The sequence below is a fragment of the Elephas maximus genome, chromosome 22 (genome assembly GCF_024166365.1).
Source record: "Elephas maximus indicus isolate mEleMax1 chromosome 22, mEleMax1 primary haplotype, whole genome shotgun sequence".
Taxonomy (NCBI): Eukaryota; Metazoa; Chordata; class Mammalia; order Proboscidea; family Elephantidae; genus Elephas; species Elephas maximus.
In genome coordinates, this window is record NC_064840.1 from 32,510,725 (window position 1) to 32,786,063 (window position 275,339).

The 275,339-nt window shown below is 45.2% G+C and overlaps 6 protein-coding genes across 10 annotated transcripts; 2 read left to right on the top strand and 4 right to left on the bottom strand.

Moving 5' to 3' along the window:
* Positions 1 to 44,106: 44,106 nt before the first annotated feature.
* On the bottom strand, positions 44,107 to 159,770 carry LOC126066134 (protein HIRA). 4 transcript variants are annotated; one of them, XM_049867027.1, is made up of 25 exons: positions 159,639 to 159,770; positions 125,582 to 125,644; positions 123,755 to 123,865; positions 122,428 to 122,518; positions 120,929 to 121,023; positions 113,197 to 113,292; positions 111,749 to 111,909; positions 109,665 to 109,832; positions 107,110 to 107,223; positions 100,401 to 100,471; positions 99,663 to 99,768; positions 97,354 to 97,560; positions 96,352 to 96,437; positions 77,376 to 77,573; positions 75,221 to 75,382; positions 71,307 to 71,511; positions 70,810 to 70,914; positions 69,170 to 69,318; positions 66,797 to 66,958; positions 66,096 to 66,154; positions 65,622 to 65,727; positions 64,134 to 64,256; positions 63,329 to 63,492; positions 61,152 to 61,240; positions 44,688 to 44,904 (listed from the first exon to the last, which is right to left on the bottom strand). In XM_049867027.1, the coding sequence occupies exons 1-25, from the start codon at positions 159,673 to 159,675 to the stop codon at positions 44,788 to 44,790; spliced, it is 3,045 nt and encodes a 1,014-aa protein (XP_049722984.1). In that variant the 5' UTR covers positions 159,676 to 159,770; the 3' UTR covers positions 44,688 to 44,787. The 4 variants fall into 4 exon arrangements, with proteins under 4 accessions (XP_049722982.1, XP_049722985.1, XP_049722983.1 ...); XM_049867025.1 differs by lacking the exon at positions 61,152 to 61,240 and having other exon boundaries at positions 44,107 to 44,904; XM_049867028.1 differs by lacking the exons at positions 61,152 to 61,240; positions 75,221 to 75,382; positions 77,376 to 77,573 and having other exon boundaries at positions 44,107 to 44,904.
* A 208-nt stretch (positions 159,771 to 159,978) lies between these two features.
* MRPL40 (mitochondrial ribosomal protein L40) lies at positions 159,979 to 164,087 on the top strand. Its single transcript, XM_049867033.1, has 4 exons — positions 159,979 to 160,902; positions 161,351 to 161,434; positions 162,552 to 162,710; positions 163,650 to 164,087. Exons 1-4 carry the CDS (start codon positions 160,850 to 160,852, stop codon positions 163,972 to 163,974), a joined length of 621 nt encoding a protein of 206 aa, XP_049722990.1. The 5' UTR covers positions 159,979 to 160,849; the 3' UTR covers positions 163,975 to 164,087.
* Positions 164,088 to 167,524: 3,437 nt separating this feature from the next.
* Positions 167,525 to 171,705, bottom strand: C22H22orf39 (chromosome 22 C22orf39 homolog). Its single transcript, XM_049867034.1, has 3 exons — positions 171,638 to 171,705; positions 171,302 to 171,469; positions 167,525 to 168,949 (listed from the first exon to the last, which is right to left on the bottom strand). The coding sequence occupies exons 1-3, from the start codon at positions 171,662 to 171,664 to the stop codon at positions 168,821 to 168,823; spliced, it is 324 nt and encodes a 107-aa protein (XP_049722991.1). The 5' UTR covers positions 171,665 to 171,705; the 3' UTR covers positions 167,525 to 168,820.
* Positions 171,706 to 173,610: 1,905 nt separating this feature from the next.
* Positions 173,611 to 197,842, bottom strand: UFD1 (ubiquitin recognition factor in ER associated degradation 1). Of its 2 annotated transcripts, XM_049867031.1 has the most exons (12): positions 197,693 to 197,842; positions 194,564 to 194,696; positions 194,158 to 194,190; positions 191,968 to 192,089; positions 187,788 to 187,918; positions 185,834 to 185,906; positions 181,458 to 181,526; positions 180,537 to 180,602; positions 180,218 to 180,265; positions 179,337 to 179,425; positions 178,298 to 178,379; positions 173,611 to 174,580 (listed from the first exon to the last, which is right to left on the bottom strand). In XM_049867031.1, the coding sequence occupies exons 1-12, from the start codon at positions 197,693 to 197,695 to the stop codon at positions 174,506 to 174,508; spliced, it is 924 nt and encodes a 307-aa protein (XP_049722988.1). In that variant the 5' UTR covers positions 197,696 to 197,842; the 3' UTR covers positions 173,611 to 174,505. The 2 variants fall into 2 exon arrangements, with proteins under 2 accessions (XP_049722988.1, XP_049722989.1); XM_049867032.1 differs by lacking the exon at positions 197,693 to 197,842 and having other exon boundaries at positions 194,590 to 194,680.
* A 606-nt stretch (positions 197,843 to 198,448) lies between these two features.
* CDC45 (cell division cycle 45) lies at positions 198,449 to 234,471 on the top strand. The gene is made up of 19 exons (XM_049867029.1): positions 198,449 to 198,630; positions 198,741 to 198,800; positions 199,730 to 199,822; positions 201,991 to 202,128; positions 203,104 to 203,247; positions 204,987 to 205,042; positions 206,757 to 206,805; positions 208,533 to 208,594; positions 210,568 to 210,618; positions 212,006 to 212,125; positions 214,453 to 214,584; positions 214,876 to 214,974; positions 215,650 to 215,811; positions 223,072 to 223,210; positions 223,303 to 223,386; positions 227,499 to 227,617; positions 230,889 to 230,965; positions 232,544 to 232,610; positions 234,366 to 234,471. The coding sequence occupies exons 1-18, from the start codon at positions 198,580 to 198,582 to the stop codon at positions 232,606 to 232,608; spliced, it is 1,701 nt and encodes a 566-aa protein (XP_049722986.1). The 5' UTR covers positions 198,449 to 198,579; the 3' UTR covers positions 232,609 to 232,610; positions 234,366 to 234,471.
* A 2,575-nt stretch (positions 234,472 to 237,046) lies between these two features.
* Positions 237,047 to 238,397, bottom strand: CLDN5 (claudin 5). The gene has a single exon (XM_049867035.1). The coding sequence runs from the start codon at positions 238,277 to 238,279 to the stop codon at positions 237,623 to 237,625; it is 657 nt and encodes a 218-aa protein (XP_049722992.1). The 5' UTR covers positions 238,280 to 238,397; the 3' UTR covers positions 237,047 to 237,622.
* Between the last annotated feature and the right edge of the window lie 36,942 nt (positions 238,398 to 275,339).

Below are 275,339 nucleotides of genomic sequence, written 5' to 3' on the forward strand. Positions count from 1 at the left end.
TGTTCAGGTGTAATCCATACCAAAGGCTGTGGTCTTTGATCTTCATTAGTAAGTGCTTCAGGTCCTCTTCACTTTCAGCAAGCAAGGTTGTGTCATCTACATAACGCAGGTTTTTAATGAGTCTTCCTCCAATCCTGATGCCCCGTTCTTCTTCAAATGGTCCAGCTTCTCGGATTATTTGTTCAGCATACAGATTAAACAGGTATGGTGAAAGAATACAACCCTGACACACACCTTTCCTGACTTTAAACCAATCAGTATCCCCTTATTCTGTCCGAACAACTGCCTCTTGATCCATGTAAAGGTTCCTCATGAGCACAATTAAGTGTTCTGGAATTCCCATTCTTTGCAGTGTTATCCATAGTTTGTTATGATCCACACAGTCGAATGCCTTTGCATAATCAATAAAACACAGGTAAACATCCTTCTGGTATCCTCTGCTTTCAGGCAGGATCCATCTGACATCAGCAATGATATCCCTGGTACCACGTCCTCTTCTGAAACCGGCCTGAATTTCTGGCAGAGTCATAGAATTGTGAAACATTCACCGCTATCAATTTACAGCATTTAAAAAAAAAAAATTGCCTTTAGTAGACCTTCCCATTCTCCCCAATACCTCCTCTCCATCCCTAGACAATTACTGATCTACTTTTTGTGTCTACAGATTAGTCCATTATGAACATTTCATATAAACTGATTCACACAATATGTGGTTTTTCTGACCTATTTCTTGCACTTAGTGTAAAGCTTTCAATATGTATCCATGTCGTAGCATGCATCAGTACTCAGTTCTTTTTGCTGATGGTTAATACTCCATTGAATGAACATACTATATTTTATTTTTCCATTTATCAGTTATGAACATTTGTTATTTTTCTACTTTTTGGTTTATGAATATTACTTCTATGAACATTCATATACACATTTTTTAATGTTTTCATTTTTCTCAGGTAAATACTTTGGTGTGGAATTGCTGAATTATGTGGTAACTCTACGTTTAACATTTTTAAGAATTGTAAAGATTAATTGCAAAGTAGCTGCACCATTTTACATTTCTGCCAGAACTCTGTGAGGATTCCAGTTTTTTCTCATCCTTCCCAGAACTTGTTACTGTCTGGGTTTTTTATTAAAGCCACCCTCATGGGTGTGAAGTGGTTTCATATTGTGGTTTTCCTTTACATTACTGAGTAATGATGTTTAAAGGGTAAATAGGAGATGAGTACCTAAATTTTTTATGCTGTACCAAATTACCACAAATTTGTGGCTGAAATGAATGCAATTTTATTATCTTACAGTTTTGCAATGCTAAAGTCCAAACTGGGTCTCACTGGGCTAAAATTAAGTGTGAGGTGGGCTGCATTCCTTCTTGGCAATTCTATAAAGGAGAATTGGTTTCCTTGCTCCTTCCAGATCTCAGAGTTACCAACATTCTTTTAACTCATTGTCCTCTTCCTCCATCTTAATGCCAGCAACAGCTGGCCTATGTCTTCTCACATTGCATCACTCTGATACTGACTCTTCTTCTTCCTCCCACTTCCACTTTTAAGGATTATCTTGGTTATCTAGTACTGCTATAACAGAAATATGACTAGTGGGTGGCTTTAACAATCAGAACTTTGCTCTCTGGCAGTTCAGGAGGCTAGAAGTCCAAATTCATGGTGCAAGCTCCAGGAGAAGGCTCTGGGGGGAGGTCCTTGTCATCGACAATCCCCCAGTCTAGGAGCTTCTCAGCACTGGGACCCTGAGTCCAAGGAATGCATTCTGCTTGTCTTAGGCTAAGTTCTCTAAAGAAGCAAAACCAGTGAAGCATATAAATATCTATATAGAGAGATTTATATAAAGAAAATGACTCACGCGGTTGTAGAGGCTGGAACGTCTCAAATCTGTGGGTGAGGCTAGAGGCTTCTCCTTATTCACATAGCCACAGGGGCTAGCTAACCCAAGATCAGCAGGTCAGAGAGTAGGGCTCTTGCTCACAGGCTAGGAAGACTGACAAATCCCAAGATTGGTAGTCAAGATGGCAGGTAGGCTGCTAGCTCAAGTCCTAAGAAGCAGAGGTCAGATGAATAGGAGCCGGCTGCAGGATCCAGAGTGAGCAAAAGCCCACGAGTCTTACCAGAATGTACACTTATATTCAATGTAGGCCACACACTGAAGGAAACTCCCTTTCAACTGATTAGCTACCCACAGCAGATCCCATCATGGAGGTGATCACATTACATCAAATCTTGTCATGGAAGTAATGGCATCATCATACGATTGCCAAACTACATCACAACTGTCAAACCACTGAGAATCATGACCCAACCAAGTTGACACACAACCCTAGTGTTCACACTCCACCCCTTGTCAAATTGGCACCTGTACACATCTCCTTAAACCATACATAATCTCTGAATAAAGAAAATTACAAAGTCATACTTGTGCCTAACGTGATACAATGAACACACATACAACCCAGTTATGCACTAGCTCTGTTTACATCTTATATTTTATAAGTGAAGAAAACAAAAACATTTGATGCACACATACTAGGCAGAAATACTCATAACAGTTACAGTCCTCGTTTCTGCAACTGGTCACGTGGTCGTAACTGGTATTTAGAACTACCTTCTTACACCGTCCATTCCATACTCCCTTTGACCTCAGCAAGCACCTTAGCTGGTCGTGGTTCTTTGCCTGGTGGAGCAACCCAAACTTTCATTTCTGAGGGGTCTGGGCCATTAGTAGTCATGTCAGAATTTGATTGCTGTAGTTTTCCTCCATTATGTAATATCCGTCTGATTTCCTCTGGTGGTCAGGCTAAATCACTCTTTATCCTCGAACACCTTGATGCTGGCCCTGGTGCTTAAGTGGGGAAGCTGAACGTTCCCTCATTCTGCTGAAATCACCCTAATACTCCCTCATCTTTGTTATCAGAAACATGTCCTTTCTCACTGGTATTTCCTAGTGTCATCGGCGTGGAAAACCTGGAAATCTCCACCTGCCCTGGAGCCAGCTTTGCTGAGACTGACTTGTGGACAATAATCCTTGAGTGAAAGAAGAGGAAGGCTTCAGATATGCTCTGGCCTTCTTAATTCCCTGCTCCATGGAAACAGTGAAGATAGAGTCTATGGGGTTTCCCAAGAGGGTGGCTCAGAGCTGGAACACTCACTCAGTCCAGGGTGTTGGAGTTCCCTATCAGCAACACCCCATGCCCACCTCCTCAAATTGACATCAGCTTCTACCTTTTCTTCCTCTTTCCTTCCAAGCAAATCACCAGAGGTGGACATCCCCCAACCTCAGGTTTCTGGACTTGTGGCCTGGGCAGCTGTGGAGTGGGCAAGGTACAACCTTGAGCAGGTGGGGCTGGTGGATGCTCTGGGACTGCAGAGGTAAGAGTGAAAGGCTTTGAATTCCCTCTACACTGAAACCTCTGCCTTCTATCCATCCCCAGAGCTGGGCATTTTCTTCCACAAGCTGTTGTGCAAGGGGTATTTTTCTCAAGAGTCTATGCCATTGTCTCCCCATGGTTCTCCCAGGTAGAAGAGGGGCCTGATGCATGGGTGGGGGTGGGGTGGGGACTCCAGGGCCTAATGGACCCTCCAGCTCCCAGGGTGCTGACTGGGCTACTCCACTCCCTGGTGACAGGGACGCTGAGCATTGTCTGTTTGAGGACAGCCTTTGTCTGAAAGCCGCCATCGCCCTCCATTCCTCTCCCCACTTGTCCTTCCTTGGCATTGATCTGGGCACCAGCTACTTGCTCAGCAGTGACTTCCTCCCACCCCACCCAATGAGTGATCTCTTAGTCTTCTTTCCCCTTCCTTCCTGACACCATTACCCTGTTGCCTGCTGAGGAACAGGTGGTGAAAGTGACTCCAGCTTGCTAATGTCGTGGTTGGTGTGGGAGGAGGTGGTTAGGGGCACTTGACTTGTGGTGGCTGCTGCATTTCCTCCTTTCTTTCTCTGTTATTTCTTTTTTTCAAAAATTGGGGTAGGGTGTCATACATAGAATTTGCCTCTGCTCCTACCTGGGCTGTGCATTTTTTATGACAGGATTATATATTTTTATGTTTTTATTAATGACAACTTCTCTCCTCCCTCCCCTCAGCAGCAGGTGGAGCCCTTGAGTCCTAGAAGAAGGACTGATCAGGTGATCCCAGGTGGAGGCTAGTCAGAAGGGCCCCAAGAAGGAAGCCTGGGGAGGCTGGACACAGGGAGACCCCCAGAACAGGAAGGGGCAAATGGGCCTTGGTCCTCCCTTTCCATTGGGCCTTTCTGACTGTCCCAGGTGCCTCCCTTCTCCCCAAGTCATGCTTTTAGACCTCGACCAGACAGTAATGCGCTTTGCATTTTTCTGTGTCACAGGCGGTAATTCCTAATACCACTTCTACAGAACCTTAAACGGTGCACACACTGAAGGTGAAGCGGTATTAAAATGAAAGGGGGCAAGCCCCACGCAAGGGGAAGAAGCACCCCCTGGGGGCTATTAGGCCACTCCAAGGGCTGGGAGCACCTCCTGGGCGGCACCCGTGGGGGGGGGGGGCAGGGCGCCCTCCTCGGCGGGGACGACACCAAGAGGACGGCTCCCCCAGGAAGGGCAGGGAGGTGAGAGAGAGATGGAGAAATGGGCTGGGGGGTGGGCGTGATGATGAGATGAGGGAGGGAAGTGCCCCCAACCTCGAGTCCCTGCTGCACCCCTGTGCGGCAGAGAGAGACTCCAGGACCTTATCCTTGGAGCACCGCCCCCTCCCCCACAGGGCTTTCAGGGTCCCCGCAACCCGCCCACCGACCCCTGACTTCACACACCAGCATCTGAGGACTCAGGGCTCCGGGCTTCTCCAAGATCTGGTTTTTTGTGAAATTGTGAGCTCTAGCTCCTGAGGCCTGGGAGAATCTTCCAGAAAGGATGGCCCGGGACAGGCCAGCCCAGGACAGCTTTAGGCCAAGCTCCGGGGGACGCTATACCCTGGAGGCGGGGGACTCCTCACCAGGGGCTCAGGGGCTCCAACTCACTCCCTGGGCAGGCCCCTCCTGTAGTCTCTGCACCCCCCCCACCCCTCTCCTTTCCCACTCCCCCACCTCCACCCCCACCCCCATCCCTATCCGCATCCCCATCCCCGTGGACAACACGAACACACAAGGATAGGGCACCGCAGAATGCTCTGGATAAATGGCTTCCCTTGTGCGGAGCGCACCATGCTGGCGCTTCTGCCTTCTTCCTTGGCAGGTTGACCTGCCTTTTCAACAGGGGGTTTTTTTGAAGGGCCATGAAATGGACTGGACAGCAGTAGGTTTGGTTTTGGGGTTTGGGTTTTTTCCTCCAGGGAAACCCTGGTGGCATAGTGGTTAAGAGCTATGACTGCTAACCGAATGGTAGAAAGTTGGAATCTACCAGGCTCTCCTTGGAAACCGTATGGGGCAGTTCTATTCTGTTCTATAGGGTTGCTATGAGTCGGAATCAACTTGAAGGCAATGGGTTTGGTTTTTTTCCTCCTCCAGGAGACCAGTTCAAGGTACCTGCTCTGCCCTGATGCTGGAAACAAAATCCCCATGTACTGCCTTTTCCCTTTAGTTTTTACTTTATGGAGATTACTTACGTTCCCTTCCCTCCTCTTCTCCTGGAGGTGACAGCAGGCCACGGGCCTAGGAAGCAGCAGGTCAGGAGACTGCCTGTTGTTGTTGTTGTTAGGTGCAGTCGAGTCGGTTCCGACTCATAGCGACCCTATGCACAACAGAACAAAACACTGCCCGGTCCTGAGCCATCCTTAAAATCGTTCCTATGCTTGAGGTCATCGTTGCAGCCACTCTGTCAATCCACTTCATTGAGGGTCTTCCTCTTTTCCGCTGACCCTGTACTCTGCTAAGCATGATGTCCTTCTCCAGGGACTGATCCCTCCTGACAACATGTCCAAAGTATGTAAGATGCAGTCTCACCATCCTTACCTCTAAGGAGCATTCTGGCCACACTTCTTCCAAGACACATTTGTTTGTTCTTTTGGCAGTTCATGGTATATTCAATATTCTTTGCCAACACCAAAATTCAAAGGCGTCAATTCTTCTTCAGTCTTCCTTATTCATTGTCCAGCTTTCACATGCATATGATATGATTGAAAATACCATGGCTTGGGTCAGATGCACCTTAGTCTTCAAGGTGACATCTTTGCTTTTCAACACCTTAAAGAGGTCCTTTGCAGCAGATTTACCCAATGCAATGTGTCTTTTGATTTCTTGGCTGCTGCTTCCATGGCTGTTGATTGTGGATCCAAGGAAAACGAAATCCTTGACAACTTCAATCTTTTCTCCATTTATCATGATGTTGCTCATTGGTCCAGTTGTGAGGATTTTTGTTTTCTTTATGTTCAGGTGCAATCCATACCAAAGGCTGTGGTCTTTGATCTTCATCAGTAAGTGCTTCAAGTCCTCTTCACTTTCAGCAACCAAGGTTGTGTCATCTGCATAATGTAGGTTGTTAATGAGTCTTCCTCCAATCCTGATGCGCCATTCTTCTTCATATAGTCCAGCTTCTTGTATTATCTGTTCAGCATACAGATTAAATAGGTATGGTGAAAGGATACAACCCTGACGCACACCTTTCCTGACTTTAAACCAATCAGTATCCCCTTATTCTGTCCGAACAACTGCCTCTTGATCCATGTAAAGGTTCCTCATGAGCACAATTAAGTGTTCTGGAATTCCCATTCTTTGCAGTGTTATCCATAGTTTGTTATGATCCACACAGTCGAATGCCTTTGCATAATCAATAAAACACAGGTAAACATCCTTCTGGTATCCTCTGCTTTCAGGCAGGATCCATCTGACATCAGCAATGATATCCTTGGCTCCATATCCTCTTCTGAAACTGGCCTGAATTTCTGGCAGTTCCCTGTCAATATACTGCTGCAGCCGCTTCTGAATGATCTTCAGCAAAATTTTGCTTGCGTGTGATATTAATGATATTGTTCTATAATTCCCACATTCAGTTGGATCACCTTTCTTGGGAATAGGCATAAATATGGATCTCTTCCAGTGAGTTGGCCAGGAAGCTGTCTTCCATATTTCTTGGCATAAACAAGTGAGCACCTCAAGCACTGCATCTGTTTGTTGAAACATCTCATTTGATATTCTATCAAGTCCTGGAGCCTTGTTTTTCACCAATGCCTTCAGAGCAGCTTGGACTTCTTCCTTCAGCACCATCGGTTCCTGATCATATGCCCCCTCTTTAAGTGGTTGAACATCGACTAATTCTTTTTGGTATAATGACTCTGTGTCTTCCTTCCATCTTCTTTTGATGCTCCCTGCGTCATTTAATATTTTCCCCATAGAATCTTCACTATTGCAACTCGAGGCTTGAATTTTTTCTTCAGTTCTTTCAGCTTGAGAAATGCTGAGCATGTTCTTCCCTTTTGGTTTTCCATCTCCAGCTCTTTGCACATGTCATTATAACACTTTACTTTGTCTTCTCGAGACGCCTTTTGAAATCTTCAGTTCTTTTACTTCGTCAATTCTTCCTTTTGCTTTAGCAGCTCGACACTCAAGAGCAAGTTTCAGAGTCTCCTCTGACATCCACCTTGGTCTTTTCTTTCTTTCCTGTCTTTTCAATGACCTCTTGCTTTCTTAATGGATGATGCCCTTGATGTCATTCCACAACTCGTCTGGTCTTCGGTCACTAGTGTTCAATGCGTCAAATCTATTCTTCACATGGTCTCTAAATTCAGATAGGATGTACTCAAGGTCGTATTTTGACTCTCATGGACTTGCTCTGATTTTCTTCAGTTTCAGCTTGAACTTACATATGAGCAATTGATGGTCTGTTCCACATTCAGCCCCTGGCCTTGTTCTGACTGATGATATTGAGCTTTTCCATCGTCTGTTTCCACAGATGTAGTCAATTTGATTTCTGTGTGTTCCATCTGGTGAGGTCCATGTGTATAAAAAAAAAAAAAAATTTTTTTTTTTTTTGTCGTCACCGTTGATTATGTTGGTGAAAGAAGGTATTTGCAATGAAGAAGTTGTTGGTCTTGCAAAATTCTATCATTTGATCTCTGGCACTGTTTCTATCACCAAGGCCATATTTTCCAACTATTTCATTGTTTCCAACTTTCTCGTTCCAATCACGGGTAATTATCAATACATCTTGATTGCATGTTCGATCAATTTCAGACTACAGAAGCTGATAAAAATCTCCTATTTCTTCATCTTTGGCCCTAGTGGTTGGTGCATAAATTTGAATAATAATCGTATTAACTGGTCTTCCTTGTAGGCATGTGGATATTATCCTATCACTGACAGCGCTGTACTTCAGGATAGATTTTGAAACGTTCTTTTTGACGATGATGCAACACCATTCCTCTTCAAGTTGTCATTCCCAGCATAGTAGACCATATGATTGATTCAAAATGGCCAACACCAGTCCATTTCAGCTCACTAATGCCTAGGGCATCGATGTTTATGTGTTCCATTTCATTTTTGATGATTTTCAATTTCCCTAGATTCATACTTCATACATTCCAGGTTCCAATTATTAATGGATGTTTGCAGCTGTTTCTTCTCATTTTGAGTCACGCCACATCAGCAAATGAAGGTCTTGAAAGCTTTACTCCATCCATGTCATTAAGGTCGACTCTATTTGAGGAGACAGCTCTTCCCCAGTCATCTTTTGAGTGCCTTCCAACGTGGGGGGCTCATCTTCCAGCACTATATCAGATAATGTTCCGCTGCTATTCATAAGGTTTTCACTGGCTAATGTTTTTCAGAAGTAGACTGCCGGGTCCTTCTTCCTAGTCTGTCTTAATCTGGAAGCTCAGCTGAAACCTGTCCTCCATGGGTGACCCTGCTGGTATCTGAATACCGGTGGCACAGCTTCCAGCATTACATCAACACGCAAGCCCCCACAGTACAACAGACTGACAGATACGTGGGGGAGGAGATTGCCTAATAAGTGAATATATGGAGGCTCAGAGGGCTGGCTTCTTAATGTCAGAAAAAAAAGGAGGCCACAAATACTGTCAGGAGAAGGCTGAGGGAGCCCCGAGGGGTCAGGTTGGAATTGGAGTTACCAGTGTGAACTCACAGGGTTTTGAATACAGGCGCCTAGAGGGACACACAAATAGACATAAGCATGTGTGCATGCACGTGTGCGTGCATTTTTTGGAGTATTTACATACATCTATTTCCTTTTTTTTTTAGCTTTGGAAACCCTGGTGGCATAGTGGTTAAGTGCTATGGCTGTTAACCAAGAAGTCGGCAGTTTGAATCCACCAGGTGCTCCTTGGAAACTCTACGGGGCAGTTCTACTCTGTCCTATAGGGTCGCTATGAGTCGGAATCAACTCGACAGCAGTGGGTTTGGTTTTATTTCCTAGTTCTGTCCATTGAGTGGGCCTAGAAGCAACAAGAGAGAAAGACAGACAGACATGGAAACCGTCCCTGGGTGGTGCAGTCATCACGCTCACTGTTAACCAGAAGGCTGATGGTTTGAGTCCACCCAGAGGCATGTTGGAAGAAAGGCCTGTGATCTACCTCCAAAACACCAGCCATTGAAAGCTCTGTGGAGCACAGTTCTACTCTGACACACACATGGTGTCACCATGAGTCAGGCTGACTCCACGGCAACTTTTTTTGTTTATTTAGAGATAGATGATATAGACACAAACACAGACAAGGCAAAGGTATAGATGGGGGAGCACACGTGGTCAAATGTAACAATTGGGGAGACTGGGTGACTGGATTAGGAGTTTCTGTACTGTCTTTGCAACGTTTCCAAAAATTTTAAACCATCTCAAAATGAACAGACATGCAAGGCCATTCCTCCTGGCCAGTCACTATCAGTGACGATTTTGAATTTAGTAACATTCAGACAATGAAAAGGAACCCCTTGTGGAGGATTAAAGTGGGGGGGGGCCACAGAGGGCAGAAGTGACCCAGGGCCAGTGCCCAGCAGGATGGCCCCAGGTGCCAGGCCTTGCGGGGGGCACCTTAGGCCCCCAGCAGCCCAGCCGACACCTGGATTCCTGATCCATGGAACCCAAGATATAATAATGGGCAGGTGTTCCAGCCACTCTTTATAGGGCAGTTCTACTCTATCCTACAGAGTCATTATGACGGCAACTGATTTCAGCCACTAATTTGGAAGCCAGCATATATCTCTGGCCCCCAGCCCAGCACTTCCAGTGAAAATGAGAACAAACACCTACTTTTTTGAGGATGTGAAACTATTTTTATTAGTGCCATTGTCAGCATCATTATCAATTTCCTAGCTAGTACTTATGATTTGTCGTTCTAAAACTGATGGCACCCAACCCCATAGTGTCTGCGGTTGTGAAAAACTTAAGAAACTGCCCCACAGGGGCTTCCATAGACCCCCCACAACCTGAAATGTGATTCCCTCACAGAAGGTGTTGGTCCCCCTCTCAGCCCAGCACTGCTAGACCCACCCTGAGGAGCAGCCCCCAAGGAACAGGCTTCCCCCTGGGCCGGGACAAAGGCATCCCCTCCAACTCCCGCTGGAATCACCCATGAAATGGGGGGAGGAGCCCAGGCCAGGGCTGGCACAAACCAGGAGAGTGCAATTGGAGGGGGCCTTGCACCTGTGTCCCAAGGCATTCAGATGTATACAAACTGGCGCCTCAGGTCCCACATCATGGACATACCTAACTAAGCCCCTGGTAGGCAAAGGGCCACGGTGTCCTCTTGGTTGTTTATTTGTCTAGCCTGGGGCAAGGGTCAAGTCTAGGGTTGGGATCTGGGCTCAGGCTGGGGTTGGGAGTCAACTTGGGGTTGGGACTCAGCCTGGGGTCAGATCTCAGTCTGAGCAGCTCTAAGCACAGGCCTGGACAAAGTCATGGCTCTGGTGCCCCCACGTGGTCATCAGCAGCATTGCAGGCACACCGGCAATAAGCTCTACCCAGCCCGCTTGGGGGGCTCTGGGTGGGCCGAAGGTGGAGGCTGAGGTCCCCTTGGGCTCCGGCTGGGGCCCAGGTCAGTGTATCCAGGCCTGGAATCACTTTCTTCTGCCACACCCTTTTAGTGGAGGTGGTGTTTGGGGCCCTTAGAATGGCTTCAAAGGAAGGTCACAACCATGTGCCAAATCGTACATCTGGAGGCGCCATGCTGAGGATAAGCCTATGTCCTGTGTCCTGTGCAGCTGTGTTGTTGGGTGTGTGCAATGTAGGCCTGTCAGCCCAGATGGTGACAGTTCTGCCCCAGGTTCCCAGGCCATATCCCAGGGAGTGATGCTTGCAATGGAAGTTCATGTCTCCCCTTGTTGGGTGGTTGTGAGAGCACCTATCTCCCCCGGCTGAGCACCATATTGATATTTAGAGTTTGAGGGAGGATAATTCCCAAGGCTTTGATGCCACCACATAGTAACATATCCAGGTTCCACTCAAGGATTATTGGCCACAAGTAAGTCTCAGCAAAATTGGCTCCAGGGTAGGTGGATGTTTCCAGGTCTTCCACGCCGATGACACTGGGAAATACCAGTGAGAAAAGACATGTTTCTGATAACAAAGATGAGGGAGTATTAGGGTGATTTCAGCAGAATGAGGGAACGTTCAGCTTCCCCACTTAAGCACCAGGGCCAGCATCAAGGTGTTCAAGGATAAAGACTCATCTCAAGCCTCCTTGAGTCTATATCCCCCACTGCTTCCCACCACTTTCTTTTGGTATGTTGGGTTTCTCTGGACCTGGGCTCGGCTGCAATCCCAGGAAGCCAGGAAATACAAAACTCTGGGAGATGTATGGGAAAAGACTGAAGACCTGAGATCCCAGGAGCACACACAGGAAAAACACACAGGAGGAACACACTGGGCAAGTGGCCCTCAAAGGATAAAGGGGGAAGGTTCCCAGGACAGCAGGTTCATCCTTCCCCTGGTGAACCTCAGACACTTGAGATGGTGGAATGAAGGTGTGGCCTTGGGAGGGACCTGGGCAGGGATGGAAGGAGCTTCCTGGTCTGCGGAGGCCACAGAAAAGCCCCCGACCAGAGTCAAGGTCCAGGAGACTCAGCCCTTCCCCCACCACATGGGCCCTGGGCAGTGGAGCTCTGTGGTCAGTTGCATCTGCCAGGAAGAAATGTCCCCATCTCTTCTCTCAATGGTTCAGAATTGGAAAAGATCTGCGGCAGGGTTGTATCATTTCAACATACTTATTCAGTCTGTATGCTGAGCAAATAGTCCAAGAACAGCTTCTATTTGAAGAAGAATGAGGCATAAGGATTGGATGCCTGAGATATGCAGATGACACAATCCTACTTGCTGAAAATGAAGATGACTTGGAGCTCTTACTGATGAAAGTCAAAGCCTTCAGTATGGATTACACCTGAATATAAAGAAAACCAAAAATCCTCACAAACGGGCCAATAAATAACATCATGATAAATAGTGAAGATGTTTAAGTTGGCAATGATTTCATTCTATTTGCATCAACAATCAATGTCGACGGAAGCAGCATTCAAAAAATCAAATGACGTATTGCACTGGGCAAATCTGCTGCAAAAGACCTCTTTAAAGTTTTAAAAAGCAAAGATACCACTTTGATGACTAAGGTGCCCCTGACCCAAACCATGGTCTTTTCATTTGCCTCATATGCATGTGAAAACTGGACAATGAATAAGGAAGTCCGAAGAAGAATTAATGCACTTGAACTGTGATGTTGTTGAAGAACATTGCATATACCGTGGACTGCCAGAAGAATGAACAAATCGAAGCAATAGAACCAGAGTGCTCTTTAGAAGTGAGAATGGTGAGACTTCAGCTCACTTAAGTTGGACACACATCATCAGGAGAGGCCAATTGCTAAAAAAGGCCATCATGGTTGGTAAAGTAGAGGGTCAGCAAAAACAAGAGACACCCACAATAGCCACAACAATGGACTCAAATATACCAAAGATCATGAAGATGGCGCAAGACCCAGCGATGTTTCATTCTCTCATTTGTAAGGTCACCATGACAACAATGAACCACAACTTCTCCCAACAACCCGTGACAGGGGCCAGACTTTTGAGGCATCAGCAAGAGCCCAGTCTCGGGTCCAGGTCACAGCTCAGTTTGATTAGCATCAAGGTTCAGGATGGAGTTGTGTTTGGGACTCAGTCTATGACCAAGTAGGCTAGTCAGGTAAGGCAAAGCTGTGCTGTAGTAACAAACAATCCCAAAAACTCAGTGGCTTAAACAACAAATGTTCGTTTCTTGCCCTGGCTCCACGTCTGACACGGGCCCGTGGGGATCTACTCCACATGGCCCATGTGTTGGCTCATCTATGCTACAGCCCAGGAGTGACACCCCCATTTGTGCTCCCAGCCCATGGGCCAGCACCTTGCTGCCATGGCAAGGAGACGTGGGATCAGATGAGATTTCAGTGAGCCCACCGCTCCTGCCAGACCAGGCTCAGGCTCAGTCCATAGTTCTGCTCAGTGCCCAGTCAGGGTAGAGGTCAAATGCAAGTGACCCATGCCAGCCACAGCCCCTCACAGACTGCCTCTGTTCTCACAGCAGCTCCTGTAGGCTTGTCCTGGGCAGAGCTGGGGCTCTGGAGCCCCCTTGTGGCCATCCTTGCCATTGCATGTCTACCAGATCCAGGGTCTCAGGGACACAGCCCGCTCCTGCCACATGGGAACCTAAGCAAATGGGCAGCTTGGTAGTGCCTGTGACAGGGTCAAGGGTCCACCTGGGGCTTCCACCAGGATCGGGGCTCCATTTGGGGCCAGGTTCAGGGTTCAACCTGGGGCTCAGTCAGGGGCTCATTTCTGGCCCAGTTAAGTGGATTCATCCACAGCCCTCAGAGACTTGCCAGGCTTCCTGACTGGACAAGGCTGATGCTGTGACACTCCTGCCCCCACAGCCATTGGACACAACCGCAGGAACAATGACCCCACACCCAGGGCCCCTGAGCCCATCTGTGACTGGCAGGACCAAGTCTGGGTTATTGGTCAAGACTAATCTGGCACTAGGGCTAGGACCAGTCTACAATGAGGGCCTGGAAGGAAGGGAAATACCCAGAGGCCCAAATGGGCAAAGAGTGATCGCAGATGGCAGTGGTCTGCAGGCCAGGGAGCAACAACGGGACAGGGGCCGCTCAGAAGGGAAGTCAGGCACCCCAAAGGCTGCACGTACAAGGAGTGAACTCAAAAAAACCCACCGGAGTGGGCAAGGACAGTGGCCAGGCCTATCTCAGACCTGGATCTGGGCAGAGAAAAAGTCCCCTCCATGTTCTCAACAGCCTTCATACATGTTGGGGTCCAGGCTTCCAATGATCCCACTAAAACCAGTTGCCATGGAGTTGATTTTGTCTTCTGATGATCTCATGTGTGTCAGAATAGAACAGTGCTCCTTAAGGTTTTCAATGACTGATCTTTCAGAGGTAGATTATCAGATCTTTCTTCTGAGGTGCCTCTGGGTGCACTTAAACTGCCAAAACTTTTGGTTAGCAGCAAGCACATTAACTGCACCATTCCAAACCAAATGAGTCAGTTCTGACTCATGGCGACCCCAAGTGTTCTAGAGATGACCCAGGTGCCCCTAAATGCCCAGGCAGCAATTTGGTTCAGCAAAGTCCTGGTAGGTAGCAAGCTGGAAGATAGGACTTTAAAGCCAGGCCTTAGAGAATACTGACAGATAAATGTCTGAGGAATGGGAGCTAACAATCAAAAATCATTTCAAAGAAAAAAATTTTTAAAGAGCACCATGAACAAGAATCCGTGAGACAAGCAACTAAGACTTAATCCCCTCTCCCGCAAAAAAACACCCAAGTATTGGAATTATCTGATACAGAACATAAAATGTGAATTTAAGATCTGAACATAAAAGAAAGTATCAAAAATATGAATTGTAAATAAGAAAATTTTAACAAACCTGATAGAGTTCAAAGAAGTTCTAGAATTGAAAAGTATGAGACTCGACAGAATCAAAATAGATGCGATAAACAGCACATAACACAGCTGATGAGAGAATTAGTGAAATGGACAAAAAGTTAAAGATACAACCCAAGGCGTAATACAGAAAGCCAAAGAGAGAAAATAATACAGTGAAGTTAAGAGACGCAGAGGCTACAGACATGGGGAGGCTGTGGCTGAGAATTTTCCAGAAGTGATGAAAGACAGGGCTCACCAGATTCAACAGTCCCAACAGATTCCAAGCAGGATAAATAAAAACAAACTCCACATGTTGTCATTTTTGGGATGAACCTGCAAAAAACATCAGTAGTGAAGAGAAAATCTTAAAAGCATCGGAGGCAAAGACAGGCAGCCTCACATGCTATTTTTCCAGAGCAACAACGAAAGCCATAGGATGTGGTATAAGAGCCTCAAAATGCCAAGAAAAAAAAAAAACCCACTTAAAGTTTATACCTAGATAAATCACCTTTCAAGAACCAGAACAAAATTGCAACATTTTCATACAAATAAAAGGTAATTTAGCACCAGCAGACCCACTAGAAGAACTTCCAAAGGGTGTGTTTCAGAAACAAGGAAAATTTTCCAGAAGAAAGGTTTGAGGTGCAATAAGAAAGTAAAACATGCAAGCAAATCTAAACATTGACTTAAATAACTGCAACAACAATGATAGTAATAATTTGTGAGACTTTTCCAAAGATACAAATATAATACTGGACACATCTAGACATTTGTTGTTGTTGTTAAGTGTCATCGAGTTGGTTCTGACTCATAGCGACCCTATGTACACGAAACACTGCCCAGCCCTGCACCATCTTCACAATCATTGTTATGCTTGAGCCCATTCTTGCAGCCACTGTGTCAATCCATCTCATTGAGAGTCTTCCTCTTTTTCGCTGACCCTCTACTTTACCAAGCATGATGTCCTTCTCCAGGGACTGGTCCCTCCTGATAACATGTCCCAAGTATATGAGACTAAGTCTTGCCATCGTTGCTTCTAAGGAGCATTCTGGTTGAACTTCTTCCATGACAGATCTGTTCATTTTTTTGGCAGTCCATGGTATATTCAATATTCTTCACCAACACCAAAATTCAAAGGCGTCAATTCTTCTTCGGTCTTTCTTATTCATTGTTCAGCTTTCACATGCATATGAGGTGATTGAAAACGCCATGGCTTGAGTCAGGCTCACCTTAGTCTTCTAGATGACCTCTTTGCTTTTTAATACTTTAAAGAGGTCTTTTGCAGCAGATTTGCCCAGTGCAATGTGTCTTTTGATTTCTTGACTGGTACTTTCAAGGGTGATGATTGTGGATCCAAGTAAAATGAAATCCTTGACAACTTCAATCTTTTCTCCGTTCATCATGATGTTGCAATTGGTTCAGTTGTGAGGATTTTTGTTTTCTTTATGTTGAGGGGTAATCCATACTGAAGGCTGCGGTCTTTGTTCTTCATCAGCAAGGGCTTCAAGTCCTCTTCACTTTCAGCAAACAAGGTTGTGTCATCTGCATAACACACATCTAGACATTGGAAGGGATTAATCACAGTTAAAGGGTGTAATGTACTCAAGGATAAGGCTAACGATTCACTTTAGGCTTACTTAATATAGAGTCAAGTTATGATACCAGACCTAACTGAAAGAGCTCCCAATGGCCAATCCTGAAACAATTTAAGCAACAAAATATTGTAACCCAAAGTATAAAATTAATATCCGTGAGTCTACAATGATATAAATAATGCCATGATGCAGCTCTGAAGGTGCTCACTCACGTATGTCAAGAAATTTGTAAGACAGCTTCCTGACCAACTGACTGGAAGAGATCCATATTTTTGCCCATTCCAAAGAAAGATGATCTAAAAGAAGGTGGAAATTATCAAACAATAGCATTAATATCACACTCAAGGAAAATTTTGCTCAAGATCATTCAAAAGCAGTTGCAACAGTACATCAACAGAGAACTGCAAGAAGTTCAGGCCTAATTCAGAAGAGGATGTGGAAGGAGGGGTATCATTACTGAAGTCAGATGGATCATGGTTGAAAGCAGAGAACACCAGAAAGATGTTTACCTGTGTTTTATTGACTATGCAAAGGCATTCAACTGTGTGGATCATACAAATTATGGATAACATTGTGAAGAATGGAAATTCCAGAACACTTAACTGTGCTCATCCTTACAAAGACCAAGAGGCAGTTGTTCGGACAGAACAAGGGGATACTGCTTGGTTCAGAATCAGAAAAGGTATTCATCAGAGTTGTATCCTTTCACCATATTTATTCCATCTGTATGCTGAGCAAATAATCCGAGAAGCTGGACTATATGAAGAACGGGGCATCAGGATTGGAAGGAGACTCATTAACAACCTACAATATGCAGATGACACAACCTTGCTTGCTGAAAATGAAGAGGACTTGAAGTACTTACTGATGAAGATCAAAGAGTACAGCCTCCAGTTTAGATTACACCTCAACATAAAGAAAACCAAAATCCTCACAACTGGACCAATAAGCACCATCATGATAAACAGAAAATATTGAAGTTGTAGAGGACTTGGATTTACTTGGATCCACAATCAATACCCATGGAAGTAGCAGTCAAGAAATCAAAGGATTCATTGCAATGGAAAAATCTGCTGCAAGAGATCGCTTTAAAGTGTTCAAATGCAAATATGTCACCTTGAAGACTAAGGTGCACCTGACCCAAGCCATGGCGTTTTCAATCACATCATATGCATTTGAAAGCTGAGCAATGAATAAGGAAGACTGAAGAAGAATTGATGCCTTTGAATTATGGTTTTGGCAAGGAATACTGAATATACCATGGACTGCCAAAAGAATGAACAAACCTGTCTTGGAAGAAATATAGCCAGAATGCTCCTTAGAAGCAAGAATGGTGAGACTTCATCTCACATATTTTGGACATATTATCAGGAGGAACCAGTTCCTGGTGAAGGACATCATGCTTGATAGAGTAGAGGCTCAGCGAAAAAGAGGAAGATCTTCAATAAGATGAACTGACACAATGGCAGCAACAATGAATTCAAACATAGCAACGATTGTGAGGATGGGGAAAGACCAAGCAGTGTTTCATTCTGTTGTCCATAGGGTCGCTATGAGTTGGAACCAACTTGATGGCACCTAACTACAAGAACAACAGACCATTAACATTGAAAGTGATTATTGATATAAAAAATATATATAGTTGGATTAATATCCGTCAAAATTTGTAGCTTTTTTGTTCATTGCAAGAAGTCCTGGTTAAAGTGTTCACTGCTACCTGAAAAGTTGGTGGTTCAAACCCACCAGCTCCTCCCGACAAGAAAGAAGTGGCAGTCTGCTTCCATAAGATTACAGCCTTGTAAACCCAGTTCTACTCTGTCGTATAGGTACGTTACAAGTTGGAATTGACTCAACAGCAACAGGTTGGATTATTCATTGCATTTGGTCTTTTTTAATTTGTTTCTCTTCTTTTTCTGCCTTCTCTGATTTCAACTGAGCATTTTATATAATTCCATTTTATTTCCTCTTTTAGTCTATCAATTCTACTTCTTTAAAAATCATTTTAGTGTTTGCCCTAGGGTTTACAGAATGATTTAAAGAACCTAGATCCACCCACACATAGCATTATACCACTTCACAGGTAGTGCAGGTTCCTTATAACAGAACTTTCCCAATTACCCCTCTTGTCCCTGGTGATATTGCTATCAATTGTCTTTGAGAACAATTAAGAAAAAGAGAAATAAAAGATTTTATTTTAGCCCAAGACAGGAACCATTCCCAAAGCTAACTCTTCAGGCAGGGATTGGATGGACAATGGGATGGAAAATGATGCTGGTGATGAATGAGCTTCTTGGATCAAGTAGACACGTGAGACTATGTTGGCATCTCCTATCTAGAGGGGAGATGAGAGGGCAGAGGGGGTCAGAAGCTGGACAAATGGACACGAAAAGAGAGAGTGGAGGAAAGGAGTGCATTGTCTCATTGGGGAGAGAGCAATTAGCAGTATATAGCAAGGTGTATATAAATTTTTGTATGAGAGACTGACATGATTTGTAAACTTTCACTTAAAGCACAATAAAAATTAAAAATATATTAAGCACATAAAAAAAGATTTTATTTGACCTATATCTATTCCTTCTCCAGTGTTCTTCCTCTCTTTATGTAAATTAAGATTTCTGTCCTATATCATTTTCTTTCTGCCTGAAGAACATATTTAGCATTTCTTATAAGAAAGATCTGCTGGTGATAAGCTCCCTTAGTTTTCCTTTGTCTGAGAAAGTTTTACTTGACCTTCACTTTTGAAGGATATACCCTACTTTGGTGAGTTTTTTTCTTCAACACTTTAAACATTTTATTCCGCTCTCTTCATGTTTACAGTTTTTGACAAGAAGACCATTGTATTCCTGTCCCTCTATAGGTTAGGTGTTCTTTTCCCCCCTCAGCTTCTTTCAAGATAATCTCTTTGTCTTTAGTTTTCTGAAGTTTGAATATGATATGCGAAAGTATGGGTGTTGGTTGTTGTTTGGTATTATGCTTGAGATTTTCTAATCTTCCTGTATCTGTGGTTTGATGTCTGTCATAAAATGTGGAAAATTTAAGCTGAGAAGTCTTTTTATTTTCACTCTCAACCCTTTAAAGAGATTCTTCCACTGCCTATTAGTCTCTATTATACATAAAGAACAGGCATCTTTGTTAATCCTATTTTTATTCATTTGTAAGTAATCACTATTATCTATGATTACTATGAATATTTGTCTGTATTTTTGATGCTCTGCATTTTTATTAAAATATATTTAGGTGCGGTGAGGAAATGCTCAGATTCTTCAGCCATTAGAGAAATGCAAATCAAAACCACAGTGAGATACAATCTCACCCCGGCATTACTGGCACAAATCAATAAAACAGGAAATGACAGATGTTGGAGAGGCTGCTGGGAGATCAGAACTCTTACGTACTGCTGGTGGGAATGCAAAATGATACAACCATTTTGGAAAATGATATAGCATTTCCTTAGAAAGCTAGAAATAGAAATACCATATGATCCAGCAATCCCACTCCTAGGAATATATCCTAGAGAAATAAGAGTCATCACACAAATGGACATATGCACACCCATGTTCATTGAAGCATTGTTCACGATAGCAAAAAGATGGAAAAAACCTAGATGCCCCTCAACAGACGAATGGATAAACAAACTGGTACCTACACACAATGGAGTATTACACAATGATAAAGAAGAATGATGAATCTGGGAAGCATCTCATAACATGGATGAACCTGGAGGACATTATACTGAGTAAAATAAGTCAAACATGAAAGGACAAATATTGTACGAGACCACTACTGTAAATACTAATGAAAAGCCTTACATACAAAAAGAAACAATCACTGATGGTTACAAGGGAGGGGAGGGGTGGGGATGGAAAAACACTTGACAATAATAAAAAAAAAAAACCAAGGCAGAGTCAAGATGGCAGAATAGCCAGGCTCTTCCTGTGATCCCTCTTACAACAAAGACCTGAAAAAGCAAGTGAAACTATTATATTTATGACAAGCTAGGAGCCCTGAACATCAAAGACAAAGTTAGAAAATGGACTGAGTTGCAGGGGTGGGAGATACAGTTCAGAAGCGGAGAGGAGTTGCCAGACCCGAATCCTCAGGATCCCTCAGGCACCATTCCCTGGAGCAGCTGCAGTGGGCTCGTAATAGCATTCATCCGCAATTTTCTCAGGGAGAAGCAGCTCGATTCACAGCCTACTCACACTTCCGGAATAAGAGAAGAACAGCACTCTCAGCAAAACCTAAGTAGTTGTGTATATTATTCCATGCACCCCACCACAGCTGGCTTCAGTGGCTGTTGATTTCCCTAGGCCTGAGATAGGCCCTGTTGAGCACCGGGAACCATTATCCCAGCCGTGGAGAAAGAATAAATTCACAATTGGGGGAAAAGATAATTTGCCAGCTCCACTAACCTGGGGAGCTCAGGACAAAAGGAGTTCCTGTCCAAGCAAAAATGGTCCATGGATTTTGAATACCTTTCCTCCCTGCATGGACCTGTGTGGGCCTATTTCAGGAGAATGGGCCCTTGTTGGCAGACTGCGACTGTTTCAGCTGAAGAGGTGGGTGTTTGATGTTTGACACTGCTTTGCCAATTAAACAGGGTGCTCACCTACCCACAACAGGGGCCTAAGAACTGGTGGCTCCACTCAGGTCGCCCAGCCACCTGCCACAGGGGTCCAAGGATAACTGGTATCTCCCAGTCCTTACAACCAAAAGCACTGGGTCCCCATGGACCGTCTGCAGAACACGCCCACCTGTAAGCTCTGGGGAAGAGGGACATGCGTTCCTCAGAGACAGTCGGGGGATGACTCTCAGCCCTCTGCCTTGTTTAGAGAGTGACTCCCTGCTAAAACCAGATACTGGTACCTGCACTAATCACCCCTGTCCCCCTAAGACTATAGGACAGAGCCCGTACCACACACTTGATGGCCAGCTACCTGGACACCTGAGCTGAGTTCACACAAGAAAAATGAATGGACTCCTAGACTGATATACCAGATAACAGCTCTAGGCATCTGGTGACAGGATGTCAGAGCTTCAAAGGTGAAAATAATCAAGCTAGCTCACACAAGCAAACCATTTGGGAATATCAAAACAAAACAAACCAAGAAGCTAGGATACAGTAAGCAAACCTAAAATAAAGTAATCTAATAACATACATGGCTCAGAACCAACAGTCAATATCAAATCACATAAAGAAACAGACCATGATCGCTACAACAAGCTCTCCAAACAAAGAATCAAGGGATCTTCTAGATGAAAGTGCCTTCCTGAAATGACCGGATGCGGAATACAAAAGATTAATGAACAGAACCCTTCAAGACATCAGGAAGGAGATCAGGCAATATGCAGAACAAGTCAAGGAACACACAGATAAAACAGTTGAACAAATTAAAAGGGTTATACAAGAATATAATGAAAAATTTAATAAGCTACATGAGTCCACAGAGAGACAGCAATCAAAAATTCAGAAGATTAACAATAAAATTACAGAGTTAGACAACTTAGTAGAAAGTCAGAGGAGCAGAATTAAGCAAGTGGAACACAGAATTGGTGAGCTTGAAGATAAAGCACTTGGCACCATTATATTTGAAGAAAAATCAATAAAAGAATTTAAAAAAATGAAGAAACTTTAAGAGGCATGTGGGACTCTATCAAGAGAAATAACCTACTAGTGACTAGAGCCCCAGAACAGGGAGGGATAACAGAAAATACAGAGAGAATTGTTGAAGATTTGTTAGCAGAAAACTTCCCTGATATTGCAAAAGATGAGAAGATATCTATACAAGATGCTCATCAAACTCTACACAAGGTAGAGTTTAAAAGAAAATCACCAAGACATATATTATAATCAAATTTGCCAAAACCAAAGATAAAGAGAGAATTTTAAGAGCAGCTAGGGATAAACGAAAGTCGTCTACAAAGGAGAGCCAATAAGAATAAGCTTGGGCTACTCGGTGGAAACAATGCAGGCAAGAAGGCAATGGGATGACTTATGTAAAGCATTGAAAGAAAAAAAATGGCCAGCCAAGAATCATATATCCAGCAAAACTGTCTCTCAAATATGAAAGTGAAATTAAGACATTTCCAGATAAATAGAAGTTTAGGGAATTCATAAAAACAAAACCAAAACTACAAGAAATACTAAAGGGAGTTCTTTGGTTAGAAAATCAATATTATCAGGTATCGACCCAAGACTAGAACAGTGGACAGAGCAATCAGATGTCAACCCAGACAGGGAAATCACAAAAATAAATCGAGATTAAAAAAAAGGCTCAAAACAAGGAAACAGCAATGTTATTATTGAAAAGAAGATAACATTAAATCAATAAAGAGGGACTAAGAAATGTAGTCATAGATCTTTCACATGGAGAGGAAGACAAGGCGATATAAAGAAATAAAAGTTAGGTTTAAACTTAGAAAAATAGGAGTAAATATTATGGTAGCCACAAAGGAAACTAACTATCCTGCACATCAAAATAAAAGACAAGAAAAAAATAGACTCAACAGAAACAAAATCAACAACAAATAAGAGGAAAACACAATATATAAAGATAAACTCCTCACCACAAAAAATTAAGTGGGAAAAAGAAACAACAACACGCAAGAGATATCAAAATGACAGCACTAAATTCATACTTATCCATAATTACGCTGAATGTAAATGGACTAAATGCACCAATAAAGAGATGGAGAGTGGCAGAACGGATGAAAAAAAAAATCTATCTATACCTTGCCTACAAGAGACACACCTTAGACTTAGAGACAAAAACAAACTAAAAGTCAAAGGATGGAAAAAATATATCAAGCAAACAACAATCAAAAAAGAGCAGGAGTGGCAATATTAATTTCTGACAAAAAGACTTTAAAGTTAAATCCATCATAAAGGATAAGGAAGGACACTGTATAATGATTAAAGGGACAATGTACCAGGGGTATATAACAACATTAAATATTTATGCGCCCAATGACGGGGCTGCAAGATACATAAAACAAACTCTATCAGCATTGAAAAGTGAGATAGACAGCTCCACAATAATAGTAGGAGACTTCAACACACCACTTTCGATGAAGGACAGGACATCCAGAAAGAAGCTCAATAAAGACACAGAAGATCTAAATGCCACAATCAACCAACATGACCTTATAGACATACAAAGAACACACCACCCAACAGCAGCCAAGTATACTTTCTTTTCTAGTGCACATGGAACATTCTCTAGAATAGACCACATATTAGGCCATAAAGCAAGCCTTAGCAGAATCCAAAACACTGAAATATTACAAAGCATCTTCTCTGACCATAAGGCCATAAAAGTAGAAATCAGTAAGAGAAAAAGCAGGGAAAAGAAATTAAACATTGGAAACTGATCAATACCCTACTCAAAAAAGACTGTGTTATAGAAGACATTAAGGATGGAATAAAGAAATTCATTGAATTCAATGAGAATAAAAACACTTCCTATTAGAACCTTTGGGACACAGGGAAAGCAGTGCTCAGAGGTCAACTTATATCAATAAATGCACACATACAAAAGAAAAGGTCCAAAATCAAAGAATTATCCCTGCAACTTGAAGAAATAGAAAGAGAGCAACAAAAGAAACCCTCAGGCACTACAAGAAACTAAATAATAAAAGTTAGACCAGAACTAAATGAAACAGAAAACAGAAAAACAATTGAAAGAGTTAATAAGACCAAAAGCTGATTCTTTGAAAAAATTAACAAAATTGATAAACCATTGGCCAAATTGACAAAAGAAAAACAGGAGAGGAAGCCAATAACCCAAATAAGAAATGAGATGGGCGATATTAAAACAGACCCAACTGAAATTAAAAGAATCATATCAGATTACTATGAAAAATTGTACTCTAACAGATTTGAAAGCCTAAAACAAATGCACGAGTTCCTAGAAGCACACTACCTACATAAACTAACATGAACAGAGGTAGAACAACTAAACAGACCCATAACAAAAGAAGAGATTGAAAATGTAATCAAAAAACTACCCCCCCCCCAAAAAGCCCTAGCCCAGACAGCTTCACTACAGAGTTCTACCAAACGTTCAGAGAAGAGTTAACACCACTACCACTAAAGGTATTTCAGAGCACAGAAAAGGGAAGAATACTCCCGAACTCATTCTATGAAACCACCATATCCCTGATACAAAAACCTGCTAAAGACACCACAAAAAGAGAAAATTACAAACCTATATCCCTCATGAACTTAGATGCAAAAATCCTCAACAAAATTCTAGCCAATAGAATTCAACAACATATCAAAAAAATAATTAACCATGACCAAGTGGGATTCATACCAGGTACATAAAAAAAAAAAAAGGGATGGCTCAACATTAGAAAAACAATTAATGTAATCCATCATATAAATAAAAGACAAGAATCACATGATTTTATCAATTGATGCAGAAAAGGCATTTGACTAAGTTCAACACCCATGCATGATAAAAACATTCAGCAAAATAGGAATAGAAGGAAAATTGCTCAGCATAATAAAGGGCATTTATACAAAGCCAACAGCTAACATCGTCCTAAACACAGAGTCTAAAAGCATTCCCCTGGAGACTGGGAACCAGGCAAGGATGGCTTTAATCACCACTCTTACTCAACATTATGCTGGAGTTCCTACCCAGATTAGTTAGGCTAGATAAAGATTGGCAGGGAAGAAGTAAAAGTATCTCTATTTGCAGATGACATGGTCTTATACACAAAAAACCCTAAAGAAACCTCAAGAAAACTACTGAAACTAATAGAAGAGTTTAGCAGAGTAACAGGATACAAGAAAAAACATACAAAAACCAGTTGGATTCCTCTACACCAACACAAAGAGCATGAAAGAGGAAATCACTAAATCGATACTATTTACAGTACCCCCAAGAAGATAAAATACTTAGAAAGAAATCTTACCAGACATGTAAAAGACTTATACAAAGAAAACTACAAGACACTATTGCAAGAAACCAAAAGAGACCTACATAAGTGGAAAAACATACCTTGCTCATGAATAGGAAGACTTAACATTGTAAAAATGTCTACTCTACCAAAAGTGATCTATAGACACAATGCAATTCCAATCCGAATTCCAAGGACATTTTTTAATGAGATGGAGAAACAAATCACCAACTTCATATGGAAGGGAAAGACGCCCCCGATTAGTAAAGCATTACTGAAAAAGAACAAAGTGGCAGGCCTCACTCTACCTGATTTTAGAAGCTATTATACCGCCACAGTAGTCAAAACAGCCTGGTACTGGTACAACAACAGATACATAGACCAGTGGAACAGAATTCAGAATCCAGACATAAATCCATCCACATATGAGCAGTTGATATTTGACAAAGGCCCCAAAACAGTTAAATGGGGAAAAGACAGTCTTTTTAACAAATGGTGCTGGTACATCTGGATATCCATCTGCAAAAAAATGAAACAAGACTCATACCTCACACCATGCACATAAACAAACTCAAAATGGATCAAAGACCTAAATATAAAATCTAAAATGGTAAAGATCATGGAAGAAAAATAGAGATGTTAGGAGCCCCAATACATGGCATAAAGAGTATACAAAACATTACCAACAACACAGAAGAGAAACTAGATAACTGGGAGCTCCTAAATATCAAACACCTATGCTCATCCAAAGACTTCACTGAAAGAGTAAAAAGATTACCTACAGACTGGGAAAAAGTTTTTAGCTATGACATTTCCTATGAGTGCCTGATCTCTAAAATCTACACAATACTGCAAAAACTCAACTACAAAAAAGACAAATAACCCAACTAAAAAGTGGGCAAAAGGTTTGACCAGGCACTTCACTAAAGAAGACATTCAGGTAGCTAACAGTTACATGAGGAAATGGTCACGATCATTAGCCATTAGAGAAATGCAAATCAAAACTACAATGAGATTCCATCTCACTCCAACAACACTGGCATTAACCCAAAAAACACGAAATAATCAATGTTGGAGAGGCTGTGGAGAGACTGGAACACTTATACACTGCTGGTGGGAAAAATGGTACAACCACTTTGGAAATCGATTTGGTGCTTCCTTAAAAAGCTAAAAAGTAGAACTACCATACCATCCAGCAATCCCACTCCTTGGAATATATCCTAGAGAAATAAGAGCCTTTATATGAACAGATATATGCACAACCATGTTCATTGCAACACTGTTTACAATAGCAAAAAGATGGAAGCAACCAAGGTGCCCACCAATGGATGAATGGATAAATCAATTATGGTATATTCACACAATGGAATACTATGCATCGATAAAGAACAGTGATGAATGTGTGAAACATTTCCTAACATGGAGGAACCTGGAAGGCATTATGCTGTGTGAAATTAGTTGCAAAAGGACAAATATTGTATAAGACAACTATTATAAGAACTCGAGAAATAGTTTGAAAATATTCTTGGGTGGTTACGAGAGGGGGAAGGGAGGGAGGGAGAGAGGTTTTCACAAATTAGATGGTAGATAAGAACTATTTTAGGTGAAGGGGAAGACAACACAACTGGACTAAACTAAAAGCAAAGAGTTTCCTGAATAAACTGAATGCTTCAAAGGACAGCATAACAGGGGCAGGGGTTTGAGGACCATGGTTTCAGGGGACATCTAAGTCAACTGGCATAATAAAATCTATTAAGAAAACATTCTTCATCCCACTTTGGAGAGTGGCATCTGGGGTCTTAAATGCTAGCAAGCAGCCATCTAAGATGCATCAATGATCTCAACCCAGCTGGAGCAAAGGATAATGAAGAACACCAAAGACACAAGGTAATTATGAACCCAAGAGACAGAAAGGGCCACATAAGCCAGGGACTGCATCAGCCTGAGACCAGAAGAACTAGATGGTGCCCGGCTACAACCAATGACTGCCCTGACAGGGAACACAACAGAGAACCCCTGAGGGAGCAGGAGAGCAGTGGGATGCAGACCCCAAATTCTTGTATAAAGTCCAGACTTAAGAGTCTGACTGAGACTAGAAGGATCCCTGTGGTCATGGTCCCCAGACCTTCTGTTAGCCCAGAACAGGAACCATTCCCAAATCCAACTCTTCAGACAGGGATTAGAACTGGGCTATGGGATAGAAAATGATAACTGGTGAATAATGAGCTTCTTGGATCAAGTAGGCACATGAGACTATGTTGGCATTTCCTGTCTGGAAGGGAGATGAGAGGGCAGAGGGGGTCAGAAGCTGGACAAATGGACACGAAAAAAGAGAGTGGAGGGTAGGAATGTGCTGTCTCATTAGTGGGAGAGAAATTAGGAGTATATAGCAAAATGTATATAAATTTTTATATGAGAAACTGACTTGATTTGTAAACTTTCACTTAAAGCACAATACAAATTAAAATATATATATATACATATATAAAACAAAAAAACCCAAAACTAAACCCGGTCAATTCCAATTCATAGCGACCCTATAGGACAGAGTAGAACTGTTACATATGGTTTCCAAGAAGCACCTGGTAGATATGAACTGCCAACATTTTGGTTAGCAGCCATAGCTCTTAACCAGTGTGCCACCAGGATATATAAGTGGAAACTTCGGTGAAGGGTAAGACAGCACACAATAGTGGGGAAGCCAGTGCAACCTGTACAAGGCAAGGTCATGGCAGCTCCATAGACACATCCAAACTCCCTGAGGGACCAAATTTCTGGGTTGAGGACTGTGGGGACCATGATCTTGAGGAATATCTAGCTCTACTGGCGTAACATAGTTTATAAAGAGTATGTTCTACATTCTACTTTGGTGAGTAGCGTCTGGGGTCTTAAAAACCTGTGAGCAGCCATCTAGGATACTCCACTGGTCTCATCCCTTCAGCAGCAAGAAAGAATGAAGAAAACTAAAGATATAAGAGAAAGATTAGTCCAAACGACTAATGGACCACATCTACCAAGGCCTCCACCAGAACAATGAGATGGTGCCCAGCTACCACCACTGACTGCTCTGACAGGGATCATAATAGAGGGTCCTGGACAGAGCTGGAGAAAAATGTACAACAAAGTTCTAACTCAAAAAGAAAGACCAGACTTTCTGGCCTGACAGAGGCTGGAGAAAACCCTGAGAGTATGGCCCCCGGACACCCTTTCAGCTCAGTAATGAGGTCGCTCCTGAGGTTCACCCTTCAGCCGTAGATTGAAAAGGCCCATGGAACAAAGGAAGACTGAAGGGGCGCACCAGCCCTAGGGGAGGGACTGGAGGGCAAGAGGGAACAGGAAACCTGGTAATAGGGAGCCCAGGATTGAAAAGGGAGAGTGTTGACATGTTGTGAGGTTGTTAACCAATGTCATAAAACAATGTGTGTACTGACTGTATGATGAGAAAGTAGTTTGTTTTGTAAACCTTCATCTAAGGTACAATTGAAAAAATGTATATATTTAGGTGTGGGTTTATATGTCTTCATACATTGGAAATTTAGTGTACTTTCTTTATCGAGGCCCCTGTGCCTTCCTCTGAATCTAAAAGCTTTCCATCTCTGTCTGTTGGAACAGTGCACACCCTTCAGTCTCTCTGCTACCCTTTTGGGACTTCCATGGAACATATGTTGGACCCACTCATTCTATCACTTATGTATCTTAAATTCTTTTATGTTTGCTTTTCTTTATTCTCTGAGTTATATTCTGGGAGTTTATCCGTATTCTGATCTTTTGGCTAACCATTTTTTTCCTCTTCAATGTCTATTCAGCATTTGTCTCATTGAGGTTTATACATATATAAGGTAAGACCATGCTGACCTTGCTTACTGGTAATCTGCCCCTGAAAGCACCTCTTGGAAAATTTCCTTTAAAAAAAAATTCTGGTAAATTTACACGACTCTAATGACCTTTCATCTACAGCACGTAACAGGGGCAACCTAGACGCACTCAGCATAAAAACAGTGATCCCCCAAATGAGGCGGGAGGTCTCGGGGGAGCTGCAAGTGAGAGAGGGAGGTAGGGAACCCAGCAGCTCTGGACTGAGTTTCTGGAGGACCCCAAAAAAACAGTTGAGGACATGCCTCTTTCTGAAAATATCATTAAAAAAAAAAAATCAGGGTGCAGGAGAGGCCTCTTCTAAGGAGAAGGGTCCGTTCCAAAGAGAAAGTCATCATACGAGGGCCAGAGCCTATCCAGGCCCAGGATACAGGGCTGAGCATATTATGGCTGGTGAGAAATTTCCAGAAATTCAACCTCCAGGGCAACCCTGACCTAGGCTGAGAGCTTTTCAGGGTTAAAGTCAATCTGCCCACGTCCCTCCATTCTGAAAGGCTTATACACTAACTCCTTTACAGTCAGACTCACGGACTCTCCTGTCCAAGTTGCTAAGGCTACTTTTTGACAAGCGCCAAAGTCCTTAGCTGAAGGGGGGACCCGGGACCTCTTAGAGGAGGGTGCTGTGGCCTGAGGTTCAGCTCCTGGCCCTGCAGGCAGGGCATCTAGTCATCCTCACAGCCGGAGTACGTGTCTGCCAGCTTCTTGAAGCGGCTGCCCTACTCATTCGGATAATCATAACCTTGGTCCTGGTTGGAGGCTGAAGAGCTGAGGGAGCTCAAGAAGGCGACTTCAGAGCCACTCCCCTTGTAGTCTAACACTAACAGAGAGTCATAGGGTGGAGCTGTGGGGTTACTACTAATCACCTTCAGATTCTGTGGCAACAGGCAGCAGATAGGTAGGAGAGTGGGACTCTGACACTTGCCAGCTATGAGAGCTGGGGCAAGTTGACTAACCTTGCTGAGCCTCCATTTCCTCATTGTGAGGGCCCAACACACAGCAATTCCTCATTTCTCCCTCCTTTCAGGTTTTAGAGATGAATATATATTTATAAAGGAGCCCTGGTGGTGCAGCGGTTAAGCACTCGGCTGTTAACCGAAAGGTCAGCCGTTTGAACCCACCAGCCACTCTACAGGAGAAAGATGCAGCAGTCTGTTTCTGTAAAGCTTTACATCCTTAGAAACCCTATGAGGCAGTTCTACTCTGTCCTATAGGGTCGCTATGTGTCAGAATCAACTCAACGGCAATTGGTTTGATATATTTAAAAAAAGAAAAAAAGTTGCCATCCAGCTGATTGCAACTCATGGAAGCCACATGCGTGTTAGAGTAAAAACTGTGCTCCACAGAGTTTTCAACGGCTGATTTTTCAGAAGTAGATCACCAGGCCTTTCTTCCAAGGCTCCTGTGCATGAACTCGAACCACCAACCTTTTTGTCAGTAGCCAAGTGATTTAAATGTTTGCAGCACCCAGGGACTCCAGAGGTGCATATAACTGCACACGAAGTACTTAGCACAGGGCCCAACACACAGCAAGTGCTCAACTCTACCCCGGCCAGTGGCAATGGCCCAGGATGGGGACTCTGGAATCAGACAGCCTAAGTCAGAATTCAGAGTCCACATACTCATTTTGTGACCTCAGACGAGTCCTTTAATCTCTCTATACCTCTGTTTCCTCATCTGTAAAATGGTTATATTTCATACAGTTTTAGAGAAATGAATGAATAGATATAAATACACATGAAGCACATATTACAAACAGTACCTGGCATATAGATGAACACTATTTTCTCATCCGTGAGACAAAGATAATGATAGGACCCGTACACCACAGAGGTAATGTGGGGGTTAAAAGAGTTAGGATTTGCAAAAATGCCCAACGTGCAGACATTCTAGGAGCTGTCTTCCTCCATGTATTTAGCTATAAGGCTGAAGACGTCTTCTCCAAACCAGATGCCCTGAGCAACTTTCTGGTTTGTGAGAATTTGTTTTGTATAGAACTCTCTCAAATATGTCCAGGCTAAAGAACAGAGTCTCAACAGCAAGCTATTTCTAGAAGGCAAGAAGTGTAAACCATTCACTTTCCCTCTTCGCTGAAGGTAAGACTAAGGCAGACGGACCAAGTCAGGGTGACAGACTCTGACCACCCATTGTGTCCTCTGTCCACTGCTGTTCTCCACATCTGATCCAGTTTTGAATTGTAATTAATTTTTGTTGTTGTTGTCATTAAGAGCCTCCATTTATGGCTTTAAAAGCCTGCAAGCTATCATCTGATATACAACTATTGGTTTCTACTCATCTGGAGAAAAAGAGAAAGGAGAAAACCAAGACTCAAAGAAGAAACTAGTCTACAAGACGGTGATGGTTAAGGTTGTGTGTCTACTTGGCTGGGCCATGATTCTCAGTGGTTTGGCAGTTATGTAATGATGTGGTTATCTTCCATTTTGTGACATAATATAATAATTTCCATGATATGATCTGATGAGACCAGTTTAGTCAGACTCCATTTTATCGGCTGCTTTGTCATCCATTTTAGTTTGGTCATCTTAGAGGACTGCATGAACAACACCTGGGAGTTTCCCAGTAGGCAAACCCAACAAGTCCTGAATTATTATTATGGTAACCTAGATAGCCAAAATGAAGATCCAGCCCCTGGAGAATGACATCATGCTTGGTAAAGGGCAGGGTAAAAGAGGAAGAGCCTCAATGAGGTGGATTGACATAGTGGCTGCAACAATGGCCTCAAACATAACGATTGTGAGGATGGCACATGACCAGGCAGTGTTTCGTTCTCTCGTGCATAGGGTTGCTATGAGTAGGAACCAACTCAATGGCACCTAACAACAGATAGCCACCTATGGGTGGCCAGGCCACCGGCTGAGTCCTCATGTTGCCCCACCCAAAACTCCAATATGCTATGCTGATGAGACCCCTACACAGATAACTCCACTCCCACCCACCTTTTGACTATTCCTGCCAGCCTTCTTTATATGACCCAGTAAGAGTCTAGCCCACGAAAACTCTGTGTACCTAACGCTAGGACTCCTCTAATAAAAATGCGCCTCTGATCTGCCATCTCTCTTTACCTGTGCACTCCTCGTGTGGCCCTTGGACACGCCTCCAGGACCTGTGAGTATAATAAGTTCTTTCCAATCCCTATTTGTGGTCAGCTGTGAAAGTGTGACTTACCCAGTCATAAAATTCAGTCCTTTACTACAGGCTGTTGCAGAGGTTAGACCACTTCCTCTAACTAGGGATGTCTGGGGAGCTAACTCTGCTTTATTTTCATTAGCAGGTGGGGCTGACAGGGATTTCAGGTTACAAGGCCCAAGCAACTAGCCCTAAACTGGGGTGAGTAGGTAAGTTACACTAGGTAGGAGGTGTCAGCTGCCTCGTGGCTGCTAATTTTATTGGCATCTGCAAAAGTTGGCACACTTTGCATAGTGGCATGAGCTTTGGCTACGTTGTTGTTTTTAGATGCCATTGAGTCGATTTTCAACTCATAGCGACCCCATGTGACAGTAAAGCTGCCTCAGAGGGTTTTCTAGACTAATCTTTACAGAAGAAGATCACCAGGACTTTTTCCTGCTAAGCCACTGAGTGGGTTCGAGCTGCCAACCTTTCAGTTAGCTGCCAAGCATTTAACCGTTGCACCACCAGGGCTCCTTTTTTTTATTTGGCTGTAACCTCATTTAAACAATAATTAAAGCATTACAGGTGCTAGGTTCATTCGATGGGGTAAAGAATAGTCAAATGGTGCTGGAACTACTGGATCCCCACATGCAAAGGAAGGAAGTGTACCCACACCTCACATCATATACAAAAATTAACTCAAAATGGATCAGTGACTTAAATGTAAGAACTAAAACCATAAAACTCCTAGAACAAAACATAAGGATAGTGCCTTGAGAACTCGTTTTCGACAAGGGATTCTTAGATATGAGCAACAAGCATAAACAACAAAAGAAAAAACAGATAAATTGGGCTTCATTAAAACTAAAAACTTCTGGGTGTCAAAGAACTTCATCAACAAAGTGAAGAGACAAACTACAGAATGGGAGAAAATATCTGGGAATCATGTATCTGGTAAAAGTTTAATATCCAGAATATATAAAGAACTCCTACAACTCAATCACAAAAAGACAACCCAATCAAAAAGGCAAAGGACTTGAATAAACATTTCTCCATAGAAGATATACAGATAATCAATTATCACATTAAAAGACGCTCAATGTAATTTGTCATTGTTGTTGTTGTTGTTAGGTGCCGTTGAGTCGGTTCCAACTCATAGCGACCCTATGCACAACAGAAAGAAACACTGCCCGGTCCTGAGCCATCCTTAAAATCCTTCCTATGTTTGAGCTCATTGTTGCTCAATCCACCTCGTTGAGAGTCTTCCTCTTTTCCGCTGACCCTGTACTCTGCCAAGCATGATGTCCTTTTCCAGGGACTGATCCCTCCTGACATCATGTCCAAAGTATGTAAGATGTAGTCTCGCCATCCTTGCTTCTAAGGAGCATTCTGGTTGTACTTCTTCCAAGACAGGTTTGTTCGTTCTTTTGGCAGTCCATAGTACATTCAGTATTCTTTGCCAACACCAAAATTCAAAGGCGTCAATTCTTTGGTCTTCCTTATGCATTGTCCAGCTTTCACATGCATATGATGTGATTGAAAATACCAAGGCTTGGGTCAGATGCACCTTAGTCTTCAAGGTGACATCTTTGCTTTTCAACACTTTGAAGAGGTCCTTTGCAGCAGATTTACCCAATGCAATGTGTCTTTTGATTTCTTGACTGCTGCTTCCATGGCTGTTGATTGTGGATCCAAGGAAAACGAAATCCTTGACAACTTCAATCTTTTCTCCGTTTATCATGATGTTGCTCATTGGTCCAGTTGTGAGGATTTTTGTTTTCTTTATGTTCAGGTGCAATCCATACCAAAGGCTGTGGTCTTTGATCTTCATTAGTAAGTGCTTCAAGTCCTCTTCACTTCCAGCAAGCAAGGTTGTGTCATCTGCATAATGTAGGTTGTTAATGAGTCTTCCTCTGATCCTGATTCCCCATTCTTCTTCATATAGTCCAGCTTCTTGTATTATCTGCTCAGCATACAGATTGAATAGGTATGGTGAAAGAATACAATCCTGACACACACCTTTCCTGACTTTAAACCAATCAGTATCCCCTTGTTCTGTTCGAACAACTGCCTCTTGATCCATGTAAAGGTTCCTCATGAGCACAATTAAGTGTTCTGGAATCCCCATTCTTTGCAATGTTATCCATAATTTGTTATTATCCACGCAGTTGAATGCCTTTACATAGTCAATAAAACGCGGGTAAGCATCCTTCTGGTATTCTCTGCTTTCAGCCAGGATCCATCTGACATCAGCAATGATATCTCTGGTCCCACGTCCTCTTCTGAAACTGGCCTGAATTTCTGGCAGTTCCCTGTCGATATATTGCTGCAGCCGTTTTTGAATGATCTTCATCAAAATATTGCTTGCATGTGATATTAATGATATTGTTCTATACAAAAAAAATTGTCATTAGAGAAATGCAAATCAAAACCACAATGAGATACCACTTCACCCCCACTAAGATGGCTATTATCAGAAAAATGGAAAACAATAAGCATTGGTGAGGATGCGGAGAAATTGGAGCCCCTTGTGCATGCTGGTAGGAATGTAAAATGTGGAAAACAGTTTTACAGTTCCCCAAAAGTTAAACATAGAATTACCATATGACCCAACAATTCCGCTTCTAGGCATATACCCAGAAGAATTGAAAACACAATCTAAAACAGATACTTGCACACCATGTTTACTGCAACATTATTACAATAGCTATAAGGTGGGAAAACCACAAGTATCCATCAACAAATGAATGGAAAAACGAAATGTGGAATATACATACAATGAAACATTATTTAGACATAAAGTTCTGCTACATGGTACAACATGGATGACCCTCGAGAACAATATGCTGAGTGAAATAAATCAGACACAAAAGGACAATATTTGTCCCTGTTCTGACTTATTCTAATTTATATGAACTATTTTTTTTATCTAGAATAGGCAAATGCATAGAGACCAAAGTTTATTAGTGGTTACCAGGGGCAGGTGGAATGTGCAAATGGGGCGTTATTATTTAAAGGGTCCTGAGTCTCCATCAGAAACTCTGGTGGCTATGGCTGGCTAACCAAAACGTCAGCAGTTCGATTTCACCAAGTGCTCCTTGGAAACCCCATGGGGCAGTTCTACTCTGTTCTATAGGGTTGCTATGAGTCAAAATCAACTCTGTGGCAACAAGTTTGGTTTTTGCTTGTTTGTTTGTGTTTTGAGTTTCCATTAAGGGTGATGAAAAAGTTTGGAAATGGTATTGATGATTGTACAACACGGTGCATGTAATGTCACTGAAACGTACACATAAAAATGATTGAAATGGCAAATACACAAGCTACAATGAGATACCCCTTCACACCCACTAGGATGGCTAGAATTTAAAAGTAAGATAATAGCCAAGTGTTGGTGAGGATGTGGAGAAATGAGAATGTAAAATGGTGCAGTCACTTTGGAAGGGCATTTCCTCAAATGGTTAAACATAGAGTTACCATATTGTTGTTGTTAGGTGCCATAGAGTCGTAATAGCAACCCTGTATGACAGAGTAGAACTGCCTTCACAGAGTTTCCAAAGAGTGGCTGGTGGATTCGAACTGCCAGCTTTTTGATTAGCAGCAGACCTCTTGACCACTACACCACCAGGGCTCCCAGAGTTACCATATGACCCAGCAATTCCACTCTTAGGTATATACCCAAGATAAATGAAAACTTCCAAACCAAAAAACTTGTGTATAAATGTTTATAGCAGCATTATGTATAATAGCCAAAACGTGGAAAACAATCTAGATGTCCATCAATGGATAAACAAAATGTGGTATGTCCTCAAAATGGATTATTTGAAAATAAAAAATGAAGTACTGATACATGTTACAATATGATTGAACCTTGAAAACATACTAAGTGAAAGAAGCCAGTCACAAAAAAGACCATATATTATATGATTCAGTTTATATGAAATACCCAGAGTAGGCAAATCTATACATACATTAATGGTTACTTAGGGAATATCATGGAAGAGGGGTTAATAGATAAAAGGCATGGGCTTTCTTTTGGGGGTGATGAAGATGTAAAACTGACTGTGGCGATGGCTGTACCTATCTATGAATGTACAAAAAACCAGCAAATGCTATACTTTAAGAGGGTGAGTTGTATGATATGTGAATTATATCTCAATAAAGTCATTGTTTTAAAAAAGGGCAGCGTCAAAGATCATTGTGCCAATGGAAATGCTCTGTACCTTGAAAAAAAAAGTACAAGTGAAATTCTTGGGTTGTAGATTATGTTTAACTTCATAAGGAATTGTTATCAAATTGGACTATCCTATTTTGCCTTCCTACTAGCAATATGAGAGAATCCCTGGTGGTGCGGTGGTGAAGTGCTCAGCTGCTAACCAAAAGGCTGGCAGTTCAAACCCTCCACCTGCTCCACAAGAGAAAGATGTGGCAGTCTGCTTCCATAAAGATTTACAGCCTTGGAAACCCTATGGGACTGTACTACTCCATCCTATAGGGTCACTGAGTCAGAATTAACTCGACAGCAATACATTTTACTAGCAGTGTATGAAGGTTCCATTTGCTTTGTTATCATTGTTATATTATTATGGCTTTAATTTGCATTTTTCCAATGGCTAATGGTGTTGAGCTTATTTTATCTGCTGTTCATATATCTTGTTTGGTGAAACGTCCCAAGCTTAAAATGATTAAAGAAATAACAAAGAAACAACTTCAACTTTACAAAAACTAGAAACCTAAGTCAACACACAAATACAATTTAAAGTTGAACAATCTGCGGGAAATATTTGCCATATATGAGAGCACAGGGCTAATAGGTGTAACACAGTGAAGCCGTCAACAAATAGGTTCTTGTCAAGCAGGTTAGCAAACTGAAGTCAGCTAGACACAGGGTGGAAACCCTGGTGGTGTAGTGGTTAAGTGCTATGGCCGCTAACCAAAGGGTCACCAGTTCGAATATGCCAGGCGTCCCTTGGAAACTCTATGAGGCAGTTCTACCGTCCTATAGGGTCACTATGAGTCAACATCAACTCAGTGGCACTGGGTTTGGTTTTTTGGTTTAGACACAGGGTTGGAAGAACAGAAAGGTTTATTCACAGTTTGCAAACTGGGAGGCAGGCAGGGTCTTATGCCCTAAGACTGTCAGCTCCCTGAACCAGTACAGATATGCTCCTTTTATAGGGAGTGACATATATATACATGAACAGTGAGGGGAGGATCTTCAGTCTTGTGATGCATGTGCTGCCCACATAATTTTAGTAAATGAATTTCTGCACACAGATCTAAAAATGTCGTGCACAGCCCTAAAAAAAAACTGCCATGGCTCACTACTGCCACCCCAGGAAGGTCATACAGCAGGTAGATTCAATGTGCCTGGCCAATGACCAATTATGGTGAAGTGCTGTAAAAGTTGTAACAAAAATGTAGCAAGAGTAGACTTTTCTGAGAAACAACTATTATGGGATGGTTAATAACCCTTAATAACCCTTTCATGACTGCCTGCTTCAATGGGAAGAAATGCTGTATTTTGCTCTCCCTCTTGAATGCTCCTGCCATGTATACACAACTTCCCACTGCAACAAGCTAATCTCTAAAGGGCTGTGACTCCTCACATGTGGTCAGGGGGCAGAAGTTGGGAGGTGCCCAAGTAGACTAGCTCAGAGCTTCGAGAGAGAAGCAGGGAGTTCCAGTCCAGGAAGATACAGGCCCTCAATACTCTGCTTGGAAACAAGGCCTGCAGGTAAAGGCAGTGGGGTCAGTGGGAAGGGGTGCGGGGGTCAGTCAGAAGGAGTGGAGCATAAAAGGGCAGGGGTAGGGGGTCAGCAGGCATAGGCATGGGTATTAGTGGGCAGGGTTAAGAGGTAAACGGACAGTGGCACAGGGGTTACTTGCAGGGGTAAAAGGTTTAATGAACAGGGGTAGGAAAAGTTTGGGGGCAGTTTCTTCAGAAAGTTTTCCGTCACCCCCTCTTCTTTGGGGACTTCGATTACCTGTATGTTAGGCCACTTGACATTTTCCCACAGCTTGATGCTATTTTCTTTTCTTTCCTTTTCTGGATTTTTTAAATGTATTTTGGAGCCCTGTCATTGGGTGCATAGATATTTACCCTGGTTATGTCCTCATGGTAGATTGTCATTATATAATGTCCTTCCTTTTCTTTTATAGCAGATTTTGTTTTAAAGTCTATTTTATCTGAGATTAGTATTGCCACTTCTGCTTTTTTTTGGTTGCTGTTTGCTTGATATAATTTTTTCCATCCTTTGATTTTTAATGTATTTATGTCTCTGTTTCTAAGATGTTTTTAATCCATTCTGTCCCTCTCTGTCTCTTTATGGGTGCATTTAAGCCATTTATGTTCAGTGTGATTATTGATGTGTGAGTTTATCGTTGTCATTTTGTAGTGCTTTTTTTAATTTTGTGGTGCTGAGGTTTTCTTTGTTCCTCTTACTCTTCTATGCTGAATCCCTTTGTTTAGTTTTTGTACATTTTGTGTTTACTGAGACTTTGTTTTTCTTTATTTTGGTGAGTAGCTTTGTTAACTTTGTGGTTACCTTGAAATTTACCCTTGGCTTCCTAAGTTTAAACCAGTCTTTTATTGCTTGATATTGCCTTAACTTCCTCTCCATTTGCAAATTCTATACATATACCATTTATTCTTTTATTGTCTTGACATTGTTTTCATTTACAGATTGACATCCCTACTTCCCTGTCGTAAATCTTTTAGTTTTGTTTTATCCTTGAGAGTTCATTACCTAGTTTGGTATCTAGCTGATGCTCTCTTGTGTCCTAGATTCAGGTTGTTGTCTGATGTTGCTGGTTCTCTACCCAAAGGACTCCCTTTAACATTTCTTGTAAGTTTGGTTTGTTTTTTATGTATTTCCTTAAGTTCTGTTTATCTGGAAATGTCCTAATTTTGCCATCATATTTGAGTGAGAATTTTGCAGGATATATTATTCTTGGTTGGCAGCTTTTTTTTTTCTTTCTTTCAAGGTTTTATATATGTCATCCCATTGCCTTCTTGCCTGCATGGTTTCTGCCAAGTAATCACTTCTTAGTCTTATTGTTTCCCTTTTGTATGTGACTTATTTTTCTTGAGCTGCTCTCAGAATTCTTTGCCTTTGGTTTTAGTGACTGTGATCATGATAGGTCTTGGTGATTTTCTTTTGCCTATATGGGTTTCGTTGAACTTCTTGCACGGTTTCTGTCAGCAAACCTTCAATGATTATCTCTGTTTTCTGTTTTCTCCCCATCTGCAACTCCAATCACATGCATTTTTTTGCTTTTGGTTTTATCCCACATCATTCTCAGGGCTTCTTCATTCTTTTCTCTGATTTTTCCTCAAAGTGGTATCCAAGGATTTGTCTTCAATTTCACTGATCCTGTCTTCCATTGTTTCAAACTTGCTCCTAAAACCTTGTATTGCACAGTTCATTTCTGAAATCTCATATCTTTTGGATTTCTAATTGCTGTTTTTGTATGATTTCTAGTTGTTGTTTGACATTTTGTTCCCATATTATTTTCTTGAATTCTTCCATTGCTTTGTCTGTTTTCCCTAATTTTGTATTTTCCATGATTTTTTTACTTTTCTTCTGCATTTTCCTTCATCTCTTGGAAAATCCTGAATATTAGTTTTGAATTCCCTATCAGGTAGTTCTACTGCTTTTCCTCCTACTAGGAGGTCACCTGGTGTTTTATTTTGGTTGTGTTGTTTCTGGAGTCATCCTGTCCTTTTTTTATATATGTTTTGATATTGTCTGCTGTATCCGGAACATTCAGGGATTACTGTCTTCGGTTATTGATTGTAGGCTTCTTTATTTTGTCCTGTTTTTGTGTTTCATTTGGTTATGTCTGGGCAGACAGGCTGGTCATGTTTTGTTGCTTGCTTACCTGTGGGCATGATACTTCTTACCACCTTGTCCAGGTGGGCAGGGCCAGTCACTCAGCTATGGTGCAGCAAGGCCCGGGGTCCAGTAGTGGTTGAGGGGCAGGGATGGATAGTTTGCAGCATGAACTGGGACTGGTGGAGTGGGGCTGGAGGGCAGTGCTGGTAAGGGTCCAGGGGACCACATTGGTGCTATTTGGGGGTGCAGCGCTCAGTGCATGGCACAGATAAGCAGGAGGGAAGGGAAAGGATGTGATATGCGGAGCTAAGTGGGTGGTTGAAAGAAGAGAAAGAAAAGCAAAAAAAAAAAAAAAAAGGGAAAATAAAATGGTGGCACAGTGGGATTCAGTGGATGGGAGTGGGGCAGCCCTAGCGAGGCTGTGTGCCAGTGGCTCTATAGCCAAAGAGTGTGGCTTGGCCTGTTGAGAAGGGGTGTGGGTGGTGCATAAGGATAGGTGGGAACGAGAAGGGAAGGGAAAGAGGAGAAACAGAGAGATGGAATTAACAAAAAAATATGGTGGTGGGGAGCCAGCAATTGGGCACAGGGTGGAACTGCGGTGATGGCAAGCTGATGTCTCTTGCCGGGTGGCATGGCACAGCCCATCAGGAAGGGGCAGAGGCAGTGCAGGGCCTGGTGGAAGGGAAGGAAAAGGGAGCAGGGAAAAGATAAATAAAAAATATAGCCCTGAGGGAGTCAGCCTGTGGGAGCGGTGCAGACCTGGGGAGGCAGTGTTCCAGAGGCTCTCCAGCTGACAAGTACAGCACAGCCTGCCAAAAAGAGGTGGGGAGTGGCACACAGGGCTAGGTGGGTGGGAGAAAGGAAAGGAAGGAAGGGAGAGAGAGAGAAGTAACAACATCAAAAGAAAAAGAAACCCAAAAAAGCAAACAAAAACTAAATAAATAAAATGGTGCTGAGGGAGCCAGTTGGTGATGGCAGTGCAGACCTGGGAAGGCCGCACACACTGACTCTCCAGCCAAGTGGTACAGCATAGCCCCTCAAGAAGGGGCAGGTGGTGCACAGGCCTGGGTGGACGGGAGACAGGAAAGAGAACAGAAAGAAAGAAAAAAAAAAATCACAGCCCATCAAGAAGGGGAGGGTACGGCACACGAGGCTAGTTGCATGAAAGAGAAAAGGAAGGCAGAGAGAGAAGCAACATAAAAAGCCAATAAATAACAAAAAACAAAAACGGCGCTGAAGGGGCAGGCCAGTGGTGGCAGGTTGGACCTGGGTGGCAGTGAGCTGGTATCTCTCAGGCCAAGCAACTGTGGCCCGTTGAAAAGTGGCAGAGGCCACAGAGAGGGAAGAGGGGTGTGGGGGGGAACATGTATTGCTGGTTACTGGGTCCTCTGTCTCCTGTTGGAAGCTCCTTGAGGTTGCCTTCCTGTACTCCCTGTCCATGCTCCTTGGTGGCTGAGGTCCAAGATGGCAAATCCAGGCAGCAGTGAGCTGGCATCTATCCAGCCGAGTGACTGTGGCCAGTTGGAAAACAGCAGGGACCACATACAAGAAAGAAGGGTGAGGGTGGGAATTCATGTATCCCTAGTTACTGGGTACTCTGTCTCCTGTTGGGAGGCTCTTGAAGTTGCTTTCCCATACTCCTTGACTGCAGTCCTTGGTGGCTGTAGTCCAAAATGGCGAATCCCTGACATGTTAGCTGGTAGGAGACTTTCACTCTGTAGCTCTCCTCATTCTCTGTTCTCTGTCAGCACCATTTGGTGCTTGATTGAGTTCTTTATTCCTTCATTTGATGCTTTATGTTCCTGGATTGACATTTGTATCTGTTTGTTTTTTTTCAGGTCTTTGCTCCAGAGGGATGGCATGATGCTTCTGTGTATAGTGCCATGTTCTCTTTTTTGGATTTTTTTTGTTTGGTTTTGGATCATTTCTACTGCCATGCCTTCAAGTTAACTGTTCACTAATCCTTTCTTCTGCAATGTCTAATCTGCCGTTAATCCTATCCCACACATTCTTCATCTTACATGTTGAAGTTTTTGCCTCTAGGAGTTCGATTCATGACTTAAAAAAATGTCTTCTATGTCTCTACCTAGCTTTTTGAACATAAAAATGGAATTATAACTGCTTAACGTCCTCTTCTACAACACCTGTGTCAATTCAGTGTTAGTTTTGATATTCTCCTCGTTTTGGATTGTGTTCCTGCGTCTTTGTATGCCTGGCAATCTTTGAATCCTAGACACTGTAAGCTTTGCTTTTTTAAAAAATGAAAACCCAGTTGCCTTCAAGTTGATTCTGAGTCATGTTGACCCTCTGTGTTTCAGAGTACAATTGTGCTCCACAGGGTTTTCAATGGCTTTTTCAGAAGTAGATCACCAGGCCTTTCTTCCAAGAGCCTCTGAGTAGATACAAACCTCTGATCCTTTGGTTAGCAGCTGAGCTCTTTATTTGCACCATCCAGGGTCTCATTTGTTAGATGTTGCATATTTTTGTATTCTTGAATTTTGTTTTGCAATGCAATTAAGTTGCTTGGAAACAGTTTGATCCTTTTGGATCTTGCTTTTATGATTTGTTAGATGGACCTGGAGCTGTATTATTCCCCAATACTGAAGCAAGACTTCTGAGTACTCTACTCAAAGCCCTGTGAATTATGAGATTCCTGGTCTGGCTGGCAGGAACAGGTACTATTCCCAGCCATGGGTGCTGGGCACTTTTCCCTTTAATCCTTTTAAAAGGTGCTTTGACTGGCCCCAGCAATTTATTCACACGGTGGCTTCCTCAGGCATATGCACTGATCCGTACTTAGCAGAGTACTCGAGGACAGCCCTCTACAGATCTCCAAGGTTCTCTATGGAGCTTCTCATCTCTGGTACCCTATCCTATGAACTCTACCTCTCTTTATCACTTTAGAGTCTCAGCTCCATTTCCTCAAGTAGTCCACTGGGTTCTTTCTCAGCTCCCCTCCCTTTGTCCAGGTAGGAAGCTGGGGCAGTTGTAGGGTTCACCTTGTTTGTTTCCCATAAATGTCCCTCGTTGCCTGATATTCAGCATTTTTAAACCATTGTTTCATGTACTTTGACTGGTTCCTCTGGTTGTTTCAGGCAGGAGGGTGAATCTGGCTCCTGTTACTCCATCTTGGCTGGAAGCAGAAGTCCCATTCTTTCTGCTTCTCCTCTCCCCTTCTTCTCCAAATAGTAAGGTATAAAAACACTCATGATTGTCCAAGTTCCTTCAAGAGAGCATTTTCACAGTGCCAAGGCTTTGCCTACATTATCCCAGTTAGTCCTCACAACCAGATGTAGATTTTCTTACCCATCTCCATTTGACAGCTGAACAAACTGAGGCCCAGATGTTTGCTGGTTTGGACCCCAGACAAGCCTATTGGTCCTGAAGCCGTGCGCATTCTGTGGGTCCACAAAGTTTTCAAGGCCTTGCTGCAGAATTGCCAGGGGAACTTCCTGACCTGCATGGCAAACCTCTGGCTCCTCATTCCTTAAAGAGAAGTTCACAGTTACTGATTCCTTCTAGGAGACTAGCCAAGCAGCCCAGCCTGGGAAACCACTCAAGAGGTGCTGGTGTGGGCCAAGCAGGCTGCATGATCAGGGACCTGGGGCATACTCAATGACACACAGAAGGGGGCCTACATGCCGGCCCTGGCCCAGCTTGAGATCATGCACCATCAGGGCCATGACATCCACATTGCAAAATAAATTTCTGCATGGAGGGGCTGTGGGGATTAGATGGCATCAAAGATCCCTTCTATCTCTGATGTTCCATTACCACCCACTTCAGGAGAGAAGGATCCATGGTGGAGGAGGGAAGGAGGGAAATTAGAAGGAAAAGGTAGGGGAAGCCAAGGTGGTTTGGTATCCAATGCATCTTCATTTATTTTACACTTAAAAAAGAAATCGCCCACCCCTCTGTCCCATCCCCCAAAAACAGTCTCTTTTTACAAACATTAAAAATTAAAACCAAATGAAGATAGACAAGTTAATTTCAGTACAATTATTCTTCAATGTAGCTGTCATAATTAGAGTTTAAATTTCCTACAAGAGACCAATGTCCAAGTGACTTATAGGGAAATCCTGATTATTGGCCAAAAGGAAAATTACATATTACAAGTTAGCAAATTCTAGTATAAAAATAGTCCGTGTGTTGGAATAGCCTTTCCTTTTACATAGGTCTCAGGTCAGTCTACTGACTGCATAATACATTAATGTTTCAGGATTCTCTCTCACAAATGGCTCATTCGTCATAGCTGAAGCAGCACGGCGCCTGCAGTGGCAGGGGCTAGTGTCCACCTCGGGACCGTACAGGAGGCGGCAGGCTTGGCAGCGCCACGCTGACCCCAAAGCAGCAGGGCAGAGTCCTAGCCCCAGCTCTGCACGGGGGTCCTGGAGGCGGGGCCGAGTTGCGGGTAGAGCTGCCCCCTCGTGAGGGAACATCTGGCCCAGGACACACGGGAAGTGCACCCAGGATGCTGGGCCAGCGCAGGTGCAGGACACCACACTTCCTGCCAGTGTCTCCTCCTTCTACTGTAGCCTGGCCAGGTGAGAGATGGCCCTGGGTATGGTCAGTGACCAGAGTGTGGCCCTGCCTTTGCTGCAACTGGGGCAGGCTGGGGCACACTACTTGTCCCTCAGGATGTCGAGCTGTTCCTGACACTCGGTGAAAAGTCGCTGGAAGCGGAGGTTCTGTCCAATGACTGGCAGTAGCTCCTTCAGCAGCTCCCTCTTCCGCAGACCCTGTGGAAACAGGAGTGACAGCTCAATGCAGGCAATAGTAAGTAGATGTAAACTGTGGGGAACCTGTGTTTGCCCACCTGACCCATGGCCAATCTCTGGAGAAACCACAGGCAGAAACAAACAATTGCCCTGTACCCCAAGAAACTGTGGTAGGGCGGAAGCTGGGCTGGTGCACATGCGGGATGGACATTAGGGCTGGTACACATCGGAAAGGGACTTGAGAGCTGATATATGTGGGCGATGGATACAAAGGCTGGTATACCCGCATGATGGACGTGAGGACTGGTGTGCTTGGGGGATGGACGTGATGGCTGGTATGATTGGGGACGGACGTGAGGGCTGATATGCTTGGGGAATGAGTGTGAGGGCTGGTGCGTGCGTGTGGGAGATGGATGTGAGGGCTGGTACACTTGGGGAATGGATGTTAGGGCTGGTATGTTTGCAGGATGAGAGTGAAGGCTGGTGGATGTGGGGAATGGATGTGAGGGGCTTGGCTGGTGTGCATGAGGATGTATGCAAGGACTAGACTGGTGCAGTGCATGTGTGGCGGGGGGCACCACAGCAAGGTGAAGGGGATTAGCACAGTGCAATGATAAACTGGGGAAAGTTCTCCTTCGTCTCCTCTTAGTTTGCAAGGCTCAGTTGCTGCTGACCTTCTCCCTGCACTGGTCAGCAGCCACAGTAGCTTGGCTTTCCAAGGCAGGAAGGAAGTGAAATATTGGTTGAGGGATGAAAGGAAGGTAATCTCAGGAGGGGCTGCTCCCTCACGTTGCTGCTCTCTAGGGGTTTGAGGTCGAGCCCAGAAGTGAGGAGGTGCCTAGGGGGCAGGGACTAGCTTTAGTTTTACAATCCCGGGGCTCTCTGCCCTTGGATCTTGCCTACGCCTGGGATGCACTGGCACCACGCCTGCCTTGGTCCTTCTGCCACATGTACTGCCAGGCAGGCTGGAGTCCACTGCACAGGCCAAAAGAGCAGGGCCCTGAGGGGTACAACTGCCTCAAAGGAAAATAACCAACAGGATGACAGTTACCTTCTAAAGCAGAGGCACTGGAAAAAAAGGCCCAAGAATTTAAAATAAGTTAGTAACAAGACTAGAAATCACAGAAAAAAACCAAGTGCAGATATTAGGTTTGAGAAACACAGTAGTTGAAGCAAAAGGCATAGGAGATGGGGTAAGCAGGAGAATGGATGCTGCTGAAGACCAAACTAGAGAGGAGGATCAGAGAGAGGAGCAGCCCATGCCGGAGCAGGGAGGCAGCACAAAGAAGGTGGAAAGGAAAATGGAGGGCAGCAGATGCGCCCACTACCTACAAAATAGGGTCCCACAGAAGAGAGGGAAATCATTGAATAAATAATATGAATTTCATATAATTAAAGAAAAGTGAATGGCTTTAGACCGAAAGGTTCCAAAGAGTGCTGATCAAGTGAGGTATGGAAAAACTCACATATAGACACATTAGAATAAAACATACATAATTTGAGAATATCAAAGACAGAAAAATGTCTGCAAGTTTCTAAAAAGCATATCACCTACAAAGGAAGAGGCACCAAGGTTCAAAATGTTTTTAATGTATTGGAAAAAAAATTATAATCTAGACTTTTTTATGCTGCCACACAGTTATTCACAGATGAAGGTGTAATAAAAACATTCTTAGGCTTATAAAACCTCAGAATGTTTGCCACAGGAAAGACACACCCTGAAAATGCTTTTAGAGGATATGCTCAAAGTGCTGTTGTGTGCTGTCGAGTCAATTCCAACTCACAGCAGCCCTATATGACAGGATAAAACTGCCCCGTAGCTCCTGGTAGGTTTGAAGAGCAGCTGAGCGCATAACAGCTGTACCACCGGGGCTCCTTATGCTCAAAGTAAGAGACAACTCCAGAAGATACTAAAAGAGGTATGGAAAGTAATATGATTAACTCCCTTGCTCAAGTTTATGGTAGTCTTTAAAAAAAAAAAAAAGCAAGCAAATAAAAATGTAAATAGACTAAACTTGGCTATAAAAGTTTATCGGATTGGATAAAACAAAAACAGTCATGAGATGTTAGCATAAACACATAAACATGGACAAGAAAGGCTGAAAGTAAAAGAAAAGAAAAAGATATGTTAGCAAATACTATATGAAAGTAAGTAGTTTTACTATTCTCAGACAATAGACTTTAAGATAAAATGCAACATTAGGTAAAGAGAGAGTCAAAGAGAAGAACAAAACCACCCTCACAGGTGGAGATCTTAATATACAATTATTGATGGGTTAGGCAGGCAAAGAGCTGCAGGTTCAGGTAATATACAATTATTGATGGGTTAGGCAGGCAAAGAGCTGCAGGTTCAGGTAATACACACACAGCATTTAACAGACTTGACCTGATGGACATACCTAAAATGAGGCTCCCACAATCAGAGAACTCACATTCTGCTCCGGCACACATGGAACATATCTAACAGCAGAACTGAGTAGTTGCAATAGAGAATGTATGGCCTGCAGAGTCTTAATATTTACTAGCTAGTCCTTTACAGGAAAAATTTGCTATCCCTGATACAGATCATTTTCTCTGATTAAAACACTACTGAGTAGAACTTATGAGTCAAAGAGGGAATTAATTCTAATTATTTGAAATTAAAAATGATTTTTAAGTGAATGGTAATAAAAAGATTAAATACATTAAAACTAGTGGGATGCAGCAAAAGCAGAAAACAGCTTAGACAACATGAAAAAACTGACAATCACTGACCCAAGAGTCCAACCTGAAGCATCAATGAGAGAACAAAAGACGCCAGAAAACACACACGCACACAAGCAAAATAAAGAATATAACAAATAGTTGAAATCAATGAAGTAGAAAACAAAGATTCAATAGAGAAGAGGACTAAAGACAAAAGGCATTCTTTGAAAAGACTAAAAGATAAACCTTTGGCAAAAATAATCAAGAAAAAGGGAGAAAGCTCAAAGAAACAGGAATAAAACCAGGAACATACTTAAATACTATCAACAATTTTACGCCAACATATTTGAACATTTAGAGAAAACTGACAAACTCCTGGAAAAATAAAATTCATCAAAACTGACACAAAAAGAAATAGAAACCAGGAACTTAAATCTTAGCACAAACAAAACATCACGCCAGTAGGGTTTTTTTTTTTTTACTGTCTACAAGAAAGGTACTTTATTTTTTTTTCCAAGTAGCAAGTGCTATTTTTTTTTTTTTATTGTGCTTTAGGTGAAAGTTTACAGCTCAATTTCTCATTCAAAAATTTATATACATATTGTTTTGTGACATTAGTCACAATCCCCACAATGTAACAGCACACTGCCCCTTTCCTCCCTGGGTTCCCTGTGTCCATTCAACCAGCTCCTGTCCCTTCCTGCCTTCTCATCCTACTTTTGGACAGGAGCTGCCCATTTGATCTTGTGTATCTAACTGAACTAAGAAACAAATTCTTCATATGCATTATTTTTTGTTTTAGAGTCCCAAGAGTGGGCTTCGGGAATGGTTTCAGTTCTGGGTTAACAGCACCTCTGGGGCCAGAGTTTCAGGCATTCCTCCAGTCTATGTCAGACCATTAAGTCTGGTCTTTTCATGTGAATTTAAGTTCTGGTCTACATTTTTCTCCTGCCTTGCCTGGGACTCTCTGTTGTGTTCCCTGTCAGGGCAGTCACTGGTGGTAGCTGGGAACCATCTAGTTCTTTTGGTCTCAGGCTGGTGGAGTCTCTGGTTTATTTGGTCCTTTTAGTCCTTTGGGCTAGAATTTTCCTTGTGTCTTTGGTTTTCTTCATTCTCCTTTGCTCTGAGTGGGATGGAACCAATTGATGTATCTTAGATGGTGACTCACAAGCTTTTAAGACCCCAGATGCTACTCACCAAAACGGTATGTAGAACATTTTCTTTATAAACTGTTACGCCAATTGACATAGATGTCCCCCAAAACTATGGTCCCCAGGCTCCAGCCCCAGCTACTCTGTCCCTCAAAGTGTTGGGATGTGTCCAGGAAACATCTTTGCTTTTGCTTTGGTCCAGTTGTGCTGACTTCCCCTGTACTGTGTGTTGTCCTTCCCTTCACTGAAGTTGATCCTTGTCTACTATCTAGTTAGTGATTTCCCCTCCCCTCTCCCCATCCTCATAATCACAAAAGAATGCTTTTTTTCCTTGTTTAACCCTTTTCTTAAGTTCTTATAATAGTGGTCTCATACAGTATTTGTTCTTTTGTGACCAAGTTATTTCACTCAGCATGATGCTCTCCAGATTCATCCATGTTGTAAGATTGCAAAGTATTCTATTGGTGTATGTACCATAATTTGTTCATTCATTCATCTGCTGATGGGCATTTAGGTTGTTTCCATCTTTTTGCTATTGTGAATTATACTGCAATGAACATGGGCATGCATATGTCTATTTGTGTGATGGGTCTTATTTCTCTTGGGTATATTCCTAGGAGTGGGATTGCTGGATCTTACGGTATTTCTAGTAGAAACCCTGGTGGCATAGTGGTTAAGTGCTATGGCTGCTAACCAAAGGGTCAGCAGTTTGAATATGCCAGGAGCTCCTTGGAAACTCTATGGGGCAGTCCTATTCTGTTCTATAGCGTCGCTGTGATTTCTCTTTCTAGCTTTTTAAGGGAGTGCCATATCGTTTTCCAAAGTGGTTGTACCATTTTACATTCCTACCAGCACTGTATAAGAGTTTCAATCCCTCCAACATTTAATTTTGTGTTTTTTGCATTAGTGCCAGCCTTGTTGGGGTGAGATGGTATCTCATTGTAGTTTTGATTTGCATTTCTCTAATGGCTAATGACTGTGAACATTTCCTCATGTGTCTGTTAGCCACCTGAATGTCTTCTTTGGTGAAGTGTCTGTTCATATCCTTTGCCTATTTTTTAATTGGGTTATATGTCTTTCTGTCATTGAGGACTTACAGTATCTTGTAGATTTTAGAAATTAGATCTTTACTGGATACGTTGTAGCCAAAAATTTTCTCCCAGTCTATAAGTTGTCTTTTTAACTCTTTTGGTGAAGTCTTGATGAGCGTAAGCATTTGATTTTCAGCTCCCACAGTTATCTAGTTTCTCTTCTGGTGTTTGTGCGTTGTTAGTTATGGCTTGTATACTATTTATGCCATGTATTAGGGCTCCTGTCAATAGGTTTTTTAATTGACTTCTAAAAAACTTTCAAGGAACAGATTTTTCTAATCTTATACAAACTCAGAGAACAAGAAAATGAGAAACTATACCCAGTTCATTCTATCATGTACATATAACCTTGATTCTAAAGGACGGTATAAGAATAGAAAATTCTAGGCCTATTTTGGATAAAATGAGATGTACAAATCCTCATAAATTATTAGCAGTCAATTCTAACAATGAATAAAAAAGATAATAACTATGGCCAAGTTGGGTTTATTCCAGGAAAGGAAAGAGAGTTTAATATTAGAAAAACCTAACTGGTTTCAATACTGTACTGAAGTTGTTAATAAGCACAATAAAACACGGGGGGGAAAAGGCATGAAAATTGGAAAACGGGAAGTAAAATGATTTTTTGCAGATGACTTGACTGCTTACTGCACATAAAAACCACATTATTGACAAATTAATAAAAATATGGAAATGTCTAAAACGAGGGCTGATGACTATTATAAATAACTAGAAAACCAAATAATGTATCATTCAGAATAGACAAATTATAAAATCTAAGAATAAGTCTAACAAAAGTTGGACATGGCCTTTGTGCTGAAAATTATAAAATTTTACTAAACGGCATTAAAGAAAATTTAAATTTGTAAGAGACCATCCAGTATGATAAAGATGCCAATTCTTCGTAAATGGACCTACTGGTCCAATGCATCTCCAAACAAATGCCCAATAGGGTTTTCAATGGAACCTGATGCATTAATAATTCTAAAATTTATATGGATGAGTAAGAAGCCAATAGCCAAGACATCCCCTAGCTTATCAAACATGCAGGTATATTATCAAGTAAGAGTAATATAGACAGATCTTATAAACAGACCCATTTTGATAAATGAGAGAGAAGGCAAAGCAGGTTAGGTGGTGGCATAGTGGTTAAGTGCTCGGCTCCTAACTGAAAGGTTTGCGGTTGTAACTCACAGTGGCTCCGTGGGAGAAACATGTGGCAGTCTGCTTTGGAAAAGATTACAGCCTTGGAAACCCATGGGGCAGTTCTACTCTGCCCTATAGGGTCGATATGAGTCAGAATCAAATCGATGGCAGTGGGTTTTTTTTGTATTTAATAAATCTCCCGTTGTTATTGAGTTGATGCCGACTTATAGCAACCCTGTAGGACAGAACAGAACTGCCCCATAGGGTTTCCAAGGCTGTAAATCTTTACAGAAGCAAACTGTTGCATCTTTCTCCCATGCAGCAGCTGGTGGGTTTGAACGGCTGACCTTCTGGTTAGCAGCCAAGAGCACAACCACTGTGCCAGGGTCACTATGAGTCAGAATTGACTTGATGGCAATGGTTTTTTTTTTTTTTTAATAAATAAGAGTGCATATAATAAATGTCTTGGGAGAAGTGCAGGCAGAGTGCTTCTTAGAAAGGAAGTTAGCAAGACTTCATTTTACGTACTTTGGACATGGTATCAAGAGGGACCAGTCCCTGCCTGGTATAAAGTAAAGGGTTAGCAAAAAAGAGGACAACCCTCGATGAGATAGACTGACATAGAGGCTTCAACAATGGCCTCAAACACAACAACAATTGTGAGGATGGCACAGGACTGGGCCATGTTTTGTTCTGTTGTACACAGGGTCACTAAGCATTGGAACCAACTCCACGGCACCTAACAATAACATTCAATAAACTGGAGGTGCAGGCGATTAACCACGTGGCTGCTAACGGAAAGGTTGGAGGTTTGTGTCCACCCAGAGGTGCCTTGGAAGAAAGGCCTCGTGATCTACTTCCAAAAAATCAATGACTGAAGACCCTACAGAGCACAATTCTCTTCTGACACGCATGGCATCACCATAAGCAGGAGTCAACCAGAAGGCAACTGGTGGGTTGATTAATTTACAACATGACTCCAAAGGGATTAAGAACTTAAATTTCTGAACTGTTATAAAAATCTGAATGATAAAATGTTTACAAAGCTCTTATTTTTAAAACAAAAATAATAAAAACAAAGTTTGAGCTTTGTAACATGTAGAAATAAAAGGTATGACAAGAGTAACACAAAGGCCAAGAGGCGATATAGAAGTATACCATTAAAAGATACAATATATGAAGTGGTATAATATTACCTGAAGGGAGACTGTGGTAGTTAAAGGTATATATTATATCATCTAAGGCAACCACCCCCCAGAAAAAAACAAAACAAAGAAGTATAGCTAATAAGTCAACAAAGAAGATAGAATCACAGAAAACTTTTAATTCATTTAAAGGAAGGCAGAAAAAAAGGATAAATAGAAAGACAAGATGGTAGATTTAAATCCAACCCATTGTGAGTCGATTCCAACTCATAGTGATCCTATAGGACAGAGTAGAACTGCCCCATAGGGTTTCCAAGGCTGTAAATCTTTACAGAAGCAGACTGTCACATCTTTCTCCCAAGGAACAGCTGGTGGGTTCAAACCTTTTGGTTAGGAGCTGGGTGCTTTAACCACTGCACCACCAGGGCTCCTTAGATTTAAACCCAAACACATCGATAATCATGTTAAAATGTCTAAACACTAATTAAAGGCATAGAATCTCAGATTAAATAAAAAAGCAATAACCACTTATATGCTGCCTTCAAGAAACTCATTATATCTAAAAATGTAAGTAGGTTAAAATTAAAGGATAGAAAAAGATACCACACTAACACTAATCTAAAGAAAGCTGGATTGGCTATATTAATATCACACAACATAGATTTTAGAGCAAAGAATATTATCAAGGATAAAGCCCACTTCATAATGATAAAGATTCCTCAATTTCTCAAAAGCACATAACAATCCTAAACATTTATGCAAATAATAATGGAGTTTCAAAATACTTGAAGCAAAGACAGATATAATTGCAAGGGGAAAAAAAATACAATACCAGAATTTAGTTGGATATTTCAATACCCTACTCTCAGTAACTGACAGAGCAAGTAAACAAAAATAAGTTAGGATAAAGAAGATTTGAACACTGTCAATAAACTTGACATTTATAGAACACTCTATCCAACAACAGCAGAATACACATTATTTTCAAGGGCATAAAGAACATTTAACAAGACAGATCACATTATGGGCCACAGATAAATCTTAATAAATGTAAAAGGATTCAAGCCATGCAAAGTTATGTTCTCTGACCACAACGGAAATAAAATAAAAATATAACAGAAAGGACTCTGAAAAATCCCCAAGTATTTGAAAACTAACATATTTTTAAAGAACGCATGGGTCAAGAAATAAACAAAAAGAAAAATCAGAAAATACTTGGAACAGAATGAAAACACATCAAAGTTTATGGTGAAAACTAGCAGCCTAGCAGCCACTGGAGCGGACAGAACAAGTTTGGAGCTTCCAACAAGCCCTATTCTCAGAGAACTCTATGCCGTTTCTCTGGTAACTCCCACTTACAGGGCTTAACTTTATTCAACTCACTGTGTATAGCAGTTTGTTGAAAACAATCAGCAGTAACTGTTTAACATCATAGATGTCTGAAGCAATGGGGCAAAAAAACTGACATAAAACCTTAAAAGGAAAAGCTGGGGAACAAGATGTCCAAGAAAGGCTTTAAAAAGTTCCAGTGTATTCCTGGGAATCTAGAAGGCTGTGTGCATGTGCAGGTCTGTCTGCATTTCCAGGAAAGACATGAGAAGGCCCCAGTGTCTCACTTCTGGCTGACCTTGAGGCTCTGTACAAGCAGGAAGTGAGGGTTATGGTAGAGTAGTAAACTGCCTGCTGAAGCATGGAAAACATGCCCCAACATGCATACAGAGCCCCTCAGCAAAAGCTGGGACACTTGTTGGTTCAAGGCTTTTAAGAAAATCTCTGTACAACCACTAGCTGACCATGAAACTAATGGAGCAGTGATTTCAGTGGCCACATATGATAAAGCATACTTTACAGAATTAGTTCAGGAAAGTCAATAAATAAATAAACAACAGCAACAATGAAAACAAACCCTGGGATGGGCATCTGCTTTTCAGAGTTGCCACATGATGCTAACAAATTAGATAACCCAGACGAAATGGACAAATTCCTAGAAAGACACAAACTACCATAGCTGATTAAATAGAAAATCTGAATAGACTTATAATAAGTAAAGATATTGAATTAGTAATCAAAACTTTATAAAGAGAACTATATGGCTTAACTGCCAAATATTTAAAAATATCTAAAAAGTAATTAACATCAATCCTTCACCAACTCTTCCAAATGGAGAAGAGAAGAACACTTCCCAACTCATTTGGAGTCGAGTATCATCCTGATGCCAAAACCAGGCAAAGACATCCCTAAAAAAGAAAACTATAAACCAATATTCCTTATTGATATAGATGTAAAAATCACCAACAAAAGGCTAGCAAACCAATTTCAGCAACATATAAAAACAAGTATGACATGACCAAGGGGGATTTGTCTTAGGAATGCAAGGTTTGTTTAACATACAAAAATTAATTACTGTAATTTAAAAAAAAAAAAATTTTTTTTTTAAATACACCATATTAATATAAAAAAAACATTCCGACTCATAGCGACCCTACAGGACAGAGTAGAACTGCCCCATAAAGTTTCCAAGGAGCGCCTGGCGGATTCGAACTGCCGACCCTTTGGTTAGCAGCCGTAGCACTTAAACACTACACCACCAGGGTTTCCAATATTAATATATAAAGTAAAAAAAAAAAAAAAAAAAAAAACCCATATGATCATCTGCATAGACAACAGAAAAACCATTTGAAAAAATTCAACGCCCTTAACAATAAAAACACTTAACAAATCAGTAATAGAGGAAACCTTCTCAACTGATAAAATGCATCTAAGAAAAACTTACAGCTAGCATCATACTTAATATACTTTCCCCCTAAGATCACGATGCAACATTTTACTGGAGGTTCTAGCCAGGGTCATTAAAAAAAAAAGGTCATCTAGGTTGAGAAGGAAGAAGTAAAACTGTATTACCAAATGTCATGCTCTCATATACAGAAAATCCTAAGGAATCTACTAAAAACACTATTAGAGCGAATAAATTTATCAAGTTTGCATCAAGATCAATATAAAAAAATCAATTGTATTTCCATACACTAGCAATGAACAATACAAAAATAAAATTAGAAAACAATTCCATTTATAAAAACATGAAAAGAATAAAATACTTTGGATCTGAAGACTTAATACTGTTAAGATGGCAATATTCCCCAAATTGATCTATAGATTCAATGCAATCTCTGTGAAAATCTCAGCTGGATTTTTTTTTGCAGAAATTGATAAGCTGATACTAAAATTTATATAGAAATATAAGGAATTCAGTATAGCCAAAACAATCTTGATAAAGAAGAACAAACCTGGATGACTTACACTTCCTGATTTCAAAACTGAATACAAAAGCTTCAGTAATCAAGTCAATGTGGTATTTGCATAAGGATCCAAAACCAAAACCAAATCCACTGCTGTCGAGTAGATTTCAACTCATAGCGACCCTACAGGGCAGAGTATAACTGCCCCATAGAGTTTTCAAGGAGCACCTGGCAGATTCCAACTGCCGACCCATTGGTTAGCAGCTGTAGCACTTAACCACTACACCACCTGCATAAGGACAGACATACAGAAAAATAGAAGAATTGAGAGTCTAGAAATTAACCCTTGCATTTATGGTCAATGGCTTTTTGACACAGTACCAAAAAAAATTCAATACAGGAAAGAACAGTCTTTCTACAAATGGTGCTGGACCAACTGGAGATCCACGTGTGAAATATAAAGTTAGATACTTACTTCACATCATACTGAAAAAATCAACTCAAAATGATCACTGACCTAAATGTAAGAGCTAAAACTATAAAACCCTTAGTAGATAACATAGGTATAAAACTTTGTGACCTTGGATCAGGCAGTGACTTTTTAGATGTTAACACTCAAAAGAATGGCAACAAGAAACAGATAAATTAGACTCATCAAAATGAAAAACTCCTGTGCTACAAAGGGCACCATCAAGAATGTGAAAAGGCAACCCAAGAAAAGGAAGAAAATATATATCTGATATCTGGTAAGGTCTGAAAATCATATACCTGACAAACATAAAGTATCCAGAATATATAAAGAACTTACAACTCAACAATAAAAAGACAAGTAATTAAAAAATGGGCAAAGGATTGGAACTGACAGTTTTTCGTATCTCTAAATGGTGAATAAGCATATGAAAAGACGCCCAACATCATTAGCCATCAGGGAAACGCAAATCAAAACCACAGTGAAGTAGGGAGTGAGATGTATGTAAACTTATATGTGACAGACTGATTGGATTTGTAAACGTTCACTTGAAGCTTAATAAAAGTTATTAAAAAAAAAAAAAAAACCACAATGAAGTATCCCTTCCTACCACTAGGATGACTATGATAAAAAATAGGGACAACAAGTATTTGTGAGGATGTAGAGAAATAGAGAAGTAAGAACACTCATACCCTGCTGGTGGGAATGTAAAATGGTGCAACCACTTTGGAAAACACTCTGCAATTCCTCAAAAAATTAAACACAGAGTTACTACTTGACCCAACAATTCCACTCCTAGGTATAAAAAGAACATATAAAAAAAACAAAAGACTAATATTAAGAATATACAGAAAACTTGTACTGATCAAAAAGCACAATCTTGTTGAAAATGGGCAAAAGACATGAACAGGCATTAAATAAATAAATAAATTTTAATTAATTTATTAAATAAAACAGGCATTAAATAGTGGAAGGAAATTCATAATCAAAACGAAAGTGTTCAACCTCGTTATCAGGGAAAAACAAATGAAAATCAAAATAAAATGGCATCTTATACTCATTCTATTGGCAAATATCAGGAAGTCTGACCATATTTAGTACTGGATAGATGTATATTAATCAGTTTGTTATATACACTTTGAGTGGGTGGCATAGATTAATATACTACTTTGAAAACAGTTTGGCATAATGCTGCAAAGTCTTACAACAGCATATCCCATGACCCAAGGTTCCAGCTCGTAAGTATAAACCCAAGAACACTTTAGCACATGAACACTATGAGACAAATACGAGAGTGTTCACAGCAGCTCTGTGATGATGGTCCGGACTGAAATAGCCTACATGCCCACTGACAGGAGAGTAGGCTCATCAAGTGTGGGGAAACTACAGATTGAATATTATTCAGAAGTAAACACAAATGAACTGTAGCCGTAGGCAATGTGGAAAAACCTGAGTAACATAATGCTGTGTAAGGATAGCATAATCCAGAAGACAGCATTTTTTTTTTTATAATAGCTGTCGAGTCAATCCCAACTCATGGCGACCCGTGTATGTCAAGAGTAGAGCTGTGCTCCACAGGATTTTCAACTGCTGATTTTTCAGAAGTAGATTGCCAGGCCTTTCTTCCAAGGTGTCTCTGAAAGGACACAAACCTTCAACCCTTTGGTTAGAAGCCAAGTGTGTTAACCATTTTCACCACCCAGGGCTTACCCTTCATAAAAAGTTCACAGACAACTAAAACCAAACATGGTTTAGGCAACCGTATTTGAGCTGAATATGTGTATATGCATTAGAAAAGGGATGGGGGGAGGGGATATGAGTGAATGATTAAAAATTAAAAGGATAGAAATGAAAAGTCTAAAATTCAAGATGCTGATGACCTCTGGGGGAGGCAGGAGGATGAAATGGGAACACAGAGGTTGGTGTCAATTATTAATACTGCTTCAGCCTCCGTAAGTGTGTGGTAGGCTCACAGCATTCATTGTAAATACATGAATAAATTGGATGAGATGAAAGCAGGCCACACACAGACGAATGACACCAACCATGTGTGAACCCAATATTACCATGAATCACAGGCTTTGCAGCTGAGGCCCACCAGAAAACCAGGTCTACCACACTCTGCAGACACAGGGGTCCTCACAACATGCCCAGTACACAACCTGAGACTGCTGTCCACAAGGACCCATTCAGACAGTGCCAGGCCCTGTGCTCCCTGACAACATCAGAAAAGAGAAGCCTCGCCCTCACGTGGATCACAGACATGCAAAGATGCCTAGCCTACTGCCATGCATGGTCCTGAGGCAGAGAAGGCACAGGGAAGAAGTCTAGAAACTGACAAAAACTGACAGGTGGATTTAAGATGGGATAAAGGTTACATTTTAAATTAGTTGAGGAAAAGATACATTATCTACTCAATGATGCTGGGACAACTGGATAGTCTCTTGGACTATCTAAATTTAAAATAAATTTGGATGCATATTTCACGTCCTATGTTTTTGTTGTGTGCTGTCAGGATGATTTCGATTCATAGTGACCCTATAAACCAAAAACCAAACCTGTTGCTGTCCAGTCAATTTTGACTCATAGCGACCCTACAGGACAGAGTAGAACTGTCCCACAGGGTTTCCAAGGCTCTAAATCTTTATGGAAGTGTACTGCCACATCTTTCTCCTGCTGAGTGGCTGATGGGTTCAAACTGCCAATCTTTCAGCTAGCAACTAGGAGCTTAACGACTGTGCTACTAGGGCTCCTTGAACCTAGACAAGGCAGAGATAACTCAGGGAATAAAAGCTAACCTTGAAAAATCTTCTGGTTGGTATATGCAGGAGGTATTTGAGAAGATGCTATGAACTTTTCCTTCTAGTACAAAACCAGGTAATTCAGAATAACCCCCTTGCTGAGGATAAGGGGAAAGCTGAACAGAAACAGAGCTCAAAGAGCTAGTGCTAGTGAAGAATGACTGGGCCAGGATATAAGAAGGCAGAAATCCAGAAAGGGATGGTTTTGCCTCAGGAACATTTACTGATGAAGAAGAGGCTGAGCAGAGCTTCTAAAAGACTTGAGGGCCCAATGGAACAAAAGCAGGGGCCCAGGGCCCATGCGGATGGGGTCTCTAATAAATCTTTTGGATGGTGCACCCAAAGGATGCACCCTAGTAATATAGGGATACTGGAAGTAAGCCAGCCCCTGTACCAGCGAGAGCCCAGCTTTGAGTCCCCAGGGAACCCCAGAAAACCTCGACCACTGAGCTGGATCAAGGTGACCCTGCAGTGCTGGTGCCTCAAGAAGCCGGCATTAGCAGATAACAGTGCTCTATGGAGGAAAGGAACATTACCCTAGGCCTCAAACTATTTCTGCAGATAATTTTTCAAATACCATGTCCAGCAGACAGTCAAAGACAAATAGCACATGAAGGGATAAGACAATATGAATGAGAACCAGCAGAAACAACAGGCAATAGAAACAGATCCACAAGGGCTCCCAATACTAGAAATACCAACATCAAATTCTAAAATAACGAAGTTTACTATACTCAAGTAGATGAAAGACTAGATTGAAAATTTTGGAAGAGAACTGAAACTATAAAAAAATTGACAGCAGATTTTAAAAAGAGAGCACACTGCATCTCTTAGATGATGGGGAAAATGGAAAGAAGATATAATCAGAGAGAAAGAGAAAAAAAAAAATCACTGTTCTCTGGTTCCACAGAATCAATGAAACTTCCAACCACCAAAAAGAGGATCCCAAAAGTACTTACGAAGCAATGAAAATCAGATTTGCATGAGACATTTTAGATGCTAAAATTCTGTGGAACAATATCTTCAAGGGTCCAGGGGGGAACTGACTTTGAACCTAGGATTTCATTACCCAACCTAATGAAAATATACTGCAACAAAATAAAAAAGGAATTTAAAAAAAAAAAAAAAAAAAAAAAAGGACACGATATAGTATGGTCATCAAAGCCCCGGACTGACCCTGTCTGATCTCAGCTCCACTCAGCTCATGCTCTGATACTTCAAGTCCTGCCATCTCAGGGCCTTTGCACTTGCTGTGCTCTGTTTGGATACTCTTTCCCAAAATACCTGCATGGCTCCTCCCTCACCTTTGATGGGTTCTGCTCAGTCAGTCAGTGAGGGCTCTCCTGAAACCCCTTACATAACTCCCTTCAGGGGTCCATATGGCTCTGCCCTCTTTATGTTCTTCACAGCACTCATCTCACCCAGCACACTCCATCAGTTCACTAATCTGTTTAGTCTGCAGATCCACAGAGGCAGGGACTCACTTTGCCTTGCTCAATGAGGCCTGCCCTGTGCCACAGCAGAGGCCCCATCCATATTTGCTGAATGAGTGAGTGAAGCAGTGGAGTTAACTCTTGGATCCATATCTTACCCACCTTTACCAGGCTGCTCCTTCCCCAGGTCACTCACTGGCATCCAGGCAGCTATACAAGCCAAACAGCTCTGGAGGTGACCATGTGCTCATTATTCTCTTTTCCTCACCTACTCTTCATCCAACCAACTGCTGTTGGTTCTGCCTCCTAAAAACATTCTGAATCTCCTCTCTTCTCTCATCAGCCAGCACACTGATGCAAGAAACCTTCGTTTATTTCTGGGGCTCTTGCAAAACTCGCCCTGACTGCTTTCCCATGTCAGGTAATGTCATCCCTGTGGAAGCTCCTCCACTGGCTCCCGCTGCCTAGATTAAAGCTCCCACTCCTCACAAGGGCTCCATGATCTGCCTCTGCTCATCTCTCCTGCCCCATCTCACCCCACCTTCTCTTTTGGCCACTATGCTGCAGCACGGTGGCCTCAAACATACCAGCCTCTTTGTACTTGCTGTTCCCAGGAAGTTAACCAGTAAGTTCTCCCCCCACAGGTCTCTGCAGAGCTGGCTCATTCTCATCTTAAACACCCTCTTCTGAGCTCTTCCCTGACCACTCTTTCCAGTCACGCTTGTCTTATTAACGTGCTTATTTGCTTCTTAGCATCAATTCAGTCTGTAAGTATCTGGTTGACCTAAATTGTTTACTGCTTTATGTGTACCTCTCTACCAAACTACCAGCTCCGCAATGGGGAGGGAAGGCTCTTCCATCATCACTGCTAAATCCACAGCCCCTCATATGGGCAGGCATTCCTCAGTGCACTAACTGAATGCTCCAAAGGGCCCAGCACCTGCCTGGCGTGGAGCTCCAGCCCTTATCCTACACTGATTCTGGGGCCCAAGGCAGTGTGCTACAGAAGTTTGGTGGGGAAGAACTGTGAAGCACTTTGGCTTATTTTATAAATCTCCACCTTCACTTCTCAGGCGAGAATTCTTGCGGCAAGAAGGAAACAAGCACCTACCACTACTGTTGACTCCCACTGGCTTCCAGTGGAGTAGTGAACCGGACCCAGTAAGTCCTTGCATATTTCTCGGAGTCGGTATTCAAACCCTAATTACAGAAAAAACAAAAAACAAAACAAAACAGAAAACAGGAATACATTACAAAAAGAAATAAAAAAATCAAGAATATGCTAAGTTTGTTGTGCATATCAAAACAGAATGAACAAATGCTTATTTTATCGCACTGGGCAAAAACACCTCTTGCGTGTCTCTCAGTTTGGGGCACTGAGACCTATAATCACAGACTCTCACTCACTCGCTCACTCACCCACTCTCTGGACAAGCACTTGCTGAGCTGCAAGCCGGCACCACCTCTGTGTGCTGGGCTTAAGGAAAAAGCAAGACACGGCCAGTTCTGTAAGAAACTCCCCAAGGTGATGGGAAAACATGGGGAATTGTTAAAGGAGGGGAGTGGGCTGGTCTGATCTGCTTCAGAGAAGACATCTTGGCAGCTGGTGTGAACACATGATTGGAAGGGTCAGGAGGCCAGCCCTCAGGAGGTATGAGATGGTGAGAGCATGAACTTAGAGGAAGCAGGGACTGAGCTGAGGAGATGGAAGAAGCAGGCACAGGCCTGTCAACTCAAGGGTCATGGGCACAGTCAGATTGGCTGCCAGAAGTGTTGGCTGCAGAATCTGGAGGGTCTGTCACACTTGGGGCCAGCTGAAGCCATAGGGAATACATGAAATCACTCAAAGATAAGGGTGTAGAATAAAACAGATGAAGCTGGACTCCTAGGAGTTTTGGACTTGAATGAGGTCTTTCCTAATACTTGGCTACTCCTTTTACAGCTGAGAAAACAAGGGACAGATGAAGTAAGTGACTGGTGTGTGTGGAAGATGGAATAAAGTAAAGCAAACAGGAGATGTGATCCCACAAATGGGTGGTGGGGCCAGGAGGAGGCAACGACTTCAAAAACGGCATCACAGTGAGTCCTGACCAACACTCAGGACGAAGCAAACCAGAGAGCAATGAGAAGAGGTTTCCCAAAGAGGGTGGGGGTACAAGACCCAAGACATGACTGGAGAACCCCAGGAAAGCCAGAATGGTGTGAGGGCTTGGGAAGACTCAGTATTCAGAAAAGTTAGCGACCATATCTACTGGGCATAAGAGTGAACATCAAACTCACTGGAGTTCCTCTGCAGAGAAGAGCAGCTTCAGGTTTATCAGTCATGACTGTTGTGAACATGAACATATTTATATAATCTGAGGCCAATATGACATGTTAATTCTAGGAGTTACATTTATAGGGTTTGTCATGTTTCCCTCTGTCTTTTCTGTACTTAAACATAAGAGGGAAGATGATGGGAATAGAAAACCAAAAAGTCCAGGAGAAAAAGGCGGCTCTGCAGCCAGGCTAAGAAGAGTGGGCCTGGCCTGGGGCTGTGAGGTGACATAGGGCAAATGTGAGGAGGGCTGTCCCCACACCATAGCCCCTGGAGGCCGAGTGCAGGCAGGAATAGGGGTTGGTAAAGCACACTTGACTAGCCGAAAGGCTGATGGAGTCATTTCAAGAACAGTATATCCACCTCTTCCAACACACCTTGCTTTTCCACTGACCAACAGGGAAAGATGGGGGGATGCCAGCAAGGGGGCAGCCCAGGTGCTCTGAGAGCCCTGGAAGGAAAGCCTGGGTTGGAGGGCTGGGGAGGCAGATGGACGGCAGGAAGGCCCTTCCGGGCAGGAGGGGCTGGGAGAAGGGAAATGCAGGCCCACTGGAAGCTGCCAGAAGTTGCCCTCCCCAGGTGATGGGCTTTCCAAGGCTGTGATGAAGAGCGGGAGTCAGAACCTCGTCTCTGCTCCTCCAGAGAAAATCTTCCCACGCATTCCTCCTGGCCTCCTCCCTCTCAATCCTTCTGGTCCGACGAAGAGACATCCTCAGGACCTTCTCTGCTCAGGGCCTCAGAGCCTGTGATGGGCTGGACTGGCTATACTACCCTGGCCACAGCTCAGGCTGGAGGGGCCCAGCTAGCTTGAGAGGGTAGCAGGCAGCCAGGGCCTCGGGGGCGACTGCGGAGGACCATGAGGAATGAGGGTGTAGGGAGCCCTGCTCTACCGCACCTTTTCCCTGATTCAGGGGCTTAAAGAGGGTGGGCCATGTAGAGATGGATCAAGCCAGGCCTGGGAGGATCCTCACCTTCATTCACGAGGTACCGTGCATAGATGAGGAGCCAATGGCGGTACTCATGGCTGGACTGCAGACTGAGTGCTGCTGCAACCTGGTTCTCCAGGTAGGCCAAGGTAGTCTCCTGCTGTACCACGTGAGGCATGGAGAAAAGCCGGGCAGCCTGCCTTCCTGAACTGCAGAGACCAACAGAGCATATATGGGGGGGCAGTGGGCACTGCCTAGGGGCAGAAGGCTGCCACCACGTGCCCCAGGGCACCAGCAAGCAGCTGGCAGAGAGGGCAGGTGCCAGTGCTGCTGAGGGCTGCCGAGGCCTCCCCTGAGGCCCACCAGCCAGTGTGCTGACTCCACATTGGCCTGTCTGCTCCCTGTCCCAGCCATGGGCCTTCTGGCCACTTTGGCATCCCAGGAACATCCCAACCTGACTGCCCCAGGTCAGCTGCAGCATACTAGGTGGGGCCCCTGAGATAGGGTCAGCAGCTCAGCTCCCTCTAAAACACCAACTGCCATGGGTCCCTTTGACCCGAGCCCCCACCCTGTGCCCCACTCTCCCGAACTACTGCCCAACACGGGCATCCATGTCCCATAGCACCCTGGGACCATTTGGGCCACTATTACAGGGCCTGTATCTCAATGCTCCTGAGATATTAGCCAATGTGGGCCCACAACCCTCAGCACCTTGCCTGCCCAGCCTAGCCTGCCTGTGGGCACAGGGGATGGGCAATAAGACCAGGCCAGGTAGGGCTGTGTTTGTGCTGACCCAGGCACTTCCTGGGGCAGGGCTGCCAACAGTGGCCACGCTACTCAGGTCACGTACTTGGAGGTGCGGCCCTGGATGATGGCTAACGGTCCTGAGCACAGCATGGCATCTTGGGACGGCAAGCTGTTCCTGAAGTCCGCACACTGGGCCAATGAGTCCTGCTTGTCAGAAACCAGGTTCCTGGGAAGGCAGAGAGAGGAATAGAGCTCAGAAAAATCAGGAGGCCTAATGGGGGAGGCTGGCAATGAAGCCATGGCAGAGCAAGCATCCCCCCTGCCCATGCCAGAAAGCTAGCTCAGGCTGAGTGTCACCGTATGGTAGACAGATGCCCATCAGTGACAGGTTTCGTAGTGATGGGGCTGGTAAGTTACTGTCTTAAAGGGAAAATTAATGACAATTAGGGTCACTGATAGGGTTCTCAGGGTGAACATTTCGGCTTCATGGTCTCAGTTCCTGATGACCAAGGGTGCCCTCTGTGTGTGTGGAACATCCACCCCAACAGGGGCCCACATCAACCAGACCTCTGCCAGCTGCCAAGAAGCACCAGGCCTCTCATCTTCCTGTGCCTCTGCAATGGCCCCAGACAGTCAGTTCTTGTTCCCTCTCTGGACCCTTCACATCTTTGTTAGGGAAAGGTCTTTATACCCTTTTTAAAAGTTGGGTACCTTGGTAAACTCTCTTCATATACAAAGATATCAACAAAGATTCTATACTTCTCTTCTTAATCAGCTTTCTTGCATTATTAATTACATGTAATATACAATGTTTTGCAATTTAGGGGAAAGAGTACTAGACAGTACTTAGTAAAGTTTGTTTTTGTTTCTATTTTTTTAGCTCAAGAAAGAAATATCAGTGTGAGCATATAATTGTGCTTAGAACTCTTAACAGAAAAGGGGTTAGAAGGATCAAAGGTGCAGGCAGAAGGAAAGAATTTCTTGGAGTGGCTGGTACACAGTTTACATACTTCGTACATCTCATTAAGATTTTTGATGTATAAAGAGATTGTACAGATCTAGAAAAGAGCTCCAAGTTCCATAATGAACAGGGGAAAAGTACAGATTCTCCACATGGGGCGGGGGTCAACGTACAAACTTACTAACTGACAGAGTGAGCAAGAAGTACTACCTTGCACCTATTAAGCTAACAGAAATCAACTAGTGTGAAGTCAGCTCCCCTCTGCTGGTGATGGCCATGGAGTTTGGTCTGAAAATATGTATCAAGAACCATAAAAATGTTCACATGCCTATTCCAAAATCAGTGGCCCCAGGACACGATGCACAAGGAGGAAAGTGCCCTTTGTGCACATGCTCTGAGGGCAGAGAGGCCAGGGGCTGGCAGCCTCATGGGGACTGTGGGGCATGTCCAGATAGGTTTGAGCTCCATCTTCTCCAGCAGACAGAGCCAAGCAGGGGCCCAGTGCTCAGGAGACATGGAAGCAGGGTGAGGTTGGCCGACCATCAGGAGCAGGGCCTTTGCTCACTGCTCTGGGTCCAGGGCACACTGCCACTCTTCCAAGGCGCACCACCGGGGGGACAGCTTGCTTACCATGTAGAAAGAGACGGATTAAAGCAATATGCTTTCCCATCAGACAGGTTCATCACTGGGATTCCATGCTGTGTCAGCAAGATTTGTGACACCGTCATATCACTTCCTGGGGGACAGCAGAGGAGTGAGTTCCAGGTGTGCCCTGACCAGACCAAGTCTTTGCACATGCACCAAAAGAGAAATTCAAACCACAATTCCCTCGGTCCCAGCAACAGGCTCCTTAACGCTGACTCTGGAACTAGGGAACTGCTCCTCTATGATTTATGTGTGCCATCCTCACCTCCACCCACCTCTCAAAAAAAAAAAGAAAGGTCCGTTCAAATGTGCCCCAGGAGACACAGTGTCTCCCCCTGCCACGTGAGGTTCCATCTGCCTCCTGAGAGCCTCTGCCCTCCCATGTCAGAACTGGGACTTGGGCTGCCCTGCCCAGGCTCCTACCCTAGTGGACCAGGGTCAGCCCACTCCCCAGGTTACCTGCCAAGATGGAGTGTAAAGACTCTTCTTTCACCACCACCACCTGTTTGTGAACATCCCTAAGGGGAGACAGGAAACACCTTACTCTCTAACCTTAGCAAATGCATCAGGGTGCTGAGGCTGCCATCCATCCCACTGCCACCCGCATGTCCCTATGCAGTTCTAGGTGCAGGCTCCCAGCGGCTTCTGCTTGCTGTGCACCAACATGCTCCCTCTGCAGACATCTACAGCAGAGGGCCCAGGCAACAGAGCTCCCAGGTCCCCACCTCTGCCAGCACTGCCCACATACTTTGGAAGAAGACAGGCCACAGCAGCCACCCCAGAATGGTGGCCACACTCTTCCAGGCCACACTCTTCCAGCTGAGAGCCTGCTTCTGAGGAACCCCACACAAGGCCCCCTGCCGTATTCACTTAGACACTATGATCTGTCACGACATCTGCTCTTGTCTCCTGCGCGGCATGAGGTTGCCTCACTTCCTCTGGCGCCCCTCCTCCATCCCTCACCTAGCACGGGGGCCAACACAGGGGTGTCTCTGATTTCTCAGGGCCTCCTGCTGAGAGGAGTGCTAAGCTCCACCAAGCCGGCAGGGCCCAGAGGGCATGTCAGCTGGGCTCCCTGCAATGAGAAGGCTTAAGCAGGTGGGACCTGCAGCCTTCCTGCCCCACCTGGACTCTACCCCATGCTGTGCTTGCCCTCTCACCAGACAGACAGTGTGGCTGCAGCCGTGAGCGCCATGACGTAGGGGCCCGTGCAGTGCAAAGTAGAGATTGGGGACGGCAGGAGGATAGGAGGAAGGAGCCGGCGGCCACAGGTAGAGAACACTGACAGCATCCTCTTTTCACAGGCGACACACACTATGTCACTGCAAAGGCAGAGGAGAAACAGGCGTCACTGGGGTTCTGGGAGCTGTGGCAAAGGCAGCAGACCCGATACAGGCAGAGCCTTCACTGACCAGGCTCTGCCTGTGCCCAACAGGAGGTGTCCTGTTTGCAACACCGCCTTCCCCTGAGCAGGTTTGGCCCGAGGGAAAGGACAGGAGAGGGCCTACCATGAGGACAGAGGCTGTTGAGGACTGGGCACGGCAGGGCTGACAGGAGCTTAACTGAAAGAGACCACGGTCATCTCCTGTCCACGGGTGTTGCTCAAGCTTTTCTGAGATCACATTAGCACTGACCTAGGGTGTGTGTGCCTTGGAAGACTACTGAACCTGACATTTACCCAGGAAGTGTGCCTCGACTGACAGATGAGGCACACAGAGCACCCACAGGACAGTCTCCAGCCTACAACTAGCCAGACAAGTCTTGAGAAGGTCTCTGCCAAGATAGGCTGAGAAAGTGCTAGAATGACTGGGCACATCTCCGACTGGCTGAGCACTCAGGAGAACTTTATAGCCTAGGATGGGAGAGGTGTGCTGCTCCCTGAGGAAGGAGTGCTTCGTGTGAGACTGTATGTTTAGACACTGCTGAATGTCTCTCTCTGAGCAACCATAAGCCCTTTGGATGTGCCTCAGCACAAGCAGACTGCTGCCTTCCCAGTGAGAACCACAGGGTGAGACCAGAATCTCAGACCTTGGGAAGCTGGGGCATGTGAGCAGCACAGCCCAGCGAGACCCTGGTCCCAGCAGACCACCCAGAGCCCTCCTTAATGCCACTTTGATTCTGCTCAGCTAGTACCTGTGGTCTGCATGGAGACCCTCCCCTGCCGCAGGTTCACAGCAAGAAGGTCTTGTAAGAGGCTCTGCCAAATGCCTATCCCAGAGACACTGTGGTTATCGGGCCTCTGAAAAGGGAGAGGCAAGTGGAAAGTTTTTGTTTACGAATGTCTATTTTGAGAATATGAGTGACAGAAAGCTTTTAGCAGGACCTGGCAGCAGGGAGTTCTCTGAGGTGATGTGACTGAATTCAGTCTGCTCATCTCTAAGGGTCAGAGCCTTCCTTGAGCCAGCCCACAGCAAAGGAAGCCACTACTCTGGGGCTGCAGCTTCAGGGAGTAGGTCTGCAGGCTCGCTGGGCCAGGCAGGACTGTGCAAGAGGAGGGTTCCAGGTCTTCAGGCTGGCTGCCCCTCCCAGCAGCTGCTGCGTCACCATACAAAAGGCCAAGCTGACATCCCTTACACCCAGCTGGTGCGCACCACCTGCCCTGGGACCAGGGACAGAGGGGGGGCCACGGCAGCACCCAACATACAGGCCTCTCTGCCCTTTACAAGCCTGCTAACCCTAAGAGGTAAGGTGAGGGAGGAACAGAATGGAGGGTTTCTTCGAACAGAATGGAGGGTTTCTTCTAGGCCTAACACCACAAACTTGCTGAGGGCCATGGGAATCCTGACCTAGGAGATAAGGCCAAGTGTTTGTGTACACTTGTAAAAGCATCTTACATGTAAAGCCATGATAAATGATAAGGGGACTAATCAAAATAAATGTTCATTTAAGCCAATCATCTCTCTAAAACCCTTGTAAGAGTACATGGTCCTTAACCACAGGCCAGGTGTCTACCTAGGAAGTAAAGCAAATGGTGGACACTTTCTCCAGATAAAAGCAGCTGCAGGGCAGAGCTGCATGCAGCCCCAGGGGGCTCATGGCCCCAAAGCCCACAGGAAGACACTGGACTACTAACCTCTCTGAAGCTAGGTCTCCCCTCAAAGTACAGTTGGGGAAAGACTGGGCTGGAGGTTTAGGGGCAGTCAGAAACCCTCCCAACTTCCTTGGATAAATATCTAAGGTGAGAGAGGTAAGCAGAGCTCAGCCTAGAACCCAAGTCTTTAGGAATCTGGTACAGACACAAGAATCAGATGACCTGGGTTCAAATCCTGGTTTCGGTGACCCTCTATACCTCAGTTTCCCCATCTGTAACCTGGGGATAATAATGCCAACTTGGTTGGACACTGGGCTGGGACTGGGATGACAAATCCACAAGCAGGGCCCAGAGTACAGCCAGTGTGAGCTCTCCACAGGAGCTGGAGCGTGAGAGGCAGTGCACCTCCTCCCAGAGAGGGTCATGTCCCGGGACAGCAATAGTGTCACACAGCACAGCATATAAAAAAGGCCATGATGGACTAAGGCCCCTCTGCCCTTACCAGCTTCCGGCAGCAGTGAGGATCCGGCTGGTGAGCACCGTCTCCCACTCCTTCCCTTCCCGGTTACATTTCAAACGGCTCAGCTTCACACCCCCGACAGCTGTCACTTCATTCTCCACCTCAATATACATGGAGGGGTCAGAGCTCACCTGGAGGGAGGAAAGTGAACACCAAGTCCTTCTAAGCAGCAGTTAACCCACTTGGACACTGACCTGGAGCCAGGTCCTAAGGCAGGTGGAAGACAGAGGGAGGCACACGGAGCTGGCTGGCCAACAGAGGAGGGGGATGAGCAGGGGGCAGTAACAAGGCTGGACAGGAAGTTCAGAGAGCTGGATGTGTGGCTCCCAAGGGCAGGGAAACTGCTGGAAGCTGGTTTCTGCCTTCTCATGCATGTGGCTGAAGAGCCAGAGAATCAGCACCAGAGCTCCAAGACCCCAAAAGTCTCTTAATCCAATCATCTCAGACTCAGAGAAGGTAAATGACTTGCTCAAGATCACATAGCAAGTGAGTACTATCACCAGCCAGAGACAGAACTGGGAGTGAGACCTGAGTTTCCTGCCTCCAAGTCTACGGATTGCTCCTTCAAAGACTGCAGTGAGAAGGTCCCTATCACTCAAAGCATTTGGCAAAAAAGAGTCGTGGCAGCTGTGAGCTTAAGAGCACATATGAGCACTGCTGACCACTATGGCACCCCCACTTCTGATCACGTCAGCAACAAGAAGAAATCACGTGGGTTCCTAGCCTTTGGCCCCATCCATTTCACAGCTCTGCACCATGGTCCAGAAGGACCTGTGGCTGGGAAGGGCCAACACCTGCCCTCTGGTGCCCTTTGAGTACTGGCCTGGGCCTGGATTAGTGTGTGGATGCTAGTGATCATTACTCTGGAGGCCTGAGCCACAGGACAGGGAACTGACCTGCATAGGAGTTCAAGAAGGTTTCCTCAGGACCTGACACCTGAGCTGAGGTATGTAGAGTATGTAGAGAGGTGACAGTATGTGCAACGACACTGTAGCAGGAGGCCTGGGTGCTGGTGTTTGACCGAGCGACCAAAGAGTCTCTGGTTATAAAGGCTATTTCCTCTAGAACTGTTTGGACAAGCACATGCTTACACTGTTTGGATAAGCACTTGCTTACACGCTTCCATCCCAAAGGCTCAAGTAGCCCTGATGGTGCCTCTTTGTTAGGCTCTGAGAAGTAGATGAGGCCACAAGACAGCCAGGAAAGCAGACCATTACCCCACAGCCCAACAGGCACCGAGTTTGAGGCTACCCCCAGGGACAACGTGGACATCAGAGGAGGCTTCCATAAGAAGAGGCACTTGAGTCTTGAAAGACAACAGGAACTGGCCATCTAGAAAAAGCAATGGGGAGGGCAGCCCTGCAGTTAGGACTACAGGGGCAAAGCCACAGGGGAGAATGAGGCACTGGGGAGGGGGCAAGCAGGGGACTTCTGGGGAAGAGACTAGCGATCCTGGTAATACTTGGTGGTTACCCAGATCAGTTACCACTTACTCCAGAAGGTAATGGAGAGTCATTGGAAAAGAGTACCCCAGGCAGTGACAGGATTTGGTTTATACAGGGAAAAGAGAGAATGCGTGTATGTGTGCCTGAGACAGAACATGCAGAGACCCCATTGCTCACCTGGAGGGTGAATGCTCTCTGCGGGCCTGGAATCGGCAGCTTCAGTGCAAGTGCTGGTGCAGACAAACACAAGGTGTCCTTCTCTGCAGTCAGGGAAGCTGGAGACTGGAAGAGCCAGAAATGCTCCTGAGCCCCACCCCAATGCTACAGGGGTAGCATTAGGTAAAGGTAAGTCACCCAGAGGTGAGGCTGGGCCTGTTACCAGCATACTTTCACATGCTCTGAGGAAGAAAATACAGATGAATGCTACAGTGATCCCTGCTGTACAGATGAGGAAGCTGAAGCCAGGAATCTGTGCAAGGTCTCTAGACAGGCCCATAGCAGGGCTGAGGGGGAGCGTGTCTAGCCAGCTGCTTCCCAAGGCATCCGCCCTGATGAAACATACCCACAGACCGTCCTCTCTTGCTCTGGGCACACTCAAGCTCAAGTACTGAGCCTGGGGGATCAGGGGTAAGAAGGTAGGGACATGCCCACTGGCCTGAGGCTGCCAGCCTCACCTGGACAGACAGAGACACAGGCATGAGACGGGAGTCCTTTCGAGGCCGCCCTTTCTTCTTTTTCTCTACTGTCTCTGCCTCAAGCTCAAGCTTTCGCTTGGACAGTGAAGAAGGCTTGGTCACAGGGACCTTTTCATCGCTGTCACTGCTGCTCTCCAGGAGGTCCCGGGGCCTGATTTCTTTCACCAGGTTTTGCTCTTTCAACCTGCACAAACATAGACACTCATAGGTCTTTCCATACAGCTACTGATTTTATAATAGTTAAAAAAAAAAAATCTATACTCATCCCAAAACAAGAGCCCCTGGGTGGCACAAACAGTTAAGTGCTCAACTACTAACCCAAAGGTTGGTGGTTCGAACCTCATCCAGAGACACCTCAGAAGACAAGCCTTGTGATCTACTTCCAAAAGGTCACAGCCTTGAAAACCCTATGGAGCAGGCCTACTGTGCACACATAGGGTGGTCTCCATGAGTTGGAACAATTCAATGGCAACTAACAACAACATCTCAAATGTTGATAAACAAAAGTAGAGGAGGACTTTTGGTTTCCTTCCAACATGTAATGATCTTGGAAGTTGTCACTTCTGTCCTTATAACAAGAAAAAGCTGAAAAACTGAAAATCAGCAACTCTTCTGAGACCCATCAGAGGATTGACATTACAAGTCAAACCATAGCCCCGAAAACTGAAGACTACAGAGTCACAGCTCATCTGGACCAGAAGCTCGCTGGTAACTGGCAGGGACACTTAAACAATAACTGAGGAATTGCTGGAGACTGTGTGTGGACTAGCTTCAGGGTTAAAACTCCTAGGGGGCCCAATTTATGAGTCCCCACACTTTCATTAGTTTTACCTCCAGGAGCCCTACCAGGTTCTCCCCAGTGATGATCAAAAAAATTCCAGTGGGGGAGGGGAAAACAAACAATTCTGAATTATACTCAGAATTCTGCTCTCCATAGCAAAGGCCTGCCCTCAAGGGATATCAGAGCCTTAGCTGACCTGGGGAAAGGTCAATTAGCCAACTTCAGGCCCTCTAGCCTTCCTGGCTCACATGAGGGGAGAAAAAAAAGACTAAGAAACTCTTCTGAAAGTCACAGTTCAGGGACTCTGGCACACCAAAAAGCAGAGATTTAATCATGAGATTATATAAGGCTCACTATCCCCAGTCCCTCACAACCACATCAACTGGGCTCCAGTGTAATAACAATGAATTACAACTCAGATAACTGCAAGACATGGACTCTACTTAAGAAGAAGTTTCTAGGGAAACTCAAAAGATAATAGAAGGGACAAAAACAAGGACACTAGGGGAAATTTAGGCCTCTGACACTGAAAGTTATAGCAAAGAGCAAACACAGCCTAACTCCTAGTTAAATAAACATAAAAGCTCACACTAAAGGCCTATTTATCTCAACTCCTATTACTAAATACATCATGTCTGGCTGTCAACAAAAAATTACAAGGCATGCTAAAAGACAACAAACAAAAAAACAAGAGTCTGAAAAGACAAAGCAAGCATCAGAACTAGACTCAGATATGGCAGAGCTTTTGCAATTATGACGCCAGGAATTTAAAGTAACTACGATTAATATGGAAACACTGGTGGAGTAGTGGTTAAGACCTACGGCTGCTAACCAAAAGGTCGGCAGTTTGAATCTATCAGGCGCTCCTTGGAAACTCCATGGGGCAGTTCTACTTTGTCCTATAGGGTCGCTATGAGTTGGAATTGACTCGAAGGCAACAGGTTTGGTTTTTTTTTTTCTTTTATGATTAATATGCCAAGAGCCCTAATGGAAAAAGTGGACAAGTAAGAACAGATGGGTAATGGTAAGCAGAGAGATAGAAATGCTAAGAAAGAATAAAAAAGAAATGCTAGAAATCAAAAACACTGTAACAGAAATGAAAAATGCCTCTGATGAACTCATCAGACTAGGAACAGCCAAGGAGAGTCTCAGTGAGCTTGAAGATATGTCAGAAGGATCTCTCCAAACTGAAATGCAGAGAAGAATCAAAATATATGAAATCAAAAACAAAAAAAAGGAATAGAATATCCAAGCACTGTAGGACAATTATGAAAGATATAAAATATGCATAACAGAAACACCAGAAGGAGAACGAGAGAAAGGGGCAGAAAAAATATTTGAAACAATAATGTCTGAATATTTTTGAAAACCAGTCACAGATCCAGGAAGCTTAGACAACATCAATAAGGATAAATACCAGGAAGTCTATACTTATGCATATCATATTCAAACTGCAGAAAGACAAAGACAAACAGGCCAGGGTGGAGGGAAGGGGGGAACTACCTTATCTATAAGGGAGCAAGGATAAAATTACATCAGACTTCTCTTCAGAAATTATGCAAGCAAGAGTGTGCAGTGAAATATTTAGTGGGGGGAGTGGGGAATCAACCACCAACTAGAATTCTGTAACTAATGGAATTAATTATGCTTCAAAAGTGAAGGAGAAATACTTTCTCAGATTTAAAAAAAAAAAATTTTTTTTGCCAGCAGACCTGCCTTTTAAGAAATGTTAAGTTCTTCAGAGAAGGAAAATGATATAGGTCAGACACTCAGTTCTACATAAAGAAAGGAAGACTGTTAAAGAAGAAGGAATAAAGATAAAATAAAATCTCTTTTTCTTATCCTTAACTAATATAATAAATGTTTGTTCAAAATAATAGTAGCAACAATATATTAGATGATTATAGTCTATGGATAAGTGAAATAAATGACAGTCATGTTATAATGGATAATCTGTATATACATTAAATGGTGTAGTGTTCTTTGAAAATGGACTTAGATTAGTTGCAAATGCATACTGCAAACTCCAGGGCAACAACAAATACATTTAAAAAAAAAGTGTAATTGATATGTTAAGAGAGGAGAGACAACGGAAACATAAAATGCTCAATTAAAACCAAAGAAGGCAGAAAGAGAATGGAAGATCAAAAAACAACAACAACGAAAGAATAAGTGCAATGAATAGAAAACAGTTACAAAACAAATAGTTTTGTTTTTTACTCCACTCTGACAGTGTGGTATTGGCTAAAAAAAGAGACAAATAGGTCAATGGAACAGCATACAGAGCCCAGAAATAGACCCACGCAAATACAATCTGCTGACTTGTGACAAAGCAGACAAATCGCCCCTAGTCGCCTTGCAGTGGATGTACCCATGAGAGCAACAACACTTAGGATCCCACCCCTGTGGAGGAAGGTGGTCAGGCTCACTTCCTACTTTACCCAGCTCCTGACTCACTGGGCGCACAGTGAGCTTCCTACAGTGGCTTGGAAGGAGGGACCCTAGCAGGATGCAGAGAAGGTGGGTGCCAGTGGGTAGAGACTGAACGCAATCGCTCTGGTTGCCTCAGGAGGATTTCCCGCACCCCCAAGAAATAAAGAACTACATCCCATGTGACCTGGCTGTCGTCAAATAGGGCAGGCACAGAGAATGGACAAGTAGCAAAGAGCCTACAAGAGCTCAGAAGTCTCCATCGGACTTCAGAAAGACCCCAACCAAATCATTTTCATCACATCTCTCTACCTCCTGGTCAGTTTCTGAGCAAAAGGCCATTGTTTCCACAGTGCCACAATACCACAGCCATCCACCTCCCCAACATTCTCTTGCTTCCTCCTTCTTGGTAAACCCCGGGCTCCATTCAAACCACCACATTCTTCTCAGCACAGCCTCTACACTGACCAGCACTGTGCCCTCCCCCGTGGCTCCTCCAGCTATCTTCCTGCTCTAAGCAGGCTCGAAGCTCAAGAAGGGCCCTGCAGTCTTGCTCCCATGTCCTGGAGTGATGGGAGTAGGCTCTCCTGAAGGCTTCCTTGGTGGGAAAGTGGACCTGCACTGCCAGGCCCACATTTGCACCTTCCCTGATCTCTCTGGGGCCCATGCAGCCAACACCTACCTTTCGACGGCTGTTGGTGTCATGCTGCTCAAGGCAGGAGTGCCTGACGTGGCTTTGGATCGCTCCGTGAATCGCGAGTCAAATGCTTTCATGGGTTCAATCTTGGACGGGGTAGTTAGCACAGAGGGGGACGACGCAGCGGGAGCAGAGGTAGCAGTCACACTGAGGGTTGGGGGCAAGATGAGAGAGCACATCAAGCAGACACATCAAGGATCTGAGAGTCTGGGATCTGTGTTACTTAGAGCCAAGCAAAAGGGGCAGGAATGTCAAACTTCTATAAACACAAAAAATGTCAAGGTGCAATCTACTATTCCTAACATTTTTCTGTGTTAAAGTTCTAGAAGCTTGGCTACTTGAGATCATGTATAATACATTCACGTTCAGCCCTTTGCATTCCTCTGAGAGCTTGTGGGACAGTATGAGGCCCTGAAGGTGATCCTTACAAGCCTTCTCCCGAACCATACTGCTCCACCTCCACAACCTGAGTACAACATCTCTACCTCAAACCACTACAATCACCAGCCTTTCCTGCTTGCACAATGGGTCTGACCAGAAAAGCCCCCATCCAGAGTCCTGAAGCCATTGCTTCATTCTCAGCCAAGCCTCCGTCACCCAGACAGGCCCTCCCAGCTCTCACTTAGACTATAAAAAATTTCCAGCACCTTCCTCCAAGCACTTACTCCATAGATCAGAGAGGCCTAAGCATAAGCCTGCCCACTCATCTCCATGCCCAAGCTTGTCTCGCACACTCAGTCCAAAGGCTAGCCATTCTGCTGACGTTATCCAGGCTGATGTACCCTGACCTCCATCCACCTGCTTGGCAGTCATCCTGGAAAGCCCTCTCCTGCTTCCCCACAACCTGTGACGACCAAGTTATATAATAGTAACTCCCCAAAACATTTTTCAGATCTGGGCTGTCTTTCCTTCCAGGACCCAAGACTCAGATGAAGCCCACACCTCCATCCTTCCTCACTGGACGGTTTACTTCCTAACCCTGTCTCTCTCTTCTAACCCAACCTTACACTTCCCTTAGAGCAGTGGCACTTGACCCTTGGTGTATGGCTCCACGGTCATGAAACCAGCACTCACAAATAAAAGGCTGCAATAGCACAAGACTCCATCAATGGAGACTCACTTCTGACAGTAACACTCAGGTCTAAGGCAATGGCTAAATTTGGATACCACTGCCTGCTGGAGGGATCCTACTAAAAAGTTTCTGTGTCTCTCTACGGTCTCAAGGGAAAAAACCAGAGTCCCTGGTTCAGCACCAAAGCCCAGCTTTTGTCTCCTCGTTCCTGCCACTCCTCAGGGGCTCTGATCTTACTGCTGTCACTACTCCCTCTCCGCACCCCTTTCCCTTGGTTGGCTTGTATGGTCCTTGGGCAGGACACGCATATGAGAAGCCTTTCTGAGACCTGGCCACCAAGAGCCCTGAGATGGCTAGCCATCTTTTCCCAGGGGATCCTAAGAGCTCTTCCTGCAACTTCTGGCTGCTTATTCTCCCAGTGGCCTATACACTCCCTTATGAAAGGTACCAATCAATCAATCACCTGTGGGTGGGTGCCTGGGCCCTAGCATAAAGTGTAACTCAGAGCAAACGATGGGCAAAATGTTTGCCGATGAATGAAGAGTTCCTGGCTCTTAGTCATATACACCAAGTCCTTTCTGACTTTTAATTTGGTTTCTAGGTAGCAGTCAGGAAAGACACGGGCTCTTTGAGTGAATATAACTCTCAGACTGGTGAGGTATGTCTCAGCCCTAGCACACAAGCACCTGGCTGGGATGAATGAGTGTGGTGATACTCCCAGCAGACCAAAGTAGATGCCCAAGTCTCAGGAATACTAGGCCACCTGCACTGTAGACCCTACAAAGGTGACATCTCACCAACAGCTTTCCCAATCCTAGTAGCCCAGCCCATGGGATGCATCTTTCCATCAGAATCATAGCACTGGTTAGTTATGACATCCTCCTTGTGAAGTCCTCACGGTTCAGTGCATCAGAGACTCACATGACTAAGTGCTTCCCTTCTGACGATGCCCTCATTTGACATCAAGCATTCCTCTCCTTATGGAAGGGGCCAAAAAGTGCAAGTAGAACGAAATTATCTGTATCTGCAACTATGACCAAACCTGAATTTTCCCCAGGGACGACTAACCTGTCTTTACCGACAGATTCGCCTGTAGGCTTGGCGCCAGCTGCTGCCATATGCTCTGTGGAAGGCTTCGAGGCTCCAAAGGAGTTGGGGGTACTGGAATCCAGTGGCAGTAGCTGCGGACTGCTATGAGAGGAGAGCATGGTGCCCGCCAGAGACCCGGAGAGTGGGATGCTGTTAAAGAATGCCGTGGAGAAGTCCCTGTCACCAAGTAAGAATGAAAGTCAACATCAAAAGTAAGAAACCACATCATACTAATTTGCTCTGTAATGTACTTTATACATTCTAAATAACTTTTTTTCTCTCAGTACTAAGGAATTACATGTTTATGGCAGAAATTCTGGAAAGTTACAGAAAAGTAGAAAGAAAATTAAAATCACTTGATACACTATTTTTAACTAAATCTAAGATACCATTGATTATAAGATGCACTGGTACTTTATGTACGACTAAAAAGAAAAAAATCAATTAAAATTGTCAGACACCTTTGATTCTAAGATGCACCCTGATTTCAGAGGTGTTAAAATATGCAAACATGTCTTTGTTGTTGTTGTGTGCCGTGGAGTCATTTCCGACTCAAGCATGTCTTAGAACTAATGAAGTGTCATATATAGAGGGCCACCCTTTCATTAACGGCTGTGTGGCATACCATTATTTGGATGTACCATGATTTAATGCAGCCTCTACTGAGGAATGACTGGGCTATTTCCCAGCTTTTCTCCTAACGGATGCTGCTGCAACAAAGGACCACATATTGCAGTGTCACAACGGAGGGGCCTGGGCCAGATCACTCACATCTAAATCCCCTGCCACTTGCCAGCTCTGTGACCATGAGTACGTTACCACTCTTTGCCTCAGGTTCCTATCTGCACAACTGTCACTGTTAGGACTAAAGTAGCTAAGGCAGCACATACTTAGAACACATCAAAAAAACCAAACCCACTGCCATCGAGTCGATTCTGACTCACAGCAACCCCATAAGGTTTCCAAGGCTGTAACTCTTCTATGGAAGCAGACTGCCACGTCTTCCTCCTGTGGAGGCGCCAATGATTTCAACCACCGGCCTTTCGGTTAGCAGTCGAGTGCCTTAACTACTGCACCATCAGGGCTCCTTTAGAACACATAATAGGTGGCCAAACATGCCCAATATTGTAATTAACATCATCACGCCTGTCATTTCACATATTGTATAGGATAAATTTCTAGAAGTGGAACTGCAGCAGCAAATGGAACATTCACTAATTATTTCTGATTAATATTTCTCAAATACCCTTCTCAGAGGTTTTAACCAATTTGTAAGCTATGTACGAGAGTGTCTATTTCCTTATACCCTCACCAAGTTCTACCAAATTCCTGGATATTTACCAGTGCAACAGGTGGAAGACCGTATCTTATTATGGTTTTAACTTGCAATTGTTTTGTTGTGAGATTGAACATTTTTTCATATAGAAACATTTGATTTCCGTTTTTTGTGAATTGTCTGTTCATGTTCTTCGTCTACTGCTCTATTTGGTTATTGGTCTGTATTGCTGATTGATTTGTAGGACCTCTTTACCTATTAAGAAAAACATTTCTTATATGAGTAGGAAATACTTTCCCCAGGTTACTGTGTTTTCACTGTCTATGGTGTATTTTTCCTTGCCAAAATACGGTATTTTTAAATGGTCTAAATTTTGTGTCGTTTGTAGACAAGACTTTTTATCCAAGTTTGAAAACATATCCTTCCATGAAATCTTCTAAAATTAAAAAAAAAAAAAAATTAAGCAATATTGGAGGAACCCCAGAGACTATGGCCCCTGGATACAGGTACCCTGCTAACTTAGAATTGAAGCCACTCCAGAAGTTCACATTTCAGCCAAAGATTAGACAGGGCTATAAAACAAACAATAACACATGTGAGGAATATGCTTCTTAGTTCAATCAGGTACCTGAGACCAAATGGGCAACACCTGCCCAAAAGCAAAAATGAGGAGAAAACTGGAGAATCTCGGGTAGAAAGGGATAGAGGGCTGACACACCACAGCGATTGCAACCAATGTCACGAAACAAATTGTATACACATTTCTGAATGAGAAACTAATTTGCTCTGTAAACTTTCACCTAAAGCACAAAATTAAAAAAAAAAAAAAAAAGCAACAACAAAAAAGTTAAATATAGAAAAAATCTGACCCACCAAGAATGAATTTAACTATACTTTAAATATAACAGATGGATTCAAACTGCTGACCTTTTGGTTAACAACTGAGCTCTTAACCACTGAGCCACCAGGACTCCAGTTGTAAAGTAGGATGGCATAAACAGTTAATGAACTTGGCTGTTAACTGAAAGGTTGTAGGTTCAAGTCCACCACAAGGCACCATGGAAGAAAGGCTTGGTGATTTACTTCCAAAAGATCAGCCACTGAAAACCCTGCGGAGCACAGTTCTACTCTGATAGACATGGGGTCACCACGAGCTGCAGTCAACTCATTGGCAACTGGTACTAGTAAAGTAGGGATGTAACTATGTTTCTAGTCTTAACCTCATTTACTGAATTACCAAATTTCTTGACTGATGGTGTTACCTTTAAAATTCCCATAAATATTTGGGTATATTTTCTGTTACATCCCATTGATCTGTCTAGTCATGTGTCAGTACCTCACTGTTTTAATTACTATAACTTATGTTTTAATTACTGGCGAGACTAGTCTTCCCTGACGAATCCTCTTTTTCAGAAATATTTTGGCTATTCTTATTTATTTTTTGACATAAACTTTAGAATCAGCTTGTCTTATTCTGAAAATTCCTATGGTTATTTGCATTGGTACATGTTAAATTTACAGGTTAAGGGGGAACTGGTATCTTTATGATGTTTAATCATTATAGCTAACAAATGGCATGCATTTCTAGTTATTTAAGTTTTCTTTTAAGTCTCCCAGTAGGGTTTTTTATTTTTTCTTTATAAAATTAACCTATATTTGTTACATTCCAGGTATTTCATTTCTGAAAGTGACTTACTTTTTTATATCTTCTAAATGGTACTTGGTGCTACTTGATCTCATTACGTTGGTTGGATCCAGACACCTTATTGTCTTCTTTTGCTGTCTATGGCAGTTTGATCAGTGGATTCTCTTGTAGATAGTATTACCTCTAAATGAAACATTTTACTTCCTTTTTACCAGTTTTTATACCTTTACTCTTACTCTCAATTAACTGTATGGGTTAGAAGCTCTGTTGCTGTTAGGTACCATTGAGTCAGTTCCAACCCACAGCAACCCTATGTACAACAGAAAGAAACACTGCCTGGTCCTGCACCATTCTCACGATCATTGCTATATTTGAGCCCATTGTAGCAACCACTGTGTCAACCTATCTCACTGAGAGTCTTCCTCTTTTTCACTGACCCTCTACTTTACCAAGTATGATGTCCTTCTCCAGGGACTGGTCCTTCCTGATAACATGCCCAAAGTACATGAGATGAAGTCTTGCCATCCTTGCTTCTAAGGAACATTCTGGCTGTACTTCTTCCAAGACAGATTTGTTAATTCTTCTGGCAGTCTATGGTATATTCAATATTCTTCACCAACACCATAATTCACAGGCATCAATTTTTCAGTCTTCCTTATTCATTGTCCGGCTTTCACATGCATATGAAGTGACTGAAAATACCATGGCTTGGGTCAGGAGCACCTTAGTCCTCAAAGTGACATCTTTACTTTTTAACTTTTTAACACTTTAGGCAGGTCTTTTGCAGCAGATCTGTCCAATGCAATATGTCGTTTGATTTCTTGACTGCTGCTTCCATGGCTGTTGACTGTGGATCCAAGTAAAATGAAATCCTTGACAACCTAAATCTTTTCTCCATTCATCCTGATGTTGCTTATTGGTCCAGTTGTGAGAATTTTGTTTTCTTTATGTTGAGGTGTAATTCATACCAAAGGCTGTAGTCTTTGATCTTCATCAGCAAGCGCTTCAAATCCTCTTCATTTTAAGCAAGGAATGTAGTGTCATCTGTACATTGCAGGTTGTTAATGAGTCTTCCTCCAATCCTGATGCCAAGTTTTTCTTCATATAGCCCAGCTTTCTTGGGTTATTTGCTCAGTATACAGACTGAATAAGTATGGTGAAAGGATATAACCCTGACACACACCTTTCCTGATTTTAAACCACTCAGTATCCCCTTGTTCTGTTCACACAACTGCCTCTTGGTCTATGTACCGGTCTCACACAAGCACAATTAAGCGTCATAGAATTCCCATTCTTTGCAATGTTATCCATAATTTGTTATGATCCACACAGTTGAATGCCTTTGCACAGTCAATAAAACAAAGATAAATGTCTTTCTGGTATTTTCTGCTTTCACTCAAGATCCATCTGAGGACAATGATATCCCTTGCTCCACGTCCTCTTCTGAATCTGGCCTAAATTTCTGGCAGTTCCCTGTTGATGTGCCACTGCAACCATTTTTTAATTCTCTTCAGCAAAATTTCACTTGTGTGTGATATTAATGATATTGTTAAATAATTTCCACATTCTGTTGGATCACCTTTCTTTGGAATGGGTACAAATATGGATCTCCTCCAGTCAGTTGACCGGGTAGCTGTCTTTGGAATTGCCTGGCATAGATGAGTGAGTGCTTCCAGTGTTGCATCAGCTTGTTGAAACACCGCAATTGGTATTCCATCAATTCCTACAGCCTTGTTTTCTGCCAGTGGCTTCAGTGCACCTTGGACTTCTTCCTTCAGTACCATCGGTTCTTGATCATATACGACATCCTGAAATGGCTGAAGGTTGGCCAGTTCTTTCTGGTATAGTAGCTCTATGTATTCCTTCCATCTTCTTTTGATGCTGCCTGCTTCATTCAATATTTTGCCCACAGAATCCTTCAATACTGCAACTTGGGCCTTGAATTTTTTCTTCAATCTTTCAGCTTGAGAAATGCTGAGCATCTTCTTTCTCTTTTTGTTTTCTACCTCCAGGTCTTTGCACATTTCAGTATATTTTACTTTGTCTTCTTGAACTGCCCTTTGAAATCTTCTGTTCAGCTTTTATTGCATCATTTCTTCCACTTACTTTGGCTACTCTACCTTTAAAAGCAAGTTTCAGAGTCTCTTCTGACATCCATTTTGGTCTTTTCTTTCTGACTTTTTTAACAACCTTTTGCTTTCTTCATGTATGATATTCTTGATGTCATCCCACAACTTGTCTGGTCTTCAGTCATTAGTGTTCATTGTGATAAATCTATTCTTGAGATGGTGTCTAAATTCAGGTGGGATATACTCAAGGTCATACTTTGGTTCTCGTGGACTGGTTTTAATTTACTTCAGCTTCAACTTGAACTGGCATATGACCAACTGAAGGTCTGTTCCACAGTTGGCCCTTGGCCCTGTTCTGATTGATGATATGAAGCTTCTCCTTCACCTCTTTCCACAGATGTAGTCAATCTGATTCCTGTGTATTCTATCTGGAGAGGTCCATATGTATAGTTGCCATTTATGTTACTGAAAAAAGGTATTTTCAATGAATAGGTCATTGGTCTTGCAAAATTCTATCATGTCATCTGTGGCGTTTTTTGTATCATCAAGGCCATATTTTCCAAATACTAATCCTTCTTCATTTCCAGCTTCTGCATTCCAATCATCAGTAATTACCAATGCATACTGGTTGCATGCTTGATCAACTTCAGACCGCAGAACTTGGTAAAAATCTTCAATTTCTTCATCTTTGGCATTAGTGGTTGGTGCATAAATTTGAATAACAGTTGTATTAATCACTCTTCCTTGTAGGCGTATGGATATTATCCTATTCCTGACAGCTCTGCACTTCAAGATAGATCTTGCAATGTTCTTTTTCATAATGAATGAGATGCTATTCCTCTTCGTCACTCCCAGCATAGCAGACCACATGATTCTCCAATTCAAAACGGCCAATCCCAGTCCATTTCAGCTCACTAATGCCTAGGATATTGATCTTCAGGTGTTGCATTTCATTTTTGACAACTTCAAATATTCCTGGATTCATACTTTTTAGAGTTATCATATGTTAATTCTTTCTCTTGATTAAATGCCTGGGTTAGAAGCTCATGATTATAATTTAACTTCGTTAAGATGTTAAATTATGATGGGCGATATTACAACAAACCCAATTGAAATTAAAAGAGTATCAGACTAATATCAAAAACTATACTAACAAATTTGAAAACCTAGAAGAAATGAATGAATTCCTTGAAACACACTACCTACCTAAACCAACACAAACAGAGGTAGAACAACTAAACAGACCCACAACAAAAGAGACTGAAAAGGTAATCAAAAACTCCCAACAAAAAAAAAGCCCTGGTCTTTCATCCCTACAGGGAACAAGGTGGCCACTATAATGCAAAGGCATTTCTGATAGGGATCTGACTGTGATTGTTTTAGCAGATTTACTGGAAAGACAAGTTTCCCAGGTGTAATATCTTCCCCTATTCAACAGAGCCCTCACTGACCTACAACAGGGAACTGAGGGCTGAAGCTCCCCCCAGACCACCTAGCCTCCTGCCTTAGGGATCTAAGGATGGTGACACCTACCAATCTGTAGAGGTACTTGCACTGGGGGCCTAAGGTACAGCTCCAGAGCCCACCCACCAAGGTGCTTAAGGAATAGAGACACACCTACCTCACTGACACTTGGGGGAAGCCTGTCAGCATCCTCCCCCCGGAATGTGAACCCCTGCTGCTACTAGAAGCTGGTGCACACAACTATCACCACTACTTCTCTAGGTGGATAGGTGACAGTTTACACCACACACTTGATGACCCAAAATCAGATTCTACTCAAGAACAGTGAATGGACTCAGGCTTATATATCTGGTAACAGCCCAAACCACCTGGTAATAGGCCATAAGTGAGTCAAGGGCTACAACAATCAAGACAGTGCAATCTAGTAGCCCATCTACATATATTGCAAGAAAACAAAACAAGACTCAGTGAGCAAATATAGAATAAATCACTACAATATTTTAGTGATGGCTCGGAGACATCACTCAATATCAAACCACATAAAGAAGCAGACCATAACTGCCTCTACAACTCCCCAAACAAAAGAATCAAAATCTTTCCCAAATGAAGATACAATCCTGGAATTGCCAGATACAGAATATAAAAAACTAATTTACAGAATGCTTCAAGATATAAGGGATGACCTCAGAAATGAAATAAGGCAATCTACAGAAAAAGCCGAGGAACACACTGATAAAGCAGTTGAAGAACTCAAAAAGATTATCCAAGAACATAGTGGAAAAATTAATAAGTTGCAAGAATCCATAGAGAGACAGCATTCAGAACTCCAAAAGATTAACAATAAAATTACAGAATTACACAACGCAATAGGAAGTCAGAGAAGCAAACTCGAGCAATTAGAATGCAGACTGGGAGATCTGGAGGACCAGAGAATTAACACCAACATAGCTGAAAAAAAAATAAGATAAAAGAACTAAAAAAAATGAAGAAACCCTAAGAATCATGTGGGACTCTATCAAGAAGAATAACTTGCATGTGATTGGAGTGCCAGAACAGGGAGGAATAAGAGAAAACACAGAGACAACAGGTGAAGATCTGTTGGCAGAAAACTTCCCTGACATCACGAAAGACGAAAGGATATCTATCCAAGATGCTCATCAAACCCCATTTAAGATTGATCCAAAAAGAAAAATCACCAAGACATATTATCATCAAACGTGCCAAAACCAAAGATAAAGAGAAAATTTTAAAAGCAGCCAGGAATAAAAGAAAGGTCTCCTACAAAGGAGAATCAATAAGAATAAGTTCAGACTACTCAACAGAAACCATGCAGGCAAGAAGGCAATGGCATGACATATACAGAGCACTGAAGGAGAAAAACTGCCAGCCAAGGATCATATATCCAGCAAAACTCTCTCTGAAATATGAAGGCGAAATTAAGACATTTACAGATAAACACAAGCTTAGAGAATTTGCAAAAACCAAACCAAAGCTACAAGAAATACTAAAGGAAATTGTTTGGTCAGAAAACCAATAACATTAAATACCAGCACAACTCAAGCTCACAGAACAGAGCATTCTGATATCAACTCAAATAGGGAAATCACAAAAACAAATTAAGATTAATTAAAAAAAAAAAACGCTCAAAACAGGGAATCATTGAAGTCAATGTGTAAAAGATCACAATAATCAAAAAGAGGGACTAAATACAGGTGGCACAGAACTGCCATATGGAGAGGGAAACAAGACAATATAGGACAATACAAGTTAGGTTTTTACTTAGAAAAATAGGGGTAAATATCAAGGTAACCACAAAGAGCTATAACAACTCCATAACTCAAAATAAAAACCAAGAAAAACATAACAACTCATCAAACATAAAGTCAAATACTATGAAAATGAGGAACACACAATTTACAAAGAAAAACGTCTCAGCACAAAAAAGTAAGTGGAAAAATGAAATTGTCAACAACACACATAAAAAGGCATCAAAATGACAGCACTAAACACATACTTATCTATAATTACACTGAATGTAAATGGACTAAATGCACGAGTAAAGAGACAGAGAGTCTCAGACTCGATAAAGAAACACGATCCGTCTATGTGCTGCCTACAAGAGACACACCTTAGACTTAGAGACACAAATAAACTAAAACTCAAAGGATGGAAAAAAAATATATCAAGCAAACAATAAACAAAAAAGATCAGGAGTAGCACTATTAATTTCTGACGAAATAGACTTTAAACTTAAATCCAACACAAAGGATAAAGAAGGACACTACATAATAATAAAAGGAACAATTGACGAGGAAGATATAAACATATTAAGTATTTATGCACCCAATGATAGGGCTGCAAGATACATAAAACAAACTTTATCAGAACTGAAAAGTGAGATAGACACCTTCACAATTATAGTAGGAGACTTCAACACACCACTTTCAGAGAAGGACAGGACATCCAGTAAGAAGCTCAATAGAGACACGGAAGACCTAATTGCTACAATCAACCAACTTGACCTCATTGACTTATACAGAACACTCCACCCAACAGCTGCAAAGTATACTTTTTTTTCTAGCACACATGGAACATTCTCTAGAATAGACCACATATTAGGTCATAAAACAAACCTTTGCAGAATCCAAAACATCGAAATATCACAAAGCATCTTCTCAGACCACAAGGCTATAAAAGTGGAAATCAATAACAGAAAAATTAGGGAAAAGAAATCCAATACTTAGAAACTGAACAATACCCTGCTGAAAAAAGACTGGGTTATAGAAGACATTAAGGACGGAATAAAGAAATTCATAGAATGCAACGAGAATGAAAATACTTCCTATCAAAACCTCTGGGACACAGCAAAAGCAGTGCTCAGAGGTCAATTTATATCGATAAATGCACACATACAAGAAGAAGAAAGAGCCAGAATCAGAGAACTGTCCCTACAACTTGAACCAATAGAAAGTGAGCAACAAAAGAATCCATCAGGCACCACCATCAGGCACCAGAAGAAAACAAATAATAAAAATCAGAAGTAAACTCAATGAATTTGAGAACAGAAAAACAATTGAAAGAATTAACAAAGCCAAAAGCTGGTTGTTTGAAAAAATTAACAAAATTGATAAACCATTGGCCAGACTGACTAAAGAAATACAGGAAAGGAAACAAATAACCCAAATAAGAAACGAGATGGGCCACATCACAACAGACCCAACTGAAATTAAAAGAATCATATCAGATTATTACGAAAAATTGAACTCTAACAAATTTGCAAACCTAGAAGAAATGGATGAATTCCTAGAAAAACACTACCTACCTAAACTAACACAATCAGAAGTAGAACAACTAAATAGACCCCATAACAAAAAAAGAGATTGAATAGGTAATCAAAAAATTCCCAACAAAAAAAAGCCCTGGCCCGGATGGCTTTACTGCAGAGTTCTACCAAACTTTCAGAGAAGAGTTACCCCCACTACTACTAAAGGTATTTCAAAGCATAGAAAATGACGGAATACTACCTAACTCATTCTATGAAGCCACCATCTCCCTGATACCAAAACCAGGTAAAGACATCACAAAAAAAGAAAATTACAGACCTATATCCCTCATGAACATAGATGCAAAAATCCTCAACAAAATTCTAGCCAACAGAATTCAACAACATATCAAAAAAAATAATCCACCACGACCAAGTGGGATTTCTACCAGGTATGCAAGGCTGGTTTAATATTAGAAAAACCATTAATGTAATCCACCATCTAAATAAAACAAAAGACAAAAATGACATGATCTTATCAATTGATGCAGAAAATGCATCTGACAAAGTCCAACACCCATTCATGATAAAAACTCTCAGCAATATAGGAATTGAAGGAAAATTCCTCAACACAATAAAGGGCATCTATACAAAGCCAACAGCCAAAATCACTCTAAATGGAGAGAGCCTGAAAGCATTTCCCTTGAGAACGGGAACCAGACAAGGATGCCCTTTGTCACCGCTCTTATTCAATATTGTGCTAGAGGTCCTAACCAGAGCAATTAGGCTAGACAAAGAAATAAAGGGCATCTGGATTGGCAAGGAGGAAGTAAAATTATCTCTATTTGCAGATGACATGATCTTATACACAGAAAACCCTAAGAAATCCTCCAAAAAACTACTGAAACTAATAGAAGAGTTTGGCAGAGTCTCAGGTTATAAGATAAACATACAAAAATCACTTGGATTCCTCTACATCAACAAAAAGAACATCGAAGAGGAAATCACCAAATCAATACCATTCACAGTAGTCCCCAAGAAGATAAAATACTTAGGAACAAATCTTACCAAAGATGTAAAAGACCTATACAAATAAAAGTACAAAGTACTACTACGAGAAACTAAAAAGGACCTACTTAAGTGGAAAAACATACCTTGCTCATGGATACGAAGACCTAACACAGTAAAAATGTCTATTCTACCAAAAGCCATCTATACATACAATGCACTTCTGATCCAAATTCCAATGACATTTTTTAATGTGATGGAGAAACAAATTACCAACTTCATATGGAAGGGAAAGAAGCCTCGGATAAGTAAAGCATTACTGAAAAAGAAGAAGAAAGTGGGAGGTGTCACTCTACCTGATTTTACAACCTATTATACAGCCACAGTAGTCAAAACAGCCTGGTACTGGTACAACAACAGACACACAGACCAGTGGAACAGAATTGAGAACCCAGATATAAATCCATCCACATATGAGCAGCTGATATTTGACAAAGGCCCAGTGTCAGTTAATTGGGGAAAAGATAGTCTTTTTAACAAATGGTGCTGGCATAACTGGATATCCATTTGCAAACAAATGAAACAGGACCCATACCTCACACCATGCACAAAAACTAACTCCGAGTGGATCAAAGACCTAAACATAAAGACTAAAACGATAAAGATCATGGAAGAAAAAATAGGGACAACCTTAGGAGCCCTAATACAAGGCAGAAACAGAATACAAAACATTACCAAAAATGACGAAGAGAAACCAGATAACTGGGAGCCCCTAAAAATCAAACACCTGTGCTCATCTAAAGACTTCACCAAAAGAGTAAAAAGACCACCTACAGATTGGGAAAAAATTTTCAGCTATGACATCTCCGACCAGCACCTGATCTCTAAAATCTATATGATTCTGTTAAAACTCAACCACAAAAAGACAAACAACCCAGTCAAGAAGTGGGCAAAGGATATGAACACGCACTTCACTAAAGACGATATTCAGGCAGCTAACAGATACATGAGAAAATGCTCTCGATCATTAGCCATTGGAGAAATGGAAATTAAAACTACGATGAGATTCCATTTCACTCCAACAACGCTGGCATTAATCCAAAAAACACAAAATAATAAATGTTGGAGAGGCTGCCAAGAGATTGGAACTCTTATACACTGCTGGTGGGAATGTAAACCGGTACAACCACTTTGGAAATCCATCTGGCGTTTTCTTAAAAAGTTAGAACTACCATACAACCCAGAAATCCCTCTCCTAGGAATATACCCTAGAGAAATAAGAGCCTTCACACGAACAGATATATGCATAACTATGTTTCTTGCAGCACTGTTTACAACAGCAAAAAGCTGGAAGCAACCAAGGTGTCCATCAACAGATGAATGGTTAAATAAATTGTGGTATATTCACACAATGGAATACTACGCATCGATAAAGAACAGTGAAGAATCTGTGAAACATTTCATAACATGGAGGAGCCTGGAAGGCACTATGCTGAGTGAAATTAGTCAGAGGCAAAAGGACAAATATTGTATAAGACCACTATTATAAGATCTTGAAAAACAGTATAAACTGAGAAGAACACATACTTTTGTGGTTACGAGGTGGGGAGCGAGAGGGGTGGGAGAGGGTTATTTACTGATTAGTTAGTAGATAAGAACTACTTTAGGTGAAGGGAAGGACAATACTCAATACACGGAAAGTCAGCTCAACTGGACTGGACCAAAAGCAAAGAAGTTTCTGGGATAAACTGAATGCTTCAAAGGTCAGCAGAGCAAGGGCGGGGGTCTGGGGACTATGGCTTAAGGGGACTTCTAAGTCAATTGGCAAAATAATTCTATTATGAAAATATTCTGCATCCCACTTTGAAATGTGGGGTCTGGGGTCTTAAATGCTAACAAGCGGCCATCTAAGATGCATCAATTGGTCTCAACCCACCTAGATCAAAGGAGAATGAAGAACACCAAGGTCACACGATAACTATGAGCCCAAGAGATAGAAAGGGCCACATGAACCAGAGGCTTACATCATCCTGAGACCAGAAGAACTAGATGGTGCCCGGCCACAGCTGATGACTGCCCTGACAGGGAGCACAACAGAGAACCCCTGAGGGAGCAGGAGATCAGTGGGATGCAGACCCCAAATTCTCATAAAAAAGACCAGACTTAATGGTCTGACTGAGACTAGAGGAATCCCAGTGGTCATGGTCCTCAAACCTTCTGTTGGCCCAGGACAGGAACCATTCCTGAAGACAACTCATCAGACATGGAAGGGACCGGACAATGGGTTGGAGAGAGATGCTGATGAAGAGTGAGCTACTTGTATCAGGTGGACACTTGAGACTGTGTTGGCATCTCCTGTCTGGAGGGAGGGTAGAGAGGGTTAGAATTGGCAAAATTGTCATGAAAGGAGAGACTGGAAAGGCTGACTCATTAGAAGGGAGAGTAAGTGGGAGTATGGAGTAAGGTGTATATAAGCTTATATGTGACAGACTGACTTGATTTGTAAACATTCACTTAAAGCTCAATAAAAATTATTAAAAAAAAAAAAGCCCTGGCCCAGATGGCTTCACTGCAGAGTTCTACCAAACGTTTAGAGAACAGTTAACACCACTACTTCTAAAGGTATTTCAAAGCATAGAAAAGGATGGAATACTCCCAAACTCATTCTATGAAGCCAGCATATCCCTGATACCAAAACCTGGTAAAGATACCACCAAAAAAAAAAAATTTTTTTTCAGACCTATACCCCTCATGAACTTAGGATGCAAAAATCCTCAACAAAATTCTAGGCAACAGAATTCAACAACATTATCAAAAAAATAATTCACCACGACCAAGTGGGATTCATACCAGGTATGCAGGGATGGTTCAACATTAGAAAAACAACTAATGTAATCCATCATATAAATAAAACAAAAGAAAAGAATCACATGATTTTATCAATTGATGCAGAAAAGGCATTTGACAAAGTGCAACACCCATTCAGGATAAAAACTCCCACCAAAATAGCAATAGAAGGAAAATTCCTCAACATAATAAAGGGCACTTATACAAAGCCAATAGCCAACATCATCCTACATGCAGAAAGCCTGAAACCATTCCCCTTGAGATCAGCAACTAGAAAAGGATGCCCTTTATCACCACTTTTATTCAACATTGTGCTGGAGGTTCTAGCCAGAGCAATTAGGCTAGATAAAGAAATAAAGGGCATCCAGATTGGCAAGGAAGAAGTAAGAGTATTTCTATTTGTAGATGACATGATCTTATACACAGAAAACCCTAAAGAATCCTCAAGAAAACTACTGAAACAAATAGTTCAGCAGAGTATCAGGATACAAGATAAGCATAAAAAAATCAGTTGGATGTCTCTACACCAACCAAAAGAACATCGAAGAGGAAATCACCAAATCAATAAATCATTTACAGTAGCCCCCAAGAAGGTAAAATACTTAGGAATAAATCTTACCAGAGATGTAAAAAACCTATACATAGAAAACTACAAGACACTACTGCAAGAAACCAAAAGAGACCTACGTAAGTAGAAAAACATGCCTTACACACAGGTAGGAAGACTTAACATTGTAAAAACGTCTATTCTACCTAAAGCCATCTATAGAAAAATCGCAATTCTGATCCAAATTCCAACAACATTTTTTAATGACATGGAGAAACAAATTACAACTTCATATGGAAGGGAAAGAGGCCCCGGATAAGTAAAGCATTACTCAAAAAGAAGAACAAAGTGGGAGGCCTCATTCTACCTGATTTTAGAACCTATTATACCGTCACAGGAGTCAAAACAGCCTGGTACTGGTACAACAACAGATACATGGACCAATGGAACAGAATTGAGAATCCAGACATAAATCCATCCACATATGACCAGTTAATATTTGACAAAGGCCCCAAAACAGTTAAATGGGGAAAAGACAGTCTTTTTAACAAATGGTGCTGGCATAACTGGATATCCATCTGCAAAAAAATGAAACAAGACTCGTACCTCACGCCATGCACAAAAACTAACTCAAAATGGATCAAAGACCTAAATATAAAATCTAAAACAATAAAGATCATGGAAGAAAAAATAGCGACAACGTTAGGAGCCCTAATACATGGCATAAACAGTATACAAAACATTACTAACAATGCAGAATAAAAACTAGATAACTCGGAGCTCCTAAAAATCAAACACCTATGCTCATCCAAAGACTTCACCAAAAGAGTAAAAAGATTACCTACAGACGGGGAAAAAGTTTTTAGCTATGACATTTCTGATCAGCGCCTGATCTCTAAAATCTACGTGATACTGCAAAAGCTCAACTACTAAAAGACAACCCAATTAATAAATGGGCATAAAGATATGAACAGACACTTCACTAAAGAAGACATTCAGGTAGCTAACAGATATATAAGGAAATATTCATAATCATAAGCCATTAGAGAAATGCAAATCAAAACTACAATGAGATTCCATCTCACCCCAACAAGGCTGGCATTAATCCCAAAAACTCAAAATAATAAATGTTGGGGAGGTTTTGGAGAGTCTGCAACACTTCTACACTGCTGGTGGGAATGTAAAATGGTACAACCACTTTGGAAATTGATTTGGCACTTCCTTAAAAAGTTAGAAATAGAACCACCATATGATCCAGCAATCCCACTCCCTGGAATATATCCTAGAGAAATAAGAGCCTTTACACGAACAGATATATGCACACCCATGTTCACTGCAGCACTGTTTACAATAGCAAAAAGATGGAAGCAACCAAGGTGCCCATCAGTGGATGAATGGATAAAGAAATTATGGTATATTCACACAATGGAATACTACGCATAGATAAAGAACAGCGAGGAATCTGTGAAACATTTCCTAACATGGTGGAATCTGGAAGGTATTATGCTGAGTGAAATTATTCAGTTGCAAAAGGACAAATACTATATAAGACCACTATTATAAGAACTCCAGAAACAGGTTAAACAGAGAAGAAAATGTTCTTTGATGGTTATGAGAAGGGGGAGGGAGGGAAGGAGGGAGAGCAGTTTTCTCTAATTTGATAGTAGATTAGAACTATTTTAGGTGAAGGGAAAGACAATACACAATGCAGGAGAGGTCAGCACAACTGGACTAAACCAAAAGCAAAGAAGTTTCCTGAATAAACTGAATGCTTCAACAGCCAGTGTTGCAGGGGCGGAGGTTTGGGGACCATGGTTTCAGGGGACATCCAAGTCAATCAGCATAATAAAATCTATTAAGAAAACATTCTTCATGCCACTTTGGAGAGTGGCGTCTGGGGTCTTAAACGCTAGCAAGCAGCCATCTAAGATGCATCAATGGTCTCAACCCACCTGGAGCAAAGGAGAATGAACATCAAGGACACAAAGTACTCACGAGCCCAAAAGACAGAAAAGGCCACATAAACCAGCGAGTACATCATCCTGGGACCAGAAGAACTAGAGGGTGCCTGGCTATAACTGATGACTGCCCTGACAGGCAACACAACAGAGAACCCCTGAGGGAACAGGAGAGCAGTGGGATGCAGACCCCAAATTCTCCTAAGAAGACTAGACTTAATGGTCCGAGACTAGAAGGACCCCAGTGGTCATGGCCCGCGGACCTCCTGTTAGCCCAGGACAGGAACCATTCCCAAAGCCAACTCTTCAGACAGGGATTGGACTAGACAGAAAAAGATGCTGGTGAAGAATGAGCTTCTTGGATCAAGTAGACACTTGAGACTATGTTGGCATCTCCTATCTGGAGGGGAGATGAGATGGAAGAGGGGGTTAGAAGCTGGCGGAATGGACACGAAAAGAGAGTCGAGGGAAGGAGAGGGCTGTTTCATCAGGGGGAGAGCAATTAAGGCGTAAAGTAAATTTTTGTATGAGAGACTGACTTGATTTGTAAACTTTCACTTAAAGCACGATAAAAAAAAATTTTTAATGTTAAATTATAGTCACAAAAGTAGACATTTATTTAGTTCTTGAATTTAATTTGAAATAAGATAGCGATCAACTCCATTTAATTAGGTTTCAAATCAAGAATGATGCTGAATTTTATTTAGATGCCTTTCAGCGTCTATGGAGGTAATTATATAATTTCTTTTTTTGATTAATTACTTGTAGAATTAAATACTTCCCAAAATTTGAACCTCCTTGCTTTCACGAAATAAACCTTATTTGATCATGGTGTACCAGTCTGTTACTGTGCTATGAGGCTCTGTTTGCTACTATTTGCGAGTTTTACATTGATACTCAGAAGTGAGATTGATCTGGAATTTATTATGTTCAATCTTTACCATGTTTTTATATAAATATTATATTCATTTCATAAACAGAATTTGTAAGCTTCCCTTCTTTCTCTATGCACTAGAACATTTTAAGTAGTATTAGAGCTTTCTATTACTTAAAAATGTGTTAGGATTCCCCTGTGAAGCCTTCTTAGTCTGGTGGCCTTGGTGGGGTTAACTCTTTGACAGCGTCTTCTATTTCTTCTATAACAAATCATCTATACTGATGTTCTTATTTTGGTGACTTTATTTTTCTTAAAAAAATCATTCATTTTAAAATTTGCATAGAGTTCAGCAAAGAAGTCTCTTATTATTTTTTATCTGTAGTTATTTCCTAGTTATTTCTACTGGAATATTTGTGCTATTTCTTTTCTTGACTGGCTAAGCTAACAATTTATCTATTCTGTTGCTACTTGTTTTAACAAGGCAAGCTGGAAGGTGAAAAAGCCTTTAAGACCAAAGGAATCAAGTTCTGCTGTCCAAAATATGCACCCTATGGGCAGAAAGCTGGCTCTAAGTCCATGTAGGAAGCCACTTTTCTCCTCTGCCTCCTCACAAAGAGAACAAAAGTGTGACTACCACTACCACCTCCATGCCCCTTGCTCCCTTAGGCCCAGCAGTATTCAAAACACATTCACTTGATTGGTCTCATTCGGTCCCAATAAAAAGTAGGTGGCATTACTCCCAAAGGGTTCCAAGTGGAAAAAGGCTTTATCAAAAGAAAATCACTGCTCTCAAAGGAATCAGGAGGCCTAGTTCTAGCCCCACCCAGTCAGGTCTCTGCCCTCCAAGGCCTCAGTGTCCACACACCTAACATGACAAGGTCTGACCGACACATGTATGATTGGAGGTCTCACCAAACTTTAAGAAGAATCAGAAAAACTTCTGGATGGAAAAAGCATAGTGCAGAGAACTAGTGAGCATCGTCTTCACAAAGCACTCTGGATGCCCTGAGCACGTCAGCTCAATGATTATAACACCCAGCGTGAATGATCTTGATACTAGGTGCCTATTTCTTCTTTCACGCACGGCCTTATTTACTTTGAATCAACATACCTCTTTTTGGGGGAGAACAACACAAAAGCTTGACTCTAGATGTTGAGACAACAGCAAATAGTGGATGTGGCCACTGCCCCCTCTCCACCCCCACTCCCAGTTCCCCACCCCTGGTGGGAAATGTGTCTCAGAGCCCTATACTTCAACCAGCAATTCCGCTCCTAGGAATTATCCCAATTCACTTATAATCATGAAAACCTGGACACAAGCCCTAAGTCCACAGTCAAGGGGCTGGTTAAATAAGTCCTGGTGCATTCACAGGATGGAAGTCTGGATAATCAGCAAGCCAATCTTCAGAAGACTATTTATTAGAATGGGTGAAGGGTCAGGATACAGTAAGTGAGGGAAAAGCAGGTTACAACACATCAAGTATAACCCTATTTTATACTTACACATACACACAAATATTCATAGAAAATAGACTAGAAGTAACACTGTTAATAGTGATTGTATTTGAAAAGCTGGTAATGTTTGTTCTTTGAGCTTTTACTATTTTCTAAATTTTCAACAAAGTGTATTATTACCTTTATAATCAGAAACAAAGTTACAAAAGAAAAAAAAGTCTGACCTCTTTACCTAGTGTGTCTTCTCATGCTCCCACGAACAAGCATGGCTGGAGCATGGAGGACACTGACCTGAGAAGATGCCCCACTGGCCTTTCACCCTGGCCTCAGATTTCCTCATCAGCCCTTCAGCACAAGTGAAGTGTGTATAAAAACTATGTGATGAGCATGTGGGTTTGAGGCTGGTGGAATCTCACTTTTATATTCTATGAGTCAGAAGGGCCCAAGAACCTGTGAAGACCTTGAATATGAAACCACTAACTGGCAAAAGGAGAAAGGAAGACCTCCCCAGACAAGGCCACAGAAAGCCTGGTGAATGCATGAATACCCGGTGTCCAGCTGTGCTATGCAGAGAGGCGTGATTCTTCTCCGACCATCTGCCGTCCGAGTCTCAACTTGCTTCTTTAAAAGATTCTGGCAGGGTAGAGTAACATAAATGAATGGAAGTTTTCTGCCAACTATTTCTTAAGTATCAAAAAGTAAGTCTTCTAGGAAACACATTCTAACTTCCCTTCCTGGGCCTTTTTGGGACAACTAAACTAAGCCACCCCATCAAAGAACAAGAATTTTTTATCAGGGTACGTGCTCAATTTCCTACACGAGGAAGCTCCCAGTTAAACCCCTCAGGTAACTCCCTCCGCATCATCAGTACCTCCGGCCTGGCCAGGTTACCAGAGCAGTAAGCCCACGCCAGCTGGCCACCCCTGCCCAACAGCCATGGGGTTCGGTGGGGAAACTCCAGGAATGAGAACTACACCCTTGAGTCATATTCTTATCTCTAGGAAGTAATTTTCAAGTTTTCTTTAGTCACAGAGTCCTCTCCTCCACTGAAGGCTTACAAGCAGAGTTCTTAATCACACATTATGTCTGAATCACTTAGGAGAGGTTTGTCAACTTACACAAGCTCCTGGAGGTAATCCCAACACCTCCGACCCCATCCCCTAGTGAACCATGGGCTTCCAGAGAAGCCCAATGTCTAACACAGATGAAGAGCCTGAAGCCCAGTGGCATTTCTTAGAAAGGCCAATGGGTGAGGTTCAATCAGAAGTTCCTACAGGAGATGACCTCCTCTAGGACAGGGAGGCTTTGGACAAAGGTGCTTAAGGCCCCATTAATGAATCATGAAGCTGAGGGCAATGGGGACAACTGGCCACAAGCTGGCTTACGTCTGGGTCCTGTGCCAAGCTCAGTACAGAAGCACCTCATCACCCACTGTCACATTCTGTCCTGAATGCCTGTGCCTCACACTGTTCCCCTCACTGTGTCCCTCTTCCCTCCCTGTGTCTGAGCATGTTCCTGTGTCCTCAGCGCCACCAGGCCAAGCTCTCACCTTCCTGATGTCCTCCAAACTCTCCCCGTTGACTGCAACTGAGGTGGCTGAGCCTGTCTCTCTGGCTGCCGCACTCTTTTGATCCAGCTGCTGCTGCTGCCTCCGCTGATACTTGAGCATTTCAGGGTTTTCAATGACGGCTGTGGAGAGCTGGGCCTCAGTCATGATGGCCAAGCTCTTTCCGTAGGTGGACTGATGAATGCGGCTCTGGAGGAAGCAGAGAGAGGTACAAGAAGCCAGGTGTAAGCGGCAACACCCAATACTGCTGATGTAGCCTCTCCTGGCTGACAGCAGAAAGGGACCTGGGCAGATGACCCAGAGCCCTGGATGCCAGCTCTTTGCTGCCTCCAACTTATTCTGCTTCTAACTGATTAGGTAACTCTAATCTTTCACTACATGTTTATACCCTCTGTGTTTCTACAGGTGGGGATGAAAGTGAGTGAGATAACTGACAAGAGAACACCTACCACACGGCCTGACAGAGAACAAATGGAAATAAACATTTGCTGAAATGAAACTATGATGCTCAAATCACTGTTTTAAGGCTCTTAAATCACTCCAAGCAACCCAGATACTCTTTGGAAATCAAATATTGAGACCAAGGGTTTGCTTTCTCTGCTCTTGTCTTCAGACATCAGCCCCACATGGAGGTAGGTCCCCGTGGAGTTGCTAACAGTATCTCTAATAGCTTAGCTTAGGTACCGCAGAGCTATGGGAAACCCTCCCCTGGAGCTTTCCCACCTCCATATACCAATCCTTCTGAGCAGAGTCCCTCTCTTCCATCTTCCCAGGTCTCATTAGTCCTATGCCACAACAAGCTGCACAAGAAACCCAGGAGGGCAGAGACAGCGTCCCCAGCACACCATAATTATGGACACTCATAAAGAAGGGTGAGGGGAGACTCATACAGGGTATGCAAATGACCAATGTGGTATTCTGCCTAGGAGCAGGGATTGTGGTTCACAGGGCACTGCCTTACCAGAGGATGCTTAATGGAGAGGGTGGTGGTCCAGGAGGTGTCTTGGGACCTGATCCTGAAGGGCCTGGTATGCCTAAATGTGGCCAAGAACTGCCCTCTTGCCAGGTTGGCTCCTGTTCCCTCTCTTCCACATTCACCCCCTGAATCTCCAGCCAGAATTCAGTTTGGCAATGTTTCCCTAGCGTTCCTCAAACACGGTGTCCCTGCCTGTCACTGGGAAAGGGTAAATGAGATGGGGTTATTCCACAGGCTCCCACTGTGACTCTCCAATGGGCGGGTACACAGCAAACTCAGGTTATTAGCATGATGGTGACAAAGTAGAAAGAAGAACTGAGGCCACTGAGACACTCACTCTTCAGTGAAAAATGACTAACTAGGTGCCAGGCCCTGTTTAGGTATGGGCATGCAGTAAAAGGCAGAGCCCTGCCCCTGAGGGGTTTATGTCTCAGAAAGAGGAGCCGCACAGTAGCTTAAGAGGGAGTGCTGACAAGCAATAGTATCACTAAGGGGAGAGCTGCCTACCTCCACTAGACATTCACAGGATACATTTCAGACCAGTGAGCACATTCCACTAAAAGCTGTCAAAGATCCTTTTACAGGAACGGCAGGGTTCTAAGTCTACGGTAAGTAAAGCAGAGCCTTCCCAGAAGCCCTTGAAGAAGGGCCCATAGATCACACTGCCCTGCACAGAGGGGGCCTGGTCCAAAGGCAGCAGGCCTGGGTTCATATCCACGCTTCTATCCTCGAACCTGAGAGGCACAAATGGTCTTGGCCAAGGATCTGGACATTTTTCAAGGCTTAGTTATCTCATGGATGAAACGGGTAATGAGCCATGTCTTGAAGTGTTTTTGTGTGATTTAAACCAGATAATATATGAAAAATGCATAGCTCAGAGCCTGACATACAGTAAGTGCTAAGAAATGATAAATATTTCTATTGTACCTGCTGCTTCCTGGCAACTATGTCAGTACAGAAAGTGACATGTGCAGGACCCTTGGGAAGTCACTCCAGCTCCCTCCCAGATGAAAGCTCCTAGTGTGTAGCCTATTATCAGCACAAGAGGACACGCCCAAAGAAACTTTATTCTGAATTTCAGACTTTGTTTCCCATAGGAATGGGGATTCATTTTTAAATTAATCTATTTTGTAAAGATAAGGATTACCATCTATAAAAGGCAAACACCCAATACCTCTTTAGAAAACAACGTCTCTGTATCTCACAAGAAGAAGGTCCAGTCAAAGGCACCACTCAGAGCCATTATGGTTATATTTGTGGCCCTGGAGCACAGCAACACCCAGGACCACCAGCCAGCGATGCACCCTTCTCCTACCTTCTCCTCCTCGCTCAGGGGGTCTCCAAGCTCATCCTGGGAGAAGTCTAGGAATGCCACAGAGCCATCCATGGAACACACCAGAATGCCCAGTCCATTCAGAGTCCTGGAAGAGATGACTATCAGCAGCCTGGGAGCAAGTACCTGGGACAGACGCCCAGCCTTAGTGAGGATTGTGAGGCAGTACTCTAGGTAGATGCTGGAAACCACTGGTTCCCTTCTGTGGCTTAAGGTGGGACAATCGCCTCCCAGAGGGCCTTGGTGTCCTTTAGTTCTAATCATGTGTATGAAGTATCTTTCACCAGGTTTTCTAGGAATTTCTTTTTTGTCTTATTTTTGAAACCATTTCAAAAATAACTTGAAGAAGTATGCACCTAAATAAGGTCACTGAGAAACAGAAAACATGCCCCCAAACCTATGTTAATGTGGTTAATGTAACGACAGTGAAGTGGAACCCCACAGGGGTCACATCATTCCTCTTCACTCAGACAAACCCCAGACATTCTCCAGTGGCAAATCCTATAAGGAGCGTGGAGCGCTGTAGCAAACATTCTCACAAGAGCAGGCACAGAACTGTCAACTCCTGAATTCGGTGCCAACAGCACCCGTGAGGCCTGCTCCAGTTGTGATAACTGGAGAGGGCCTGCTGGCCACTGACCCTGATCACATCCTCCCTTGTGTTCCAAGGTATGGCTTCTCCTTTCTCAGCTTATGCAGCATAGCAAGAATCCATCTTACCAGGAAATATCCATGATGGATTTGTCAAACAGCTCATGGATGACAACCAGAGGCCGTTTCAGACATGTGAGCTAAAAGGAAAGAAGCAGCAAACGTTAATGACTGAAAAAACCTTTTCATCTGCTCAGTCCCATCAACACTGCCAGTCATGGAAGACTCGGTCAGTGTTCCTGCTGACAAACAGGGCATATTCAACTCTATTCAAATAGCTGCTGCGATTCTGAAGTGTGAAAATCAAACCCTGTCCAAAATATGCATACCAGAGTGGCCCCTGCCTCAGGATCACAGGGGAGATGGCCTTATACATGGACAATCAGCAGAAAGCAGAGGGGAAAGGGGTTCTGGAAGGGCTGTGGCCCGAGCAGAGGACCAGCCCATGGGTAGAGCTCAGAGAGAATCTATCAGCAGGGGGAGGAAAAGCCACTGAGAGAACCCAGAACATCTCAGGGACCAGGGAGTTCTGGTACACATTACTCCAAGGCTCAGTTTAACTATGTAACTAAGTCATGCTTATTCTACAAAGGGTGCACAGGTAGTATATAAACATATAAAATCAGTATAAAATACCCTTAACCCAAACTCAAAGTAAACTGCTAGTAACATTTCAATGAATTATTTTCTTCTGGTCTATCTTATTCTATTTTATGTAAATATTTATTTTATTCTTTAAAATCTGGCACATGGTTGTGCTTACTTTTCCATCTAATACATAACAAGCATACATTAAATATTGTGTAAAAATCCTTTTTTGATTACTGAATAGTCACCATCTACAATCATCACCTGGTCACAAATGTTGGACTGTATGCAGTCTCCAGGTCCTCAGTTATAGCAGACATCTAGCTCTCCTACACCAAGTGTCTGACTACCCTGTAGACAGGTCCTGAGCAAGGGGACAGTGGGGTGGGTGGCAGGGAACATACTTCTTTTGGGCTCCCACTGTGTGCTGTTGACTCTCCTGCCCACCAGCAGCCTGAGCCTGCTTGCGCAGGGGGAGGAGCTACAGCAACCACAACCTGGAGGAGAGGGCTGGAGTCTGTGCTACACGGAATCCATAAGAATAATGCCCCTCCCAAGATGCCTATCTCTCTCTCCCATAAACATGCCTATAGACCTCTCAGAAATCCAGGACCCATGTGGCCACCTGACCTCACCATTCCAAGAAACACAAGCACCATAGTCGGCAATGATTTGATCAAAGCACCATGAATGGAGCTTTGGGTTCCTGAATCAAAGGTAGAACACACCCTGAACTGCCCATGATGGTACTATAATCCTGGTTCCAGAACAGGTATTAAATGATCTTGGGCCTGAAAAATCAAAATGTACACAGCAGCAGACTATTCTATATCAAACGAATGTAAAAACCACAGCCACAGGATAACCTTCGAATCCATGACTTCAAATCCACAATGCTTATGGGGAAATTGAAATTTTTTAAAGGTTTTTTTTAAATGTGCGTACCTTGGTTTATCAAACTTTAAATCAGTTGGTGCAAAGATGTACCAAGAGTCTACAGGACATGGCCAGGAATGTCATCAACAATAGCAGTCTGCGATCCCAGGGCCCCAGGTATAGCCACCTTCCACACTACCTGTACAGAGGTCTCTTCCCCGTGTTTGTAACCTCAACAATCTGAGGCCCTTTCATTTGATAGAACACCAGCCCCTAGCAAGGAGGCACTTAAGAACTCTTCTGGACTAAGAGACGGTTGTTACCAATGTAACTGATTCCTTTAGGCAGTTTACCTGTCAGATTCTCAAACACTGTAGTTGAGTCAAAGATCGATAACTTAGAAACAGTCACAGTTCTTATCCTTCGGTTCTCACCCATGAACCTATCACGAATATTTACTGAAAACCTGCTACATGGAAGGCACTGAATTTGAGGTGTAGCTCTTCCTCTCAGGGGTTACCATCTAGTGAGGAACACAAGACTCGAAGCCTTATCCACAATAGTGCTGCCTGATAGGTTAAATGGAAACCCTGCTGGCACAGTGGTTAAGTGCTATGGCTGCTAACCAAAAGGTCAGCAGTTTGAACTTATGAGGCCCTCCCTGGAAACTCTATGGGGCAGTTCTACTCCATCCTAATAGGGTCGCTATGAGTTGGAATTGACTCAATGGCAACAGGTTCAGTTTTTTTTTTTTTTTTTTTAATAGGTTAAAAATGGACAAATTAATGGAGGTACCAACTAACTATGTGAAGAAGTAAACACTAGGAACATTCTGCATGCCTTTTTTTGTGTCAATAAGCACCTATTTATCTTGGTTATACAGATGCTAGAGGGACTAGCTTCCACCATTTGTCTGTCAAATGGTTTAGCTTCCACCATTTGTCTGTTAGCTTGCTGTATTGTGGTGGCTTCCCTGTTGCTGTGTTGCTCGAAGCCAAGTCACCACTATTTCAGATACCAGCAGGGTCACCCACGGTGGACAGATTTCAGTGGAACTTCCAGACCAAGACAGACTAGGAAGAAGGACCTGGTGATCTACTTCTAAAAAAAAACTGGCCAGGGAAAATGTTATGAATAACAGCAGAATATTGCCTGATATATTGCTGGAAGATGAGCCCGAGGCTGGAAGGCACTGAAAATACGATACAGAAGAATTGCTTCCTCAAAGTAGGCTCAACTTTAATGACGTGGATGGGGTCAAGCTTTCAGGACCTTCAATTGCTGATATCTCACAATTCAAAATGAGAAGAAACACCTGAAAACATTCAATAATAACTGGAACATGGAAGGTATGAAGTATGAATCTAGGAAAATCAGAAGTTGTCAAAAATGAAATGGAATGCATGAAGATTGCTATCCTAGTCATTAGTGAGCTGAAATGGACTGGTATTGGACATTTTGAATTGGACAATCATATGGTCTACTATGCCAGCAATGACACATTGAAGAGGAATGGTGTTGCACTCATCATTGAAAAAAAATCTCTACATCTATCCTGTAGTACAATGCTATCAGACATAGGATAATAGCCATACGTTTATGAGACCAGATAATAAAACTGTTATTCAAATTTACACACCAACCACTAATGCTGAAGATGAAGAAACAGAAGATTTTTACCAACTTCTGAAGTTTGAAATGGATCAAACGTGCAATCAAGATGCACTGAAAATTACGAGTAACCAGAATGTAAAAGTTGGAAACAAAGAAGGATCAGTAGTTGGAAAATATGGCCTTGGTAATAGAAATGACGCCAGAAGAGGCATGATAGAATTTTACAAGACCAATGACTTATTCATTGCAAATACCTTTTTTCAACAACATAAATGGCAACTATACACGTGGACCTCACCTATTGGAATATACAGGAATCAAATTGACAATATCTGTGGAAAGAAACGATGGAGAAGCTTGATATCATCAGACAGAACAAGGTCAGAGGCAGACTGTGGAACAGACCATCAATCGCTCATATGCAAGTTCAAGCTGAAGCTGAATAATGTTACAAGTAGTCCATGAGAGCCAAAGTATGACCTAGAGTATATCTCACCTAAGTTTAGAGACAATCTCAAGAACAGATTTGATACAAGGAACCCTAATGACCGAAGACCAGACGAGTTGTGGAATGACATCAAGAACATCACACACGAAGAAAGCAAAAGGTCATTCAAAAGACAGGAAAAAAAAAATGACCAAAATGGACGTCAGAAGAGACTCTCAAACATGCTCTTGAATGGAGAGTAGCTAAAGCAAATGGAAGAAATGAAGTAAAACAGCTGAACACAAGATTTCAAAGGGCTGCTCAAGAAGACAAAGTATCATACTGAAATGTGCAAAACTTGGAGTTAGAAAACCAAAACGGAAGATGATGCTTGGCATTTCTCAAGCGGAAAGGACTGAAAAGAAAATTAAACCCTCAAGTTGCAATACTGAAGGATTCTATGGGCATATATTGAACAACAAAGGAAGCATCGAAAGAAGATGGAAAGAATACACAGAATCACTGTACCAAAAAGAATTGGTCGACGTTCAACCATTTCAGGAGGTAGCATATGATCAAGAACCAATGACATTAAAGGGAGAAGTCCAAGCTGCACTGAAGGCACGGGCAAAAAACAAGGCTCTAGGAATTAAAAGAATACCAATTGAGATGTTCCAATAAATGGATGCAAAGCTGAAAGCACTCCTTGTTTATACCAAGAAATTTGGAAGACAGTTACCTGGCCAACCAACTGGAAGAGATCCATACTTGTGCCCATTCCAAAGAAAGGTGATCCACAGAGCGTGGAAATTATCAAACAATATCATCAATATCGCATGCAAGTAAAACTTTGCAGCAATACATCGACAGGCAACTGCCAGAAATTCAGGCCAAATTCAGAAGAAAACATGGAGTGAGGGATATCATCGGTGATGTCAGATAGATCTTGGCTGAAAGCAGAGAATACCAGAGAGATGTTTATCTGTGTTTTCTTGACTATGCAAAGGCATTTGACTGTGTGGATCATAACAAATATGGATAACACTATGAAGAATGAGAATTCCAGAACACTTAACTGTGCTTGACCTAGACCAAGAAGCAGTCATTCAAACACAAGGGGACACTGAATAGTTTAATACCAGGAAAAGTGTGTATCAAAGCTGTATCCTTTTACCGTACTTACTCCATCTATATACTGAGCAAATAATTGGAAAAGCTGGACTACATGAAGAAGGACATGACATCAGGAGGAAGACTTATTAACAACCTGCAATATGCAGATGACACTACCTTGCTTGCTTAAAGTGAAGAGGACTTGAAGCACTTACTGATGAAGATCAAAGACTACAAGCTTCAGTATGGATTACACCTCAGTATTAAGAAAACAAAAATCCTCACAACTGGACCAATAAGAAACATCATGGTAAATGGAGAAAATAATGAAGTTGTCAAAGATATTTTACTCGGATCCATAATCAACACCCAGGGAAGAAGCAGTCAAGAAATCAAATGACATATTGCACTGGGCCAATATGCTGCAAAAGATCTCTTTAAAGTGTGAAAAAAAAAAAAAAAACAAGATGTCACTTTGAGGACTAGGATGCACCTGACCCAAGTCGTATTTTCAATTCCCTCACATTTTTTTTTTTTTTCACATACATGTGAAAGTTGGACAACGAATAAGGAAGACCAGAGAAGAACTGATGCCTTTGAATTATGGTGCTGGTGAACAACAGACTATACCATGGACTGCCAGAAGAATTAACAACTCTGTCTTGGAAGAGGAAACCCTGGTGGCATAGTGGTTAAGTGGTAAGGCTGCTAACCAAAGGGTCGGCAGTTCGAATCCGCCAGGCGCTCCTTTGAAACCCTACGGGGCAGTTCTATTCTGTCCTATAGGGTCGCTATGAGTCGGAACCGACTCGACGGCACTGGGTTTTTCTGGGTCTTGGAAGAAGTACAGCCAGAATGCTCCTTAGAAACGCAGATGGCAGGACTTCGTCTCATGTACTTTGGACATGTTATCAGGAGGAACTAGTCCCTGGAGAAGGACATCATGCTTGGTAAAGTAGTGGGTCAGTGAAAAAGACGAAAACCTTCAACAAGATGGACTGACACAGTGGTTATAACAATGGGCTCAAATCTGGCACAGGACTGGGCGGTGTTTTGTTCTATCATACACAGGGTTGCTATGAGTCAGAACCGACTCAGCTGCACCTAACAATAACAACGTTTAGCTTTAGTATAAACTGCCACTTTTCCAAAGTGCTTGTACCAGTTTAAATGCCCATCGATGTATTAGTTTCAACTAACAATATTCTTGCCAACACTTAGTACTGGCTTTTTTTTTTTTTTTTTTAATTTTAGTATTTCACTTCTAGGTATGTACTCAAAAGAAATTAAAACGTAAGTCTAGAAAAAGACTTATAGACTTCTACAATAATGCTCATATCAGCTTTAGTCATGGTATCTCAAATCAGGAACAACACCGATGTCTATTACAGGACAGTGTGTAAACAAATGATGGTATATTCACATAGGGGAACACTACACAGCAATAATAAAGAATATAAACCCACTGCCGTTGAGTCGGAATAAAGAATATACTACTGTTAAATGCATCAATATAGATGAATGTCAAAAACATCCAGAACGAAAGAAAACCAAGATACGAAAAAGTAAATATGGCATGGACTCCATTTATACGAAGTTCAAGGTCATGCAAAACTCATGGATGGTGACAGAAATTGCTAGAGCGGCTGCCTCAATGGGGCGATGAGGTCTTGACTGGGATGGGACAAAAAGGAGCATTATGGGATGGTGGTTATGCTGGCATAAATATACAGAAACTCACCGAGCTGTACATTTAAGATGAATGTACTTCATGGATGTTACATGTTGATATGAAGATTTTTTTTAAAGGAAGCAAACACAACATGCCAACTATACCCCCCCCCCCCCCAAAGCATTCCCCAACTTCAGACACAAGAGCTGCTAAGCACTGGGCATCAGGGAGTCCTCTCCTGGCTGGGCCTCAGGCACCTGAGGGGCACGAGCACACAGGCTGGGCCCAGGCCCAAGCTCCACCACTTCCTTCTTGGGTAATGAAAGGGCCTGCAGGCTTCCAAGGAGGAGCTGACCCTTAGAGACCAGGACGGAAGACGGGAGAGACCAAAAGCAGTATGTTTCTCCTATCTTCCAGACTCTGCTACCTTCATCCAGCCCTCCCACACCTCCCCACCCCCGCAGCTAAAGCTCATGGTGGGGGCTCACCCAGACAGAGAGCGAGCGGTCCTTGCTGCCCACGGCACAGCAACAGTATGGGCAGCTGGGCTTCGCAGAACTTCCATTCTTCTGCTTCTTTTTGAAGATTTTGGGGTTGAATTTCTAAAGCCAAGTAACAAGTGTTAAAATAATGAATCAAGGATGTATCCCATGTCCAAATATCAGAAACATACCAAACCCCAGCCCACGGGTGGGAGTATCACATGGATATTCTGAGCACCAGGCACAAAGCGCACATTTCATTTTCACAACAACCTTAGGAGGCATTTCCTTGATGATGAAATGGAGGATCAGAGAGATAAAAAACACGCTCAGAGTCATCAAATGAGTAAGCGGTGAAGTGTGCACTACCAGCTCTCCATTTCTGGGACCAGCAGCCAGGCCAATGGGATGGGCCCTCTGCACTTGTGCTGCTGGGTAGAACCAGCTCTAGGACCTGGTTGAAGCTGAGCCTGCAAAGGGGCTTCCGGGGTGAAGGCGTGCACACTCTCCACCTCCTAAGAGTGGCCAAGAGGTCTGTCAGGAGAGGTGTGATTCATTTAATCCCTACTCCCTTCATTTCGTTTGTTTACAGTTTTAACTGTCTCTCAAACAGCTGTCAGCACGAGCTGTGGGATCACAATGACTTGCTTATCAGCCCAAGGAGCTGCCTCCAGTGTAACCTGGGGGTCGTTTTGCACAGGTTTTAAGTGCACACTGACCTTCCTGCCATCTTCCTAGATGGAAAGGGGGTAGGAGCTCTTTGCCTGGACGTGGAATCCCCAAGCCAGGAAAACCAAGGAAAGAAAAAGAGTGGCTTCTTGGGAGCAAACAGAGCCTGGTGTCAGATGGGGGGTGTGGGTGTGGGTGTGGGTGTGTATGTGGTGAATATACAGCTATTACTTATTTAACACTCTTCACATGGACAGTTCAGTGACATTACTTATGCTCATCATGTTGTCCAACTGCCACCATTAACCATTCCCAAATTTTTTCCATCACCCTTAACAGAAGTTCAGTGTCCCTTGGGGGTGGGGGTGGGGGTTTAATCCTAGAGGGAAGATAGGAATGGCAAAGGGTACATAAAACCCATTGCTGTACAGTCAATTCTGACTCATAGCAACCCTACAGGACAGAATACCACTGCTTCATAGGGTTTCCAAGGCTGTAATCCTTACAAAAGCAGTCTACCACATCTTTCTTCAGTGCAGTGGCTGGTAGGTTCAAACTGCCCACCTTTTGGTTAGCGGCCAGTTGTTTAACCACTATGCCACCAGGCCTCAAGGGGCGTATACCAAAAAACCAAGCCCCTTGCTGTTCAGTCAATTCCGACTCATAGCGATCCTATAGGACAGAGTAGGACTGCCCCATAGGGTTTCCAAGGAGTGGCTGGTGGATTCAAGGGGCACATACAGACTGAAAATGTGGAACTCGGAGGGGTGTGCAAATCCTTGTAGAGCTTCGCAGCCCTGTTTCATGAGGTAGGTGTCGCAATCTCACAGTCATCACTTAAAAGTGGTTGTGAGGATCACATGAGCAAAATCCTGCAGAAGCACTGTGCTAAGTGTGAAGCAGAGAATTTGAAACATTTTGGCAACAAGGCCCTGGTTTCAAACAAAATCCTAAAAGGGGCCCAACACAAAAAAACTGAAAGCAATATTTTATGCCTATGAAATGTATATTTTAAGTCACCATATATGATACTACTACCTATCAATTTAAACAATGGAAATGATGAAGATGCTTTGATGTTTGATCAAAAAACTGAGATCGGGCTCTGTATGAGCCTTCAGTTGGACCAACTTCAGCACGTCAATCTATTCATTTTGTTTTGGTTGCCCATTTTGAGAAAATCCTGGTTCCCCAACTGTAACTAAGTAACAGCTTGCCTTGGCCACTCTCAGGACACTCCTCCCTTAAAGTGTCCTGAAGCAGAAGAGGGGCGGTGAGATGCCCTCTCTCCCCTGAAAAGTTACCGAGGCTCACGTCTGCTGGCCTCTTCCCCACCATGCCAAGACCAGGCAAGCAGCCCCACATACAGGAGACAAACCTAGTGGTCCCCAGCAGGCCTCTCTGGCCATGACTGACAGCTGTGGATCTGGGCGTGGGCCAAGCACACATGCTAGGTAGATACACTAGAACTGTAAGCTGAGCCTGGTGAGCAGGGTGCTTATCAGTACCACTGTACACAAGCATCCATGAGCAGACCCGACATTCCGAATTGAAGACTTATCTTGGTAATATTTGCCATGTTAAAATTTTTCCAATAAAACATGTATGTATTCTATTTTGTAAAATTAGTTTTCATATTTAAACACAAATATTTAAAATGAAATAAGACTCCGACATATACAGAATCATGGAGCCCATCACCTCATTCCCACATGAAACCCAGTCACCTCATTCCCACATGAAACTCAGTCGGGGAGGCTGTGGCCCTGCCAGGCCTTTCCAGAGACCAAGGCACTCACCAGGCTCTCAGGACACTCAAGGCAGTACTGCCAGCCAGGCAGCCTCGTGCCCAGACATTTGCCAGTTATTCCTCTGAGGCCAGGCACACTCACCACAACAGTCACTGCTTTCCGGTGCCCCACGAAATCCATATTGGTTTTCCAGCCCTCCCGTTCAATGATCTGGGCAGTGGGGCCGGAGTTGTTCATGGCGTGAGCAGATACCAGGTAATGCCCATCAGGTGACCAGCTGAGTCGCAACACATGGGTCGTCCCTCCACACTGAAAGAAACAAGCCGTGGCTTGAAAGGAGCTCAAGGCCAACTTCAAGACCAAAACTCTGACCTCAAGAATAAAGTCAAAACTGTTTCGCAAACACACAGTGGTAGAGCACACACTCCCAACTTCTGCATTACACCAGCAGCTGTAACTTCAATCTCCTTAGGGCTCTCTGGTCAAATCAGTTTGGGAACTACAGCAACCTATCCTCCCCTACAAGAGCTGAACAATGAACACCAGCACAGTAATATAGATACTGAGGATCTACAGGAAAGACCCTCTTTTAACTGCTGATTCCATGCTTGCCAAATCTGTCTGGCCTCTGACCTTTTTCTTCCACATAGCATCCGTTAACCCCACCGCCAAGTCTGCAAAGCATTTTCTGAGAAATACTACACTGTGGAAAGGGCCCTGTTTGCACCTGGGGCCTGTGAGTGCACCACCTGCTCTCGAGCCTGTCTCCTCACCTGAAGAGTGGGGACGCTACCAGCAAAGGAGAAGAGGTTTGTAAAATCCTTAAAAGCTGCAAAATGCACAGCAGAAAGGCGCTGTTACCCTGACTCGGGCACATTATTCCTCCTGCAAAGCAAGACGATATGGGCCAAAAGCCAGCCCCCTGAAGCTCTGCCCAGGGCAACCCTAAAGACATAGGGATTAAAGATCTCGACCTCACAGCCCCAGAGTAGAGCAGGAAAGGCAGGGCTGGAGTGTAGCGACACCACCTGCCTCAATTTCCAGCCTGGCCCACAGACCCCCGGGGAAGGTTAGGTCCAACTCGCTGAGGCTGACAAGTGCTGCTGGCTCCTGCTGGTACTCAACCACTCCCAGCCCTGTCTGCCCCACAGCACCAGGAGCTCACTTCTGGGATCCCCGCCAGGTAGGCAGCTGAAGCCCTGAGGAAGTCTCGATGTGAGGGCCCAGGTCACCTGTACCAGGCAGCTGTAGCCAAGGGGAGCAGGGCCAAGGAAGGCAAATACTGGTTCAGAAACTGGTGCCGGCTTGGGTAGAACTGAATACACGCAGCCAGTTCTGACCATCGGGCAAACATCTATGCATCCCACAAAACTCTGAGAAGTCTTCCCTGATGCAGTCAGCCCTCCTGCGCCATCCTGCACACTCAAGCCAATCCCATCATCATACTTACGACTGACTTGAACGTCTGTCTTTCCCACTGGACTGTAAGCTTCAAGAGGAGAGACCATCTTAATCCACTTTTTTTCCCGTTTCCAGTACTGCCTTGCATTTAGTAGGTACTTAATAAACATCTAATGAATAATGGTGGTCTTAAGTTCTGATTCCGTATATCAGAACTCAAAAGAAGAGACAAAAGACCACAAAAATCACTGCAGCCTGATCTCCAAACATTTTGCAAATCATACAGCTAACTGCACCCAAAAGAGAAGGTGGCTGGCCTACAGAGTGGAAGTCCACACAAGCCAAGCAACACACACCATCAGGAAAACTAAAAGAATGTCTCCGCCACCTCCCCTCACACACACAAACTACTCTGAAGGGTGGCACAATGTAAACGCCACACGACAAGGAACTTCATCCACATTGTGGCAGTGGGCTGTGCAACATGAAATGCGAGAACGTTCCTAAGGTTTTCTTCAGCTTTAAAATTCACAAATCTTTATCACTTCAAAGTTGGAGCTTTAACAGCTACTCAAATAAGACTCCATCATCTGACTCTTGGGGCCAGAGTGCTCCCTGAAGAAAACCCTGACTAGCCCACTCAGGCCCTTGGACTACATGGGGCCACAGCCGTCCGGGGGGCCCATGCAATCACCCACGTGACCAGTATCACGCCAGCTCTTTCTCCAGCTGGGATGGCTGCCAAACCCCTCTTGGGCATCTGCTAGTCTGGGGGGCGGGCAGGTGGGGGACACGGACACAAGCTCTGGGCTGTCTCCAGTTACCTCGTCAAAAGGCTTGGTGATGCTGGTCTCTAACTGCCAGTCCAGTGTCCGCCACACTTTCAGGCTGCGGTCATCAGCTTGAGAGGCAATATATTTACCAACAGGGTCCCAAGTCAACCCTTTCACCAAACCAGAATGACCTCTCAGTGTAGCTAGAATTTCTGTGAAGAAAAATAAGAAAATTGGAAATGCGTTACCTAGGGGGAAAACAACAAAGCCATACTGAAAAAACAAATGAGCTGCAATTCGTGGACCATGGGATGGAGACTGAAGAAGAAAGGGACTCAGAAATCTGCCTTAGCCAGGCACCACCCTCCCCCAACGCACACATACAGAAAACCAAAAAAAAAAAAAAACCCACTGCCATCGAGTCAATTCCACCTCCTGGCAGACCCTATGACACAAGCGGGAGAGCTCCGTAACTTGATCTCCACCCAGGCCAAAAGGAGCCTGAAGAAAGAACTGCATCAAGTAGGCAGACACCACGGATTTCCTTTCAACTACAGTTAACATATGTAGACTGAAGCCGCAACTGCCCCCCAAAAGTCAGGTAAGAAGGGTGCCTAGGCATGGGCCAAAGGTGGCAAGTAGCCCTGCCCATGGCCTCCCCTCCTGGACCAAAGCCTGGGCCCACCTGGGCTGTGACACCAGCACTTCTGATGGGAACCTCCCTGGCAGCTCTCTGATACAGAGCAGGCCTAAGAGCTCTGGGGGCTGGGCCCTGTGCTTAGTGAGACCTTTGCGAGCCATCATCACAGACAAAGATATGTGAGAGGGTACTTCATGCAAACACTACAAAGAGCTTTCCTTCACACCATTCTCTAAACTCCTCCTCTCCATGGTCAGACCAAGAGTGTCACCACACATGAGGAAAACATGTTTCAAATACAGAGAGGGAGTATGAGAAGTATTTTACTAGGTATTAAACTGCAGCAGTATGCCATGTTATGGCATCTGACATGACTTCAAACACACTGCCTAAGAAAAATTAAACTTTTTCTTACTTTAAGAGAAAACTGCATTTGTTCAAGAAAACGGGCTTTGTATTCACCCACGTCTACTCAAGGGTTTCACAGAGGAGATGGCAACTGAGCTGAAGTCCGAGAGCAGAGGTAGGAGGGCATGTTCTCAGAGGACAGGGCACATGTGAGGCACCGGGTGTGAGCCAAACACATGCTGATTTGGGCTCCCCAGGTGCCAGCTGTCCATGTACTACCCTCATGATATGTATCACATCTGTGCTAGCACTTAGTTAATATTTTCCTTTAACATAAATCTCTTTTTGAACCTTAAGTACATTGATAAAGGGGGAAAAAAAAAAAAGAAGTGGGTTACTGACAAGACACATAGATCCCACGCCACAGGGACACACTTGCTGCCACCGGACTAGCTGGACAGACAGCAGTGCTGGACAGCTACTCAACAAGAGTCAGAGGAAGGCGCCAGACCTGGGAACTTCACAGCATTCCAGATGACGACAGTGTTATCCACGCTGCAAGAGGCCAGCCAAGCATCATGGGGAGACCACGCCACATCCATCACATCTGGAAAGAAGACCAGGATCTCTTACATGGCAGTTCAAGAAGTGGACTGAGGTGGGCAGTCAGTGCCACCTCTGGTAGCTGGGCCAGCAGTCTTGGGGGTTCATACATCTAAGGATACTTGGCCTGGGGCCATCAGAGCTAGAGGTTATTTTTTTTTTCCCCAACCAATTTGATGAAAAAAATTCCCAATAAGCTTTTTCAATGGGCCATAAAGTTTAAAGCATCTAACTGACCCTGCCCCACTCCTTTCAGATGAAGCAACTAAGAACATCAGTTCAAAGCTTGTGCATCACACACTTGGGCTCTGACACTTACTAGGTCTACGGCCTTAAACATATCCCCCAAACCTGCTAAGCTTGCTTCTCCAACCGTGATCCAGCCTTTCTCAGAGAGGCTCTTGGGTATTAACTGAGACACTGTAGGTCAAGCACTGAGCAGAATAGCCAGCAACGCAGGAAGGACTCAATAAAGAGCTGCTGAATAAATGAATGAGTGGAAAGTCATCCTTAGGCCCTTCTCCTCACAAACTGGGTCTCACCTCTAAGACACTTCTAGGAGCACCCCTTTCCCTCCAAAGCACCCAAACAATTAATCATGTTCATTTCCTCTAAGTACATTTTCATAACTTTGAATTTGAATTTGATTATTAGTGAAAGTGAAGAATTTTCATGTCTATTATCTACATTTGTCTTCTTTTAACTCATTCGCTTATATCCTGTGACTGTCTACTGGAAGGTCTTTTGTGCAGATCTAACAAATATGAGTGCAATGCCTACAAAACCCAAGAAACCAAGATCCTCCTCTAGGAGCTTCAAGTCTGGAAGGGGCAGACATGTAAATAATGGAATATCATTGTAGTATCTGAGTACTAGAACAGAGAAGTGGTCAGATGGGAAGCAAGAATTTCTAAAGCAATTTCTGTGAACTATATACAATACAGACATTAGCTGTAAACTTCATCAGTTTACTTTCTATACGGTAGGAGTTTTATGCTGTGAAGTCTGTTATTCTCCTTTGTGATTTCTTTTGCCTATTAATATCACATATTAATATTCCCTCTGCTAGAGGTTAATATTCAATTCTGTTTTCTCCTGGTTTACTCAGAATTTTTATCTTGTTAATATATGACATTTATTTTGGTGTGTGCTGTATTTAGTGAGGGTCTAAATCAATTTCCTTTCACCCACAAACTTCCTAGTGGTTACTATATTGCACATGAGGAATAATTCTTTCCATTACTGGTAAGTGATGCCTCCTTCACAATACGCTAAGTTCTTCGGTACACTGCAGCCTACTTCAGCGTTGCTAGCTTTTTCCTAAAAACTACAACGCTTTAGTCACCGCATCTTTGAATTTTTTGAAATGCAACCTTGCTTATCCTTCCAGACACCCTCTGGAATCACTGCCAAGTTCTACAGTAAATCCATACATCTTATAGAATATCCTCCTTAAACCCCACTTGTTTGTTGTACTTTTTATTATCATTTTTTGTGTATGTGGTAAATGTTGTTGTTGTTGTTGTTAGGTGCCACCAGATCAGTTTCAACTCGTAGCGACCCTATGTACAATGAAACCAAACACTGCCCAGTCCTGTGCCTTCCTCATGATCATTTTTATGCTTGAGCCCATTGTTGCAGCCACTGTGTCATTCCATCTCATTGAGGGTCTTTCTCTTTTTCGCTGACCCTCTACTTTACCAAGCATGATTTCCTTCTCCAGGGGCTGATCCCTCCTGATAACATGTCCAAAGTATGTGGTAAATACATACTTAAGGAATCGTTTGCCTTTTCAACATTCTTCCCACGTACAGTTGCGTGTAACATTAGTTATTGTCATCATGTTGCTCAGCCGTTACCATTCTCTATTTCCAAATTTTCCCATCACTCTTAAGAAAAGTTCAGTGTCCCTTAACCAGTCCCCATTCCCCTCCCCCACCCACCTCGAGTAAACACTAATGAACTTTGGTCTCTATACACTTGCTTACTGTAGGTATTTCATATACCTGGGGTCATACAATATTTGTTCCTTTGTGACTGACTTCTTTGAGTCAGCATGATGCTGTCAAGATTCATCCACGTTAAACCCAACTTCTGAAGCTTCTGTCTTCAGACCATACCAGCCACCCTATTTCTTTTTTTTTTTTTCCTACTTTAGTTGAAAGTTTACAGAACAAACTAGTTTCTTATCTAACAGTTAGTACACAACATTGTTCTATGGCATTGGTTAACAACCCCACGACACGTCAACACTCCCTTCTCAACCCTGGGTTCCTTATTACCAGCTTTCCTGTTTCCTGGGCCTGTTCTGTTCCATAGGCCTGTTCAATCTTTGGCTGAAGGGTGAACCTCAGGAGTGACCTCATTACTGAGCTGAAAGGATGTCTGGGGGCCATACTCACAGGGCTTCTCGAGTCTCTGCCAGGCCAGCAAACCTGGCCTTTCTTTTTGAGTTGGAATTTTGTTCTACATTTTTCTCTAGCTCTGCCTGGGACCATCTGTTATGATCACTGTCAGAGCTGTCAGTGGTGGTAGCCAGGCACCATATCATTGTTCTGGACTCAGTCTGGTAGAGACCATGGCAGATATGGTCTGTTAGTCTTCTGGACTAATCTTTCCCTTGTACCTTTAACTTTCTTCATTCTTCCTTGCTCCCGAAGGGGTGAGACCAGTGGAGTATCCTAGGTGGCTGCTCACAGGCTTTTAAGACCCCAGACGCTATTCACCAAAGTAGAATGTAGAACATATTCTTTATAAACTATGTTACGCCAATTGAGCTAGATATTCCCTGAGATCATGGTCCCCATAGCCCTCAGCCCAGCAATTCAGTCCCTCAGGGAGTTTGGATGTGTCTATGGAGCTACCATGACCTTGCCTTATACAGGTGGTGCTATCTTCCCCGGTATTGGGTACTATATTACCCTTCACCAAAGTTTCCACTTATCTATTAAGTGTTTTTCCATCCCCACCCCATCCCCTCCCTTGTAACCATCAAAGATTGTTTCTTTTTGTATGTAAACCTTTTCATGAGTATTTACAGTAGTGGTCTCATACAATATTTTCCTTTTGTGATTGACTTATTTCGCTCAGCATAATGTCCTCCGGGTTCATCCATGTTATGAGACGCTTCACAGGTTCATGGTTGTTCTTTATTATTGCGTAATACTCCATTGTGTGTACGTACCACATTTTGTTTATCCATTCATCTGTCGATGGGCATCTAGGTTGTTTCCATCTTTTTGCTATTGTGAAGAATGCTGCAATGAATATGGGTGTACATATGTCTGTCCACGTGATGACTATTTCTCTAGGATATATTCCTAGGAGTGGGATTGCTGGATCATATGGCATTTCTATTTCTAGTTTTCTAAGGAAGAGCCACATTGTTTCCCAAAATGGTTGTATCATTTTGCACCTATCTCTTCTTTATGCAATCATCTACACACACCTGAGATCCTTCCCCTCACTTGAGGACTATGTCATTCTCTTGTCATCATTTTTGGTGATTCCAGTAAGATGATTCTTCTAACACCTAGGGCTCTTGGTTTCTTAAACGCCTTTCTCTCCTTCAATGACCCTGACTCCCACTACCTCATCCATTCATCTCAGGTCATGCCTAGAGACCTTTCATGACAGACAACTGCAATCCCTCTCTGGTCTAAATCTTAACCCTCCATACTGCAACCGTTAATCCCATGCTTCCAGCTCACTCTCAACTCCTACAATCTTTCCACGGCCTACTGTCCCTGTCCCTGTTCTTACCTCCCTTTTTATCCAGCTGAGATTCCATGATTCATCATCATGTCACTCCCCTTTGAACTTTTAAACCTGGGTCTTCACACCCACGTGACAAAATCCCAGCCCCAGTTCAATCCAGCTCTACCCTAGTCTTTCTTGAGCACTCTTCAGTTAGGCTTTGACCCCAAATACATCAATATGTATTACCGTTGTCAAGATCACTAGTGGTACCCATGCTGTCAAGTCAAGTGATCAATCCTTAGTCCTCAGTTTATCTTGCAGTGATATACAACACACTGCTTGCTTCCCTCTCCTTCAAACACTTTCTCCACTGCCTTACCAGTCCTCTTTCTCAACCTTTTTTGCTGGCTTCTCACCTCTCTAAGCCTCAGGCTCCATCCTTGGACTCTGCTCCCACTCAAACCTCTCCCTTAACTCAACTCACCTATCCAACTGCCTACATGGCATGTCCATTTGCATTTCTAACAGCCTCTACAAACTTAACATGTGCCAAACTAAACTCCTAAAAATTTTCCCCAAACCTGCCCCATCTCAGGTGATGGCAACTGCATCCTTTCCATTGTTCAGGCCACAGTCCTTGAAGTCTTCCTTGATTCCACTGCTTACATCATATCCCATATCCAATCCGCCAGGAAGTCTAATTGGCTACATCTTTAAGATATAGCTTCATCTTGACCACTTTTCACCACGTTCACTGTCATGACCCAGGTCCAACCACCATGGTCTCTCACCTAGATTACTGCAATAGCCTCCTCACTGGCCTCTAAATGCTGCCCTTGACCCTCCACAATATAGTCCCCGCATAGCTGCCAGAGGTCTCATCGTTCCTCTGATCAAAGCCCTACTGAGGCTTCTCATCACACTCAGAGAAAGAGCTTTTCACAAAGGTCTACAAGGCCCACTGCTCCCACCTCACTGCTCCCCTCCCCACTTCACTCCCTCAGCCCTAGTCCCTTGGCCATTCTCTGAACACACCAAGCATATATCCACACTCCAAAGACTGCCCTGGCTATTCCCTCCGCCTGGAAGGCTCTCCCAGATGTCCACATGGTTGTTCCTTACACTATCAGAGCTCCATTCAAATGTTACCTTCTCAGTGAGGCCCTCCCTGAGAGCCCTGGTCAAAAAGGTACTCTGCCTCTTTATTTTTTGCGCCTTGGCACTTATCTTCTAATTTCTAACATGGCTCGTTTATTGTCTGTCTCCTTCTACATGAATGCAAACTCTTTGAGGATTTCATTTTCTAATATGAAAATTTATTTTTCTTCTGATTTCTGTTCAACTGTATTGCAGAAATCCCAAAGCAACAAATTAATTGTGACAGCACCCATCCCTGTCTTTTCTTAATCTAAATGGGAATTTAACTGTGAACTGTAGTATTTGTCATTGGTTTGGAAAAAAACAGGCCTATCACAATTAAGGAAGTATCTTTCTAATACCATTTTAAAAGTATTTTATTGAGGAGTTAATGCTGAATCACGTAAAATTCCTTTCAGTACACCTGAGATGACTCTGTGACTTTTCTTCTTTAACTTTCTAGCATGTTAAATTACATGAATAGATTCCCTTGTACTACACAATTCTTCCATTGCTTTCAACTATCTTCAAATCCGCTAGTATTTTGTTTCTGATTTTTCCATCTTTATTCATATTAGGCTATACTTTTGTTATTTTTATTAGATTTTGGAAATCCAAGGTTATAACTTCCTTTGAAGAATAAATACTTCTATTTTCTGGAATAATTATTCTTAAAAGCTTGAAAGAATGCATCAGCAAATAATTTAGGATCAGGAACCATTTCCAAAGGTAGGCTTCAACTTCTGCATTGGTTATTATTCTGTTCAGGTTTTCTAACCCTATGGTATCAATATTTAAATCTTCTATTTTCTAAAAAACTGTCTATTCTTTGTAGTCTTTTTTAAAATTATTTTTCATTTTAATAGTATAAATGTTACATTGGACTCCTTGATAATTTTTTCCCTCTGAGTTAAATGTTCTTCTAGACCTTTACTTACTTCTAATTCTGTGTAAGTTTTCTCTCCCCTCTCTCTACCCTGATTAAATATGCCAAGTATATGTTTCTCATATTCTGCTTTTCAAAGATTGGGCGCTTTCTTATTCATTCATTTCTACTTTTACACTGATTTTTCTTCTTGTACTGTTTCACCCACATCTGCTACCAGGACCAGTGAACATGAGTGGCAGGTACCCCAGGTGAAGGTGGTCAACTCTACCTGCCTGGTAAAAGAGACTCATGGGGTGGTGGGGCAGGAGATAAGTCGAGGTTACAGCTCAGCCCAAGTCCCAGGTCAGGGGCCCTGTAAAACTCTCCACTTTAGGCCCCCATCCCCCCTCCCAGCCCCATGTGAACACCCTCATAGGCACATGTGCCAAGTTCCAGAGAAACCCACTGGTCTCCACTGTTGGTAGCTGTGAAGTAAGTAAGGACAGATTACACATTTTTATTGTCATTAACATTAAATACTACTGTTTCACCTTTTACAAATGTGGAATCAATCTGTGGTCACCAAGAGATGGGTCTGTTTACCTTTAAACTGTCTACATAGGATTTGCTGAGCATAACTATCAATGGATTATAGCCGATGCCTTCCAAAACTCTCACCCTGACTCGTCTTCCCCCAAACCCCAGACTCAGCTCCAATGGTCTCCTGACATTCCCCCATGCCCTCAAACTCAGCACATCCCATTACTGAGTTGGTGTCTGTCTCCATAAGCCTGCAGTTTCCTGTTGTCCTTATGGTCTCAGTAGAGGACACCACTAACCATCCAGACACCCAGCTAGGAGTCTACATGTCATCATCCCTTCCATTGCCCTGTCCTAAGTATTTCTCAAATCAATTCCCTCCTCTCTATCCCAATTTTCACAAGCCTAGTTCAGGCTCCAGAAGCTTTAATCTGAACTACCGCAACAATCTCCTTTTTCACACAGCTGTCATGATCTCCTTCTTGTGCTTCACAGCTTCTAATGGCTCCCTGTCTCTTCCATGATAAAGGACACACTCATTAACATGGATACGAGACTTCCTGGTCCCTGCACACCTTACCCACCTCATTTTATGATGCTCCCTGCCTTGTATGTAAAGATCTGACAAAGGTGAAAGGTTCCTAGTTCACCATTCACACCAAGTCTTTTCTCACTTCTGAGCCTTCGCTCATGCTGTCCCTCCCTGCCTGGAAAACCCTTCCATCCACAATTCTTTCAGTTAACTCGGCTCACACACTTGCCTCCCACAAGCAGTCTTCCTTGACATCCTCCTTAGTACACTCCTCCAAATCCTAGACTTAATTTCCCTGCTTCATATGCTCATCTTATGAGCACAGGCTTTCTAAGATAAGTCTAAACCATATTCAACCTGGTATCCCTGGTACTCAAAACAGCATCTGGCATGTGTCTGTAGACTGCTATAGACCAATCTTCTGCTTAAGCCCAAACACATAAGATGTGGCTCTTTCCATACCAATTCGATTTAAAACACTTTGTACGCATACTCAAGGTCAAGTAAAAAACTTTTCATTGGGCACCTGTATGCTGGTCTCTATGGAATAAATAAAGTGTGCTTACAGACTTAGTGATCCACTGATGAAGGTACTGATTCAGTTCACCAGGATAAAGAGCAGAACATGGGACACTCTACACTGAATATATAAACATACACCCCATGAAGAAAGGAGTCAGGGGCACTGAGTGCAGCTGGAGGCAGGCAGTGGAGATGGAAACCGCATATACCTTGAGGGGACAGGCAGGACGTGATGGAAGGTGATGGGGGAGGGTGGCCCAGACACAGGGAATATGGAGTTGCTGCTGCTGATCTGCACCAGCTGCCAGGGGCCCACCGAGCTCAACAGACAGCTCCACTCACCGCCTGAGTGACTCCGGAGGATGGAGACACATCGCCACTGCTCCACATTGGAAAGCTTACCACTGGAGCCGAACACAGTACTGGGGCCGATGTACCTGTGTGAAAGAGGAGTCAGAAAGGCACTCATGGAACACTCCAGGTATAGCAGAGATGCTCACTGCAGCATGGCGTATCATGGCAAAAAGAACAAAGCAAAAACAAACAATGGCTGGGAACCACCAAATTGTTGTGCAAGAGGAGCTGATTAGGTGAACTATAGTACACACACTTGATGAACTACTACATAACCGTTAAGAATCTCATGGTAAAAGAATATCCACTGCATGGGAAAATGTTCACAATACATAATTAAGTGCAACAAGCCGGCTACAAAACATCGTATACAACATGGTATCATTTACGTAAAGAAAATACATATAACATAGATGTCAGATAGCGTGGAAAACTGATCGGAAGGACACACACCAAAAAAAAAAAAAACCAAAATATTAACCATGACTTTCTTTAAATCGTGGGACTGTGAGTAATTTTCTTTTATATTTTTTCAGTTGGTATACTAAACATATTATTTATACCAGTGATTTAAAGTAGCAAAACCAAAAGTATTTTTTTGCTCACCTCATAAAAGCCTTAAAACTGGAGGCAGAGAGACCAGGCGAGCCACTGGTCCTTACTCCTTCCACATGAGCAATCACAAGGGACCCCTAGCAGAGGAGGTGCTGACACCACCAATGCAATGCTCAGAACCTCTATTACTACTCTGGACCCTTATAAAACTCTTCATAACCCCACAGAAACAGAGCTCACTAAGGCAGCCATGTGGGCTTAAGGAGATGGCATGCCTCTGCCTTTGAAGTCATGACCATACGGCCACTCTGGCTGAGCAATGTGTAGGGTCTGCTTCCCTAGGATGACGTCCCCAGAGTCACCTGGGGAGCTTACTATGGAACAGATTCCCAGAGCGCACCTTGAGAGACTCTTTTCCCAGATTTAAGGAAAAATATAGTTTTCCAGGTGATGGCTAGCTCATTTTGGGTACAGAGCAGGAGCTTTCAAGGGGGCTCCTTGGAGCCCCAGGTTTAGGCTGATGAGAAATGAGGTGAATGGCCAAGTGGGTAGGCTCTGGGTCCCCAGCCCGATTCCACCTGAGCAGCTCGGTTTTTAACCATTTTGTATGCTGGAGTTCCACGTGAAATTTCATTTGAAGAACAAAACAAATGAAGCCACCAATGTTAGTACTAGAAGGGATAAGCCCTTCATTTTCAGTTGGAAACCCTTCATTCAGCCCAGATCGATGGCAGCTGACCAGGTACCAGGTGGGTCAGTGGACTCCTGACTCCCAGTCAGGCCCCATCTGCTCCTAATCTATGTGCACTTCCTACTATTTATGAAGTTGGAGCTCTGGGGACTTCAGTGCCAGGGTAGGGAGAGGGGACTTTGATAAGACCAGCAAAGAAGCTTCTAAAAATAAAACGTGAAGAAAGGAAAATGATGCTTACGTAGCCCGCTTCCACACCATAATCAGTTTGTCATCTCCCCCAGAAGCTAAATACATCCCACTGTTTGACCACCGCACACAGTTCACACATGCTGGGAAGAAAAAAAAATAGGGTGATGAACATCCAACAGTCATGCCCGTTTTGCTTTATGCAGAGTTTGGCAAGATATAAGGGGTTTATAAAATCTAATTTATCTAATCTATTCGAGGCATCTACTGAGTGAGAGACCCAGAAAAATAATTCAGTTTAAGCACTAACCTATTTGTGCTGTAATAACAAACTACCAGAACGGAGTCTGGAGGAAGAAAATATACATAATCTGAGAATTGTTAGTACTGAATGAAAGAGTCAATAGGAGGAGGCTTGTTTCCAAGAAAATAAATGATAACTAAATCTCATTATTTCAAAAGGGCTGTCTATTGATGAGATGTATAGCTGAGTAGGAATCACTCTTGAATGAGAGCGAAGATGCCTTTTCCAGAACTTTCAGGGGGACAGCTTAATAAAGTATAAAACCCTGCTTCATGCCACCTGTCAGGGCTAGTGCTTTTTATATTTGGATTTTCCAAGCTTGCCAGCACTGGAGACTGATTTTACACGCAGAAGCTAAGCTCCAGCAGAAATCCCATGTCAGGGACTCCAGGAACATTCACACCTCAGCCTCTGGAAGACCTGATATACGATGAACAGTATCAAGGTTATAGCCAAGACATGGCCTGGGAATAACGTGTGCTCCAGGGCAAAGGACACTGAGAGGCATGTTGGGAGAATAAGAACACACAGAGCAAAGGAAGGGGCTGATGTCCCAAGGCCAGTCCTTGTTAATAGAGACTCTCAAGGGAGGCAGCTGGGCTGGAAACCCGAGCCAGGTACAGTCACCCTGATGATCAGGAGTGGGAAACTAAGGTACTAAAGCAGGAAAGGAAACCACGACACATTCCAATGGCCAAAAGGGTCCTGGCAGAGAGCCTCAGAGTGACACAGTCCCAGTCTGAGACGCTTTGGTGACATGTCTTACACACCCTTCCCGAGAACCCTATTGCTTCCAGGTTGCTGGCCCCAAAGCCCCATGGAATCAGGCAGTTAACGACTCATGAGCAGGAAATCACCAGAGGTACCTGCAGACTGTCCAAAGATGGTTCTGTGGGCGGGCCGAGTCTTCTGCCGAATAACTCACCCAGGTGTGCAGCCAACATCTGTGCCTTCAGACAGCAGGCCGAGGGGAGTTACCGCCGCACGGGGCCTTATCTTTCTAATTACAAACACATGTGCTAACCTTGGGCACTCTGCCAACACGCAAAGCCTGCAAAGGGCCACTCTGTAATACCTAAGTGATTGTCCATCTGGCAAAGCATCTTGGGAATATTTTCATCCTTCTCGTCATCCTCCTGGAGGACTGGAGACATATTCCAGATCACAACCTTCCCAGAATCCTGCCCTGGAAGGAAAGAACAAAAATAACTCAATGTGCAAAGAGTGGAAATTTGGTATCAATAAGTAATATTAACTACGACAAGTCCTCACTTAGTTTTCATAAATCATAACTGACTAGACCTAAAGAAGAATGAATTTGAATGACTAATTTAAGTTACAGAAAAGATAAAGAAAAACAAGTATCCGTGGCTCCAAAGGGAGTGTGGAATTAGTAGTGGGCCAAGGCCCACAGTCTTGATGGTAACAATCCTAGACTAGAAATGAGGAGGCACTTGAGCTCTAGTTCGGCCTTTAATACGGATCCACCAGGGGCCCTGAGAAAGCCCTGATCCCTGCCCAGGATCCAGCCTCTTCGTCTGTAAAATGAGGCTGGAAAAGTCAATGCCCCAGGACCTCTTCAGGTCTGGACGTGTACACCCTAGAAACTAAAGCAGCACAGTCCCTCTTGGGGTCTCCCTCGCATTCAAGGTGCTGTCTGGAATCCATGGCTGTCCCCAGAGCCGACTAGGCAGCTGAAGCCCAAGTCTGAAATGTGCCCTGAACACAGGAAGCAGGGCTCATTATCTTCTTGTCTGTGCTTTGCAGTCTCCTACAAATGAGAGGTCACCTGAAAGAGGGGACTCTGGGTTTCTGTGGCTATACCCGAAGGTACTGCTTGACTAAAAATACACACATACATACATATACATGCATTTTTGTAATGATTTATCTTCCCCAACTTGCCATTACTGACAACTAACAAAAGCCTAATCCCTCACTTAACTTTCTATCACTGTTGCTGTTTGATGCCATCGAGTCAGTTCCGACTCAGTGATCCCATGCACAACAGAACGAAACACGGCCCGGTCCTGTGCCATCCTCACAATTGTTGCTGTGCTTGAGCCCATAACTTTCTACTACAGAAGCGCAAAAACCAGAACATGTCTGGAAACGCACATGCCACAATGACCGTGAAGCATGCCTGGAATGGTCTCTTGGCCAATATGTAAGGGTTAAGATATATTCTAGACATCTCTCCTAGACCTACTACCTGAGGAGAAAGTGAAGTGTGCCTCCTTTTGTGGACAAGGAAAAAACTCTGTTCTCCCCCAGCTAGTCCAGACACTCTTCCATGAGACCTGTGGGCTCCTCTCAGGTGCAGTCCACAGCACACAGGAAGAAGACAGTGCCCTCTCTGCCTGATTCGCTTCCCTGCACTCCCTCCCTTCTTCCTGCCCTCCAGGACAGAGAAGTCTGCAGCCCACCCACCCTGCAGCACCTGGCCTAAGGACCCAGAACTCACAAAGGCACTTGCCAGGTACTGTCCAAGGAGACTCCGGCTTTAGCCAGAGGGAGACCCTGCTTTGGGGTGAAGATCACGTGGGGCTGGGCTCTGCCATGACTGCTACTTTGTGCCAGCATATATACATCTTGGTGTCCTGGCTTAAAAAATGACTTTATCTTTCCAAACAGAGATATGTTATTACAACATTGCAGGAGATATTAGATGAAGCACACTAACAATACTATGGATCATATCATCACATGGTCTGGACATTTTTACTCGACCACTGCACTTTCTTTCCAACCAAGCTGAATTCCTTTGAGCCCAGAAAATTAATAACTACAGGAGTCACGAACATACTGAAAAATAGTAGGTATTCTATCTACAGCTAAACAGACAGCCCAGGAGAAGAGAGCTGTGCTGTGATGCACTCCCTCTATTATACCATGAACATACCTTGTCCTCCAGTTGCAAACTTGGTCCCGTCAGGGTGAATATCAACTGAAAAAATTGGCTTGCCTGGAAACAAAGAAGAAAAATATCTGAATTGGCTTTTATTCATTGAAGACCAGCAATAGACTCAAAATTTAAAAATACTGGTTATTCACTTAACAACTCCAATAACTGCACCTAGGAAAAAAAAAAACAAAAACAAAAAATTGCTATCAAGTCTCCCTCATGCACGTTGGAGTGCAATTGTGCTCCACAGGGTCTTCAGTGGTTGGTTTTTCAGCAGATCTCCAGGCCTTTCTTCCGACGCACCTCTGGCTGGACTCCAACCTGCAACCTTTTGGTTAGCAGTCAAGTGCATTAACCATTTGAACCACCCAGGGACACCAGCAACTGGTTTGGTTTTTGGTTTAAGGCTGGAGTGATCTACCAGTTTCAGTTAAAGTATAAACGGTTGGGAAGAGTCTCCAAGCAATGTTAAAGAGCTGAAGTCCAAAAGTGAAATAAAGCATTCCTTCACTACAATGACTGAGCCCACGGGATGCCTGGGCATTCACACAGAGGTCTAGTGGACAATAAACTGCCATCTTCTAGGACACACATCTGTGAAGAAGACACACTGTAAGGTTAGGAACTGTTCATGATAAAAGTGCTGAGTCACAGGGATTTAGTAAAGTGAGCACATAGTTATCACTTTTAGACATCTCCTCTGCCCATGGATCTGTACCTGGCCAGCAGCTGGTCAGGGGCACACCCTGTCCTTTCTGACTGGCTAGCTCACAGCAAGTAGGAACATTGGCAGCTGCAACGCAGAAGCATCATTGCCTCATTCTGCTTCTGCTTCCAAAAAGTCTTCCATTAATGCTGTATCAAAGTCCAAAGAAATTCCATCTTCTTGGCATCTCCTCTGGCTGAACCTCCTTCACTATGTATTATATGCTCAATTAGATTCTCCCCCTCTAGGGGAAAGGTCTGAGGCTACTAGTTCTTGGAGTTCCCACAGGGCTCGGTATATTCCCAGGCCCACAATAGGAGCCCACAAAACAAAGGTTGGATGGCTGGACCAGAGAACTCAAAACCCAGCAGGCTGTGGAAGGCAATCCTGGAGCCTGTGCCTGGTGAGCGTTTGTTTGGTTCCCTGGTCTGCTTCCAGGCCAAGCATAAAAGAGCCACAAATGGAACATCAATCACTGTCTAGTTCATCACCATATCCTCAGCTCTGAGCACACTGCCTGGTGTGTGGTAGCTCAGTAGCTGAGTGACAAAATAAATGTATGACAACTAACTGAGCACCAGCAATTGCTGATACAGACAAGGGGCTGTTGCCAAAGAATCTCTTCATAGAGGACATTCCACTCTGTCACCCAAAAGGAGACTGCAAGGACCCTGGGATGAGGGTTACCAGCTCTAGAATCTCACGGCAAGTACAGGTGGGTGGGGGGGAATGGGGCAGGCAGTGGTCACCTGAGAGCTGGTAGTTTCCAGAACTTCCACGCCAAGCGTGTATAATCAAATGGTGGTACCCAAAAGACAGTGCCAAGCACTGGCCCAAGGTAGCACCCAGCCCACTTACCTTATTCTAGACACTCCTACAGTCAAATGGACCAAGAGCTTTCACAACACAAGGAAAAATAAGTTTCCTTCTTACTGCTCATTACTGGTAGTGAGGAAAACAGCTGTGCAAACTCACGAGCAGCCATGCTAAATACAAGAATAGAAACCCTAGGCAAGTTTGGAAGTCGAACTACATATAATGTCATTTCTCATACTTACTGAATTCCAAAACCACAAAAGCCACCACACCAGAGTGATAGCTGCCGACCTCTATGATCATACTGGCAGCTCTAGCCTGGTCTCTGGGCCCCTCAGTCACCCACAGAAGCAAACCCAAGAGCCAGAGCTCTATGGTAACAGGTAGGCCACTGAGTTGCTGACTGCCTCTATGGAGCAAATACAGTGTGCTCAAAGCTATCTCAAACACACAGGAGACATAGCCCTTCTCTGCCTGGTTTTCATTCCAAGGCTTCACAGGACGAGTCCAATTCGGCTCAGCACAGTTACACACCTTTTAAGGAACCAGACCCAATAGTTGAACGAACTCACAAAGGCGTGAGGTAAGAAAGCCTACAAGTAACTTTTCTTTTATAGCCCAGCAGGCCCTGACAGATCTCCTCTTGATCTCCCAAAGAATCCAGCAAACTATACACAGTGGGGTAAAAGAAGTCAGGTGCTGATACTACAGGTGAGGCCTGGGAGTGCTCAAACTGGTGCTCCTGTCTGTGTACCCAGGCCCATCTGGGCACCCCTGGGTTTTTTGTGGGCAAAGTGGCTGCCAAATATGATAAGCCATAGGGTCCTACATGCTGCCAGTGAGAACATGGCACACTTTCCCACAGGCTGAGAGGCTGGGAAGAGAGGTTGCACCCATGCACCCAGACACACCCAAGTAGCTGCAAGAAGCATCTCACGGGAAATCCTGAAATAACAAAAAGGAAAATTGGGGCTGCAGGCCTAGACTTGAGCTGTGCAAATGCTAGTGCTCCAAATTGATATGAAGGGTGGGAAGTCAGAATCGACTCGAGGGCAACAGGTTTGGTTTTGGTTTTAGCACTGAAACAGAGGCACAGAGTCCTGGCAAACACAAGAGGACATCTACGAGTTATCACCACAAGCCACCTCACCCACTGAGAGCCCTGCAAGATACAGAAGAGCAGATGTGTCCAGCAGCAGGGGAGCTGTGAACCCGCTGGTGCAGCAGCTCCCCTCAGGGCCCTGGGGAAGCTCAAGCAGACCAGCCCTTGTGCTGGTGGCTCACAGTTTCTCCCAGGTGGGCCAGAGTGACCCTCGGCTACTGTGAAGCTTTGCCTTTCCAAGGCCAAAACCTTACCTCCCCACCCCACAACATGCTTGTGAGCAATTCATCTGACCCTTAAACCCTGCAGGTAACACAGTTCAGGGCATTCTTGAAATTGTGAACAACCTTCTGAGGTTGATAGTTCTGATGTCCCCATTTTACAGATGAGGTAGAAATTGAGGCATAAAGAGAGCTGCCTGGTGGAATCCTAGCATCTGGCTCCAGAGCCCTAGGTGACGCTGGGAAAGTTTGCCTGGACAGCAGTGAGGGTGGGCATTACCATTGCCTGGAGGAAACTAACACGAAAGTGAAGTGGGAGTGTGCAAGAGTATGCAGGCTGTGCCGAACCTTTCCCTGGACACAGTAAACCACATCTGCCCAGATTCCTGCCCTGTATGCTTCCCTCTCCTTGCATCTGGGTTGGCCCTACCACCTGGTTTAACCAACAGAACGTGGCGGAAGCAATACTGCCCCAGTTCCAAGTTTAAGTTTAAAGAAGGTTGAGTAGCTCCCATTTTTGCCCTCTAGAAAAAGCCAGTTGTCATGTAAGAAGTTCAACTACCCTGAATCACCATACTGTGAGAAATCCCAAGGTGGCCACGTGGAAAGGACTGAAGAGCCCAGACAACAGTGAGAATCAGGACCCCAACACAGGAGCCAAGGGGAGCAGTTCTACCCAGCCTCAAGCTGTTCGAGTCTTCCCAGCAGAACACATTCAGGGCAGGGATGAGCTGTTCCTGATGAGCCCTGCACAAATTGCAGAATCATGAGCAAATAACAACATGGTTATTGCTTTAATCCAATATGTTTTGGGGTAGCTTGTCATGTAATAAGAGATAACCCCAAATGCCAATTCATTCACTTTTTTTGCTTAAGCCAGCTTGAGCTGGATATTATCATTTTAACCAAAAGATTTCTAGCTAACTAAGCACTGGTCTTGAACAGGCAACCAGGGAGGAGAATTCAGAGTAATTTTCAGATCCATAAGTATATGAGACATTGGGTTATACTGGTACTCTCAAGAAATACATCAAAAACACTTACCTGCAAGTCACACACCCTGACTACCCAACAGTACACACAAGACAAGCCAGGCTGCGTTGATGGACTCGATTGCAAAGGTGCCAAATACAGTCCGTGTTCCTTCATACCACGACCACTGGCAGAGTCAACTGCATTGTTTTATTATCCATTCAACATTTGCAAATATCTACCATGTGCCTGATTATTGGGCTAAGTACTAAGAAAATAAAGATACATAAGTCACAGCCCCTCCCTCAGGAAGCTCACAGAACTACTGATGAGCATACAGACCTCACTGGTCAGTCCACTGAGGGACATCTGCACAGGCAGAAAGCCACCTAACTCAGCCTGGGGGCTTCCTGGAGAAGCAGCAACTGAATTGAATCCCAAAGGTTCAGCAGGAGTTATCTCACGCAGAGGGGACAGGGCACAGAATCAAGAGAGTTCAATGTGCTGCTACAGTGTGGAGGGCAAGATAGAGAGCGGCAAGACAGAGTAGGCTAGAGAGATGGAAAGGGCTGGTAAGGCTCCTGTAAGGAGCTCAGACCTTTGCTCGAAAGGTGCCTTTTAAGCAGGGGAATGACATGGAGAGATTCACGTCCTGGTTCCACAACAGCTGTATGGAGGATGGGCTTTAGCTGTGAAGACTAGAAGGGAGGTCAGCTGGAGAGGGCCTCAAGGCCTCAAGCAGGAATTAGGGTTACGAACAGGCTTGGGTTTTACCATTAAACACCCTGGGTTGAATCCTCATCCTTGACACTTACTAGCCATGCACACCTGGGTAAATTATTTAATCTCCTCAAACACCAGTGTCTGAACCTGCAAAAATGGGGAGGCACATTCATCCTTCCAAGGACCTTGTGCTCTGTCATACTGCCCTAAGATGTCTGTGCTCCACATTTTAATGTTTCCGAGATCAGAATGTGCCACCTTGCAGTGAAAGGTGCTGCAAAGTTTCATTGGTGCTGTGTCTCCTTTCTTAGTGATGCACTTGGGATTAACTGAAATACAGTGGTGGACGTCCACAAAGTTCCCAGCAGTTCCCTACCTCCTTACTGCCCTGGGCCTTTCAGTCCCAAGAAAACCAGTTGCTCACATTTAGTGGGAATCAACCTTTGTTCGAACGGCTCTTTAAGGTAGAACAGAGGGAGAAGGATTTTATGGCTTAACTTGCTGAGAACTTTTCCTGTGGCACAGCACAATGGTAAAGATGAATTCCCAACTCTCTCCAGCTTCTGGCCTTTCTCTATATAGAGATAGAGATGAAATATAAATTAACACACACCCTATACTCCAGAGACATCAGGCAATTCTACATCCTCTGAACAACCCTGGACCAGAAGGCTGTCCCTGCACACCCAGTGCACACCATTTCTCCTCCAAGGCTCAGCTCCAGGTCACCCCCTCCTTGACTACCAGCTCGGTCCACCCACAATACTCTGCTGACACTGTCCTAAAGCACTGTCTACTCTCAGAGGTTGAACTGAGAGCAACAGCACAAGTGCTTTTGATCTGGCAGGGAATAAAAAATAAGTTATGGGAGCTGAGATTTTGACAGGGCATGGTCAGATAGAACTGTTCCCTGTACTGCAGCAGACAAAAGATTTCTGGAGGAAGTCAAAACGTGGGAATTTAAACTCTGAGCAGGAGACCTGGCCCTACAGCCTTTGGTTTGGGCTCCCATTTCTGGGATTTTATTGCTCTCACAGCTCCCTGTTCCATTGTCCTGATGAAATGGAAGCTTGGGAAAGTGGAGGCCTTCACTGGTTTTACCTTCCTCCTGGGAATGCCTTTCCTGTACGGATCCAACAAAGCTTGACTGTAACAAGTTTTGGTAAGTTTGTAACTAAAAATAAAACATGGAGAAATGTTTGAAACATTTACCAAGAGAAAAAAGAAGTTACAGAACAGTATTAAAATGTAAGGTGGGGACTTGGAAGGAAGATGGGTTTGGTGATAAAGGTATTGTAACTATTGGCTATGGTGATGGACACCATAACATAAACAAGCTACTGTTTATGTTCATTATACAGAACTAAACATACACGCGTATACACACACACAAGTGAATACAAATAAAACGGGAAATCTGAATAAGATAGAGTATTGTGTCAATGTCAAAGCAACCTTATAATGAGAAAAAAGCTGAAAGAAGAAATAAGGAAAGAAGGGAGAGAGCAAAAGGAGGCAAGGAACTTCCTACAGTTTCATAAAACGTTGTTCTTAGGTGCTGTCAAGTCAATTCTGACTCACAGTGACCCCAGGTGACACAGTGGAACCACCCACAGGGTTTTCTTTGGTGCTATCTTCACAGAAGCAGATTGCCAGGTCTTTCTCCTGCAGTTGCTTGGTGGGTTTGAACCACCAATCTTTAGGTTACCAGTCTATCTTAGTCTGGCCGCTCCACTGAAACCTGTTCAGCATCATAGCAACATGTAAACCTCCACTGACAGACAGGTGGTAGCAGCACTGAGGTGCACTGGCCAGGAACTGAACCCAGGATTCCTGCATGGAAGGCGAGAATTCTACCACCGAACCACCACCACCCCTCACACCAATGGTTAAGTCATTAAAACACTGATTATTTTCTTGCAAAGGTGATAACATATATACTCTTACACACCTAAGCACACTGATGTGACCTGTATGCAGTCAACTCCTACCACCAACTACCTACCAAATATCTTACTTGTACATCTCCAAAACAGATCTCCTGATCTTCCCACCAAAACCTACTTTACCCGCAGCCAGCCCATCACAGTTAAGCCATCCCCCAAGAGAAAAGCCAACAAGACCCTTCACAACAGCCAACTCCCCATTACTTATCTGACCTCCTCTCCAGCCCAGCCAGCCTCTGGCCAGGCGCACTGGCCTCCTCTCTGCTCCTGGACTGAACTAGGCATGCTCTTACCCAGGGGGCCCTGCACTGGCTCTTCCCTCTGCCTGGAAGGCTCTGCTCCCAGATACCCACAATGGCTTCCTCCCTGGCCTCCTCCACGTCTTTGCTCAATGTCACCCCCTCATTGAGGCCCACTGTAAGTACCCTAATCATGTTCTATTTCTTTTCTTAGCAATTTCTTACATGTGATATAATTTCCCCACCGTGTCTCTGTCAGTTTGTTGTACTGTTGTGGCTTGCATGTTGCTGTGATGCTGGAAACTATGCCACCAGTATTTCAAAGACCAACAGGGTCACCCATGGTGGACAGGCTTCAGTCAAAGATCAGCAAGGTCATCCGTGGTGAACAAGTTTCAGCAGAACTTCCAGACTAAGAAAGACTAGGAAGAAGGACCTGGCGATCTATTTCTGAAAAAAAATTTTTTGTTGTTGTTGAAGATAATTCAAAAAGAGCTGAATCAGTACATCAACAGGGATCTCCCAGAAATTCAAGCCGGATTCAGAAGAGGATGTGGACAAGGGATATCACTGCTGATGTCAGATGGATCTTGGCTGAAAGCAGAGAATACCAGAAAGATGTTTACTTGTATTTTATTGACTATACAAAGGCAATCGGCTGTGTGGATCATAAGAAATCATGGATAATATTGCAAAGAATGGGAATTCCAGAACACTTAATTAGGCTCATGAGGAACCTGTACATAGTTCGAGAGGCAGTCGTTTGAACAGAACAAGCTGATACTGCATGGTTTAAAATCAGAAAAGGTATGCATCATGGTTCTAGCCTTTCACCATACTTATTCAATCTGCATACCGAGCAAATAATCCAAGAAGCTGGACTATATGAAGAAAAATGTGGCATCAGGACTGGAGGACTCATTAACAGTCTGTGATACAACTTTACTTGCTGAAAGTGAAGAGAACTTGAAACACTTTCTGATGAAGATCAAAGATTACAGCCTTGGAAGTCCTAGCCAGAGCAATTATGCTAGATAAAGAAATAAAGGGCATCCAGATTGGCAAGGAAGAAGTAAAAGTATCTCTATTTGCAGATGACATGATCCTATACACAGAAAACCCTAAGGAATCCTCCAGAAAACTACTGAAACTAATAGAAGAGTTCAGAAGAGTGGCGGGATACAAGATAAACATACAAAAATCAGTTGGATTGCTCTACACCAACAAAAAGAGCATCGAAGAGGAAATCACCAAATCAATGCCATTTACAGTAGCCCCCAAGAAGATAAAATACTTAGGAATAAATCTTACCAGACATTTGTAAAAGACTTATACAAAGAAAACTACAGCACGCTTCTGCAAGAAACCAAAAGGGACTTACTTAACTGGAAGAACATACCGTGCTCGTGGATAGGAAGACTTAACATTATAAAAATGTCTATTCTACCAAAAGCGATCTATACATTTAATGCAATCCCAATCAAAATCCCAAGGACATTAAGGACGTGGAGAAACAAATCACCAATTTCATATGGAAGGGAAAGAGGCCCCGGAAAAATAAGGCATTACTGAAAAAGAAGAACAAAGTCGGAGGCCTTACCTTACTTGCTCTTAGAACCTATTATACCACCACAGTAGTCAAAACAGCCTAGTACTGGTACAACAAATACATGGACCAATGGAACAGAATTGAGAATCCAGACATAAATTCATTCACATATGAGCAGTTGATATTTGACAAAGGCCCCAAAACAGTTAAATGGGGAAAAGACAGTCTTTTTAACAAACGGTACTGGTATAACTGGATATCCACCTGCAAAAAAATGAAACAAAACTCATACCTCACTCCATGCACAAAAACTAACCCAAAATGGATCAAAGACCTAAATATAAAATCTAAAACGATAAAGATCATGGAAGAAAAAATAGGGACGTTAGGAGCCCGAATACATGGCATAAATAATATACAAAACATTATGAAGAATGTAGAAGAAAAACTAGATAACTGGGAGCTCCTAAAAATCAAACACCTATGCTTATCCAAAGACTTCACCAAAAGAGTAAAAAGACTACCTACAGACTGGGAAAAAGTTTTTAGCTATGACATTTCTGATCAGTGCCTGATCTCTAAAATCTACATGATACTACAAAAACTCAACTGCAAAAAGACAAATAACCCAATTAAAAAAAGGGCAAAAGATATGAATAGACACTTCACTAAATAAGACATTCAGGTAGCTAACAGATATTTGAGGAATTGTTCACAATCATTAGCCATTAGAGAAATGCAGATCAAAACTACAATGAGATTTCATCTCACTCCAACAAGGCTGGCATTAATCCAAAAAACACAAAATAATCAATGTTGGAGAGGCTGTGGAGAGACTGGAACACTTATACACTGCTGGTGGGAATGTAAAATGGTACAACCACTTTGGAAATTGATTTGGCGCTTCCTTAAAAAGCTAGAAATAGAACTACCATACAATCCAGCAATCCCACTCCTTGGAATATATCCTAGAGAAATAAGAGCCTCTACACGAACAGATATATGCACAACTATGTTTATTGCAGCACTGTTTACAACAGCAATAAGATGGAAGCAACCAAGGTGCCCATCAATGGATGAATGGATAAAGAAATTACGGAGGGCGGAGCCAAGATGGCGGACTAGGCAGACGTTACCTCGGATCCCTCTTACAACAAAGACACGGAAAAACAAGTGAATCGATCACATACATAACAATCTACGAACCCTGAACAACAAACACAGATTTAGAGACGGAGAACGAACTAATACGGGGAAGCAGCGATTGTTTCCAGAGCCTGGAGCCAGCGTACCAGCCAGGTACGGCACAAGCACAGAGACCTGCTCCACCCCCCTGAACTAACCCCGGGAGGGGGACCAGCCGGTTCCACGGGCGGCGTGGGACGCAGCCGGTAGGAGAAGTCCCCGGGAGGCAGTGACTGATCTTGGAGCAGAAAGAGCAGCATCCGAGCCGGGGAACCGTCCCGCAGGGATTTGGACTGCACGCAGGTACGCCATAAACACGGAGAGTTGCTCCACCCCCTGAACTAACCCCGGGAAGGGGACCAGCCGGGTCGCGCGGGCGGCGTGGGACGCAGCCGGTAGGAGAAGTCCCCGGGAGGCAGCGACTGGTATTGGAGTGGGGAGAACAGCGTTCCAGCCAGGACACTCGGTCGCGGCACAAGCACAGGGAGCTACTCCACCCATCTGAACTAACCCCGGGAGGGGGCCCACCTAGTTCACGGGGGCGGCACGGCCACGCGGCTGGAGAGACAAGAAGTCCCCGGGAGGCAGCGACTGATTTTGGAGTTGAGAGTGCACCGTCCCAGTAGGGGAGCCTTGACGCTGGGCGTGGGGCTGGAAGCGGAGGATCTGACCGTGACTCCAGCGGGCCAGACCCCCTGGGGGCAATCTCCACACAGCCAGCACACATAGGCGACGCGCCCGCGGGAATCTCAGATATAACAGTCATTCCAAGCAAGACAAGCAACTCTGGCTATATTCTGAGGTGCTACTCTCCTATCTCTCTGTTCCCTCCCCCACCCTTCCCAGGCGGCTTCATTAACATCTGAATAGCCTGAGCCAAAGGGAGAACTCTGATAGGGATCTGACTGCAGTTTTTTTTTAGCGGATTTTCTGGAAAAACTAGTTTCCCAGTGATGGCTCGGAGACAACAATCCATATCAAACCACTTAAAGAAGCAGACCGGGACAGCTTCTCCAACCCCCCAAACAAAAGAATCAAAATCTTTCCCAAATGAAGATACAATTTTGGAATTATCAGATACAGAATATAAAAAACTAATTTACAGAATGCTTAATGATATCACAAATGAAATTAGGATATCTGCAGAAAAAGCCAAGGAACACACTGATAAAACTGTTGAAGAACTCAAAAAGATTATTCAAGAACATACTGGAAAAATTAATAAGTTGCAAGAATCCATAGAGAGACAACATGTAGAAATCCAAAAGATTAACAATAAAATAACAGAATTAGACAACGCACTAGGAAGTCAGAGGAGCAGACTCGAGCAATTAGAATGCAGACTGGGACATCTGGAGGACCAGGGAATCAACACCAACATAGCTGAAAAAAAATCAGATAAAAGAATTAAAAAAAATGAAGAAACCCTAAGAATTATGTGGGACTCTATCAAGAAGGATAACCTGCGGGTGATTGGAGTCCCAGAACAGGGAGGGGGGACAGAAAACACAGAGAAAATAGTTGAAGAACTTCTGACAGAAAACTTCCCTGACATCATGAAAGACGAAAGGATATCTATCCAAGATGCTCATCGAACCCCATTTAAGATTGATACAAAAAGAAAAACACCAAGACATATTATCATCAAACTCACCAAAACCAAAGATAAACAGAAAATTTTAAAAGCAGCCAGGGAGAAAAGAAAGGTTTCCTTCAAGGGAGAATCAATAAGAATATGTTCTGACTACTCAGCAGAAACCATGCAGGCAAGAAGGGAATGGGACCACATATATAGAACACTGAAGGAGAAAAACTGCCAGCCAAGGATCATATATCCAGCAAAACTCTCTCTGAAATATGAAGGCGAAATTAAGATATTTACAGACAAACACAAGTTTAGAGAATTTGCAAAAACCAAACCAAAGCTACAAGAAATACTAAAGGATATTGTTTGGTCAGAAAACCAATAATATCAGATATCAGCACAACACAAGGTCACAAAACAGAACGTCCTGATATCAACTCAAACAGGGAAATCACAAAAACAAACAAATTAAGGTTAATTAAAAAAAAAAAAAATACACATAACAGGGAATCATGGAAGTCAATAGGTAAAAGATCACAATAATCAAAAAGAGGGACTAAATACAGGAGGCATTGAACTGCCATATGGAGAGTGATACAAGGCGATATAGAACAATACAAGTTAGGTTTTTACTTAGAAAAATAGGGGTATATAATGAGGTAACCACAAAAAGGTATAACAACTCTATAACTCAAGACAAAAACCAAGAAAAACGTAACGACTCAACTAACATAAAGTCAAACACTATGAAAATGAGGATCTCACAATTTACTAAGAAAAACGCCTCAGCACAAAAAAGTATGTGGAAAAATGAAATTGTCAACAACACACATAAAAAGGCATCAAAATGACAGCACTAAAAACTTATTTATCTATAATTACCCTGAATGTAAATGGACTAAATGCACCAATAAAGAGACAGAGAGTCACAGACTGGATAAAGAAACACGATCCATCTATATGCTGCCTACAAGAGACACACCTTAGACTTAGAGACTCAAACAAACTAAAACTCAAAGGATGGAAAAAAGTATATCAAGCAAACAATAAGCAAAAAAGAAGAGGAGTAGCAATATTAATTTCTGACAAAATAGACTTTAGACTTAAATCCACCACAAAGGATAAAGAAGGACACTATATAATGATAAAAGGGACAATTGATCAGGAAGACATAACCATATTAAATATTTACGCACCCAATGACAGGGCTGCAAGATACATAAATCAAATTTTAACAGAACTGAAAAGCGAGATAGATACCTCCACAATTATAGTAGGAGACTTCAACACACCACTTTCGGAGAAGGACAGGACATCCAGTAAGAAGCTCAACAGAGACACGGAAGATCTAATTACAACAATCAACCAACTTGACCTCATTGACTTATACAGAACTCTCCACCCAACTGCTGCAAAATATACTTTTTTTTCCAGCGCACATGGAACATTCTCTAGAATAGACCACATATTAGGTCATAAAACAAACCTTTGCAGAGTCCAAAACATCGAAATATTACAAAGCATCTTCTCAGATCACAAGGCAATAAAACTAGAGATCAATAACAGAAAAACGAGGGAAAAGAAATCAAATACTTGGAAAATGAACAATACCCTCCTGAAAAAAGACTGGGTTATAGAAGACATCAAGGAGGGAATAAGGAAATTCATAGAAAGCAACGAGAATGAAAATACTTCCTATCAAAACCTCTGGGACACAGCAAAAGCAGTGCTCAGAGGCCAATTTATATCAATAAATGCACACATACAAAAAGAAGAAAGAGCCAAAATCAGAGAACTGTCCCTACAACTTGAACAAATAGAAAGTGAGCAACAAAAGAATCCATCAGGCACCAGAAGAAAACAAATAATAAAAATTAGAGCTGAACTAAATGAATTAGAGAACAGAAAAACAATTGAAAGAATTAACAAAGCCAAAAGCTGGCTCTTTGAAAAAATTAACAAAATTGATAAACCATTGGCTAGACTGACTAAAGAAATACAGGAAAGGAAACAAATAACCCGAATAAGAAATGAGAAGGACCACATCACAACAGAACCAAATGAAATTAAAAGAATCATTTCAGATTATTATGAAAAATTGTACTCTAACAAATTTGAAAACCTAGAAGAAATGGATGAATTCCTGGAAAAACACTACCTACCTAAACTAACACATTCAGAAGTAGAACAACTAAATAGACCCATAACAAAAAAAGAGATTGAAACGGTAATCAAAAAACTCCCAACAAAAAAAAGTCCTGGCCCGGACGGCTTCACTGCAGAGTTCTACCAAATTTTCAGAGAAGAGTTAACACCACTACTACTAAAGGTATTCCAAAGCATAGAAAATGACGGAATACTACCCAACTCATTCTATGAAGCCACCATCTCCCTGATACCAAAACCAGGTAAAGACATTACAAAAAAAGAAAATTATAGACCTATATCCCTCATGAACATTGATGCAAAAATCCTCAACAAAATTCTAGCCAATAGAATCCAACAACACATCAAAAAAATAATTCACCCTGATCAAGTGGGATTTATACCAGGTATGCAAGGCTGGTTTAATATCAGAAAAACCATTAATGTAATCCATCACATAAATAAAACAAAAGACAAAAACCACATGATCTTATCAATTGATGCAGAAAAGGCATTTGACAAAGTCCAACACCCATTTATGATAAAAACTCTTACCAAAATAGGAATTGAAGGAAAATTCCTCAACATAATAAAGGGCATCTATGCAAAGCCAACAGCCAATGTCACTCTAAATGGAGAGAACCTGAAAGCATTTCCCTTGAGAACGGGAACCAGACAAGGATGCCCTTTATCACCGCTCTTATTCAACATCGTGTTGGAAGTCTTAGCCAGGGCAATCAGGCTAGACAAAGAAATAAAAGGTATCCGGATTGGCAAGGAAGAAGTAAAGTTATCACTATTTGCAGATGACATGATTATATACACAGAAAACCCTAAGGAATCCTCCAGAAAACTACTGAAACTAATAGAAGAGTTTGGCAGAGTCTCAGGTTATAAAATAAACATACAAAAATCACTTGGATTCCTCTACATCAACAAAAAGAACACCGAAGAGGAAATAACCAAATCAATACCATTCACAATAGCCCCCAAGAAGATAAGATACTTAGGAATAAATCTTACCAAGGATGTAAAAGACCTATACAAAGAAAACTACAAAGCTCTACTACAAGAAATTCAAAAGGACATACTTAAGTGGAAAAATATACCTTGCTCATGGATAGGAAGACTTAACATAGTAAAAATGTCTATTCTACCAAAAGCCATCTATACATTTAACGCACTTCCGATCCAAATTCCAATGTCATATTTTAAGGGGATAGAGAAACAAATCACCAATTTCATATGGAACGGAAAGAAGCCCCGGATAAGCAAAGCACTACTGAAAAAGAAGAAGAAAGTGGGAGGCCTCACCTTTCCTGACTTCAGAAACTATTATACAGCCACAGTAGTCAAAACAGCCTGGTATTGGTACAACAACAGACAAATAGACCAATGGAACAGAATTGAGAACCCAGACATAGATCCATCCACGTATGAGCAGCTGATATTTGACAAAGGACCAGTGTCAATTAACTGGGGAAAAGATAGCCTTTTTAACAAATGGTGCTGGCATAACTGGATATCCATTTGCAAAAAAATGAAACAGGACCCATACCTCACACCATGCACAAAAACTAACTCCAAGTGGATCAAAGACCTAAACATAAAGACTAAAACGATAAAGATCATGGAAGAAAAAATTGGGACAACCCTAGGAGCCCTAATACAAGGTATAAACAGAATACAAAACATTACCAAAAATGATGAAGAGAAACCCGATAACTGGGAGCTCCTAAAAATCAAACACCTATGCTCATCTAAAGACTTCACCAAAAGAGTAAAAAGACCACCTACAGATTGGGAAAGAATTTTCAGCTATGACATCTCCGACCAGCGCCTGATCTCTAAAATCTACATGATTCTGTCAAAACTCAACCACAAAAAGACAAACAACCCAATCAAGAAGTGGGCAAAGGATATGAACACACATTTCTCTAAAGAAGATATTCAGGCAGCCAACAGATACATGAGAAAATGCTCTCGATCATTAGCCATTAGAGAAATGCAAATTAAAACTACGATGAGATTCCATCTCACACCAGCAAGGCTGGCATTAATCCAAAAAACACAAAATAATAAATGTTGGAGAGGCTGCGGAGAGATTGGAACTCTCATACACTGCTGGTGGGAATGTAAAATGGTACAACCACTTTGGAAATCTATCTGGCGTTATCTTAAACAGTTAGAAATAGAACTACCATACAACCCAGAAATCCCACTCCTAGGAATATACCCTAGAGATACAAGAGCTTTCATACAAACAGATATATGCACACCCATGTTTATTGCAGCTCTGTTTACAATAGCAAAAAGTTGGAAGCAACCAAGGTGTCCATCAACGGATGAATGGGTAAATAAATTGTGGTATATTCACACAATGGAATACTACGCATCGATAAAGAACAGTGACGAATCTCTGAAACATTTCATAACATGGAGGAACCTGGAAGGCATTATGCTGAGCAAAATTAGTCAGAGGCAAAAGGACAAATATTGTATAAGACCACTATTATAAGATCTTGAGAAATAGTAAACCTGAGAAGAACACATACTTTTGTGGTTACGAGGGGGGGAGGGAGGGAGGGTGGGAGAGGGTTTTTTATTGATCAATCAGTAGATAAGAACTGCTTTAGGTGAAGGGAAAGACAACACTCAATACATGGAAGGTCAGCTCAATTGGACTGGACCAAAAGCAAAGAAGTTTCCGGGATAAAATGAATGCTTCAAAGGTCAGCGGAGCAAGCGCGGGGGTCTGGGGAGCATGGTTTGCGGGGACTTCTAAGTCAATTGGCAAAATAATTCTATTATGAAATCATTCTGCATCCCACTTTGAAATGTGGCGTCTGGGGTCTTAAATGCTAACAAGCAGCCATCTAAGATGCAGCAATTGGTCTCAACCCACCTGGAGCAAAGGAAAATGAAGAACACCAAGCCCACATGACAACTAAGAGCCCAAGAGACAGAAAGGGCCACATGAACCAGAGACCTACATCATCCTGAGACCAGAAGAACTAGTTGGTGCCCGGCCACAATCGATGACTGCCCTGACAGGGAGCTCAGCAGAGGACCCCTGAGGGAGCAGGAGATCAGTGGGATGCAGACCCCAAATTCTCATAACAAGACCAAACTTAATGGTCTGACTGAGACTGGAGGAATTCCGGCGGCCATGCTCCCCAGACCTTCAGTTGACACAGGACAGGAACCATCCCCGAAGACAACTCATCAGAAATGAAAGGGACTGGTCAGCGGGTGGGAGAGAGATGCTGATGAAGAGTGAGCTAATTATATCAGGTGGACACTTGAGATTGTGTTGGCAACTCTTGCCTGGAGGGGGGATGGGAGGATAGAGAGAGAGGGAAGCCGGCAAAATGGTCAAGAAAGGAGAGACTGAAAGGGCTGACTCAAGACGGGGAGAGTAAGTGGGAGTAGGGAGTGAGATGTATGTAAACTTATATGTGACAGACTGATTGGATTTGTAAACGTTCACTTGAAGCTTAATAGAAGTTATTATAAAAAAAAAAAAAGAAATTACGGTATATTCACACAATGGAATACTACGCATCGATAAAGAACAGTGAGGAATCTGTGAAACAGTTCATAACATAGAGGAACCTGGAAGGCATTATATGCCGAGTGAAATTAGTCAGTTCTAAAGGACAAATATTGCATGAGACCACTATTATAAGAACTTGAGAAATAGTTGAAATTGAGAAGAACACATTCTTTCGTAGTCACGAGACAGGGGAGGGAGGGAGGGTGGAAGAGGGGCATTCTCTAATTAGATAGTAGATAAGAACTACTTTACGTGAAGGGAAAGATAGCACACAATACAGGGGAGGTCAGCACAACTGGACTAAACCAAAACCAAAGAAGTTTCCTGAATAAACCGAATGCTTCGAAGGCCAGTATAGCAGGGGCAGGGGTCTGGGGACCATGGTTTCAGCAGACATCTAAGTCAATTGGCATAATAAAATCTATTAAGAAAACATTCTGCATCCCATTTTGAAGAGCGGTGTCTGGGGTCTTAAACGCTAGCAAGCAGCCATCTAAGATGTATCAATTGGTCCCAACCCACCTGGATCAAAGGAGAATGAAGAACACCAAGGACACAAGACGATTCAAGCCCAACAGACAGAAAGGGCCACACAAACCAGAGACTACATCATCCTGAGACCAGAAGAACTAGATGGTGCCTGGCTACAACCGATGGCTGCCCTGACAGGGAACACAACAGAGAACCCCTGAGGGAGCAGGAGAGCAGTGGGATGCAGAACCCAAATTCTCATAAAAAGACCAGACTTAATGGTCCGACTGAGACTAGAAGGACCCTGGTGGTCATGGCCCCCAGACCTTCTGTTGGCCCAGGACAGGAACCATTCCTGAAGCCAATCCTTCAGACATGGATTGGACTGGACAACGGGTTAGAGAGGGATGCTGGTGAGGAGTAAGCTTCTTGGATCAGGTGGACGCTTGAGACTATGTTGGCATCTCCCGCCTGGAGGGGAGATTAGAGGGTGGAGGGGGTTAGAAGCTGGCAAAATGGACACGAAAAGAGAGAGTGGAGAAATGGACACGAAAAGAGAGAGTGGAGGGAGAGAGCGGGCTGTCTCATTAGGGGGAGAGTAATTTGGAGTGTGTAGCAAGGTGTATATGGGTTTTTGTGTGAAAGACTGACTTGATTTGTAAACTTTAATTTAAAGCACAATAAAAATTATTAAAAAAAAAAAGATTACAGCCTTCAGTACAGATTACACCTCAACATAAAGAAAATAAAACTCCTCACAAGTGGACCAATAAGCAACACCATGATAAATGGAGAAAATATTGAAGCTGTCGACAATTTTATTTTACTCAGATCCATCATTAATGCCCATGGAAGCAGCAGTCAAGAAATCAAACAACACACTGCACTGGACCAGTCTGCTGCAAAAAAACCTCTTTGTCATTGTTGTTAGGTGCCATAGAGTCAGTTCCGACTCATAGCAACCCGATGAGCAACAGAATGAAACACTGCCCGTTCCTATGCCATCCTTAAAATCTTTGTTATACTTGAGCCCACTGTTACAGCCACTGTGTCAATTCACCTCCCTGAGGGCATTCCTCTTTTCTGCTGACCCTATACTTTACCAAGCATGATGTCCTTCTCCAGGGACTGATCCCTCCTGACAACACGTCCAAGTATATAAGATGGTCTTGCCATCCCTACCTCTAAGGAGCATTCTGATTGTACTTCTTCCAAGACAGATTTGTTCATTCTTTTCACAGTCCATGGTATATTCAATATTCTTCACCAACACCACAATTCGAAGGCATCAATTCTTCTTCAGTCTTCCTTGTTCACCGTCCAGCTTTCACATGCATCTGAGGCGACTGAAAATACCATGGCTTGGATCAGGTACACCTTAGTCCTCAAGGTGACATCTTTGCTCCTCAACACTTTGAAGAGGTCCTTTGCAGCAGATTTGCCCAAGACCTCTTTAAAGTGTTCAAAAGCAAAAGCCATGGTATTTCCAATTGCTTCATACACATGCAAAAGCTGGATAGTGAATAAGGAAGACTGAAGAAGAGCTGGCGCCTTTGAGTTATGGCGTTGGCGAAGAATACCGAATGTACCATGGACTGCCAGAAGAATGAACAAGTCTGTCTTGGAGAAAATACAGCCAGAATGCTCTTTAGAAGCAAGGATGGCAAGACTTCATCTCATATACTTAGGACACGTTATCTGGAAGGACCAGTCCCTGGAAAAGGACATCATGCTTGGTAAGGTAGAACATCAGCAAAAATGAGGGAGACCCTCAACAAGATGGACTGACACAGTGACTGCAACTATAGCCTCAAACACAGCAACCACTGCGAGGCTGGCATAGGACCAGGGAGTGTTTTCTTCTATTGTATATGGGGTCGCTATGAGTCAGAACCAACTCGATGGCACTTAACAACATATAATTACCTTTTTATATGCCTATCTACCCTGCCCACCTGAATGCAGGTAGTGATTTTTGTCTGTTTTACCCACCAATCCATCCCCAGTACCTAGAACTGTGGCTTGACACATAGTAGGCACTCAATAAATATTTACTGTGTTGAATGGCCCTGGCAGAAGCCCAGAATTCAAACACACTTTCAGCGTCACTAATAGCCGCATTTTGGGAAGGCAGACTCCTAAAGCCCAGGCTCCACGATCACCTGTGGTGGGAACTCAGACTTTACCAACCAACTATAGGCAGAAAGCACATCCCTAGCTAGTTCACAGAGCCATCTGCTATTGTTATCTGTATCGCTTTCAACCACAAAAACTTCTCCCAGTCTTAAGTAAGCACCACCACAATGAAATCTCATAGGTATCAGCTGGTCAACAGATTCTAAACACCAGAGAGAGGAAGCTGTAACAACCATGCAACCGTTTTTGGACTGCAAATGGAAGTAGAAAAAAGCGATGAGTGTATCATTTATAGACCATAATCACTTCTGCAGTATTTTGCCAACAAAAAATCAAAGTTTTGGTAACAGTCATTGTTTCTTCATACCCATTTTCACCCTTCAAGTTTGAGTATACGTGGATTCGCAAAACAGAGATATCCCTTAAATGTTACCTGCAAAATGAATTCCTATCAATCTAATAATCTCTTCCACCCACTTCTATTAGAAAATTAGAGCTATGTGCCTAGGAGGGTGTGGTGAAATGAGTTCCTTTATGTGGCCTTTTGCCTTGGTTCTTTGGAGTAAGTTTGAAAAATCTTTCCTCTAAGCCCTGAGGAGTTATCTTTGCCCTAGTTTTCCACCCTAGAGGATTTGTTACTTTTTAGTCCAGGTTGATCGCTATTTCCTGAGCAACTGGAAACAACTTGTGGTTTGATACTTTTTAGCCAGTCTTGGGGGGCTAGTCAATAAGGCTACGCCAATAAATTGTCTGTAGCCTACTATGCAAATGAAGTACCCGTGGCCCATGAAGAGGGGATTGGTCAGTTCATGGCCCTGGTGAGAAAGCCCTGCCTTATAATTGATTAGGAGTTTACATATATATGCAACCAACCCACAAAGGTTTCTGAGACAGAAAGAAGCAGGAAGCTGCAGAAGGGAGGAGAGGAGAGGAGAGAGAAAAGAGGCAAGGAACCTTCTAAAAGGCTGTAACACTGAAGACTATGGCAGGCCCAGAGGGGCCCTGAGGCAGAGTCCCTGGTAACAATGGGCAGGGCCCAGAGGAGCCTGTCCTCAGGAGGACAAGAGAAAGTGAGAGAGTTGTCCTGCACTGAAGAAGGGAGGGATGTGCATTCCTCTTTGGGGAAGCCTTCCAGACTTTGCCTACATGCTTCCTGATCCTGAGTTGCAGCCTGTTGATCCTGATCTGAGTTGTACCCTGTTACTTCCTTAATAAACCACTTAACTGTAAGTATAGTCTGTGAGTTCTGTGTGGCCACTGCAATGGATTGTCGAACCCAGAAAAGAAATAGAGAGTGCCGTGAAGGGATGGTTGGTGTCACTGACCTGTACCTCACAGGGATCGGTTTTGGGCTGATCTTGATTCTCATTATCCCCCCTGAAGTTAGACAGGTTCTGACGTTACTACTCCTCCTCCTCCTCCCATTTCACGGAGGGAAATCTGTTAGCTTAACAGCCACAGTTAAATAATAATATTTAAGTAAAAACTAAACAGCAAATAACTTTAGCTTTCCAGTTATATATGCAATGTAAGGTCTATAGAGGAGACTGCATGATAGAAAATACTGGATTTCTATGGTAATGGGAACCTGGCTAACATTTTTAAAAATTCAGACACTTTTACAAGATGGTTTCTATACTAAATAAAATTTGTTTTTTAAAAAGCACCAAGTCCCACAGTTATCATTTTTTTAAACGGTCTGAAAACCAAAATAAAACCATTTGTTGTCAGGTCAATTCCTACTCATGGCGACCCCACTTGTTTCAGAGTAAAACTGTGCTCCATAAGGCTTTCAATGGCTGTGATCTTTTGGAAGGAGATCACCAAACCTTTCTTTCAAGGTGCCTCTGGGTGGATTCGAACCACCAACCTTTTGGTTAGTTGTTGTTTTTAGGTGCTGTTGAGTCAGTTCCGACTCGTAGTGACCCTATGTACAAGAGTACAAAACATTGCCCGGACCTGCACCATCCTCACAATCATTGCTATGTCTGAGCCCATTGTAGCAGCTACTGTGTCGATCCATCTCATTGAGGGTCTACCTCTTTTTTGCTGACCCTCTACAAGCATGATATCCTCTTCTAGAGACTGGTCCCTCCTGATAACATGTTTAAAGTACTCGAGGTGAAGTCCTGCCTAGGGCTTAACTGCCTGAGCCACCCGAGAACTCCTCTTTCAGACCACACACACACAAAAGTTTTAACGGTGTATTTTCCTACCTGCATTTTCTATTCTTTCCTAATTTGACCATGTATTACTTTTTTACAGAGGGAAGAGGTAGTTATTATGGTGATACATATATTACCATTATAAAAAGAAAAACTTATTTTTAATTTTAAAAAATTAAAAGCACTAAATCATAAAATGCTTCATTATCAAGATCCAGACACAGACCACCACAGTAACATCCTCTGGGATATAACTATTACATATAGCAGTTTTCACTAGCCAGCGGCCTGTTCCCTTAACAACAGGTTCCGAATAGAGCTCTAGTGTTTTCAGAATGGGGAAGGTGGAAAGGCCACCCTCCTGGAATGCATCTGTGGAAGGCCCTGTGCTAGTGGGCCTCACTTGGCCTGACCTGTCTAAAATGCAATTCTTAATCTTCCCTCTTAAATCTGCTCCTTTCACAGACTTACCTCAACTGACAGCAGCTCGACCCACCTCAATGAAGTCACCCCTCAGTTCTCTCTCATCTCATACCCCACATTCTACCCTTGTGACCCTCCCTTCACAATATACGCATAATCCAAGTTTTCTGGGGGAGAAGCAAATGTTCCATATCTTGATTAGGGAATGGCTTACAAGGTATATTCATTTGTCAAAATTCACCAAATTGTACACGTAAGATCTGAACATTTCCCTATGTAAATTATACCTAAAAAATGTGCGTGTGTGTATATATATGTATATATATGTATATACATACACGCAGGAGTCCCTGGGTGGCGCAAATGTTTAGGCACTTAGCTAATAATCAAAAGGTTGACAGTACTACCCAGAGGTGCCTTGGCAGAAAGGTCTGGTCATCTACTTTTGAAAAAAATCAGCCACTGAAAACCCTATGGAGCACAGTTCTGCTCTGACACACAGGGGTCTCCATGAGTCAGAATCAACTTAACAGCAACTGATATAAATGCGTATGTATCTACTACACCGATGCCCTGATGGCGCAGTGGTTAAGTGCTCGATTGCTAACCAAAAAGTCAGTGATTCGAACTCACCAGCCGCTCCACGGGAGAACAGATGTGGCAGTCTGCTTCCATAAAGATCACAGCCTTGGAAACCCTAAGGGGCAATTCTACTCTGTCCAATAGGGTCATTATGAGTTACAATCAACTCGATGGCAGTGGGTTTGAGTTTTTTGTTGTTGTTGTTATTTACCATACACATATATTTAGAATCCAACCATTTCTCACCATCATGGCCATCACCAAACTGGTCCAAATCATGGTCTCCAGCTCCCTCCCTTGCCCCCACACCCTGTCTATTCTCAATGCAGTGGACAGAAAGACCTTTAAGACCCAAATCAAATCATGTGACTCCTCCGCTCTCCATTTCACTGAGAACCAATGCCACCCATCTGAGGGCCCTCCCCAGTGGGTCCGCCATTAACTCTGGCCTCACCTTTGGTGTTCTTCCCCTTGCTTGCTCCAATCACAATGACATCATGCTATTCCTCCGGTAAGCCGGGCAAGTTCTGGCCACTTCTCTGCCTGGAATACCCTTACCCCAGATGGCTGCCTTCCCCATCTCCATGGGGTCGGTAGGGGATACCTTGGTACACTGCCCAGGCCCTTTCTCCAGGACTGAAGCACACTCCCCCAGGTAGTGAGCCTGTTGGCAGCCCCTGATAGCTCCCACCTGAGTCTTTCTCCAGGTGGGACTTGCCCTCAGAGGAAGAACTGCTTCACCTAAGGTCAGGTCCCCTTCCCATGTTCCCAGCATCCAATAACTGGACAGGGGAGTATAAAAGCCTGGCCCCCTTGCCCCAATTCAGGACAACTGTGAAGGATGAGTCCAGCTTTGGAGTTCCCAACAGGGTCAGCTAAAGCTTCTACTGCACTCACTCAACCTCTCCCTCTGTCCAGTCCTGCTTCCCTCACTCTGTACCATGTGGTCCCTGGGGCACTCCCCAATAATCCCGCAAACAAAATCTCAGCTCACAGCCTGCTGCCCTGGGAGCCCCACCTGTGACACAGTCTTTGCTCAAGCACTACCGTCTCACTCAGGGCACCCTATTTAAAACTCCAACACGTCCTCCCCTACCTGAACGGTCCTTATCTCTGTATCTGCTTTCGGTTTCTCCCCACACTCACCCCCGCCTAATGCTCTCAGTATTTTGCTCTTGTTTGTGTACTGTCTGTCTCCCCAGTAAGCTCCACTCCTACATCCCTTTTTCCATGTATGCGGGATGCCCCCAGCAGATACCCTCCCAGACTCGCTGGCTACAAAATCACGTGTAGCTCCCCATACGTGATTTACATAGATCAAGAGGCAGTTGTTCAGACAGAACAAGGGGATACTGATTGGTTTGAAGTCAGGAAAGGTGTGCGTCAGGGTTGTATTCTTTCACCATACCTATTTAATCTGTATGCTGAACAAATAATCCGAGAAGCTGGACTATATGAAGAAGAATGGGGCATCAGGATTGGAGGAAGACTCATTAACAACCTGCGTTATGCAGATGATAGAACCTTGCTTGCTGAAAGTGAAGAGGACTTGAAGCACTTACTAATGAAGATCAAAGACCACAGCCTTTGGTATGGATTACACCTCAACATAAAGAAAACAAAAATCCTCATAACTGGACCGATGAGCAACATCATGATAAACGGAGAAAAGATTGAAGTTGTCCAGGATTTCATTTTACTTGGATCCACAATCAACAGCCATAGAAGCAGCAGTCAAGAAATGAAAAGATGCATTGCACTGGGCAAATCTGCTGCAAAGGACCTCTTCAAAGTGTTGAAGAGCAAAGATGTCACCTTGAAGACTAAGGTGCACCTGACCCAAGCCATGGTATTTTCAATCGCATCATATGCACATGAAAGCTGGACAACGAATAAGAAGACCAAAGAAGAGCTGACACCTTTGAACTGTGGTGCTGGCGAAGAATATTGAATATACCATGGACTGCCAAAAGAACGAACAAACCTGTCTTAGAAGAAGTACAACCAGAATGCTCCTTAGATGCAAGGATGGCGAGACTGCGTCTTACATACTTTGGACATGTTGTCAGGAGGGATCAGTCCCTGGAGAAGGACATCATGGTTGGCAGAGTACAGGGTCAGCGGAAGAGAGGAAGACCCTCAACGAGGTGGACTGACACAGTGGCTGCAACAATGAACTCAAGCATAACAACGATTGTAAGGATGGCGCAGGACCGGGCAGCGTTTCGTTCTGTTGTGCACAGGGTTGCTGAGTCGGAACCGACTCCACGGCACCTAACAACAACAACAACAAGCTCCCCAACAGGTCCTGGCATGCTGCTTGCTTAGCTATTTTTCCAGCACCTAGAACCAGCCGCTGGCACACAATAAGCACTCATTATTGTTGAATGAATGAATCTGCTAAGTGCCTTCTCTCTGCAAGACCTGACGGAGGATTCTGCCGACCTGAAGTCTGCTCCAGCGAAGATCTGTTGCTGTTCCTCAAATGAGGCTTGCTACCTGTGCTGTGTGTACCTCCCCACAGTGTCTCTAAGCAGGGCAGATTCCTTGTGACTTGGCCGATCCCAGTTGGGTTAATGTATCTCTGCAGAAGGATAATACTCTTAACAGCCCAAGGCAGATATTCCTTTGAAAAGCAACAAGTTTTGACCGAAATGGGTTTTCTTTTTGCCAGGGGTATTCTAAACCACTTGATTAACAGTTCTTCTAGTACTATCTGTTCTGTTTAATCTACTCCCCTTCCTATGATGAAAAGCCCTATCACTAGCTCCTTTGGTGAGGACCTGGGAAGCAAAGTGCTTTTCCTCACCACTAGAGAATCCCCGGTGGGTTCCACCAGAAAGTCTCAACTATTAGATAAGCCTGTCAGTATGAGCAAGAAGTTTTATGAAACAAATCACCTCTACCAGCCAAGGGTAGCAATAACTGTTGGGTGCCCATCCGCCAACCACGTTCCATCAACCTTCTTCTGGTACTTACCACTTGTTCAACATTTTCTAAGAGACTACTGTGTGCCAGTCACTGTTCTAGGCACTGGGAATACAGCATGCACAAACCAACAAGGCCTCTGCCCTCCTGAAGCTTTCTTTCAGTGGGAAGGCAGTCTCTAACAGAACTTCAATTTCATTCAGGTGTCCATTCCTCCCCTAGGCAGGCTAACTGGCAATGGTAATTGGTATAGGAGAGGGCATATGACCTAGCTGGCCCAATCAGGCCAACAGGAGAGCCTCAATGTCCAAGGCTGGAGCACAGGCTTCTCCCTGCTGATACCCCCTGCCAAGTGCCCATCAACAGATGAGTGGATAAACAAAATGTGGTACATACATACAATGGAATACTACTTAGCCATAAAGAGAAATGAGGTCCTGATACATGGTAAAACACAGATGAACTTTTGAAAGTGTTATGCTGAGTGAAATAAGTCAGTCACAAAAGGACAAATATGCTATGATCCCATTTATATGAAACAGGCACAAATGGTTAAGCACTCAACTACTAACCAAAAGGCTGGCAGTTCAAACCACCCAGAGGCACCTCAAGACAAATTCCTCAGGATCTGCTTCCTAAAGTTCACAGACTTGAGAATCTTAGAGCGCAGTTCTACTCTTCACACATGGGGTTGCCATGAGTCAAAATCCACTCGCTGGCGATGGGTTTTGGTTTACAGAGACCAAAGTTTATTAGTCACTACCAGGAGTCGGAGAGAGGGGAAAAGATAGTTCAGGGGACACGGAGTTTCTGTTAATGATGTTGGAATAGTTCGGAAATGGATAGTGGTGATGATTGCACTACATGATAAAAAAAACCAATGTCAATGAATTATACATGTAAAAAATACTGAACTGGCAAACATTTTGTTGTATGTATTTTTACCACGATAAAACAAAACAAACAAACAAAAAAAAAATGCCAGAGGAAGCACGCCAAGCACACCTTGAGAGAAACCTGCCAGGCCAGCAGTTCTTACGTACTCTGAATGGTACAGAAGTGGTCATAGGACATCATCATCCCAACGGGAGATGACTCCTGTGTAACAAGATGTACCACATGGCTTCTTAAAGCTGTCTTTCTGATAGTTGTTAGTACTCAAGCCCTCCAGGACAGAAGTGCCCAGTCTCAGCATGGAGACCACCACTTGGTAAATTAGAAAGAGTGAGCCTGGGTTCAGATGGAATCAGTGTGACTCCCAACTCGTCCCCTTACTGCTAGTGTACTCTTGGGAAAGTCATCTCATCTCAGTTTCTATCTGCAAATTGTACTGCTACAGATATTTTCTTTCTGCTGTAAGTCGTGGAGGATCTCAAGAGTAATTTATGAACTCATAGAGTAAGTGCTGAGATAGGTCAGCTTTAGGGCTCTTTAATTTAGCACCTTAAGTAGCCAAGCCCTTCCATCTTTCTTCCCTGTCCTCATAGTCACAAGCTGGCTACCACATGCAGACCCAGTGGAAGAGACATGGCCTTTTAACCATCTCTTACCTGATTTTCCAGCCCCCAGGCTATGTCTCCTCCCCACCTCACTGGCTAGAACAGCATCACACGGCCACTCAACAATCCCTGGCACTCCCCCCACATACTAACACAGAGATATCAAGACTTGTCTCCTGCAGCATGGCCTGCAGAAGAGGGCAGATAACTGGAAAAAAAAAAAAAAAAATACTGAGGTTCGGCTAGAAAGGAATAAAAAGGGCAGGCAATCTACAGTATCTGCTACACTTCCTTTCTGCTATTTAATTGTAGCCATTACGGACGGCCCCCGCTCACCTCTCCAAGTATTTAGGATAACTAGTGGTATCGATGATTTTGGCAGAATGATAAAATGTGCTTGCATCAATTTTTGGCGCCCAAGACTCATGCAGGACCTGTTTGACGTGCCAGACACCTCTGAAGTCTACAGGCAAACACTCTGGATTAGTGGGCTGGGCCAGCAATCTTTGGGAAAAAGGAGATATCAAGGCAGACACCTCTCCCTGGCCACTGACAGGAAACAAGATCAGTCCAATGGCAGCATGTCCCCTAACCGGCCTCAGTAGCCAAGGCTAGATGCTGCCCAGAGGTCCCACTCAGTTGTGTTACTACGATCCTGTTCATAAAACGAAAACAACTCTTCAACCACTTCTTGGATTAAAAACATTTAACAAAGAGTCCCATTTCGTAGTCCTCATCCATATTCTTTCTCCAACATACTAAAGAAAGAAACTCAAAGAGTGTCTCATATGGGTAGTCACCTGCCTATAACAGTCAGGTCCCATCAATTCTATGTCTTTGCTATCTTCAGTGTCCATCCACTCTTTCTCATTTCTACCACTACTGACCTCCGTACCTCCTTCATCATTTCTCACCAAGTCCCCAGGAACAGCCTTCTAACTCCTTGGATCTTATACCCAGCCTCCTAAGAATTGTCAATGCCCCACCCCTTACCCTTCTCCTCCCACCCCAGGAAGAAGCCCAAGCTTCTAGTATGGTGACTCATTACCTCTCAGGCCCGTCCTCCCTCTTCACCTTTTCAGTTTCATCTGCTAACATGACACGCTCTATGTCTTCTCCTAAATGCTGCCAACCCTCTGTGCCTTTGCTCCGCAAGCTGCAGTGCCTTCTCTTCCCATCATGATCTTACAGCCATGAAGGCTCAGTCGAAGGACACAGCCACAAACCACATTGAGATAGAGATGAGCTTCACTCCCTCAGCCCCTGGTGCTCACTGGTGTAGCTCTTGTTTCTGTCTGCCCTGCATTCTAGAAAATGGCCTGTGTGTTCATCTCTCCCATCCTCCACACAGCTTTTCATATACAGGGGCAGCCTTATTCATCTCTTAAACCTCACAGAGCTTCTCACCAGAGGGGCTGAATGTCTGGTACATGAGTAAGTGAAATAACTCACATATGTGTATCATCCAAGGAGTCCTGGGTTGTGCAAACAGTTAATAGGCTTGGATGCTAACCAAAAGGTTGGAGGTTCAATTTCTAAAAACTCAGCCACTGAAAACCCCACGAAGCACGGTTCTACTCTAACACACATGGGGTCGCCATGAGTCAGAATCATCTCAATGGCAACTGCTTTTGGTATTATCCAAGGCAAAATCCGGCCCAGTTTTCTTCTGAACCCTCTTTAGATGTATTCCGGTTCCTTTCTTAAACCTACTTACTGTCTTCAGGGAGCCCTGGTGATGCAGTGGTTAAGAGCTACAGCTGCTAACCAAATGGTCAGCAGTTCAAATCCACCAGCTGCTCCTTGGAAACCACATGGGGCAGTTCTACTCTGTCCTATGGGGTTGCTATGAGTCGACACTGAGTCAATGGCAACGGGTTCGGTTTGGTTTTGGTCTTCAGGCATAAATCAGTAGGAGCCTGTGGAGAGAGAGCTAGCATTTAGTAAGCCTTCACAAGTATCAATTGAGGCAGGTATTTATCGGCTTCATTTAACAGCTCAGGAATACAGACATGAAAAAAGCCTTCCATACCACATGTTTAGTAAGCAGCGGAGCAAGAATCCTCATAAAAAGAACTGATTCCAAAATAAAAAGCAAAATTCTTATACCAGGAAGCTTACAATCTAGTTGGAAAGATGAGAAAAATACATGAGAAGATAAATAATAATAAAGATATTCTTATCTAGAGCAAGGTTTCCCTGCCTTGGCATTATTGGTAAGTTAGGCTAGATAATTCTGTGGGGTGCTGTCCTATCCAATGTAGGATGTTTAGCAGCATCCCTGGCCTCTATCCGCTAGATGACAGTAGCATCCCCCTACCCCAGATGTGACAACTAAAAATGTTTCCAGACATTGTCAAATGTTCTCTGGGGGTGGGGAGGAAGGAGGACAAAATTGTCTCCATTAGAGAACCACTCACTGATCTAGAGCAACTGCAAAGCTTATCTTAGGAACACAGCGATCATGTAATATCACCATTTGGATTCCCTCCCAATCAGAGCCAACCAGAAGCTTGGAGACAGGTCTGTAGAACCCCTCCAGCTGCTGTGTGAGACCTTCCCACACCCACTCCCGGCTTCATTATTGTACCACGCTATCCTCTGTTGCCCTTCAGGCTGACTTAATTTATTTTCGTCCTGATACAGTATATATATGTCCCAGTAGAATGTGTTAAAATCCTGTTTGGAATAAGATAGGGTAGGAAAAAAAATAAGAATCCACTCACAGGACAGAGGAAAAATAAAACACACACCACAAAATAATGGGATTAACTGGCAAATTATCCTATTGTTGAAAATATGCTAAACATCTTTTTATAATACTGCCATCAAAGTATAAACCAGGAGTCAAAGGAGGACATGCTCTCTTTCAGTCCTGCCTCCTGGTTATAATGAGTTTTACCAAAGAGCTGCGCACCAAGGACTATCTTGCCCAGGAGTGAGAAGTCCAGAGGAACCCTCATGAGCAAAGCCCCAGGAATGGAAAGATCTTGAATCTCAACGAAATTTTCTTAATACACGAATTACATATTTCTACAAACTTTAAAACCAAAATTGCTTTCATTTTCTGACCAACATATGGTCTTAACCTAACTTAGAAATGAACATTATTTTATTTTGGCCAAGCTTAAATTAAATAAAGAGTACCCAAGACACAGGGTAAAACATGGGCATGTGTGTACAGTGCCTGGCACATACCTTCTATATAAAAATCAAAAAACCAAACCCGGTACCATTGAGCCAATTCCGACTCATAAGTAACAGGTATTATTAGCTACTATTGCATACTGGCAGTACCCTGCTTACAGGTTATGAACAGACAACCCGTAGTTACCAACCAACCCCCAAAAAGCCTATTATATTAAAAATTCAAGTACATGCAATGGTTCATAATAACAAACAGCCACTACTTTGCGATGTGCACCAAAACATTATTATTACTGTATTATTATGTTAAGGAGCCCTGATGGCACAGTGGTTAAGACCAAATCTACCAGCCACTTCTTGGAAACCCTATGGAGCTGTTCTAATCTGTCCTGTAGGATCCTTGTGAGTCAGAATCGACTCAATGACTCAATGGCAATGGGGTATTATTATGTTAAATACGTTTTAGTGTGTCTGGAAGTATTTCCTTAATGTTTTTTTTAACGCAAAGAAAAGCACACTATACACTAAGATAAACATTTGACTAACTGATGTTAGATACAAACCCGTAAGGTACCTAACCGTCCCAAAAAAAAAAACTTACATACAAATTTGAGTTAAAGACAGATGGGAATGCAACTCATTCGTAATAAGAGGACTGCCTATACATTAAAGACAGTCTTTTATATTTGAGTAGATGGTGAAACAGAAGGGACGAGTCTTCATATTTAATCAATTTTACCAAGGCCCAGAAGTAGTCATAAATCTAAGAATTGACAGCTAGTAGGAACGCTGCACTGTAGCCTTGAACCCAGCCTAATTCCAGTTTCAAGGCTCATTTCACTATGATATGACATCAAGATTTATTAGCTTACCAGTCACCTTAAAGCAGTGGTTCTCAACTGGGGGTGATTTTGGCCCACCAGTGAACATTTGACAATGTCTGGAGACATTTTTGGTTGTCACACCTGGGAGTGGGTTGTGTGTGCTACCAACATCTAGTGGGTAGAGGCCAGGGATGCTGCTAAACTTCCGGACAGCCCCTCACATCAAAGAACGTTAAGACTCAAAACGTCAACAGCGCTGAGGTTGAGAAACCCCACCTCAAAGGAATGGTCTTACCACAGTTATTAGCCAGGGAGATGAAAACCAAAAGTTTGCCTAACCAAAAAAAACCAAAGTTTGCCTACACTCCAACAAATGCTTCTCTATCTGCCTTTAACTTCCTCCATTCTAGCTACCCTTTCTCTACCTTGTCTGAATGGGCCTCTTCCACCACAGAGGAAAATGTCGGGTTCTCTGCGCCTTCTCCCTTTGACTCTCAGACAACAGAAAAAGTATGTTCATGCTGCACAACGAGTCAGGAGACAAGAATGCATAGTAAGCAAGCCAGAAAATCCAACAACGCAATCTCCAAAGCACCAAAGTCTTATTGCTTTTTCAATCCAAAGCAAGTAGTGGCCACTATTCACCACTCTAGCTTCTGACTAAGCAGTCCCTGCCCACAGTAGCTCCCACTATTCACTACAGCTTTTAAAAGGCAGCTCAGTAGTGATTCAGGCCATCATCATTGCCTTCAGGATAGTGGTAATTTGCCCTTGACAGTCCTCAATACTCCACCAGACAGAAGTTGATTTCAGGAGATTTTAAAAGAAAGGAAATTTCACAAGGAACTAGAAAAATCCCATCAGCCAGAGTCTCAATTGCTTTTATCATTAATTATTACCTCTTAGATTGCTAAAGCACAGTATAGTCTGGGGAGTACTAGCACGTCCATTTTCCCAACTGAATATGACAATCACATGTGAAGCAGGTGGAACAGATATTATCAGGTTCAATTCTAGGGCTATAGACAGGCCCTTACAAGGCGCTCCTGACCCAGTGCTCCCCCTATTCTACCAGGCCAGGACATTAGGCCGGCAGACCTGGATGCAGACTGATTCGCACTCAGGCGTACCTACATAATCAACACATAAGCATCCTGACTTACACAAACATAAGGTTTTTGTCTTACAAAACCAGTCCCTTTTGTCTCACAAAGAAACTTCTCAAAAAATGAAGAAATTATATGGCAGAAGACAGAAGAGAGACTGCAAAAGGATAGATTTATATAGATTAAACATACACACATAAATTGATTGAATCAAACCATTTTACAATAAAAATTCCTTTCGCCCTTCACTTATACCACAGCCTAGTTCACAATAAAATCTTCCCTTTCCCGATTCACATGCACCACTTGTTTAATTTATAACTACTAAAAATCTGCCCACTTCTCCAGGGAAAGATTTACACACTACACATCAGAAAATGCTCTTGGAGATCAACACAGGAAATGTAAAATTAAAGCTTAAGGCTTTTGCTTTCATGCACAGTAAACCTAGAACCTTGTTGTATCTCTGTAAATTATGGAAACCTCAGCTTTCTCACCTGTTTTAACCAATATTCATCTTATACTCATCACTGGAAGGTACTGTAGAGTTCAGCAGGAATATGGAGGGGAGTAAGGCAGTTCAAAGGAGCCCTGGTGGCAGTGTGGTTAAGAACTGAGATGCTAACTGAAAGGTTGGCAGTTCAAACCCATCAGTGGCTCCGAAAGAAAAAGATGTTGCAGTCTGCTCCTGTAAAGAGTACACCTTTGGAAACCCTATGAGGCAGTTCTATTCTGTCCTATAGGATCGCTAGGAGTCAGAATCAACTCCGTGACAAAGGATGATGGTTTTTTTTTGTTTTTTTGGTTTTTTTTTTTTGAGGCGGTTCACCCTTGAGGCATATAGAAAGCACATCTACAACTTTAATGCAGGAGCAAAGGGACCCGGCACATCTAGTGGAATAACTCCACAGGGCCAGTTTCAAAAGGAAAAGGTGACCTCACCTGGGCCCTGAAAGATGGGAAAGATTTCACACAAGAAGATGGACGGTGAAAGCACTCTGATGGAAAGAATACAATCAGATGTTCAGTTCAGTTTGGTTAGGGTGCATCCTGGATTAAGTATCAAACTAAAAAGCTACGCTTTTTTCTGAAAGAAAACCGTAGCTCCTTCAAGGCACACTGCAAAGCAGAAACAAGAAACAAGACAGAATCATGATAACCCTTTGCCTGTCAGTAGTCAGCAGGAATCAGGGCTACCCTGGGAAGCTTCCTGGGCAGCAGTGTTGGGGTGGGGGTGGGTAGAGAGCTCGCATCCCTCATCTCCCTGGGGAGCAAAGACCAACTCCTGTAGCAATTCTATCGACAAAGTAGAACTGTGACAAAAACTTCTGGTTACCAGAGTCCATCTGAACCAAAGGATGAGTCCGCTTCCCAAGGGTGTGCTTTGAAGCCGCTTCCACAGAGCTAAGGAAGCCCTTCTCCCAGAACACACCTGTGTCCTATCCGCCCTGAACACGTCCCTTTATTGCTCCAGCTCAGCATTTAGCTTGATTCCTTCTGCTGGGGGACCCCGGTCCCAAACCTAATGTTCCGTCCAGGACTAGAGTCCCCCGACTGGGGGCACTGTCACTTACCTCCAGGCCTGGGTTGGGGTATGCCAGAGACTTGCAGATTTCAGTCTTCACCCGCCAATGAAAGGCCACAAGGGGGATGCTGCCCCAGTTTCATACCTAAGACCATTTGGGCATATCCTGACCGATGCAGACGAATGGCAGGAGCTGGCTGGCTCCCGGGCCACTCCCCGAGGCCCAGCTGCGGCCCCTAGATGGACCCCAGGTGGTTGGCGGAGGGCTCAGCGCAAATGCCCAGGGCGAGGGAGGACCACGCTGCAGCCTGCCCAGAGCACGTGCCAGGCCTCATTGGCATCCCCACACGGAGGACAAAGTCCGCTCCCGTAGGCACCGCGACTCGGGCACCAGGCACCGAGCGTCAAGGCGAGGCGGGCAGGGCCTGCGCGCGGCCCCGACCTGACTATGGACCCCGACCCGCTTCCGGGCTTGTCCTCCTGCGACCCCTACACATACTCACCATTGTGGTTGACCCAGGTCGGCTTCAGGAGCTTCATTGTTCGGCCGCCGCCGCCGCCGCCGGGCTGAGGCGAGAGCCGCGTCCCTCAGCGCGCCCGGGCCATGGAGCCACCGCCGCCGCTTCCTCCCGCGCCGCCCGCCCTCCGGCCGCCGCCCGCCCCGCGCCCTCAGCGCCGCCGCGCCATAGCCGGCCCGCGCCCCCCGCCGCCGCCACAGTCGCCCCCCGCGCTCGGCCGCCGCCGCCGCCGCCACAGCCGCATCCCCTGCGCCGCTCCTCCTCCGGCGGCTCCCGGGCAACGCCGGAAGTCACGGCGCGCACCTGCCAAATCGCCCCGGCGGGAAACCGTTCCCCACAAGGACGGGGAAGCCTGGGCCCTTTCGCGGGCAGGGGCAGCTCAGGGGGCGGCCGCCGACGAGGGGCGGGTCGGCTGCGACCGCGGAAAGCGAACGGGGCTAGAGGAACAGCCGGCTGACGGGGCCGTCTCCAGTGCCAGGCGGGGCCTGCGTGGCGTAGACGCCCTCTCATCAGCTCTAACTCGCTGGCTCCGAATCCGACTTATTAACTAGCTTCGGTCACTCATCAACATGCGTTTAGTGGGCATGTCGCGGACGCCAGGCTCCGTGCCAGCGCCAGGATGCAATCACTGGCGGGCCGCCGCGGCCCCGCACTAGGAAGAATGCAGGGCAACAAGCATTCCTCTAAAGCCCGACCTGGGCCATGGCCCTCGCGAGGCGGCCCCGAGCCAGCACCGGGGGACTTGCAGAGGAGGCCGAGGCGGACGCATTTATTGGAAGACCAGGACCGTTTTCATAGACGTGGACACTTGAGCCCAGAGAAACAAAAGAACGACCCCGGCCACTCGGGCTGCTCTGCGGGGCTCAGGCCCTGGCGCTGGCGAAGACAGACCCGCTAGGGGACACACTGCGGGCGAAGCTCTGCCCACAGCCTCGGAGAAATTGCGGCACGACCGTAGGCGGAAAGGAAAAAACCGAGCCGCTCAAGGTGCGAGGCGCTCGGGACGTGCCCGCGCGCCGCCGGGACGTCAGGGGCGGGGCTGCGTCGGGGGGCGGGGCCAGAGGCTGCCAGATCCTTCGCTGCCGGAACGCAAGAGCGCCGGGCGGCGCGCAGATCGGACTTCTGCGCGGTACACCACAGGCCGGACCGCCGCAGAGCGCGCGCCCGGAAGCGGCCCGTCGACGGCAGGAGGGGTCATGGCTGCCGCTGCGCTGGGATCTGTGGTGCGCGCTCTGCGCCCGACAAGCTGGTGAGTGCAGACGCCAGCCAGATCGTCGGTGCCCAGGGCGCGCGTGGGGGGGCTCCGCGCTGGCCGGAGTCTCGTGTGCGCTCCTATCCCGGCTGCCCCTGTCCCCATATATGTCATGGTGCCTCATCCTACGGATGAAAAACGAGGACCTTGGCGAGCAGACAGGACAGCCTGCCCTAGGGCTCTGCTGTGGACGAGGAGCTTTGAAAAATCTCACATTGACCTTGCAAGCTGTCATATCCAGCTCTTCCAAGTGCCCCAGGTTTAGGGGACATCCTAGTTTGTTTGTTTGTTTGTTTTTTCCCTGTGATGTGAGGTAGAATCAGATATTTATGAAAAAAAAATTAGCCATTAAAAACTCTCTGGAGCACAGTTCTACACTGACAACACATGGGGTCGCTTGATCCCAAATCGACTTGATGGCATCTTTTTGGCTTGTTTCTTTCAGGCTTCTGGGGAGTTGGCAGACTCAGATTAGAGACACCCACCAGCGAGCTTCTTTGCTGTCCTTCTGGGAACTCATTCCAATGAGGTAAACTCAATCTTGGGAGTGTCAGCAGTAGATGTGCACAGGAACAGAACAGAACAAGACTAATCGATATTTGGTTTGCAAAAGAGCCTGCAAAGTTTCTGATGGTTAAAATTAAGTGCTTTACAACATTCTCTATATGGAATATTGCTGTGTTTGTAATAAGGAAAACCCGCTAAAATAAGTATTAGTTTTGAAGGGGTTCTTGTGTGTTTTGAAGGGCACAGGATAAACTCCTTTTTCTCCAGGAGTCTTCCTGTTCCCTGCCCATTCTGACACCCTGGAGAGGCAGTGAGGAGGTGCTAGATTAAAGGTCTGGCCACCTGAGCCTTTGGATGCTTTCTGGCAACTTGATTCACTGAAACTCAGTCTTCATGCCGGAGAACTTAATTCTCCTTAAGAGTAAATTATTACCATGAGAGATGTGTTCCTAAAGGAGTAAATCAAACTTTTGACAATGCTCTAGGATGGGGAACCCACTGCTGTCCCCCCACCCCACCCCCCAGTTGCATAGTGGTTAAGTATTACAGCTGCTACCCAAGAGGTCAGCAATTCAAATCCGCCAGGCACTCCTTGGAAACTCAGTGGGGCAGTTCTACTCTGTCCTATAGGGTTGCTATGAGCTGGAATCGACTTGACGGCAGTGGGTTTGGTGGGTTTTTTTTTTGTTTTTTTTTTTAATTGGTTTTCTAGGATGGGGAGATTTGTTAAGAAATCCCAAAAACTAGGTGTCACTCCTACTACCTGCCAGTCAAAGCATTTTCATAAATCACAGATCCATTTAAAATGTGAGTGATGAGCTTGTAAATCGTCAGTTTTTTTTCCACCTTTCAGTGCAATCCCGAGGCATACCCTAGCACTAAAGATGAGCACTTCCCCATAATTGATACCCTACTGCACATGAAGGTTTCCATTTCTTCCCTGGAGTTGACAGTGCTCACATTTCTCGCAAGGACATCAGAGTGAAAGTAGTCAGCTGTGTTCTTTGCCGTCTTCCCACACACAGCTCCTTCCCCCAATGGACAGCTCAGTACAAGTATGGGGCAGTTCATCTTATGTCATGTTTCTCACCGTGTTTGAGACTGAGGAGGAAATGTTTAACATTTGTCTTATGTATTAGAGCAGAACCTCTTCGAAAGAGGAAGAAGGTAGATCCTAGAAAAGACCAAGCAGCAAAGGACCGTTTGAAGAAGAGGATCCGACGACTGGAAAAAGCTAGCCAAGAACTAATTCCCATTGAAGATTTTATTACCCCCGTGAAGCTTTTAGATAAAGCAAGGTAAGGATTCTCCTCTAGGATTGAGGTCCTCAAAGCAAAGGAGTTCCATCGACTCCAGGTAGTTCTAGCTGCAGTTTAAGCCTGTGATGGGAAAGGGTCTATCAGCTAGGGCTGACTTGGCCCTGATCTGAGTCCTATTCTTCTTGATTGTGCCATCTGGTAGTCAGTGTTCCTAGGTGTTGCTCTTGAATGGCTGAAAGTGGGAAAGAAAAAAACCCAGATAATTGTGTGATGGTAATATGTCCAGGTTAGGTGTTTTGAGCAAATTTGTGTCAGCACTCCTCCAGAGTCCATGCTGCTCTTTTGCCTGAGGAATCTTAACTGTGGCTGACTCAGGCAGTACTGCTGCCTTGGGTCTGCAACCCTTGACCCTCTGGATGGTAGAAAACCTTTAGCCTCTTGCCTTATGATTCAAATGCTCATAGTTGGTATCTGTTGGGATCATTTTATATGCAAGGTTAACAGCTCTTGGATCTTGTCCTTGCTGCCTTCTTGTAAGAAGTGTGTACCATTTATAAGTAGGACCTTGCCATGCAAGTGGGAGATGTCAGGTGCTTTTTAATGATATTCCAAGGTCGAGACAGGCTCTTGACTCCTGGTATCTTGGTGCCCACCTTCACAATACAATTTTACTTTCCCCAATGTCATCTCTCACCAAAAGTCATCTTTGCCTGGGATAGAGGAAGTGCTGCCATCATCTCTCATGGCATCATTCTTTATTGTCGCCGCATAAAGCAAGTGACACTGGTTCCCAGTGTCAGTTGCAACTGCTGCCACATTCAACATTTCATTCCTTAATTTGTCCCCAACTTTTTTACCCTAAGTCCCATTTGTCTGTGGCAGTGGGGATGCCTGGATCATATGCACGGTCACACAGACTCCTTTGTCAGCAAGATCCGTGCTCCCCAGCATCATACCTTTGAACTTGTCTGTTCCCAGACAGCGGCCTCAGGTAGAGCTCTCCTTTGAGGAGGCTGAGAGAAGAGCTCTGCTTCTGAAGAAGTGGTCCCTGTACAAACAGCAAGAGCATGAGATGGAGAGGGACGCCATCAGGTCCCTGCTCAAGGCCCAGCAGGAAGCTCTGCAGGAGCTGCACCTCACATCTCCAGAGCTCCATGCAGAGGCCATCAAGCGGGACCCCAGCCTGCTCCCTTTTGAGAGGGAAGGGCCGCATTACACACCACCGGTCCCTAACTACCAGCCCCCTGAAGGCAGGTACAACGACATCACCAAGGTATACACACAGGTGGAGTTCAAGAGATAAGACTGCAGGCAGCTGTCCTCAACATGCTGGCTTTGAGAGCCACCGTGACTCAGGTTCAAGTCTGCTTTTTGCAAAATAAGGCATGCTGTTAATAAATATAAGTTTACTCAAAAGTGTCTCTTATGTTGGAATCAGAATTAATTCACCTGAGGATCCCTGGGGGTGAGAGATGCCACTCCTCTTTGTGAAGAACTGGGAAGATGGCCAGAGCTTCGAAACTCTGCTGAGAATTTGCATTTCTGACAAGTTGCCAGGAGATGCTAATGCTGTTGGCAGTAGTAGAGCAGTGGTTCTCAAAATTTATTATACATAAGGATCACCTGGAGATCTTGTTAAACTGTAGATTCTGATTCAGTTTATCTGGGGTGGAAATACAAATTCTCAGCAGGGTTTGAACCAGAATGAACTGGTTTGAAGCCCTAGAGACAACCAAAACTTTTGGCCACTGCCCTCAATTGGAGGGAGCATGGGTAAAAGGGAAAATTCCAGTTGTGTGATGAAAACCCCACCAGCAGGAAAAAAAGTACATAGTTTATACTTTTAATACAGCATATGCATGTCTCACATACTTTGGACATGTTATTAGGAGAGATTGGTCCCTGGAGACTGGTAAAGTAGAGGGTCAGTGAAAAAAAGACCTTCAACCAGATGTATTCACACAGTGGCTGCAACAGTGGGCTCAAGCATAGCAATTGTGAGGATGGTGAAAGACTGGGCAGTATTTCGTTCTGTTGTAAATAGGGTCACTATGAGTCAGAACGGACTCGATGGCCCCTAACACCAGCACCGTGTATGTGGAGGTGTAGGAGGCATAGGATTTTGCCAGCTGGCCAGGTGTACAGAGAAGCAGGGCCTTCCAGTGGGCCAGGCAGAGGACATACAGAAGTGTGTCATCAGCAGAGCCGGTTCTGGGTTTTAAGCTGAGGAGAGCGGAGCAAGCCAGGGACACTATTTAAGGAAGCTGCTGTGTACCCCAAGACATGAGGCGTGACTGGACAGAGGGCCCTGTCTTTTATTCAAGTGATACAAGTCTAGAAATGGTGAGTCTAGTGTATAGCCATTTTTCCTAATTTACATCAGCCTCAGAAAAGCTTTAGATTCCTAATTACCTTAGTGTAGAACTAGGAAAACATTTCATTTGAAAAGGAATTTGGATGGTTTTCCTAGAGTGTGGTTCATTTTTGTTTTAAAAACTCACCAGTCCTGAATAAAAACTTGGCCTAAGGATTCTCAGTCCTTTTGGTTCTATCTGTGAGACAAATCCCAAATGCAGCCACTTTCCACCTCCACTGCTACCTCTGAGGTCCAAGAGACCTTCAAAACCTAACCCACCTTGAGAATTGGGTCCAGATACCTGATCCCAGTGCCGCCACCACCCCAGCCCATTAGCATATGGCATTTGTTCCTCAGCCTCTATGTTGCCCTTTTCTCTGCTTTGTCTTCTGGTTCAGGCCCAGGTTCAGAGGATGAGGCCTTCTCTAAGGCAGTGCCTGCTGTAAGTACCTGACATTAGTGCTTTTTTTTAATCTATTAGATTGTATAATCAATTTAGTGGGTCATCCCTAGTAGTTTTTTTTTTTTTTTTTGAAGTAATTATAGATTCATGGGAGATCTCAAAGAAATGTACAGTGAGGTCATGTGCACCATCCCCCTAGCCTCCCCCCACATTAACACCTTTTACAACTATAGAATCAGTACCTGGAAATTGGCATTGGTGCAATCCAGAGTATCTAGGTATCTCGAGTTTTATCTGCACACACTTATTTGTGTGTGTATTTTTATAGCTCTATGGAACTTTTTTTTTTTTATGGAACTTTATCACGTGTAGTCTTATATAACCGCCACCATCACAATACAGGTTCCACCACAAGACCCCTACACTCTCCCCCATCCCTAACCCCTGGCAATCATAACCCTGTTCTCCATCTCTATGCTTAATTTCCTCCATGTTTTCAATGGCACAGAATTGAAAATGTGAGTGCATCACACCCAGTACAGGTAAGTATAGTTTTGTAAAACTTGCTTCAACTATATATACTATATGTAAAAGTATAAATCCTAAGTTTTCCTCACTCTTAAACATGGGAGAGGGGCATCTGAACTTTGCACTTTGCATGTGATGCCTGGAGCTGCAGCAGCTACGTCAGGGTCCTAGGGTGGTGTGTAGTCATCTAGTGCTGCTGTAACAAATACCCCAAGTGGATGGCTTTAACAAAGAGAAATTTATTTTCTCACAGTCTAGTAGGCTAGAAGTCCAAATTCAGGGTGTCAGCCCCAGGGGAAGGCTTTCTCTCTGCCAGCTCTGGAGAAAGGTACTTCTCGTCAATCTTCCCCTGGACTAGGAGCTTCTCCATGTAGGAACCCCAAGTCCAAAGGACAAGCTCTGCTCCTGGTGCTTCCTTCTTGGTAGTATGAGGTCCCCAACTCTCTGCTTGCTTCCCTTTCATCTTTTATAAAAGGTGGTGCAGGCCACACCCCAGGGAAACTCTCTTTATACTGGATCAGGGATATTACCTTAGTTAAGGGTCTTACAGTCCCAACCTAATACTCTTTAACATAAAATTACAATCACAAAATGGAGGACAGCCACACAATACTGGGAATCAGGGCCCAGCCAAATTGATACACACATTTTTGGGGGGAACATAATTCAGTCCATGATCAGCAGTTACCATGGTTTTATGCAAAGTGTGAAAGGCACTGTTCTATCATTCATTTCCCTTCATCACATTCACCACTATTTACCACCATTTTAAGTCCTTATTTATTCATGTTTAAATGTTTATCTGTGTCCAAACAACATAAGCTCTTTGAGAGCACTTATATGTTTCAAGACCGTGACCCCAGAGTCTCAAACCTTGCCCAACATGCAGTAGGCACTCATATGTTGTGAAGGAATGAATGAGAGTGAATGCAGGGAACATTCTGTCCAGAGAGATTATCTGTTAATGTGGAATTTACCGAGCAGTGAAGGAAGGCAGGCAAAATGCAAAAGTGGCACTGCAGGAGGATGTAAATGTTAGACAGAAATGAGCAAGAAGCAACACTGCCTATCAGTGCATTCAGCTGCCTAAAACACAAGGCCCAATGCAAAAGAGCCTAAACAAGCAGACCCAAGGAAGTGAGGCTCCAGCAAAGGTAAGCTTACAAAGACTGCAGCTTCCTGGGTGTGCTGGCTGGTGACTTCAGGCTTCATATACACCCCTGGCCTGCTCAGGAACCCCAAGGTAGCTGCTGCAACTCCAGGCATCATTTGCAAACTGCAAAATCCAGATGTCCCTTCCCCATGTTTCTCTTTAAGAGTGAGGAAAATTCCCTTCCCTTCTCTCCTCAATGGCCAAAAATGCTCCTCCTTAAACCAGCCACAGCCATAGGGAAGATGGAGATCCTATGGTTGGCTTAGACAGATCAAGGTCCTCCTTCCCCTAGGATGGGGGAGACAAACCTGGCTCTTCTTTATATTCACCTCTGCTCCTGAAATCATATGTGCACATAACACCCTCTCCCTGCCCCGCCTCCCCACCCCCCATCCACAGCAACACACAAAGGGAGTGATTCCTGAGGTGTACAGGAGAAAACATGACATAAGAAGAAACTTTATTCTCTCTCTTAAGCCCTTTTGACAAGATGGATTATTTTGCCCCAAAGAATGAATTAAAAACTATTTGGCCCATCACTAGTGGCCAGGATGGAGCCTAGCCACAGGGGAGGCACAAAGAAGCAGAGGGTCCCGCTGGCAAGGAAGAGAGCAAGGAAAGCCGCTGGGTACATGGCCACCTCACCACCATACCACACAGCGGGTCCCTGTGAACTGCACGCTGCTAAATCATTTTATTAGCAGTAAAAGACCGCTTCAAGAATGAGACTCTTGTTGGTTCATATACATACTTTATAAACATCTATAAGAGTATAAGCATTCAAAATTTTAATACTGTCTGAGCACGATATTAGGTGTGAAATCTAACAAATGTGGATTTAATTTTCAGCCTCTGTTTGGAATCAAATGTGTGAAATAGCTCTTAATACAGTCGACATTTCCTAAAAATGACTAGGGGAAATTGTGAGGGCAAGAAACCTAAATTTCATGTGTTTGAGGCTTGGGTTTTCTAAGCCAAGAATCCATGAACCCTTCTTATGCAAGGCTGTGTGTTCTGAAGCTGTGTACATTTCTTTAAAACCAGCATCTCCAAGGGGTCTAGCTCTGAGGTTTGGAGAGGAGGAGAGCTGACCTACAGGTGAGGTGAACCCCATCCTCAGTCCCACCCTGCCTCCTGGCTACCAGCTGTGCCCACCTGTGTCTGCTGTGAAAGTGAGGGAGTGGGCCAGAGAGTGAGCTCCAGGCTGCCCAGGCCAGTGGCTGCCAACACTTGGTTCACCAAGCCTAGGATGTAGGGGCCTGTTTCTTAAGGGCCAGGTAAGGCATTCACAGCAGCACAATTTGGCTACCTTATTCTGATCCACCCATGTGTCCACACAGTTCAGGGCTGTGACTCAAGAGTTTACCTAAGAATTCTAAACCTCAGGTCTGCCATCTCCCGTGCTGTTGTTCCAGGGCAGAAGGGTGAGCCAGCCCACCCTGGCTGCTCACAGATAGCTACAATGCTGCTTGGCTTCCCTGAAGCTCTGGAATGGGCGAAACTGTCTTTCAGAGTGTCACGCGGTGAGACTCCCTGAATGCAGGTAAAGGGTACAGCAGGTGGGGCTGGAGATGTCCTGCTCCATGTTCTAGGCCAGGTGGAGCTCGCAGGGACCCACTATGACGGGCCAGTCATAGTCCTTAGGTCGCAAGACAGGTCCATTTTAGACAGGCGGAGGCAGCTGGAGAGGTGGCGAGCAGGACCACTCCTCACTCGTCTTTCTCATCCTGGGGCAGAGGGAGGTGCCAGTCTGCAGGGGGGCTCCGCCTCAGGGACCACACCAGGGCGTGCTTCCGTGCAGCCTGGACTCGGGCCCGCTCGCTCTCACAGAGGGATTGCTGTGTAAATGAGACCCCAGTCACTTCTGCCTCATGGCTGGGCCTCAGTGGGCCTGAGTGCCCTCACGTGGCCCCTGTATTTCCCTGCTCCTCAGCACCCTTCCAAACACAGATAGAGAAACAAGAGTGTAGCATGCATACTGTTCTGCAGTATGGTTGCTTCCACCTAACATGTCTTCGCAATTGTTCCATATTAGCACACATACATCTAGATCATTCTTTTTCACAAGCCACTGTAAAAACTACTGTGTAAATCACCATCATTTGAATAAAATTTAAAACATCTCCTGGGCCTCAAGGCTCCCTGGCTTCGGTTCACCTAGTGAACGTGGGGCAGGTTCACCTGCAAAGACAGAAACTGGAGACGTTGAACTGTGAGAAGATAAAAAAGTCTGAAAGAGTGGCTGTGGGAACCTGCCGAGAGGAGCAATTGGCTGAACAAAGAAAGATGAGATAAGAGACATCCCCAGAACTCCTTGGAAGGTTAGGGAAGGAATCAGGCAACAGGTCACTGGGCACAGATGCGCACAACAGGTCCCACTCCACACGTGGGAGCTTCTCTTCATCCACTCTCTCTCAAAAACAAGCACAAGGGCAGTGCTGTCACACAAAGTGGGCCCCTGGCATGTGCCAGGCACTACGCTCTTTACACATAGAAGTTCATCTTCTCCACCTGCCTACTTGTCTCTCCCCTCAAGCCCTATTGTCTCAGATAGAATGCTTTTGTTCTTGTTTAGAAAACAGAAGCACAAAGTAGGGTGTGAAAGGCTCCCAGGCCTCCATCTCAGGTGACAGTTAACAGCTTCCCTACACCTTTCTATGCCCAAATTTTAGAGTAATCCTGTGTTTCTCTAAGGGTGGAATAATACTCTGTTGGTTGCTGTATTTCCTGCTTTTTTTTCACTAAATGATACACTGTAGGTAATTTTCCACACCACAGTATATTACTATCCTGTGTTTAAAGGCTACATGGCACTCCGCCATGTAGGAGTACTTATGTAGTCAAATGTCTACTAGTGGAATTAGGTTGGTTTCAGTTTTTGCACAATCACAAACAATGGCACAGTGAGCACTTTAAGCTTTTAACTGTGCACTGTTGTCCAACTCTTTCCCTAGAACAGACTTCCAGAAGTAAAACTGGAGCCAAAAGTTATGCTTTTAACCTATTTAGTCAGATTAACTGTCCTCCAGAGAGGGTGTTCCAGTTGAGACGCCCAGGAACAATGCGCAAGTACTCCTGACTCTCCAAACCGCTACCAACACTTCTACATTCCACTGGGCAAAAAACACTGCTACTGTCCTTTTAACTTGTGTGTCTGGCCATTTGGCTTTCTTTTTTCATGAACTGCTTCTTCATGCCCTTTGTCCACTTTTCTATACTGAAATCATCCCCACTTTTCCTTTCGATATATAACAGCTCCTTTTTTATACCTATTAAGTTGTCAATCTCTTGCCATATAGACTGCAAACTATCTTTCCCAGTTTTCTTTCACTTATTATGGATTTGTCATCGCTTCCTGTTAAATAGCACCTTGGTTTCCACATCAGCTTGTCTGTTCCAAAATAATCACGTACACTTAACAAAGTTGAAGCTGTCCCCAGTCCTGCTGGCTCCCCTTCCCCTAGGCACTCCCCATAAGCACTGCACCCTCACCCCTTCTCTCCATCCACACTCCCACCACTGGCCTGAGGCACCACTAGAGTGTGGGTGCCAGGGGGGCAGTGGCTGTTCTCTTCACTCCGCTAACCCCAAGAACACCTGCCATGAAGTAAGCCAGTGATAAATATCTGCTGAATGAATGCACAACTAGAACAACCTCCAGAACAGAATCTAAATTCTTTATCAAGACACATCAGGTCCCTGGTAGCTCTCCACCCTCATCCTCTACCCTCCACAGCCCTCCCTCCCTCCGCTCCAAGCACCATGGCCTTCTTTCTGTTCCTCAGTCTTGTCACCTAGGGCTGGGTGAACGCTAGCTCCAGGTCATTCAGGATTCAGCAATATGGCCTCCTCTGAAGGCCTGCTGATGGCCCCAACACTTGCAGGTGGCCCCTCCTCCCTCTCCAAGTCACTCTACAACTCCTCCTAACTTGTCTCCTTCATTGTCCTTAACACCGTCTGAAAGTCCAGTTGATATACCTGTTTTTGGCATTTCTCAAAAGAAGGGAAGCTTAAGGAGGGGAAGGGCCCAGTAGGCCTCCTCTCCACAGGGTCACCGGAGCCTGGGTCGAGGGGAGGGCTTGGCACATGCAGGGGGCTCTACACATATCCGCAGGACGCGCGCCTGCCCGCATGCTTGCTCTCTACCCCGACATCCTGGCAACGTGTCCCCGCTGGCCTCCCCAGGGTACCTGGGCCTCGGCGCTGCGGCGTTTCTCCCACTCGTGGCAGCTGGCCAGGTCGCGGAGCCACTGGTCGCAGGCCGGCCGCTCGCCGTGGACGTAATAGTGATGCAGAAGGTGCCTTGCGCTGCGGCAGAGTTTCCACTCGGCGCGGTAGGCTTCGCAGGGTCGGGGCGGCTGCGGCGAGAGGCGACGCCTGAGAGCTGCCGGAGGCACGCCCCACCCCAGAGGCCGCTGTGCTGCCCATCCCCCGACCCCGTCCCACCCAGCCCAGTGAGGGTTCGGTTAATATGGTCGCCTGGTCCGACGAGGCCGCTACGGATTCGGGTCACAGACCACGCTTACCCGCCAGTTCCCGCCGCCGTCGGCCATGTCTAAGCAAAACCACCAAACCCCGCCTTCTTAACCCGTCAACCAATGAAAACTGAATAAAGTCGGCAGCCACACGATTGGCAAATAAAAGAACCAATGAATTCCTAGATATGGCGGGTTCTAACCTCCTAAAGAGGGGCCAATAAACAGGAGGTCCGCATTGGGCAGCCAATAAAAGCCTGGGGCTGTGGTGCGCGCGGGCGGGGCCGGGGAGAGGCGGTCAGGTATCCTCTACAGGGGCAGGAAGTCTGGCCCCGGACCTAGTGTTACCGCAGCGGCTGGAGGTGGGCGGGAGTGATGACTGCAGCTGCCCGCCTGGTGTCGGTGGGTGTCCCAGGCTGCAGCCAACCACGTTAAGTTGACTGTTTATGAAGCCGCACGATTCAGGCCGGTTAGTTTCAACAGCTTCAATATTTTCAGGAATCTCAAATGCCCGGTTAATTTTCCTAAGCAAATAGTGAACATCAACCCCGTGTCAGGAACCACCAGGTTCTGGGACAGCAGTGGTCTCACCCTTCGCATCCAGTCAAGAGGACTGAGGTGAAGTCACAAAATAACCTGGGTTAGCTCAGCATAGTATGGGGGAGGAGGTGAAGGGGGCTTAGGGCACAGAGTAACTTCGTGGAGGGAACCGGGGCTGAGCGCTCTGAGCATAGCAACAGCCTAATCAAACTCAGGGAGTCTGTGTCTAGCACGGAGTGAGAAGCAGAGCCGTACAAACCTGGAGGAGCTTTTATGTCTGATAAGATTGTAGGCTGTTTTGAAGCCACGCAGAGACAACGTTTACAAACAGGGGAGGTGCAAAGAGGCAATAAAGAAGCCAGTGGGCCTCCACCAACTCTCTGCAATACCTCGTATCTGGATGTGGTGGTTCTCCAGCTTCTGCTGATAGAATCATTTGCTGGGGAGTCCCTTAGAGCTAGGTTGCTGGAGCCACCCCAGGAGTAAGAGTAGGTCAGACTCACTGGAGGAGGGGCCCAGAAAGCCACCAGTTTTACCAATGGGCCCACCACTGAGGTGGCTGACCCATGGCCCAAGCTTGGAGGAACACTGTCTAGGAAGACTATAGGCCAAAAAAAAAAAAAAAAAAATAGGCCAGGGTGCAGTAAATGACCTTGACTTCTAATCCAGATGACCCCACTGTGTATATCCTTAATGCTTCCATCAGAAGGCCCAACAACTGGGTCTACCCCCTGGCCCAGGAAGGGCAGTGTTCTCCACACTACCAGCCAAGAGCCAGATGGAGTTTCACTGCATACACAATAGGTGTTACTTATAGATGACAAAAGCCAAGGCCTATGGCTTACTGTTAACATTCTTCATTATGCATATAATTACAATTTGTTAGCCAATCTAATCCTGCAGATGGTGGCTGCCAATCCACCAAAGAAGGCGCCCATGTCTGCTAGGGAAACGGAGGCTCTTTTAATGGAGGGTCAGGTAGGTCAGAAAAAAAAAAAAAAATTCTTTTTTTCTTTTTCTTCAGGTAGGTCACCGCAATAATTCATGTCTTCCAAAACCACATCCATCACCACTGGTCCTGACCTCTGTGGTGACCATTTGGGCCATGGGTCCAAGCCCTGGTCACTGACATTTGTTGATGCAAGTTCTCTCTGAGGATACCTGGATAGATCCTGAGGCTACCACCCTGGAGGGGTCATCTTTTTCTCTTCTGAGTGTTGGAGAAGCCCTGTCAAAGTCAGGCTTCAGCCTATAAGCATGATAAGCCCTGGCACACAGAAGGGACCCTGCTGGGCCTCACCATCCCTACCCCCAGGGTCACAGAGCCTCCTCTCTCTCTCCATTATCCAGAAGAAACCCCAGAGGGGCACTTTTCTAAAGGCAGGATGGAAAGTGGGGCACTCGTCGGCAGGCCTTCCTCCCCTTCCTAGTCAGTGACCCAGCCACCAATCACGTTGTTATAAACATTTACATTAGAGACAGTCCAGGTTTTAATCATTGCCTGTTTTTATTTTAAATTCTTCATTTAGAATTATTTTCAAGGAATAGATTAAAATAGTTAGATTAGCATGTCAAAAGATCTCACATTATAGAAGGTGAAGATCTCAGACCAAATTAATACTAATAAAAAATAAAGACAGACCAGCAGAGCTGTGGATAATTTAATACAGTAAAATTGGGAGTGAGGATGGGGGAGAAGGGAAAAGAGCATACCTTTATTGTTTATAATAATATTCACATTTGTGCTTCAACATGAAGTTATTTTTCTATAGAACAGGTTCATTCAGGAGCCAAAGTTACTTCCACATGAAACCAAAATAAAAGTGGGTACTTTGTTCAAATCAGGTTTTCCTTCTGAGGAATGGTACTTAAAAAAAAAAAAAAAAAAAATCAATATGTAAAATAAAAATAGAAACAGCCTTTCTCAAATATATAAATTGCAGCCAGGGTAGCAGATATTCTAGGCCAAAAGCAATATCTTAAGCAATGGACCTGGAACAAAAAAGAAAGGCTACATAGAAAAAAAAAAAGAACATCTCAAGTTAGAGCAAGGCAATCCCTCCACTGGCTTTATCAGGAATGAGGGAACGCTGGTCCCACTGAGCCAGTGGCAGCCCCGAGGGCTGAGCATAGACTGGCAAGGAGGTGACCGACTACTGGACCTCAGAGGCAGCTTTCTCTTTCCCAATATTAAGCACACAACTATGAAGTCCTGCTGTTGCTCTTCCAGCTCCAACTTGATAATTCTAGGTAACTCTAAACAAACCTTAAGTAACAGAGCGTTTTCTGGCAATAGTCTCATCCTTGTCAGAGCCAGTAACTAAAAGCCAATACGTTGCAATCAATTATTTTATTTTCCAATCAGGCAACAGCCCCGACTTATGGCTTTCTTCCCTTTTTACGCAATGACTGTCCTTCTCCAGAAAATGCAACGAATCTGCCTCCAGCTTCATCCTAGGTGTGCAAAGAAAATACCGTTTTCAGAAAGTCCTTGGAAATTTATAATAATGTTCTATTCTGTTGACTCCTGTACCATCCAGTCATTTTTCTTTCCCGTTACTCATAATGAAAAATATTTTAAATATAAATACAAGTCATAGTTCACTACATTGAGAACACCAAAGAATCACTATGAGTCTGCCACAGCCTTTATTCTCAGGTTAAAAGTGTATCGTTTTACAAAAGCACTACATTTCCAATGTAAAGAAAACATAGGATACACCAAGAAAATAAAAATCACTCTAAACCCTGTTGCCATTAAGTTGATTCTGACTCACAGCAACCACGTAGGACAGAGTAGAACTGCCCCATAGGGTTTCCAAGGAGTGCCCGGTGGAATCGAACTGCCAACCTTTTGGTTAGCAGCCAAGCTCTTAACCACTAGGCCACTACCCTAAAAAAGGCTTTCCAGTCACTTTTCGGTCTATGACTATATAAACTGTAGTTTCTTATCTAATACCTTCTAAAGTCTACACAGACTCCCATCACGTGTGAACCAGTCTTATATCACTGCGTGGCCCCCTCATGCCCAGGCTTTCTGTATTTTAAATCGCTGTGGTGAGCAGCCTCATGGGTCTGTACACAGACCTGGCTCTTCCTAGAAGTGGGGTGGATTCCTAGATGGAATTCTTGGGTAAACGGGTATACATATTTTCAAGGATTTTAATATATACTGACTAATCAGCACTCAAAAACATTCTACTAAGCTATTCTCCTACCAGCAGAGGGGACTTATTATTCTGATCCTTTGAAAACAGCAGGTATCTTGGCACAATGACCCATTTTCACATGCTTTTATTGCTAGTCTTACACATTACCTATTGACTTTTCTCTCCGGAAGAAGAGGGTTCTGCTCTCTCCAATGCATACCCTGACTACCTGCACCCCAACACTCATTCTGTCCCCTCCCCATCCAAATACAGCACTTCGCTTGTTCTAATTCTGTAAATGTGAGCCATAGCCCAGTTGTTTAGTCTTCCTTTCCTGCACAACCTTCCAGTTTTCCTGGTGTCAACAATGGTGTTTGGCTTCTCTCTACTCCATCTGTTCAATCACAGCAGTATTCCAGCAGGATCCTGAGGCCTTTGGCCAGCCTAACCTGCACTGGCCATTCTCTAGCACTGCACATGGCAGTGGGGACTCCCTGTTTTCTGGATTCTGTGCCTTTCTTATTTCTTTATCTTAATGGGGTACATCCTCCAGCACCCTACTGAGAAAGGCAGCACAAGGAGTATCTTTTTATGAGATCTTAAGGTGTCTTAAAATATCTTTTTTATACTCTCACACTTCACTGATGGGTTGGTGGGTACAGAATGTTAGGTTGGAAAAATTTCCCCTCAGAATCTTCTAGATTTCTGTGTCCTACTAAGAGGCAGATGCCATTCTCAATCTGCGTGAAACCTCTTCAGGAGTGGCTCCCCTGCCCCAATAGGGCCATTTTCACCCATGCTGAGCACTCAGGGACCCTTCCGAGCAGCAAAAGCCTGCCCTCTGGTTCAGGGAAATTGCTTCCCTGATGATTTCTCTGTTTTCCCTTTCTAGAACTCTATTTGGATGTTGGCAGTGGAAATTTTTTTACTGGTCTTCACTGGGGTGAGCTGGCTGGGACAGTTCCAAAAGGAACCCTACTTTATCACTATCTTGAGGTCCTTTTCCTGGGCGCATCAGACTGGCCCCAGAAAGCTCCTCCAGCCTCCCAAATCCATAAGTGCACCTGGCTGCAGTGTCCAGGAGCTAAGAGGGGAAGAGCGCGAAGGGCATCAACACTCAGCATGCAGGCTGTCACTTATTCATTCTTCTAGTTCAGTTCTGCTAACCACTGTGCCTGATTACCCAAATCTGGAGATCTCCCATTATACCTTTTCCTCCAGCTTTCTCCTGCACAGCAAGGTTGGGGAAGAATGTTGTGGTTCTAACTATTTAACAGACACCTTGTTTTTAGATCCCATTTCTAGAGGTGCCTTTGGAGGACGCTATAATCTAAACCAAATTGCTTTACTTCTTTCCCCACAGCCTTTTTGCGATTCAGCTTTCCATGGTCTATTAAGTCAGTTCCCACTTGTCCTTCTGCTCTGGGGCTTCCAAAATTTTGTTGCAGCTGCCTCCTCTCCCACTGTCTTTAATAGCTTATTACTATTTACCGTCTCTTTAGTGGATGTTCAGGAAGGAATAGAGCTAAATTTGTATCTTCAATCCCATCTTTAACCATCCATTTCTTCTTAAATAGTCATTTATGAAGAAAACAGATTCAGCTGTGCCTGCCACCCTCACCACTTCCTGCTGTAAACCTATGATAGTCGGCCACCAGTCAGTCAGGACACCATCCCATGCTGAGTCAGGCTCTGGACTTCAGCAAGACAGGGCCTTAGGGAGGAGTTGGAAAGTGAGGTCTGCTGGTTAGACCACGGTTGCTCAGCTGGGCCTGGCAGATCCCCAACACAGTGTCAACCTGCAGCACGCCAAGGCCAGGAGTGGCCATGAGTAGGGATGGGGTGTGCTGACAGTACAGTGGTCTCTGTTCCCAAAATGCCCCAAATGCCAGAGAGGAGGAGTTTAGTGGTCCGGAGGAGCCAGCAATGATCCTGCAGCCAGGGACTGGCTGGTGACCGGTGCCATTCAGTGGCCCATCCTGAACAGGCTCACGGCACATTTAACCTACTCTTAGATCCCCAAGAGTCCAATCCTTTGAAAGAATGAATCAGAACAGCAATGGTTCAGAAGTGTTGGTGCTCTAGAACACATATCACACGTAGGTGATTGCTCCGCCCACAGATGCTGGGTGAAGTGGGCTACCTGCACAGGATATGCTGGATTTTATGAACAAATTCCCAGCACCCTGGAATAAGTTCTCATGAGGCAGAACTTTCCCTCTGCTGACTGTTCCTGCTCCCACCTGCAGCCTTTATTCCCAGGATCAAAAGAGACAGCACTAGCACCTGACAAGGGCCCTATGAAGATCAGCCTTTATTCCCAGGATCAAAAGAGACAGCACCAGCACCTGACAAGGGCTCTATGAACATCAGCCTTTATTCCCAGGATCAAAAGAGACAGCACCAGCACCTGACAAGGGCTCTCCGAACATCTGCTAGATCACTCCGATCATCATCGATGGGTGACATCAGGACTATGGGACCAAGGAACACACAAGGCCTGAAGCTGGCCACAGACTGTCCACCACCTCTCACTGCCTTCATGATCTTGGAAAAGCTACTCAAGCTGTCGCAGCCAGTCTCTCAGCCGCTAACCAGGAGCAAATTCCCTTACTCCCAGGACACTTGTCTGACAACTGCAGCACACGAAGAGTGAGCCTGGTGGCAGGCTGGTCACAGCCTCAAAGCACCAATGTCTGCTCTGTGCTCAGCCCTACTCCCCCCCCCATCCACCCACTCAGCAAAAAGGTGCTGCCCACAGACACTGACTGGAAGCTCAAGGTCTGTAGAGTGGACAGACACCTCACAGCAATAGTTAACAAGCATGGAGTCAACCCCAGAACACTGCTCGGCCTTGGAGCCTGTACCCACCTCACACAGCCTCTACAAGCCAGGCAACCAGGGACAGCAGGGCCCCCAAGACTGGGTGAAAATCACAGTCATACCCTTAGTGAGAATGGTAAGAATCCCTGCAGTCATCACTAGCAAATGAAGCCTCTCATTACCAATGAAATAAACTCACCTCTTCAACCTTTTTGACCTGTGGACGTGAATTCCTGATGAAAGTGATCTTACCAAGTTTAAATTCGTAATTGGGAATCCCTCTGTAAAAGAGAGAGAGAAGGAGAAATATCAGTTCCAAAAAAAAAAAAAGACTAGAAGTCATTTTTGAGATAATCAAGAAGTGTCCTCTTGGTGTCCCTCTCCCTGGGGGTCTCCTCTGGCCAGCCCTCGGGTACACCCAGTACCCTTCCAGGATGAAGACAGGCACATTCTAAGTCACTGGTTTCTTCATTCAGCACCAGCACTGTCATGCGCAGGGGTCTCTGCAGGTTCTGGGCCTGACCTGCATCAGGGGTCACCTAGAGGCATGAGAGGCCCTCACTGTCCCTGTCCTACGTCCTCACAGATCCTCCTGAACAGGCTGCACTCTCACCAAATTCATTTCACTCCTTATGTGACTGGGTAAAAAATGCCATTTCCAGCATTCTCTTTCAGCTCTAACACGTAACAGACAGCTGACATGTGTCACCCCTACCATAACCGTGACAGCCACTGGAGGAGGAAATCTGCTGGGAGAGTACCTTGACCAAACACTAGAAACATATTAAAGTGAGGCAGCTCCAGGCTCTTTGTTCTAGGGCAGCTGAGATAACGGCACTTGATGAATTCTTTGAAGTCACAACACAGTAAAAGATTATTAAATAGGAGCCAGGAAGGTATGAAGTAGGAGAGAGAGGGGATCAGGTACAAATCTCGGGAAAGCCATTTGGGAGTAGGTGGAGGCAGAACTGGAGAGGCAAGAGAGGCTGGCCTGCAGTGATCCTGGAGAGAGGCAGGGGAGGCACAAACTTCCCCGGGACACAGCACCGCCCACCCAGGACATGGTATGCTCCACCCACAAAGGAGAGCCAGCTTACCCTGACAGCCTCTCTGACTCAGGCTTTGTCTCTGAGTGGGAGGGTGGCTGCCCTGTCTGGGGGTCTGGTCCAGACCCACCCTGGATGAGAACAAAGCAACCACAGACAACGTACCGCAGGAGTAGAGCCAGGGGGACTCACCTTTTAATGTCTCCGGGCTTGATTGGGGAGGGGCTGGGCTCTACGCCTTTCTTCTTTCCATCCAGTCTATTCCCGGAGCCGGAGAAGGCCTAGACAGGCAATGGAAGTGTCTGTGCAGCTGATCTGCGAAAGCACGTGTGCTTTTTGTTCAGAGACTGCTGCAGGGGTGAATGCAGGAGAGTGCCACACGGAACCCTCAGGACTGAAGCCCTCATTCCCTCAGCTGTTGGAATGCTGGCAGCCCACAGACCTCCACTGAGGCCCTCTCAGGGGAATGCCTGAGCTGAAGAGAGCCTTCTGGCCAAAGACTCTGCCCCCTGCCCAGGGAAAGCTCGAAGCCAATGACTGGCTGAAAAATTCTGGCCCCCGGCCTCTGCAGGGCCAACACAGCTCCCACTCTGTGGGGGACCAAGGCCTCTGCTGTGACCACATGGCAGCTCTATTTCTTCATCAGTCCAGTCCTCGCCCATCTCCCAGTGCCCCAATTCCCTGCACAACAGCCCAACCTGTTTTTCAGGGAGCCCAGCCTGTGGCAATGGAAGGCTGTGTTTGCAACTTACTTTCAAGAAGGAGGACATGTTTTTAGACAGAGATAAAGCAAACATAGTAACATTTGGTGAATCTAAGACAAGAGTGTGTTTTCATTGTACTATTTCAACTCTTTGATAGGCTAGAAATGTTTCCAAAAAAAAAAAAAAAAAAAATTGGGCTGCCTTCCAGGGCTGTTGGGAGCCTTAAAGGAGAAAGTGGATGTAAAAGGGATTGGTAACTGAGAAGGTGCCAGATACGCATGTGGCACGTGCCCTGGAGGTAGACAGATGGCTCAAAGGGGCAGTTGGCATGTGGGAGCAAAGGAACTGAACATGTGGCCTGCTACTCACACGGAAGCCCAGCTCTCCAGCATAGCCGCTGTGGTCAGCTTCGCCATCCTGACAGGGAGAAAAGACTGGTGAGCTTCTCAGTGGGCGAGGCCCCAGCTTTTCCCTGGAGCCTCCCACTTCTACTGCTTTTGCCATCCACTCACAGCTAAGACACACCACTCCCCCTCGGTGTGGGCTGGAAGATTAGCGGGGAAGGTGACTGCATCAGCATCAGCAGAGGCAAAACACGAGCCCATTGTGAAATACACTCTCAAAGAAGCATCTTTACAGAACAGGGCAGTGCGTGGCGGGTCAAAAAAATGCTGAAGAAACAACTTACTGTTGACTCCTCATGCGGGACTTGTCTTTCGGGTTCTTTGTAGCCCAAGGGAGCATCAAAGTCTACCTGTGTTTCCAAGATGAAAATAAAATCTTGAGGCATGGCCCACACTTAGGCTCCTTTATCTTTTTGCTTTCTTATTTGAGATAATTGCAGATTCCCATGCAGTTGTGAGAAATAATACCCAGGGATCCCTTGGATACATTGCCCAGTGTCCTCCAAAGGTGACATTTTACAAAATTATACTACAGTTATCATCACCAGAATATTCACACTGATACAATGCACCAATCTTCTTCAGATTTCCCAGTTTTACCTGTGCTCATCTGTGTGTATTAAATTCTATACAATTTCTACCACCACTGTCAAGATACTGAACAGCTCCAACCCAACAGTATCCCAGTCACCCTGGGATGATGATGTTCTTTTATAACTATACCTATCTCCCTCCTGTGCCCCTGTCCTCATCCTTGATCCCTGGCAACCACTAATCTGTCTTCCATTTCTATCATTCTGTCACTTGACAAATATAATATAAATGGAACCAGACAGTGTACAACCTTTGGAGACTGGCTCTCTTTGTTTAGCACCACTCCCTAGAGATCCATCCAGGGTGTTGTGTGTTTCAACAGTTCCTTCCTACTCAGGAAGCTCAGGAGGCTTCCTTAGCTTTCAAGAATGATATTCACTCCTTGGTAAGTATGAGCTCATTTGGGATTTAACCATCTCAGAACTGGTGGCAAACTCTGCTACCACCATCGGCCTTGAGTCAGATCCCAAGGTAGGTATCCTCCATGCTCTAAATAGTCCAAACAACTGTGTGACACAATCCTGGGGTACTGCCTGCAGAGGCCACCAATGCACACACTCCTCACCCCCACCCGCTGGCCTGAGCTCACTGTACCAGACAAAGCCACTCACATTCATGTCACACTCAATGATGGACACAGCTTTGTCAGGTTTGGTCTCCATCACCCGCAGTTCGTAAATCTGGGGAAAGAACACAGCGGTCGGTGGGGTGGTTTTGTGTTTGTGGCAGCCCTGGGGCTTGTCACCATTTGTCAGCTACTGAGGCAGGTTCTACCCAGCTCCTGCAGACACAACATTCACACCCAAAACACCCTCCCCCCAGCCACCCCCCTTGCTTTGTCAAGGTGGCTGCAGCACAGCTGGCAGCCTTTATGCCCATCACTCAAACTGTACACCTCAGTCCATCAGTCAGTGGATCATAAAACCAGTCTCTCCTTTGGCCGGTGGCCCACAATACCACCTCAGTCATGAACCAACATCTGCATGCTATGGTGGATTTCTAGGACCCCTGTGTTATTTCACTGGTTTACTTGTCTATTCCAGTACCAATACCATACTTTACCTTATTACTGAAATTTTACGACACACCTTGCTATTTCACAGGGCAAGATGCCTCCCTAGTATTCTTTTGGAGTGTTCTGACTACTTTTAATCGTTGGCTTTTCTTCAGCTTGTCAAGCACCACAAAAAGCTACTTAGTATTTTATTGCAATTGTATTGATTCTACAGAATCAATACAGAATAACTTTGGAAGAACTGATATTTTACAATCTGGAATTCTCCAACACGTGACCATTACCCAAAAAAAAACCACACCCACTGCCATTGATTCTGACTCATAGCAACCCTCTACGACAGAGTAGAACTACCCTACAGGGTTTCCATGGCTGTCATCTATATGGAAGCAGACTGCCACATCTTTCTCTCATGGAGCAGCTTGTTGGGTTCAAACCACTGACCTTTTGGTTAGCAGCCAAACACTTAACCACTGCACCACCAGGGTTCCTTTTATATGTACCATAATACCTAATTATTCAGATCTTCCTTAATGTCCTTAGATGAAGTTCTCCCAAATTTTCTCCATACAAGTCTTACGTGATTGGCTAAGTACCTCAGATTTTGTTGTTGTTGCTGCTACCAATGGTGTCTTTAAGAAGATCACTTCTGGAGGTACAATTTTTTGTATCCTGGTTTTATGTCCTACTTTTTTTTACCTTGCTTACATTTTTTTTTTTTTTTTTTACCTTGCTTACATTAAGTTTCTTTAGGTTCTTTTGGGTTTCATTTGCTGACGATCACATCAGCTGAAGGTAATACATTTTGTTTCTGCCTTTCCATCCTTATTACTTTTAATTTTCTTACTCCAGAGCAATGCTGAATAGAACCAGTAAATAGTAGGCATCTTTGTCCTGGTTCCTAAAATTAAAGAGAAGCTTCTAACATTTTATCATTGAGCACATTTGTCTCGCCATTCATTCACTTCAAAATATTTATCAAGTTTAGCTTTGTAAGAAACTGTCCCCCAGAGTAGTCATACCTTTTTGAATCCCTACCAGCAATAAACGAGAGCTCCTATAAAACCTGGCAGTGGGTTTTATTGCTCCACATCCTCACCAACATTTGTTGTTATCAGTTTTGGATTTTAGCCACTCTTACAGGTGTGTAAGGTCCCTGGGTGGCACAAATGGCTAAGTGCTCAACTACCTACCCAAAGGTTGGCAGTTTTAAGCCACTTAGCAGCACTGCAGAATAAAGACCTGGCGATCTGCTTCCATAGAGACTACGGCCAAGAAAAACCCATGGAGCAGTTCTACCCTGCACACATGGGGTCTTAATGAGTTGGAATCGACTCAACAGAAACAGGTTTGGTTTGAGCCCTGGTGGCACAGTAGTTAAGAGTTCGGGCTGCTAACCAAAAGGTCGGTAGTTTGAATCCACCAGCAGCTCCCTGGAAGCCCTATGGGGCAGTTCTACTATGTCCTAAGGACAGGTATGAGTTGGAATTGACTTGAAAGCAATGGGTTTTGGTTTCTCATTAGTAGTATTACATTGTTTTAATTTGCAATTCCCTAATGATATATGACTTGAGCATCTTTTCACATGCTTATTTGCCATCTGGTATTTCTTCTTAAGTGAAGTGTCTGTTCAGATCTTTAGCTCATTCTGCATTCAAGTTGTTTTCTTACTGTTGAGCTTCAAGAGTTCTTTGTATATTTTGGATGCAAGTCCTTTATCAGATACGTGTTTTGCAAATACTTTCTCCCAGATGCTGGCTCGTCTATTCATTCTCTTAACAGTGTCTTTAGCAGGGAAGTTTTTAATTTAATGAAGTGTAAATTATCTAATTTTTTTCATTCATGGATTGTGCTTCTCGTGTTGAATTTAAAAACTCATCCCCACACCCAAGGTCACCTAAATTTTCTCCTGTTATCTTTTACAAGTTTTACTCTTTTGTGTTTTACACTTAGATCTATGAACCACCTGGAGTTAATTTTTGTGAAGATATAAAGTCTATGTCTAGATTCATTTTTAGCATGTGAAAGTCTGGTTATTCCAGCACAACTTGGTGAAAAAATCATCCTTTCTCCATTAAATCTGCCTTTGCTCCTCTGACAAAGATCAGTTGATTGTACTTGTGTGGGTCTGTTTCTGGGCTCTCTATTCTGTTCCACTGATCTAGTTGCTTATTACTGTTTTGTCAGGACCAAAAGACAGCTCTATAGAAAAACTAAAAATCAGACCCACTGCCGCTGAGTTGATTCTGACTCATAGCGACCCTACAGGACAGAGCAGAACTGCCCCTATAGGGTTTCCAAGGCTGTAAAACTTTACAGAAGCATACTGCCCCATCTCCTATGGAGCAGCTGGTGGGTTCAAATTGCCAACATTTCAGTTAAAAGCTGAGTGCTTTAATTACTGTACCACCAGGGCTCCTGGTAGCTCTATAGTAAGTCTTAAGATCAGGTAGTGTCAGTCCTCTGACTTTTTTTCTTCTTTTTCAGTATTGTCTAGGCTATGCTGGGTCTTTTGCCTTTCCATACTAACTTTAGAATCAGTTTGTTGATAGCCACAAAATAACTTGCTAAGAGTTTGATTGGGATCGTGTTGTATCTATAGATGACACTGGAAATAATTAATATCTTAATAATAGTCTTCCTGTCCACAAACATGAAATATTTCTCCAACCTTGCTATAATCACTTATCAGTTCCAGGAATTTTTGTTAGTTCTTCGGGATTTTTTACAAAGACAATCATGGTGTCTGTGAACAAAGAGAATTTTATTTCTTCCTTACCAATCTGTATATCTTTTATTTCCTTTTCTCGTCTTATTGCACTAGCTAGGACTTCTAGCACAATGTTGAATAGGGATGGTGACAGGGAACATCCTTACCTTGTTCCCTATTTTAGGGGAAGCACCTAGTTTCTTGCCATTAAGTATGATGTTAATTGTAGGTTTTGTGTATATGTTCTTTATTGCATGTTGAGTTTTCACTTATTTTTATTGATAAATTAACTTTGAGATATAAATAAAGCAGAGGTAAATTTTAAACAACTCTCTTTTCCAATATTTTAGATGTAATTTTTGAAGTCTCATATATTAAACATTATCAGCGCTTCCTTTACTATGATTTATCTTCATATTTGCCAATTTATTTGTTCACCATTCCTTACTGCATCCTAGCCTTTCCCTCTACAATGATGCTTATTCTTCAGGTATGTGTTTTTGAATTCCACTGGTTTAAAAAACAACTCTCAGATTTTATTTATCTGAAAACATCTTTCTTTTGCCCTTATCCTCTAAAGATATTTTTGGTGACAGTTACTTTCTCTTAGCAATTTGATGACATTCTGCTATTTCTGGCTGTAACTGTTGCTATTCAAAAGCCAGCTATTTGCTGTTCCTCTGTAAGTAGCTGTAAGAGTGGCTGATCCCTCTTAGTTGATATTTTGTATCATATCTGTAGTTTCACTGCAATGTGTGGACCAATTATTTATCAGTCCTGTTGGGTATACCTTATACTTCCTGCAACTGTGGGTTAAAAATTCAGTTATTATCTTTTCAAAATATTGGCACTCCTCCATACTTTCCTACTAGAATTTTTATTGAGTGTACGTTTGACTTTCTCATTATCTTCAATCTCTCCATCTCTCATGTTTCAATTCCTTACTCCTCTGTGATGAATTCCAAGTTATTTCTCCAGATCTGTCTTTCATTTTATTACTTTCTTCTCAGCTGTGTCTAATCTGTTGTTTAACTGTTTTTCAAATATTCCTGATTATTTTCAATAGCCTTTTGTGGCTTGCTCAGTTTTACGATTCTATTTTTTACGTCCTTGAATGTTTTATACATAATTTATTTTATATCTTTACCTAAAAATTCTAATACTGATCGTCTTAGGGTTCTAATCTGCTTTAGTCGTTTCTGCTCTGGGCATCTGATGGTATTCTTATGAGGCCCTGTCTTCCCCGTGGCTGAGTCTCTCACCTTCTCATTGTAGTTGATGGCAATCACATCCCCAGTGGTCAGACAGGCAAAGTTTCTCAATGCATTTTCTAATCTGCAGACACATACTGTTAAGGCAACATGTCAAAATGGATACCTTAAATATGAAACAAGTTTCTGTGAGGGGCTCAGATGATTGACATTAGATGAACAGAAGTCAACCATGCTGGTACTAAAAACAAATAGCTGTAATGCAATGAATATTACTCAGCAATAAAAAGGAACTAACTCCTAACACATGCAATAACATGGATGTATCTCACAAACATCATGCTGAGGGAAGAACCAGCTACGGATGAGTATATATTACAAGATTCCATTCACATGAAACTCTAAGAAGATAAATCTAATATATAAGGATTGAAAGCAGGTCAGATGTTGCTGGGGCCAGGGATTGGATGGAGACTAGCCCAGAAGGGGCACAAACAGAGCTTTGGGAAAGATCAAAACATTCTGATTATATAGGTGTATACATTTAACAGGAGCCCTGGTGGCACAATGGTTAAGCACTCAGCTGCTAACCAAAAGGTTGGCAGTTCAAACTCACCCAATGACTCCACAGGAGAAAGACCTAGTGATCTGTTCCCATAAATATTACAGCCTAGAAAATCCTGTGGGACTGTTCTATTGTCATATGGGATTACTACGACTCAAAATTAACTCGAAGGACCCTAACAACAACATACATTTATCAAACTCATAAAACTGTATGTATTTTGCTGCATGTAAATTATACCTCAATGAAGTTGATTTTAAAATGGCTATGGGATCTCGGACAAAAAAAGAACGAATAAATCATAGATTCATAGATAGGTTCTCTCAAAAGTTCCTCAAAACCACTTATAGAGACAGCTTTTGAAAATAATCTGATCCTAAGTTTAGATCCCAATACATATAAAACCCCATACAAAATCAGAAGGGGCTATGGTCACAGAGGTACACTTCACTACCAGTTACTGACAGCCTAACAAGTGCTACAAGTGGAAGTTATGAAGGGAGACATTAGCCAGACTTCCCAAAGGACAGCTTCCTCTACGCAGGGTAGGAAGCCTCCAACACAAACAGTGCCATAGGCAAAGTGCTCAGCACAGCCGGTTTGTGTCCAGGACATGGTCAGCAACAGCTTCCTCCTGGGAATGGGCCTGAAGAAATCACACAGGTGAAGGGAGTAGAGGTTTTTGTTTTTTTGTTTTATTTTTTTTACTTTCTACCTGCCTACGGTGTTTAATTTTATTGTTGTTTTTTCATGCATGCATTTTTAAAAATAAGTAGGACTGAGCAGCTACTCTATAATCTCAACAAACCAAAGTGGGGCCTCTGAGCTAGAGATCTCAGTCTTAGACCACACATAGCACATTCCTCACCCACCCTGTTCACCTCCTAAAATTACAAACCTACAAGTCTGGCTTAAGTTCAGAGGAGAACATTAAAAAATACTAGAACCCCAAACCTTTGCTTTCTTGTTGCTAACAGACAGACAATGTTCTAAGTCAATTCTACCTACTGGTTTGCAGTCAATCAACCCTGATCCTGGGCAAACACAGAGTTTGGCCAGTTAATGGCTGAGCTCAGATGCCAGGGGTTCCACTGAGGAGAAGGAGTAAGGATCAGCAGGTCCCTCCTGGCATTGGAACATATATGCACACACTGACTGGGATTTGTGACTGATTCCACCTGAAAGAAGGGCTCCATTTCCCCCTGCCAGGGAATGTCTAGAAAAAGAGCCAGAAGAGGTCCGAGTACCCAGTGCATTCATTTAGGACCCAGGCCCCATGGCAGACAGGCTGGCTGAAAGCATTACTCTCAGATCATAACTTCAATCACAAACAAACATGTAGTTGCCAAAGTAGGCATATATTCAACAACTGCTTGCTGTGTAATGACTGTCAGCATCCCTCTCCTTGACTAGAAGGATCCTTCTTATTTAAAAGGATACACTGCTTTGGGGTTGGTGATGTCCAGGAAGTCAGGACTCTGAGGCTGGAATTTGGAGTATGTGGCTACTTGAAGGTTGACACTCTCCACCTGAACCAGGCCCCCTTCTTCCAACAGCAAATTCTGCATCATCTAAAAAGGAAGAAGAATGTTACATGAAGTTAAGCAGCCGACACCACCCCCACCTATCCACACACCAGATGGGCCAAATCTTACATTCAGATGGCCTCTTACTTTCGGTCTTCTGAGGCAAGGACTTGGAGACAAGTAATTTAATTGAGACACGATGTGAGGAAGGAGGAAAAACTGTATGTGTGCACACGTGCACAAGTGAGAACAAGATGAGAAAAAATGTGGAATGAAAAAGGCCGATAAAGGGGTGTTACTGAGGCCGCTGCAGCAGGCAACCTGAGTGTGCCTCTGCTGGGACCCTGAGAAGCGACACACCACTTCCCAGATCGTCCACCAGAAGAACGGGCAGTGCGGCATCGGCCACCAGCTCCAGGCCTCCCAGGAGTGCTCCCTCTCCACACTTTTAAGCTGCCCACAGGCAGCAGGCCCAGTAAGCTCACCCGGTGTGGACAAAGCCCTGTGGGCAAATACGGAAAGGTGTGTTCCTTGTGCTTGAGGGGCCACACTCAAGGTAGGACGATGACAGCACAACGTAAGTGTGACTCTGCACAGCATTGCCACCACACTAAGGCTGAGGAATGGTGACAGCACCAAAAACGTCTGCTACAGGGGTTAATATAAAACCTCTGTTAAACCACTATGCAAGGTAGACCACAGCTGAAGAGTGAGACGGAAAGATGAACAAAGGCCTGTGAGTATCTGGTATGCAAGGAACTCAGACCACTGCAGTAGGGCCAAGACTGTGAAGTCAGAAGCAAGGAGGTGGGGCCAGAAACAAGAAAACCTCTAAGTCCTGGAATGCTTTTTTCCTTTTTTTGCCTTAAACCTTCCTTAGAAAGAATTTCAAACGTATACGAATGCAGCACGAGTGAACCTTCATCTACCTATCTCCAGCTCCAGCAATCATCAGGTCACGGCTGATCTTGTTTCATCTATCACCACCCCTCTCCAGGGCACCACCAGGCACCATCACATCCCCTCCTAAAATGCTGCACCCAGGGTGGCACTATCAGACAATCTATTCTCAAGTTAATCCTGCAGCAGTATGGAGACTCTGGGCTCCGCTATCCTGCAGAGGATGATGAGAGGCAGGTGGGTGGTGACTAACAGCCCAAGAAGAGTGGACCAAGGGATGCTGTGTAGGTAAGAGGAAGGGAACACAGCCAAGAGGCAGGGCTTGCCAAGTGAGGCCTAGAAGTGATGCCAGGGCCAAGGAAGGTGGTGTGGAGCTGTTAGTCCATAAATGAGGCCAAGAGAGTGTGCGGGACCACATGAGACAACCTGTGGAGGCCCCAACACACTTGGGAAGACACCAGCATTGAAACAGGCTCATCAGGCATGGACGAGGAGACTGGGAACTACAGAAACTGAGGGGTGATCACTACATTAAATGCCACAAGCAGGCTGAGCAGGATGGAGAGGATTTGGTGGCTAAGAGGTTCTGGTGACCTTGGAGAGTGATGCTTTAATGGAAAGTGCTGGAAAAGTCAGAAGTCAGACTGCCAAGGGACAAGCTTGTAGTCCCTTAGGCAGGCTTTCTGGGGAAATCTGTCAGTGAGGGAAGGGGGATAACCAATGGCATGAAGCCCTGAGGCCCCGGGCAAGCCCCTGAGAAAAGCCTGGCCAGGCAGAAGGAGGGGTAAAGCTAGAGGAAGGACACAGCTACAAGTGGCTTGGCTACAGAAATCTTATCTAAGTCATCAAACACCTCAGATACCAGTAGAAAGGCCTATGATCTTTGAAGCTGACTTGCCCTGAAGAAGCCTGGGAGCTCCAGGTGGGATGGAGCCAGCCCACCAGCCAACAGGAAGTACATGTTCACACACCCTCCTAAGAGTCAGAAGACCCATAGGCCCAGCTCCACAACAGCCACTGGAAGGCCCCAGGCAACCACCTGCCCATGCCCAAAGAGCTGGAAAGACAGCCCTCATACCCCACACCAGCTCCACACTCCACACTACTTAGAGGCCTCCCAAGGGGACACGATGTCTTTCATAAAAGGCCTTTAGTTTATTTTCTGGCCCAAAGTGGTCTGGGAGTGTGGACAAATGGCCATCCAAATTCCAATGTGTGAGTTGGAGGGGTACAGAGTATCCCTCCAGCGTCACCATCTCCTCTTTCACCTCATAGATGAGCCGCAGAGGGGCCTCTCTGTGGGTCAGGAATGGATTTGGGAGGGAGCCGCTTCCAACATTTCAGCCACTCACAGAGCAGCTACTGAGACCAGGCACTCTATTAAACAAGCGGAACATGGCCTCATGCTCATGAGGGGCACCTACAGACACAAAGACAGCAAGGTGCTGAACAGCAAGTGTTGTGAGGGTACCCCAAGGACACAGTGAAGGGGACGGCAACCAGGAGGGAACTGCGTCAGGCCTGGGCTTTGAGGTGTGAGTAGGAGCTCCCCGCAGACCAAGCCTGGGTAGGCATGGGCCACCAAGTAAGGAAGCAGCCCAGGAAAGGCCGGGAAGCAGGACACTGAGATCTGAGAGCCGAGCTCCTAGGGGTGATGAGAAGTGGGCCAGGCCCAGAACTTGTGAAGGGACCAAGATTCCAAGTTGAGGTGCAAGGGTGGGTTGTGGGCCTGGGGGATCTCCCAGGCCACCTAAACAAGGTAACCCACTGCAAGAGGGAAAAATGTTCAGAACCTCTGATCATATTTCACCTCAAAAAATAAAAGGCTTAAACACATTCTTTCGAGAGTTCCATGATCGCTGCGATAGGGGACCGGGGGCAGTGAGTGTGGCTCGTGAGGTGGTGTCTATGCATTCCCAGCCCGGTCCACAGAGTCTATCAGCACATCTGCCACAATTAAAGGACTAAGACAAGGACAAGCTGTTGCCTCTGTGTGTTTTCCAAAACTAAGCATGCCAAAGCTGGGGAGAAGAGGAGGGAAGAGGGAGCCAAGCAGGGCCTTTGCCCCAGACCCAACCAGAGCCATTCCTTTGAAATTCTGACACGCTGGATTTCTGCACGAGACCTTATTAGAACAAACAACCCTCAGGCAAATACAAGGGCTTACAAAGGCTCACTTTTACAAAAGACTGCACTGAATGACAAAAGGGAAGAGCTCCAGCCAGGGCTCTCCTCCACTGAGCCCCAGCATCTCACCTGCATACTGGGAGCATGGCCTGGCCCACCACGGAGCGGGACAGGCACCGACTGGCCACTCTGCCACGTGCTGTTCATGCAAGAGGTGTGGTGGGGAGGGCCACATCCCACCTCTCCTGTGCCCTACCTAACCAATGCACGTCACCCCCACATGGAACCCTCTCCATAGGCTCCTCCCTAAAATGTTGGTGCAGTTCTGCAGGGCTCTCTGAGGGGCACATGCCCCAGGGCAAGCTCTGAGGGCTCTCCGCCCTAGAGGTTGGCCCTACTCATGACTGGGGTCAAGCTAACAGCACACAAATGGAGAAAGCAGGAGTGCAAAAAGAAAGTCACTGTTTCTGCAGCTACTAAGCTGAGCACTTCGGAAAGACTCATCTCAAGGTAAGTTTCTAAAAAACAAAAAACACTGTGATAGAATGAGGGAAGAAAACTGCAAGCAAGTGGGGGGAAAACTCTAACACTCTGTACTTAGACCACTTCCGAAATACTACTTTGGCTCCATTTTTTAAAAAAAAAAAAAACCTGACAGGAAATCACAGGTCATACAGTATGACTACGGTTTATATGCAAGCTACTGACAATTCTCACAACAACAGGCCCTTACTCTACAGCTCGACTGGTGAACGCCTGTGCATTTATAGTGAAAACACAATGTTTGGGGCACACAGCATTGTTTAGAATCCCCCGTGACAAACTCCTCTGACTGACCAAGTCTTCGTCAGATCAGAGCAAAGTCTCCTGTTGCTTCATCGCCTTCTGAAATAAGTTGAGCCACACTGCCCCAATGGCAGGCAGAGCCAGGACTCTCATGCACACACACTGGGAGGACATCCCTGCCTAAGAGACCCCAACACCCTGTGACGGGCCTGCTCCTCTACTGGGCCATGCAGGGCACCAAAGGGACACAGCCTCTCAGAGACCTCGGAAGCACCACTCACCCAGTGCGGGAGGTAGCAGATGCCCTCGTCGGCCACAAACTCCAGCACACCGCAGTGCGTCATGCGGTCCGAATTCTTGTTGGTCAGTTTGAACAGCATGGGATAGGTGATGTTAAGTCGGCCTAAAGAAGAGACAGATTATGAGTGTGGACCACACAGGCACTGCTCAGGAACGGCTTCCATGAAAGGACAGCCCACATTCACCCAAAGCCTCCCCCTGGAAAGCAGCCTTTCCCAGGCTCCCATCAGAGAAGCACTCAGACTCCTGTGAGGTACTTGGACCCTCGGGGTCTGTCCACCCACTAGACCCCCAGCTCCTCAAGGTAAGGATGAGTCACTCCCTCCAAAAGCACAGAGCCTGGCCCAGAGCAGAAACCAGGAATGTCTGGTACATCTCAGGAACGCAACACTGGCTTAACCTGACAACTTTCTGAAATCAGGAACTTAAGTACTATGTACACTTATTCATACTTAATTTAAGTGTCCATCACGTGTCAGACAAAATCCCTGCCTTTGAAGGTTTCTAGGCTAGTAGGGCAAGAAAGAAAACAAGTACACTAAAATGCTGCAGGTACTGTGGGAATGGAGGGGGCTAAGGAATGCAGGCCCGTGAGAGAGGACTCACAGACTCTTATAGGATGAGTTCTCCAGGCAAGTCACCAGGCAGGGCAGGGCCAGGGCAGGGCCAGGGAGGGAATTCCAGGCAGAGGAGTAGCTTGAGCAAGGGCATGGAAATGAAGAGTAGACTGGCCAGTTCAGAGAATGGTTGGCAATCAGGTGTGGCTGGAGCATGAGAGACGGCATGGGAGGGGCCGGAGTGTGGAGGGAAGCCAGGCCAGCCCACCACAGAGTGGGGAGCATAGTGCTCTGTCTCCTGGTCAGGAGTGTGGGCTTTCAGCAGTCCTAACATAAGTTCCCTCAATCCGGTGGCCCATGAGACCAGGGGTGCACACAGGGCCAGAGCCCGGCAAACAGGACTGCTGGCATGCCAGACTCAGGAAGTGCAGTGGGGCATAGGCTGGCAACTGAAGGAGGACAACCCTAGAGACTTGGGGAGCTGGGGCAGAGGTGTGAGACAGTAGTGATGGTATTCGGCACCTACCGGGACCTCAGTGAACCTTCCCAGAATGGTGAGGTAGGCACCACCATTATCCCCTTTTGTCTAGGGGGAAGTTAAGCCACACAGGTTAAGTGACATGCCCCATGTCAGGATCCAAACCCAGGCTACTGGCTCAAGTCTGGGGACTATACTGTCTTTAGCTTGTAGGTTTACGTAAACAGGTTAACAAAAATTCCACTCAGAAACAAGAGGTACAACAGACTCCGTGGGGTCTCTCTAAAAATTCTAAATAAATCAAATAAAGATTGCTTGGGCAGGAAGCTACAGGTAGGCAAGGAAGAGCCTCCAGAAGTAGCACCTCCCTGCAGTAGAGATGGATTCATGCCACAAACACTCCCAAGTCTCCAAAGGCTGTGCTGCATCTGTGCTCGGGGTTTTCCACGTCTGGGTGGTGTGGAACTGGGCTCTCCAGGACGCTCTCACTGGATGAGGAGTGGGGGAAGAGGAGAAAAGCGCCATGGCTCCGACAACCTGTGGGTCTTTCTTGTTCCTTGCGAGAAACATGGAGCACAGCAAGGGGAACACCTCTACGGGCAGAAAACAATAGCTCATGTTTGGACACGCTGAGGATGAGATGTGGCAATGGAGTTAGAAACGCGGGCCTGGAGCTTAGGAACAATGTTTGGTGTGGAGATGGGAAACCTGCCTCTCAAGCATCCTCTGGTCAATCAACCTCCAGCCTTTAGGAGAAAGCCTAGAAAGTCCAACCAGCATCAGCTGCCCCAGCACTGGGAAAAGTAGTTGACACTCACATCTTCCTTTAATCCTGCTGGGATCCCGGTTTCCACACAAGTACGGGTGGGGAGCAGGGACCTGAAGTGCCTAAGGCATCGAAGCTGTGCATTCACTGGCCCCGCCTATTCTGGACACATGGCCACCACTCCACATTGCCTCGCTCTTGGGCACTCGTGACGTGGTTCTCCCACTCAGCATGCACCCTCGAGGAACAATTTCCCACCCAACATGATGAAGGATGCCTGCGTCTGCATATACTGAGAAGCCTATGCCCAGTGGTCTTGGTGTCCACCTTTACTTTCCCTATGTTATCAAGTCACTTAGAAGATACTTACTGAGTTGATCAAGGGCAGATGGCGGCATGATTACTGCAGAAAGAACATTTTTAGAATATTAACAAAGAAAAAAAAAGCCAAAATATAGTTTCTATTTTATCCAAAAAAAAAGTTTTAAACAGTATTTTGGGACAGCTAAAATTTCATAATGCTATTTCATGAAGAATCATACTTGATGTAATTTATTTTGGGGAACTGAATGGCTGCGGGTCATAAATCTAATTAGAATTAAGAACCCTCCTTCACCCTCCCTTCCACTTATCAAGTCTGGGACAAGTAATATTTTTACTGTAACATAACACTAGCTTCTGGTTACCCTGTGCAAAATAATGACTGTTGGAGGCTACAAGCATTGCACGCTTAGGGGCAGGAAAGGTTTCTATACAAAATAAAAACAAGCACATACTCTTCCCTCCTTTCTCCACATCTGACCTGTCATTAGGCCCTGCTAGCATGGACACAGAGAAGCAGCGGTACTGGGTGGAGAAGCGGTTCTGGAAGACCCGGGGAATTGGGTGGTCAAACATATTGAAGGAGAACTGGAAGGAGAAAAGAGATGTCAGTGTCAGAACAGAACAAAGGTACATTTCTTCATGTCAAATGCCAAAACACATCAGGGTAATTAATGCTGCTAAATGTCAAAGAACAAAAAACATACTAAAATCTTGATTAACCCTTGTTGGTTGTGTTGAGTTGACTCTGACTCATGGTGACCCCATGTGTATCAGAGTGGATCTGTGCTCCGTAGGATTTTCAAATGTTGATAGTTCAGAAGTGCCAGGCCTTTCTTCCAAGGAAGGTACCTCTGGGTAGACTTAAACTGCCAACCTTTCAGTTAGCAGCTGAGCACTTTACTGTTGGCACCACCGAAGGACTCCTCATTAACCCTAATACTGGGGAAGCGGTGCATTCTGACAGAAGCACTTCCCAGGTAGAAGGTTTGTCGCAAATCTCTGTGGTTCGACCTTGTCTGCCACCCTCAGTCTTGTCCCTCTTGTCTCCACCATTCTTAGAAAGTATGGTCTTACTAAAATACAAAACTGGCCATGTCAGTTCTTTCCTTAACCTCTTTCACCCTGCAGCCCTCCTAAGTATACAGGCAGGCCTCTCAGTGGCTCACAGAGATCTGCTTTCTGGTAAACCACAATCTCCTAGACCTGCCATACTCCTACCCAGGCTACTTCCTCTGTCTGGAGGACTTTCCAATTTTCATTAACTTAACACTTACTAACTTAAAGGCACATATTTACTGTGTGACTCTACTATCTGCCAGGCTCTGTTCTAAGCATCAAGGAAACATCAGTGAACAAAACAGATAAAATCTCTGCCTTGGTGGAGCTGAATCCAAAACAGGGGACAGAAGCAAAAATAAACATGTATGTCATGTGGTAATAAATACCCTGAAGACAAAAAAGCAGGGTAAGGAGATCAAGGACACCTGGGGATGCTATTTTATATAGGTGGTTAGGAAAGGACCCTGCATAGAGACCTCAATGCCATGAGAGGAAGCCAAGTAGAAAACTAGGAAAGGCACTGCAGGCAGCAGGTGCCCAGTGCATCTTTTCACCTGGCTCCCCATAACCACCCTTTCCTTTCTCCAGGAAGCGTTCCCTACTCTACCAAGAATTAGTGCTAGTGCCCTTCAAATGTGCTCTCACTGCACAGAGTAGGTACACATACTGTGCTACTTCCTCACGTTTAAATAACTAAAGCCAAGGCAGGGTACCATTAAAAAAGGAAGATCCAAGCTCATAAAGACTGTGGACTAAGATGTGGCTTAGAAAACACACTACACATCCACTTGGGGTCTTCTCAAAGTACCGAAACTACTGTGACATTTCAAAAAGAATAAAATCTCACAATAGACAAACACTTCTTGACTTGATTTCAAATGTACATTAAGCAGAGGGGAAAACCACCTAATGATAATTAATTACAAAATAGTTTACTAAAAAAAAAAGTTGCCATCAAGTTGATTCTGACTCAGAGCAACCCTACAGGACAGAGTAGAGCTGCCCCACAGGGTTTCCAAGGAGCGGCTACTGGATCCAAAGTGCCAACCTCCTTTTCATTAGCAGCCAGCCAATCTCCTAACCACTGTTCCACCAGGGCTCTAGTTTACTAGCAATTCCAAAATCAGCAAGCTGAAGCAGCTGTATTCCTATAGGCAAAACAGTACCCTCTTGCTTAAAATCTCACATGGTTCTTCACACTCTAGAACTCTCACACAGTAGTTTTCAAACTTTTGTCTCTTTCTTCTCTCAAACAACACAACTCTACTCAACAAAATCTTAGCCAAAGGCATAACAAGTAAAACAGAGTGTCTGGATGAAGAAAGGGAGAAAAGTGGGGCCTCCTCTGACTACCTCACACTACACCACTCCATCTAAGCTGTACTCTTTGCAATATAAAAGAGGGAAACGTGCACAGAGTTTGCAACACCCTTAATAATGTGCCTTCAATACACCCATGAACCTGATCTTCTGTCCCTCCCTATTTCTTACTTTGTAACTTCAATGCTTTGCATACTGCCTGGTACATATCAAGTATTCTATAAGTCTGTTAAGTGGATGAACTTGGGAACAGAAATACGATTCAACAATGACACACTTTTACTAAAATAAGCAGGTGATACTGAGGCAATGCTGTACAACGGTTGTAATGAGGCTGAACATTGCAGCCAGCCCGACTGGGCTTCAAATCTCCACTGCTAACTTTTGTGACCTCCAGTAAGCGATCTTCCTCATCTTTAAACCTTAGTTTTCTCATGGTTGGAAACCCTGGTGGCGTAGTGGTTAAGTGCTACGGCTGCTAACCAAAGGGTCCGCAGTTCGTAATCCACCAGGCGCTCCTTGGAAACTCTATGGGGCAGTTCTACTCTCTGTCCCATAGGGTCGCTATGAGTCCGCACTGGGTTTGGTTTCCTCATGGTTAAAATGGTAATAATCCTTGTCTCCAAGGGGGTTGTCAGGACTAAACGGGATAAAGTGTGATTAGGAACGATAAGTACAAAAGAAAAGGTGTGTAACAAAAAAAAGCAGACATTAGCTACTATTGTTATCATTACTAAACATAACGCCGCTCTACGTAAGAAGGTACCAACACAACCGAGGCATGAACCCGGAGGCACAAAGTTCCCGAACTAGGGCAAGAGCAGGGAGTCCCGCCCAGGGAGATGCCCCTTATGTATTTTCCGTGGGGAGCCCTTGATTCTGCTTCCCACTTCCAAAAACCTTTCAACCAATTTAGTGTTTATGAACACCTGTTACGTGCCTAACACTTGGGCACCAATGGGTGGACACAAACGTAGAAGGTTTAAGGAGCCCACCGTCTAAGAGGAAAATGCGAGCCATGCCCTGGACAAGCGGTGATAAGCAGACGCCGTTTTGGGCAAGGCGCGACTAGTGCCCGATGCGCCCAGGACCAGAGGCGGCCGGGTCCAGGCCGGGTGACTCGGCATCTCCGCTGTCATCTCGCCCGGTCCCGCCCGCCCGCCCGTCTGCTCCCCCCCCGGGCTAGGCCTGGTCGCCCTCACCATAACTGACACCTCCGCCTCGCAGGCGCCGCTTCTTCCAGGGAATGTAACGTGGTGAGACCGCCGACCACGCTCCCTCTCACAGCCTACACCGCCGCTGCGGCCACCACCTCCACAGCCGATCCGACGCCCCGTAGGCTCACCGGAAGTGACGGACCTGGAACCTGGGCAGGGGAGTGCTGAGACCAGGGGTCGGCTGCAAAAGGGAAAAAGCCAGACAAAGAGTCTGGAGTCTAGAATTTCCCAGGAATAAATTCTATAGTATCCTTTCTTAGCAGGATTCCCACTCTAGAGATAATTTTTCTTATTATTTTAAATTACGTCTTGATAGTACTCCCCTCCAGACGAACTTAGTAGGACCCATTCCTTTTCTTGACTACACTACCCAGAATGCAATTAGATCTTCCGGCCTTTGCGTCAGCCATCGAAATCTCGGGCGGAAGTGAACTACACATGCCCCCTTTAAAGTGGAGCGAGAGCCTATTGAAAATGTAAAGCTGACGATCTCATTCTACGTATAACTAAATTTAACTTATGGAGGGAAGGTTTTTTGTCCTGGAGTTCCCAGTGAGAGATAACGGTATTTTCTTCCCGAAGTAATAATGTCCACCGAGACGCGGGTTTCTGGGTCAACGGAAGTCACAGTTGAAAGAGGCAACAGTGTTTGCGTCCTGCCGAGTTTTGACGGCTTTTTCCACCGGAAAGGCGGTGCTCTAGTGCCCGCCCTCAATATGCCCCAATCAGAAAGGAGGAAGGGCTGAGACCGAGCAGCTATTGATTGGCAGCCCCTGGGCCAATCGGAAAAGCCCTGCTTTGGCGGGAGTCTTGATCGCCGCTGGGGCTCACTGTATCCCAGATCTTATGCTAGGCGTCCGGCCACCGTGGACATGTTCCTGTCCGATTTCCGCAAGGAGTTCTACGAGCTGGTCCAGAGTCAGGTGAGCCCCAGTCTGGACCCCTGGCCTACGTCTTGTCGGGAACAGTGGGTGAGCAGGAGTGGCCGCTACTCGGGTCTCCAAACTCAGCCTGCCTTTTCTTCCCCTGACAGAGGGTCCTTCTCTTTGTGGCCTCGGACGTGGACGCTCTGTGCGCCTGCAAGATCCTTCAGGTGAGTGCCGCGGACCCTCGGACGGAGGGGCCACGGCAAGAGGTGAGCGGAATAGAGAGGACCTCCCCCAACCCCCAGATGAGGACAGAGGCTGAGGTAGGGGCTTGAGCAGTCACAACTGAAGACTGAGGTCACTGCCCTGACTGGATGGTGAGGGGTGGGTTAGAGGAGGATTAGGCAAAAGGCAGGATGACTAGTTAATATTTTTTGCAGTAACCCAGGCAAATATGGTTGCATTTGGGTGAAACGTAAGATTTAGACTTCTGGTGGCCTATGAAATGTGGGAGTTTGAGGGAGACAAATCTGTGACAGCTGAGGGCATGGTGGGGTCATAAGTGATGCTGGAAATACAGGACCTCTGGTCGATTGAAAAATATCATTAGTTCAGTCTTGTTTTGAACATAGTGGGACATTTACATTGAGCTTTGGTCAGGTTCTTAGGTCAGGATCTTATCAGAAGACCTGGAAGTAAGATTGGATTTTCCTCCAATGTATTACTTTGAAAATTTTCAAACATTCATTAGAGTTGACACAGTGAACACTCGTATCCTTACCACCAAGTTTCTCCCGTTAACATTTTACTAACCTTGCTTTGGAGTCTCTGGTTGGTGCAAACCACTGAACGTACAGATTGTAACCAAAAGGTTGGCAGTTCAAGTTCACCCAGAAGAGTTTCGGAAAAAAGGCCCTGGTGACCTATTTCCAAAAATCTAGCCACCGAAAACCCTATGGTGCACAGTTCTACTCTGATGCATGTGGGGTTGCCATGAGTCGGAAGCTACTTGATGGCAACTGGTTTTAACCTTGCTTAATCATCTGTCTTCCATCTCTCCACCAGCTATCTTTTTTTTTTTTTTTTCTCTTGGTACATTTTCAAAGTAAATTGCAGACATTCTAAATAGCAGGGTTTCAAAACACCTTTTCCTCAGGCCTTGTTCCAGTGTGACCATGTGCAGTACACCCTGGTTCCAGTTTCTGGGTGGCAAGAACTTGAAACTGCATTTCTTGAGCATAAAGAGCAGGTATGTAAGATGCGTTTTGGAATAATTAGCCTTCATTACTCCATAGTAATTTCTTAACCCTTAGCATTCTTTCTAATTCCATAATAGATTGAGTGTATATGTAAGTGTAAACTTTATTAAGCAAAGTGGAAGAGAAAAACATAATATGTATACTAGTAACTTACCCTTAAGTTGTGGAGGCAAAATTGACCCCCCCCCCCAAAAAAGAAAAGGACGGTAAATATGGACAGCAGAAATTTTATTGTTAGGAACATGGAATTTAATAGTGTTTAATTTGGCCTAACTAAAACTATTTTACGATATACTGCTATCTTATATTATCTGTCCAAATAAATGTATCCCAGGTTCCAATTTGAAATCCAGGAACATATCTTCCTCCTCAGAGTCCTGGTGGTGCAGTGGTTAAGAACTCGGCTGGTAACCAAAAGGTTGGCAGTTCAAACCCATACTGCTCCTTCGGAAACTCTATGGGGCAGTTCTACTCTGTCCTATAGGGCGGCTGTGAGTCAGAATCAACTTGATGGCAACAGGTATCTTCATTCTCCATAATTTAAACAGTAGAGGCCAGGACTGCTTCTACCTCTGCATGGGGCCACAAGGAGAGATGTGACATCTTGGGCCACACAGGGAAGGGCTGGGGTGTGGAAGAAGGACCATGGTGTCCCTGGCCACAGGTGAGACTGCTCTGGCAGAGATAAATCCTAGCCTGGAGTTCCTGTCATCATGTGAGGGAACTTTGCCAGTGTGATACTCGTAAGAAAATGATTTCTATAATGATAGGGTGTCATACCAAAAAAACCAAACCAAACCCACTGCTGTGAAGTTGATTCCTACTCACAGCAACTCCATAGGGTTTATATCTTAGGCTGGGTTCTCTAGAGAAGCAAAACCAGTAAAGCATGTAAATACGTAGAGATTTATATCAAGGAAATGGCCCACGTGGTTGTAGAAGCTAGAACATTCCAAGTCTTTGGGTCACACTGGAGGCTTCTCCTGATTCACGTAGCCACAGGGCCTGACAAACCCAAGGTAGGTTAGGTCAGAGAGCAGGGCTCTTGCTCACGGGCTGAGAAGACCAGTGAATCCCAAGATTGACAGGCGAGACAGCAGGTAAGCTGCTAGCCCAGGTCCCAAGAACCAGAGGTCAGACAAACAGGGGCCAGCCACAGGATCCAGAGCAAGCAAAAATCAGCAAGACTTGCCAGAAAATCCACCTATATTGGATGCAGGCCACACCCCAAGGCAACTCCCTTTCAACTGATTGGCTACTCACAGCAGATCCCATCATGGAGGTGATCCCATTATATCAGATCTCACATGGAAGTGATCACGTCATCATAAGATTGCCAAACTACATCATAACTGCCAAACCATTGAGAATGATGACCCAGCCAAGTTGACGCACAACCTTAACAATCATAGTTTCCAAGGCTGTAAATCTTTATGGAAGCAGACTGCCACATATTTCTCCCACAGACCTTTTGGTTAGCAGTCAGGTGCTTTCACCACTGTACCACTAGGGTGTAATAGAAGACTTAAATTTAGGTGCCCAAGATTATTAAAAATTTAAACCTCTCCCTGGCGAGGCAGGAGCCCTGGTGGCCCAACCATTAAGTGCTCGGCTGCTAACCGAAAGGTCAGTGATTCAAACTTACCAAGCGCTCCACAGGAGAAAAGACGAGGTGATCTACTCCCGTAAATTTTATAGCCTAGGAAGCCCTATGGGACAGTTCTACTCTGTCACATGGGGTCGCTATAGGTCAGAATCAACTTGACAGCACCCAACAACAACAACCTGGTGATGCAGTCCAGCACAATGACTACAAGATCTGGGGAGACCCATTACATGTTTATGGCCTGGTTACACACTCTCACATTAGTTTCTTGACCCTGTGCATGAGACTTGGGCTCACTGAGCTTCCGTGTGCACCTCTGGGGAGCAGGACCTACCTCATGGCGTTCTTATGAAGATAAAATGAAGGAGTCTGTCAGCGCTCAGCACAGGCCCGGGGTGGCTATTCTCAGAGCCCCTCCCAGTGAGGGCTTTGCCTAGTGTTGGGGGCTTGATGTGTCTCAGCAGACGAACTTGAAGGCCTGGTGCAGAGAAGGTGAAGGGCCTCCTCAATGAGCTTACTTTACACTGTGTCTATTCTTTTTTTTTTTTTCAGTTCCATTGTTTTATCCTCATAAACTGTGGAGCTAATATAGACCTATTGGATATCCTTCAACCTGATGAAGACACTATATTCTTTGTGTGTGACACCCACAGGCCAGTCAACATCGTGAATGTGTACAACGATACCCAGGTAACCAGGCCTTTGGGGCCCATACCCTGGGCTTGGTATTAGTCCCTACCCTTTCAGTATTCTTCATCAACCTGTCTGTACCTTTTTATGCTGTGCGTGTATCCGTCTCCCCTGTGGGAGTGTCCACAACCTAAGGACAAGGACCTGGTCTTGTCCGTCTTTGGTGACAAACATGGCACCTAACCTGCGGGAGTGCTCAGAATGTGTCTGTGGAATTTGCTTGACCTGGGAGGTGTTGGGGCCAGAACCCCACACTGGGTCTGCCCTTGGCGCTCAGACCCAGCCCGGTCCCATTTAATATCAGGGGACCTTGGAGGTGATTCCCTGTAAGAAGGGCCAAGACCAGCCTTGCCCACCTGAGGGGTCATGTGAGGACCAGCAAGGGAGCTGGTGTGAGAGGTCCTGGTTACCCTAAAACAGCTCTGCTGCTCTAACTCTTGGGCCTCTGGGCAGTGAGCAGGGAGCCCAGTGCGGAGCAGCCACATCACCAGCCTCCCACCCACATTCACCAAGTGTCAGGCCTCGGGTTCTCATGGAAGAACTCCTCTAAGAGAAATCAGCCCAGAATTGCTTCTAGAGACGGGTGTTTTATTCAGTTAGGGCTTGCACGTCTTCATGCCCGCCATCATAGACCAGGTTGTGGCTGTTCATTTTGTTGGCTTGGTGTATGGCATGAGAGAGAGCTTTTATTTTTTTTCCAGATTTAAATGACTGCAGGTGGTTTTCAAAAATTTGTTTTCATAATTCCTGGATACAGTGTGGTGCAAAACTGACACCTCACTGAGTGGAAATGAACACAAAAGGAAAATGCCTGAGAAGTCTGGAACTCTTCTCAAACAGGTAGCTGTCTGCAGGTACAGAAAGCTTACCAGTCAGCCAACCAGGAAATGATAAGATTCTGTAGGAGAAAAATACATCTTGATGAATAGTTTTCTGTTGAGCAGAGACTCAATTTATTGTTTGTCTTAAACTTAGATCAAGCTACTTATCAAACAAGATGATGACCTTGAAGTTCCAGCCTATGATGACATCTTCCGGGATGAAGCGGAGGATGAAGACCATTCAGGAAATGAAAGTGATGGCTCGGAGCCTTCTGAGAAGCGCACCCGGTTAGAAGAGGTGTGTTTGGCCTCAACGCAGCAGTCAGGAGGTCAGGGGTCAGTCCCTGCTGGGGCCTGCCTGGGCCCAGGCATAACTCGGGGGCAGCGGGTATAGTGCAGAGTAGTGGAGGCACCAGTGTGGGACTGAAGGACGCTGCCATTCCCTCACTATGTGGCCTTGAGCAGATCACCGAATATCACTGAGCCACAGCGTCTCTTCTGTATAGTAGACTCCCGTCAGATGAAATTAAATGTAGGAAAACCCAGTTCTATGCCTAGAGAGAAAACATTTTTGAAAAAGTGATAAAGAGAAACTACCACTCCACTTAGGAAGTGCTGGCTGTGAAGTGACTGAGAAGGGGCATGTGGCCACAGCCGTCGGCCAAGTTCCACCCCAGATGGTCTCTCAAGGGGAAACATCTTGTGTGTAAAGATGGGAGTGGTTTGTGCCACACGGGCCTTGGGTCCTAACTGCTCGCCGACCTGGGGCTCGGCCTATAGAAGGGCCCTGCCAAACCCTGGCCACTGCTGCTGGAGGTAAAATTGCAGGTGGGAAGCCATTCTTCTTTTGAATGGCAGGAGATCTTTTATCCTAGTGTTCATTATTGATGTCGAAGGAGCTACCTGCCCTGCTGGCTCCCAATCCTTGGTACGGAACATGTTGTTTGTGAAGGTTTACGCAGCAGGTTAGAGTTCCATTCAACAATTTCTACACAAATTGTTCCTTGACATCGGTTACATTCTTCACAATGCGTGAACATTCTAGTTATTTCCATTCTAGTTGTACCATTTCCATTAATCTAGTTTCTCTGCCCCCTTACATTCTCATCTTTGTTTTAAAGCAATTGTTGACCGTTTGATCTCATGTAGGTGATTTTTTATAGGAGTACAGTACTTCTGGGTGATATTCATTATTTTTTAATCAATCTGTTTTTTTAGCTACAAGATGACCTCGGGTTAGTTTCAGTTCAAGGTTTAGAGTACCTTATGGCAATAGTCTCAGGGAGTCCTCCAGTCTCAAACAGTCTAATAGGTCTGGTTCCCCCTCATTCTATCAGGATCCATCTATTGTGGCCCTGATTAGATTGGTTGGTAGTGGTAGCCAGGCACCATCTAGTTCTGGTCGCAGGGTAGATGAGGCCATAGTTTGTGTAGACTATTTGTCCTATAGACTAGTTTCCTTTGAGTCTTTGGTTTCCTTCTTTGTCTTTTGCTCTGGATGAGTAGAGACCAATAGTTGTATCTTAGATGGCCACTTGCAAGCTTTTAAGACCCCAGACACTACTCGCCAAACTAGTACATAGAATGTAACTTTATGAACTATGTTATGTCAATTGATCAAGATGTTCCATGAGACTCTGATCCTATCCTTCAAACCCTGTAAACCAATCCCGCGAGGTATTCAATTATGTCAGAAATATCCGTAACTGCCATCACGTGTGTATGTCCGTATGTATGTATCTCTGTGAACTGGTCCAAGGCAAGTGAGTGGCTTGCCCCAGGTCACGTGGTGGTGGATGGCAATGGAGAGGTGTAGGGGCCTCAGCTGGAGACTAGCCTGGGGCAGGTGCTTAGTAAACAGTCCCTCCCTTCTCTCCATGGTATCCCGGCCAGTATCTAGGAGCAGACTGCACTCAGGCACAGGATGACCCAGGTTTCTCCTCAGGGGTCTGAGGCCAGTAGCCTCTGCCAAATCAGAACCTTCTCAGGCTGTGAGGATAAATCCCTGGCATTTTGTTCTCTTTGCCCCTGTGCCAGGAAGTGATGGAGCAAACCATGAAGAGGAGGCAGCGAAGAGCGTGGGAGGCCCGGAGGTGAGCATCAAGCAGCACACCCACAGCCAGGAGCAGCACCCCAGTGGCCAGGAGCCTGCCCTTCCTGAGGGACTGTGGTACTGCCCACGCTTGTATATTCCCAGGAGGCTGTGCATTTTTTTCCATTTTGAGTAATTTAGTGTTAAACACAGAGCCAGGGGCTCTAGGACTGAGCATGGGGCCCCTGCCTAGAGAAGGTTCTGGGTCACCTTCTCTACCCATGAGTGGTAGGCCTGGCCCACATGTCTCACAAATATGAGCCATCTGTTAGGGGTGGTGGCCCCTGATTTTCATTTTTATGAAGTTTCCCAAATGTAGATACTTTTATCTAAAACTGTTTATGAAGGAAATAGATGCCAATTGTGTAGAACTTTTCATAGAAACCTATGAAAAGAAAACTAAGCTATCCATAATTCCACTTCTTCTTGCAAATTGTAAAATTGGAGTGCTTTAAAGTAAAAACATTAGAAAGATTATTCCAGTTTGAGATGAATGTACAGCACTGCCCTTAAGCTGGGTCCTGGGGGAATTCCTTGCCAAGTCCAGTCTTTGGCATTCTTGCTGGGCCGCCCTGTTGCTCAGAACGACTCCGTGTTGTTTCAGCTATGGGCATGCACTCCTGCAGCATGAAGGGAAGGCCACACCTCATGAGAGTGGATGAGCCCAGACCGCAGACCCACAGTTCCCGGCAGGAAACTCCCCTTAGTACTTATGTCTCAGAGTGCCTGGAGACGGACATGCCACCAGGCCTCTGCGTATGTTCTCAGTAGGCAAACAGGATGGCCCATTTCTTGTTAATACTTCTCCTTATCTTTGTGTGGACAGTGTAAAAACATTTCAAGAAGTGAAGGAGAAAAAATGTAAAAATAATTCATGATGTTCCTACCTAAGGCAAAGAGATTTTCTCCTCCTGGGTTATCCATCCTTGCACATTTTTGCATAATCACAATGTGCATCTAATTTTGCATTTTCCGTTTAACTATTTTACATAGTTCTTAACTGGCAATGCCCCTTCTTTCTGAACTGTAGGTTACTTCCAATATTTTGTCATCACAGAAGGCTGCAATGAATAATTCTGCACATACCAAGTTTTGTCTAGACTTGTTCCTTTGAATTTTTGTCTTGGGATTCTGGGATTATACCATTTTACACAGCCACAAGTTGTGTGTGTCAGTTTCACTGTACCTTCCCAATGTTGTAAATACACATTCTGCCAAAGAGTCAATAAGTGAAAAAATGGTTATTGTCAGTAGCCGTTGAGTTGATTCCAAGCCATGACAATCCCATGTGTTACAGAGTAGACCTGTGCCCCACAGGATTTTCTTGGCTCTAATCCTAACAGAGGAGTCCCCAGGTGGGGTGGCGCAAACAGCCTGCTTCTAAATGGTCACAGCCTTGAAAAACCTATGGGGCAGTTCTACTCTGCACACACAGGGTTGCCATGAGTCGAAATCGATGCAGCGACAACTAGCAACAACAATCTTAAGGGAAAAGATCACCAGGCCTATCTTGCACAGTATCGCTGAGTGGGTTTGAACCATCAACCTTTATGTTAGCGATCAAGCACAAACGGTTTGTACTACCCAGGGACCAAAAGAGTAGTACTATGATTTAATTTGCATTTCTTTGAATACTCTCAAGTTTTAACATTTATGCAAATATTATGCTTACTGCATTGCTTCCTGTCGAATGTATACATCTTATATCATTACAGAAGAGAAATCCTCTTTGACTATGAGCAGTACGAATACCATGGGACATCAGTAAGTATGAATATGTACAGTTCACCCTAAAATTCTAATTCTAGGGATTGTTGCTGTTGTTGTTGTTAGTTGCTGTCGAGTCAGTTCCGACTCATAGCAACCTTTTGTACGACAGAACAAAACACTGCCCAGTCCTATACCATCTTCATAATTGTTGCTATGTTTGAGCCCATTGTTGCAGCCACTGTGTCAGTCCATCTCATTGAGGGTCTTCCTTTTTTTTCTGACCCTCTAAGCATGATGTCCTTCTCCAGGGACTGGTCTTTCCTGATAACATGTCTAAAGTACGTGAGACAAAGTCTCGCCATCCTCACTTCCAAGAAGCGCTCTAGCTGTACTTCTTCAAAGACAGACTTGTGCATTCTTCTGATAGTCCATTCAATTTTCTTTGCTAACACCATAATTCAAAAGCATCAATTCTTCAGTCTCTGGGGTAAATTTCCTAAAACATGAGGAATGAGCATAGGTTTTAGAGCCACAAAAGCCTGTTTGAATTCTAGCTTCACAACTTTCTACTGTGTGACCTTGGGCAAGTGCTGTAGCCTCTCTGAGCCTAAACTCCTCCCCCATAAAATGAACAGAATAGTCCTTATTTCAGAGACAATTGTTACAATGGGCCCTAGCACCCAGTAGGTGCTCAAAAAAGAAACTTCTGTTGTTTTTGCTTATGGTGACCGCGCATGTACAAAGTAGAACTACGCTCCATAGGGTTTTCAAGGCTGCGACCGTTTGGAAGCAGATCACCAGGCCTTTCCTCCAAGGCGCCTTCAGTTAGTAGTTGAGCACTTACCCTTGTGGGCCACCCAGGGGAGTCGAAATAGACTCAATGGTAACTGGTTTGGTTTTTAGTTGATTATTTTTACTTATCAAACAGACTTACTTACCACAACTGACAAAGCCTGTATCAGTCTCTGTGCAAGAAAATAAAACTCTACATGTGCAACGGCACATGGTGTGTGAATCTTCTAGAATAGGATTTAGTTTAGAAAACCTACTTGTAGTTGACCCAGTTAATGCTGAGCATAGCTCAAGGACTTAAGTAGCCCTAGGAAATAGGTTTCCAATAAAACATCCTGCGTTTAGTCTTAGCGCCATTTGTCCAGTGTTCCATTGTCCTGTGAAGGATCATCCATTTGCCCTGGATGCTTCAGACTTCAGAGTCTTCCCATCAGACACTGATCCCCATCGCAGACTACTACCAACACTCGGACCCTCTGCTCACAGGGAGTGAAATGCTTTCATGTGGACAGCCCTGTTAGGAAGACCTTCACTAGGGGTCCCAAGACCCCTTCCACCTCTGATACTCAGATAACTGAAACCAGGGCCCTGCCTGGCCTGGCCTGGCCTTCCTGGGAGTGTGTGCCAGGCCATCAGCCAGCCAGCAGGAGAGCACAGGCACAGGGGCAGGCAGGCAGTGGGGTCACCCAGACTCAACACATCACCGAGGGACCAAGCAGCTGTGGACAAAGGCCTCAGCCCAATGCTGAACAGGGCTGCCCTTCCTGCAGTGCACTGTCCTCCCTGGCTGCTCATGTTGACTTTTTAACTAGCAGAGGAGAGCGTGCACGTCAGTTCAGTTACTTAGTCTTATTCTCCTCGGGCTGGTGAACCCTTGTTCCCCACATTGGGCTGGGATTTGCCTGGCGCCCTGACTGGGCAGAGCCCCAGCATGTGCCCCTCTGCAAGTGTGGCTGTCCTTGGCCTCAGGCTTCTCTGCTCTTTTGCAGTCGGCCATGGTGATGTTCGACTTGGCGTGGATGATGTCCAAAGACCTGAATGACATGCTGTGGTACGTAGTCCCCTTGCCAGTGTTTGTATGTGGAGTCTTGCCACCCAGTCGAGGTCAGTGCCCTGTGGGGCTTCCTCCTCTGGGCAGCTCTGTCCTGCAGTGGGAACAGGGTCCTGGAGAAAGGCATCACCAATATGCCACCCTTGTCCCTACCAGGAACTCCAGACACAGCCCCTTTCTGGGAGCGCACACAGCTCTGGTTTTCTCCCTAATTGTGTAGTTCTAGGCTGCATCCCACAAACTTACAGGACAAGGAACACCACAGAGCACAGAGGGCATGTGGCTGGATCAGAAGATAGGGCTCAGATGCTGCTCCCCACCTTTCCACTCCTGCCCCGCAGCCTTTCTGCTTGTTAAATTTGGACAACAGAACGAATATGGGATTTAAATGAGGCAGCCTCCCAGGCATCTCTGTAAAAGTGGTAGCATCTGATCCATGCATAACTGCCTGCCTCCTGAGTTTGCAGTGCAGGCTGCGTGCAGACTCACTCCACACCCTGGAGCATTGCACACGGGAAGAAGCCATTTGCCAGGCACTATGAACACAGGTGACTCTCGAAACGGGAGATGAGAACATAGGTTCTGGCCTGGCTCCACCACCTACTGCCCTATGACCGCAGCCCTCTGCTCTGGGCCCTGGCTCACTCTTCTGTGAGTCGGTAGTCTGCTGAGGTCTTCCAGCTCTGAGGGCCCATGGTGGAGATAACAGGCTGCACCGAGTCAGGTCCTTGGGCCAGCAGGACCCGACCAGCAGCTGAGGAGGGAGTTGCTGGTGGGTCCTCTGGGGTGCTGGTGTAGGAGTCACTGCTGCGATGTACATGATTGGGCTGGGGGTGCTGTGTCACAGGTCGCTGGCCCTCTCAGCTCTCGTCTCTGTGCTCAGAGTTGGGCACCTGGCTGTGTACTCAACCCTCTCAGCATCGGGTCTCCTCCCATGGCATGGAAGTGACGGTCCCCAGGTCAGGTTTGGGGCATGCATCCAAGGCCCCGCAGTAAGGTTGGGTGGGAGCCTGTAGCAGTAGCATGGGCCTGTGACCACCACTGATTGCGTCAGGCGCCCCCATCACTAGTATGCACCTACTGTGTATTCAGTGACCCTTGAAAGCCTTCCACTAGAAGCTTGCACCCTTCAAATGCTTTCAGAAAACTCCAGAAACAGCACAAGAACAAATGCAAAATGACACAATACGAAACACAGATAAGGAGAGATCAGAATGAGGTGGGGCAGTCAGAGAAGATGCCCCCCAGAATCAAGTTGCTCCAGGAGATGTGGACGGGAGTCCTTGGGCACCCTGTCCTCCCCTTAGATTAGCTTTCCGTAGCTTCCCAGAAGTCCATCCATCTGTCCAGACACCCGGCAGATGTGTTAAACTGCCTCACTGCTGGCGGAGTGCCCTCTGCAGGCTATACTGCTCAGGCCAGGGCTGTTCTCAGCTCAGAAACTCACAGAGAGCACACAGTGTGACGGACCACACCTGTGACACAGGTCACACTTACTGTGGGCTGATAGTAATCCTGGGGAGGTCAGGTCCCAGCCTGGATCTCCGTTTCTTATTGAGAAAAGAAGAGGTTGGAAACAGTGACCTTTGAAGGCTCTAAAGGGGCCTAAAAGGTTTGCCATTCTATGTCCCTGACATGAGTCGGAAGGACAAGTAGGTAGGTATAACTAGGGTCTGTTAGGTTCGGGGGGAGGGGGCCGTGAATAGGGTCTATTAGGCTGGGAGTGGCAGGTGGCAAGAGGAGCTCAGAGAGGTGAAAGGATGGGCTAAGGTCATCCGGCACCTGAGCACAGGTGTGTGAGTGCAGTCCTCATTTACCCTGTCCACCCACGGAAGGGAGACTGCCTGTCCCCACCGCTGCCGACATCAGCTCTGGCAATGCTGGCAGGACATTCCATGGATGCCACTCCACCCCCCAGATCCCTACCACACAGCTGGAACAGGCCGACCCCATTGCTTCCCTTCTCCCTCCAGGTGGGCCATCGTGGGACTCACAGACCAGTGGGTTCAAGACAAGATCACCCAGTAAGGACACGGTCCCGTGGGGCTTGGGGTGGCTGTCAGTGCTGGGACCGGCTACAGTGCCCACTGGCACTGTCAATGTAGAGCCATACTGAGAACAGGGCTGGCTGTCCTCCTCGTGGGGACTTGGTTGTCACAAGAGGACCTAGTACCAGTGATTCTAGTGAAGTGGTATGGCCTTGGTGGATGCTTCTTCTACCCTTGGAGGGTCCACCAGGTGGAGCCAGAGGTGAGAGGAGGAAACGGCAGTCCTCGTAGCCCTCAGAGCCCTGTTTGTGTGAGTGCTTGCGGCGGGGTGCGGGGTGTGTAGGAGGAGGCAGAAGAGGGGCTGGGGCCCCGAAGGTGCCAGGCCCTGCTGTCCTGCTTGGGAATTTGGGCTGGATCACGAAGGCAAAGGGAAGGCCAGAGGGTTTTGAGGAGGGCTGTGTGAAGCCACCTCTTGTTTTGCCTTTGAGACAAGCTTTGCTGCTCCTCATCTGTGAGAACCAGGGAGCCCAAGCTGCCTTGGGATCCAGATACCTGGGTAGGGGCAGGGGCCTGGACCAGCCATAGGGGGTCTCCTCCCACTTCCTTACTAGGCGGCCCAGCTCCCTCTGGTGGTATCTCGAGGGAAGTCCAAGAGCCTTGGCAGGGGCCTCCACCCAAGATGTTTACCACCTCCTGGGGACCAAGCAGATGTCCCAAACCTGCGCCTGTAGACACAGCCCCGGGCCCAGCCTACACTTACCATGGCAGACTCCTCGTGCTGTTTGCAGGGGTCCCCTTCTGCCCGACTCCCCCACCAGTCAAGTCCTGTAGATGGAGGGGGGATAGTCCTGGAGTCCCTTAGATCTGGGCTGCTTCCTGGGCATGTTACCTTGGCACACATACCACCTGGGGGCCTGAGGCCCTTCTCTGCAGGGGTATAGGAGTTTGTGCATAGATAATGTGGGTTTGGAGGCAAGGTGGGGTGTGCAGCACAGACACCATCTCTGGCCACTGGTGGTCACTCAGGTGGGGCACTCCATCACCATCCTTGCCAGTGGCCCTTGGAGGACTGGCCTAATGACACCTTCTCCAGCAGGCTGCCATTCATCGTACTCAGTGGCACCTCGAGGCTCTGTCAGCCTCTGCTTGGGTTAGTGTCACTTTCTCAGGGCCTGTCCCACTTGGTTGTATGGGTGGAGGGTAGGGCCATGACTGCCCCACAGTGAAGACAGCGCAGCTGCTGCCTTGGAGGAGATGCAGAGGCTTGGGGGGGAGGGGAGGAAAGGGACAGGTCTGACTGCTCCCAGGCGGCTGAGTGCAGGTGGCGAGGCTTCCCTAGTCTTACATAGGACCATGTGTGGTGGGCAGCATCCTAAGGTGCGAGGGAGGGAGGGCTGCCCGGTGCAGCTGTGCTTTCTTCCAGAATGAAGTACGTGACTGACGTTGGCATCCTGCAACGCCACGTGTCCAGGCACAACCACCGGAACGAGGACGAGGAGCACACCCTGTCTGTTGACTGCACACGGATCACCTTCGAGTACGAGTATCCTTGTGGCCCGGCCTACAGGCTCAGGCGGGCTTTGCTTTGTCACTCTCCGCAGGGCCCACCCCGACCCTCTGTCTGTCCCCAGAGGACACAGGCATGGGCTTTGCTTGTCAGGGAGCCACTTGTCTGGGTTGTGTGTTGGTGGCTGCCATGTACCCAGAACAGGCAGCCAGTGGGATGAGAGGCTTTGAGGAGGAGTGGGCCGTGATTGCTCCCCAGGCCAGGATCAAGCACATGGGATACTGACAACAGTCTGCTGTGACCTGGCCTTGTGATCTGGGTCCTAAAGGGCAGAGCCATGTTTCAAGGCCTCATGCTTCTCCAGCCAACACTTACGAAGAGCTCCCTGTGGTGGGTACATGCAGGCCCCACTGTGCAGCATGTCCAGCCAGTTAGGGAAGAAGGAAGCCAACATGTGATTACAAATTACCACATTTCTGTGAGGAAAACATGGGCATTGGTAGTCGCCAGGTGTGCCATTGGGCTGGAGGGCTCAGGAAGAACCCAGGGGGTGGGGAGCACGTTTCAAGTTGGTCTCAGCCCTGTGCTGTGAGGGGAAAGCAGCCCAGGCAGGGGTTGTGGTGATGCAAAGGGCCTGAGATGAGCTTGAGGAAGGGGCTGGATAGATGATGAGACCCCAGGATCAGAGGGACCAGAGCAAGAACAAGAGGTCTTATGATCCCGAAGCCAGTGGGAGGTGAAGAAGTGACCTGAGTTCAGCTCGTGTTTTGTTTTGTTTTTTAAATAATTTTTATCGTGCTTTAAATGAAAGTTTACAAATCAAGTCAGTCTCTCACACAAAAACCCATATACACCTTGCTATATATTGCTACACACTCCCAATTACTCTCCCCCTAATGAGACAGCCTACTCTCTCCCTCCACTCTCTCTTTTCGTGTCCTTTTCGCCAGCTTCTAACCCCCTCCACCCTCTAATCTCCCCTCCAGGCAGGAGATACCAACATAGTCTCAAGTGTCCACCTGATTCAAGAAGTTCACTCCTCACCAGCATCCCTCTCCAACCCATTGTCCAGTCCAATCCATGTCTGAAGAGTTGGCTTTGGGAATGGTTCCTGTCCTGGGCCAACAGAAGGTCTGGGGGCCATGACCACCGGGGTCCTTCCAGTCTCAGTCAGACCATTAAGTCTGGTCTTATGAGAATTTGGGGTCTGCATCCCACTGCTCTCCTGCTCCCTCAGGGGTTCTCTGTTGTGTTCCCTCTCAGGGCAGTCGTCAGTTGTAGCCGAGCACCATCTAGTTCTTCTGGTCTCAGGATGATGTAGTCGCTGGTTCATGTGGCGCTTTCTGTCTCTTGGGCTCGTAACCACCTTGTATCCTTGGTGTTCTTCATTTTCCTTTGATCCAGGTGGGTTGAGAGCAATTGATGCATCTTAGATGGCTGCTTGCTAGCATTTAAGACCCCAGATGCCACTCTTCAAAGTGGGATGCAGAATGTTAATAGATTTTATTGGGCCAATTGACTTCAGCTCGTGTTTTTTAAAAAGTCCCTCTGGCTGCTCAGTGGAGGAGAGGGTAAGGGTGAGGAGACGTGAGAGGCATGGCCAGGGTCTCGCTGCCTCAGCGGGACAACTGGCAGGACAGGCAAGTGCGTAGATGATGATGGAGCTGCCCTGTTCTGCCTTGGATCATCTAGGAAGGAACAAATGTGGATTTGGACAGCTTAGGTTTGAGGGACCTGTGAGTCTGGGAAGAGATATTGGTGGCCATAGGGTGACTGGCTCACGTGGAGAGAGGAACCACCAATGTGGATGCAGGGCCACCGGACACACGTGTCCTGACACATGCACTGGCGGGGAGTGTGTGGCCATGGGAGTGAGCAACAGGCAGAAGGGAAGGAGTCGGAGCTGAGGTCAGGACCCCCTAAGTCCAGGTGCTTTTGCAGAAGAGGCCAGGCATGCAGACAGAGTTGGATGGCACACGCAGGACGCACTGCAGCCAGCAGCCCAAGCCAGGCGATGTTTGGTTGTGTCTGGCCATGACCTCTGTCCCTGTAACCGCCATAGGCTCTGAGAACCTCTGTGCCTCAGTTTCCCTGTCACCTGAGGCTAGTCATGTGTGCTTGCCACCTCCCAGGCTCTTTATCTGGATCAAATTAAGCTAATAAAGTTAGAAGCACTCCTATCACGTTTGTGATGGCTGGTTCGCAGGCAAGGCCCCAGCGAGGAAAGGTGAAATGAGCCGATGATCCACTGGGGGCATGACAGATGGGCAGTCCCTGGAGGTGGAGGCTGATACTGCAGAAGTCCTCTGTACAGCCCCAGGTGGGCTTAGAGACGCCACAGTGCTCCTTGACCCCAGCCCCAGCCTCCGCCTGGCCCTCTACCAGCACTGGTCTCTCTACGACAGCCTGTGTAACACGTGCTACACCGCCTCCAGGTTCAAGCTCTGGTCCGTGCACGGCCAAAAGCGGCTCCAGGAGTTCCTGGCAGACATGGGGTGAGTAGCCCATCTCGGCCTGCAGCCCCCCTCACCCCTGCAGCCCTGAGGGAAAAGCCCTCAGCTTTGTTGTGGTGGAATTGGTTGTAAAATACAGCTGATGCCCATTTCCACCTTCAGTTCTTCACCACTGGATCCTAAAATACTAGTGCAAATGCTGAGATGGCTCTTGCCTGGGTGCGGTTGTGTACAGCTGTGACCCTTTCGTGGAGTCCTTTCAGTCCTGTGAGTGTCTTCATGATCTGGATTTAAACCAGATCATCTTGTGATCGAGGACTGCCCTCTTTCTAGTCTTCCACTGAAACAGGTAAAACAGAAGTTTCAATCCATGGACATTTCCTTGAAGGAGAATTTGCGGGAAATGGTTGAAGAATCTGCAAATAAATTTGGGTAAGGACACATTTTTCTGGACTAAGCTTGAAATTTAAGGCTTTCACTTACACCACATTCCTAAAATAATGCAGAAAATAAGAATGGTAAAATCGAGCGTGACCTGAGCCTAAGCACTGTTTGTTTTGTGTTCTCTTTTGGTTAAAAATAGGAGTTCTTAAAATACCCATAGGGTTTAGAGTCCTTAAATCACAGGCTGAAGTCCCTCATTAGAGACGAGGTGGTGTCTCCCACCGTCCTGTTGGCCGGGGCCAGACATAGGTGTGCTTTGCCGACCGGCACCCCTGTGCAGGACTGGGGTTGACTGGCGGCTCTGCGGCCCAGCTGCAAACCCTACCTGGCATGCTGGGTGGTGGCTCTCCCTCTTTTTCCAAAGACGTAGCCAGTACAGGAAAGTGCCTACACACCCTGGTGCTGCAGGCAGTTACTGCACTGTCCCTTGGCCTCTCCAGACTTGAAGGCTGGTGTATCTGGCCCAGTTTATCCTTTTGGCAGGATAATTGTGCGAGAGTATCAGTGGCGCCTGGAATGGCACTAGTGGTGCATCTGCCAGTCTGGCAGTGAGAGCCACTACCATACCTTCAGGCAGTTTCCATGACAGCAGAAGAGCTGCCCTTGGAGGACACACACACACGCACCCAAGGTGACCATGGTGTTTATTCTTCCCGGGGACAGGATGAAGGACATGCGTGTGCAGACTTTTAGCATTCATTTTGGATTCAAGCATAAATTCCTGGCCAGCGATGTGGTCTTTGCCACAATGTCTCTGATGGAGAGTACCGAGAAGGACAGCTCTGGGACTGACAACTTCACCCAGGCCTTGGACAGTCTTTCCAGGTAGTGGACACAGCATGGTCTGCAGTCCCCTCAGGCCTGCCCCATCCTCGGTTCTCACGCTGACCAGGAAAGCAGGCTGCAGGGGCCACTGAGGCATGTGAGTGGCTGTGTCCTGCACAGAAACTCCTCCTGTGTTAAGTGGGCTACAGCCAGGGTGGCCCAACACTCTTTCTGCTCATCAGTGTTTTGAATATTTGTCACTTTCTCCTGAATCCTTTTCTGCTTTTAAATTTTTCTTCTTTTTCACCTTCTAGATCTTTTTTTTTTTAATTTATTTTTAATTGTGCCTTAGGTTAAAGTTTAGAGTGCAAATTAGTTTTTCATTCAAAAATTCATACACAAATTGTTTTGTGACGTTGGTTGCAATCCCCACAATATGTTAGCACTCTCCCCCTTTCCCTTTCCACCCTGGATTCTCTGTGTCCGTTTGTCCAGTTTTCCTGCCTTCTTGTCTTTGCTTTTGGGCAGGTGTTGCCCACTTGGTCTCGTATATTTGATTGTTCCTCACATGTGTTACTGTTTGTTTTATAACCTGTCGCTGTCAAGTCAATTCTGACTCATAGTGACCCTACAGGACAGAGTAGAACTGCCCCATAGGGTTTCCAAGGAGCATCTGGTGGATTTGAACTCCAGACCTTTTGTTCAGCAGCGGAGCTCTTAACCACTGTGCCACCAGGGCACCTATTTGTTTTGGCTGAAAGGTGGACTTCAGGAGTGGCTTCAGTTCCAAGTTAGCAGCGTGGCTGGTGCCATAGTCTCAGAGGTATGAGTGTCTGTCCTCCAGTGTCTGTCAGACCATTAAGAGTGGTCTTTTTGTGAGAATTCAAATTTTGTTCTACATTTTTCTCCCACTCTGTCTGGGACCCTCTGTTGTGATCCCTGTCAGAGCGGTCGGTTGAGCATCTTCTCTGTTTTTTGGCTGTTTGTGTATCTTCTTTGGAGAACTGTCTTTTCCAGTCCTTTGCTCATCTATTAATTGGATCATTTGTATCTGTATTATTGAATTGGGATAGTTTTAAAATATTTTAGAAACAAGCCACTTATCAGATAACATGATATAGTGAAACCTGTGAGAGCCAGAACTCGACAGGACTGCCTTGTTTTTCTGGATCTCACAAGTTTTCTGCCTTTGACAGGGTGCAGTCTCCCCATTTTTCTATCCCTCCTTTTAGTGGAAAATACCTCAATTTTACTTCTGACAGGTTTCTACTTTTCACAGCTTCCGGCGTTTGTAGGCTTTACTGTATTTTCTCCCATTCTATGGGTGTCTTTTCAGCTCCTAGATGCTGTCCTTTAAAGCACAAACGTTTTTAATTTTGATAATGTCTAGGTTAGCTATTTTTGTTTGTTTTTTGTGCTTTTGGTGTGAGATCTAAGAAACCATTGCCTAATCCAAAGTCACAAAGACTTATGCCTATGTTTTTTACTAAGAGTTTTATAAGTTTAGCTCTTACATTTAGGACTGTGATCCATGTGAAGTTAATTTTTGTGTTTGATGTAAAGAAAGGGTCCAACTTCACTGGATGTCATTTGTCCTAACACCACTTGTTGAAATAACTATACTTTCCTCTGAATTGTCTTGGCACCCTTGTTGAAAATTATTTGACCGTGAATATAGGATTTATTTTTGGATTCTCAGTTCTATTCCATTGATCTATATGTCCATCCTTATGCCAGTACCACACTGTTTTAATTACTGTGGCTTTGTAGTAATTTTTGTAACTGAGAGGGATGAGTCCTCCAATTTTCTACTTCTTTTTAAGAATGTTTTGGCTCTTCTGGGTCCCTGGGATTTCCATATGAATTTTAGGGTCAGCTTGTCAATTTCTGCAAACAAGTCAGCTGGGATTTTGATAGGGATTGTGTTGAATCTGTAAATCAACTTGGGGAGTATTGCCATCTTAACAATACTGAGTCTTCTGATCCATAAACATGGATGCCATTCCATTTATTTTGATCTTCTTTAATTTCTGCTCCCAATGTTTTGTAGCTTTCAGGGTATAAACTTTACACTTCTTTTATTAAATTTATTTCTAAGGATTTTATTCTCTCTGATGCTGTTATAAATGGAATTGTTTTCTTAATTTCATTTTTGGTTTGCTCATTGCTAATAGAAATACAATTGATTTTGTATATTGACCTTGTTTCCTGCAAACTTGCTGGACTCGTTTATTATCTCTAGTAGATTTCTAGTGCCTTCCTTAGGATTTTCTACGTACAAGATCATGTCATCTACAAAGTGAGATGATTTTACTTTTTCCTTTCTAATTTGGAGGCCTTTTGTTTCATTTTATTGCCTAACTGCCCTGACTAGAACCTCAGTTCCAAACCCAGGGTGTTTCTAACTGTACCTTCTCTATCTTTTTGTTTTTCGTCCCTATCCTGCTCAATTTTCATTCTATTCTCAGCAGTTTCTCCTTACTGAGGGGCCCAATGTAGAAAGGAGCCCCTGGCAGGTCAGATGAGACGTTCTAAGGCTAGACTACTTTGGCCCCTATTACTTTACTATAACTACTTAGACTTAACCACAATCCCTTGCACTCAACTTGTTCTGTTGTTTTTGTGTGCCATGGAGTCGATTTTGACACACAGAGTCGATTTTGACACACAGTGAACTTCTATGACAGAGTAGAACTGCCCCATTGGGCTTCCTAGGCTGTAATCTTTTTTTTTTTTTTATTGTACTTTAAGTGAAAGTTTACAAATCAAGTCAGTCTCTCACACAAAAATTTATACACACCTTACTGTATACTCCTAGTTGCTCTCCCCCTAATGAGACAGCACACTCCTTCTCTCCACCCTGTATTTCTATGTCCATTCAGCCAGCTTCTGTCCCCCTCTGCCGTCTCATCTCCCCTTCAGACAGGAGCCGCCCACATAGTCTCTTGTGTTTACTTGATTCAAGAAGCTCACTCCTCACCAGTACTATTTTCTATCCTATAGTCCAGTCCGATCCCTGTCTGAAGAGTTGGCTTTGGGAATGGCTCCTGTCTTAGGCTAACAGAAGGTCTGGGGACCATGACCTCTGGGGTCCTTCTAGTCTCAGTCAGAGAATTAAGTCTGGTCTTTTTACAAGAATTTAAGGTCTGCATCCCACTGCTATTCTGTTCCCTGTCAGGGCAGGCATCGGTTGTAGCCAGGTACCATGTAGTTCTTCTGATCTCAGGCTGATGTAGTCTCTGATTTAAGTGGCCCTTGCTGTCTCTTGGGCTCATAATTACCTTGTGTCTTTGGTGTTCTTCATTCACCTTTGCTCCAGGTGGTTTGAGACCAATTGATGTATCTTAGATGGCCGCTTGCTAGTGTTTAAGACCCCAGGCACCACTCTCCAAAGGGGGCTGCAGAACGTTTTCTTAATAGATTTTATTATGCCAGTTGACCTAGATATCTGCTGAAACCATGGTCTCCAAGCTCCTGTCCCAGCTACGCTGGCCTCTGAAGCATTCAGTTTATTCAGGAAACTTCTTTGCTTTTGGTTTAGTCCAGTAGTGCTGACCTCTCCTGTATTGTGTGTTGTCTTTCCCTTCACCTAAAATAGTTCTTGTCTACTATCTAATTAGTGAATACCCCTCTCCCTCCCTCCCTCTCTACACCCGTAACCATCGAAGAATATTTTCTTCTCTATTTAAACTATTTCTTGAGTTCTTATAATAGTGGTCTCATATAGTACTTGTCCTTTTGCAACTAATTTCACTCAGCATAGTGCCTTCCAGATTCCTACATGTTATGAAATGTTTCACGGATTCATCGTTGTTCTTTATTGATGCATCGTATTCCATTGTGTGAATATACCATAATTTATTTATCTGTTCATCTGTTGATGGGCGCCTTGGTTGCTTCCATGTTTTTGCTATTCTAAACCGTGCTTCAGTGAACGTGGGTGTGCATATATCTGTTTGTATGAAGGCTCTTATTTCTCTAGGATATATTCCAAGGAGTGGGATTGCTGGATCGTATGGTAGTTCTATTTTCCTAGGCTGTAATCTTTACAGGAGCAGATCACCAGGTCTTTTCTCCCATAGCGCAGCTGGTGGGTTTGAACCACTTACTTTTTGGTTAGCTCCTTGGAAACTCTATGGGGGCAGTTCTACTCTGTCCTGTAGGGTCGCTATGAGTCAGAATCGACTCAACAGCTGGGTTTAGCCAAGTTCTTAACCATTGTGTCACCAGGGCTCCTTTCACTTGCTCTAGGATGGGGCAGAATCCCTCTCAGTTTTAGCCACTGTTCTCAAATTTCCCTGGCGAGATTTCCAGGGAGTATCTGTTGGCTGTTTCCTGGAGTTTTTAGTTGTTCTTAGGTCCTGCTACTTCTCTGCTTTCTCCCACACTGATGCCAACTGTATGCCAGTCTTGTGGCTGGTTGGTGGCGTGTCTTACCTGCTTATATTTTAGGGTGTGTGGTATTATTTTTTTCCCTTATTTTGTTGTAAATATGGGTCTTTGTTTTTTGGTTTTGCAGTCTAGTTGGTCTGCTTGTTTTTACCTAGAAATTTGGGAAGATGCAAAAACGGTACGACCACTGCTGCCACCATCTTCTCAGGATTGGTCAGTTTTGCACAGTGTCTATTGATTAATCGATTTCCTGCTGTGACAAGGAATATTCATCTCGCTCCTATTCTTCTTCCCCTTCTACTGGGACACTAGTATCACTATTTTTAGCTCCTTTATAACTTTGGAAACCCTGGTGGCATAGTGGTTAAATGCTATGGCTGCTAACCAAACAGTCAGCAGTTCGAATCCACCAGGCACTCCTTGGAAACTCTATGGGTCAGTTCTACTCTGTCCCATAGGGTCACTATGAGTCGGAATCAATTCAGTGGCAATGGGTTTGGTTTTGGTTTTTTATAACTTTAACATACTTACATCTTGTTCTATCATCAATGTCTCTTGTCTTCCTCCTTTGTAAGAAAAGGATATTAGCATCCCCAACTCTCCTACCGCAGACCTCCCAGTTTCTGAAATCTGTGCTTTCACATTTTCAAAGTTGGTAGCACTTAATCATGGGTCAGATAGTAGGATGTAAATTGTCTCATCTTTGGCTATAGGTTGATTCTAAAAGATGAAAATCAGTAAATAGTTTCACTGTATTGTGCCTAATAAAATATTCCAGAGTCAATAATGTACATTGATTACATTACTTTCTGGTACCACCTTTTGTTTTTCCTAGACTTTTTAATTGTTTCCTCTATCACATGTAATTTTTTTTTTCAACTTTCCTCCCAGCAGGTATTCTTGAGCCTCTTTTTTTTTCCCTGGAGAGCCTGGGCCTCTGCCTCCCAACTGGACCTGCAGCTCTCTCGGCCTGCTGCTCAGATGTCCCTTCACTCTGCCCTTAGGTTAAATCCAGTGTTTTTTGGAGCCCACATCTTTGTCTTCTTTAGTTTACTTCCTCATTGTGGTAGAACACAATTCTCAAGTAACTTTCAAACGAGGAGTGTGTGTGAGTAAACATTCTGAGTTCTTGCATGCCTCACAGTATCTTTATTTTACCGTCATCTGATTGCTGGTTTCACTCTGTTTCACGCCACTTCAAGGTTGAAGATAATTTCCCCTTGAATGTGGATTCCATCCCCTCACGTATTCTAGCAACCAGTGCTGCTAATGAGAAGTCTGAACCATTTTGACTCTTGTTTCTTTATAAGTGACTGCCCACCCAAGAAGCTTGTAGAGTCTTTTATTCTCTGTGTTTCAGAATTTCATCGTGGTGGGTCAAGGGTCGGTCGTGTTTCCTGGATTGTGCTAGGTTCTTAGGTGAGCCCCTTTCAGTCTTTCAGCTTGGGAATGCTTTTGTTTTATTTCTTTGCTATTCCTCACACATGTACATCAGAATTGCTTATTCTTTCTTTCTAGGCTTCCTGGAATGATGCCCTTAAGTTTCCCATGTCTGTCTTCTTATCAATATTAAGGAAGCTTTTCTTGACTTTATCCTCTAGCCTTTGAGTGAAATTGTTACTTTTTGCAATCATTTTAATTTCTGTGAATGCTCCATAGTCTCTGGCTTTCCTTTTTCATAGCACCCTGTTGTTGGTTTAGGTATATAACAGTTTCCCAGACTTTTCTGAAGATACTAATGAGAGTTCATTTTAAGTTCTCTTTCATTCTAAGAATCATCTCTCGTTTCCCCAGGGTCATTTTGTCAGGTCACAGGTACTTCTCAGCTATCTGGAGGTCCTGCATATCTAAGAAGGGGCTGTGGAACCTGACTGAGCTCTGGGTCTCTGCACAGCCTGCTGGCTGGAAGGCATTGCTGCATCATGGTGGGCGGGGAGCCGACTGTCTTAGTTACCTAGTGCTGCTATAACAGAAATGCCACAAGGGGATAGCTTTAACAAACAGCCTAGTAAGCAACCACCAGTCTAGTAAGCTAGAAGTCCGAATTCAGGGTGCCAGCTCCAGGGAAAGGTTTTCTCTCTCGGCTGGCTCTGGGGGAAGGTCCTTGTCATCAATCTTCCCCTGGTTTAGGAGCTTGTCAGCACAGGGACCCCAGGTCCAAAGGACGCACTCTGCTCCCGGCACTACTTTCTTGATGGTAGGAGGTCCCTCTGTCTCTGCTCACTTCTCTCTTTTATATCGCAAAAGAGATTGACTTAAGACACAACCTAATTTTGTATATTGAGTCCTGCCTCATTAACGTAGCTGCCGCTTTGCTAAATTGTTAGCATCTTAGGGATAGGATTTACAACATATAGGAAAATCACATCAGATGACAAAATGGTGGACAATCACACAACACTGGGGATTGTGTCCTAGCCAAAAAAAAAAAAATTTTTTTTTTTTTTTTTTAGCCAAGTTGACACATATTTTAGGGAGGCACAATTCAATCCATGACACCAACCATGACACTTAGGGACCCCTAACTGCTATGTGCAGAGACTTTGGTCAGGACTCTACATCTCCGCAGAGGGATCATTTCAATATATTCAGAGGAGAGCCCTCCTTTTTGGAAAGAAGGTTGAGAATCAGTCTGTTAGCCCTCACAAGCTCTCCTCTCCAGTGTTGCCCACTAGATGCCTTCCTTGGCCCTGCTGTGCAGGCCCTTCCCTCTCCTGTCTGCTGATGCCAGCACCCATTCCCACTTCTCATTCCATCACTATGGATTTAAACTTTTTGTTTTTTCCTTCCTTTCATGTTAAGGGAACTCAGAAGGGAGAGAAGATACTTATCCCCAAACCACCTTCCTCAACCAGAAACCAAGAATTTTATTTGTGACTTTGTGGCATTTAACCAAGAGTCTGTGACAAGTATCTGCTCTTGTTGCAGGAGTAACCTGGACAAGCTCTACCATGGCCTGGAACTTGCCAAGAAGCAGCTGCGAGCCACCCAGCAGACCATCGCCAGCTGCCTCTGTACCAACCTTGTCATCTCTCAGGGGCCTTTCCTCTACTGCTCCCTCATGGAGGTTGGGCTCCCCAAATGTGTGAACACATAGGTGCCAGGCCTCACCTGCCGGCAGCCTTCTCCAGCCATCTCTGTGTCCCCCTTCCCCACCAGGGCACTCCGGACATCATGCTGTTCTCCAAGCCAGTGTCCCTGAGCCTGCTCAGCAGACACCTGCTCAAGTCCTTTGTGTGTTCGGTGAGTTCCCCTCTGGAGCTGGTGGTAGGGCGTCGGTGGGTACAGAAAGGTGGTTGCTTAGAGCAGGGCTCTGGACCAGGCATTAGAAACTGGCCTTAGGGCTACTGATGGCTGTTTGCTATCTGTGGAGTATGGGCAAACCCCTTACTTTTTCCTCAGTTGACCCCTAAGAACCTTTGGTCCACAAGCTCTAATTTTGTCCTTTGCTGTCCAAGTCACGGGCTAGGAGGGAGGTGCCCACGTGGAGTAGAGGCGTGTGTTCTGACATGATAGGTCAGAGAAAGGAGGCTGGTTGTGCCACAGACCTGTTTCCCAGCACAAGTTTGTTTCCTGGGTTGACATACCTCACATCCTAACACCAGCTTTTGCATTTGGCCCAGAACATACCTCTAACTCAGCGGGCATCAGGCAGGGTCCTTGCCTCCCTAATGTGAGGCTCTTCCCTGGATGTGATCTTGGAAAGAAGGAACCCCACATATCCTATAATCAAAGTCCTACTCGCTTTCCATACAGTTTCCAAGGGGCGCCTGGTGGATTCGAACTGCCGACCTTTTGGTTAGCAGCTGTAGCTCTTAACCACTACACCACCAGGGTTTCCAGAACAAGGGGGGTTTACACTGGGTGCTACCTTAAAGAAAATGTATAACAGGAGGCTGAAATTATCTCGTGCTGCTGAAATGACCAATAAAATGATTGTTTGCTGTATGAAGACAAGCTGAAAGATGAACTATGGACACCATGAGCTTTCTGGGCCTATCTGCTGGCTTCGTATCTCAGCCTCCTAACTTACCAGCTGTATGAGGGAAGGCAGATTATTTGATCTCAGCTCTCATCTGTAAAATGGGGTGACATGATAGCCATATCACAGGATCCATTCATTTATCAAAAGGTCATTGAGCAAATGCCACCTGCCCAGCTATGTTGTAGTAGGGTGACTCGCTATCCTTTTTGCATCCTGGACCACCCCTCAGTCCTGGACAACCAGGTCAGCTGGTCACCTGCATTGTAGATGCTACAGATACAGCAAGGAAAGGGACGCTCCAAGTTTCCTTCTCTAGGGAGAGTGTGTGGTGGTGAGGGGACAGATGAGGGATGAGTGTGGCACGTGCCACAGGGAAGAAGGAGCAGGGTAAGGGAGAGGGAGCGGGTGGGGGCCGGTGTTCCTCACAGGGAGGGCCTCCTGAGGAAGGTGGCAGCTATGTCATGACCTGCAGGAGGTGAGGGAGGGGACAGCAAGGGCAGAGCCCTTCAAGGAACAGCCGAGGGCAGTGGGGCTGGAGCCAGTGGCACAAAAGGAAGCTGGAGGAGATGGCGTAAAGGTGGGGGTAGGCAGGTGAGGATGTGAGCATCTCCTCTGGTGAGAGGGAGTCCCTGCAGGCTTTGGGGGAAGGGAGTGGAGCGAGAAGGCTGCTGTGGCAGTGTCTGGGCGGGGTGGGGGAGGTGAATGTGCAGGCAGGGTCAGTGCTGGGCACATCAGAAAGTGGCACAGACAGAGGTTGCCAGCAGTTGTGCTGATGAGGGGGCAAGGGGATGAATTTGGGCCTTAGGCTGGAGCCAAGGTACAGCCTGAGTAGAAGATCCTCAGAGCTGCTGTTTCATGACAGTGAGGGAGCGGATCTGAGGAGCGTGGTGTCTCAGACCTATGGGTGGAGGCAGCTGCAGGCAGCTGATTGTGAGGCTCAGGGAGGTGTCAAAGTGGGGTCATCAGCACAAGCCTGCCGTGAACTAGAAAAGGATTCCTCTTCAAGACACCTGACTTCGCCTCAGGAAAGTGGCTGTGGCCACTGTCTTTGTTAGAGTAAGACACTGATCAGGCACCTGTTAGAAAAATCTCAAAAGAAAATGCACATCTAGTGTCTTTGGAAGGGCTACCCTTGCCTGGTGCCAGGTGGGGCACAGCATGGCCACTGCCTGCAGCCACTTGGTACCAACGTGGACAGAGTGAGAACTGGGTCTGAAGCTCTGCAGCAGGAGCAACAAAGGCCAGCAGCTTCAGGGAGGAGAGGGTACAACAGGACCTTCACACTGGTGGTACCATTTGTAGGAGCAAGCCCTGTGGAAACAGCCTGCATTCACTGGTGGAAAGGAGGATTTCAGCAGGTGTGCCCCTGAGACTCCACTTGTGCCAGGAGGCATATGCCAGTGTGTCCATCGTGTGGCAGCTGGGACCACCCCAAGTGCCTCAGTACATGGTGGAATGTTCACAGGGTGAACACAACCCACAGCGTACAGGAATGGGCCGAAGCCTCCTGGAGAAGTCTCAGCAGCACAGCAGTCAGAAAGGCAACCTTGGGGAGCGCTGGCACGGGAGTTCATTCAGGAAAATGCAAAACCAGGGCCCCAGTGTGAGAAATGGAGTACAATGGTTGACACAAAGCTCAGGGTGGGCAGCAGGGCCTCCAGACGCATGGTCATGTGCTATTAGAGTGTTTCTTCAAGAAATGTGTCTCGTATATTCATATAATCTGTAACCCACATTCGATTCCCAGCCGGTGCACCTTGTGTCTAACCACCACTCATCTGTCAGTGGAGGTTTGCATTGCTATGGTGCTGAACAGGTTTCAGCAGAGCCTCCATCCTAAGATGGTTTCTTAGTTATCTAGTGCTGCTATAACAGATACACCACAAGTGGATGGCTTTAACAAACAAAAATTTATTCTCTCACAGTCCAGTAGGCTAGAAGTCTGAATTTAGGTCACCGGCTCCATGGAAAGGCCCTCTCTTTCTGTTGGCTCGGGAGGAAGGTCCCTGTCATCATCAGTCTTCCCTTGGTCTGGGAGCATCTCAGCACAGGAACCTCAGGTCCAAAGGACACACCCTGCTCCCAGGGCTGCTCTCCTGGTGGTATGGGGTCCCCCAGCTCTCTGCTTGCTTCCCTGTCCTTTATCTCTTGTGAAATAAAAGGTGGTACAGACCACAGCCCGGGGAAACTCTCTTTACATTAGATCAGGGATGTGGCCTGAGCAAGAGTGTTACATCCCACCCTAATTTTCTTTAACCACAGGCAGAGATTATGATTTATAACACATAGGAAAATCAAAAAATGGAGAACAACCAGACATGGTCTAGCCAAGTTAACATATATTTTGGGGGGACATAATTCAATCCATTATAGGTGGACTAGGAAGAAAGGCCTGGTGGTCTACTTCTGGAAAATTGGCCGATGAAACCCTGTGAATCAGAACGGTTCGATCTACCATCGATTATAGGGATGGCGCAGGAGCAGGCAGCATTTCATTCCACTGTGCGTGGGGTCGCCACAAGTCAAGGTTGATTCACCAGCAGCTAACAGCATAGTCCTTACTAAGTACAAAGAAAGGTGTCTAGAGGTTATCAACTGTGCTGTCGTGGGTTAAATTGTGCCCCCCAAAGATATGTATCGACTTGGTTAGGCCATGATTCCCAGTATTCTGTGGTTGTCCTCCATTTTGTGATTGTAATTTTATGTTAAAGAAGATTAGAGTGGGATTGTAACACCACCCTTAACTCAGGTCACCTCCCTGATCCAGCATAAAGGGAGTTTCCCCGGGATGTGGCCTGCACCACCTTTAATCTCTCAAGAGATGAAAGGGAAGCAAGCAGAGAGCTGGGGACCTCATACCACCAAGAAAGCAGCACCAAGAGCAGAGTGCATCCTTCAGACCTAGGGTCCCTGTGCCTGAGAAGCTCCTCGACCCAGGGAAGACTGAGGACAAGCACCTTCCTCCAGAGCCGGCAGAGAGAGAAAGCCTTCCCCTGGAGCTGACACCCTGAATTTGGACTTATAACCTACTTTACTGTGAGAGAATAAATTTCTCTTTGTTAAAGCCATGTACTTGTGGTATTTCTGTTATAGCAGCACTAGATGACTAAGACATGTGCCTATGAAATTTTCAAGACCATTATTAAGATTTACACCTGTAGGTCATGTAAGAAATACACACCCAGAAGTGCCTCATCCCAGAATGACATAAAAAGTTACCAAGGAAAGTGGGACTCGTGTGCAGGCTGTGGCAACACTGTGACTGGGCCCTGCGAGCCCCTGCCCTCCCAGCGTGCGCCTGGCGTGGCAGGCTCTCAGTGTGGTGTTCTGTAGGGGTGCCATGACTCACGGCTGTGCTTTGCCTCCCCAGACCAAGAATCGGCGCTGCAAGCTGCTACCTTTGGTGATGGCTGCCCCTCTGAGCGTGGAGCAGGGCACAGTGACCGTGGTGGGCATTCCCCCAGAGACTGACAGCTCGGACAGAAAGAAGTGAGCAGGCTTGTCCTCACAGGGGCCACTTGTGGGGAGGGGTGTTGCTGGCCGGTCCCTCAGCAGGGCCGAGCCAGCCTTTCCTGCCATCCTGCCAGGCTGTGAGGGCTGCAGGTTGGCCCTCGGTCCTTTCTTTGTCTTCACCTGGATTAAATGTTGGAATGTGTCCAGTTCACATTCCTACATTAGCGATGGGCATAGTGAACCCAGTCTTTGGATCAGCATCTGAAGTCTAGCCCTGAGCAGGACGCCCAGGGCTAACTGTGCCAGGGTCCAGCCTGCAGGGTTAAGGGGGCAGGTGTGCCCCACGACAGAAGGGAGGGACTGTCTTCATCACAGAGGGTGGGTGCTGGGCAGGGGGACAACGTGTGGCCATAAACGTGGCCCACATGGTGGCGAGACCACCCAAGATGTAGGTGGCTAGAGGCTATTGGAGCTGGTGACAGTGGCCAGGGAGAGACAGGCTGAGCAGGAGCCTACTGAAGGTGCCATGTGCCTCTCACGTGCTCCCCTGAAAGGTTTACCTCAGATCCTGGTAGCAGGTCATCAGGGACCTTGTTCTTACGAAGGTCCACAGAATAGCAGAGTGTGACCCTCCTAACGAGGGATTCTCCACTGGGCTCCAGATACTCAAGTTTGCTGGATTTGAACATGAGGCCCCTCGGTCTCCCTCATCCCAGCATAGTATAGGAGAGCACAGAAATGGGATGAATGGCCGTGCTCTGCCCCCTGAGCCACAGCAGGAGCAGACAAGACCTCAGAACCCCGAAGATGGGCTGTGCTGGCAATGAGATACAGGGGGACCTGGCTCCCGTGCAGCCTTGGGCAGGACCCCTAGTCTCCTGGGGCCTCGATCCCTTCTAAGGAATGCAGTTAGCATTGAGAACCAGAGGAACTTCAGGTCAGATGCCCACAAGTCAGGCCTCCTCTGCAGGGCTCCTCCAGCACAGATGGGCATGGTATCTGTCTTTGAAAACCCCTGTCAGTGATCAGTTATTCTCTTGTTTGAGCCTCACACTAAGCTTTGAGGTGAACAGGGAAATGTCTTCTGCTCCCCTTCACATACACACAGCTGGCATAAAGTGGGCTTCCCTTGCCGCCTGGAGACGGAGCGCACTGCTCACTGAGTCCCTAATTTCAGAACGTGCTGAGTGCATTTCAAAGTTCAGTCAGCAGAGCTCAAACATAAAAGGCAAATGGAGACCCTCCTGCTGACCAAGGCGTCCCGGATGTGCCCACAGCCCCTCCTGATGCCTGCCCTCCAGACCTCACCTCCCAAGGCCTCATGATTGTGGGAGCATCTGCAGAAGGCCGGCTCTCATGGTGCTGCTACTCTACTCAGGGAGAGGAAGTGCTGTAGTCGCCGACCCTGCACTGGGCTTGCTCTCACCTTAGCCAGTCCTCTGTTTACAGAGTTTAGAGGAACCAGCTTGTACTTGGTGGTTTCTGTCTTACTTCCTCACTGAGCGCCAGACTTTTGCTGTGTACGTTTGTAGGAAGCTGATTTGCAGTCATTAGGCTGCCTGTGAAGGGAGGTGACCACCTACCCAGCTAGCCTCCTGCTGTGGACTTCAGGTTGGCTCTGACTGTGACTGTCACAGCATTGCAGCAGTGGGTCTGGGCTATGCAGGCTCATCTTCTTTCTCTGGTGTCTTGTGCGATATTCTGGCCCTTCCCTAAACCCTTCAGAGCTGTCTTCTTCCACTTCTTCTGTGGCAGGGCTGGGTTTCCTCCTCACACCACCCAGACCTGGGCTGACCAGAGGCAAGGTCTGGGCCTTACTCTGATCCTCCAGGTCTCCTCCCTGCCACCGCCTCCTACCCTGCACTGCTGGAGAGCACAGATAGTAATCCCAGGGGCTGCTGCTCCACCACTGTTGTTGCTCTGAGAGGGCTTTGCCTCCCTGACTCGGTCAGTGCCCTGACCACAGTGTGCCCCAGGACTTCCCAAGACGTGATCCTCAGGTGGACGCTGAGCTGTCTAGAACTCTGAGCTTGCTGATCCCATGGTCTGCGCCAGGGCAGTGTAGTGGCCCAAGGGCCGTCCATAGCCCATAGCACTCCTCGCCACGGTGGTGGTGTGGGCAGCGCTTGCCATTCCCAGTACTTGGTGGCCTCTTCCTGTGAGAACATTTATTCTAGAGTCTGAGTCAGTCCTAGGTCAGCTGTCATGAGTCTTTGACCTTCTATGTCTACATGGGCAATTTAGAAGGAGGTTGGGAGAGGCAAGTATCTTTATAAGCCAGAAACTGGAAATGAGCTTTTTTAAGATAGTACTTTTGAAAGCTACACCACAGATCTTGGATCTCCAGGTGATCTGTGGTGAATCAGGAGGATCAGAGCTGGGAGGCTTCGTGCATGATCAGGGGCTCCTGTCCTGGGTTCCCATAGCTGCTACAGCTGCCTGTTTCTTCACTTCTGGTGCGTTTTATTGCTGTGCCAGGGTCGTGCTAGATAGCACTGACTGACATGCGACACCACGTGTAACTGATGTGTGATGGTGGATCCTTCCCCACGACACTCTCCCTCTGCTAGGACCCCTCTCCTATGGCCCCCCTGTGCCTCCCGTCTGACTCTCCACCAGCCTGTGCCCTCTTGTGAGTGTGGGCTGGTTGCATCCTGGGACCTCCTGCCCCCTGCCCTCCTAGGCTGCCTTCCAGTGTCACAGCCTGAGCCTTGCAGGCTACCCCTAGTCCCTACCCACTGTGGCCTGGGTCTTATCTGAGACACCTGAGCTCGTCACATCTGTAGGCTGCCTGGCCAGCCCCTCTGGCCCCTCGGTCTCTGTGCTTGCCCTGTACACCACACAGTGCCCGGCATGTGGAAAACTACACAGTCAGTCAGGGTTGTACAGGTGAAGGCCCCCCACGGGACAGATGCTCACACCTGACTGACTATGGCCAAGGGACATGGGTGCCAGGGGATCTGCACAGGGTGGCTCAGATGGGGAAGAGCCATGGGAGTGCGCATGGAGGGAGCATGAGATGAGTGGCCATAGGACAGTTGGGGGGCCCGAAACCCAGCCAGGGGCCCTCATAGCTAACACGGGGCCCAAGGACTGGGTACAGGGAGAGCGAGGACGGAGATGGCAGCTTCGTCCATCCAGTGGTAGGAGAGGCCCTTAGAGGAAGGGGCCCAGGAAGAAGGGCAGTGCAGACAGGGGCAAAGCTGGTGGCGGGGGTGGGGGTAGCTGGAGGTGTCTGGGGCTGAGGGTGGCAGGAAGGGGCATTACAGGTGGGCTGGCACCCAATGTGTGCCTCCTGTACCGGCAGCTTTTTTGGGAGGGCATTTGAGAAGGCTGCAGAGAGTACCAGCTCCCGGACACTGCACAACCACTTCGACCTGTCTGGTAAGAGTCCCCCCACCTCCCACCACCACCGCCACTGTGGCCACACCTCCCTTGCCTGCCCCTCCGAGGCCAGTGCTGACCTCAGATCCAGGGGGCACCTGAGGAGCCCTGGCATACCGTTCCCTCCCCCCGGGCCTGGTTCCCCCTTATAATCCAGTCCCTTCAAGAACCTCACTTCACTAACGCGACTGGACAATCCCACGGTCCCTCCTGTCCCCCAGCTTCACAGATCAGGGCCATTTCCTGCTTCTGCAGTGGATAAAACAGCAAGGCCTGTGGCAACCAAGGACACCCACTGCATGACTGCTGCCACCGCACACCAGGAGCTGCATCTTGTTGGGAAGGCTCCTGCCTCCAGCTCCAGCGGGATCAGATGGCATAGTAGCCACGAGGACAGTGCAGTCCCCTGTGTGCCAGCTTAGCACTCACCACCTGCATTTTGAATGAGAAAATCATACCCAGAGATTGGGCGCATCCTGCCCCACCCCACCCATCTTGTCCCCGGCATTGGACGATGGTTCATTTTTTGCCGTATTTGCCTTTTTATTTTTCCTGGAGGAATTTAAAGTAAAACAGACATTGGACCCTTCACGCCTAAATGCTTCTGCCTGTACCTGTCCCAAAGGGCATTTCCTGCAGCATCACCACCTAGTTCCTTCACAATTCTGATTACTCTCGTCACAGACCAGGCTTTGTTCAAGCTGTCTCAGTCATCTTAGAGCTGGTTTGCCCCCTCCAGGTCAGGTCACGGCTTTGGTACTATGCTAAGGCATATACCCTTGAGCATCCCCCCCGCCTCATTTCACGCCCTTGATGTGTGATGAGGCTGACATCCCGCCTTCTCTACATGGGCAGCATTTGTGGACGGAAAGCTGCTTGGTCTCCAGTGTGTGGAGAACAGGGCCGGCGGAGGATGCAGAGGGGCCGTGGCCAGCACCCACCTGGACAGGTTGGGCCTGGGGCTTTTGGAGCTGTGGTTACAGCACTGATGGCGGTGGGGCCAGGCAAGCCCCTCTTTCCGGGTCCCAGCTTTGCCCTGTTTGATGAGGGCCCACATGATAGCCCTCAGAGCCAGGGGCAATGAGTCCATGTCCCTTTCTACTATTGAGGACCTTGAAGCTGGGGAACTGGCAAGAGCGGGCTACAGGCTGACCCTTCCCCCTCCAGGCTCCCCCACAGCCCACTGTGAGGCAGGGTTATGTGCGGGCAGTGCAGGATGGTCCATCTCTGTCCAGATCTGCAACATTCTGAGTTGTCACATCCTCCGAGTCCCCTTCAGCAGTTGGCAATGCTGACACCCAGGTACCCGGAGAGTCCTTCTCACAGACCACAGCTCCAGCGGTCTCTGAGCACTATACACAGTGGGATGAGGAAATGTAATTGAGTCCGGGATACCGCAGGCCAGGACAGCCTGGTACATTCCGGAGTGTGGCAAAGTGTTGTTCCCTCTGGAGATGGTCAGTGAGAGGGAGTTCACATGCCCTAAACTGTACTTCTCACTTCGCATTCACTCCCGTCCCCACGCCCCTACACCGCCACCCTCCCACCTGACAAGATGTTTTTCTTTCATTACTGCAGTAATTGAACTGAAAGCAGAGGACCGGAGCAAGTTTCTGGATGCACTTGTTTCTCTCCTGTCCTGAGGGTGAGTTGTGTGGGGGGAGTTGCCGGCCAGGTCCATGTGGGGGGTCCTCAGAGACAGCCCTGCCCATCTGAGCCAGTTCCCTGTTCCTCCCTCGAGTGAGGCTTCGACTCAGCTCTCAGACCAAAGTGGGGCTTGCCAGGAGATTTTCCCAACACTGTCTGTCCCTGGCTGCCCACAGTGACACAGTGGCGCATTTTTGAAGGAACTAATTTCATTAAGCTCCTGTGATCCCTTTGGAAAGAGCTGGCATCTTATCCTCTCCTGCCACACCATGGGGGCTGGGCACAGGCGTGTGCATGCGTGAGACACACAGACTTCCTGGCACTGCCAAGAGCAGAGGCCACCCGTGAGCCCTCCTCTCCCTCATGGTCGCCTGCAGGAGGCACCAGAACCTTCCTGCCGCCAGCAGCCTTCACGCCAGGCCCTGGACTAGAGTCCACAGAGGCATACTGGGAAAGCAGCCCAGCTGAGGGTGACAAGAGTCAGCTCTGAAGGCACCTCCCCAGTGTGCACTTCCAAAGGCTCCATTGCCAGTCACCGACAGTGGGGCTGGGACCCGGGATGCCCCACATGCCCCCTCTTTCTTGGGCATCTTCCCTTCCACCCGGGAAGTAGGCCAGAGCTGATGTGGCATGGGTCTGCTGTGTTTTGGTGTCACCGCCCCTCAGCCCAGGTCCCCACACACAGTGGACACACCTCCAGGGCACAGTGACATACAACTCTTATCAGGTGGGGTAGCACTGACATCAGGGTCCCCTCATGTTGGGCCCAGGGCCCTCCTGCTCCCCCTTTCACCCGTAGTAAGCTAGAAGCTGTGGGACCAGGTACCCATTCTCCTGTGGGGGCTGGAGTGGGCTCTTCTGAGAAAGGCATGATGACCTCAGGGACCTACAGCCCCTCTCAGGGTGGCCTGGGGTACACAGACCATGTGTCAGGGAAGGGGCTCTAAGTCAGACCTTTGGGTCTGCAGCAAGGTCTCTTAGCTCATCCGCAGTGTGGCCTTGGGCCGTACTTAGCTCTCTGAGCCTGTTTCCTCCTCTGAAAATAAGGTGAACACCCTGGCTAGATAAGGAGTGTCCAGACCAGCTTTAACCTGGGGCCTGACGCAGTCACTGCTCCTTGGGGCAAGGACGGAGGTTCTGCTGAGCACCTTTTTAGGGTTACAACCTAAACCTAAGGTTACAGGTGGAGGATCTCAGGCAGCAGAGCTTTGTCTGAGGCCGTTCGGCCCCTGCAGTCTGCTCAGCGATACAGCAAGTGCTGCTGGGTGTCCCGCCACTAAGTTAAGGACCAGGTGGGACGAGAAGCAGTGTTCAGGGGGACAGGGAGGGTAAGATGCTCCAGGCAAGAGGAGGAGTGCATGCAAGGGATGTGGACCCGAGAGCCGGCACGTGGGGAACGAGGGCACACCTGGGGCTGGGGTGCAGAGGGACAAACAGATGGCAGGTCAGCAGGTGAGAAGGAGGCGCTTCCCCGTGCTGCACAGTGTTGGAGTTCTTCAGTGGGACAGAACCTGGGCCTGGGCAGGGTGCCCTCCAGGGATGCCCAGTGCCCTTGAAGTCCTGGGGTGGCACCTTGCCTATAGACACCCACCCCTCACCCCCCACGATGGGTTGTGGTGACTCCACGGCCACCTCAGGACCAGGGTATCCGCCCAGCATGCCAGAGGGCAGGGCTGGGCGCTTCATGTGTTTAATTGGGGGAGACATGAAAAATTGTTTGAAATTTCTTTTTTTTCCCCCTTTATTTTTCAAGGTGTGCTTTCTTCAGAAATGACCTCCTCCTCCTCCTTATTTATGTTCACTGCTTTTATTTAGACTGTAAATTATGGGCATAGTTTGAGACATAGGGAGAATTTGTTTTTCATGGAATAAAATGTTATTTTATGTTCTAATCATCCTCCTCAGCCCCAGCCACAGGGCCAGCCTATGGGTCGGCCCTGGGCTCTGTGGGCCCAGAGGAGTGGGATCCTGTGCCCCCGGGCATCTCCCAGCTGGCAGAGGTAGGGCCCTCCTGCTCGGCCCCATAAACAAGTCTTCCACCCTGTCCTCAGACTCCTTGCAGGGCAGTTCCAGAAGCCAGGCCCTCAGCACCACTGCCTAGTGGTGCCCAGAGAGGACAGGCTCTGTCCTCCCACTCTCCCTCCACTTCCTCCCCGGCCACCCACTTCCCCAAGCAGACCTGAGCTGGCCACCCAACAGCCTTCCTCCACCATGCAGCCCTGTCCGAGTGCCCCTCCCACCCTCCTGGGATAGCTGTGTGCCCCCACGCCGAGTGTGTGGGCAGGTTTGGCTTCTCTGCACTTTAGTGGGATGGGGGGGAGTAGCAGCAAGGGCCTTAAACTGGGATAAGCCAGACTGGTTGAGAGGGTCACAGGCAGTCCAGGAGGCACCGTGCGCCTCCCACCTCCCGAGGCCCCAAGGTCAGCATCACCCACATCCTGGTCACAGAAGGTTTGAACTGGACGGGACTTCAGTCAGCTCCATCATTTTCAGAGCAGTGGGGCTTGCGCAGTCCAGAGCCTTGAGGCCAGCTGGCCTGCCCTCTCCCCACCTGGCCCCTGAGCACCTGTGAGTGTTGAGGGGGATCCAGAGGCGAGGAGGATGCTGCTCCTCCTCCTCCAGGGTGGAGAGAGCAAGAGCCGTTCTGCCCTCATTTGGGTTGAGGCAGTCTGGTGGCTGCGGCCTGGAGGTGCAGGTGCAGGGGAAGCAGGCAGGCTGGGGGGAGAGCGCCAGTGAGGCCCTGGGCTGTGTGGGGCGGCCGTGTTAGGCTTTAAGTGGGTAGGGAGAGCATGGGCACAGGTGTAGGGAAGAGCCCAGAAAGAGTGGCCTAGTGTGAGGACATAGGTGGGTGGGGCTGAGTCTCACCTGTCCCCACACCTGAGCTTCAGTGTGGCCCTTCAGAAGGGCAGTGGCCTCAGTGGAGTTGAACCCAGCTCCCTTCCCCTGACCTCTGGCGGTACCCCAACCACAAGTGGAGGTTTTCCATGGCCCTTCCTGGCATGGGTCTGGCTGGCAGCAGCCTGGCTCTCCAGGGCCCTCAAGCCACCCACCTGGCCACTTGGGAAAGCTTAGAAGCTATGCCACTGCCCTCAGGAATCAGAGCTGTGCCTGGGGACTGAGGAGAGCAAAGGCATGTTGTGCCCTAGGGAAAGGCTTGTGTGGGTTGCAGCCCCACCTGGGCAACCTCCAGGCCTGGTTCCTCAGCCAAGCACCCTATCCTAGCGCTACCCCTGCCAGGGGCCAGATGTAGCCACGTGAGCACCTTGAATGCAGAGTTGCAGCTCCAGGGTCATACATTCCCAGGCTTGAGACTGTTTTTGGTCACTGCATCGTGTCCCATTGTAGGGACCAAGGCCATCAGAAAGTTCAGCCTCCATGGACAGCTGACCCATTGGCTTCATTCTGACTCCCAGGAATCTGCCACACCATTCACAGAGGCTGCTCCCACCCCCCTCTGAGCCCTTCCCTACCACGAGGAACCTGGCCAGGCCTGGGAGACTCCTTGCCACTGGACGCAGCCCAGGCGCTTCTTGGCAGGGCCCTGAGGCCAGCCAGGCCTGGGAGTGGGTGCCAAGCCTTCCCACTGCGCTAGCCTTTTGGGGAAAGGTAAAAATGCGAGCTGTAGTAACTATTCTTCAAGATAGTTCTGGCTTGCCCTGTCCTCCTGGGACACCACCCCCAGGTACCCAGCCGGGACCAGTGCTGGCTGCCCACAGGAGGGAGGTCACACAGGGTGCTCCAAGAGGGGCTGGCACAGAGGTCTGCTGGCCAGTCTGGGTTAGCACCAGGCCAGCAGGGTGGGCACAGGCCGGCCCTGCACAGAGCTGTGCCATGACTGGCAGACGATCCCAGAACGACCAGGCTGGAGCCAAGCTGATGGACCCTCTGGACAACCGGCAGCCAGTGCCTCCTCCCCATGGCACCGTGGTTGTCAACCTGCCACTGAGTTCTGTGGAACCCGCAAATCCAGGTGTCGCCCCTGTGCCCACCCCTCCCTGCAGAAAAGGCCCTAGTCCAGTGTTGTCTGTGGCCCACTTTACAGGATCCAGAGAAGGTGGAAAACGTGATGCTAGGGCCCAGCCCCTTCTGGGCAAAATCAGTAAGTAGTCTGGCTGCCCACTCTCAGCACCTCCTACCTCCTGAGACCTCCCACGCCACTGGCCACCATGTACTCTGCTGGGAGGCTGCTTCACTTTCCCTGCCTGACCCCTGGGGTCATGACTCAGCAGTAGCTGTTCTGACTGCAGATCTCATCCTGGCTTGAAATGGCTGTAGGAGGCCCTGTATCCCCCACCTGGTAGCAGCAGGAAGGTGACAGGGTGGTGGGGAGGGCCAGGGATGAGGCCATTGGACTTGGCCCAAGGGGCCAGCTCAGGGAGCCTTCAGGGAGGAGTTGGTGGGTGGATGGGTGAGTGGGGGCTTCTGGGGCACAGGCGATGACTGGACAGAGGACAGGACACAAGGTGGAGGATATTCAAACCATTTAGTAAGCAGATTCTTCCTCCCTCCAAACTGCGGGGAAGACAGCTCCAGCCCTGCACTTAGGCTTGGTGACCGCAAGCCTCACTGGGAAGGTGCTGGGGTAAGGCAGGAGGTCCAGGCCAAGTCTCTTGGTCCCCCTAGCTGAGGCCCCATTGATGGAGTAAAGGCCGCTGCGCACGCCCCTCGGCAGGACCCAGCCCATCAGGCTGCTAGCCCTGGTCTGTCCAATGCCGCTCTGAAATCAGCAGCAGCCGCTGAGAAGGAAGGCAGCGTCCAAGACCAGTAGGGTCAGAGGAAAGCAGCATCTTCAATCTTGTGTCCTTGCGGCCTATGGAACCCGGGCCCCACCCACATAGGAGCCAGAGCTGGGCACAGAAGAGAAAACCAGTTCTCACACATGCGTGTAGTCGGCTCAGGGCGCCGACGGGCTGCGGGCCGGGTAGGGGCCATTCGTGGGCCGTGGCTGAGCGCTGCGTGAAGCCTGTACCTGCGCGGCCCAGCGCAGGCCGCCTCCGGTGCGCAGCGTCCTTAGACGTAGTTCTTCTTGTCGTAGTCGCCGCCAGCCGTGGATCGCCGCGGCACAGAGTACTTGACCGGGAAGCTAAGGTCTGGGCGGCCGGCACAAGCCCAGGCACCGCAGCACACGAGGCCACCACCGCACATGAGCAGCGCCGAGGCTGCCCAGCCGATGTACAGCGCCGCGCCTAGATCATATTTCTTGGACACTGGGACGGCTGGGTCGTAGAACTCACGCACCACGATGTTGGCGAACCAGCAGAGCGGCACGAGGGCCAGCAGCCCGCAGAGCGCGTAGATGGAGCCGCCGGTGAGGGCCAAGCGCGCCTTGGCCGGTCCCGGGGCCACGCAGGTGGTGCACTGCGCGCCCGCCAGGGTCACGAAGAGCGCGACAAGCGCCAGCAGCACGGCCCCCACGGTGAGCGCGCGAGCCGCCTGTACCTCGGCGCTCAGTGCCAGCACCGAGTCGTACACCTTACACTGCATGTGCCCCGTGCTCTGCACCACGCACGACATCCACAACCCTTTCCAGGTGGTCTGTGCCGTCACGATGTTGTGGTCCAGGAAGGCAGTCACCTGCCACATGGGCAGTCCGCACGCCAGGATCAGGCCCACCCAGCCCAAGAGGCACAGCACTAGACCCAGGATTTCCAGCCCTGCGGACCCCATGGCTGGAGAGACACGCGCCCGACGGCCCCAGTGCCTCTGCGCCCGCGCGCCCGGCTCTTGGCCCGCTGCGCCGCTAGGTTTAGCGGCCGCGCCGCACCGCCTCGGGTCTGCTGGTGCGGCCAGGGGCTCCCCATTTGAAGGCTCGGGGGCGGACTCTGCCCTCGGGGCTCGGCCCCCGGCCCCAAGGAGCCAATCCGCGAGGGGGCGGTCGCTCCACAACCAATTACAGGCCCCGGGCAGTTGGCGTCAGGGAAACAACGGCGCACAGGGGAGGGGTGGTTGGTGCCCGCGAGCCACTCCCAGGCCGGCCACCGCCATTGGGCCCCCAGCCCTCAGCTGTCCGAGTCTCGGCCGCGCGCGCACTGCAGGCAACCTCCCTACGTGTCCCGTGTCACTTCAGGAACTGCACGACCCTGAGCCTGTGCCACAACCCCGTCTCCAGCCAAGCCTCCGCTTCTGGCTCTCTGAAATGGGCTGGTGGTCCCCGCCACCCCAGCCAGCTTCGCTCAGGCCTCTCTTCTCTGGGCCAAGGCCTGCGGGAGCCACCCCATCTCACAGTGCCCGTCCGCATAGAGCCCTGTGGGGGGGCTCGTGGCCCCTTTTCCCAGGTTAGACAGCACAGCTCTGCCTGTTGCTCCAGGAAGCCTGTCCTAAGTCCAGTCCCACCGCCCAGGTTCTCCTCCTCGCTCTCACTGCCCGGTGACTCAGGGTCCTCGCACTGCCCTCCAAGCCTTGCCAGGCAGGGTGCCAGGCAGGCCCAGGGTCCTGGCCTCCTCATCAAGGTTCTGCCAAGCGCCACCTCCCACCTGACTCACTACTTCCCTGGGAGCAGAGGTCCCAGCACCAAAGGGGGTGGGGTGGGCATAGGGGCCTTGCCACTCATTAGCGATGCTCAGCCTGCCCTGCGTGGGGCTTCTCAGGCCTCGGAACTTATGCACTGGCTGCTTGTCTTCTTGTGATGGAACCCATCCCGGATCTTTTGAGGACCCACACAGGGGACAGCACTTCAGGAAGTCCCCAGTATTCCCCGGTGACCCAGCACACAGGCTGTCTTCCCAGAGGCCTGTGCTGACCCTCAGAGACTAGAGACACAAGGGATCCTCCCACCAGTAGCAGTGGTGCCCCTGTCGCCCCAGCCCCCAGACCGCCCTCCGGAAGCCAACTTGGAGTTTCCTGACAGGGAGGAAGAGCCCCCATCCTCGCTGGAGGCAGGAGGCGCGGGATTTCCGGGCATTCTTCTGCACAATGGCCCAGGAGTTTCTTGAAAGGTCCTTTGGGGTGGATGTTCAGGCCCCCCTGAGGCTCGGGTGGAGGCACCAGACTCCACCACCCACAACCCATGTGGGCACAGCGGCCCTGTCCCCACTCCCTGTGGGTCCCTTTGTTTCCAGCAAAGCCTGGACTCCTGGCCCAGGCACCAAGGCTCTGCTGGCCAGGGCCCTCCTAGAGAAGACGTCGTATTGGGAGTGAGCCACAGATGCGGAGCATGGACAAACTCTCCCTCCTAGACCTGGGTTTCTTATCCTCAGATTGCTCTGAAGTGTTAAAATGTGCTAAGGCCAGTGCCCAGCTCATCCAGCATGAGGAGGTGCTGGAGGCAAGTTTGCTGGGCTCTGGGGTGTTGGCTAGAGTATAGTAGGAGCCCTCTGCTTCTTCTCCTTCCCCTCACCCAGCCTCCATCATCAGGATGGGGCTCAGAGAACCACTGCCCCCTCCCAGACATCACCTCTAGCTGCTTTCCACCTGCTGAAGGCCCGATGACCACTCCCCCTCTCTCTGCAGACCTTCCTCCCACAAAGCCAGGGACCTTGAGACCAGCCTCGCCCCTACCCCTGCCCTCCGCCATCTTCCTAGGACAACCGCTGTGGCCTCCTTAGGCCCTCTGGCCTCCGCTCTTACTTGCTTGGGCCATTCTCCTCAGGGCTGCTGGGCCATCCTCTCTCCAGGGCCATACCCTGCTAAAAGCCTTGTGTGGCTCTTGCTGCCCTAGGACAGGGCCAGATAAAGCATGTGAGAGCCCTGAGCTGTGGTACCCCCTTCTTTGCTTACTCATGCATTCGAACAGGATATGTGAGTTATATATATGTGTGTATGTGCGTCTTAGCTATCCATGATGTAACTTCCTTTTAAATGCGATTTTTTTTATGATATTAGCGATTAATGCAAAAGGGGCGTGTGCCATTTTATCAGAATGAGATGGAATGGATTGTAACATTTTTAGTGGATGTGAGGTACTAAGATTTTTAATATATACCACATTTTCTACAAAAACAATATTCGACATTCTATAACAAAGAAAATGAGTCAGTGAACTTCATTGTTTCAAAAATCAACATAAAATTCGTCGATCTCCCGCAACAAAAAATTGACTTTCACCAATTTTGCTTTAAACAGCTCATAGTTCAATTTTGATGCTTGTTTCATAATAAATGGTACGATTATAAATAAACGAATGAAAAGATGTCATAAAAGAAAATTTAATGATCAGAAAACAAATGTTACAACAAATTACTCTATTTTTAGATAATCTGTCATGTCTAACATGTTATAATTAAAAGCCTTTCTTTCTATTCTTTGCTCTTACAAATTCTTCAATGATTTCATCACAATTAAGCTGCCAGACAATATCTACTTCCATACATAATAAGGATAATTAATCGAGTCTTTTCTGAACCATTGTTTTGCGTTTGCTTTTCCTTGTGTTTTCTCTGCTTAGCATCTATGGGTCTTTGCTTTCAACAACTGGTGCCCCTGTTTTGTTGATGCCCTAAGCACATGCTTACCTGGCTTATTGAGTAATCCATCCCTGCCCATGGACAAAGTGCTGACCTCTCGGGAGCAGCCCAGGCTGGTGCACTCTGTGTGTGTTGGGAATGGCCAGCCCCGTGGGATCCACGAGCCCATGCACACTCTATGCTCCCTTAGGCCCTCAGACTGGTCTCACTCGCCCACCCACAGGCCCCTCTGCCTGCAGCACTGCCCCTCAGTTGGGTCCTGCTCATCCTCTAAGCTGCATTGCTGAGGTTACTTCCCACAGGACACCTTCTGCCTCATCCCCCAGCAGCGTTCCCAGGGGCCTGAGCTGGAGCTGTTCATTTGCTTGTCAGTTTCCCCACCAGTATCCAGGACAACTCCATAGAATGAACCACACAGCGTGGTGGCCACCCCCATGCACCTGTCCCTGCCTGTGCGGAGCTGCGTGAGCCACACTGATCTCTGGCTACGTGCACCCCTCCAGCCAGCGGAGGGGCTGCAGCCTGCCTGCCTGCCCTCCCTCGCTCCACCATTTTGGTCCAGGGCCCTCCATAGCCTGGACCTCCACAGTAGCCCCAGTAAGCCCACAAGCTCTTTGGGGACAGCTTCACAGTACCTTGTGGGCCTGGTGGAGAAGCCTTAGGCTCCATCTGTCACAGTCTGATCTCTACCCCAGATGCTCCTGGGGGGTCCTCAGGGCCCAGCTACCATGTCAGGCAAAGCCCTGGCCACTGTGGAACTGGTGCCTGAAACAGCCCCTACAAATCTACCCCAGATCAAAAAAAAAGATCAAGGTGGCCTTAAAGTGACCCAGCCCAGACCCAGGAGGCGCATGAGGACCCACTTCCTTCATTCCACTGGTGAAGGAGTTCCTGATCACCTACTGCGTGCTGACAAACAATTTCTCTGAGCAGAGGACCCATCCTGGGAAGTTGCTACCCGTAAGGAGCTGACAACGAGCCACCAATCAATGACTCAGCAAGATCAGTTTGGAAGTGTGGTGGGGACCGACAGGCTACTCTATCTAGAAGGGTCAAAGAAGGTATCTCTGTGGAGGAGCAATTTCAGCAAAGATCCAGTTTCCAGGCACAACGGAAGGAACAGCCAGTGCAAGAGCCCAGAGGCATCCAACGGGCAGAAGGAGGTCAATGGCTAGAGAACCATGGCTGCCGGGGCCTGCAGGCCACAATCAGGGGGGCTGGAGTGGGGTAGCGGCATAAAGTCCTGGTCTCAGGCGATGGGCTCTCAGGCCAGAGCCCTGCCAAGGCCACCTGCTCATCTACAGCTATTGTTCTACGTTCCCAAGGGAAGTGGGCCGGGCTGTCATTAATTGTGTGAGAGAAAGGGCTGAGTCGGCAGAAAAGCAACCTTTATCTTGAGCAGCTGCTGGCTGACCCTGCCCCAGGGTGATCCGGTGACCTCCCCCCCACCCCGCCCCCCCAGGACAATCTAAATTTAGGCTGTTGGTTCCTGGGGCTTGAGATATGAGAAGTTCCTAGATTTCATTTTAGGGCAAGTGAAAAACAACGTTCTTTCCATCTTTAGGCTTTGAAATAGTTAGACATTTTCTTCCAATTTAACAAATGTTTGCAGAGGCCTCTGAGCACAGAGCACTGCTGTACCCTTCCTTGGCATGAGCCAGTGCTCCCATGGATTCAAGAGTGACCAAGCAATCCTTCCAGCCTTCACCAGCCCCTGGGCTGGGTACCTCAGCCACCCTTCGTGGAAGGGGACGGAGCACTGAGAAGGGCATGGCCCAGCCTCAGTCATTGTTGGCATTGTTATTATTTTTTGTGGTTAAGAGCAAGGCATGAAATCAGATTCACCCTTACAAGCAGTGTGTCCTTGGACAATTAAGCTGACCATCTGTGCCTCAGTTTCCCCTTCGGTAATGAAGCCTTCCTTAGTGGAGACTGTGAGGTTGCAGGGGAGGCGGATGCCAATTCTGGGTCCCTCTGAGCACTGTCCAGGTTCCTGAGGCCAGCCCCCTGGCTCCGTCAGCCATCGCAGCTCATCTGACCTCAGTCTTTTCCCTCAGAGCAGGGCTATTTGTTGTCTGTCGAAATTTTTTATGGCTTTAACTCGCCCAGAAAGTAGGGGATAGCGGGGTATTTTAATTGACAGAGCCCCTGGGTTCTGTAGACCTCTTGCCACTTCATAGTCCACACTGGATAGTGGTCCCTGACTCCACTGGCTCCACATTCAGGGCCATCTAGAGCCCCCAGGAGCTTGGGGGAAGCCAGCCAAGGCCCTGACAAAACAGTAGCCCAGGTAGGACAGGGTCTAGGCTGTTCCCCCCACTACCCCCAGCACCAGCCTCCCAGAGTGTTCTGCCTCAGGAGGCTTCTCTATCTTCCTTCCCTCATCCCCTTTCTTCCCTGTTTCCTTCCATCTCCGCGTGCTATTTTTTGGAACAATTTTGTATGCTTTTTCACTTAACTTCATAGAGTGATTCTGAGTCCTCTTTTTCATTAAGCATCGCGATGTAAACATCTTCCTACTTTATTAAAAACATCCTCATCATTATGATTGTTCTTAGTTGCCAACCATCACCCATCTGTCAGTTTGTCATACTGTGGTGGCTTGCCTGTTGCTATGATGCTGGAAACTATGCCACCGGTGTTTCAAATACCAGCAGGGTCACTCATGGTGGACAGGTTTCAGTGGAACTTTCAGACTAAGACAGACTAGAAGGAAGCCCTGGTGATCTACTTCTGAAAATTAGCCAATGGAAAACTTACGGATTACAACAGAACATTGTCTGACTCATTTGCTTTGGGCATGTCATCAGGAGAGATCAATCTCTGGAGGAGGATATCATGTTTGGTGAAGTAAAAGGCCAGCAAGGGTGAGAGAGATGGACTGGCACAATAGCTGCAATGACGGACTTGAATATGCTAGCGATCATGAGAATGACACAGGACCAGGCAGTGTTTTGTTCTGCTGTGAATAAGGTCACCTTGAGTCGGAGTTGACTTGATGACAACTATCTGTCTCTGCCAAGAAGAAGGACTTGGGAGTTGGACAGTCCCAGGATGGAACGCGCTTCCACCATGTGGGCTAGATGTGATTGTGGACAACTGACTCTGAGGTTCTGTAAATGGGGACAATAATGGGCCTGACATCAAAGGGTTGCTGAAGGACTTCATGTAAAGCACTTTCTGGCACAAAGTGGACGCTGGATTAGTTTTAATGATGATGATGATTCTGGTAATTATTCGACCATCCCTTAAGACATAGTCTTTTCGGTTGTTTGTTTTTCTCTACAATTTCTACATGTATAATTCAGTGACATTGATTACATTCTTTATGTTATGCAACCATCATGGATATCCTTTTCTAAATCTTTCCACCACCATTAACATAAACTCAATGCCTCCTAAGCAAAAACTCCCCCTTTCTCTCTCCTTTCCACCCCTGACAACCACTAATAATCTTTGGTTTCTATATATTTGCTTATTTCATATAAGTGAGATCATACAGTATCTGTCCCCTTGACACTGATTTATGTTGCTCAGCATAATGTTTTCAAGGGTCATACATGTTGTGGCATGCATCAAGACTTCATTTCTTTTACGGCTGAGCAATATTCAAATGTGTGTATATCCATATACCACATTTTGTTTATCCATTCATCTGTTGATGGACATTTCACTTGTTTCCATCTTTCGGCTATTGTGAAAAGTGTTGCACTGAACACTGGTGTACAGGTTTCTGTTTGTATTACTGCCTTCACTTCTTCTGGGTATATACCTAGGATTGGGAGACAAGCAACACACTGAGAGAAAATATTTGCAATCCACATATTCAACAAAGGACTGATATCTAGAATGTATAAAGAACTCTCAAAATAAATTAAAAAAAACCAAAGAACTCAGAAATTGTGCAAAAGACATGAAGAGACATTTCACCAAAGAGGATATATCAAAGGCAAATAAGTATATGAAAAGATGTTCAACATCACAAACTATTCAAAAAAAAAAAAAAAACTAAACCCATTGCTGTGGAGCTGATTCCAACTCATAGCTATCTTATAGGATAGGGTAGAACTGCCCCACAGGGTTTCCAAGGGGTGGCTGGTGGATTCAAACTGCCAAGCTTTTGGTTAGCAGCTGAGCTTTTCACCGCTGCACCACCAGGGCACCCACTAACTATTACGGAAATGAAAATTAAAGACCATGATGAGATATTACTATATACATATTAAAGCAGCTAAAATAAAACTAACAACAACACCCAATAATGGTGAGGATGCAGAGAAACTAAATTTCTCATATATTACTGGTGGGAATGTAAAATGGTACAGCCACTCTGGAAAACAGCTTGAAAGTTTCCTAAAAAACAAAACATACACAAGTAGTCCCCAACTTACAACAGGGCTCTGTTCTGATGCCTGTGTTGTAAGTCGGTTCTAACGTAAATCAAATATCTTAGTTTTTTTCAATTTTCATTATTATTGCCTTTTATTATCAGTATCTTTATAAATCCAGTATTTGTTTTGGGGGGTTGAAAATATAAACTTACAGATATATTTTAATACATACATACATAAAAAATACACAAATCATAAAAATTTGCTCCAACAATGAAGAAGAGTTGGACAACATTGGCGTTTTGTCAGCTGCAATAATAACTTCACTTGTGGAAGGTTCTGAACCATCTGGATTATCCCTAAGAATGGGGATAGTATTTCTAGTCAGAAAATTAGTGAGAGTTGTCTATGTGGTCCTTTTCTTTTTTCTTCATATATTTCACGGTAACATCTCACTGCTTCCCGATCTTCCTATTGACTTTAGCAAAGCAATTAACATTTGGGTCCATGTTTTCAAGTAACTGAAGCCCCTGATTTAGATTAGAAAACTAAATCTATATGGCAGTGTTTTGAATAGTGAATCATAAAATTGAAATCTGCAAGTGAATATCTGAGAAGGATAGCAATAGCAAATTACACACTCAACATTGTATGTAGTACATATTACTAATGATAACCAAACCAAACCCGTTGCCATCAAGCTGATTCTGACTCACCGAGACTCTGTAGGACAGAGTAGAACCACCCCATAGAGTTTCCAAGGAGCAACTGGTGGATTCGAATTGCCAACTTTTGGTTAGCAGCCGAACTCTTAACCACTGTGCCACCAGGGCTCCATTACTAACGACAAGAGGCACCAAAAAACAAGCAAATGAACAAAACATGGACAGTTGTTAACTGCAGTTCTTGGTAATTTGAATATGTCATAAGTCAGGGACTACCTGTACTACCACATGATCCATCAACGTACTCCTGGGCATTTATCACAGAGAAATTAAAACTTAGGTCCACACAAAAATGCATACATGATTATTCATGGCCAACTTTATTTGCAATAGCCTCAAACTGGAAATGTTTCTTAATAGGTGAATGGTTAAATAAACTGTGGTACATCCACAGCATGGAATACTACTCAGCAATAAAACGGAACAAACTATTGATGTGTCTAACAACTTGGATGTGTCTCAAGGGCATTATGATGAGTGGGAAAAAAAAATGAATCTCAAATGACCACATATGGTGTGATTCTATTTCTTTAACATTCTCAAAATCACAAAATTATGGAGATTAGTAGTTTTCAGGGGTCATGGGGTGGTTGAATGTGTGTATAAATAAAAGGTACATAAAATAAAAGGGTAGCATGAGAGAGCTCTCTGTTCTAATAGTCTATATCTTGATTTTGGTGGTGATGTGAACCTACACGTGTGACAAAATGATATAGAATTATACACACATTGTACCAATGTCAAATTGCTGATTTTGGTACCGCACTATAACTATGTAAGATGTAATCATTGGGATAACTGGGTAAAGGTTACACAGGTCCTTTTTGTACTAGTAACTTCCTGTGAGTCTATAATTATTTCAAAACAAAAAGTTTTTTTTTTTTATTTTGAAATAATTATAATTATTATTTCAGGGCAAATCTAAAGGTAAAATACTTTTTCAAACATACAAGAGCTGAAAGAATTTATCAAGGGCAGACCTGCAATACAAAAATTATTAAAGAAGTCTTTTGGTACAAGGAAAATGATATCAGATGGAAAAGTAAATATACAGAAAGGAATAAAGAGCTCCAGAAACAACAAATATATGAGCCAATTTAAAATAACTTTTTTCCTTATTTTTAAAAACTCTTTAAATGATAATAAATAAATAAATAAAACCCGTTGGAGTTGATTCCAACTCATAGCAACCCTATAGGACAGAGTACAGCTGCCCCATAGGGTTTCCAAAGAGCAGCTGGTGGATTTGAACTGCCAATCTTTTGGTTAGCAGCCATAGCTCACCATAGCTCTTAACTACTACACCACCAAGGCTCCCTTTAAATGATAACTTCTTTTTTAAAAAATTACAACAACATATTATGGGGTTTGTAACATATGTACAGGTAAAATGTATGTCAGTAATTACATAAAGGCTGAGAGTAGAAGCATCGAAGTATAGTCTTATAAGTTTCTTATATGTGAAGTCATATAGTATCATTTGGAGACAGATTTTAGATAAGTTAAATATCTATACCAAAAACCCTAAAGCAACCATAAAACAAAACAAAGAGGCATAGTTAATAAGCAAACAAAGATAATAAAATGGAATCATAAAAGATACCACTTCTGTCAGCTGCTAACTGGCCCAGCTCATAGCCAGCGTAGCAGCCCTCAGCTTTGCTCCACTTAGCTCAGCTGTCTCAGCAGCAGCTCTCTCAGCTAACCCGCCCACTTCTTAGCCAGCAGTTCTCTCAGCTGCAGCTCTTTTAATGGGTCTGGGGGCGTTTTAAGTGCAGAGCCTCCATGCCCCAAATGACACACTCCTCTCCCAGCTCTTGTCAAGCAGGAGATCCCAAAAAAGTCTCTGTTTCAGCCCTTTATATGTACCAGTGCTCATAGTTACAAGGTATGGCCTCCTTCACCAATCCTCAGCTACCAAGTAGATATCAGTCAACTCAGGTCTTGCACAAAATAAATAAATAAAGTAACATTCTCTGCTAGCAGAGATTGGCTCATCCCCTGGGCAAAAGTAACAAACTCTATGGGGTAGAAAACAACTTGGGAGGTCCCCTGAATTGTTTTTCCAAAGAACTAGGGCAAAGGTAACAACTCCTCAGGGGCTGTCAATTGTTTAGGGGAAAAATTCTCTAAATTGTTTTTCCAAAGAACCAAAGCAGAAAGACATATAAAGGAACTCATTGCACAATAATAGCTAATTAATCTAAAAGAAAAAGAAAAAGTGAGAAAATAACAGATAAGACAAATAAAATATAAATAGCAAGCTGGTAGACTTAAACCCAACCATATCAATAATCACAATGAATGGAAAATGGCTTAAGAATTTAGTTCTTTGAAAGGCTCAATAAAACAGACAAATCGCTGGCTAGATTGACAAAGGAAAAAAATGCAAAAATGCAACTAACCCAAATAAGAAATGAAATTGAAGACATTACCACAGATCCAACTGAGATAGAGATTCATAACAGAATACTATGAAAAATCATACTCCAGCAAATTTGAAAACCTAGAAGAAATGGGCAAATTCCTAGAAATGTACTACCCACCTAAACTAACACAAATAGAGATAGAAAATCTAAACAGACCCACAACAAAAGAAGAGTTTGAAGATCTCATCAAAAAACTGCCAACGACAACAGTCCAGGAGCAGATGGCTTCAATGGGGAATTTTGCTAAACATGCAGAGAAGACTTGATACCAATTATACCCAAACTCTTCCAAAACACAGGAGAGGAAGTAATACTTCCTAACTTATCCTATGAAGCCAGCCTTACCCTGATACCAAAGCCAGATAGACATCACAAAAAAGAAAATTGTAGACCAATATCCCTCATAAATTCTAGTAAATAAAATTCAACAACATATTAAGAAAACCATATATCATAATCAAATGGGATTCATACCAGAATACAAGACTGGTCCAATATTAGAAAATCAATCGATGTAATTCACCATGTAAATAAAACAAAGGAAAAGAGCTATATGATCATCTCAATTGATACAGAAAAGGCATTTGATAAAATCCAATACCCTTTCCTGTTAAAAAAACTTTCAGCAAAATAGGAATACAAGGAAAATTCCCCAACATAATTAAGAGCATATATGCAAAACCAACTGCCAACTTTATTCTCAGTGGAGAAAGACAGAGGGCCTTCCCCTTGAGAACAGGAATGAGACAAGGATGCTCATTTTCACCACTCTTGTTCAATCTTATACTCAAAATCTTAGCCTGAGCAATAAGAAAAGAAAGAGAAATAAAGGATATCCAAATCAGAAAGAAAGAAGTAAAACTATCCCTGTTTGCAGATGACATGATCCTATACGTAGAAAATCCCAAAGATTCCACAAGAAAGTTTCTGGATCTAATAGAAGAATTAAGCAATTTTGCAGTGTACAAGATCAACACATAAAAATCAGATGGGTTCCTTTACACCTAACAGGGAGAATTCTGAAAAGGAAATCAAGAAAACACTACCATTTACAATAGCTCCTCCCACCCAAAGGATAAAATACCTAGGAATAAACCTAACCAAGGATGTAAAAGGCTTATACAATGAAAACTACAAAACATTACTATAAGGGACTAAAAGAGACCTACGTAAATGGAAGGACATTCCATGCTCATGGACTGGAAGACAATATTATGAAAATGTCAACACCCCCCCCCATGCAATCTATAGATATGATGCAATCTCAATCCAAATTCCAACATTCTTTACTGAAATGGAAAAACTAATCACTAACTTTATATGGAAAGGAAAGAGGCCCTGAATAGCCAAAGTAATATTTAAGAAGAACAAAGCAGGAAGCCTCACACTCCCCAGTCTCAAAACATACTATACAAATAAAACACCTAGGGCATAGTTACAGATACTTCCTGGACATAACCTAATACATCGTGGGATTGGTTTACTGGGTTTGATCTTTTGGGAAAACTCACCCAATTGGCATAATTTAGTTCATAAAGATAATGTTCTATATCTTAGTTTGGTGAGTAGTATCTGGGGTCTTAAAAGCTTGTGAGCAACCATCTAAGATACAACTATTGATCTCTACTTGTCTGGAGCAAAGGAGAATGAAGGAAACCAAAGACTTAAAGAAGAAACTAGTCTGCAGGACTAACAGGCCACGTGAACCACAGCCAGAGACCAGAAGAACTAGATGGTGCCCAACTACCACTACCGGCAGTTCTGACCAGGGATGCAATGGAAGGTCCTGGATAGAAAGAGAGAAAAATGTAGAACAAAACTCAAATTCCTAAAAAGTTCAGACTTACTGAACAGATAGAGACTAGAGGAACCCCTGAGACTATTGCCCTAAGATACCCTTTGAAGGAACTGAAGCCACTCCCGGTGGTCACCTTTCATCTAAATAATAGATTGGCTTATAAAATAAACAATTGCATATGTGAGTACTGTGCTACCTTAAATAATCAACTATATGAGACCAAACAGTCAACATTTCCCTAACAGAGATGAGAAGGTAAGGAAGGGCAGAAGCTGGGAGAACTAAGAAAGGGTCTTCTCACAGAGCCTTCAGAGAGAGCATGGTCCTGTTGAGACCCTTATTTTTTTTTTTTTCATATATACCTTTTTAAAAAGTTATTTATTTGATTTTTTTTTTTTTTTGGTGAAAATATGCATAGCAAAAGATACACTATTTCAACAAATTCTACAGGTACAGTTCAGTGACAAGTTGCATAACTGTTCTCATTATAGTTTTCCAGATTATCCTACCACCGTTATCATAAACTCATTGCCCCCTAAACTTCTAATCTAACCTTTTGATATACTGTTGTCATTTTGATCCCACACAGACTAATTCCTTGAAAAAGCAAAATGCTCAAGGCAGATATACTTTACTAATAAAGATAACTGTTTTTTGGTTCAAAGCACACTTCAGAGGATAGTTTTGGTTTGAGGTTTAAGGTGTAAAGGTTATCTCAGGGCAATTGTTTCAGGTATTATTCCAGACTCGATGGCTCCAAAAGGTCTGGAGTCCATAGGAATTTGAAATTCTGTTTTGCATTTTCTCTCTTTTGATCAGGATTCTTCTATAGAATCTTTGATCACAATGTTCAGTAATGGTAGCCGGGCACTATCCAGTTCTTCTGGTCTCATGCAAAGGAGGTAGATGTTCATGGAGGCAACATTTCCTCCTTCAATTTCTGACTCTCCTTCTTCCTCTGCTACTCCAGGTGAAAGGAGACCTATTGTTGTATCTTGGATAGCCACTTGCAAGCTTTTGAAGACCCCAGGCACTATACCTCAATCTAGGAGATAGAACAGAAGCACTGAAAAATAGTATTACGCCAATTGACTGAGATGTCCTGTGAAATCATGACCCTAAACCTCCAAGCCACAAAAACAAATCCTGTAAGCTGTTTGACTGACATCCTGAATTTGAATGTCTAGGAGTCTCCGGGTGGCGCTAAAGGTTAAGCCCTTGACTATTAGACAAAAAGTTGGTGGTTTTGAGGTAGGTACCCAGAGGCATCTCAGAAGACAGGCCCGGCAATGTGCTTCTGAAAGGTCACAGCCTTGAAAACTTTATGGAACAGTTCTACTCTGCATACGTGGGGTCGCCATGAGTTGGAAATGACTCAATGGTAACTAACAACAACAACGACAAAGCCTCCAGAACTGTGAGACAATAAATTCCAATTCTTATAAACCACCCAGTCAGTGATACATCGTTACAGCAGCACTAGGAAGGTAATACAGCATGTATTAAGTTTATACTGAAGCAGCGAAGCACAGTGACTACAGCCCAGGGTCTGGAGCCAGGCTGCCTGTGCCTGTGATGCTGGGAAGATTAGATCAGTTCACTCACCTACGTAGTGGAAAGAGTAAGGACATCACTCACCTACGTAGTGGAAAGAGTAAGGACACCTTCCTCACAGGGATATTGCGAGGATTAAACCAGTTCATGTTGGAAGCAACCAAGGTGTCCATCAACGGATGAATGGGTAAATAAATTGTGGTATATTCACACAGTGGAATACTACGCATCGATAAAGAACAGTGACGAATCTGTGAAACATTTCATAACATGGAGGAACCTGGAAGGCATTATCCTGAGCGAAATCAGTCAGAGGCAAAAGGACAAATATTGTATAAGACCACTATTATAAGGTCTTGAGAAATAGTATAAACTGAGAAGAACACATACTTTTGTGGTTACGAGGGGGGAGGGAGGGAGGGAAGGAGGGAGGGAGAGGGTTTTTTACTGATTAATTAGCAGATAAGAACTGCTTTAGGTGAAGGGAAGGACAACACTCAATACATGGAAGGTCAGCTCAACTGGACTGGACTGGACCAAAAGCAAAGAAGTTTCCAGGATAAACTGAATACTTCAGAGGTCAGCGGAGCAAGGGCGGGGGTTTGGGAACCATGGTTTAAGGGGACTTCTAAGTCAATTGGCAAAATAATTCTATTATGAAAACATTCTGCATCCCACTTTGAAATGTGGCATCTGGGGTCTTAAATGCTAACAAGCAGCCATCTAAGATGCATCAATTGGTCTCAACCCACCTAGATCAAAGGAGAATGAAGAACACCAAGGTCACACGACAACTAAGAGCCCAAGAGACAGAAAGGGCCACATGAACCAGAGACCTACATTACCCTGAGACCAGAAGAACTAGTTGGTGCCTGGCCACAACTGATGACTGCCCTGACAGGGAGCACAATAGAGAACCCCTGAGGGAGCAGGAGATCAGTGGGATGCTGACCCCAAATTCTCATAAAAAGACCATACTTAATGGTCTGACTGTGACTAGAGGAATCCCGGCGGTCATGGTCCCCAAACCTTCTGTTGGCACAGGACAGGAACCATCCCTGAAGACAATTCATCAGACATGAAAGGGACTGGACAGTGGGTAGGAGAGAGATGCTGATGAAAAGTGAGCTAATTATATCAGGTGGACACTTGAGTCTGTGTTGGCATTTCCTGTCTGGAGGGGAGATGGGAGGATAGAGAGAGTTGGAAGCTGGCAAAATTGTCACGAAAGGAGAGACTGGAAGGGCTGACTCATTAGGAGGAGAGCAAGTGGGAGTAAGGAGTAAGATGTATAGTAACTTATATGTGACAGTCTGACTTGATTTGTAAACATTCACTTGAAGCTCAATAAAAGTTAATAATAAAAAAAAAAAAAAAAACCAGCTCATGTATCTGAAGTGCTTGGAGTAGCCGCTGGCCTTTAAGAAGTGCCATAAGATGTTATTTTTACTGTATTATAGGGCTTGTACTTTTTTTTTTTATTCCTAGACCCTTGATATTTTTGTTGCTATTGTAGACTGTATCTTTTTAAAATTATGTTTTCTGGTTTTTGCTAATGTGCAAATGCAAGTAAATTTCATTTTGAATCCAGCAATCTCACTTAATTGTAATTATTTATAGATGCCTTTGGGTTTTCTATGTAAATTAACATATTATCTGCAAATAATAAGAGTTTTCTTTCTAAATTCTTATACTTTTAATTTCTTTTTCTTGTTTTACTGCACTGGCTACAATCTCCAATAATTTGTCATCTAGAAATCTTGATAGTGGGCATTCATGTCAAGTTTCTGATCTTTCAGGGAAGGCTTTCAACATTTCACCATTATGTTGTCTGCTCTAGGTTCTTAGTAGATGTTCTTTATTTTGTTAGCTCCTATTCCTATTTCATTACTTTTTATGAATGAATGCTACATTTTATCAGATTTTTTTCTGCATTTTTGAACTATTTTTGTGGTTTTCTCCTTATTCTGTTAGTGTGATGACTTACATTATATAATTTTATATTATACCAACCTTGAAATTTTGGGATAAACCCAACTTGGCATTATTAGATTCAGTTTGGATCTGTGTTCATAAACTTACTTTTCTGTTAAGTTTATATCTTGTACTGTTCTTATTCAGTTCACATATCAAGGTTATGCTAGCCTTATAAAAATGAGGTGAGAGTGTTCCCTATTTTTCTATTCTCTGAAATACTCTGTATACTATTGGACTTACCTGTTTCTTGAAAGGTAGAACTTGCTTGCAAATCTATTTGAACATTTTTGTGGGAAAGGAGATGATTTAAAATGACTGATCTTTTTTTTTTTAATCCTTATGATTTGGGTTTTTTATTTCTTCTGGATTCCATTTTGGAAAACTGTGTTTTTACAAGAAATTATCCAGTTCAATTGTTTTTAAATTTGGTGGCAGAAAGTTGACATAGCCTTTTATATTTCTGTTTACTCTCTGGATCATCTATGGTTAAAACTTCTTTCCTTCTCTCTTTTTGTTAATATTTTCAGAAATTTGGCTATTTTCAACAAATCAACTTTTGGCTTTGCTGTCTTAAATTTTATCTGATGTTGACACAGCTAACAAGTTTTCTCTTGGATATCCTGGCATGATATATCTTTTGTTTTCTTATGTTTTAGGAGGGCTTCCTGTGGTGGCGCAGTGGTTAAGTGCTTGGCTGTGAACCCCCAGCCACTCCATGGGAGAAAGATGTGGCAGTCTGCTTCTGTATGGATCACAGCTTTGAAAACCCTATGGGGCAGTTCTACTCTGTCCTACAAGGTTGCTATGAGTCAGAATCGACTCGATGGAAGTGGGCTTGGTTTTTGCTTTCCTATAATCACATAAAACTGGATTTCGTTCTTCATACAATCTTTGTCATGCAATCTTTTTATATGGAGCATTCGGTCCCTTTAAACACTGTTGTAATTACAGTTATGTTTGGATTTATTTGTACCATCTTCTTATGTGTTTTCTTATGTCCAGCTCTCTTCCCTACCCAGTCCTGCATCCAGTCTTCCTTTGTATTAATTTTTTTGGTCTTTTTCTCATTCCTATTTTCCACTCTACTTGTTTGGAAATTATATCTTCTGTACCTGTTGCAGTGGTCATCCTACTTTTTTAACCTCTAAAGTTAATTTCCTTCCCCTCCTCCCATGCAATACCAAACCTTAGAATGCTTTGGTTCCTGTCACCCCCTCCAGCTTATAGGCTGTTGTTCAGTGCTCTGTGCCCGGTGGGCTGTGATTATCCCCTACACTCAGGGAACAGGCCAGGGAGGGCTGGTACACAGGTCGTAGGAGGCCAGGAGAGGATCTGGCCCACACCTCCCTGCCTTCTTCAGACTGTGGGCACACCCAGCTTGCCAGACAGAAAGCCCAGGAGCAGGAAGCTGGTGTAAACACAGGGCGGGCACCCAGCTTGTTCCTAGGAGCCTGGCTTCAGATCCTATCTCCTTCTTACCCTGCCTTTGTCAAGCCCACTGGGACTTGGCACCCAGGCCAGGCCTGGGTCAACATTTGCCAAAACAAGGAATAAGCCAGAGCTGGACAAAGAGGCATAGAAAGGATAACAAACAGCCAAGGGTGATCTCTATGCTTGCCCCCCAGCCACCCCCACTGGCCCTTTCGAGTGTGGGGGGGGTATGATTCACTGGCCGGCTTTGTCTGGTCCCCCCTTGGACTTGCGTCTGGGGGCAATTATCCCTTTCTGCACCCCCTCACCTCCCTATGCCTCTGGCTGGATGGGCATCCAGTCCAGGCCACAAGAGGCCAAGGATATGGGTGGTGCTCTCCTGTGTCTGCAGCCCTTCCCAAGATCTATCCTTGGGAAGACAAGGTCTCCCGCATGGAGTGGTGTGATTCCTGCCCAGCCAGATCGGAAAGGTGAACAGCCTGGAGCAGAGGCAAGAGTGCGCAGGCTGATGCATACATAGTCATCCCCCGGGCTTCCTTTGTGTAAGGGGCTGCCCTGTCTCGTGACTGCTCTTGGCTGGGCCTGACCATGCAGCATTTACTGGCGGAATGAATATCCACACTGTAAAAAAAAAAAAAAAAAAAAAAAATTTTTTTTTTTAGGGGACACTGCTATGAATGTGCTTTCACCTGTTCTCATTCCACCCTCAGGAGCACCAAGCTTGTGGGGCCAGACCCTATGGACTGAAGCAGCAAAGGATAGGGAAAGGCTGGGCAGAGAGAACCCAACCACCTACTTGGGAAGCGGGGAGTTTGTAGAGAGGAGCTGACCCTGAAGTGAGTTTAGAAGAACAAGTAGGAGTTCATCAGGGTGAAGGTAGGAACAAGAATTCCGAGAAAGGGAAGACCCTAGGCAAGAGCAGTAAGGAGCACAGGGAGGGGAAGCAGCAGGACAGCTGGAGAGCTGGTGTGGCTGGGCTTGGTCTGGATGGAGCCCTGGAAGCCCTGGAAGCCCTGGAAGCGAGCTCACAGAACTGAAGCCAAGAGCCCAGCTTGCCAGGAAGTTAAAAGAAATTACCCAGAAGCTGTCATACAACAATAGTCACACGTCCACATTTGGCTGCTAAGAAGAGGGAAATGTGGTCTGATAGCTGCATAGCCATAGGCTCAGCCAAAAGTCAGCCCTTCTCTTCCATGGTGGGGGAGTGTTCTGTTACTGGACACCAGCACACTCTGCCACATGCTGGCCCTGACTGCCTGGCAGACTGACTTGGGCTGGACAGGCATGAGTGAGCCTGAGGGTTAGAGAGGTAGATGCTGGAGACTTGGCTAAGGAAAGAGTTCAGAAAACATTACCAGAGCTGAGGGGCTTTCAGTTCAAGATTGAAGCAAATATTCAAGCCTAGAGTTGCAATATTGAAGGATTCTGTGGGCAAAACACTGAACAACATAGGAAGCATCAAAAGAAGATGGAAGGAATACACAGAGTCACTGTACCAAAAAAACTGGTCCACGTTTAACCATATCAGGAGGCAGCACATGATCAAGAACCAACGGTACTAAAGGAAGAAGTCCAAGCTGCACACTGAAGGCACTGGTGAAAAACAAGGTTCCAGGAATTGACGGAACACCAATTGAGATGTTTCAGCACATAGATGCAACGCTGGAAACACTCACTGATCTATGCCAAGAAATTTGGAAGACAGCTATGGCCAACTAACTGAAAGTGATCCATATACGTGCCCATTCCAAAAACAGGTGATCTGAGGGACTGCAGAAATTATCAAACAATATTAACATCGCATGCAAGTAAAATTTTGCTGAAGATTATCCAAAAATGATTGCAGGAGCAGTACATTGACAAGAACTGCCAGAAACAGAAGCCAGATTCAGAAGAGGGCATGGAACAAGGAATATCATTGCTGATGTAAGCTGAAACTTGACTGAACGCAGAGAATACCAGAAAGACGTTTACTTGTGTTTTATTGACTATGCAAAGGCATTAGACTGTGTAGATCATAGTAAATTATGGATAATATTGCAAAGAATGGAAATTCCAGAACACTTGATTGCACTCATGCGGAACCTGTACATAGGCCAAGGGGCAGTCACTCAAACAGAACAAAAGGGTACTGCATGGTTTAAAATCAGGAAGGGTGTGTGTCAGGGTTGTATCCTTTCACCACACGTATTCAATCTGTATGTTGAGCAAATAATCGAGGAAGCTGGACTACCTGAAGAAGAACACAGCAACAGGATTGGAGGAAGACTCATTAGCAACCCGCGATAGGCAGATGACACAACTTTGCTTGCTGAAAGTGAAGAGGACTTGAAGCACTTACTGATGAAGGGCAAAGACCACAGCCTTCAGTAGGGATTACACCTCAACATATATAAGACCGAAATCCTTACAATCAGACCAATAGCAACATTATGATAAGTGGAGAAAATACTGAAATTGTCAAGGGTTTCATTTTACTTGGATCCACAGTCAATGCCCATGGAAGCAGTAGTCAAGAAATCAAAGGATGTATTGCAGTTGGCAAATCTACTGCAAAAGACCTCTTTAAAGTGTTAAAAAAAAAAAAAAAGATTTCACTTTGAGGACTAAAGTGCGCCTGACCCAAGTCCTGGTGCTTTCAATAGCCTCATGTGCATACGAAAGCTGGACAATGAATAAGGAAGACCAAAGAAGAACTGATGCCTTTGAATTATGGTGTTGGTGAAGAATATTGAATATACCATGGACTGTCAGAAGAACAAACAAATCTGTCTAGGAAGAAGTACAGCCAGAAGGCATCTTAGAAGCGACGATAGCGAGACTTTGTCTTGCACACTTTGGACATGTTATCAGGAGCGACCGATCCCTGGAGAAGGAAACCATGCTAGGTAAAGCAGAGGATTATGGAAAAAGAGGAAGACCTTCAACAGGATGGACCAACACAGTAGCTTTAACAACAGGCTCAAACACAGCAACGATTGTGAGGATGGCACAGGACTGGGCAGAGTTTCGTTCTGTTGTGCATAGGGTCGCTAACAGTAGGAACCAACTATGGCATCTAAAAACAGTTCAAGACGGCAGACAGAACCTACGTGTTTACTTCCCTCCCTATCCAAGTCCAGTTTAATGTAACAGTGACGATGTCAAAAATGAGTAAACCTACAACAGTATGGAAAATATTAAAGAATATCATTAGTGGACCAGAAATTGTGAAGAGTTTTTGGAAGAGAGAAAGCAGGCGGGATCAAATGAGGGACAAACCAGGATCATGTGAACTCTAACACAGTGTGCGCACAAGAGGACGCTGGGTTATGCCTGGAGCCCCACATCTGAAGGAGCCCCAGAGCCATGGCCCCGGGAGATGGAGGGGCTGCAGAGGGGTTACATGGTGTCTGCAGCTTCGAGCTTCAGCCCAGAAAACCACTTTCTAAACGAAGTAAGGGATGTCCTGGGAGGGCCCACAGTGTGGGTACTGTGGCCAGGGAAGAAGAGCCCATGCAAATGCCAGCCCTCAGGAGTGCAGCTGAAAAGAGACAGAGAGGCAGGTCCTGCCACAGGTGAAAGAAAAGCAGGATCAGTTACATTTCCCTGGCAGCCCAAAAGGTGTTGGGGCAGAGGGAAGAAACAGGCCTGATCACACAGCTGATGGGAATCTATGTTGGTACAAACACTTTGGAAAATAGTTTGCTTTATCTTGAAAAGTTGAATGAGTGCCCATCCTATAAGCCAAAGAAACAAAGGCACATGTATTTCAAGGGAGCTGTACAAGAATATCCATTGTTTGTTTTATTGTTATAAAATAACACATTTGCGAATTCAATATTTTTCAGGTATATAATTTACATTAGTGACATCAATTACATTAATCATGTTGTGAACCATCACCGATATCTGTTGCCAAATTTACCATTACCGTAAACAGAAACTTAGTGCTTCCTCAACAATTACTCAACCCTTCCCCTCCCTCCCACCCTTGGTAACCACTAATAAACTTTGGTCTCTGCATTTGCCTATTCTAAATATTTCATATGAGTGAGAGCATACAATACTTGTCTTTTTGTGATTGACTTACTTCACTTAGCATGGTGTTTTCAAGGTTCAGGTATCAGGACTTTATTTCTCTTTATGGCTGAGTCATATTCTATTGTGTGTATATACACCACATTTTATTTATCCATTCATACGTTGATGCACATTTAGGCTGTGTTATGGATTGAACTGTGTCCTGCAAAAATGTGTGTCAACTTGGCTAGTCCATGATTCTCAGTGTTGTGTGATTTTTCACCATTTTGTTGTCTGATGTGATTTTCCTATATGTTGTAAATCCTACCTCTATGATGTTAATGAGTCAGGATTAGGGCCAGTGAGGCAGTACTCAACCTGCAAGATTAGGTTGTATCTTGAGTCAATCTCTTTTGAGATATAAAAGACAGGGGGAACCTCCTACCACCAAGAATGAAGAACAAAGAGCAGAGTGCATCCTTTGGACTCAGGGTACCTGCACTGAGAAGCTCCTAGACCAGGGGAAGATTGATGACAAGGACCTTCCCCAAGAGCCGACAGAAAGAGGAAGGCTTCCCCTGGAGCTAGTATCCTGAATTCAGACTTATAGCCTCCTAAACTGTGAGAGAATAAACTGTTAAAAACATCTGCTAGTGGTATTTCTGTCATAGCAGCACTAGGTAACTGAGATAGGCCGTTTCTGCCTTTTTGCCTCTTGTGAATAGTGCTACAATGAACATTGGTGTACATGTGTCTGTTTTCTTTGCTGCTTTCATATCTTTTGGGTGTATATATAGGAATGGAATTGTTGAGTTATATGGCACTTGTATGTTTAACTTTCTGAGGAACCAAATGTACACATTATTTTATTAGCCAAAACTGGAATGCACCCAAATGTCCATCAACAGTAGGCTGAATAATCACACTGTGATATATTCACACGGTGGAACAGCATACAGGTGTGAAAATGAGCGAAGTAGAGCAACACATAACTTGTATGAGTCACAATTGACTTGATGGCAATGGGTTTGATTTGGTTTTTTAATGTCGAGTGAAAGATACAATACACAAAACTGTGTATTGTATGATTCTGTAACAGATTGTATTTTCCTTAGATGATGTCACAAAATCTCCTGTCGCGTCACCTCTTCTGACAGTGTGATGCTGATACACTTCCCATCCAAAGGTGGGTTCTAACTGCCCTCCCCTGGGACCTGGGAAAACCATGACAGAAATGATGCTACTTGACTTCTGAAGCTAGATCATAAAATGATCCTCCTGGCCCTCCTAAGCAACTCACTCCTGAAACCCAGTCACCGAACTGTGAGCAAGCTCAGACCAGTTGGAGAGGCCAGCAGCAACTGAAAGAGATGTGAGGGATGGAGTTTCCAAGGTGACCCCAGCCCCCGCCGTCATTTGACCGCAACCACATGTAAGACACTGAGCAAGAACCACCCAGCTGAACCCAGTCAACTCCAGATCCATGAGCAATAATAAAATGATGGTTATTTCAGGTCACTGAGGTTTGAGGTGATTGTTATGCAGTAATATACAACCAAAACAGATTTCATTTATGCGAAGTTTAAAAACAGGCAAAATTAAACCAGATTGTTTAGGAAATGCATATACAGGTGGTAAGACTACAAAGAAAAACAATGCAATGATTATTATAAAAGTGAGGATAGCCTTTGCCTCTGGAGAGAGGATGCAAGGTGGAGTAGGCAAGGGCATAAGATTCTGAGGTGATGCCTGATGTAAGCATGGCATGGCAGAGGTGTCTGACCTCCTCAGTCTAACTTCACAAGGGGGAAGGATAATCAAAATCAACAACCCAAGGCTGATTCCTATGAGGCAGAGGCCAGATATACCTCCTCTCTCCAACCTTTTTAGCAATTCTGACACCAGCTGTCCCTCCCACAGCACTCTCCTTTTCTGCTAAGTTCAATGATTTGTTGCAATGGCCACAAGGAACTCACAGACAATACTTAAAATTACAGGGTTTATTAGGGAAGTAACAGGTTACGATTCAGGTTCAGGAACAACTCAGGATACAGTTCTTCCATCAGGACAGGCTCTTCTCAGCCATGCCTGCAGGCACGACTTTCACCGTCCCCCCAGCCTCTGCCCTGCTTGGGCAAGTATTACAAAGCTCTTTTAGTTTCTATAACAAAAATACCACAAGTAGGTGGTTTTAAAGAACATAAATTTATTTTCTCACAGTTTAGAAGGCTAAATGTCCAAATTCAGGGTGCCAGCTCTAGGGGAAGACTCTCCGTTCACTCTGGGAGAAAGTCCTTGCTTATCTTTAGCTTCTGTTCCTCAGTTCCTTGGCAATCTTCATATGGCATGCAATCTGCCTTTCCCCATTTGTGTTTCCTTGTCTCTGCGCCTAATTTGCTCTTTTTATACCTCAGAAGTGACACTAGGTCTAAGAGACACCTTACACTAATGTGGCCTCATTAGCATAACAATGAAAATCCTATTTTCAAATGGGATTACATCTATAGGTATACCAAACCAAACCCGTTGCCATTGAGTAGATTCTGACTCATAGAGACCCTATAGGACAGAGTAGAACTGCCCCATAGAGTTTCCAAGGAGAGCCTGGTGGATTTGAACTGTCGACCTTTTGGTTAGCAGCCGTAGAATTTACAACACACAATTTGAGGAGATGCAACTCAATCTATAACATGGAATCATACAATATGTGGTCTATTTTATCTGGCTTCTTTTACTCAGCATAATGGTTTCTAGGTTCATCCATGTCGCAGCAAATAACAGTACTTCAGTCCTTCTTATGGCTGAGTAATATTCTATTGTATGGATATATAACATTTAGTTGATTCATCAGTCGATGGACCTTTTGGTTGTTTTCATTTTTTGGCCTTTTTTTTTTTTTTTTTTTGTAAGCGTGCTACACTAATTTTTAAAGCATGGTATGCTAATTAAAAAAATTTTTTTAATTAGCTTAGCATGCTTAACAAAATACCTCTCGAGGGGAGGGTGCGGTTGGCAACAGCATGTGTTATTTGCATAAAAATATGGTAATGCTTCTATTAACATTCATGCCCACATTTTTGTGTGGACATATGTTTTCAGCTCCACCTAGGAGTAGAACTGCTGGGTTGTATGGTAACTTGAACTTTTTAAGAACTGCCATACTGTTTTCTATAGCAGCTGCACCATTTTATATTCTTCTCAGCAATGTATGAGGGTTCCAATATCTCCACTTTCCTCAACACTTCTTATTGTCCTTTATTAATATTATTATTACAGCTATCTGTTATGGATCAAATTGTGTCCTCCCAAAATATGTGTTGGAATACTCAACTCTATACCTGTGGATGTAATCCTGTTTGGAAATAGGGTTTTCTCTGTTAATTGATCATACGCAAGTTAGGTGGGTCCTAAATCTAGTCACTTCTGCCTTATAAAAAGCAGATTAGACATAGAGATACACTTACACAGAGATGCCAGATGTCATGTGAGGAGCACCAAGGAACCAAGAAGCCCCCAGAATTACCTACAAGAAAGGAATTGACATGGCTGAGATCCTGATTTGGACTTTGAACTTCCAGAACTGTGAGAAAATAAATTTCTGTACTTTAAAGCCACTCACTTCTGGTATTTGTATTATAGCAGCCCTAGGTAACTGAGACATCATCCAAATGGGTATGAGGTGGTGTGTCTTAGTTATCTAGTGTTGCTATAACAGAAATACCACAAGTGGGTGGCTTTAACAAACAGAAATTTATTCACTCACAGTCTAGGGAGCTAGAAGTCTGAATTCAAGATGTCAGCTCCAGGGGAAGGCTTTCTCTCTGTGTCAGCCCTGGGGGAAGGTCCTTGTCATCAATCTTGCCCTGGTCTAGGAGCTTCTCTGTGCAGGAACCTCAGGTCCAAAGCATGCACTCTGCTGCCAGTGCTGCTTTCTTGATGGTAGGAGGTCCCCTATCTCTGTGCTCACTTCTCTATTTTATGTATCAAAAGAAATTGACTCAAGATACAACCTAATCTTGTAGATTGAGTCCCGCCTTATTAGTATAACCGCCTCTATTCCGGCCTCACTAACATCATAGAGGCTAGAATTTACAACACATGGGAAAATCACATCAGATGACAAAATGGTGGACATTCACCCAATGCTGAGAATCATGGCCTAGCCAAGTTGACACCATTTTGGGGGGACACAATTCAATCCATAAGAGGTGGTATCTAATTCTGCCTTTGATTCGCATTTCTCTAATGACTTAGGACTTGAGCATCTTTCCATGTGCTTATTGGCCATTTGTATATCTTCTCTGAAGAATGTTTGTTCAGGTCCTTTGCCCATCTTTAAATTAGGTTGTTTGTCTTTTTGTTGTTGAGTTGTAGAAATTTTTATATATATTCTTAATATTAAACTCTTATCATATATGTTTTCTAAATATTTTCTCTCATTATGTAAGTTGTCTTTTCACTTTCTTAATAGTGTCCTTTGACAGACAAAAGTTTTTAATTTGATGAAGTCCAGTTTATCTATTGTTTTCTTTGATTGCTTGGGCTTTTGTGTCATATCTAGGAAACCACTGCTTATTCAAGTCATGCAGGTTTTCACCTATTTTCATATATTTTGTAGTTTTTGCTCTTCCATTTATGTCTTTGAGTTAATTTTTATATATGGTATGAGGCTGGGACCCAAGTTCATTCTTTTGCTTGTGGAAATACAACTGTCCCAACATCATTTGTTGAAAAAGCTATTTTTTCCCCAATTAACATTCTTGGCAGCCTTATCAAAAATCAATTAATCATAAGTGTATGAGCTTATTTCTGGACTCTCAATTTTATTCTTTGGTCTATATGTCTATCCTAATGCCAGTATCACACAGCTTTGGTTACTGTAGCTTTCTAAGAAGTTTTGAAATTGGGAAGTGTAAGTCCTCCAACTTTGTTCTTCATTTTCAAGACAGTTTTGGCTCCTTTGTGTCCCTTACAACTCCGATTAAATTTTAGGATGAGTTTGTCCACTTCTGGAAAAAGGACAGTTGAAATTCCATTGGATCTGTAGATTAGTTTTGGAAGTATTGTTGTTGTTGGTGGTGCCATTGAGTTGGTTCTGATTCACAGTGAACCTATGTACAAAAGAGAGAAGCACTGCCTGGTCCTGCGCCATTGTTATGTTTGAGCCCATTGTTGTAGCCACTGTGTCAATCCATCTCGCCGAGGGTCTTCCTCTTTTTCACTGACCCTCTACTTTACCAAGCATGATGTCCTCCTTCAGGGACTGATCCCTCCTGATAACATGTCCAAAGTATGTGAGACAAAGTCTCACCAGCCTTGCTTCTAATAAGCATTCTGGCTGTATTTCTTCTAAGACAGCCTTGTTTGTTGTTCTGGCAGTCCATTGTATAGTCAATATTCTTTGCCAACACCATAATTCAAAGGCATATTCTTAAGTTTCTTCAATTCAATTCAATTCAAATTTTTCTTCAGTCTTCCTTATTCATGGTCCAGCTTTTGTATGCATAAGAAGCAACTGAAAATATCATGGCTTGGGTCAGGCATACCTCAGAAGTATTTGGAAGTATTGTCATCTTAATATTAAGTCTTCCAATCCACGAACACAGAATGTTGTGGTGCAACAGATTCCTTGATGTGGCCTTTGCCTTTGTTTTTTGAAAAAACAACTATGGCACTGGTCTGACTGGGGAGCCTGCCTGGTAATTACAAGGCCTGAGTTGAATGACATTTCCTGAGTAAGCTGTAAACAACTTGGGGGATTCCCTGAGTTGATTGACATCTTCTGGGTAATTGAGGATTGATTAGGCTCCATTATGGCTAGGGACACATTGCCTTGTAAGTGAAAAAGAGCAGGAGGGAAACAAAAGCCCTAGCACACAGAGGTTTTGGGGCCTCCTGGTTGATTAGATTGGGGAGGGGACATGGGAGCCCTGTGCTGAGATCCTTCCAGACCCAGCAAAAAAGTTGTACATGGGTAAAAGAGCTGTACATGGGCAGCAACCTGGAAGAAGCAACAGAGAGGCCCGGCCTGCAGAGCAGAGGCAACAGTATACAATGACCCACCTGGAGCACAGAGGTCTGCCCCAATGACCACCAGAGGAAGTGATTGACAGCTCAGCCAGTAGAGAGCTGTCTAGGTCCTGATGAGAACATTCCCTGGTTGAAAAATTTCCTTGGTGAGATTAAACATCTGTTCTTGGGAAGATAAGCAGACCCTCTTGAGACTGAGGCCGTGTGCTGGGACCCCTCCTGAACCTTGTCCTGTGCATTTCTTCATTTATATCTCTTAGTTTCATTTCTCTAGAGGAGCAAAACCAATGAACAGTATAAAAATATGTATAGCGAGAAATTTATTTCAAGGAAATGGCTCACACAATTGCGGGTGCTTGCAAGTCCCAAATCTGTGGGTCAGGCAACAGGCCGAAGGCCTTTGCTGGCTCACATGGTTGCAGGGGCTGATGAACCCAAAATCTGCAGGTCAGGCAGCAAGCTGGAGGCCTCTGCTGGCTCACAGGGTTGCAGGGGTTGGCCAATTCCAGGCAGCAGGCCAGAGACTTCTGCAGGCTTACCTCCCAGAACTGGAGGTCAGGGGATAAGAGTCCAGGGTCAAGAAAAGAGAGGGAGCTTTGCCAGAACATCCATTTATATATTGGAGGCAGGTAACACCCTCAGGGTAGCTCCCCTTTCAACTGATTAGCTGCTCACATCAGATCACAAAATGGAAAATGATTACATAGTGTCTGCCAAACCACTGAGAATCATAGCCTAGCCAAGCTGACACATAAAATTAACCATAACAATATCCTTCTCTGTTTTATATATATAAAGTTGCTAACACAGATGTGATATTTCCACGAGCTCTATGTGACCATTGCAACAAATTATCAAACTCAGCAGAGAAAGAGTGATTCCTCTAGTAACCTGGAATATGGGCTGTTATGTTGGTGGCTCCCACTGAGTTTGGGATTAGAAGATAGGGTTAAGGAAACTTAAAACGCCTCAAAACTCCTTATTCTTGGGGATAGTCAGCTGCTTTTCTTGAGTCAGTGCTCCCTTGGTTGCTGCAAACCTTTAGTTAATTTCCAGAGTTTCAAAAAAGTTGATTTTGACAGTTTGCCCATTTTTCCATTGCTGTTATGGAGGGGCAGAATCTGGAGTTCCTTACTCTGCCATTTTCACTGACATCACTCTTTAATTGGGTTTCTGATAGAGCAGACAAAAGCATCCCAACTGGTAAGAGATTATTTAGTTATAAAAGTAGTACAAAATGGTAGTAGTAGCATCAGAATCTGTCTAACTTCAGGGGGAATGACCAGGATCAGGCCAAAGTTGATTTCCATGAGGTGGAGGTCAGACATACCTCTATGTGCTAACCTTTCCTTTTTTTTTTTATTTTTTAAACCTATTCTGACCCCAGCCATCCCTCTCATGGTACTGTCTACTTCTCTTCTGGGTTCAATAATCCATTTCAATGGCCACACAGAACTCAAAGACCAAACTTACAGTTAAGTGGTTTATTAAGGAAGTAACAGGGTACAACTCAGGATCAGGATTAGGAAGCATATAGGCAAAGTCTGGAAGGCTCCCCCCAAGAGGAGAGCACATCCCTCCCTTCTTTGGTGCAGGACAGTGCTCTCAGTTCCTCTTGGCCTTCCAAGCAAGCAGGCCCATCTCTCTGCTGCGTGTATCCCCTCTCATCTATGCAGGCCTCCTCTTGGCCCCCTTAGGCGAGGCCTCTCTACCTTCGCCCTTCCTGCCATCAGCCTCTTCACTGCTAACTGACCCAGCTCACAGCTAGTGTAGCATAGTGTTTTGTTCAGCTCTCTTAGCTGAATTCCTAGCAGCAGGTTTCTGCCATCACCACTGACTCTGCTGCAGGGCCCCTTCGAGGCCTCTCACTGTCCTCAGTGTTGTAGTCCTTGACCCATGTTACAGCTCTTTTAGGGGTTTTCTTGCTTCGTCTCTCTCTGCTGCTTCTCTCTTCTTCTCCTTCCTTCTTTCTTCTTCTCTCTGCCAACCTCTGTGGGGTTGGCTGCATATATAAGCAACCTCCTGGTCAATTTCAAGACACGGCCTTCTCACCAGGGCCACAAACTGACCAATCCCCTCTTGGTAGGCCACGGACACTTCATTTGCATAAGTATATTGACTAATCCATGCAAGGTACATAAAATAGACCAATCACAGGGCAGACTGCAGCCCAGGCTCAGAGAAAAATTATCAAATCACAAGTTGTTTACGGCTTACTCAGAAAATGTCAATCATCCTGGACAAAAGTAACAAGCCCTCTGGGGTAGAAAACCAGGGGAAATGTAGCTCCTCAGAGTTTAGGAAAAAAATCTCTCAAGCTGTTTTTCCAAAGAATCAAAGCAAAATGCCACATAAAGGAACACATTTCATCACAGGTAGGCATCAGTATGATGGTTCTCAGACTTTAGTGTACTCCAGAATTAAGCAAGAGTGATCATTATAAATGCATATTCCTAGTTCCACCACAAATTCCAATGATTTTGGTCTGGGGCCCAGGATTTTGCATTTTAGGCAGGTGTTCAGAAAACCCTCTTTTGAAAGCACTAAAAGTAATTAAAAGAACTAAAGGTAATGAGGCAGGCAACCTCAGAGCCCAACCCTTCTAAGAGACACCTGCTGTGACTTATCCTCCTAAAAAAAACCTCCTACACCAGAGCAAAAAAAGCTGCCTTTTCTTCCGAAATTGTCCTTGACAAAATAACCATGGAATGGGCCATAAATGGCCTCAACCCGCATCTGGGTGGAGACTTAGCATCCTAATGAAGAAAAATTCATCTCTTCCTCCATCCTGGGGGATAGAACCCTTGTCTAAAGAAAATGCATAGTCATCCCCAAGCTCTGAGGGCCTGTGTAAAGACCATTCCTAAATATTCACCATGAATTTGCATTTCCTTATCTGCTCTCTGTAAAAGCCCACCTTCCCAAGCTGCCTGCAAGCAGTCTTGGAGGCAGCAGCCCCGATTGCTCCTTTCCTTGTACAACGACATAAAGGTGTCTTTCTGATCTCCCACCTCACCCTCTTATTCATTGGCTGTAACAAGGCTCGCCCAGCAAAACCTGGGGTTTTCACCCGACAACAGTAATAACAAATTAGGAGGTTGAAGGAAGAAGAGGTAGCATGTGTTAAATTTCATATTTTTCATAGAATAGAGCCAAGAGAAATTGACCACAGCTGAGAAATAAGACAATAAGGTGTATGTTTTAGAATTATGGAGGTACCACCACAAAGGAGAGTAAGATAGTAAGAAGTGGAAACAGAAGTGGTTGAGAAAGGTCACCTCCAGAGAATGGAGCTAGAATGAGAGAAGATGATTTTGCTTTTTTTTTTTTTCTTTACAGTTTGAACTTTTCTCCTAAATGAAGCTATTATTTTTCTAGTAAAATAAATACAGATAAAAGTGACGGGGAAGTTAGTGGGAAGGGGATATTGCCAGCTGGGCCTTGCCCACCATCCATCCTTCAACCAGCTGCAGCTGAGGGGCAGGCAGCATGGCCCTTCAGGAAGAGTGCTTTGGAGCTGGGCTTCTCTTCTTTAATATAGACAAAAGCCATCTCTGCCTCCCTCCAGAGAAGCAGGCACAGCATCTGAATGCAAACAAAATGAAAAGCACCTGTAATACAAGGAATCATTAGATCCCAGCCGACAGCCACAACCTGGAGTCACAGAACCCTGGACTCAGAGACAGATTAGCCAATAAGCAAGGTATGCACAGCTTACTTCTGCTTATGTACTAATGTGTAGTGCACAATTTCACCTGTTTTTTACCACATCAAAGATGTGAAATTGTGCACTACAGATGAGTAAGTAAACACAATTAAGCCCATACCTTGCTTACTGGTTAATCTGCCCCTGGCTGGACTCTCAGAGCAGAAAGGTCAGTCCTTCCTAGAACCAGTAGTCTTTGGAGCTTTGAAACATAAGCATAAAATTAAAAAAACAAACAAACAAACTTTGCCTGGAAGCTAGCCATGGGCAGTTGGCTTAGCTTCCTTCATGGATTCACCAGCCAAATGTTCCAGAGGTCTGGGCAGAATGGCCTCCCTGGCAGGTTGTGCTGGGGAACAGAGCTTGGGAATGAATGTCCAAGAGGCGATGGCTGCTGCTGGGGGAAAGCATGAGTGTGACAGCTGTGCCTGAACAGCAGAGGAATGTGGCTACCCCCACTGCATCACCCTCCTGCTGTGGATGTCTGTTTTCTGGGTGAAGGTTATCTAGACAGTCCAGTCTAAAGCTCTCCCATCCAAAGCAAATGCCAGAGACTTGTTGTCCTTTCCATGCTGGAGGTGTTGCTCCCTCCCCAAACATCCTGTGCTAGCACAGGAAGTGCCTCAGAACAGGACAGTAGGAAAAGCTCCTCTTCTCCACGGTGGCCCAGAGTCCATGGCCAGCAGAGATGGGGAGGGAGGGCAACAATCAGGCTGTGGGGTCCAAGCATCCTGACAACGCCAGCAAGAGATGACACTGTGCTCAGATGAGCTGAGCAACTGCCTTGGGAAGTTAGTATTTGTGGCTTTGCTCACAGTCTCGTGCAAACTCAGAGAGTGTCTATTAGGTAAGGCTTCTGGGAAGAAACAGTACTTCAGTTGGGCCTTGAAGGCTAGACAAGCTTTGGACACAGGAAGATAGAGGACGGCTCTTGCTTTCCTCTAACGGGCAGGAAGATGCCCCCTCACTTAGGCAGATCTTGCCTCTTGCTCTATCGGCCTCCTGAAATGAGCTCTGGGTGGCCAGAGGAGTTCCACAGACAACACCGGTTATGACTCAACCTAGAGACCCCTGTTGGTTCCCAGTGCACAAAGAAAACACAGAACATTCTTTCCTGGTGTGCAGTTATTCTACTCCTACACCTGGCTTCAGAGTGGTGAGAACCCAGTTCTGGCTCTTTCTTGACTTTGGACCAGGTATAGGTTGGCATCTCCCATCTTCAGCTTCTTTACCCGCCTAACAGGATAACAGATGTCACAGGTTTCATCAGCAAAGGGCAAAAACCATCCTTACAGTAGCAGCAAGTAAACTCACATGGCACCTGTCGAGTACCTGGCACTCTTCTCAGTGAAACACATCTACAGGTCTACCCTCAGGCTTGGGCTAAGAGTCAGGTGCCATTGGTGCACCCACAGGAGAGAGGAGGACACTGAGACAATGTCACATGGCTAGGAAGTGGCAGAGTCAGGATCTAACTAGGCAGTCTGCTCAAGTTAGGGCTCTTGGCCACTTGCTAGACTGCCTGTACATTAGTCTATAAGACCGTGACTGATCGTATCTGTAGCCACAGGGTCCAGCAAAGTGCCAGACACTTAACCCTAGTAGATGTTTGCTGAATGAAAATAAGTACCCATGTATCTCCAGTCCAGAAGCACCTTGGAAGACTGACCTGGTGATCTGCTTCAGAAAAGTCACAGCCTTGAAAACCCTATGGAGCAGGTCTACTCTGCACACATGGGGTTGCTGAGTCAGAATTGACTTGATGGCAACTAACAACAACAACAACATATCTCTGGTGTATAAGATAGACTGTTCTTATAACTCAAGGGATATGAATGAAACTAATATAAAGATTTGAATGTCCTCATCAGCTACAATAAAATGAATGGTAACAAGTGCTTGAGCCTTTGCATCATAATTGAAGGTATAAATGAGGACACAAGAACTTCTGAAACAGCATGTACACTCAAAAGGAACGGGCAAAAATGTACATTTCTTTCTTTATATAAGTGTGTGTATTAGTTTTCTATCTTTGCCATGCATGACAAGTTACCATAACCTTAACAGCTTAGGTTCATTACCTCACAGTTCTGCAGTCAAATGCTTTACCACTGAGCTATACCCCTCTACTATTATCTCACAGCTCTGTAGGTCAGAACTTCAAGCACAGTGTGGCTCAGCCGATTCTCAGCTCTGGGTTTCTCAAGGCTGAAATCAAGGTATCGGCAGAGCTACATTCTTTCCTAAACTCTGGGGAGACTCTGCTTCCAGGCTGATTCAGGTTGTTGGCAGGATTCAGGTCCATGAGGCTGTAAGACTGGAGTTTCCTTACTGTCTGTAGCCCAAGGGTCATTCTTAGTGTCTAGAGGTTGCCCACATTCCCTGACTTGTGGGTCCCTCCAAAACCTGCAAATTGCAAATGGCAGGTCCAGTCCTTCTCACATTTTGAATCTCGAATCTCTGACACCACCCCCCCCCCATGCCTCCCCTCTCCCACTGCATCTCTGACTCTTCTGCCTTCTGCTGCTGCTTTGAAGGGCTCATGCGATTACACTGTGCCCACCCAGGTAATCCAGGATAATCTCTCCAATTTAAGACCAGCTGATTATAACCTTAATGCATCTGCAAAGTCCCTTCACAAACCAAAAACACCCAAACCCACTGCCGTCCAGTCAATTCCGACCCATAACCACCCTATAGAACAGAGTAGAACTGCCCCCATAGAGTTTCCAAGGAGCACCTGGTGGATTTGAACTGCTGACCTTTGGGTTAGCAACCATAGCACTTAACCACTATGCCACCAGGGTTTCACCTAAATTAGTGTTTCATTTAATAACCAGGGAGTGGGAATCTTGGAGGGGGGACAGCTTTAGAATTCTGTCTACCACAGCAGATCTTTGGGAAATGAAGCCCAAAGAATACAAAACAGGATAAAACTAAATAATGCGGAGAGCGCAAACAAACTTGTTACTGCCCGTTCAAAAAAGAGGTCCAGTTCTGGCCATAAAAGTGGCGGTTCCCAACAATGGGAGGTGGCAGGGTGCTCAGAGTGGTGCATGTGATAGAAGCGTGGAGGGGAGGGGAGTCCTGGGTGTGGCACAGCGGAGAATGTGGGAAACACAGGCCTGGTATGAAGAGCCTGCAAACCTCCAACGTCAACACTTCCACAAAAACGATGAGCTCTCCATCTCAACAATAACAAAGAAATAAAACGCTCTGAAGGGCTACCTTATAAAGGCAGAGGGGGCAGGAATTACCCAAAACATAGATTCTGCGCAAAGGGAAAAATATCATCCAAAGAAGAGTGGGGTGGGGTGGGGTGGGGTAGGAATTGGGTTCTGCAGAAAACTATGGGCCAAGAAAGAATGCTCTCCAGTTCTAGGTTTTTAATCTTAACTCTAGCATAGTTTGGAGAGCCTTAATTTACACATTTAAAAATTTCAGAATTAAAAAAATCTCTCGATAAAACCAGTTCCTGGAATATTAGTGAAGGAAATGGAAGCAAAAACATATTTTTTATAATTGCTCAGTTTGGGTTTTCAGCTATCTCTTTGAAAGAGTATACCTGGGACATTCTTGGGCCAAACATTCTAGAACTCATTCCACATAAGCACATCGAAGTTCACTGATTTGAAACGAGGACTGTGAGCTGATTTATGGGGCCCCACAGTGGCCTCCAGTGAAGGGACCTAGCCATGTGGGCTACAGTTGAGAGGGACTCTCCTTTGGCAGCCCTGGTTTCTCTGAGGCATCTGTGGACTCTTTCTAGGCCAAGACTGGCTGGGGATGTGGTCCTCAACACACAGGGGAGGAACCAGCTTCCTCTGCAGCATCCTTCCCTACTTGGTGACAACCCCTGGCATCCCACCAGAGCCAGGTCTGCAGTGCCCACCACAGAGCAATCTGGCCATAGACTGGCCCGTGGCCACCCTGCCATCTTGGAACACACACAACTGCCCCCACAGGCTTGTCCATGGCCCTGGTCATGGCCCATGTTGCCTTCCTTTTCCACATCCTGTTCCAGGCCCTGCCATCACCATGTGACTTCCTGCTAGGGAGTCTGGCTCAAAAGGACCTCTCCGGTTCCCCTGTCCCTGCCACTCCAGTGTCCCAGCACAGCCCAACACTCACTTAGCCCCACAGTAGCAGCCATACTGCTATGCCCTCCCAATCCCAGTCACCTTGCCCTCACAGTGTGCATGTTTAAGAGGTAGGTAGCACAGTGGTTTTGAACTTGGGCTCTTGAGTTCAATAGGCCTAGGTTCACTGCCTTCCCCCTACCTCATCCCCCATTCCACTATTCTACTAGCTAAGTGGTGTCAGGCAATTCTCTTAATCTTGGTGAATTTGCCTGCTTATATGCAAAATGGGCAAGACCACGCCTACCTCATAATGTTGGGGCGATTCCCTCAGTAGGTATTTATGTAGCACCTTGTGGTGTCCTAAGTGCCAAGGATACAACTGGACTGCTGCAGCATAGAACGCAGCAGGGTCTAGGAGAGGCAGTCTTGAGTGGTTGATGTCAGTGATCTGGGAAACTGGCTGCTATTTCAATCTCATTCCTCATGTCAGGAGCCAGCTCAGGCAGGTCTTCAATGTCCAGCTAAGAGGGCTTCAGTTGTCTGGGGGGGGAGGGGCGGGGTGGCGAGGAGGAAGCATGGTCAGACTCATCTGTACAAAGATCCCTGTGGCCACAGTGTTGGGGGGGGACAGTCACCTGGAGGCAGGGGGACGATATCGGTAGCTATTTGCAAGGATTTCGCAGGAAGAGAGGATGAGGCTGGAGTTAAGCAGTGTGTGGTACAGTCAAGAACGGGTTTGAAATTTAGGTGATAGTAGCTATTGACTTAGGAAGGAAGGCCTGGCAATCTACTCCTGAAAAATTGCCCATGAAAACCTTACAGATAACAACAGAATATTGGAACAGTTCTACTCTGTCCTATAGGGTCGCTATGAGTTGGCGATGGGTAGCTAGCTATTGACTTTAGTTACCAGTTCTATGTGCGTGTGTGTGGTTTGCGGTGTCATGCACCATTCAGGAACAGAGGTGGAGGAGCAGACTGAGGCAGTAGAGGGAGGTGATAGACTTGACTTTGGATGTGATATGCCTGAGAGACAGCAAAAAACCCAGCTGGCAGTGGACTAGACACATCCGGAATGGAGGAAAAAGGTCTTAAAGGAAGAAAAGGATTTGGAAATTTGAGTTTTCAGGTGGTTTGGCAGAGATCTGAGAGAGGAGATGGGATAGGGTTAATGACTGAATGGAGGTGGGAGATGGGGTGCCTGGAGTTTGGTACTTTCTATAATTACTAGTAAGGTTAAACATTTTTTCTAAATGGCCATTTCCTCAAGGAAAGGTGATAAGCTGAGGAATGACAGGAAATCAGAAGAATGACCCAGCTCTCCCTCCCACAACTTGGGAAGTTTTGGGAGCTCTCTGCCTACAGAGACAGCAGGGCACTGTCACCTTTCCTTGTGACCTGACACATGGGCAAGGCCTAGATGGAGCTCCCTGGGTGGACCGGGCGGTGGTTAGTTCCAGTGTTCAGGGTCAGTGAAAGGTCTGCCAGCCACGGGTCAGGAAGAAGCTGTGGGTCGGAACCACTGTCCACCCAGATCAGCTGGGTCCAAAGTGGGCGTTGCTCCTCCTTCCAAGGCCTGGCCCTGGTGAGGCCACAGCAGCTGTGGGGTGTCCGAGGAAGCAGGGTGCCTCTCCTGGCTTAGGCTCTACTTCAAAGCTGCATACCAAGCCGAAATTCCTTCTTTTCAAGCAACTCACACACCTGTTTGCTTTGTCCCTGCTGATCCTGAGCCTGAGGGCTGGCAACATCTCCCACCGTTATGGCTGCCTCCACAATCCAGTGGCCCTGCATCTTACCCCCTCCAGAGCACCAGTCTCTTTGTTGCTGGAATGGTAGAGGAGCAGGGGGCAGGCTGCATAGTCCTGCAGCCTTGATCTGGGAAAGTGCTACTTTGACCTCAATCCCCATGCCTATGGCTTGTAAGTCATATGTGGAATTTTGGAAGGGAAAAAATGTGTTCATACCTCCATTTCTGCCTGGAAGTCTGCATTCATAGACCTGTTCCCGTTCATTCACAGAAGAAAAACAGGGCCAACAGCTAGGAATGTGGTCTGGAGTGAGAATAGCGAAGAGCAGCTAGCTAGAGTTGGTCTTGCTGTCCCCACTGACCAGGTTTGTGCCTGATGAGAGCCTGGTTAGCCTGCTGGGAGCCTACAGGCAGGGAGGTAGGTTTGGCTGAGCTCAGAAGTGGAGCTGGGGTCCCAAGTTTCCTATTTCTTGAAAAGTTCTTCGTGTGCTGTCTACAACATGGCACTACGCT

Coding starts and splice junctions, on each gene's coding strand:
- CLDN5 (XM_049867035.1), bottom strand. CDS start 238,279: ATGGGGTCCGCAGGGCTGGAAATCCTGGGTCTAGTGCTGTGCCTCTTG.
- LOC126066134 (XM_049867025.1), bottom strand. CDS start 159,675: ATGAAGCTCCTGAAGCCGACCTGGGTCAACCACAATG. Junction 96,438..97,353: donor GTTTGGAGGACATCAGGAAG/GTGAGAGCTTGG, acceptor CTACCCTGCCAG/AATCTTTTAAAGAAGCAAGT. Junction 71,512..75,220: donor ACACCAACAGCCGTCGAAAG/GTAGGTGTTGGC, acceptor ATGTTTGTGCAG/GTTGAAAGAGCAAAACCTGG.
- MRPL40 (XM_049867033.1), top strand. CDS start 160,850: ATGGCTGCCGCTGCGCTGGGATCTGTGGTGCGCGCTCTGCGCCCGACA. Junction 160,903..161,350: donor GCTCTGCGCCCGACAAGCTG/GTGAGTGCAGAC, acceptor TGTTTCTTTCAG/GCTTCTGGGGAGTTGGCAGA. Junction 162,711..163,649: donor AAGCTTTTAGATAAAGCAAG/GTAAGGATTCTC, acceptor GTCTGTTCCCAG/ACAGCGGCCTCAGGTAGAGC.
- UFD1 (XM_049867031.1), bottom strand. Junction 185,907..187,787: donor ATCACCAACCCCAAAGCAGT/GTATCCTTTTAA, acceptor ATGTGTCTGCAG/ATTAGAAAATGCATTGAGAA. Junction 180,266..180,536: donor TCCCGCATGAGGAGTCAACA/GTAAGTTGTTTC, acceptor TCTCCCTGTCAG/GATGGCGAAGCTGACCACAG.
- CDC45 (XM_049867029.1), top strand. CDS start 198,580: ATGTTCCTGTCCGATTTCCGCAAGGAGTTCTACGAGCTGGTCCAGAGT. Junction 205,043..206,756: donor AGAGCGTGGGAGGCCCGGAG/GTGAGCATCAAG, acceptor ATATCATTACAG/AAGAGAAATCCTCTTTGACT. Junction 214,975..215,649: donor GAATCTGCAAATAAATTTGG/GTAAGGACACAT, acceptor TCCCGGGGACAG/GATGAAGGACATGCGTGTGC.
- C22H22orf39 (XM_049867034.1), bottom strand. CDS start 171,664: ATGGCCGACGGCGGCGGGAACTGGCGG. Junction 171,470..171,637: donor ACGGCGGCGGGAACTGGCGG/GTAAGCGTGGTC, acceptor CTCTCGCCGCAG/CCGCCCCGACCCTGCGAAGC. Junction 168,950..171,301: donor GCCGCAGCGCCGAGGCCCAG/GTACCCTGGGGA, acceptor TCATTTACACAG/CAATCCCTCTGTGAGAGCGA.